A 258,819-nucleotide genomic window follows, 5' to 3' on the forward strand; every position below is an offset into this window, starting at 1 on the left:
CTGCCCAGGGTGGCTTCGAACTGTGACCTTCATATCTCAGCCCCCAAAGCTAGGATTACACAAATGAGCTACTGGTGCCTTCTTCCATGTGAATGTTCCCTCTTGTCTCCATTACAAATTGATTTTCCAACCAATTTTGTCCTGTTTCCCACCCCCAATGTTCTGCTTTTTTGTTTTGTGTACCTAACGGATGCTGAAAACCAGAAATAAAATATTTTCCTGTTGCTCATGGTACAGATGTGATGGTTGTGAAAGATAGTTAACAGACAAAGAATGTTCAGGACTGAGGTAAAAACCAAAATTATCTAGCACATCCAAATGTCAAGAAAACTTTTCCCTTGGAGTGAAATCAGACTAAGATTTAGCTAGCTACAATGGAGTCTGAAAGAAACCAGACTTTTGAAATAAGCATTCCTATACTTTTGCTTTCTTCGACAACAACTGCAATGGCAGTAGGATATGCTACTTATTTGAACATAAAGTTGCCACTTTGAACAGAGGAGTCTAGGGTAATTTGAAAATGGTAAATTACTCTGGAAAGAAAATGTGTTTCCATCATTGTGGTCAATGTGTATTTTCCATAGATCTCACACAAGTTCAGCAAGATGCATTGTACTCATAACCTGACATGTTGAATTGACACCCCTTTGTACAATTAAAAATTTTTCCCCCATTAGATGAAGTTTCTTAAGCAAACAAACAACTGTATATTACCTGGAGATGGATTTCCAGAATCTTCATGGATAATGATAAACTGATATAAAAATACCCTGACCAGCCAGTTGCTTAGATCTATAATCCGAGCTACTCAGGAGGCTGAAATCTGAGGATCTGGGCTTGAAGCCAGCTGAGGTGGGAAAGTTTGTGACACTCTTATCTCTAACTACTAAAAAAAAACAAAAAAAACAACTTGAAGTAGAGCTGTTGGCTCAAGTGGTAGAGTCCTAGCCCTAAGCAAAAAAAGCTCAGGGACAGTGCCCAGGCCTTGAGTTCAAGTCACACACACACACACACACACACACACACAGACACACACACACACAAATAAATATCAGCAGTCCTGTCCTTACCATAACTAGATACTGTAGAGAGATTAAATAACAACTGTGGTCTAGCTATAGATGGATTAGCAGTACAGATGAAAAAAACCCTCTGAAAAGTTAATCTCTATTACCAACTCTTCAAGAGAACAGCTATGGAAAACTTTGTTCCAAATCTAACTTGCTAACATAACTTGGAAGTAGGTTGTCCATGATATACACCACGTATGTGTAAGGCACACACACACACACACACACACACACACACACACACTCTTACATAATGAATATCATGATAATAAACATATTGTGCTGCTTTCGGTTTAATAGTATAAGGGACCACCTCTCTACTTTCCATGATTGCTATAACTACCATTTACCAAATACTTGTCTCTTTAAATGCTATTTGCAAAGACTATACAAATATTAAGCCAAATACACATCTATCTTTATCAGAAAATATACAGCAGAACTGCAAGAAGTCTCATGATAAAGACTGTAAGATAAAACATCCAGGCCCCAGTGGCTCATGTCTGTAATCCTAGCTATTCAAGAGGCTGACATCTGAGGATCACAGTTCGAAGCCAGCCCAGGTAGGAAAGTCCATGGGACTCATCTCCAATTAACTACCAAAAAGCCAGAAGCGGCACTGTGGCTCAAGTGGTAGAGTGCTAGCCTTGAACCGAAAAAGCTCGGGGACAGCATCTAGACCCTAAGTTTGAGCCTCAGGATTGGCATGCACACACATACAAAGGGATACAATACCTCCTAATTTTACCATGTTTTATTAATTAATTGTCAAAGTGATGTACAGAGGGGTTACAGTTTCATACGTAAGGCAGTGAGTACATTTCTTTGTTTTTTTTTTCTTATTTATTGTTAAAGTGATGTACAGAGAGGTTACAGTTTCATATGTGAGGCCTTGGGTACATTTCTTGTACTGTTTGTTACCTCCTCCCTCATTCCCCCCTTCCCACTCCCCCCCAAGAGTTGTTCAGTTGGTTTACACTAAATGGTTTTGCAAGTATTGCTTTTGTAGTCGTTTGTCTTTTTAGCCTTTGTATCTCGATTTTGATATATCCTTTCACTTCCCTAGTTCTAACTTATTACCTCCTCCATCCTTTTTCTCCTACTGTCTCCCCTCCCCTTTACAGCATATAATCTTGTAAGTATTGCTGCTGCATTGGTTCGCCTTTTACCCTTTGTCTCTCCATTTTGAAGTTCCCCTTTCCTTCCCTAGTTCAAATAAATGTATATACAATACTCAGGGTACCAAAATCAGTTATAGTAACATCAGGGTTTATTCTTTTAACTCAAACATTTGCCACCACTCAGTCCCTTAACACTTTCCGCAAAATAAAAGCAGAGGAAAACATTTAGGTGACATACAAAAAGACAATATTTATTTCACTCAAGGCATTCCTAGAAGTTTAACAAAAAATGACCCTCATTGCCGACATTACCAAAAATGTTAACATTATTTCACACAATCCCTTTGGTGCCCAGACGAAGAAAAAAAACAAACTTATCTGAATGAAAGAATAAGAATGACCCTCCCCACCACGGGTTTACTTAGGTATATGGTTAGACAAAATAGTTCATAAACCTACAAGTTTCCTACATGAAATGAACCAGCATCTGAGCACTGCCAAGCCAGGAGACTCCAATGAACTGTACAATAAGCACAGGCATTCCTATGATGTACTGCTAAAAGAGGAGGATGGAAATCAAGCTTGATCCTCCCACTCCAAAGCTGTGTAGTTAACTAACTGTTCCTGAGGATTTCAAAGCATTCGCCTCCTCATCAAAATAGGCAAAGATTAGAAAGTGACTTTGGGGGAGGCCTTATTATTTTCTTTTGCTTGTCCTGGGACTTGAACTCAGTGCCTGGGAGCTGTCCCTGAGCCTCTTTGTGCTCAAGGCTAGTGCTCTATCACTTGAGCCACAGCTCCATTTCTGTTTGTTTTTTTTTTAGGAGGTTCCTTGGAGATGAATCTCATGGTCTTTCCTGCCAGGGCTAGCTTTGAACTATGATCCTCAGATCTCAGTCTCTTGAGTAGCTGGGATTACAGGTGTGAGCCACCAGGGGCACCGTGGCTAAGAAGTTAAATTCATTCTTCCATAAGAAAGCTAACTATTCTTTCTAGTGAGGAGTGGGACAAAATGGAATATACTAGGCCTGTGTCACAGCCTCAATGTGATGCCAATAACAAAAGCACGGGGAGGGAATACCTTTACAGCTACCATTAGCCTGCACTTGCATTGCCAGTGAGATGCCAGCGCACCATGATATCTTACTGTAATGGAAGCAGGTCATTTTGGCACAGATCTGTCCCCTGTCCCAGGAAACAGGACTCTGAATCTTTGTGTGTGAGAAAAGGGGATACCTCTCACTCCCCATTCTTAGTTTAAATTTGGAGGAAGTAAAAGAAGTAGAGGATATACATATATATGCATATTTAATGGGGACTGGCAGAATGGAACCTTAACATATGGAAAAAAATGAGTAAGTATACAGTGGAGGTTCTTCACAGTTGGCTATTAACACAGCACACAAAATCTAAGTATCTGTAGGAGGGAAAAGAAGAACCCCAGGGGCCCAACTTGCAATGAATGGCAAGGAGGTACAACTATTTTTAACTCAAGCAAACAGCTAAGTTCTACGTGAAGATAATATATATCCCTATTTAGAAAATACATAAACATGGAGAGTTGAAAAGCCTCAAACACATGGAAGAGGCCCTAGGGAAGTTAACAAAAATGTCAAGACTTAGTCACTGCTTGCCACTCTAGGCAGACAACTTGAGATGCGAACAATTCCCTGTTCTTCATTTCTAATGGAAGTCAATAGGCTACGAGACAGGGAATGAGGGAGTAGGCCAAAATGGAAAGCAGTATAGTAGCTGGGGAGTTGAAAAGTCTTGAGAATTGGCTGGTGGGAGATCAAGAAAGTGTTAAGAACTGGGGAGTCCCAACTAGATGGTAAACCCATTGGGGGCCTAGTACCAGCTAGTCAATATTTGATTTGAGTAGCAAAGGTCAAGAAAAAAAAAGAATCCATCCTTAGAGACTTCTTGGTTCCAACTCTAATATCCAAGCAGTCATTCTACCTCTACTGCCCTGGAAAGGTATGGAATGGTCTTGGTAGAGAAGCTGCATTGGCTGTGTATGTGTGTGTGGGGGGGTCATTATCAGTAGGGCTGTCACTGATTTCTTGGGCTTTTCAAAGCACAGGAAAATGCGACTGAAGGGCATGATGATTCTGGACTTGGAAGAATTTTAATAGCTACCAACATGACTCAGTGGGAGCCCAAACCATAGGTAGATACCAGATTGTATCTGTTTTGTTTGCTAGATGTTCTATCTGAGTCACAGCATTTATACCCAGAAATAGTTCCCTCACACATAAAAATTTCCTGGTCTTATTTGACATCAAACAAGCATCCATGCCCTAGGGAGTCATCATAACTCTTGCTAAGATTAACTTGACTGCCCTCCGCTTTTACTTGGTCCTCCAGTTTAAAGACTTCTCAAAGGATGTCTGCTTTTACAATTCAATGAGTATGACTCCACTCTCATCTCCAAAGAACCCATTATTTTCTCTTTTTCAATGTATGACTCAATTGGCTCCTATGAGCTGCTTGTTTTTAAAGGGTACAGTAGCTTTAGGTTCCGTTTATCAAGTTCTGGGATAATAAATGGAGAATTCGATGAATCTTCACAAGATCACATTGAAAGGCAAGAATAAATTCTCTCCATCACTGAGAGACTTTCTTTAGGTTTTCTATCAGCACTACAGAGTCAGTTTCTTCTTTGGACTGCTTCTCATGAATATCATACTTCTTCCAGTGCTGCTAGGAAGGAAAAAAACATACGTGATCACTTCTCTAAACAATAGCAAGTGCTTATTTTTAGGTATCTGCACAAGAAACCACAAATGTCATGTTTTCTTGGTTTTTGTGTTTGGACCTGAGAATATTTATTGATTTGAACAATCAGCAAAACAAAACAATCAGAAACGAATATGAAAGATGGGAAAGCATCTCTTGTTTATCAAGAGAAAAACAAATTGGGACATTTCCTAACTTGGAAACGGTCTTTTGAAGATGAACAACGGGAGTAATGATGCTTTTCTTACTTTAATTACTGGACCTAGACATTTTTAGTGTGTGTGTGTGTGTGTGTGTGTGTGTGTGTGTGTGTGTGTGTCCTGGGGTTTGAACTCAGAATCTCATACTTGCTAAGGAGGCTCTTTGCCATTTGACTCATAGCCCCAGCCCTTTTTGCTTTGGTTATTTTTAAGGTATGGTATTATGTTTTGCCTGGGGTTGGCCCTCAGACTGCAGTCCTTCTACCTAAGGCCTCCTGAGTAGCTGAGATTACAGGTGAGAGTCACCTTTCCCAGACTCACTTGGACTGACCTCCCTCCCTCCCTCCCTTTCCCTCCCTCCCTTTCTCCCTTCCTTCCTTCCTTCCTTCCTTCCTTCCTTCCTTCCTTCCTTCCTTCCTTCCTTCCTTCCTTCCTTTCTCTGTCTCTCCTCCCCTTCCCTCCCTCCCTCCCTCCCTCCTCCCCTCCCTCCCTCCCTCCCTCCCTCCCTCCCTCTCTCCCTCCTCTCTTCCTCTCCCCTCTCTTTTATTTATTTATTTGTTTGTTTAAAGTTAACTTTTTAGCCAGGTGCCAGTGGCTCATGCCTGTAATCCTAGCTACTCAGGAGCTGAGATCTGAGGATGGCTGTTAGAAGCCAGCTGGAACAGGAAAAGCTGGAAGTGGTGCTGTGGCTCAACTGGCAAAGTGCTCGCCTTGAGCACAAAGAGGCCCAGGGATAATGCCTAGACCCTGAGTTCAAGCAAAAGTGATATACAAAGGGTTACAATTACATAAGTCAGGTAATGAGCACATTTCCTTTTGAATAGTGTCACCCCTTCCCTTGCTCTCTCCCAGTAATTGGACCTTCCTTAACTTTACTTTCTTTCGACAGAAATTTGACTACAGCTCCAGGGATATTATAGACTCAAGTCAATAAAGGGCTGGGAGACATAGAACAATAGGAGGGCATATACCTAGCAAGTGTAAAGCCCTAAGTTTAAACCCTAGGACCACACAAAGCAGACCAATTAACACTTAGGTAAATGGCAATACATAGGATGTTCCAGAAGTGTCTGCAGTTAAAATTTTTGAAAGCCTCTGCATCAACAGCTTTATCTAACATTGCTTGCTAGATCAAAGTAACATGCATCAAGCAAGGTTATTTTAAATCCAATTCAAGCTGGTCTCATGGAGTGTAAGCCAACATCCTGGTTGGTCTTCTGAGCTCAGTTGTCTCATCTGTCAAAGTTGTTGCACTAAGGTAGGAGTGAGTAAAGTATGGGCCACTGGACAAGCTGCCTAGTTGAATTTTGTATTTTTTTGTGGTTACTTTCATGCTATAATGGCATACTTAAGTTGTGATGGAGACTGAATGCCTAACAAGCCAAAATATTTACTATCTGGGCCTTTATTTAAAAAAAGGTTTGCCACCTATTACACTGGATTATGACTAAGATCCTTTTCTTCTTTTCTATTTTATGGTTTACTAAGCTTATAGGAAGAAACAGATAAATAAAATAGAAACAAGAGCAACTATAACTATTCAATTGCTCCATTCTGTGCAATTGGAGATGAATGGATTATGACAGGAGCATTCAGTTTTAGAGTTTATGAAGACATGAGTGAGGAAACGCTGCTCAAAATGTCCAAATTATTCTAAACAAATTATTTGCCAGGAGCCAATGGCTCACACCTGTAATCCTAGCCATTCAGGCTGAGGTCTGAGGATCACTGTTCAAAGCCAGCCTGAGCAGTAATAGCCCACGAGACTCTTAGCTCCACCTGCCACAAAGCTGGAAGTGGAGATGCAACTCAAGTGGTAGAGCACTAGCTTTGAGCACAAAGGTTCAGGGACAGTGCCCAGGCCCTGAATCCAAGCCTCGGGATCAGTACACAGCACATTTGCGCATGCATGTGCATGCATACACAAACACACACGTTATTTAACCTTGACCCATCTAGTAGAGTGGCTAATGTTAAAAATTTTATTTTTGGCAATTCTTGGCTGAACTAGCTCAGAGACAAGACAACCCACCTATTAATTAGGTCCCCTGTAAACAGACAGATAAAGAGTGTGTGTGTGTGTGTGTGTGTGTGTGTGTCCATCCTGATCCTGGGGCTTGAGGCTTGAACTCAGGGCCTGGGCGCCATCCCTGCGCTTTTGTGCTCAAGGCTAGTGCTCTACCACTTAAACCACAGCTCTACATCTGGCTTTTTCTGAGCAGTTAATTGGAGATAAGAGTCACACAGACTTTATTTCCCGGGCTAGCTTTGAACTGAAATCTTCAGATTATCAGCCTCCTCAATAGCTAGGATTACAAGTATAAGCTACCAGCACTCAGATTGCTGTTGTGTCTTACCTCATCTTAAGTTATTCCAATGAACTCATTTTAATACATGGTAATTTTGCATTTCAATTAGTGTTTTGTTCTTTATATATATGGTAATGCTAATTTTTCTGAGAACTACTAAAATATTATTGTTATTATTATTATTTTTGCCAGTCCTGAGCATTGGACGCAGGGGCTGAGCACTGTCCCTGACTTCTTTTTGCTCAAGGCTAGCACTCTACCACTTGAGCCACAGCGCCACTTCTGGCCGTTTTCTATATATGTGGTGCTGGGGAATCGAACCCAGGGCTTCATGTATACGAGGCAAGCACTCTTGCCACTAGGCCATATTCCCAGTCCTATTATTATTATTTTTGCCAGTACTGGAGCTTGAACTCTGGGCCTGGGTATTGTTCCTGAGCTCCTTTTGCTCAAGGCTAGCATTCTACCACTTGAGCCACAGCTCCATTTCTGGCTTTTTCTGTGATTAGACATAAGAGTCTCACAGGCTTTCTTTGTGGGCTGGCTTTGAACAGCAATCCTCATATTTTAGTCTCCAGAGTAGCTAGGATTACAGGCATGAGCCATTAGTACCTGGCTTAAAATATTATTCATGTGTCAGTAGTAGGGTTTAAACTCAGAGCTTCCCATTCTCCCTTAGCTTTTAATTAATTATTTATTTATTTTTATTTTTGCAAGACCTGGGGCTTGAACTAAGGGCCTGAGCACTGTCTTTGGCTTCTTTTTGCTCAAAGCTAGCACTCTACCACTTGAGCCATAGCACCACTTCTGGCTTTTTCTATATATGTGGTACTGGGGAATTGAACCCAGGGTTTCATGTATGTGAGGCAAGCACTCTACCACTAGGCCATTTCCCCAGCCCCAGCTTTTTGTTTTTGTGTGTGCTAGTTTTGGGGCTTGAACTCATGGTTTGGGCATTGTACCTGAGTCTTTTCTGGTTAAGGCTAGCAGTCCTACTACTTGATTCACAGCATCACTTTTGGATTTTTGGTAGTTAGTTGGAGATAAGAGTCTCACAGATTTTCCTACCCAGGATGGATTTTAACCACTGGCGTGAGCATTAGCCTTAAGTGACAGAGCTCAGGGACAACACCCAGGCCCTGTGTTCAAGCCCCAATACAAAGAAAGGAATGTAGGGTAAGGAAAGGTGCTGACCGCAAAAAATATGAGGGACCTGTGGAGGATGATGGAAAATAGTTTTTTGTTGTATGCCAGTCCTAGAAAATGTAAATGACAGGGAAGAATGTATAAAATGTCAGAACTAGTCAGGTGCCGGTGGTTCATGACTGTAATCCTAGCTACTCAGGAGGCTGAGATCTGAGGATTGTGGTCCAAAGCCAGGCTAGGTAGGAAAGTCTGTGAGACTCATCTCCAATTAGCCACCAAAGACCTGGACGCAGAGCTATGGCTCAAGTGGTAGAGCACTAGCCTTGAGCACAAAGAGGCACAGGGACAGTGCCCAGGACTGGTATACACACAAAAATTTCCCAACACCAAAAACCACATTGGCTGAGTGTTAGCAGAACTCTACACAATACTTCTTCCTGGCAGTAGGTGTGAAGTAAGTGTCAGTGGCAGGAAGAAACATGCTGTATTACCTTAAATGTGGTAGTCAATCTCAGCTTCACTAATGGTGGTATGGTTAGATGCTATCAGTTCCAAGACTACAGTAACAGTTGGAAAATCTGATCATGGGCTAAGTACTACACACTATTAAGGAATGTATAATTTTTTTGTAATGCAGCAATGCTATGTAGGCTATTTTGGAAAGCATCCTTAGTTTAAAAAAAAACAGATATTGGATTGAAAAAAAACAAAATATTTGGGAGCTAAAGGGCTGCTTTCTGATCAGGAATGCAAAATTAGCATGGCACTGAAAATATAATCGGTTTCCAAGAAGCAGGGGAAGAAATATATTTTTTTAAAGGATGAAACCAATGCAGACATGGAGGAGAAGCAATTCCCTTTGCGTCCTTTCCCCCAAGCTGAATATGGCCAGCAGCCCAATTAGTCACAAGGAAAAGGCAAAGAGCAAAGCAACAGGAAGATATGTTGTTGGCCAAAATGTTACTACAGTGATGAACAAAACATCAACAAAACACTACACATCTGAAGATTGCATTTAATTGTAGCCACATTGAAGTATGTTTTCAAAGGAGCACTATTGATGGTGCAGTGTAGAAGTGAAGGGCCTTTGAAAAGGGCCTGCAGTATTTGGCTTAGGAAACTTTGGGCTCTCTGGTTGTAGTTGAGCTCTGTAGTCATCTCTGTATATGGTAACTGACAGACTTCTCCATGACACCCTCCTACAGTCCTCTCTATAGTGAGTGAGATGCTTGGATGAGAATTGATAGGGGGGAAGAGGGGAAGAGGGAAAGAGAGAGAAAGAGAGAGAGAGAGAGAGAGAGAGAGAGAGAATATATGTGCCTGTACTATGGCTTGAAATCAGGGCTGGGTTCTGTCCCTTAGCTTTTTCACTCAAGGCTGGCACTTTACCAGTAGAATCACACCTCCACTCCCAGCTTTTTGCTGGCTCATTAGAGATAAGAGTTTTACAGACTTTTCTGCTTAGGCTGGCTTTGAACCATGATCTTCACATCTCAGCCTCCTAAGCAGCTAGGATTAGGAGTGTGAGCCACCTGCTCCTGGCTGAAAAACTATAGGGTTTTGAAACGTGTAATTAAAGGCAACTGAGTATACATGTAAAAATCCATCTCATTAGGGCCAAGTATGTTCTGCAAGTCAATGATTCTAGAAGAGAAAGGTTAGTCTTTCTGTTACTTATGCTGTTCTATTTGTGAGGCTCGTTGTCATGTAAAGAAAGCAGGCACTGGTGGCTCACACCTGTAATCCTAGCCACTCAGGAAGCTGAGATCTGAGAACTGCTGTTCAAAGCCAGCCAGGACAGGAAAGTTCATGAAATTTATCTCCAATTAACTACCAAAATACTGGAAATGGTGCTATGGTTCAAAGTGGTAGAGTGATAGCCTTGAGCACAAAGAGGCTTGGGGACAGTGCCCAGACCCTGAGTTCAAGCCCCAGGACTGACGAAAGAAAGAAAGAAAGAAAGAAAGAAAGAAAGAAAGAAAGAAAGAAAGAAAGAAAGAAAGGAAGAAAGAAAGAAAGAAAGAAAGAAAGAAAGAAAGAGAGAGAGAGAGAGAAAGAAAGAAAGAAAGAAAGAGAAAGAAAGAAAGGAAGGAAGAAAGGAAGAAAGGAAGAAAGAAAGGAAGGAAGGAAGGAAGGAAGGAAGGAAGGAAGGAAGGAAGGACGGAAGGAAGAAAGGAAGAAAGGAAGAAAGGAAGGAAGAAAGAAAGAAAGAAAGAAAGAAAGAAAGAGAAAGAAAGAGAAAAGAAAGCAGATGAGTCACTTGGCTGAGAGCAGACAGGAAATTTTGTCCTCTTACCTTTTTCCATGCCTGGCATTTTTATTATACTTCTAGTTTAAAAAAAAACCCACAACTGATTTTGTCTAATGGTCTGAAGCCACCATGAACAACAACAGCATGTTCAGTGGTCCATCTTGTCAGTATCTACCTCAATAAATTACAGAATTATCTGATTCATCAGGACAAAACCAACATATTCTCATCTAGACAGTAAATTGAAAAAAAGCAATTTTCCCATCTCTGAGAAAGATAATTGATCTGATTTTGCTGTCAGTTTACCACCCAGAGCTGAAAAGTTGAAATTATTTTTTTACTCTCCTCACCTTTCATCATCTACCCAGTTACCGAGTCATAATGAGTTTCTTTTAATAATGTCTCTCCCATCAATCTCTTCTGTTATCATGTAAGTTCAAGTCACTATTAGCTCCCAGGCTTGGATGACTATGATATTTTTTCCCTTTGTAAAAGTAATATATGCTCATTATAGCCAAATTAGAAGTTTCAGAAAGGTAGACAGAGAGTCATATTAGTTACCCACAATTCCTCTGGCTAGAGATGAACATTCATTCTGACCCATTTCCTACCACTCATTGTTCTATGTGTATATTAATACATTTCTGTAAAAATAGGATTGCAATATACTACATATTTACAGTTTGTTGGGTACTCAAGTATTTTAGACATGAAAGGCTTTGAAAACTTCCAAAACAATTCTTTTTTCTTTTAAAATTAATTTTATTTTCTGATTAAGTGGCACCAAAGAATTGAACGTAGGGCCTCATGTATACTAGGCAAGCACTCTACCACTAAGCCACATTCTCAGCCCAAAAACAAATTCTTGATTGTTGATGTTTCATTAGTTTCTGATTTTTCATGGTAGAGAATAAATGATGCATTGATAATACTTAAGCCACTATTGGATCATTTCCTTAAAAATCTATGTCTAAAGAGGCAAAATATCATTAGATTTTACCAAATTGCCTTCAAGAAAGGATATACAAAGGATATACACATTAAGCATCCCTAATTCAAACTCCAAATTTGAAATGCTCCCAAATCAGAAACTTTTTGAGAACAGATATTTTAGATTTTGGAGCATTTTAGTTAAGATTTTCTGATTCAGAATACACAGTGAGTAAAGTCTATGTAAATATTGTAAAATTTGCAAATCTGAAACACTGAAATTTGGAAATTTTAGTCCTAAGCATTTCAAGTGAAGAACATTTACCTATATCTACTATTATGGAGCCACCAGTGCTGCATAAGAAGTACTGCTTCTCATCTGGGCACTCGTGTCTCATGCCTGTAATTTTTAGCTAATCTGGAGGCTGAGATCTGAGGATCACAGTTCAAAGCCAGCCTAGGTGGGAAAGTCCATGAGACTCTTCTTTCTAATTAACCACCAAAAGAAGTTGGAAGTGGAGCTGTGGCTCAAGTGATAGATACTAACCTTGAGCAAAAGAGCTCAGGGACAGTGCCTAGGCCCTGAGTTCAAATGCTAAGACTGGAACCAAAAAAGTACTACTTTTTACCTACTTGTTAAAAACTAGACATCACTTCTTTTAAGAAATGTATAGGCTAGAAGGATAGATTTCATTAGCATGTACACTGGTGAATCCAAACATGTTTCCATAGATATTGGACATTTGTGTCAAGACATTTTAACTAGGGGCTGAGAATATGGCCTAGTGGCAAGAGTGCTTGCCTCATATACATGAAGCCCTGGGTTCGATTCCTCAGCACCACATATATAGAAAAGACCAGAAGAGGTGCTGTGGCACAAGTGGCAGAGTGCTAGCCTTGAGCAAAAAGAAGCCAGGGACAGTGCTCAGGCCCTGAGTCCAAGTGCCAGGACTGGCAAAAAAAAAAAAAAGACATTTTTACTAGTCCCCATTGTGCTAAGAAGAGTAGCAAACCTAAGTGACTTTCAGGTGTCTGGCATTTAGGTCAATGTATGGAACAATGAGAATTGGGAATAGAGTCAGAAAGTGCATGCCCTGCCTATGACTCTAAATATTAAGATTTTTGTTTTTGGGCAGTACAGGGGTTTGGACTCTTGCCAAGCAGGTACTCTATCACCTAAGCCATACCATACCTCTTAGCCCTGTTTGCCTTTGTCATTTTCCTTTTTGGTGCTGGGCCAGGGGCTTGAACTTAGGGCCTTGGTGCTGTCCCTGAGCTTTTGTACTCAAGGTTAGTGCTCTACCACTTGAGCCACAGCTCCACTTAAGGCTCTTTTTGTGATTAACTGGAAATAAGAGTCTTATGGACTTTGCTGCCCTGAGTGGCTTTTAACCACAATCCTCAGTTCTCAGCCCCCTTAGTAGCGAGGATTATAGGTGTGAGCCACCAGTGCTTGGCCATTTTTGTTATTTTTCAAATAAGGTCTTGTTTTTTGCCTGAGTCAGTCTGGACCACAATACTCCTGTTTGTGCTTCCTGCATAGCAGGGATAACGGGCACATGCTACTATGCCTAGCTTTTTATTGGTAGAGAACAGGGTCTTGAAAACTTTTCTGTCTAGCCTAGCCTTCAACCATGATCTTCCCAATCTCTGAGAAGCTAGGATTACAGGCATGAGCCATTTTAATTATACCATCTTGACCAAACAAAGCATCTGATAGAACATTTCAGGCCTAGGTTTGTGATTTGCTATCATGAATAAGCCTCCTTGCTCTAAGCCTTTCCCTCCATACTCTTGTTAGAATGATGGTCCAGAAGGGAAAGAAAAATGATATCACAAGAAATGTATTCACTGCCTTATTATGTAACTATACCCCCTTTGCAAAACACCTTGTCAATAAAATTTAATTTAAAAAAAGAAAGATAGTCCTGATAACTTCTCATTGTATTGCAGCTCAAAGCCAGTCCAGACAGAAAAATTATATTAGACTCATCTTCAATTAACCACCTGAAAGCTGCAAATGGAGATGTGGTTCAAGTGGTAGAGTGCTACCTTGGAGCAAAAAAAAGTGAGAGTGTGAGGCCTTAAGTTCAAGCCCTAGTTATCAGTATACACACAGGGATGTGTGTGTGCACACACATAGACAGACACACACAGACACACACACACACAATACTCATCATTAACACTAAGCACTTAAAATGTGCCAGATATGTCAGCTGGATTCAATTAAGTCAATTTACTGGATCCAAATAATCCAATAAGAGGTAGAGGCTATTATGATTTCTATTATATAAATAGGAAAACTGAGTTACAGAGAGGCCAAGGAAATTACCTAAGGTCAAAAAGATGGCAAATAACATAGCAGCAATCTGCATGCAGACAATGTGACTCCAGTGCCCAGGCTATTATCTAGTATGCTTCACTACTTACCTAAACTAACTGCCTTATGCCTGTGATTGCTAATTGAAGCTATATACAATGATACTCATAATTATTTCACTCAATATCTTCATTATCTCATTAGAGTGAATATATTTACAGAGAAATTTCTACTATTTCCTTTCCATAATGTCTTAAATTTTTAGTCACTAATTCTAGCAAGAGTCATGACAGTCTGCAAGGAAACGAACTACAATAGTTGTGGTGGATCTGTTTTATTTCCATGGGCTTGGAGTCCAGCTTTCTATGCAATAAGACAAAATGCACTTTGTTTATGCTCACTTTGCATTTTCCTGCATTAAGTTATTTTTTTTCCAGTCCTGGGGCTTGAACTCAGGGCCTGAGCAAGGACCCTGGCTTCTTTTTTGCTCAAGGCTAGCAGTCTGCCACTTGAGCCACAGCACCACTTCTGGCCTTTCCTATATATGTGGTGCTGAGGAATCGAACCCAGGGCTTCATGTATATGAGGCAAGCACTCTTGCCACTAAGCCATATTCCCAACCCCCTCCTGCATTATATTTTAAGAGTCATTTGTCTATTAGGTTAGCTTAATAAAAGAGGCTCATCCTCCTGTGTGTTTGGATAAAATATGCCTCCTACCACAAAAGGAGAATGGAGCCCAGTGATGAGGTGGGCAAATATTCTAATTTCTTAGATACTTGGCCTAAGATGCAACATTTTAAATTAATTCTATTTTCACTAGGTTGTAGTTGAAAATAACCAAATTAAAGCCAGACACAGGTGGCTCATGTTTGTAATCCTAGCTAGTCAAGAGGCTGAGATCTGAGGATCATGGTTTAAAAGCAGCCTTCTCAGGAAAGTTAGTGAGACTCATCTCCAATTAATCACCAAAAAGCCAGAAGTGGAGCTATGCCTCAAGTAATATAGTGCTATCTTTGAGCAAAAAAGCTCAGTGACCGTGCCCAGGCCCTGAATTCAAGTCCTGGGACCAGTACACACACGCGCGCGCACATACACACACACACACATTTCAAAATGTATTATATTTGATACATGCTACAACAAATCCTGAAAACAGGATGCTAAGTAAAGTGAGCCAGACACAGAAGGATAGATATCACAGGGGTCACACATATAGGAGATACCTACAACAGGAAAATTCACCAATAGAAAGGGGAATGAGTGGTTACCAGAGGCGAGGGATGGGAGAATAGAGAGCCACTGGTTAGTGGACCCTGTTTCTATTCAGGAGAATGCACAAGTTCTACAAACAGATAATCATGATGTTAGACAGCATTATAAAAATACTTTATGGTATCAGACATTTCATTTATAAATTGATAAATTGTTTTATGTTATATATATATGTGTGTGTGTAAATATAAAACCACCTTAAAAAGAAATCCTGTGCCCCCCCCCAAACTTTAACCAATTTCAAATTCCCATGAAGTCTGTGCCTACCAGGGTATCATCACTTTGGTCTCCAAACATTTCTTTAACAATCTTGCTAGGATCAGGAATTGGAGGGAATATAATGATCTTCAGCCTTTAAGAAAGCAGAGAAAGTGTGGATAAAACCTTCTGGTGCATCGTGTCCAATGTTAGTACAGCCATATCAAAAGTCACCTTTACCTTTCAAAAGACAATGATCACTGGGTGCCAGTGGCTCACACCTGTAATCTTAGCTACTTAGCAGGCTGAGATCTAAGGATTGTGGTTCAAAGCAGCCAGAGCAGGAAAGTCCATGAGATTCATATCTCCAATTAATAATCATAAAATTGGAAGCAGAGCTTTGGCTCAAGTGGTAGAGTGCTAACCTTGAGCAAAAGAGCTCAAGGACAGTGTCCAGGCCCCGAGTTCAAGCCCACAACTGGCAAAAAATAGGCAATGATCACCAGGCACCAGTGGCTCACACTTGTAATTTTAGCTACTCAGTAGGCTGAGATCTGAATACTGTAGTTCAAAGCCAGCCTAGGCAGGAAAGTCTATGAGACTCTCATCTCCAATTAACTACCAAAAAGCCAGAAAGGGAGCTGTGGCTCAAAGTGGTACGAGCACTAGCATTCAGACAGGCCCCAGGCCCTGAGTTCAGTCCCCAGGCCCAGCACACACATACAAAAAGCAATGGCCATAAGAACACCATGTTTGGGTAGAGCAAATGAGACACCAGGATAAGCAATTTATTTACATCCTATCACTTCAACTATAATGGTGCAGAATTTTTGTTTTTGGTGGTACTAGGGTTTGAACTCAGGGCCTTGTGCTTACTTGGCAGGTGCAAAACCAATTGAGCTCCCAGTCCTTTTTGCTTTCAGTTATTTACTACAATAGTAATCAAAACACAGTCTGTATAGTGAGATAGGGAACATAAAACATTTTTTAAAAGAATGAGTAGTATTTATTAGTAACAATCTGGTAAAGTCTCTTCTATAATACTGGATAGCAGCCTGCTTTGCATTAGTACTTGACAAGTCACTTCATTAGCAATTGTTTTCAGTCCCTTTTTTGGTGGTAGGGTTCTATCTCAGGTCCGTGCTCATGCTAACCATGTCTTGTACCACAAAGCTACACCTCTGGCCTCCATTCGTAAAATCTCATGCCAAGACTTACCAAGTTAACTTGATAAATTAGGTACTGGAAGAAGTAACTGAACACAAGGCATCTTTAGCAGTGCTAAACACATGCAAAAGGAGCTGCAACTGAGCAGAGCTGTGAAAAATGCACCCAAAGTTCTCTTTGCTCACCAGAAACTGAACAAAATACTTCTTTGCCATGTCATACCAGTAGAAGTCATCTGTGGCCACAATTCACCTAATGTGCTGGGCAAATATAAAACAGCAGCGCAGAGTAGTAACCATAGCAACAAGGCTAGCAGAAAGTATACAACCTGCATCAACCCCTGCCTTACCTCTTAAGGTAAAGCAGAAGGACAATGATTGCACCTGCGACAATTACTGGGATGATGAGCAACATGATGATGTAGAATGTGGAGTTGGGCTTCTTACCTACACAATGGAGAACAAACAGCAAGATATGAGAAGTAAAATCCTTTTAGTAATAGGCCAAGCATGAATACCATTAGCTGATGAGATCAGATATATCATCCTGCCTCATTCCCTTCGCCCAAACTCTTCAATCATCTTATGTTCTGTTACCTTCAGAGTTTCAGAAAATGATCTGCTCTGGTCCCTAAACTCTGTGGATCAGCCAACACCTTAAGGATTAACTGCAATTCAGGTGTCTTAACTTGCTTCAGACATTAATAACAAAGATGTCCTATTAAATGTGACATCCCATCAACAGTGCCTGTCTTTTCTCACTGATTACCATTACTTTAAGAAAAACTAGATGTGGCACAAGTGGTAGAGTGCCTTGCCTTTTAAGAGCAAGGTCCTGAGTTCAATCCTGAGCACCAAATAAATAAATTCTTGGCCTGGTGCTGGTGGCTCATGCCTGTAATCCTAGCTACTCAGGAGACTGAGATCTGAGGACTGCTGTTCAAAGCTAGCCACGGCAGGAAAGTCCATGAGACTCTTATCTTCAATTAACTACCAGAATACTGGAAATTGCACGGTGGCTCAAAGGGGTAGAATACTAGCCTTGAGTGAAAAATCTCAAGGACTGTATTCAAGCCCCACAACCGACAAAAAGCAGAAAAAAAAAAACCAACAAAAAACCAAACCGAAATAATCCTAATAACTACTATACTACTATGATTCTTTTTTGTTTTAGTAGTACTGGGGTCTAATTTAGGGCTTCATGCTTGCTAGGAAAGTGCTTTACATCTCTTGAGCCATGCTTCCATTCCTTTATTGCTTTTAGTTGTTTGGATAGGATCTCACATTTTTGCCCAGGTCTGGCCTTGGACTGTGATATTCCTATCTATTCCTTCCATGTAGATGGGATGACAGATGTAAACCACCATCCCCATCTTGTTGGTTGAAATGAAGTCTTGCAAACTTTTTCCCCAGCCTGCTGTTAAGTATGATTCAAGTTCCTGCCTGGCACTTGTGGCTCTCACCTGTAATCCTAGCTACTTAGGTGGCTAAGATCTGATGATCATGGTTCAAGACCAGCCCAGGTATGAAAGTACATGAGACTTTTATCTTCAATGAATCACCAAAAAAGCTGGAAGTGGAGTTGTGGTTCAAGTGGTAGAGCACTAGTCTCAAACTGAAAAAGCTCAGGGACAGCACCCAGGCCTCAAGTTCAAGCCTAGGACTTGCAAAGAAAGAGGGGGAGATGGGATGTAATTTCCAAGATTAGGTGATGAAAGACCAGGGCTTTCACACTGGGTGTTCTCTCACACATTCTTTCTTGCTTGGATCTGTCATGTAGGGAAACCAATTCCCATGTCAGGAGGGAGGCTCTATGGGGAGGTCCAAGAAGCAAGGAACTAAGGGAGCTCTGTATTTGTTTTTGTTGCTGGCTGTGACAAATGATCATAAAGTAGATGGCTTCAAACAAGAAAATGTATTCTGTTACAGTTCTACAGGCTAGAAATTCAAAATCAAGGGCTCAGCAAGGTCATACTCCTTCTAAAGGCTCTAGTGAGGAATCCCTCCTGCCTCTTTCCTGCTTCTGGAAACACCTAGAAAGCTTTGGTGTTCTTGGCTATAGGTTGATCACTCAAATCTCTGGCTCTACTTTCTGTGTGTGTCTTTGTGCATACTCTCCTCTTTTTATAAGGATACTAGTCATTAGACTTAGGGGTCATTCTGATTCAGTATGACTGCATCTTAACTTTATGATATCTGCAAAAATCCCTATTTATAAATAAGGTCACATTCACAACTACTGAGTTGAGCTTTGGACATAGCTTTTTGGGGACTCCATTCGATCTGTCATAGGCTTCATCCAATAACCAGTGAGAAAGTGAGGCTTAATGAATAAACTTAGAGGTGAACTCTAGCCCCAGACAACCCTTCAGATAAGATTGCAGTCCTTCTTAAAGGTGGGCTACAACTTCATGAAGCTTCTTACTAAACTGTGCCTAGATTCCTCAGCCACAGAAAGTGGGGCATGGTAAAAGTATGTTGTTGTGAACTACTAAACTTTGACATACATCTTTTATGTGTTAACACATAACCCATATAACCACACCTGGCATGTGGCTTGTTGGGCCTCACAATTATGAGGGAACTGATTTCTTTAACAATCCATCCCTCTGACTCAGACATGTTTTTTTTTGGGGGGGGGGCGGGGAGATGGTTTTGTCAGGATCCAGATGTCCATGCCTGTAATCTTAGCTACTTAGGAAGCTGAGATCTGAGGATCATGGTTTGCAGCTAGCCTGGACATGAAAGTCTGTAAGACTATCCTCTCCAATTAATCACCAAAAAATCTGGAAGTGGAGCTGTGGCTTAAGTGGTAAAGTGCTACCCTTGAGCAAAAAAGCTCAGGGACAGTACCCAGGCCCTGAGTTCAAGCTCCAGGACCAGTACACATGCACACACACACACACACACACACACACGCACACACACTTACTTTTGTTGGGCGCTGGTGGCTCACAACTGTAATCCTAGCTACACTGGAAGCTGAGATTTGAGGATCAAAGATTGAAGCCAGCCCAGGCAGGAAAGTTCATTACATTTTTATCTCCAATTAACAACTAAAAAGCTGGAAATGGAGCTGTGGCTCAAATGATAAAACATTAACCTTGAGCAAAAAAGCTATGATATAGCATCAAGCCTTAAGTTCAAGGCCTAACTACTGACATACACACACACACACACACACACACACACACACACACACACACACACACACAAGTTTGTTCTATATTGCCCCCTAGAGCCACAAAAAGGAAAGCCTATTCCTTCTCTCTGGTAATATCTCACCTATTATTCTCAAGGTTACTTCACTGGTTGTTCTTTCCAAGTTTTGAGGTTCTTCAACATCCTGATTTTACCTTTCAAGGAGAGATTCCATACTGACCATGTGTCTCCTAAAATACCATACTCTGAATGGAATGCTGCACACTTCTGATGTGGTCACACCCGGGTTTCCCACACCATAGCATTCCATTGCTCTGGAAACTATACCAGCATTACTGACTGATACCAAGAGTGCCTTACAGGGATATGGAAGGCTCCATTGTTGAGTCCGATTGCACTTACAGTCAAGTGAAGCCATGTACCCCACTCTGTGCCCGCATATGTAGCCTGTGTCTTTCCCACATTGTACTTGAACCTGGGTTACCATCAACAAATGATTCTTTTTTCAAACCTAGATATAAATTCATTTGTACTAAATACCACCACAGACATTGCTCCTCTCTTGATTCTATATAGGACAGTGTGTGTGTGTGTGTGTGTGTGTGTGTGTGTGTGTGTGTGTGCGCATGCATACTAGTAATGGAGTTTGAACTCAGAGCACTGCACTCTTGCTCAGCTTGCTTGCTCACAGTTGGTGCTCTTCCATTATCTTCCATTCATGCCTCCAGGAAAGTTTTCTAGCATGGTAAAACTTATGGATTTGATCATGCCTCCTTCTATGTATTTGTTCTGGCTACTCATAAAGGTGGACATGGGACAAATGAGTGGAGAACGCTATTTGGATTACAGTTTTCCAAAGAGCTGCATATTGTCAATTAACCCTGAGTGATTTGGCAGTAATTAAAGAGGAAATAAACTTCAATATAAGTACTCTTTGGCTGACACTAAGAAAGCACAAGAGGTATTTTCCAAATGTGCTTTCTGCATCAGCTTAGTTTCCATGCACTGGTGTTTTATATTATAACAAAATCTGGTTCTCTTACCTATACTCATGGGGTGACTCCAATTACTCCAGAGCTTGTCATCCTCATAGCATAACTTATTTGTTTTGACTCTGATTCTGACTGTGTAAATAGTATCATCAATAACACCAGGGACCACCATGAAACAACTTGTAACCTTAGACATAAAGTAAAAACACACAAAGAATATTACTAGTTTATTCTCTTTTCTGCTATTGAATCATAATGTGATTATCTGCCAAATTCGGTATATGATTAAGACAGATGTGAAAAACTGGCAATAACCCATTGAACAAAACTGCTTTTCACAAAGTAGTTCAAATTTACGTTGTGCTAGACCTGCCCCACGTCTAATCCCTTAGTGTTCAAGTCCAAATAGCTGAAATTGAATTTACTGACCTTACTCCCAAATTCTGAATTCTCACATTTGTTCTCTTCAACCTTGAAAATAAAAAGAATGGGTTTCAAAGTTTTCAAAACACATTTTATTGTCATTTAGCCATTACCAACAAGCTTTCTTTTAGTCTAGTCTATTAAAAGTGATCCAGGTACATAGGTTTGTCTTTTACACCTGCACATCCATGTATATCACTGCACAATTTACAATAGCCAAAATATGGAAACAATCCAGATGTCCCACTACAGATGAATGGATCCAAAAAAGGTGGCACCTGTACACAATGGAAGTCTACACAGCAATTAGAAATGATAAAATAACAGCATTCACAGGGAAATGGTCAGATCTTGAACAAATAATGTTGAGCGAGACAAGCCTAGAACACAGAGAACAGAGGCACATGGTCTCCCTAAGTGGATGTTAGGGTGGGGGGAGAACAGCCTAGATCATGTCTGTAAAATAACAAATTTCTTTTCAAATGGTATTTCCACATGATTTGGTCAGCGACTTTATATCATGTCTCTAAAACCAAACCATTACTAAACAAACATAAAATATATCTAGGATAGACCTATCAGAGGATCACAATAGCTCAACAGCTACGTACATATGATTATATAAAATGAGGCTAAGCAAATTGAACTTCAAGAGATGGAAACAGGAAGATTTTATTGCTGTCATTATGTTTAATGTACTGGGTGAATTTCCTATGGTGTACCCCCCTGTGGTCACTGTATATGATTTGGTACACTAGATATTATTTATATATATATATATATATATATGTTTATCTGAGCTAGGGAAGGGAAAGAAAAATGTGGGAAGGTGTAACAACTATGACAAGAAATGTACTCACTACCTTATTATGCAAGTGTAACCCCTCTGTACATCACCTTGACAATAAAATTTTAAAATATAAATTAAATTTTTTTAAAGATTTAAATTACTAAAAAAAATACGTTGGTCTTTTTATTAAGTAGCGGTAGCTTAATTATATATCCAAGGGACAATAAAGGAATCTTGTTCCTAACTTGACACTATTCACAAGATCAGTTCCAAATGTACTGCACATCTAAATATTAAGAGTAAAAAAGTAAAAACACATATAGAATCCAGATTTGAGATGAACATATAGAAGTGTGTGTGTGTGTGTGTGTGTGTGTGTGTGTGTGTGTGTGTGTGTGTTGGTATTGAGACCTGAACTTAGGGCCTGGGCTCTATGTTTTAGCTTATTCATTCAAGACTGGGACTCTACCACTTGAGCCACAGCTCCACTTTTGGCTTTTTGGTAGTTAACTGAAGATAAGAGACCCATGGACTTTTCTGCCTGGTCTGGTTTTGAACTTCCACTCTCTGATGCAAGTTTCCTGAGTAGCTAGGATTACAGGTGTGAGCTAAAGCCTGGACACATAGAACATCTTTACAACCTTGAAAAAAGGAAAATAAGTTGAGTGCAAGTGACTCCATCTATAATCCTAGCTACTTGGGAAGCTGCCATCTGAGGATCCAGTTTGGGAGTCAGCCTGGGCAGTCAAGTCAGAGACTGTTATTTCCAATTAACTGGACAAAAGGCAAAAAGCTGGAGATGGAGGTATGGTTCAAGAGGTAGAGCTCTAACCTTAAAGGAAAGAGTGAAGTGAGAACACAAGGCCCCGAATTCAAGTAAGCTCCAGTATCAGCACCAGAAAAAAAGGAATTTGGCACTTGGAGTAAGAACTTAGCTTTAGTCACTTACTAGGAATGTGGCCTTAGGAACAACTAAGATTTCTCATTTGTAAAATAGAGAACAAATAACAGGACACAGATCCTCAGGGCTAGTGTGAGCTCTAAATGAGATATAGTTACTACTATACCTACTTTAGAGTAGTCCTTTAGTACATGAAAGTTGCTATTAGTAGCAAGAACAGCAACAGAGTCGACGTCAACTGACTGTTCCCTACAGGAGTTTATAGTTTCAGTGGGGAGAAAAGGCCCACATATGACCAAGGTTTTAAATAAGCAGGGCATAATTTAAGAGGTTAAATGAGCTAACCCAGGCAGCACATGCCTCAGGATTTCCCACAGAAGCATCGAAGGGAAAGATGAGGCTGGAGTAATCAAGAACAGTTCAGCTTTCTGATAATTCACTGCACCATACCCACTCTCTCCCCACAAGGAAGCCTTTTGCTTTTGCCCTTTATGGTATTTCATGGGGAACTATACCCTTGGGTACTTGTAAAGATTGTCTGCCACCAGACAAAGTCATCTGTAAATGACCAGAGCTTCACTCTGTTGTGGACCTGGCCACTCCCTCTGGAGCTACTGCCTGTCAACACCAGCTTATTTTAGTAAGTTCCTTGATGAACTGGACCAAGGAACTTGCCCATGTACACAATGCTGGGCTCTTTTAAAACCTAATATAGTATATTTTGCATCAGACCTCTAAACCTCAAAAGCCAAAGGGACCAAGCAAGGAAGCAAACAAGTGAGTGGTGCAGTCTTTGTGGTCTTTAGGCACCACCTTATGGAAATAGGCTCCTAGGGTCCACAACTTTAAATTTGGGCAAAAAAATGTAATAAGCAAAGAAATAAATGAACTCCTACTTTGTCTGTGGTCCAAACAAAAAATGATGGCTTTAATTTGTGATATCAGTTGGAAAAGTATCAGTGGGACAAAGGCCCTGAGGTTACACCACATTCTGGTGAAGGCCCTGCAGGGACCTTGGACTGGTATGGTTTGCATTAGATTCCAAGCAGTGTAAGTAAACATAAACAAATGTGCCGCAGATTTCACTATGTTCTTGACACCATCTCCAAGAAAATGGGATCTGAGTATCTACATGATCTGATCTCTGCCTACTGCTTCAATGCTTTTTCTACTATATTTGGCCACACCAGCTTCTTTTTTTCACATGTCAAGCTCATCCATGCCTCAGACTTTCTATCTTTTGTCTCTTTTATGCCCAGACTTGCACACATCTAGCTGCTGCTCAATATTCTGGTATCACATCAACTGCTATTACTTGATAACTTCACTAGCTAACATCCCCTCAGGCTCTTCCAGACACCCTAGTACATCACTCCATTTTATTTTCCTCATACTACTCATGCTCTGAAATTAGTTTGTTCATGTTCACACTCTTATTTACTTTTTTCTTTTTTTCCAGTCCTGGGGCTTGAACTCAGGGCCTGGGCACTGTCCCTGGCTTCTTTTTGCTCAAGGCCAGAACTCTGCCACTTGAGCCATAACACCACTTCTGGCTTTTTCTGTGTATGTGGTGCTCAGGAATCAAACCCAGGGCTTCATGCATGCAAGGCAATCACTCTAGCACTAGGCCACATTCCCAGCCCCACACTCTTATTTTCTAACATGCAAGCTCATGAAGGCAAAAGAAATCTTATTCATGCATCATGTTCACTGCCTTAGCTCCAGCACACAAAACAATATCTAGAATATTGTAGACACTTGCAAAAAAAAGTGACTGAGCTAATGAATTAGTGAATGGCTTGAACCTTGCAGCCAATGTTACCATATGCCTTCAAACCTTCCACCATGCCCTATTTAATTTTTACTGGGCAAAAAAGCTACAATTCATTGATAATTCAGTATAGGAAATTCCAGAGAAAGAAACATATGCAAAGCAAAATAATGATTTTTAAAACTTACACAGAAAATATCATGGGTCTCAGTATGGCTGTTATTGACTTCTACTTCATAAGATAAACATATGCTGTTAAAATTCTGTGGATTCTCCCACTGCACATATAAGGCACTATCTTTGAAGAAGAGATATGTAATACGTGGAGGGTCGGGTTTCACTGAAAAATAGAAGAAAACCAATTAGCTTCCTAAAGTTTAAATTAAAATAGTAAAGATGGATTTATAATGGGTTTTTAATGATCTGTTAGATAGTTTTAGAATTTCTGAATAGCCACAGTTAGTGGAGGAAACAGGCTAGTAAAATAGGTTTCAGAAACATCTTTGCAGGCAGGTGTCTGACAGATTACATGAACTCTGACCTGTATCTGGTTAAAAATGCCCACGTTATAAACAGGACATCTGCTTGGGTCCAGATGAGCTTCACCTGAGGAGTAAGAAGATATCAGGGCCTTCCCTAGCTGCCACTCCTTCATGCCAATCCAAGACTACAACTAAAACATTATCCTAAGTCAGGTGCCAGTGGTTGATAACCTGTATTCTTACCACTCAGGAGATGAGATCTAGGGATTGGAGTTCAAACCAGCCCAGGCAGGAAAGTTGATGAGATTCTTATCTCCAATTAACCTCTAAAGCAGGAAGTAGAGGAGTGGCTCAAGTAGCAGACCACCAGCCTTGAGCAAAGAAGCTAAGGGAGCACGCATGCACGCATGCGCACACACCACCACCATCATCACCACCGCCACCACCACCTCCAAAAACTTATTCTTGCGGGGTGCTGGTGGCTCAGGCCTGTGATCTTAGCTACTCACAGTCCAAAACCAGCCTGAGAAGGAAATTCCATGAGATTTTACCTCCACTAAATTACCAAAAAGCCAGAAGTGGGGCTCAGGCTCAAGTGGTAGAGCACTAGCCTTGAGCCAAAAAAACCTGAGAGGTAGCACCCGGGCCCTGAGTTCAAGCCCTAGGACAGGCACAAAACAAAACCAAAACCAAAATTATCCTAGTCTCCATCACATGCTATAGCATGGATACACCTTGGAGTCATTATGCTAAGTGAAATATGTGAGTCACAAAAGGACAAATACTGTGCAGTTCCATTCACATGAGATATCTAGAAAAATCAAGTTCACAGAAATAGAAAGTATAAAGGTGGTTGCCAAGGGCTTGGGGGAAGAGAGAGAGTAATGTTCAGTGGACATAGTTTCAGTTTTGCAAGATGCAAAAGTCCTTGAGATGGTATTGTACAACTATGTGTGTATACTTAACACTACTAAACTACTAAACAGTACACTTGAAATGTTATAGCAAACGTTTTTTTTGTTTTGTTTTTGTTTTTTTTCTTTTTTTATTATAAAACTGATGTACAGAGAGGTTACAGTTTCATACGTTAGGCATTGGATACATTTCTTGTACTGTTTATAGCAAACTTTTATAACCACAATTAAGAATCAACTCATTAAAAAAATCTCATCCAAGTCAATTCACTTTTGCAGGAATCAACTATACTTAAGAGCAAGTAATAATAATTGACCATGAACAGAAAACAACTTCTAGATGTCATTTTCTAGCTGAGAAGGCTTGTCTTATATCACCAGTAATTTCATTAAGATAAAAGCAAGAAGGTAAGTCTTGAAACTATCTAGAGTACAAAGAAATTGGCTTTGTTTCAGGCTGCCACATATGCAAACTGCACAGGTCTCATTCTCTAGGGTTACTTAAAAAAAAGTCTGCCTTTGGTTCCCTCTTAAGTACTATTCTGCTTTTAAGATTTGAAAGCCTTCATCTAATGATGGTTCTTTATCAGTAAATCATCTGTATACTACTTAATCAGAATCTGAGCTTCCTGTTAAGGTAATACAACAAATAAACTGGTATTTTGCCTCAGAGATTTACAAAACATTTTATATACCTTATATCATTTGGACTTTGTGACAATTCTTTGGGGCGAAATGGGGCTACATATTCAATTTTACAGATAAGAAATATGAGTTTATATGTCAAAAGTTAGGAGGAACTAGTATCTCAACCTGATGAGGCCTTTAACAGCTGGTCTCTCCAGGTATTTCTATCCAGGCTGTTCTGATTCATCAGTGCCTATGTCATACAAACTGTTAAATACTTTGGGAGGGAGTGTAACGGCGGCAGATTATGTATCTGGCATTCTTAAGGCTTTGGGTTCAATCCTCAGCATCTCTGATTACACCACCTTCAATCTAAACTTTTTCTAACAGGGACAGTTTACTCAGTAACTATATAAACATGTGAGCATCATCCTCTCAAGTGAAAAAGAGACTTTATCTTAAGAGTCAGATAGCCTGCATTGCAATCCTAATTCTACAACTAGTTGCTCTTGAGTTTCAGCCTAAGAAAACAAAGATAAAGCATCTGACACATACGTTTAACAGAATTTAACAAACTTGCTTCTTTAATAAAGGATCCAGGCTAGACACTGGTGGGTCATATCTGTAGTCCTCCTAGCTATCCAGGAGGTTGAAATCTGAGGTTCCTGGTTCAAATAAAGCCTGGACAGAAAAGTCTATGACATGCTTATCTACAATTAACTGGTAAAAGGTAGAAGTGGAGATGTGGCTCAAGTGGAGTACCAGCCTGGAGAGGAAAAAACCAAGCACAGCCCTGAGTTCAAGCCATTCTATGTGTACAAAAATAAGTACCTACCAAAGAATAGTTCACATAAATATAGTCTGCTTCGGGAAGATCATAAAATTACTTTTTAAAATTTGTTTGCATTAAATGTTCAAAAGATATAACACACTTTTATCCATACCTTTACAGAGGGCTTCTAAAACTTACCACGGGATGTTAAAGGCACTATAGTAAAGGATGGTTTAATTTTTCCTGCATTATCCTTGACCATTATTTGGACACTGTGTTGTTCAAAACTAGAATCCTTTCCTTTAGCCAGATCAAAGGAACAATCCATGTGTTGACCTTTCCTATTGATGTTCTCACACTGAAGAATTTTCCCCAGGCTTCTGTGCCTACAAGATAAAATGCATTATTTTGAATAAGGTTAAGGGATACGGCAGAAAGATTTTAAAGCAGATGTCAGTGAAAAGCAATATTTGCAACAAGGCACAGTAGCTTTAATTAAATGCTATTTTATCATGTGGCTGATTTTATACTCTAGAAGAAAAGACACTGATAGAATATGTAGCCATGGAAACTACAGGAATCCTGACCTCCTTCCATGAGAGAAGACATTCTGAGCCAAGAGAAGTTTCATATTCTTGAAAACACTGGTGCATTCAATTCCATGGTTCCTCTCGGTCTCCTCTTCCTGCTTCTTCCTTTTCTTCACTTGTTCCTCTCTATCCCTTCTTCTCAAGGGGCTCATGAACACATTCTTTTCTATTTCTGATTCCCTCATCTATTCATCCCAGTGTGTGTGTGTGTGTGTGTGTGTGTGTGTGTATGTGTGTGTGTGTTTGTGTGTGTGTGCATGCGTGTGTACATGCACACGTGCACATTGGTTCTGGGGCCTGAACTCAGGGTCTGCGCACTGTCACTGAGTTTCTTTTGCTCAAGGTTAGCACTCTGCCACTTGAGCTCCACTTCTGGCCTTTTGGTAGTTTATTGGAGATAAAAGTCTCATGGAGGGGCTGGGAATATGGCCTAGTGGAAAGAGTGCTTGCTACATGAGCCCTGGGTTCAAATCCTCAGCACCACATATATAGAAAGGCCAGAAGTGGCGCTGTGGTTCAAGTGGTAGAGTGCTAGCCTTGAGCAAAAAGAAGCCAGGGACAATGCTCAGGCCCTGAGTTCAAGCCCCAAGACTGGCCAAAAAAAAAGTCTCATGGATGTTCCTGCCTGGACTGGCTTTGAACCATGTTGTTCAGATCTCAGCTTCCTAAGTAGCTAGGATTACAGATGTGAACCACTGGCACCCAGCTTTATCCCAGTATTTTACTTCCATTACTCTATTGTAATTTGTATTCTGGAGATTCCTAGTCTTGACCTAGTCTCAGATTTCTAACTGTTCCATCTGCTCTACCCTTGCCTCATAGTCCATATTCAATACAGATCCTGCACCCTTCCCCACCATGTTACCTTTTCTTCCAACCTTCCCATTTCCATCACTTGGGGCTTATTTTCTCTAGGCTCCTTAGATACTTAAAAATTACCTTTTGGCTCCTTTCCCTATATTCTATCACCCATTCTGTTTGCAAAGTTGCTTGGAGTCTCATCTTCTATGATCTTCCCATTGCCCACACCCTGATTCATGATCTCACTGCTTTGGGCTTCACGTCTTTGCCAGACAGATCTCTCTGACCTTCATTATTGGTGACCTCCAGGTCGATGTTTCAGGACACAATGGTTTTCTGTGTGTTCTCTATCATGTGGCTTTCAGTGTCTTCCGTAATGGTACCACTGGTATCTCACTCCTCATTTCACCTCTACAAGTACTTTCCACAATGGCCACCGGCCCCTAATCTGGTGCAGTAAGGCAGAATGTGCTCATTACACTTTTTGTCTAGGCTATCAGAGAAGTCTGTTTCTTAGCAAATGTCAAAAGATAGAGTCAAGCCTTACATCATCAGCCACAATGGGAATTGTGCAAAGATTCTGCAGAAAAGGAAGATTTAAAAAAATGAACATAACAGAGTTCCAAACTTTTAACTGTGATCTCAAAATCATCTGTAGCAAATTAAAATGCTGGTTCCTAGCCAGGGACTACAGATAATTCATGTTTATAATCCTTATTACTCAGAAAGGCTAAGATTAAGAGGATGATAGTTCAAGGCTAGCCTGGGCAAAAAATTCCATGAGACTTCATCTCCACATACTAGCAAAAAGCTGGCCCAGGGCTGGGAATATGGCCTAGTGGCAAGAGTGCTTGCCTCGTATACATGAAGCCCTGGGTTTGATTCCCCAGCACCACATATATAGAAAATGGCCAGAAATGGCTCAAGTGGCAGAGTGCTAGCCTTCAGCAAAAAGAAGCCAGAGACAGTGCTTAGGCCCTGAGTCCAAGCCCAGAACTGGCAAAAAAGCTGGCTTGGAGGCATGGTTCAAGTGGTAGACACGTGAGAAAGCAATCTAAATAAGTTCAAAGACTTGAGAGTTCAAAACACAGTACTATCTCCCCTTTCCCCCCCCCCAAAATTGCTGGTTCCTTGAACCTTCCAAAGATATGACTTAGAAAGTTTGCTCTGGATCTAAAAGTCAACATTCATACAGAAATTCTCCAAGAGATTCTGCTACAAATCAAGGGTATTTTCCCAGTACTAGGAATTAAACCCAGGGCTCTACTACCTAACAAGCCATGCACTCAGCCATGTAAAGCCTTAAAAATTTAGATCTAATGCATTTGCTCCTAAAAAGACTGAATAAAGAAATGCTTCAAAATTGAGAATATTCTTGTCCTTCAAGAGATGTTACCAGCTTGGTGGCTCATACCTGTAATTCTAGCTACTTCTGAGGCTGAGATCTGAGGATCATAGTTCAAAGCCAGCCCAGGCTGGAAGGTCCACAAGACTGTCATCTCTAATAAAGAACCAAAAATCCAGAAGTAGATGTAGAATGTTAGCCTTGAGCAAAAGAAGCTCAGGGACTGTGCCTAGGCCCTGAGTTCAAGCCCCAGGACCAGCACCCCCCCCCAAAAAAAAAGATATCTTACCAATCTTTTTCTACTAGTTGCAGGTGTCCATATTTATGAAAGAAAACTTTAAAATTAAGTTATTATCATGAATGGTTTTTTTTATGTTTATGGAAGTCTTTATTGATAAATCTTTGGAAGCCTTCAAATGCAATGGAGATCCATGAATAGAAAAATTTTATCTAAGACTGCATCTTTGAATAACACTACTTTTGCCATTGAACAACAAATGAATGAAATTGTCAACCAAAATAGTAGTTAGTTCCTTTAAAATAATACAATTCCTTCAAAGAAGATAATAACAAATATCAAATTCTTTTTTTAATTTTGAAAGTCAGTTCATGCAAGATAGAATACACAAAAATTTACATTATTTAGACATCTTAATACTTTCAAAAAGATAATACACAAGTATTCTTTTTAAAAAGAACAATAATTTGTCATGTGTATTAGAGGAGGAATTGTAAGTGAAGGATGGTTTCACAATCTCTCCAAGGCCTTCAGACCAAATCAGGTTTTATTGCAGCTTTCATCAGTTGGTCACTAACCCTAATAATAAGATACCTAATGATCCTTCGGAATGTAATTTCTTTTTTTTTTTCTCAAATTTTTATTATCAAACTGACGTACAGAGAGGTTACAGTATCATACGTTGGGCATTGGATACATTTCTTGTACTGTTTGTTGCCTTGTCCCTCATGCCCCCCTCCCTCTCCCCCTTTCCCTCCCCCCCCCAGGTGTTCAGTTCACTTACACCAAACAGTTTTGCAAGTATTGCTTTTGTAGTTATTTCTCTTTTTTTACCCTGTGTCTCTCGAATTTGGTATTCCCTTTGAATTTCCTACTTCCAATACCAGTAAACACGGTTTCCAATATACTCAGATAAGATTACAGAGATAGTGTAGGTACAAACATAGGAAGGTGATACAAAACATCATCAATAATAGAAACTACACATACACATAGGACGTTGAAAGTAGTTACAACTGTGATATATCACTTGTTTCCATAACATGGAGTTCATTTCACTTAGCATCATCTTATGTGTTTCTAAGGGTATAGCTATTGGGCCTTGTGATGCTCTGCTATGGCTTGCCTAAACCTGTACTAATTATTCCCAATAAGGGAGACCATAGAGTCCATGTTTCTTTGGGTCTGGCTCACTTCACTTAGTATAACTTTTTCCAAGTCCTTCCATTTCCTTACAAATGGAACAATGTCATTCTTTCTGATAGAGGCATAAAATTCCATTGTGTAAATGTACCACATTTTCCTGATCCATTCATCTATGGAGGGGCATCTGGGTTGGTTCCAGCTTCTCGCTATGACAAATTGTGCTGCGATGAACATTGTTGTGCTGGTGGCATTACTGTGATTTTGTTTGTGGGCTTTTGGATAGATACCCAACAGTGGGGCTGCTGGGTCATAGGGGAGTTCTATATTGAGCCTTCTGAGGAATCTCCATACTGCTTGCCAGAGTGGCTGAACCAGTTTACATTCCCACCAACAATGAAGTAGGGTTCCCTTTTGGCCACATCCCCTCCAACAATTGTTATTATTAGTTTTCTTGATATATGACATTCTTGCTGGGGTGAGATGGAATCTCAATGTTGATGAATGGGTTTTGAATCAGACAGTTCTGGAATATTTTCTACTCACAGTCAGAAACAGAAAATAAGGACACTAAAGACCTTTCCCTTACATAACTAAAAAAAAGCTAAGTAAAAAAGTATTCAAAAAATAATGAAAGACATTTTCTGATGGGCACTCTTTTAGCTCCCTTGTTCATTTGTGTGCCCTAAGCATTTCATATATATTTACATCTAAAACTGTAAAGCCATTTGCTTCTAATGTGGAAACACTAAAAGGGAAAACACTGGCTTTGAGCAATCTTTATAAACTTTTTTTTGTGGATGATTCGATGAGAAATCCAAGCTAGCAGGTAATTCCTATGAAAATTCCCACCTAGAATTCCTCTGCAGAATCCGACTACAGACATGAGGAGGAAATGGAAAAATTAAAGATGAGGCTTTGAACTCTGAAGATGATTGGTATGGTATTGGGGGGGGGAACCTCCCTAAAACTCATCACCTTGGCTAGTCTGGAGCTCTTCAGGTCAGATTCCTTTTAATGCCAGACTATCCCTTTGGGAACAGAAGTCACTGCCCTGGGGCTTGAAATAATTATTCTGAATTTTAAAAATGGGCTGCATATTTTCCAGTTGGAGATGGGGGAAATAGTTTTTGACAAGTTGTGTGGTGTACTTTACACCCAACACTAAACATTTTCTAGGTACTTGGTGAATGAATACATCTTTTGCTCCCTGTTGTTGTGACTTTGATTGGAGGGTTTCTCTGTCTAGGGGAGAGCCAGGGTGAGAAGACATATGGGATTCATGCCAGTTCTATGTGGTGAAGGAAGAGCCTCACACTGCATGAGGATTCTCTGCAAGGGACTGGGGATAAGACACCAAGAAGGAAAGCTATTATATATGGAATATTTACTGCATACAGGATACCAGTGAATCACAGCCCTATTATTACCACTATTCCACTTTTACATTATAAAATTGTGGCTCAGAGAGAAGAGACTTACCCCAAATCACATGAATAATAAGGAAGAGAACCAGGATTGGAACTGGAGCAGAGCAGCTCCAGAAAGAATGAGATGTGGAGTGGCGGAGGCAGAAGTTACAGAATACATACCAATATCTGTGCTGTCAAATTAAGTAACCACATGTTGCCAAAAAAACTGGCTAGTGAGACTGAGCTGTTGAATTTTAATTAGTTTAAATGAAAATTTAAAGAGCCACATGTAGCTAGCACCAAGGGTACAATGTGGGAAGGTGCTCTACTGATAATTCGCTCTGGGAATCTGTAAGATAGGTAGGATCCTTGATATCTTCCCCCACCCGTGGGCACTGGTAAATCAACACTCTCCAGATTGCTTTCTGGGGCTTGAACTTAGGGCCTGGGTGCCATCCCTGAGCTTCTTTATGATCAAGGCTGGCACTCAACCACTTGAGCTACAGTGCCATTTCCAGCTTTTTCTGTGATTAGCTGGAGCTAAGAGTCTCACGGACTTGACTGCCCGAGCTGGCTTTGAACTTGGATCCTCAGATCTCAGCCTCCTCAGTATCTAGGATTACACTGGCACAGACTGCTGGCCAGAATGCTTCTTGAGCCAGCTCCAATTGTATGACAGACTGTGCCTTGACAAAAGACATCAACAGAGGGCTGAAAGCCAGCTCAAGCACTATCTGCTGTCAATGGTGGAGCAAGAATCAGCTCAGAGAAAGGGGAATGCCTTTTCAAACTCCTCAATCCAGTTTCTTTTCCCAATTCATTCACTCCAGGGGAGCCTTCTATGCAATCTGCACTGAGACTTGGTTTGGGCAAATACATCTTCAAAACACTTCCCTATTTTTCTTTTATTAGAACCTCAGGACTAGGCCACCTAACTACTACTTGCAGTGCCACCCTGATTCTAACAGTCAGGCTACTTGCCCACACTGTCTGCCATGTAATGACAGAGTTTTAAGACTTCTTTCCTTCTCCTAATACAGACTCAGACTCTTTAAAGGATTTCCCTGTGGTTCCACCCATGATGACTCTGGGTCTTAATAGCATAATCAACACAGGGATGCTACTAAGTCTGGAGACATCTTAAAACCTGCAGTAACAGCTATCCCCAGATTTCACTATAACACTAGGCTATACCTTAGGCTTTGTTCTTTGCCTACTTGCTAGCAAGCCTTCAGGGAGCCAGAGCTATGCAGTCATTTCTTTGATTCCTCAACTATACTTTTTCCTAGCTGCCTAGACTTCCCTGAGTCATCATAATCCTGGAATGTTCTCTAGCTTTTGGATCCTACCCAACAGTTCATAGCTGATTTATGTGACACCTACAATATGTGTCACAAGACACAGCCCCTGCTCTCAAAGAAGATTGAAGCCTGTGGTAGGCTACCACCAAGTAAACAGGAAATGACAACCCAATGTGCTGAGCAACAGAACGTACAAAAGCACAAGGTGCCGTGGGATATAGAAGAAGGGCAGGTCTCTAGACTTGAGAGGTCAGGGAAGGCTTTCTACAGAAGCAGCAGCATCTGAGCTGAGCTGAGGACAAAAAAGTGGCAATGGGGGAAAGGCTAAGGCATGGGCTTGCAAGGAGACAGAATGTTCCCACTCTTTGGTGAGAACATTTTGTTTGAATTCCTCTCTTGCCTGAGTGTCTGAGGAGCCAATTTGAGGAACTGAAAGAAGTTCTATGTGGGGTGGACAGTAGGAAGAATGAGAGGAAGGGGATAAGATAGGGCTAGAGAGATTGACAAGGGACAAGTCATAAGTGGCTTTGTCATGTTGAAGAATGGATTTTATCACAGAAGTATTTAAGAAAAAGAACAATAATCTAGGAGAGAGTGATGGAAGGGGTGACATTATCCAAAAAGAAATGTATTCTTTACTCAACTTATATAATTATAACCCTTTTGTAATCACCTTTATATTACTAAAAATTAAATTAAAAAGGAGCAATAACATATAAAAAGGGGGAAGAAAAAATGTAGGTGAGGCAGGAGTTAGTGGCTTACACCTATAATCCTAGCTATTCAGGAGGTTCAGAACTGAGGCTCACACAAGTCAGCCAGGGCAGGAAAGGCCATGAGAATCTATCTCCAAGAAACTATCCTCACCCCCCCCAAAAAAGCCAGAAGCAGAGCTGTGGCTCAAGTGGTAGAGTGCTAGCTATAGTCTTGAGCAAAAAGTGGCTCAGGGACAGCACCCAGGCTCTGAGTTCAAGCACCAGGATTGACCCCCCAAAAAGTAGATGAATGAAAATATGAAATTTCAAATGTGAACATTTTTTTTACATGGGGAAGGGCCATTTGGCTTCATTTACAGTGCTCTTGACTTGATCAGGCTGACTTCCCCCTCATTACTCTCTGTGAGGAGAGGGAACAGGAACCCCAGGTCACTCTGGAGGTGTTTATTGCAAAATTCATATGGTTTGAGGCAATAAAATATGTTGACGCTCATGTAAATATTATACAGTAGAAACACTGATTGAAATATCAAAATGTACCCCCAAAGTATATATAACTTTTATGGTTTTTATGTATATATCCGTTAAAAAAACTAATTAAAATGGAAAGAACCCTATGGGGGATTTTTGTACATTCTTTCATGATATAGCCATAGTGTTTGGTTTTTTTGTGTGCCTATACCAGGGCTTGAACTTGGCTTTGAGCTCTTGCTCAGTTTTTTACTTAAGACTGGCACACTACCACTTGAGACTGACCTCCACTTCTCACTTTTTGCTAGTTAAGTGAAGAAAAGAATCTCATGGATTTGTCTCCCCAGGCTAACTCTCAACCTATTTTCAGATCATAGCCTCTCAAGTGCGTATGATGATAAGAGTGAGCCACTGGTTATCTGGTACCATAAATAAATGTTTTAATTGATGACAAATAACTTTTATCAGATAAAATGGATACACCACAATGATGGTTGAAGGGAGTGCTGAGGATAAAATCCAAAGCCTCATACATGCTAGGCATGCATGATACTACCAAGCTGCATCTCCAGCCTGCCACTCCAGAATGAAAGTCCAGGATATCATGGACACAGCCTTATCAGTCCACACTCTCAGAGCTGTTTCAAACAAACAATAGTAAGGGGTCAAGGCCATGTGGAGGTCAGTCGGCAGAAGGTAAAGCTCTTCTACCCTACTACCGCATTGACTCAATGTCTCCATTTCTGAATGTGGACGGGGTCATGAGAGGGAGGATAACAGCAAAAGACAGTAATGACATTGGAGAGCAGTTCTAATGTTCTCTAGTACAATAGGGTTGTTATGGCCTACAACACTTACTTTCAACATAACTGGAGGAGAAGAGTATAAAGATTTCAACATACAAATGATAATATCCAGCCTGCTGTGGATGGCCCATGCCTGAAATCCTAGGTACTCAGGAGGCTGAGATCTGAAGAATCATAGTAGCCCAAGCAAAAATGTCTGTGAGACTCCATCTCCAATTAACCAGCCAAAAAGCTAGACTGGAGGCATGGCTCAAGTGGCAGAGTGGCAACCATGAACAAGAAAGCAAGAGCATGAAGCACTGAATTTGTACTATACCAGCCCCCCCCCAAATGTATGAATACTGTATGTCCATTTAAAAAGTAGTCAGTGAATCTCCGAGGCTTTGAGGGTCTCTAGAAAAAGTAAATAAAGCTGCTTTAAAAAAAAAATTACCATTCCGCCCGGCTTATCCCTATAATCCTAGCTACTCAGGAGGATCACAGCTTGAAGCCAATGAGACTCTCATCTCAATTAACTACCAAAAAGCCAGAAGTAGAGATGTGGCTCAAGTGGTAGAGTGGCAGTCTTGGGGGGAAAAAAAGTCCATTCTTCCGACTAGAGTCTGGCCTCTGAGAAACTCCCCCTCTGTGCAGTGTGCCTCCTCTTTGGAATCCCCTGCCACCACTTCATGTTCCACTTGAGCTTTTGTTTTGTTTTGTTTTTTGCCAGCCCTGGGGCTTGAACTGTCCCTGGCTTCATTTTGCTCAAGGCTAGCACTCTGCCACTTGAGCCACAGCACCACATACCAAAATATCAAAGTTATTTGGGAAGAAGCTAAACTACTTACTGAGCCATATTATTTATTTGTTTCTTCATTGGCCATACTGAGGTTTGAACTCAGGCCTTTGTGCTTGTTAGGCAGGTACTCTATTACATAATTCATACCTCTAGCCCTCAATTTTCTTTTGTAAAACTAGACATCAGGCTGGATATGTCAGTGGCTCACGCCTGTAATCCTAGCTACTGAGGAGGCTGAGATCTGAGGATTGTGATTTGAGGCTAGCCTGGGCAGGAAAGCCTTATGAGACTCATCTCCCAATTAACCACCAAAAAGAGCCAGAAGTGGACCTGTGGCTCAAGTGGTAGAGGGCTAGCCTTGAGTACAAATGCTCAAGAATAGCACTTGGGTCCTGAGTTCAAGCCCAAGGACAGGTATGAAAAAACACCAAACAACTAGCCATCACTAATTTACATGTTGTTAGTAGGAATATAAGATGAACCAACTGCTCTAACAAAGTATGGTGGTTTTGTTGTTGGTCATTTATGCATGTGTGTGCTGGTACTGGGGCTTGAATTCACAGCCTCAAGAGATCTTGATTAGCTTATAAAGTCACAGCTGGCATTCTACCACACAAGCCACACCTCTAGCTCCCCCAATAATCCTAGCTACTCAGGAGGCTGAGATCAAGAGCTCTTGTTTGAAGCCAGCCTGGGCAACAAAGTCTCTTTAAGACTCTTACCCTCAATAAACCACCAAAAAAGCCTGAAATGGAGCTGTAGCTCAAGTGGTAGAGTGCTAGTGCTAGCTTTGAGCAATAAAGCCCAGGGATAGCACCCAGGCTTTGAGTTCAGGTTATTGAGTTCAAGCCCAAGAACAGATACAAAAACAACAATAAAACAACAACAAGAAAAAAACCTAAATGTTCTAATTATGACATTATTCAATAATCTCACTTTGGGGCATTTATTCCAGAGAAATGAACAAATAGTCATGCTTACCTAACAACCTATATGACAGTATTTATGGCAGCTTTATTTCTAATAAAATAAAAAGTGGAGTCAGCCTCCATCCATGCCTGTGATCCTAGCTACTCAGGAAGCTGAGATCTGAGAATCACAGTTCAAATCCACCCCAGGCTCAAAAGTCTGTGAGACTCTTATCGTGAAAAAACTACTAAAAAATAAAGCTGGAAGTGGTACTGTGGCTCAAGTGGTAGAACACACACCTTGAGCAAAAGAAGCTCAGGGACAGTGCCTAGATCTGGAGTTCAAGCCCCAGGACCAGGAAAAAATATATATATATATATATATCTCCAAAACCCAAAATGGAAGCAATGTGCCTCAATAAACGAATAGTTAAACAGGTGCATCCAAATTACAGGATACTTGGGAGACCTGGAATGAAAATAAAAAACTTTCAATTTATTTAACTACTTAAAAGGCTCTCCAGGGTATTATGTGACATTAAAAATAAGAATCCAAAGCTGGGTGGCTCATGCCTATAATCCTAGCTACTCAGGAAGCTGAGATATGAGGATCACAGTTCAAAGCCAGCTAGGCAGAAAAGTCTGTGAGACTTTTATCTCCAATAAGCTACACAGAAAAAGCTAGAAGTGGCACTGTGGCTCAAGTGGTAGAGTGCTAACCTTGAACACAAAGAAGCTCAGAGACAATGCCCAGGCCCTGTGTTCAAGCTCCAGTATGCTCTCCCACAAAAAAAAATACTGGAGGGGATCAGGACTATTGATCAAGGCCAGCCTGGGGCAAAAAGTTAGTAAGATCCTACTTTGGTGAATAAGCCAGGTCTGGTGGCAAAATTCCTCTACAATGGAGACTGTAGATAGGAGGAGCATGGTCTGAGGGTGTCCCGGGCAAAAACCCAAGACCTGACCTGAAAAATAACTGGCAAAAAAGGCTCTGGGAGTGTGTGGATCAAGTGATAGTAGGCCTGTCTAGCAAGGACTAGCCCTGCATTCAATCCCCAGTACCGGTAAAAAGCCAGTATTATGTGGTATATACTGTAGGACTTCATTCTAGTAACATTCATGAAATGAGAAAACTAAAGAGATAGAAAACAGACTAGTGGGTATGAGAGGTTAGAGACTTGAGAGCTAGGAATGCTAAGGAAAAGGAATGCAGGAGGTGGATGTAGCAGTAAGATCTTTGTAGTGTTGGAGCTATGTGAAGAAATCACATAGAACTTCACACACAAACACAACACACACAAAACTGGTAAAATGAGCTGTAGAATGGTTTTGTCAATATCACTGTTTCATAAGATGTTATCACTGGAAGCTAGATAAAAAGTACATGGGTTCTCCTATACATTGTTGGCAAGATCTTGTGTATCTGTGCTTAGGAAACTGTGTGTGTGTGTGTGTGTGTGTGTGTGTGTGTGTGTGTGTGTGTGTGTATGTTTGTATGTTGGTTCTGGGGCTTCAGAGCTTGAGCACTGTCCCTGAGCTTTTGTGCTCAAGGATAGTGCTCTACCACCTGAGCCACAGCTCCACTTCAGGCTTTTTGATTGCTTAATTAGAGATAAGAGTCTCATACACTTATTTTCCTGGTCTTGTTTCAAACTGTGATCCTCAAATCTCAGCCTCCTAGGGCAGCTAGGATTATAGATGTGAGCCACCAGTACCTAGCCAGAAATTGCTGTTGTTTTTTTAAAATTAAATATCCAAAGCAGATACATTTTTCATGAGAACAAACTGTCCATCTTCTTGCTTTGGTAGAAAAGAGGCTGGGGCTGGTTGTGCAGTTCAGTGGTAGAATACTTGTCTAGCATTTAAAAGGCCATGGATTCCATCCACACAAAAAAAGAATAAGCCACTTTTTTTCTTTTGAACTAGGTTGAATTCAAAGGCCTAAGCAATCACTCACGATCAGTGCTTCATCAAATCGACTGTGTATACATACTCACCAATAGTACAGAGTATAGTTCGTGTCTGGACTTGTATTCCTTCCAGGAAGCCAAGAACATGTCATATAGCTCAGGTTGTGCCAAACACACTGGAGCTCAGTCACAGCAGACTCAGGATCGCCTAAAATATTCAGTTCAGAGTTTAAGACTCTTCAGGCCTTATAATATAAACAAGACAATATCTCTGTAGCATAGAGGAGGGAAGAGTGTTTTGGACTGCTTTATCAGAAAGATAATCCCTAATGTCTCACCCCATATTACCCAAGAGTCACCCAGAATGGCAAAACCTCCCATCTTAATTTGCTCACAACCTTCTCACCTCCTGATACATGAAAATATCTTGCTATCTCTGAAGGACGGTAACTCTTCTACCTCTAACTAAAGAGAGAGGTGAAAGGTCAACATAAGCAGTAACTACACAATTCCTCAATGAATCTGAAAATACAAACAATTCTTACTTTTTAAAAAAAGTTTTACCAGCTGCGTAATGGTGGCTCACTCTTGTAATCCTAGGTACTTAGGAGGCTGAGCTCTGAGGATCACAGTTCGAAGTCAGCCTGAGCAGGAAAGTCCATGAGATTTTTATCTCCAATTAAACACCAAAAAAAGTGGAAGTGAAGCTGTGGCTCAAGTGGGATAGTGCTAGTCTTGGGCACAAAAAGGCTCAGAGGGACAGCACCCAGGACCAGCGCCCCCCCCCAAAAAAAATTTTTTTTATCAAGGTTAAATTTACTTTCTTGCTTTTTCATCAATATCAACACATTTCATTTTCTTTAAAAAAGTAAACATTTTTCCTGAAGCAGTTCTGGGACAAGATAAGTAGAACCTAAGCGTTCACAGTTGTTTCTTGTATGTGATGACTTTTGGAGCCTTAAACTCTTTCCCTTTTTAGAGTTAGAATTTCACAATGTTTCCCAGGTTGGCCCCAAACTCCTGAGCTCACATGATCAGGATGTTTTAGTTCTCTGATTACTGGGGATTACAAGCACGTCCTACTATGCCATGCGTGAATTACTTCTGACTTGAATTGCGGTCTTTATAAAGCTATTGGAGTTGTCATGTCTATAATTTAAATGCGCTTTAAAAAATATAAAGCTGTCTTCCTCATAATCCTTGAAAGGGTTCTGCACTGACTCTATCAATCATTTAGGTCATCATATAATTCCTTTTCAGATTTTTAAACTCCTAAGGAAATGTGAATAGAGCAGGAATAATCCCAGACTCTTGCCAGTCTTGAATTTTATCATTTTAAAAATGGTACTTTACACAGGCACTGGTGGTTCCTGCCTGTAATCCTAACTGGTAGTAAAGCCCATCAGATTCTTATCTCCAAGTAACTACCAAAAATTCTGGAGCTGTGGCACAAGTGGTAAAGAACTAGCCTTTTGTACAAAAGCTTAGGGACAGCTACTAGGCACAGAGTTCAAGCCCAAGACTGGCACTAAGTAAATAAATAAAAAATAAAAATAAAAACGGTACTTTATATGTTTTTGGTCAGTGCAAAGCAGATAGAATGACCCAGAGCACAACCATGCGATGCTGTTTGGAAGTGGCAGAATGGGGTCCAGCTCTGCTGAACCAAGAGACAATGTATTAATAGGCAGGATGTTGGATGTATACAGTATAGAGTATTTACCATTGCCAGGACCATTCTAAGCATATTGACTTAATTTAATCCTCTCAAACAATTATAAAAGGTAGTTATCATCATCATGCCCATTTTTGGAGATGAGTACATAGGAGTATCTGGCAGAGCTGAGATTTAAGCTGAGGTAGATGGTCTCTGGTAGCCCTGCTCTTACTCAGTCTGTGACATACTCTATATGTAATATAAAAGCCTGAGCTATGCAAGTGGAGGACAGAAACCAATGTATTAATAGCTTTTCCTTGGACTAGTCTTGTATTGAAGCTACATCATTCTGCCTAATTCTCTTAAACATCTTTCTTCAAATATATTGTGTATACCAACCTAAATTCCCTTTCCATATAATCATGGTACTTTGGTTTTCTTTCTTTTTTGCCATTCCTGGGGTTTGAACTCACAACCTGGGCACTGCCCCTGGCTTCTTTTTGCTGAAGGCTAGCACTTTACCACTTGAGCCACAGCACCACTTCCAGCTTTTTCTGTTAATGTGGTGCTGAGGAACTGAACCCAGGGCTTCATGCATTCTAGGCAAGCACTGTACCACTAAGCCACATTCCCAGCCCTTTGATTTTCTTAAAAAGACTAAATTTGGAATCCAAAGACCTAGAGGAAGTAACTCAATTCCTTTTTCCTCTTGAAACAGATAAGGATAATAACCTTAACTCACTTTACCTAAGCTCTGGGGGTTCAATTTATTGCAAGCATAGGGGGTTGGGTTTGTTCGTTTTCAAATTATTTATTTATTTATTTATTTATTTATTTATTTATTTTTGGCCAGTCCTGGGCTTTGGACTCAGGGCCTAACCACTGTCCCTGGCTTCTTCCCGCTCAAGGCTAGCACTCTGCCACTTGAGCCACAGCGCCGCTTCTGGCCGTTTTCTGTATATGTGGTGCTGGGGAATCGAACCTAGGGCCTCGGGTATCCGAGGCAGGCACTCTTGCCACTAGGCTATATCCCCAGCCCCTCGTTTTCAAATTATAAAATAAGTCACAAAAAGTGTTGGGGATGGAGCTCTTTGGTAGAGTGACTGCCAAGCTTGTGCAAGACCCTGGGTTCAATCCCTAGCCCTGTAGTCATACTACTAATAAAGCGCTATAATTACTGTGCATTGTTATGCAATTTTTCAGTAGGCTCTTGGAAGCCACAGGCATTCTTAGATTGAACAGTACCTAAGACAGTGCCTAGTACTCATTAGACTCAGTCTGAGACTTGAATGAATGCATGAATGAAGAATATACCCCCTGGAACATTTGGATTTATTCTCTAGAAACCAAGAGACAGTGCTTTCAGTTGTTACCTTCAGGGGGTGAGATGCACTTTTCCACCAAATTGCTAGGCTTCTCACTTTCATTGGTGCTACACTGGGACCCCACTTGCAGACAAATCTTCTCATTTAGGGGTACTTCTTTTAAACGATGAGTTTCTGGAGCAATTTGCTAAGGTTTGAAAGGGGGAAAAAAAGACATGCTGTAGCCAACATCCCCCAAAAACTCAAACTAAATAAATAAATAAAATATTCACATGCCTAAATGTATATAACAATGCTAAATTCTCAAGTGGTATAGATCAGAGATTGTGTGCTAGGGTACTTTTGCTCTCCTGCCATCCCAGAAACCATTCAGGAATGTGTAAGGCCACTTTTCCTTATCAAAACTTGGAAAGGAAGCTAGTGGCATCTAGTGAGTAGGAGTCATTAATAATACTAAATGTCTAAATGTCTTATGATGTGCAGGACAGCAACCCTACTCCTTCCAGAGAATGATGTTGTGCCAAGTAGTAGCACCACCATTGAGAAACTATAATGTAGATAAAAGTTACTTTAAATACCGTGGTACTTACCTAGAAGCCAACCATGCTAACATATTAACTATCTAAAAGCAATTTTAAAAGAGCATCATACAATTATCAAAATTCACTGCCAGGCCCATACAACCCTCTCATCAAGCTCAAGGTTAAAAAAAAGAGGATCACCAAAATTCCAGTAATCTTGGTTACTTCAAAGAGACTATTCATCAAATATTTTTCTGTATTGTTGATTTTGCCTAAGCTGTGTATGTCTATAAATGACAAAGGCTGTAGTTGCACTGAGTATATATGCTCTTATCTCTGAAAAGTACATAAACTTGGTAGAAAGTTAACTGAAAGATACTGTATAGGCATCAACCACAAATCTGGTATTATGATTAGAATAATTTGACTACAGGGCTCTCTAGGAAAATAAAATTCCCACAAGTGATACAGCTGGAATAATTAAGAATGGGGCTGCTTTTAATCAGAGCTCCAAGGACAGTACTTCTTGTTTTGCAATCGTTTCTGACCCAACTTTCAGATATTTCCTTTCCTAATATTTTAATAGCCATGAAAAGAAAAACTAGTCACAGCACCTCAAGCACTTGTTTTGACATTTTCCAGGCTTGCTGAGAGCTGAGCAAGAGAGTAACTCAAGATACCCTCAAAACCAGGACCTAAGACTACTTTCTTGAGAAGTAGCTGGCAAATGAACAATGCATAAACCAGAGCAGACATGAACAAAACCCCTATTTTGGAGACAGAATAGTTCTTAAGCCAAGTTGAAACAGCACTCTGACAAAGTGCTGTCCTCTCAGGACAGGAAAAGAAGTATTGTCAAGCAAAATCCTACCTGAGAGAAGAGATAGAATGATTGAACTACACGGCCATGGAGTATCCAGCAAAAACTATGGTTATCCTCAGAGGGGCCTTCAGCTATTCTTAGCCAAGGACATTTTTCACAAGGAGTTCCTGATTCCTTGCCAAGAAACCTATTTATCATCTGGCTTCCCATATAGGCTCTGTTTACAGGGATGGGACATACAATGCTAACAGAAGTCGGAAGGACTGGAGAAGATTGTATACAGGGGCACTGAGATTTCTGATCTTGTGAAGGTGAAGACTAGTCCCCAGGGTCACAGTGATCTATGACAGTTGGAAGGCTTTGAATACAGATTTTACCAAGTTCACAATTTTACTAAACTAACTCCTACATATCCCCTAATGAACCATGCCGACCCCAAGGATCCTTGATAAATCTTTATTTGAATGCTACTTTTGCCTTTGGAGGAAACCAGGGAAAAAAGCTACTGTGAAACACTGTAATTTAGGTGTGTGTGGGGGGGAACGACTGAATCTCAGGAGTAGGTGCTTTTCTAGCAAGTGTGATACTGGGTTTGATCTTTAGCACCACAAACAAAATTATCACCATAAATAAGAATCATCATGGGAAAAGAATCTATTGTTTCAGCTGGAGGATGAAGGATTTTTATCATTCTAAGATTTTCATTATACTGAAAGTCTTAAGTTAAAAAATGCTTTAATACTTTAAGCTAAATCTTATTTTTAGGCATATTTATATGTCAAAAAATAACTTAGGATAACTCAGTAGGATGACATCTGAGGATCACAGCTTAAAGCCAACCAGGGCAGATGAAACTGAGACTCTTATCTTTAGTTAACCAGCAAAAATCTGGAAGCAGAGGTATAGATCAAGTGATAGAGTATCAGCCTTAAACAAAAATGTTAAGGGAGAAAGAAATACCCTAAAGCCCCAGTTCCAGCACATACACATGAAAATTTTGAACCCAGCTCAGGTAGGAAAGTTTTAAGACTCTCATCACCACTTAATCAACAAAAAGCTGCACGTGGAAGTATGCCTCAAGTATTAGAGCACCAGGTTTGAGGGAAAAAGCTAAGGGGCAGTGCCCAGGCCCTGAATTCAAGCTCCAATTCTGGCATTCAATAAAAAGATTATCATAACAAGAAATGCACTCACTACCTTATTATGTAACTGTACCCCCTCTGTAAATCACCTTGTCAATAAAATTTTAATTAAAAAATAAGTAAAAGAGGGCTGGGAATATGGCCTAGTGGCAAAGAGTGCTTGCTTCATTTACATGTAGCTCTGGGTTCGAGTCCCCAGCGCCACATATATAGACGGTAACAAACGGTACAAGAAATGTATCCAATGCCTAACGTATCAAACTGTAACCTCTGTTTGACAATAAAAATTAAAAAAAAAAAAAGAAAGAAAGAAAGAAAACGGCCAGAAGTGGCGCTGTGGCTCAAGTGGTAGAGTGCTAGCCTTGAGCAAAAAGAAGCCAGGGACAGTGCTCAGGCCCTGAGTCCAAGGCCCAGGACTGGCAATAAATAAATAAATAATAAATGAAAAAGATTATCATAAAGGACCTGAAACTATCCAATTATGTCAACAAAAAATTCATTTACTACATCGGATTGGAAAGGTTTCAAGTTGCACTGTTTCCTCCAGGTATCAGGAAACCTAGTGAAACCCACCTGCCACCAGCTTATTATTTCGCGTTCTACCTGGCCATTTACCTTCAGACCACATAGTGATTAGCAAGATGGCAAACATAAAAAGTTCCCTGAAAAATGAGTCTCCTATAGACAGATGCTGATACAGCTAGGAAGGAGAATAAGAACAAATTTACATGACATAATTACTAGTAAATGCCTAGTAGCTATAGGTCTCAAATATATTCCATTATCAGATAATTACCAAATATTTTAAAATGTTGAGCTCTGTCAGTGAAATAAGGATACTGGGTCTAACTGGTGCCATCTTAGCCATGTGGTGAATGATAGGGAATTGAGTTTAACTGGTTCCATCTTGTCTTCATAGTAGAGGCAAGGAAGTCTCACCACCCGCCCACCATATGATGGGTGTGCCTGAATTCCGATGGGGACCTGGATGATAGGTTACTGAACCTGTCAGTCCTGTGCCTTGAACCCAAGAGACTCTCGAGTTTCCTGTGACCCTGTCCCCTGCCCCTGCCCCTGTTAAGGCCCCGACCAGCTCAGGCGACATTATGCCCTGTCTCATATCTCGTGTCTTCGGGCTTTTCTCTTGTCACCATGGCATCCCACTTCAGCTCTCCATTGGAGTTGATCTGGTTTGTTGGGATTGTTTTTCTGCTCTTTCTTTCCTTTCCTGCTCTCATGGCTCAGTTTCCTAACAGTGTTATGTGTATTCAAGGGGCTGCGGGTCTTTGTGAGTCCACCTGCAGTCACTGGCTTCCCAATTTGACCTCTCAAAATGTGCCTTCTCTGTTTCTCTCAATTGGGTTCCCATACATCAGTAGCAATTGAAAATACAAATTTTCCCCAAGTGCAATTTGGGTACAACCCCAAATAAAATTTCGACTGTGTGTAAGATTTAGAATTTGCCTCTTTCTTAGCACTAACTCATAATGTTTGCTTTAGTTCATCAGTGCCATATGTTTTAGCAAACTTACCTTGTCCTGTTTGTTATCAAAATGACTGAAATATCTGAGACTACAGTTTGGACTGGCTCCCTCAGGTGGATTCCATGTCCATATTATTGTGCAGAGGTTTTCGATGGAGACACTCAAATTGGTCACAGGGGGCTGAGTTTCTGTGTAAATCAAGCACAAGAAAAAAATTTATCAGTGCCAGCCAGTATTGCTAATGACTCATTTAATCTACCCTTCCTCATTTTAGGCCAAAACATAATAAGAACTGAGTTAACAATATCTAACATTTACTAAGTTAGGTACTATTGTAAATACTCTATAAACATTCATTCATTCAATCTTTACAACCCTGTTTGACTTATGGACTGTCAAGGAGTCCAGGTGAAAGCTTGTGAAGTTTCACTTTAGAAGTAGGGACTCTCTGCAAAGGATCCTTGACTTTGATGGCAGAATAAGAATTTCTGGACAAGTCACAATGGTAAGAAAACTTGGCAGAGTTTTACTGAGTAAGCAAGTGAGCAGGAAAACAGACTTGCAGACAAGCAGAAAGGTTGAGGAATATGGATGTTCTCAAAGGGAGAGACAGTGAGCTCTGAGGGGGGTATTTGTATGATAAAGGAAGGAAGTCTGACTTAAAGTTATGCAAAGATAGCTGTTTACCTTTGCTCTTAACTACTTTTGGTGTTGGTACACTTTCAGAGTTCTTGGCAGATCTTTATATTTGTGACTCACTCTCCATTGCCGGGCATTCCTCCTAAGAAAGAATGCACCCTGCTACCAAACAGATACTAATTCTTGAGATAAGGAATTCATCCTGTTGCCTAGCTTAGAAACAAAGAAGGTAGTGCTTCATGTTTCTAAGTACCATGTTCCTTTCTGAGTTCCTGGCTGCCATGCACTAGGCCTCATTTTCCCCTAAAGGACTTTGGTCCCTTCATTTTAAGGGAAGTTGATGACTGAAGATCAATCTCCTGTATTTGCTTTTAAGCTGAGTTTTTACATTCCTGGCTGCTGTTTACCATGCCTCATTTCCCCTAATATATCCTGTCTCAGGACCATCAGCCTCACATTAACCAGACACAGGGACTTTTATTTAGCCTCCTGCTAACAACCGCAGTGACTAAGCCCCCAGAGGCTAGTTAAGTCGCCTGCCCAGAATCCCAGGGTTAGTAAGTGGGATTTCAACCTGCAATGTGACTTCAAGGTTATATTCTTTTTGTTTATCCAGCACCAGAAACTGAACTCAGGACCTCATACTAAACAAATATTCCAAGCGGGGCACTATAATACTAGCTACTCAGTAGGCTGAGATCTAAGGATCACCCTTAGAAGCCATTCTGGGCAGAAAAGTCCACGAGACTCTTATCTCCAATGAACAACCAGAAAACTGGTTGTAGAGCACTAGCCTTGAACAAAAGAGCTCAAGGACAATGCTCAGGCCTTGAGTTCAAGCCCCACAACTGACAACAAAAATCAAAAACAAACAAAACTCCTACGTATTATAACAATTGAGCCAGGGTCCCAGCACGCCCCCTCCGCCCAAGGTCATGGCTATAACTACAGCCCTCCATTAGTATTTGCCTAAGATTGCTTCCAGGAGCCTCTCTGGATACCAAGATCTATAAATGCTAAAGTCTGTAATTCAAAATGGTATAGTGTTTGCATAGAACCTAGGCAGGGCCTCTTTTATATTTTAAAAATTCTCTAGATAAGTTCCAATACCCAACATAGTTAGAGCATTGTTACACTGCAGTACTTTGGGAATAATGACAAGAGCCAGTGCATGTTCAGTACAGACACCATTAGTAGAATATTTTTGATCTGAGATTAGCTGGCCTGCAGAGCCAAATCTACTTGCTATATGGTGAACACAGGGAAGAATATATTCTTTTTTGTGTGCCAATTTTGGGGCTTGAACTCAGGGCTTAGGTGCTGTCCCTGAGATTTTTTGCTCAAGGTTAGCACTCTACCACTTGAGCAACAGCTCCACATCCAGCTTTTTGGTGGTTAGAGATAAGTCTCTCAGACTTTCCTGCCTGAGCTAGCTTCAAGCATGATCTTCAGATATCAGCCTCCTGAGTAGCTAGGATTACAGGCAGGTGTGAACTACTGGTACTTGGTGAGAAGATATTCTTTCTTTATTCTTCCTTTCTTTCCTTCTTTCCTTCCTTCTTTCTTTCTTCCTTCCTTCCTTCCTTCCTTTCTTCCTTCCTTCCTTCCTTCCTTCCTTCCTTTCCTTCCTTCCTTCCTTCCTTCCTTCCTTCCTTTCTTTCTTTTCTTTCTTTCTCCCTTCCTTCCTTCCTTCTTTCCCTCTCTCCCTCTCTTCCTCTTTCCCTCCCTCCCCTCCTTCCTTCCTGCCTTCCTTTCTTTTCCCATTCTTGAGGCATTGTCTCTGACCTTCTATCTGCTCAAGGCTAGCACTCTACCACATGAGCCACGGTGCCACTTGGAGCTTTTTCGGTTTATGTAGTGCTGAGGAATGGACCCCAGGGCTTCATGCATGCTAGGTAAGCACTCTACCACTAAGCTACATTTTCAGCCGAGAAGAGTATATTTTTAAATACTAGCATTTCAAAGTTGTTCTTCCCCATGAGTTTGGAGCTTCTTATACTTTGGATTTGCATCCCAATAGATGGCTCAATTTTACCAGGACTACTATGTTGTACTGGGGTTTGAGCTCAAAACCTCATACTACTAGACAAGTACTTTACCACTTGAGCCACACCTCCATCCCTTTATGCTTTAGTTATTTTTCAGATAGGGCCTCACATTTGTGCCCTAGATGGTCTTTTATTTATGCTTTCCACTTAGCTAGGATAACAGGTGTGTACCACCACACCCAGCTTATTGTTTGGAAGGGGGACTGGAAAAAATTTTCCCCAGCTGGCCTCAAACCCTGATTCTCCTTATCTGAGCTTCCAGAGTAGCTAGGATTACAGGCATAGGCCATCATGCCTGGCTGTCAGCAGTCCTTTGAATTTAAGAAGCTCATCTTCAGTTGTGCTTGGTAACATGATCTGATTATTATTTTTGTATATACATACATATCTTTTCCAAAGAAGTTCTGAGAAAGAGAGTTAGGAGTTGATCCCCCTGAGGCCTGGGGCAGTGCAGCTAGAGCTACAGCTTTGGCTAACTTAAAAAGAAAAGGGAGAAAAGAGAAACCTAAACATCATTTCAAATTTTCCTGAGAGGGGCTGGGAATCTGGCCTAGTGGCAAGAGTGCTTGCCTCATATACTTGAAGCCCTGGGTTCGATTCCTCAGCACCACATCTATATATAGAAAATGGCCAGAAGTGGCGCTGTGGCTCAAGTGGCAAAGGGCTTGCCTTGAGCAAAAGGAAGCCAGGAACAGTGCTCAGGCCCTGAGTTCAAGCCCCCGGACTGGCCAAAAAAAAAAAAAAATGTTTAGCCAGGTGCTGCTGACTCACGCCTATAATCCTTGCTACTCAGGAGGCTGAGATCTGAGGATTGCAGTTCAAAGCCAGCCCAGGCAGAAAAGTCCCCGTGCGACTCTTTATCTCAAATTAACCACTCAAAAACTAGAAGCAGCTCAGGGATAGCACTTAGGCCCCAAGTTCAATCTCTATGATGGAAAAAAATAAAATCCCCCAGAGACCAGAATGTAGCTTGGTGATAGAGTTGTTGCATAGTGTATGCTAGCATTCCCCAAAAGGTGGTAATTACTAATAAAAATACCACTTAAGGGGCTGGGAATATGGCCTAGTGGCAAAGTGCTCACCTCATATACATGAAGCCCTGGGTTCGATTCCTCAGCACCACATATATGGAAAAAGCCGGAAGTAGCGCTGTGTCTCAAGTGGTAGAGTGCTAGCCTTGAGCAAAAAGAAGCCAGGGACAGTGCTCAGGCCCTGAGTTCAAGCCCCAGGATTGGCAAAAAACAAAACAAAATAAAAATAACCACTTAATAACTGTAATTACTAGCCCAGCACTTGTGGCTCACTCCTATAATCCTACCTACTCAGGAAGCTGAGATTTGAGGATCATGGTTTGAAGCCAGCTGGATAAGAAAGTCCTTGAGACTCTTATTAACTGCAATTATTACTAAAATTATTATTATTAACTTAGTAACTTCAATTAACTACTGGAATTTGCATCTGTGGCTCAAGTAGTGGAGCACTAGCCTTGAGCAAAAAGCTCAGTGACAGAGTCCAGACCCTGAGTTCAAGTCCTACAACCTGTGTACAAAAAAAGAAACAAGGTATAGTTGCTAATGCACTGTTTTATCAAAGCCAATACTAGGAAAAGGGAACATGTTTTTGGGAGTGAACAAAGAAAGGGGCACAGGAATGGAGGAAAGAAGGGTGAGCAAATACAGTCATTATATTCAATGTAAATGAACTCTATCACTTAGAGGGTAGGGATAGAAGGGGGGAAATGGGAGAGAACAAAAAAGAAAAGGGTGACATTGACTAAGAAGTATTGCACTCATGACCTGACTTATGGAAGTGTAACCTCTTTGTACAACTACTTAATAATAATACTTTAATAACAATAAACTATAAGCAACTTGAAGACAAAGTGAACTGTTGTTACAATACTTTAATGAAATGACATAAACGGCATACTCTACTGTAATACTCGGGACTATACCAGGCCTCTTACACAATCGGCAATTCTTCAACCGTTACCTTTCTAAGCACACAATTCCATCTGTCCTAAATCACCAACTGCATAGGCATAACACAGCTGGCATTTCTCTAGTAAGTCAGTTTCCTGCACAGGAGCTACTGGGTCAGCAGCCTACAAAGTGCCTCAACCTTCATTATTCATTTCCCCCCTCCTATCTTCACTATACTTTTCCATCATAATTTTTGTTGTTATTATGAAGGTGATTTTTACAGAGGCAAAGAGTACATTTCTTTTTGAACAATGTCACCCCTTCTCTTGCTCTCTCCCAGTTTTTCCCTCTCAACTCCACCCACAAGTTGTATAGTCCATTTCCAACATCGTACCTAGTGAGTGTCACTGCTGCATTCGTTCCCCCTCTGTCCCTCCATTTCCATGCCCCTCCTAATCCTCCCAAGACAGATAAACAAATAAATAAGACAAAAGAAAATGAAAAAAACAACAACAAAGACAAAAAAACCTCTTGCTTCCATTTCCCGCAGTTTATTTTGACAAGTTATATTATCTGATCAGAGGCATGGTGCATTTGTGTTCCTCCCCTAAGAGTATGCTCCTGGGGGCTGGGAAGGTGGCTTAGTGGTAGAGTGCTTGCTTAGCATGCGTAAAGCCCTGGGTTCCATTCCTCACTACCACATAAACAGAAAAGGCAGAAGTAACACTGTGGCTTAAGTGGCAGAGTGCTAGCCTTGAGCAAAAGAAGCTCAGGGAAAGCACCCCAGGCCCCAAGTTCAAGCCCCAGGAGCTTCACTGTTTAAAGATGACTTTATTGTTATTATTTATGTGTTGTACAGAGGAATTACCATTTCATGAGTCAAGCAATAAAGACATTTCTTTTTTAGACAATGTCATCCCTTTGCTTTCCCCTGGTTTCCCCTTCCCCTAACTTCACTATTTTCTATGGTTTAACCTTTTTTATTAGTGTATATTAATTGCATAAAATGGGTTTTAGGATTGGAGGGGTGGCTCAGTTGCTATAGCACTAGCCAGTGAGCGAAGGCAGCAGGTACCAGGTTGGAGTCTAGGTCTTAGACAAAAAAAAAAGAAATAATAAAATCGTGGGTTTCACTGCTACATTTGCATACACACACACAATGATCACAGCTTTTGCCAAGGCGGAATTATGGGAAGGAGGCCTTTGAAGAAGTGAGGAATTCCAATCACACTGCATAGAATCAGAGCTAGTGCCAGGGGTGCGGTGGCAGATAGCATGAATGGCTCAAGGAACAATGTTATCAACTAGGATCTGAAGTGAACACAAGAGTAGATGCCTATTCTTCTCAGGCTGCTTTGTAACACTGAGTCAATAATAGTGCCACAGAGAAATCAATGGTCGGGGTAAAAGCCTTTGACTCAACACTTAGGTTCTGACTAAAGACTATAGTCTACTTTAACATTATCTTCCCTATGCTGTACTTTCCAAAACCAAAATGGAGTGAAAAGCCAAGATCCCTGGCTTAACACTTCTTGATGCTCTGTTGATCTCCCTACTTCCCCTTTCCACACAAAAATTAAAGATCTGGTATTAAAAAGACTCCAACCTTCAAGTAGGACTAGGATATTTTATTTTATTTTCCAAGACCTGATCTCAAACTAATGCCTGATGTTTTCAAAGCTCCTTGGCTGGTGCTCTAGCACCTGAGCCATACCTCCAATCCCAAGACATTTTAAAACCTGTTTTTAAGTTGTGTGTGGGTGTGTCGTAGGCCTTAAACTCACAGCTTGGACACTGCCTCTGAGATTTTATGCTCAACGCTAGTGCTCTACCACTTGAGCCACAGCTCCCCTTATAGGATTTTGGAGGCTAATTGCAGATAAGACCATCATGGACTTTCCTGACTGACTAGGCTGGCTTCGAACCATGATCCTCAGATCTCAGACTCCAGATTAAATAGGATTACAGATGTAAGCCACCAGCACCTGGCTTAAGCTTCAGTTTTTTAAATAGCACAACAAGCTATCCTAATTACAGTCTTTCAAATGACATGAATTTTCCCATCTGTTTTGAAATACTATTTAGTCAGATGGTTTGCACCACAGGCTTCTGGGGGTTGTTTGCCATTCTTCCCTTTGTCCCTACTGTTTCCTGTCATAACTGTTGAAATTGTTGTCCTTCTTATACTTGAAAAAAATCTATGTGGGTCCTGGGAAGATAGCAAAAGAGGCAGCACAAAAAATCAGTCTCCCTACCTAGACAACAAGCACTGACACAGTGTGCTTGATATCAATAGTTGGGAACTTCAGAGTCTACTGGAGGTTTGTAATTCCCAGGAAAAAGCTTGAACCAGATAAAATTCAGTTAATTTCAATCCATGTATGGTCCATTTCAGCTTTCAGCACTGTAGTAAGCACCTCAAATCTCAATCTCACCTCAGACCTCAAATCCTAGGGCAGACAGAGGTGCACATTTCTAGAGCAACTCTCACTCATCTTGCTGGAGCTAGGATACCTCCAAATCCTTCGAGCCTGCATTTCAGTTACCTATTGATGCTTCCAATCACAGAAGTGGAGGCCAAAAGGCCAGAACCATTGTTATTTCAGTGCCCTCCTCTTCAAGCTGTAGTGTAAAGGACTGGCACTCCTCCCGCCCCCCATCAATGATTTTATTCCTCTTCACTTTTGGGGACACATGTGTTAAAGAGTAAATCTATTTTAAAAATTAGACACCTGGGACATTACAAACTAAGTTAGCATTGCCAATTTAGTAGGTGGCTGGGGTATCAGAAAATTCTGAGACTTCATTTCCAATTAATAGCAAAATGCTGGGCTGAAGATGTGGCTCAAATGGTAAGGTAAGCAAGCAAGTAAGCCACAGGTAAGCAAGCCTCACAAGCATGAGCAAATTGTTTCCAGTTCTAGTGTACACACACACACACACACACACACACACACACACACACACACACACACACACTGAGCTGCCATGCCACGGGGAGCTGCCCAAAGAGTTATGAAGATCTTATGTTTACATCTCAGGCTGATCTTCAGCACAGGAACAGACTATGAAATCCAAATATCAATAAAATACGTTTATAATATAAATAGAAAATCTTCAAAAAGGGAAGCATCTGTTTTCCATAATTATATTCTTTGATTCAAGTAGCCAGTTTTCAACAACAACAAAAAATCTCAAGGCATAAAAACAAAAAAGGCAAGTATGAGTCATTCAAAGGAAAAAAGTAAATTAAGACAATTCTCTCTGAAAAGGCAGACATGTTACACAAAGACTTTAAAACAAATGTCCTAGAGATGTTCATTGCTTAAGGAGGATGTGAAAAAAGTCAAGATTTCAGCCAGCCGCCAGAGGCTCATGCCTGTAATCCTAGCTACTCAAGAGGCTGAGATCTGAGGGTGGGTGGTTTGAAGCCAGCCAGGGTGCAGAAAAATCCCCGAGACTCTTATCTCCAATTAACCACTCAAAAAACAGAAGTGCAACTGAGGCTCAAAGTGGTTGAGCCCTCGCCTTGAGCAAAAGAGCTCAGTGACAGAGCCCAGGCCCAGTTCAAGCCCCATGACTGACCGAAAATTTTAAAAAGAAGATTTTTAGAAGGCAAGACATAAAGAAGGATGGAAATTGCAACAAAAAGAGAAAACATAAAAGAAAAAGAAAATTCTGGAGCTCTTGCCTGTAATCCTACCTACTTAGGAGGTGGAGGTTGAAAGGATTGTAGTTTGAGGCCAGCCTGGGAAAAAAGTTTATAGGGCCCCAATATAAACAACAAAAGCTGAATGTGGTGGTTCATTCCTGTACTCCCAGATATCTCAAAATAACCAAAGCAAAAAGGTCTCAATGTTGGCTCAAGAGGTAGAGCATCTGCCTCATAAGCACTAGATCCTGAGTTCAACCTCCAGTACTGCCAATAACTAAATAAATAAATTCTAGAGATATAAAATGTAATAGCTGAAATGAAAACTTCATGAAATGCATCCAATGGAGGATTTGATCAAGCAAAAGAAATAACTAGCAAACTTGAACAGAGCATCAGGGAAATTATCACCTGTGAAGAATAGAAAAAAATGGAGGAAAATAGCTCTGCCCTCTAACAAGTGTGTGACAGCACCAGAGGACCAACAAATGAGTTAGGATTTTCCAGACTTGAAAGATATGAATAGGGTCTGGGAATTCAGCTTAGTGGTAGAGTGCTTACCTAGCATGCATGAAGCCCTGGGTTCCATTCCTCAGTACCACATACACAGAAAAAGCCTGAAGTGGTGCTGTGACTCAAGTACTAGCCTTAAACAAAAGAAGCTCGAGGACAGTGGCCAGTCCCTGAGATCAAGCCCGAGGACTGGCAAAAAAAAAAGATATGAATAGAAACATCCAAAATTTAGGAGTCACAGTAAAAGCAGTGTCAATGGAGAAACTTATAGCTAGAAAGATACCAAAAACAGAAATTAGGAGCTAGTGTTACATGCCTGGAATTTTAGCTATGCAAGAGGCTAAAATCTGGAGGACTATGGTTGGAAACCACCTGGGCAGACTCTGTCCCTAAAATAACCAGCAAAAAGTTGAACTGGAGGTGTGGCTCAAGTAGTAGAGTAACAGCCATGCAAGCAGTACAAGGTCCTGAGTTCAAAGTTAGGTATGAAATAAAGAAGCTAGCCAGATTTGGTGGTTCCTACCTATACCCTACTCTTGAGGTGGTGGTGGTACATAACCAGGAAGACTGCAAGTCCTGGGCTACATAGCCAAATTGGGTGGCAAAAAAAGCAGTTAATCTCAAATCAAAAATCTAACTTTACAACAAACTGAAAGAACAAACTAAATCCAAACTTATGAAAACCCAGGAAATGAACACTAAAACAAAAATCAGTGATACAGGGACTCTAGAAAAGTCAAGATCAATAAACAAGTTTTTTTTTAACAGATCAATAAAATTGTCACAACTTTAGTAGATACACTTTTTTCTTAGTAAAGAGAGAGCAAACTGAAATTAGAAAACTCATACATGAAAATGAGTTTAACTATTACTGATTCTAAGAAATAGAAAAGAAAGCAGTATGAATAACTCTCTGCTAAGAAATTGGATGGCTTAGATAAAATTCTTAAAAATGGGGAGGCTGAGATCTGAGGATTGCAATTCGAAGCCAGCCTGGGCAGGAAAGTCCGTGAGACTTTTTTCTCCAATTAACCACCAAAACATTGGAAGAAGAGCTGTGGCTCAAGTGGTAGAGTGCTAGCTAGCCTTGAGATGAATTGCTCAGTGACAGCATCCTGAGTTCAAGCACAACATTTAAAAAAATTACTAGCCAAGTGAATTTAGGAACAAACTACAATCAAGGAGATATTTATTCCTAGAAGGATTGTTCAGCATATGAAAAGTTATTAATGTAACACATTAATACAATAAAGGGAGGAAAAACCCTATGATTGTCTCAATTGATATAGACAAAAACAGACAAAACTGAGCAACCACACAGGGTGCCAGTGGCTCACACCTGTAATCCAAGCTAATTGGAAAGCTGAAATTGGGAGAATCTAGGTTCCAGGCAGCCCAGGTAGAAAAGTTGGAGAGATTCTATCTCCACAGAGGAAAGCTGGATGTAATGCCATTTGTCTGTGATCCCAGCAATTACAGGAAGCCTACAGAGCCTCATTGTGACTCAGGTGGGTTCCCCAGCAGGAAGCAAGACTCTATCCTAAAAATAACCAGTGGAAAAACAAGGCTGGGCCTGAATCATGTACTTGCCTGGCAAGCATGAGGCCCTGGGGTTGATTCCTAACACTGCCAAGAAAAATCAGCAACTGAGGCTGGGACTATAGCTCAAAAACAGAACAAATTATCTAGCATGCACAAAGCCCTGCCTTCAATCCTTAGCACCACAGACATAAAAAAAAATCAATGACCTTTCATAATGAAAGCAGTGTACAAACTATAAATATAAGGAAATAATTTCAGTATGATAAAAGCTATATATGAAACATAGCAAACATCAATGGTGAGAGACTGGTAGCTTTTCAGAAACAAGAAGGCTTACTTTTGCCACTTGTGTTCAACATGTTACTGGAACTTCTTATCAGGCAATTGGATATGAAAAAGAAATTTAAAGGATCCAGTTAAAAGGAAGAAGTGAAATGATCTGTGTTTTCGGATGAATGGTCTTAAGTGTAAAAGATCTTAAAGACTCCATAAGAACCTACTAGAATGAATAAATTTTACAACGCATCATAATACAAAGTCAATACACAAAAATGCACAGTTTTATTTAGCAAAAAAGGAATGATCTGAAAAAAATTTAACTCCACTTACAACAGTATCAGTATGAATAAAATACATGAGAATTAGGAACTTTTTGTGTCAGTCCTGGTTCTTTTTTGTGTGTGTGCGAGTACTGGAGCTTGAACTCAGGGCCTGGGTACTGTCATTGAGATTCTTTCTTTTTGCCAGTCCTGGGGTTTGAACTCAGGGTCTAAGCACTGTCCCTGGCTTCTTTCTGTTCAAGGCTAGCACTCTACCACTGAACCACAGTGCCACTTCCAAATTTTTCTGCTTATGTGGTGGTAAGGAATGGAACCCAGGGCTTCATGCATTCAAGGCAAGCACTCTACTACTAAGCCATATTCCCAACCCAAGATTCTTTTTTTGCAATTAAAATATTTTATTTTTTTAAGTTTTTATCATCAAAGTGAATTACAGAGAGGTTACAGTTTCATACATTAGGCATTGGATACATTTCTTGTACTGTTTGTTATCTTGTCCCTCATTCCCCCTCCCCCTCCCTCTTTCCCTCCCCCCCATGAGTTGTTCAGTTCATTTACACCAAACAGTTTTGCAAGTATTACTTTTGTAGTTGTTTGTCTTTTTTTACCCTGTGTCTCTCGATTTTGGTATTCCCTTTCAACTTCCTAGATCTAATACCAGTATACACGGTTTCCAATATACTCAGATAAGATACAGAGATAGTGTAGGTACAACCACAGGAAGGTGATACAAGAAGATAATCAACAATAGAAGCTACAGTTACATATGGCACATTGAAAGTTGTTACAACTGTGATATAACATGGAGTTCATTTCACTTAGCATCATCTTATGTGATCATAAGGGTATAGCTATTGGGCTCTTGTGATCCTCTGCTGTGACTAGCCTAAACCTGTGCTAATTATTCCCTATAAGGGAGACCATAGAGTCCATGATTCTTTGGGTCTGGCTCACTTCACTTAGTATAACTTTTTCCAAGTCCTTCCATTTCCCAAGGCAGCCCTCTACCATTTGAGCCACAGAGCCACTTCTGGATTTTTTCTGAATAATTTATTGGAGATAAGAGTCTCCAGGACTTTCCTGCTCTGCCTGGCTTCAAATGCAGGTGCAGATCTCAGGCTCTGGAGTAGCTAGGATTACATGCATGAGAAACCAAAGCCTGGCTAGTCTTCAGCCTTAAGCTCAGGGCCTAAGCACTGAGGTGTTTCTTTTTGTTTGTTTGTCTAGTCCCTGAGCTTTTTGCTCAAGACTAGTGCTATCGCTTGAGTTACAGCTCTGCCTTTTTGTAGTTAAGTGAAGATAAGAATCTTATAGACTTTCCTGCTCAGCTGTCCTCGAACCCCATTCCTCACATTTTAGCCTCATGCGTAGCTAGGAGAACAGTTGTGAACCACTGGTGCCTGAGTAGGAATTACAAACTTAAAGAAGACATAAATGGAGGGCTGGAAATGTGACCTAATGGTAGAGTGCTTGCCTAGCATGCATGAAGCCCTGGGTTAGATTCCTCAGTACCACATATACAGAAAAAGCTGGAAGCGGCACTGTGGCTCAAGTGGCAAAGTGCTAGCCTTGAGCAAAAGAAGCCAGGGACAGTGCTCAGGCCCTGAGTTGAAGCCCCAGGACCGGCAGAAAAAAAAAAAAGCAACATGAATGGAAACATGCCCCATGTTCATGTATTAGAAGACTTAATACTGTTGAGATGTCAATTCCTAAAATGATCTGCATATTCAATGCAGGTCTTATGAAAATTCCAATCACTATTTTTCATAGAAATAGAAAAACCCCTCCTAAAATTCAAATGGAATCTTGAGAGACCCTGAACATCCAAAATAACCTTGAAAAGGAAAAATAAACCTGGAAGGCTCATATTTTTTTTATTTCAAAACTTACTACAAAGCTGGAATAATAATTAAAAAAACATTGTAGCACTGGAATAAAGGCAGACATCTAGACCAGTGTAATAAAAGAGAGTGCCTGGGAATAAATGATTGCATATATGACCTAATGATTTTTGACAAGGGAGTCAAGACCATTTAATAGGGAAAAGATACTCATCTCAACAAATGGCACTGGGAAAACTAGACATCCACATGGAAAGGAATACAAAGTCAATACATAAAAAATTATTCATACTTTTTTCAGCAAAAAGGAATGATCTAAAAAAAATTCCATTTACAATAGTATCAGTATGAATATGAACTCACAATAGACCAAAGACCTAAAAGGTAAGATCTAAAACTATAATGAAATCTATCTATCTCTATATATAGATCTATCTATCTATCTATCTATCTATCTATCTATCTATCTAAAGAAATCTAAAATTCTTAGAAGAAAAACTAATGTAAGACCAGATGCTGGGACTCGGAATGTGGCTTAGTGTAGAGTGCTTGCCTAGCATACATGAAGCCCTAGGTTCGATTCCTCAGCACTACATAAACAGAAAAAGCCAGAAGTGGTGCTGTGGCTCAAGTGGTAGAGTGCTAGCCTTGACCAAAAGAAGCTCAGAGATGGCACCCTGAATTCAAGCCCCAGGACTGGCAAAAATAGTGCCTGTCATCCTAGCTACTTAGGAGGTTGAGATGTGAGGACTGCAATTCAAAGCCAGCCTGGGTAGTAGGCAAGTCCATTAGACTTTTATCTTCAATTGACCACCAAAAAGCTGCAGGGGTACTGTGGCTCAAGTGGTAAAGTGCTAGTCTTGAGCAAAAATGTTCAGGGATAGCACCCAGGTGCAGGGACAGCACTCAGGTACAGAGTTCAAGCCCCAGGACTGGCAAAAAAAAGGTGTGTGTGTGGGAGGGGGGATGTCTAGTTGCTTTGTACATTTCAGTATAGTGTAGTGATTTGAAGCATAGACTATGGAGCCAAACTGCCAAGTTCATACCCCTGTACTGTACTGTTGGCAAGTTACTTAACCCGTTTCCTGTTTTCTCATCTACAATGTGAGGATGATAATAGTAACCTATTGCAAAGGGTACTATAAGGACTAAACGAGTCATTTCAGGTAAAGTGCTTAGAACAGGGCCCTGGCAGCGGATCTGCTACTGAACCTAGCTGTTTACTTTGTTGAGACAAAATGCTTCTCAACAGTTGCTTGGTTTTCTATGAAACTTCTTTGTATTCTTGGGCTTTGGGACAGAACACATATCCCTTCTGCCCTCCCTAGGCTTCTGCTTTCAACCATTACTTACTTGGTGGTTGACCACTGACTTCAGAAAGGGAAGTGGGAAGGAGGAAGAGGCCTCTTCCAGCAAAACTGCAAACCCCAGCCAGGCACTGGTGGTTCACGCTTGTCATCCTAGCTAATCAGGAAGCTGAGTTCTGAGGATCACAGTTCAAAGGCAGCCTGGGCAGGAAAGTCCACGAGACTCTTATCTCCACTACCTACCAAAAAGCCAGAAATGGAGCTGTGGCTCAAATGGTAGAGTGCCAGTTTTGAACACAAAAGCTCAGGCACCCAAGCTCTGGAACTTAAGCCCCCAAACCAGCACCAAAAACAAAAAGCAAGACAAAAATCCTGTAAACCCCAAGTGCACATCATACTACCATGTCCTATGTGAATAAGAAGTTAACAAAAATCAATATTATGGTGAGTGTATGATAGGGTTTGGGCTTGATTACAGCTTTTGCTCTCTCCTGGCCAATGTCAGGAGCTGGCAGAGACATGCATATTTTGGGAAAAATTAAAGAAATCCCAAGTCACATGTGAATCATCTGGCTTCTTTCCTCATATGTATTCAGTCATCAACTCCACTCTATTTTTACTTGCAACATCTTTCTGAATCAGTCCAATCACACTAATGTGCTCAGTTAAGTGGCACAAAGTATGCGGACACAAGTATGGCACTGTCCCTCAACAGGAGGCGTACAAAGAACATCTTTCTTTTCTTCCTTTTCCTTCTTTTGTTCTTTCCTTTCTTGTTCCTTTACCCGTTTTCTTTTCTTTCCTTTCTCCTTCTTTCACTTCCCTCCCTTCCTTCTTTCCTACTTCCTTCCTTCCCTCTCTCCCTCCCTTCTTTTGTACATTTTTTTTGTCACTGAGCATAAACTCAGGGGCTTGCTCATAGGATACATGCTCTATCACTTGAGCCACATCTCCACCCCTTTTTGCTTTCATTTTTTGCTGTTATTCCTGGTCAGGTCTAGACATTGATCTTCCTATTTACAATTCCTCTGTAGCTGGGATGACAGGCTGACATACCACACTCAGAACTTCCTGTTGAGATAGTGTCACTAACCTTCAACCTAGACTGGCCTCAAACTGTGATCCTCCTGATCTCTGGCTCCCAAGTAGCTAGGATTACAGATGGGAGCCACTACATCTGACCCACAGTACATCTTTCTCTCTCTTTTGTTTGAAATAGGATACATTTACAGCACAGCACATTTGTTTTATGGAGAGGCAGTACTGGGGTTTGGATTCAAGGCCGCATGTTAGCTCATGCTTATTCGACTGATGCAGTCCCACTTGAGCCACACCTCCAGCTCTGCTTTATGCTGTTTATTTGAGGATTGGGCCAAATATAAACTTTTTCTGCTCAGGCTGGCCTCAAATTGCAATCTTCCAGATCTCAGTCTCCTAAGTATCTAAGATCACAGATATGAGCCATAGGAACCTAGCTCAACACAGCATCTCTTTCAAATGGATCCCTATACCCCATGATTCCCATCGAAGTTCAGTTGCTCCCCCACCAAAACAAGTGTGCTTTCTTGCTTGTCCTCCAGGGTCATTTCCCTCAGGTCGCACACTACCCAGGGCCTTCAAGAAGAAGTAACATTCTTCTGTGTGGATTGATTGTTTGCCAACATCTCTTCCTGCGAATCCAGACTCCTTATGGACCAGTTCTGGTTCTCTGCTCTTACAAGTCCCCTACATGGGAAATCATGTCTCTACCTCCCCCAAATCCACCCTTTCTGAAAGTCTAGCTCAAGTTTGAGGTCTTCTGTATGACTACCAACCTTCATTGCGTCCTATCTTCTGAGTGCCTATGGGCACTTACTGCTTGCAGTACATGGTCCATTATAAAGTCAGTATGTAATAGATGACCACTTGTTGCTGCTTTTTTTATCATGGGTCTTGAACTTGGGGCCTGGGCGCTGTCCCTGAGCAATTTTGTTCAAAGTGAGCACTCTAGCACTTTGAGCCACAGCTCCACCTCTAGTATTCTGGTGGTTAATTGGAGATAGGAGTCTCAAAGCACTTGGGGGCTGGTGGCTCACACTTATAATCGGCTGAGATCTAAGGATTGCAGATCCAGCCCAGGCAGGAAAGTCCATTAGATTCTTATTTACCATTAACTTAAACACCATAAGTAAAGCTGTAGCTCTAAGTGGTAGAAGAGTGCTAGCCTTGAGCAAAAGAGCTCAGGGACAGAGCCCAGTCCCTGAGTTTAAGCCCCACAACTGCAAAATAAACAAAGAACCCCAGAGTTTCACACACTTTCCTGCCCAGGCTGGCTTTGAACTGCAATCCTCAGATCTTAGTCTCCTGAGTAGCTAGGATTATAGACATGAGCCAGTAGCACCTGCCACACTTGCTTCTTCTAAAATCCTCTGCACATAATTTCATGGGTCACAACCAGTCTTTCCTTGCTGCCCTGGGAAGCATCTCTTTCCTCTGTCAACCAAGGATTCCCCTCAAAGCCAGAGAGAGGCACCAAGTTCAGTAGTGAAGGACAGGGCCTCTCAGGCTGCTGGGGTTAGAAGACTAGTTTCTCTACTTTGAAGAAGGGTCTCATCCTCACTGTGCCACAGCTTCGATTGTTTGTAAAGATTAAATGAAAGATAAGCAAAGTGCTTAGAAAATCGCAAGGAAGGGTAAACAGTAGATAAATGCTATTATTAAGACATGCCACAATGTGGGCTCTATTGAGTTACACAGGCTAAACTAAGTATGTAACCTAATTAGTCTTCTGGTTTCAGACTTTTTTTGTAATCTTATCAATCACATTTATTTTCTTAAATTTCTACTCTAAAGAAATTTACAATGATGAAATCGCTGGTGATCATTTAGTTAGTGTGACAATAGTTTTCAGGTGTTCTGTGTTGTTTTAAGACAGAGTCTTCATATATAACCCATGTTGGCTCCATTTCTAGAGTTCTGGAATTATAGGTGTCACTATTCGCCAGCATCTAATCATTTTTAAACACTCAAGTAGATCAGGACTGGAGCAATTCAAAATTGAGAAGTTCAGCTTCTTCATTTCACTGATAAAACTGAGGCACAAAGAGGGGAAAATGCCTAGCCCAGAGACCCCCAGCAGAAAATGTCAGAACCACTAAAATTCTATTCAAATAGGAGTGTCTAATAATATTGAATGCTTTCTCTACCATGCCTCAATGCAATTCTATTGATACTTGGAATGGGGAAGAGTTTCTACATTCTAAGCAACCAAGTTACCAACAAAGCACTGTGACAACACTAAGGTAGGTGTTGACAGTGTTGCCTCAAAGGCCAGCTGATGTTTCAGCTGTGTGTGGGTGAGAAGTTGAAGGAGGGAGGATGCTGGAGTGGACTAATGACATGGGTGATGTTACTTAAGTCCTTTCCCGTTGGTGGACTGCAGTTTCCCCATATGTGTATGCAAATCAGGTATCCTCAAATGAACTAAAGGTACTCTGGAGGCATGCACTGTGGTGCTTTGTGGGAAACTAAATGCAGAGCCATGAGCCTTAGAAAATTGGAACACCATTCTCTGTCCCTCTAAAGGCTGAGGACTGCCATGTCAAGACCTACAGTGCTTAGCATTGCAGTGATCACAGTCTTCACCCTCCTGCTAATCTGGAACATCACAAGACCTTGGAGGGGCAGGTGGCCTATGCAAATTGGTTGTTTTCTTGTTTATGGGGTAATTGCCAATCCTAGAATTATCCGCCCCCCCTCCCCCCCCGCAACTGACACCCTATCTCTTTAGTCTCTTTGATGTAGCCACTTTTCTGCTCTTATTGAAGTAGTCTCTTTGATGTAGCCACCTTCCTGCATGTACTTTTGTCTGATAATAAATAAAAACCCTGTCCATGGGACCAGTGGTATGTGATGCTGGAGAGAGGCAGCAGATCCCCTGGTACCAAGGCCCGGCTGCAGCGGCACTCGCGACGATTTGTAACAGTGCTTCACTATGGTTCTAAGTACTTTCTCAGCCTGGTTCAGCACGACACAAAGCAAACACGTGAATAAGTATTGAAAGTTGATGGTATAGTTCAGCTGGCAGAGCACTTGTCCAGCCATGTATGAGGCCATAAGTTCCATTCCCAGCAGCACAACAAAAATACTGACTGATGGTGGCTCATCCTAGCTACTCAGCAGGCTGAGATCTGAGGATTGTGGTTTGAAGCCAGCCTGGGTAGGAAAGTCCCTGAAACTTTCTTTTTTCTTTTTTTGTCAGTTGTGGGGCTTGAACTCTGGGCCTAGGCACTGTCCCTGAGCTCTTCAGCTCAAGTCTAGCATTCTGCCACTTGAGCCACAGTGCCACTTCCAGGTTTCTGGTGGTTCACTGGAGATAAAGAGTTTCAAGGACTTTGGCGCAAGCCTTGAACACACACACATTCACAAAGCTCAGGGATAGTACCCAGGCTCTGAGCTCAAGCTCCAAGACAATCACAAAAGAAAACATATTGATTTACAAACTATAAGCATAGGTCTCTATCACATGGCAACTTTTCAGAGGCACCCTCCCATTCCACTGTTTACAATGGTAAACTCTCTTCCATACTTGGTGTGGTGTCCTATAGCAGGCACTTTACAGTTTCCCTGTCTCTCTGACTCTGTCAACAACACATTGGCTCCATAAGGCAGGAGCTTAGTCCATTTGGCTCACAGAAACATTTCTAGCCCCCTGAAACACTGTCTGGCAATAGAGCTAAGTCAATGTACATGCTGTTGGTGGAAGCAGTGGATGGTATGGAAATTTCTAATTATATCTTTGACATGATTTTCAAAGCACAGCACAGTGGTAACAATGCAATGAGCAAACTGTTGGCATATGTGTCAATGTGATAAAAGCTGTAAGATGGTGCACACCTGCAATCCTAGAATTCTGGTGGTGGAGGCAGGATGATTTGAAGCTACACAGCAAAACCTTAAGCTCTAAAAGTTGAATATTGATAGTGAAGATGATTATCTATGTATGTATGTATGTGTCTCTATCTATCTATCTATCTATCTATCTATCTATCTATCTATCTATCTATCTATCTATCTTCCTATCAGTGTATCATTATGAAATCTGCCAGACCGTGTTTGTTAAAGGGGAGAAGGGGAGGATGGGAATATAATGGATGGAGTGAACATGTTTGTAATGCACTATAGACATGTATGGATTTATCTCAATGAAACCATTTGTAGTATTCATGCATGGTGATTTAAGAATAAAATATAATTACTTAAAATGTGATCAGTCAATAAATATAACGTATACAACTCGGAACTACTACTATAACCCGAAATGCCCAGAAGCCTACGCGTGCCTGGCACTGTCTCAGGCACAACCCATGAGAAAATTATTAACCTTCAATTTTCCCAGCAACTCGGTCAAGTGGATCAATTCAAAACTGCAGCACCACAGTGTGGAGAATACAGAAACTTCTTGAATAATGTTTGCATTTCCTATAAATCTCAGATTATTCTAAAATATAAAGTTTATTAAAGGGGTGGGGGGAGGGCATCTGCCGGAATGCTGCAGAGGGGTTCTCGTGGACGTGGAGTACAAGCTGATGCTCACGTCCTGTTTCGGGGGGGGGACGGGGGGGAGGGACCTTCAGACGTTCGGTTCCACATCCACCGCTCAAAGCCACAGCTCCAAAGACACCATCGTCGCGACCCAGCTTGCTTGAGGTGGGCTCCTACTGGCTCTAGGTCTCTCATCCACTCCCCTGGAACCATCTGAGGCTCATAAGCCAAGTCACCCACAGATTTCAGTCCTGCTCCGGGCGCCTGCCGCCCCGGCTCTTCCCAGCTGCGCGAGGGAAGCGAGATCCGGCAATTCGCTGGCCCCGGGCTCGGCCAGCGCGCCTGGGAAAGCCCCGCCGCCGCTCCTCGGTCCCTCGCGTCGAGGGCAGCTGGAGCGCTAAGGCTGGCAGGCGGCGATGGCCGAACTCTACACGGGATGGCGAGGACAACTCCTAAGCACTCACCCTGGCGCCTCCCGATGGGCCGCTCCACCGCGGGGTCCACCTTCGTCGGCCTTTCGGTTGCGACCACCGCCCTCAATGCCCCTCGGCTGCCGCCTGCGAGACGGCACCTCACGCACTCACCTGAGAGCGCGGCGCCTGCGCAGAGCAGCAGTGCCCACAGTCCGCAGAGCCGTGCCGGACGCTCCATGCAGCCCCTCGCCTGGCCTCACGTCGCCTGGCCTCGCCGCAGAGGGCGGCCGGGCTCAGCCTGAGAAGTCTCCGCCTCCTCCGCTCCGTTCAGTTCCTAGCCTTTCCTCTCGCCTCCCACTCCCACTTCCCGGCTCCGCCGCCCTGGAGGCTTAGGAGGCGGCGCAGACGGGAAAGGGCGCCCCGCCCACGGCCGCAGGTAACCTGAGGCGCGCGGCGCAGGCGCAGTGGGCAGGGTGCCACGGATGCCCCAGACTCCCTGGGCGCCACACCTGGCATGGGCCTGCCGCCCTATACCCGCCTGGGCTGAGGCCCTTCTCATACTAAACCCAGTTTCCTTGACCAATCGCAGCCCAGCTCCACAGCCTCCCCGCTGCTGCCCTCCTTACATGCGGCCACCAGGCAAAGATGCTGGAGTCCCAGAGGGCGGTGGAGGGGCTCAAAGACTGTGCCCTGCTGGACATCTAGACAAAGAACCTTGGCCTGGAACTCTACAAACGTGGCTACCAGGCTTGGGCCTCTGAGCCCTTTGTTGTCTACACTCTGACTCGAGTGATTACTAGAAGCAGCCCTACCTCACTAGTAGGACTTGAAAGGCCACAGAGGGGACTTGGCTCCGTGCTTTGTGAAAAACACAAACCTTATATTTGAAAGCTGTTAATATATCACATTGAATCAGATTTCTTTTTGTGCAGATCCTGAAACTTGAACTCAGGTCCCAAGGGTGATAACTTAGTTTGTTAATGCAAAGCTGGCACGGGCTCTACCACTTTGAGCCACAGCTCCACTTCTGGCTTTTTTTGGTGGGTAATTGAAGATAACAGTCTCATGAACTTTCCTCCTGAGGCTGGCTTTGAACCGTGATCTTCAGCTCTCAGCCTCCTGAGTGGCTAGGATTATAGGTGTGAACCACCACTGGTGCCCACCTTGAGTCAGATTTTTAAAAGAGCATTCCAAATACTATGCTATGTCCCTACATTTTTAAAGCACACACCTATGACAGGATACACTAAGGACATCTCATATTAAGAACATGCTATCGGGTGCCTGTGAGGGTCAATGAGGATAGGGAGGGAGAAAAATGACAATCACGAATTTCCTTTCTTCTGCTTATGGAACAAATCTTCTGCAATCTAGCAACTTCAAATGGTTTGGTTGTATTAAAACTCTGATGGGCTGCTGGGAATATGGCCTAGTGATAGAGTGCTTGCCTTGTATCCATGAAACTCTGAGTTTGAATCCTCAGCAACACATAAATAGGAAAAGCCAGAAGTGGCGCTGTGGCTCAAGTGGTAGACTGCTAGCCTTGAGCAAAAAGAAGCCAGGGACAGTAATCAGGCCCTGAGTTCAAGCCCCAGGACTGGCAATAAAAAATAAAGATTTTTCAAGGTGTAGGCAAGGTTACAGTTCTGGGAATTCTATGGGAGAATCTGTTTCTCATACTTTTCAGCTTCTAGACACGGCTGACATTCTTTGGCTTGTTGCTGTATAGCCAGACCCCTGAGTGCTCCCCTTTCACTTGTCTTTTTTTGGCTTTGACCCTCCTGTCTTGATTTGCCCTTAGAAGGAAGACCCCTTGTGGTCTAGCTTGCTGGTGCATGCTTGTAACACCACCACCACCGTACCACCACCACCACCACCCCTGCGCCGGTGTGGAGAGGTCCACATACAAGGGAGGTTGAAACATGAGGGTTTGGAGTTTAAGGCTAGCTTTGGATATCTAGCAAGACTCTGCCTCAAAAAAAATCCAAAAGGAAAAATCCTGAATGATTTCAATTTTGTGATGACACTGAGCCTACCAAATGATCCACAATAATCTCTTTCATCTCAGAAGGTTTGATTTAGTCACATTTGCAAAGTCATTTTTTGCTGTGTCAGGTAGCACTTCCTGATACCTTAGTAGGTTGAGGATTAAGACATAATTGAAACAAGCACATATTCTGTCACTCTCTTGAAAAAAGCCATGTCAGTATAGATGATGACTAATAATGGAATCTACTATTCCAATTAAACTTAAGTATACACCCAAAATAAGTTGTTAAAATAAATAGAGCAAGAAGGCTTGTACCTTAGTGGTAGAATACTTGTGCAGAGCACATGTATGAACGTGAGTGCACACACACACACGCACACACACCACTAATAAAAAGCCATATATATCTAGTCTTGACCTCACCCAGAGGCCATGGGGTTGTTTAACGTAGCAAAACAAACAATATGCTCTTGGAATGAAAATCTTCAAGGTCAATAAATATTTATGAAGACCTTCCAGTAAATGTGGAACAGTCTTTAAATACAGACTCTGGCTGGGGAGGAAGGGGTGTCTTTCAGGAGTAGAGTATGTGCTTAGCATGCCAAGCCCTGGGTTCCATTCCCAGCATCCTCCAACAGAACAAAACAAAATAATACTATGCAAGGGGCAACGGAGGGTTCTTGAAGGAAAGAAAGACTACTTGCACTGAAGCTGGTGATATTAATTGCAGTTAAAGGTTCACTATAAATCCTTTCAGTAATATGTGTATATGTATGTGTGTATAGGTGTCTATACACGTATATATAAAATTAAATAAAATGCTTATGAGAACAACAACCAGCATAGTCTGTAGAATTAGATATATTCCTATTAGTTTTTGAACCCCTCTGTAAATAGGTCGCTGCCCTCATCCCCAAGGCCTCCCTGCCCCCCACCACGTCACCTCAGACATATACTTGTTGACATTTGCTATAAACATTATCCAATAAGTTAGTAATCACATGTCAAAAATGTTATGTCATCTGCCTTTTAAGGAGTCAAGGCCCGGCTGAGTACCAAGATGGGCATTGCCTGGCATAGCAGCAAGCAAGCGTTTACTAGAACATGGACTGTAATGACAGCACAGAATTAGAAAAACATATCAGGAGCCCTGCAAATTCAAACAGTGGGAGGAAGAAAATAAATGGGTGGGGCAGGGGGCCTGCTTTCCTTTCACCAAGCTAATTCTGGCCTACTGTCCTTGAGTAAGACTATATAGCCAGTTCCCTTTCTTTCTGACCCTAAACATCCAACATCAATCTTTTAAGGTGAAGTTTTAGGGGAACCAAGACAGTTAAGAATACTGTTTCTTTGACATAAAACCATTATTTGTAGTCTCAGTGTACTTTTATGCAAATATGCATCTTGAATTTGGCCACTGCCCCTGGTCAACAACATGAAGACAGATGGAAAGCTTTCCAGGAACTGCAGTAAACAAGCAGGTCACAGTTTGGCTTTGAGTAATCAAAAATCTAGAGGCAACAGTAAATTTAACCCTTAGAGCCCTGCTGATTTGAGCATGAGACTACCTGTGGCTTCTTGCAAACTTTGGCTAATGGCAGGAGATCTTGGCTGATCCATGAACCTATGCCATTCTTGTTAACTCTTCTAATCTTCATATTTCTCATTGAAGCTTTCCCCCTTTTCTGTAAATTGTGATGGCAATGTGCAAAGACAAGGTATTTGACAGGAAGAAAGCTGTTCCTCTTTCCAAAACTCAGATATCCCTCTAGCCAGTAAGAAATGCTCTCAAGAGTTCAAAGGACACAGACAGGTTATGATTGTCATGGCTTGGCAGTTCCAACGAGCAGATTCTGGGGCAATGGATGAAGAATATGCCCATGCAATGAATTATAATTCTTCATTTTATCCTTGGGGGAGGAATGAGTTTTAAGCAACAGAAATGGTAAAACTGCCCACGTCACCATTCAAACTCTGCTTTTTACAGGTTCAGATATCAGGGGGTGGGAGAAGCTTAAGAGAGTTAAGGGAAAATTAGCAAAAGTGCACGTTCTAAGCAGTAGAGAACAAGAAATCAGGAAATACTGAGGTAGGCCATTATGGATCAAGGATGGCAGGAATCACTGAGATAAGAAAACACAGGATTCTTCCTGTCTTTTCACAGGATTGCTGCAGAAGGTCAAACACACACAATCTGTGTTGTCTACTGCTATCATTCAAACACCAGTCAATTCTCCTGCAGCCAGTCACAGTCCCTACAGGGCTCTAGGGTTCTTACAACTGCTCAAGTGGTAGGACCTCACAAGTGCAAGACTCTGAGTTCAAACCCTAGTACTATCAAGAAGAAAAAAAGGAAGGACACAGATAGATACCAACATACTCTATGAGCTTACCTTTCAATGCTGTTTCTCTCAGGGGAAAAAAATCTCACAGATGATCTTCTACCTTCTATTAAACAAAATTCAAATTCATTCCCACTGCAATGAATGAAAAGAAAAACGGGATGGAAGTCCTCCTGACTCTAACAATGACTCCCAATAAGGGGTGACTTTTCCTCCCAGGGATACCTGGGGGATATTTCTGGTTGTCATGAGTGGGTTGCTCCTGGCATGTAGTGGGTGGAGGCCAGGGATGTTGCTAAGCATCCAAAATGCAGTCATCTCCTGCTCAAAATCTCTGTGCAACAGTTCCCAAGTTAAGAAATCCTGAGCTAAAATACTCTTTATTTACTTGTGTGTGCGTGCGTGCTTGCATGTGTGTACCAGTCCTAGGACTTGAACTCAAGGCCTGGGTGCTGTCCTTTAGATTTTATTTATTTATTTACTTTTTTTTCTGGTCCTGGGGCTTGGTCTCTGGGCTTGGTCACTGTCCCTGAGCTCCTTTTTGCTAAAGGTTAGCTCCCTACCACTTGAGTCACAGCAAAACTTTCAGCTTTTTCTGTGATTAATTGGAGATAAGAGTCTTATGGACTTTTCTGCTCAAGATGGCTTTGAATGATGATCCTCAGATCTCAGCATCTTGAGTAACCAGTATTACAGGTATGAGCCACTGGCACCCATCTCCTTAGCTTTATTTGCTCAAGGCTAGCACTCTATTATTGAGCCACAGCGCTCTCTCTCTCTCTCTCTCTCTCTTTCTGTGTGTGTGTGTGTGTGTGTGTGTGCACATGCGTGCATGTGCACGTGTGTATGAGAGTGAGAATCCTGGGGCTTGAATTCAGGGTCTGGGTGCTATCCCTAAGCTTCTTTTGGTCAAGGCTGGCACTCTTACATCTGAGCTACAGTGACTATTTCTAGCTTTCTGGTATTTTATTAGAGATCAGAGTCTCATGGACTTTCCTGCCTGAGCTGGCTTTGAACTGTAATCCTCAGATCTCAGCTTCCTGAGTAGCTAGGGTTAAAGGCATGAGCCACTGGTGCCAGCTTAACATCTGGCATTTTAGTGATTAATTAGAGCTAGGAACTCAGAACCGGGCCTGGCATATAGCTCTTGCTCAATAAATTCATTTTGCTGAATAAATAAATTGTACTTTGTTAGGTATTGTGAAGGATACCAACCAATGAATAAATGGAAATTATTTCTGCTTATGGGAAGCTCCTAAGAGAAAGATGCCAAAAATAAACAGACCAATGGCAAAAACATTCATCGTCAGGACAGGTTTAGTAGGTCAGACAAATGTGGCTGGCATTGCCTGTTTTCTGGTGTTGAAGATTGAACCCAGGATCTTCAAGTGCTCTAACGAGCTAAGTCCAAGCCCTGGATTTCCTTTTAAAAGTTTCTTGGAGTAGATTGTCATTGGATTAAGTCTTGAAGGATGAACAGGACCAGAATAAGAAAGAGTAGAGGGATAAGGACAGACAGAAGGCTTTTATTTTGGTGGTACTGGGTTTGAACTCAGAGCCTTGTGCTTACTAGGTAGGTGCTCTACCACGTGAACCACGTGGGTGGACCACCACACAGACATAGGCCACAAAGGAAGAGTTTTCAAGCAAGATGGTGACATAATAAAAGTGGTATTTAAGCCAGAAATTTTTTAAATGAATTACTATAACATTATTCATTTTTGTCTGGAGGCAAGAAGGCAAAGATAGAGGTGAGATGTAGGAAAGACAAAGGCCACCTGTAGTGTTAGACTCCAGAGATAAGAGCAGCCTTTATGTAAACAGCAAGCCAATCTAGTCAAAACTTAGGGGCTGTGTGATTGATTCTTTTTTTTTTTTTTTTTTTGCTAGTCCTGGGGCTTGAACTCAGGGCCTGAGCACTGTCCCTGGCTTCATTTTGCTCAAGGCTAGCACTCTGTCAACTTGAGCCACAGCGCCACTCCTGGCCTTTTCTGTATCTGTGGTGCTGAGGAATCGAACCCAGGGCTTCATGTATGGGAGGCAAGTATTCTACCACTAGGCTATATTCCCAGCCCATGTGACTGATTCTTGCTGGACAAAACTACTTAGGGAGCTGTTCTAGAAAAAAATACCAAGGGCCTTGAGCCCCCACTGTTTCTTGCTCTTGGAAGCATTTGATATTCTCTTCTATCCTTTACAGATTCTTGTTTGCCTCCCTCTCTTCAGACTGTATGTTTTCCCTCTCTGTAATCCAGCCAGCTCTGCTTCCAACACTCCATCCCCTTAAAGAGGAAGAACTTCTAGCTGGGCACCAGAGGCTCAATCCTGCAATCCTAGCTACTCAGGAGGTTGAGAGCTGAGGATCACAGTTCAAAGCCATCCTGGGAAGAAAGCCCCAGGAGAATCTTATCTGCAATTAATCACCAAAAAAAAAAAAATCCAGAAGCAGAGCTGTGGCTCAAGTGGTAGAACACTAGCCTTGAGCTGAGAAAGCTCAGGGACACCTAGGCCCTGAGTTCAAGCCCAGGACTACCCCCCACCCCCCAAAAGAGGGAGAACCTCTGTGGGTGAGTGTACAAAGCTCCTTCTTTGGTTGTGGGTTGGTGAGCTATGGTAACTGCCACTAGCCGAGTATATGAGCCAGGATCTCCTATAATTCCTTTCTGAGACTCTCAGCACCATGCATGGAGAACCTTCCTTAGGTCCTGCTCCTTTTGCTGGTGTGGGTAGCACTGGTCCAATTCTTGTTCACTGTCAAGAGTAACTTGTACCATTCCACATATTTGCATTAAAGTCCAGGTTTCTTGGTTTAAACATTCAAATATTCCATTTGCATGTTTGTTGTCTACACTTTCTTCCCCAGAAAGGTCTCTATTGTTTGCCTTGACAGGAGAAGGTAATACTATTTACATTTAACCAAAGAAAACATAAGCCTCAGTCCACAATGGTTCTCCTAGAAGGGGGAACTCTTTGCATACCAACAACTCTGTTGCAGGAATCAACACTCTTATTTGCATATCCTAATTGCATCTTCAGAGATCACTTTGCATACCTGGCTTTTAGATAGGTCCTAAAGCAAACAAGGAGTCCAGGGCTCCCTTAGAAAACACGAGCCTAGGGGCTGGGGATATAGCCTAGTGGCAAGAGTGCCTGCCTCGGATACACGAGGCCCTAGGTTCGATTCCCCAGCACCACATATACAGAAAACGGCCAGAAGCGGCGCTGTGGCTCAAGTGGCAGAGTGCTAGCCTTGAGCGGGAAGAAGCCAGGGACAGTGCTCAGGCCCTGAGTCCAAGGCCCAGGACTGGCCAAAAAAAAAAAAAAAAAGAAAACACGAGCCTTTCTTGAGCATCCAAATCCATCCTGCTGTAGTCCCCCAAATTACCCCATCTCTCCACATCTTTTCACTTGAGCCTAAGTGAAGAACTGGTGATTTAGTGCTATGTTGTGGCTGTGTGACCTCTGGACAAAAACACAGGGCTAATCATTTCACTCTTCTGCAACTCTACTTCCCAAGTCAATGTCAGACCCTTCAAATTTGATGAGCTTTGTTTAATAACACCGTGTGTTGTTTAGTTTTATAAATGTTCCCTGAATGTTGAAAGAAAGTATATATTCTCCAGCTATGGTGCCCCTTGTTCTATATCTGTCCATTAAATGAATTTCATGACTTCCACACAATTGTAGTTCTTTTTCTTTTCTTTCCTTTTTGTTTTCCTTGTGCTTCTACTGGGGCTTCAATGCTTGAACTCAGGGCCTGGGCACTGTCCCTGGCTTCTTTTTGCTCAACACTAGCACTCTACCACTTGAGCCATAGTGCCACTTCTGGCTTTTTCTGTTTATGTGGTGCTGAAGAATCGAACCCAGGGCTTCATGTATGCGAGGCAAGTACTCTGCCACTAAGCCATATTCCCAGCCCTCCAAGTCTACATTTTCTATTTCTTTAACATGGATGCTCCTGCAAGTGCATATGCCCCTATTTGTATTCCTCTTGCCACAGTCCCCAGCACTCCTTGTCCTCTAGTTTCTTGGCTCCTTGTTAGCACATGCTAAGAACTGAACTTCTCAGCCAAGGCCTAGCACTTTGGTTCTCTCTGCAGACTAGGGGGTCCAGAGTTGTTTCCTCCTTGGGAAATGAGATGGGTGCTAGAAGTCCTGCTTCAACTCAGCTCATGAAGGCTACAACTGGAAAGTAACTGAGCCACCCTCCTTGACCAGACCTTCACCCTCTCTCCCTTTTGATTTCTTCTTTTTGACTCTCTGGTCAGTGTGGACTCTAGCTTTCTCCCTCCAGAGGTGACCACTGCCTCTTCTTCCCTCTGTTCTGTACTTCCCTGTTCTCCCATCCTCCTCTTCACGGCTTATACCCCAAACCTCTTCTTGCTCCTTTTCATACTTTTTGTCTTTTTTTCTTGCTTTTCCTGCTCCTGCCATCACTCCCAGCTCTGCTCTCCCTTCCCTACTCCTACCATCTAAAGCAGTCTCCTTCCTTCCTTCCTCCTCTGTGTTCAAGTCCTCTTGCTTACAATGCCTGTTCCTTTTGCATTTGATGTACAAGCCCATTCTTTTTTGTTGTTGTTGTTGGTCATGGGGATGAACTCTGGGCCTATGCGCTGTCTCTGAGCTCTTCAGCTCAAGGCTAGCGCCCTACCACTTGAGCCACAGCACCACTTCCTGTTTTCTGGTGGTTAATTGGAGATAAGTGTCTCATGGACTTTCCTGCCTGGTCTGGCTTTGAACCACAATCCTCAGATCTCAGCCTCCTGAGTAGCTAGGATTACAGGTGTGAGCCACTGGTGCCCGGCTCTCTACCTCTTTTGTACTGACACTATCTGCAGCGTTCTTGCCTCTTTCTCCTTCACTGAGGATTCCCATTTCCTTCTCTTCATGAACAATTGGATTGTTCTCTGCTCTTTAGCTTCTTAAGTCCACTTGTTCCTACAACCTCTTCCTCCTCACACCCTACAGTTATTCTCTCCTCTAAGACTTGTTCTTGATGTCTTTTCTTCTTCTTGCTCTTCCTGAAGCTCTGGTCAGATTATTCCAGGTACTCTTCACCTGAATGTTCAGTGGCTATAGTTTCTTCTTCATCTCTTTGCTTTTTGCTTTCTTTTGGGGATGGGGGTGGGTTTGTTGTGTCTGTGGTTGAAAGCCCCCAGTGTCCTGGCCTTTGAACTCGAGCAAAGGAGGCCTGCTCCTGGGCTTCTTGTTGAACAAGCTGGGCCTTCGTTGTAATCCCCAGACAGGCAGCCTTGTGTGCTGCATGTTCCTCCCAGGCTTGGAACCACATTTCATCTGTCACAATCTTTGGAGGTTTGGGTCTCTGGTTTGCTTCCTCGCTGCTGCTCTCCAAGTCTTTGTGTGGTTTCTCTCCACCTGCAATCAGGGTGACTGTCCAGCTTCTAATCCCTTCACAAACTTCTTTTTTTTCCTTGCCAGTTCTGGGGCTTGGACTCAGGGTCTGAGCACTGTCCCTGGCTTCTTTTGCTCAAGGCTAGCACTCTACCTCTTGAGCCACAGCACCACTTCTGGTTTTTTCGGTTTATATGGTGCTGAGGATTCGAACCCAGGGCTTCATGCATGCAAGATAAGCACTCTACCACCAGGCCACATTCCCAGCCCCTTCACAAACGTCTGATACAATAAATTAGGTTTGGAACCATTTTGATTGGCACTTTATCTGTACTCCATCCCCATGAGTGTCTTGCTTTAGGGTCATTTTGAGGGCCCAGAGTGATGTCATTCTCCTTCTGGCTCAGGCCTTTGCCTTGAGTCCATCCATGCCTTAGCAGCTGCTCCTCAGCAAACTTCATCCCATGACTCTTGACCATCAGAGGGACATTGATGATGGACAAAGCTCTGTCCTCAGGCTCTCACCAGGAAAGGCGAGATGGCATTATCCCTCACTGAATGCTCCTTCAGGAAGACTCGTGTGCCACACCTGACCTGTGTGCCGCCATCTTCCTACATTTACTTTAAATATATTTCTATCATCTGACTTTTGTACTGTTTGTCTCATTTTTCTTTTTTTTAATCCTGTCCTCCTGACTTCTTTTAAATATTGTGGGTCCTTTTTGGTCTTAAAAATATACAAAAGTAGCATTTATCTGTTGTCATTTAGATATTATAATTCTTACCACAACCTTCATTGCAAAGATTAAAGGAGATGTGAGCTGAAGAAACTCATATAAACGTTTATCCAGAGCCTCGGTACATAATAAACACTAAAAATGGGAACTATTATTAGAATTTCTAATACTCTTTCATCTTTATAGTTCCCTCATTGCTTGCGGTTCCGCTTTGATTGTTCTCCTTTCTGCTGGCATTGTCCCATTTGTTCTCAGTCCTTTATTCTTTCATTTCTCCTTTGCTGCCACTCAATTTCCTGTTTCCTCTTACCCTTTTATCTTTAGGCCAGCTACGTGTGTAAGCTGAAAGAATGAAGCCATTTGGGGAACAGTCTGCAGTCCCTTGTAGCAGAGGATCTTCATAACACGTAGCCAACTCCAGGTGCTAGCCTAGCTAGTTATGTGAAATTGGATCATCTGGGATCATCAGTTTGGGGGTATGGCTATAAAAACAATTAAGAACTCACTACTAGCGGGGTGCCAGTGGCTCAGGCCTGTAATCCTAGCTACTCAGGAGGCTGAGATCTGAGGATCGTTGTTCAAAGCCAGCCCGGGCAGGAAAGTCCGTGAGACTCTTATTTCCAATAAACTACTCAGAAAAAGCAGAAGTGGTTCTATAGCTCAAGAGGTAGAGCTCTAGCCTTTAGCATAAAGAGGCTCAGGTACAGTGCCCAGGGCCCAAGTTCAAGTCCAAAGACCAGCAAAAAATAGTACTCACCAGCAAGGATAGAGTTAAAGTCCTTAGCATCTTCCCCTAGAGTGGACAAGCTAACTTTCCACTAGCAAGGAACCTTGCCCAGGGAAAGCAGGTTTTTACCTCACTAGGAATTTGTATATACACAACCCAGAACCAGGAAAGAGGAACCATTTGTACTCAAAGACATTGTGGTCAGAGGAAAATTTTGTCATCATTGTTGTAACAGAGCTGCCACTAAGTTTAGCAATATATATATGCACACACACACACACACACACACACACACACACATATATATACACATATATATGTACACCATAATTGAGGAAAACAATACATGCTTTCTTACAAAAAGCAAAAAAGTCCCCAAATTCCAAGAGGTGTTCCCTAATTTGATCTTTGACTGCTCTAGAGATCCTATACTGTAGTTATTTTAGAGCTTTGGGGTGTGTTTCATCACCCCCATCATCTTCTTCTCTGTAGCATGACATTATTGCAAGATTTATTAGGCCACTGGAGGAACACTGTCACTTGGTGGAGTTTTGGGTAATTTTCTGTTCTCTGGTGATTTCTGAACTTGGATTGAAATTTTTAAAAGTACTAAACTTCCATATTTCAGAAGGATGTTGAGTTTTAGAGTCTAATCATTTTTGTGGGGGGGGGGCTGTGGGGTGGCTTGAACTCAGGAACTGTCACTCTCTCTCAGCTTTCTCCCTTACAGCTAGCACTCTACCATGTGAGCTATACCTCCAGTTCTGGCTCTTTGCTGGTTGATTGGAGGACAGTCTTAAGGACATTTCTGCTCAGGCTAGTTTCTAAAGGTGATCCTTAGATCTCAGCCCCCTGAATAGCTGGGATGATAAGCTTGAGTCACTGGCACCCAGCTTAGAGTCTAATCTTTTGATGACAGTTAACATATGTTTTATTCTTTTTTTTTTTTTTTTTTTTGCCAGTCCTGGGCATTGGACTCAGGGCCTAAGCACTGTCCCTGGCTTCTTCCCGCTCAAGGCTAGCACTCTGCCACTTGAGCCACAGCGCCGCTTCTGGCCGTTTTCTGTATATGTGGTGCTGGGGAATCGAAACTAGGGCCTCGGGTATACCGAGGCAGGCACTCTTGCCACTAGGCTATATCCCCAGCCCCAATATGTTTTATTCTTAATGATAAATTTTAAGTAGATGCTGACAATATATTTTGAAATTTCTTTTTTACAAAAGTACATCATCACCTTATGATGTAGATGAATAACAAAATGCCTCTCTATGACTCAGAAGTTCTGAAAATCAAACTATATAGAATTTGGCCTATCTTTCTTTACCAAGTTCAATGCTATTGCTAGCATTTGACAGCAATTATAGGAACAATTTGATTTCTGTAATCTATAGAAAAGATATGAGATAGCAAGACAAATGGAAACAGACACCTAAGGGGTAGAGAGAAATTGATTTTTTGCCTTCTTTTCCCTTCCATTCCAATCACTTCCCTTTTTTCCTTTCCCTTCTGTTTCCTTCCCTTCCTTTTCCTTCTCTTTGTTGTGCTGTTGGTTGAATCCAGGGCCTTGTACATGGTGGGTAAGGGCTCCACTCCCAGAGTGGAGCTTTTCAATTTTTGTATCCGGGTCAACATTTGACTGAGGTTTTACCTACCCTAGTATGCTCTAGACCAGTGACTCTCAAACTATTTTGATATCAGGACTGTAAACTCCTTTTTTGTGTGTGTGCCAATCCTGGGACTTGAACTAAATGCCTGGGTGCTATCCCTGAACTTTTATTGCTCAAAGCTAGCCCCCTATCACTTGAGCCACAGCTCTACCTCTGGCTTTTTGGGGGCAAATTGAAGGTAAGAGTCTCATGGACTTTGCCTAGCCTGGCTTTGAACTCTCACCTCAGATATCAGCCTCCTGAATTAGGTAAGATTACAGGCATGAGTCATCAGTGCCTGTCTCCAGGGTTTTTAAACTCTTAAGAAAGTTATTAAGGACTTCAATCTTGCCTTTCTCCCTCTCACCCACGGGAATTTACTTCTCAGGAACATAACTGTGACAAGTGTCTAGCACAGTGTTTGCATTATTAATGTTGAAAGTACTGAAGCAACTAGTTGCCTCCTCTGTGTGGAAAGACGGATGGGTTGTTTTGTTTCCTTTCAATCATTCACTAAGCAAGCACTGCCAGCCTATGGGCAGATAACACTAAGGAAAATACATATCAATTCACTACAAATCTTGTCTGCTCTCCAGAAACTTGTTCTCTGAGTAAAGAGCCAGGCCATACATTCTCTAAGAAATAAGGTTAGTAAAGGTAATGCCATGTTGAAGTTCAAAATATCAACTTATTCTAATGACACCATTTGGTATGCAACAACAACCAAAAGTATTATTGCTGTAAAATTAGTGAAACTGAAAATAAGATTTCGTAGCAGTTAAGTACATTGGCTCTGGAGCCAGACTGCCTGTTAGGAATCTTGGCTCCACCACTTCCTGCTTGCATGACTTGGTGCAAGTTACTGAAATCCTTGGTGCATTAGCTTCCTCCTTTAGAAAATAGGGATAATTAGACTACTTTTGGCACTTATTTCAGAGAGTCTTTGGAGGATTGTGTGCTCATACAGGAAAAGCATTCACAACAGAGCCTGGCATGTAGAAAATGATCAATAAACATGCAAGTGTACTGTTGAGAAAATGGTCAGCAACCTCTGTAACAAATATTGTCCTAATCTTAAATATACACAATAAAGGAAATAGAATTATGGCCCTTTGGGGAGTAGCATATATGACAGGATACATTCAGGAAAGTCATGGTCTTATTTTCTGAGAGTATCTTCAGTGTCCAGTATTTTGGCTGGGCACAGAGCATGGAGTTTAATAAGTACTAGAAAAAAAACCCATGATTAATTTTAGATCAAAATGAGCCAGGTAACAGTGATTCACACCTATAACCCTAGCTACTTCCTACTCTGGAGACTTGAGACAAAGAAGATTGTGGTTCAAGGTTAGCCTAGGTAGAAAAGTCTGACAGACTCCAACTCAAAAAAAAAAAAAAAGAAACCTGGCAAAAACCTGGGTTAGATGCATGACTCAAGTGGCAATAGGCCAACTGAACAAGAAAGCTAAGAATGAAAGACTCTGAGGGCTGGGGATATGGCCTAGTGGCAAGAGAGCTTGCCTCGTATACATGAGGCCCTGGGTTTGATTCCCCAGCACCACATATACAGAAAACGGCCAGAAGTGGCGCTGTGGCTCAAGTGGTAGAGTGCAAGCCTGGAGCAAAAAGAAGCCAGGGACAGTGCTCAGGCCCTGAGTCCAAGGCCCAAGACTGGCCAAAAAAAAAAAAAAAAAAATCTAGATGATAGGCTTCTATGAATTTTTTGTATTTTGTAATTTGGGGGAAAATTATTGGATTTCACTTTTGTTTATTTGTGCTTTACTTAATGTTTTAAGTCTACAGAAAGTTATAGAGATTAAAATATGAGCATGCAGGGCTGGGAATATGACCTAGTGGTAATGTGCTCGCCTCATATACATGAAGCCCTGGGTTTGATTCCTCAACACCGCATATATAGCAAAAGCCAGAAGTAGCGCTGTGGCTCAAGTGACAGAGTGCTAGCCTTGAGCAAAAAGAAGCCAGGGACAGTGCTCAGGCCCTGAGTCCAAGCCCAGGACTGGAAAAAATCAAAACAGAAAAAAAGTATGAACATGCATATACTTATTAAATACTAACCCTGTGCCATATTTACCTTAGGGTTGGTGTGTGTGTGTGCACACGCGCACGTGCGTGTGTGCATGCACACTTGTGATAGGACTGCAACCTAGGGCCTTGTGCATGCTAAGCATGAACTCTTGCTACTGAGCTATGCCATCACTCCCATTTAATTGTTCTAAAATTTCAAACACAAAGCCAAATGTGAGGAGTGCATGTCGGTAATTCTAGCTACTAAGAAGGCTGACATTGGGGAGACTGTGGGTGATTTGAGACCAGCATGGGCAAAACCTTTTGAAAGACCTTCTCAATGGAGATTAGGATGTGGTAGCACACACTTGATATCCTAGCTACATGGGATAGACTCATGTAGGTAGATGGAGCCCAGGTGCTTGCCACAGCGGGAAGCAAACATATCTCAAAATATATCTCAAAAATAACCTGTGAAAGCTGGGTGCTGGTGGCTCCTGCCTGTAATTCTAGCTACTTAGGAGGCTGAGATTTGAGATTCAAAGTTCAAATCTGAAAGAATTCTAACATTATAGAGATCACACTCCATATGCAAGCTTTCTAGAGACTCTCAACACTTGCATTCTACCACTTGGGCCACAGCTCCACTTCTGGCTTTTTGGTGGATGACTGAAGATAAGAATCTCATGGACTTTCCTGCCCTAGCTGGCTTTGCACTATGATTCTCAGATTTTAGCCTCCTGAGTAACTAGGATTACAGGTGTGAGCTACCAGTGCTGGGCTTGGGTGATTCTATACCATGACTAAAATAAGTTTGTTCATAAGATTATTCTTCATACATTTTAGTCATTTTTCTTGCCAGTCCTGAGGCTTGAACTTGGGGCCTGACCACTGTCCTAGCTCCTTTTTGCTCAAAGCTAGCACTCTACCTCTTGAGCCACAGCGCCATTCCCGCCTTTTTCTATATATGTGGTACTGAGGACTCGAACCCAGGGCTTCAGGTATGCGAGGCAAGCACTGTACCACTAGGCCATATTCCTAGACCTAGTCATTTCTTTTTTTGTGGTGTTAGGTCTGAAGCTCAAGGACTCATGCTGGTGACCACTGAGCCACTTGAGCCACACAACTTCTGCTCTGCATATTTTGAAAGCTACATAAAAATGATAAGCTGTTCATATCATTCCTAAATTTGCCTTCTTCATTTAGAATTGAGTATTTGAGGGTAATCCTTGTTGATACATGCAGCTCTGGTCATCTTCCTTGTTGTAGAGTATTCCAGAACAAATATATCCACATTTGAAACACACACTAAATTAAGGAAGAAAGCTATGGTGTCCATTTGGACAACAGCCTTCCTTCCTTCTGGGCACCGCGAAGAGTGAGTGCAAATGGCTTGAGGTAGAAGTGGACATGGCAGATAGGAGGAAGTCTGAGGAGTGAGTTGGAAACTGAGCCAATGCCTTCCTTCCTTTCTTCCTCCCTCCCTCCCTCCCTCCCTCCCTTCCTTCCTTCTTTCCTTCCTTTCTTCCTTCCTCTTCCCTTCTCACCACACTCCCTGTCCCCCCTCCTTTTTTGCCAGTCCTGGGGCTTGCACTCAGGGTCTGAGCGCTGTCCCTGGCTTCTTTTTGCTCAAGGCTAGCACTCTACCACTTGAACCACAGCACCACTTCTGGATTTTTCTGTTTATGTGGTGCTGAGGAATTGAACCCAGGGCTTCATGTATGCTAGGCAAGCACTCTACCACTAAGCCACATTCCCAGCCTTTTTTCTTCCACTCCTTTCCTCACTCTCCCCTCTCTTCCCTTCATCCCCCACCCCATTTCCCCCCTTTTTGGCAGTGCTGGGAATGTAACCCAAGTTCTGGTATATTCTAAATATTCTACCACTCAGTCACTCGGTCCTTTAAGTTCAAAGGATCATTTTCACTCTCTGATTGAGAATGGGCTTGCTGTGGTAAAAGGCAGAAGGTTAGTTAGAGGGCTATTTGAAGTCAGAGAAGCCTGATAGGAAAGAGGGAGCAGGATGACAGTATTGTAGATGGTGAGAACGAGCAAGATGAGATGTATTTTTGAAGGTAAATTCAAAAAGATTTACAGAAGGATTAGATGTAAAGGGTGAGGGAAAGGGAGAGAAGGCAGCTCTGACTGAAAGGATTCTGGTCTGGGCATGTGATTTGAGTGATCATGCCATTTACTGAAATGGGGAATGCGAGAATCAGCTGGGAGATGGAAACTAAGACTTTGTATGGGTCAGGTTATATTTAAGACATGCAAGGAGAAAAGCTATTTTCTGGCCATCCTCCTGCCTTAGCCTTGTGAGCAGCTGGGACTACAGGCATATGTCACCATGCCTGGATGAACCACTGATCTAATACCTAAAGGATCATGGAACAAACACATAGCGAAAGCAGCAAGCATATGTCATCAGCCGATAGCTCGACAGGGAGTGGGGAGGTTGGGGTCTGAACAAGTAAGAATCTGGTCAGTTGGCTTCCTAGAATGGGGAAGTTTAAGGTACCCCACCTTTCTCTGCCACATCCTGGTAAGGGAGTGGGAGGGTAGGCATAGCTGACTTCCTGGAGGTGTGCCATGATCAGAGCAGGAAAAGGAAGCTGAGCCAGGGGTAAAGACTGATCAGCTCTTTGCCATCCAAGGAGAAAATCCTTACTTTTGAGTTACCTCTCAGGGAGGGAAACTGAGAGCTGAGAGGTGCCCATCTTCCTCAAAGGACTTTCTGAGTTGGAGTGGAAAGGGAAATGATGGTCACCTCAACACTACCTAGTGAAGGAGATTGGTCAGATCCTGCCCATATGCCCATGTGTCCATGTCCCATGATCCCAGTACCTTTGGGATCCTGCTCAGGTGTCCTTAGGTGAAATGGGCTTAGATTTTTTAGGATATGATTATGGCCACAGAGTCAGCAAACGGTGGACCAAGAAGCTGGCGTGAGGACAGGGCAAAGTGTGGGACCCCTTAAATACCTCAGCCAAATAGTGTCATTCAGAATTGTAGAGCTGTAAGTAAACACTCTGAGGCCATATCAGATGTACCTAGCTGGTGGCAATTCTAAGAGAAATGAGCACAGTTTAAACCAGCTAGGAGGTGGAATTTTTTTCCTCCCAGAAATTCTCTTTCCAGGGATAAAATGTCGTAGTGAATGGTACCTGATTCTATATGTTTTTTATTATGTTCTGTTGCTTTGCCTATACGGAAATTTAATGATCAGATTTTTGCCTAACAGTCTCACAGACTTTCTTGCCTGGGCTGGCTTTGAACTGTGTTCCTAAAATCTCAGCCCCTTGAATAGCTAAGATTAGAGGCATGAGCCACCAGGGCCTGGCTTTTCTTTGCCTTTTTTTTTTTTGCCAGTCCTGGGGCTTGGGATTCAGGGCCTGAGTGCTGTCCCTGGCTTCTTTTTAAGCTCAAGGCTAGCACTCTGCCACTTGAACCACAGCGCCACTTCTGGCCTTTTCTGTTTATGTGGTGCTGAGGAATTGAACCCAAGGCTTCACGCAGGATATGCAAGCACTCTGCCACTAAGCCACATTCCCAGCCCCTTCTCATTGCCTTTTGATAGGCAAAGTAATACGCGCTTAGAGCAAGATTAAAATGTGCCATGGGTTTAAGTGTACACAAGTGCACAAGCGTGCATGTGCATACACACACACACACACACACACACACACACACACACACACACACACACACCCCTAATGGCAATCCAATATATTGAAGAGTTTGGAAATTTCGATTGCTTAGTATATCACTTGGGTTCTTTATCTCAGGTACAACCAGTATTTATATTGTCTGGTTCTTTTTGCTGACTTTTGTCATTTATTAACCAGTGAATCATCTCTAGTTTTATGAATGTTGGTCATGGTTCGAAGGTTGTTGTTGCCACTGCTACTTTCTATTTCATTTTTAAAAAGCCAAATGATATAAATACAGCAACAATAGAATAGACCATGTATTTACAGGATACCATTTGTGAAAATGGTTTTTAGGAAATTTTCACAAAATGACTTATTTTCTGTTTTTATTTCACTGTAGTAAGAAAGTAACACTTGATTGCCATAATCTATGTACAAATGTGAAAATGGAACAAGGAAAAGTAGGGTGGCTAGTGTGGGAAGGGGAGGGGAGAGAAGAGAGAATGAGGGAAGGAGCAACTTGGACCAAGATGTATTCATTGTGTTCATGAATGGATGGGTCAAACCAAAACCACCGGGCTGGGAATATAGCCTAGTGGCAAGAGTGCTTGCCTCGTATACATGAAGCCCTGGGTTCGATTCCTCAGCACCACATATACAGAAAACTACCAGAAGTGGCTCTGTGGCTCAAGTGGCAAAAAAAGCCAGAGATAGTGCTCAGGCCCTAAGTTCAAGGCCCAGGACTGGCAAAAAAAAAAAAATCCCAAACCAAAACCACCTTGGTACAACTGACACTTGAGATTTCTATGTGCATTCAAAGAATATCAAAACAATAGTTTCCAAGGGGACATTGGACACAAGACTAATTACAATAGAGCACAAATGTGTACTATGGTAGGAATTAAACTTGCAAAAGCCAAACTGGTGCATGCAATCATTAAATTATATTGATGGTAATACCTAACACATGCAGTGTTTCCCAAATGATTCATGGTCTTTTCTGGTCTAGCTCACTCTGTTGTTTGTGGTTTTGATAGGAGTTAATTTGCAGGAGGCAAATTGGTGCATGAAATTAGCAAGTTATATAAATAGTAGTAACTAACACAGTGTTTCCCAAGAGTTTCCCTTGGCCCTTTCTAGTCTGGCTCACACTGTCATTTGTAGCTTCCTGCTTTTGTTCTGAAAGCTGGGGAAACAGATCCAGTGACATGGTCTCATGACATGGATAACTCTAGCCACTGTTCACAATGATCTCTGATTTTTCATTGTACTCTTAGCCACCTCGTGAGTCCTGCCCAGTGTTTCTCCATTGTTTCTCTTGTACTTGTGGCCTATGCTATCCTCTCATATTACAGAAGCCTGTTCGAAGCTTCCTCTCATTCAGGACATTCCCTACTGACATTATGATTCACAGTGATGGGCCCTCCACGATGATGATAAATTATGGAGTGTCATCCTTTGGCTATGCTCTTATACAATTTTTCTTGTCTTCACATTGTAATTCTTTTTTTTTTTTTTTTTGCCAGTCCTGGGCCCTGGACTCAGAGCCTGAGCACTGTCCCTGGCTTCTTTTTGCTCAAGGCTAGCACTCTGCCACTTGAGCCACAGCGCCACTTCTGGCCATTTTCTGTATATGTGGTGGTATATGAGGCACACATTGTAATTCTTGTAGAATTTACCTGTTTATGTGTCTCATCCCCTCAACTAGATGTCAAGTTATCAGGGTGCAGGAGTAATTTAGTATATGCAATTTAGTAATAGTATAATTTAGTAATTTAGTATATACTTCTGGTGTACACACTGTGCTAGGGGATGTAAGAGGGACTAGTTGTAGATGAAGCGATGGTGCACTTTTCCCAAGATGCCTTGCTCTCAGATGGCTGCAAGCACTCTAGGTGATAGTTCCTTACAAATACATGCCATAAATTATCACTGTAAAGGGGAAACTTATTTATAGGTTATTCCAAGATATGAAGAGCTTACAAACTACCTTTAAAAGTACTTCTGAACAGTCTATTAAAATATAAGATTAATTTTCAATATGCTTATGCTCCTCTAAAGGCTTGAAAATGACATGTAAAGAAAAGTGGCTGAGGCAGAGTATAACTGCTCAGATTTAGCCTGTCTCAAAGTATTTAAAAAGCCAAGGCTCCAGGCTATCCTTTTATAGTTCAAAGCCTGTTGGTCTGCCTATAAAATAAGCTAATCTATGGAAGAAATTAAGTCTAGAACTTGAAATTTATGCAAGACAGACAAAAATTCTATGGATAATTCCAGTTAAAAACGTTTAGAATTACCTTGGTTTCTCCAGAATGATTGAGGTAATCTGAGATTTCTTCCCAGATAGAAACGTAATCCCAAACTAGCAGGTGTTATACCTGTGGTGGCAATGTATACTGACATAGGTGTGCAACACCCACCAAATACTGTCAAAATGCTGGTTAAACTTGTCATTGAAGAAACTAATCACTGCAAATTTTCCACCTTGGACTTCTGATAAAGTGCTTTGAAATTGATAGTACACATGGACTACAAATTCTCAGAAATGTTTTGTTTTTGGGATAGCCCCACACGATGGAGCTTTGGCAAAAATTATTGCTTTCTAGAAGACCTGTGTAACATAAAAATCTTCTATATTCTATGTGGGAGACAGAGCAATCAGAATACCTACTAGCCAAACTAAGAACATTGACCATGGTAGTTCTGTGGAATCATGGTATTGTCTTGAAATTTTCCTAGTAAATAATGCCTTTAGTTTCTTTAGTTCCACCTAGACAACTAATAGGAAAGAATTCAACTTGTCTCCCAAAGCTTGAAATATTCTTTTTTGCGGAGTACCAGTATTGGAGCTTGAAATCAGGACATGGGCATTGTCCCTGAGCCTTTCTACTCAAGGTTAGTGCTCTACTACTTGGCTTTTTGTGGTTAATGTTCCTGCCTAGCCTGGTGCCTGCCATCTTAGCTACTCCGAAGGTTGAGATCTGAGGATTGTGGTCTGGAGCTAGCTTGTGCAGGAAAGTCTGTGAGGGTCTTGTCTTATCTCTAATTAACCATCCAAAAAAGGCAAAAGTTGCAATTGTGGTTCAAGTGGTAGAGTGCTTGCTATGAGAAAAAAATGTGGGACAGTGCCCAGGCCCTAAATTCAATCTGAGATCAGCACACATGCATGCATGCATACATTCACACATACACACTCATGCACACACACACACACACACACACACACACACACGCTCACACACATACAAATCCATTTTCTTTTCCAGTGATTTCCTTTTTTTTTTTTTCTTTTGCCAGTCGTGGGGCTTGGACTCAGGGGCTGAGCACTGCCCCTGGCTTCTTGTTTTTTGCTCAACGCTAGCACTCTGCTCCTTGAGCCACAGCGCCACTTCTGGCCGTTTTCTGTATATGTGGTGCTAGGGAATTGAACCCAGGGCTTCATGTATGGGAGGCAAGCACTCTTGCCACTAGGTCATATCCCTAGCCCTGCAGTGATTTCTTGTCAAGCACAAATGCTAACTTGAAAGTATTATTTCCTTCACTTCTTTTTTTATTTTTTTATTGTGTTCCATTAAACAATTCTATATAGTACCAGAATGATAAGCAATAATTAAGCAAAACAAATTAACAATTTCTGAGCTCCTACACTTTAGCATCTAGACTTAACTTAAAAAAAGTACAGTACCTAAGAAATAAAAGGGATACATTGTGTTTAAACTTTTTCAAAAAGTTCTTAAAAATAATAAAATAAAAAAAATAAAAACCAAGCACAGTGGTGCAAATTTCCAGGCACTTTTAAGTTACTTGAACAGTTACAAAATATGTAAGCACCCTGCATGAAAAGCTTGGTGTCAGGAGAAAACACTCCACATATATGTCTAATCACTCAAGGTCAACATTTGTAGAGCTCCAAATATTCCTGAGATATACCATTCCCATTCCCATTGCCACCCACTTTTCCTCATACATCAGCTTATCTTGGTGAACCATAAACCCTGTCACTCGATGTACCACTAATTGCAGAAAACACATGCAAAGTGTTGCTCATCCAGGGAGAATGCACTGTGTCTTCTTGTAAAACCTAAAACAAAAGAAATATGCACCATTATCATGGAGCAACATTGCTACTGCCAAAAAAGACTGTGTATATGAAATTACAGGCATATTTCAATGGATCACTGACACTGAGCTATTTGAAATTGACAGAAAGCAGAAAGAGCAAAGAATAACATTACTGACATTAGCTATAAGTTTTTAGTAAGTGCTATAAGATTTATTTGAGAATATATAGAATTTCCATTCTTCACAAGGTGGCAGGCATTAGCTGTTAGATTTTAGTAAGTGCTTTAAGATTCATTTGAGAATATATGGAATTTCCATTCTTCACAAAGTAGCAGGCATTAGCTGTTAGTTTTTAGTAAGTGCCAGAAGAATAACATTACCGACTTAAGTCTTCAGAGCTGTGTTACAGAGGCAGCATAGCAAAAAAGCAGAAAAAAAATCTGGGTTACTCATTAAGAAAAACAGGAGATCATAAAATGCAAACTTCAATAAAAAAAGAGAGATAATGCAATCTTGAAAAAAAGTGTGTTAACACATGGTCATCACTAGAGTTCAAAACCAAAGACTATACTCTTCTTTGATAAGTTTTTTATTTTCTAGCATGGTGGGGCTCAGAATCATCTGAGGGGTTTTCTTTTTCTTCTTCTTTTTTTTTTTTTGCTTAAGTCTTGAGCCACAGCTTCACTTTTGGCTCTTTTATTATTTTTATTTTATTTATTTGGAGTTGAGACCCATGGATTTTCTTGCCCTGGGCTGGCTTTGAACCATACTTCTCAGATCTCAGCTTCCTGAGTAACTAGGATTACAGACATGAACCACTGGTGCCTGGCTTCACCTGAGAGGTTTTCAAACATTCAGAAACCTCAGCTCCTTCCCTAGAGACTTGGAAGTACAACTAAATGAAGTTCAAAGTCAGAGGTGCTGCAGGGCAGTGGTCTCTCTGGGACAGCACCTAGGACCTGAGTTCAAGCCCCACATACCCCAAGCCCCAGCACACACACAACAAAAGCCAGTGCATTTTTAAAAGACATTGAGATTAGTTAAGCTAAGCAACACAGAAGAATTTTCTTGGAAATCTACAACTTCATTAATATAAAATCATTTTCTGGTTCCATATATATAAACACATGCATTCTTAGTATTACTATAGATATTTTTTAAATTAGCCATTTTTGTTCAAGAGAGGTCTTAGGCGAGGCTAGGAATGTGGATTAGTGGTAGAGTTCTTGCCTCGCATGCATGAAGCCCTGGGTTCAGTTCCTCAGTGTCACATACACAGAGGTCTTAAGCTTAGGTTAGAAAGGGGAAGATAACAATATATACACGGTCTCCACCAAGTTCAACTATTAGGTCTCAAGCTTTCAAAGCTGGGTTTTCAGCTTCGCTTCAAGATTTCAGTACTAAGCTGTTGAACTGGCCTAAGATGGTAGTACTGGGTCACATCGTTCATGTTGCCACAAATCATAAGGCTTATAATATTAAGCCTAGAATAGAGAAATTTCCTCTTGTCATGACATTAATCTTAAAGCATACTGTAGGTTTAAGTGGTCAGGTGTCACAAATTAGAAAACATACCAAACACACATTACAATGACTATTGCCAATTGCATTTAGTTAAGAGATCTGCAATGATTAGTCTTGTTTGGGTTTTGGCAATAGTGGGATTTGAACTCAGGGTCTTGTGCTTACCCTCCTGGTGCTCTACCATTGGAGCCACACTCCCAGCCTGGCTTTTTGCTTCAGAACTTTTCTGCCTGGGCTGACTTCAAACTATGATCTGTGCTGTAAGTCTCCAGAGCTAGGATTATAGGAGTATGCTCCCAGTGCTTGGCTTGCAATGCATAGTTTTGTTTTTTGTTTTTTTTTTGGCCAGTCCTGGGCCTTGGACTCAGGGCCTGAGCACTGTCCCTGGCTTCTTCCTGCTCAAGGCTAGCACTCTGCCACTTGAGCCACAGCGCCGCTTCTGGCCATTTTCTGTATATGTGGTGCTGGGGAATCGAACCTAGGGCCTCGTGTATCCGAGGCAGGCACTCTTGCCACTAGGCTATATCCCCAGCCCTGCAATGCATAGTTTTAAGATAATCTGAATTCTTTTTAAAAAGCCCGAAGCTTGACTGGGAAGCAGTGGCCCATGACTGTAATCCTAGCTGAGACCTGAGGATCCAGGTTGAGCTCCAAGGATTGTGGTTCAAAGCCTCCTGGGCCAGAAAGTCTGTGAGACTCTTTATTTACAATTAGTCACCAGAAAACCAGAAGTGGTGCCGTGGCTCAAAGTGATGAAGTTCTGGCCCTGAGCAGAAAAGCTCAGGGACAGTGCACAGGCCCTGAGTTTAAGCCCCATGAATGAAAAAATAATAGTAAACTAAAAATAAAAACTCACTACAAAGTCAACAGTTTGCATATACATAAGTCAGTAAGAAGTAGAATTTTCTTGGTTATTGAACAATAGGCAATATAAGGAATTAAACACTGGTCTTTACAACTAAGTAAAATAACCATGTTTATATTAATAACCACTATAAACAGGTATGAAACATCAAAGCCAATTTGAAAATCTTAGGTTTCAAGGGGTGGGGGAGATGACCATTCTAAGTATCTTTTTTTTTGCTGGTCCTGGGGCTTGAACTCAGGACCTGGACACTGTCCCTGAGCCTCTTTGTGTAAAAGGCTAGCGCTCTACCACTGAAGTCACAGGGCTATATCTCACTTTTTCTGAGTAGTTTATTAGAGATAAAAATTCTCACAAGAAATGTGCTCACTACCTTACATATGTAACTGTAACCTCTCTATAAACTGTACGTCATCTTGACAGTAAAATAAAATTTTAGAAAAAGTCTCACAAGACTTTCCTGCCTGGGCTGGCTTTGAACCCCGATCCTCAGGTCTCAGCCAGCCTCCTGAGTAGCAAGGATTACAGGCATGATACACCAGCACCTAGCTCATTCTAAGTACCTTGATTACAGTAAGAATAATTAAATAATGTTCCTTCATTTGAATAATTTATTGTGTAAGATTAGACCTTGTAGTGCATGCAAATGGAGTAGCTGTCAGTATACACTGGCTGAAAACAGCATTGTATTTTTCTATCATTTGTGAAAAAAAGATTTTAGCTATATTTTCTATATATCATGAGAAACTTTTCAATGAGATCATTTCAAGCAACCATCTATGCAGTCTATATGTAGCCATATAAAATGGTGTTTAGAGCAAGATATTCCATGTTCTCAAGTGCTGTCTGACTGAGGTACCTGAAAGAAGGGGGAAAGCATCCTTTCCTTCCTATTTCTAATCACTTGGCTGCTTTAGGAAGGAGAAAGGGGCCTTGGAGCTGTTTATATCCATTCCTAAGAAGGCTAGCACAAGTGAAGATGACAAAAAGAGACACAAAACAGTGATTCTGGGCTCTAAGAAGCAATGCCATTCCCAGCTACCAAGAATGTGTACGGAGGGGACTATTACAGTAGCTGCTCTCACAACCCCACAGGTTGACCAAAGTCTAGCTGATCCCAATTCTCCATGCTGAGGACATGACAATGGTCAGAAAAGCAAACTCTTCACTACAAACTTTAGAGAATTCAAACTGAGGTTCCCACATACGCTTTCTTAGAAAAAGAGCATTAAAAAGAAATTTAGATATTCAAGAATTTGACTGAAATCCAGCTAGCTCTGTTGGCACAGAAATCTTTTTTTTTCCCATCAGATTTTTCTCACCGCTGAACCACAATTCTGTAGATTCCAAGCACTGGTGAGAGCAAATTTTGTGTGAGACCCTCTTACAAGGAGCAATAACTTTCAATCACTGAAATGCAGATTCCAGAGGACCAGCCTATGGAAAATATTCTCAGAAGCATTGTACCCCCCCTTTTTGGGGGGTGGGAGTAGTTAGGGAGGTACTGGGGTTTGAACTCAGGGTCTTCCACTTGCTCAGCTTGCTGCTTGGCTAGCGCTCTACCACTTGAGCCACACATCTGTAGCCCTGCTTTTTTTGGTGGTTCCTTTGGAGATGGGGAGTTTCACAGACTTTTCTGCCTGGTTGGCTTTATGCTACGATCCTCTGGATCACAGCCTCTTGAGTAGCTAGGATTATAGGCATGAGCCATCAGCACCTGGCTTATCCTTGTGTATTTTAATCTTTGTCTTTTGCAGTTTTGGAGATGAATCATAGGGCATTGCATATACTCAGTGAATGTTCTACCACTAAGCTCTACCACCACCTCCATCTTTAATAATTTAAAAATTTCAGTTTGGAAGCAAGTATTTATCCTGTTGGGTGTTTTCATTAGTGGGGAAATGAAAGCGGTTTTATGAGAAGCTTAAAAGGCTCAATTTACAAACATGTTTAATATGTTTAAATGACTGACAATCCATGCACAAAGTGCAGGAACAAAGTTTATCAACATATCCAGGAGAACTCAGATTTTCCAAATGAAGTCAGTAGATGCATAAGTGATAAGTACTAAATTATTTGAATATAAGGATAATCAAGTTGTGTGTGTGTGTGTGTGTGTGTGTGTGTGTGTGTGTGTGTGTGTGTGTGTGTGTGTGTGTGTACACGCTGTCCCTGAGCTTTTCTGCTCAAGACTTTCCTGCCTGGGCTGGTTTTGCTGTCCCTGAGCTTTTCTGCTCATGACTTTCCTGTCTGGGCTGGTTTTGAACCACAATCCTAAAGTCAGCCTCCGGAAGAGCTAGGATTACAGGTGTGAGCCACTGGTACCTGGTTCACTTTTATATTTTTTGGGCTGTGTTTTTCTAAGCCCACTATATCTGCCACTAACCCTCAATGATAGACTAACATGCTAAGAAGTTGTATAGGCTGTATTAGGTTAGTTCCTATGTATTAGAAATTACTCAGGATCTCACCTAAAACACAAAATCTACTTTCCTACAGCTAAGACAAGAATATTCATTTGGTCAAGTGGCCTAGAAACCATCATTTCATTTCTTTAGGACTCTTAGCCACGTTCACAGCAGATCAATTTAGAATTTCTCAACTAGTTGCTTCTAATGTCATTGTAGCACAAAGAACAAAATGGCTTAACACTACGAATGGCTTCCAGAGCAGTTTTAGATCGTTGCTGCAAATCTGCTTTTCCTTATAGCACTTAAATGCTTCGGGATATCCTGAGCAATTTTTAAAATACTGATGAATTTCAAGGTAATAAATTCCAAACTCACAGATTTTACTAATTAACATTTTAAAGAACATATTTTCATTTTCAACCACTCATGACTTGCCTGCTCATGGATAATGTCAGACAATTCTTTCTCTATGTCTTTGAAACTTGACTTTAGCTCTTCGTGGTATTCAATTTGATCCTCTTTAATTAGCCGCTCATTTATCTCAAGTGCAATGCTACAAGCTTGCATAAATTTCCTGTGGAGAAACATCAAAGATATAGATTTTATTACTTATTCTTGGAGATTTTCATTGACAATCGATCTGGTAACAATCTAGTAAGCCATGGCTTAAAAGGAAGCTTCCACTTCTCAATTTCCTTACTGTGTAGTTGTTCTCGTTGCTTCCTAAGTCTTAAGCCACTTTCTCCTTTTTTTGCTACCTTTGCCCTCTGACTTTTTATCTCCTTTAAACACTGGCATCAAAACATAGTCCCTAGGTAACCTATTTTCTTAGCTATGTTGTTGGTATTATATCGGCTGGTTGTGGACTAACATTACTTTATCTGTAGATAGTCATTTATTAGGAAATAATTTGTTTGGAGCTTTCTATGTGTCCAACATAGTACTGGGTGGTATGGTACAAAATATTTTCCCTAGGTTTGTAAAAGAGGGCACAGAGAAGTGAGGATATATCATAAAAGCATTTTCAGCTTGGCACTGATGGCTCATATTTGTAATCCTACTTATACAAGAGATAGACCCAAGGATTCTGGCTCAAAGCCAGACCAAGCAGACAAACCTTAATATTATCTCCAATTAATCAGCAAAAAGCCAGAAGTTTTGCCTTGGCAAAAAAAAGCTAATATGAAGTCCTGAGTTCAACCTCAGTACTGACACAGTGAAAAAGTAGTTTTCATTATTTCCTAGGGATATGTTTTAAAGTCCATAGATTTTATCTGAGGGGACAAAGTACCTTATTGTTCATATGCTTTGTATAGTTGTTATAGTAACTAATAAGAGTCTTTTGTATATGGCATGCACATATTAGTTAAAAATGCTATCATTTGTGGGATTTGAGTTCAGGGACTGTCCCTGAGTTCTTTTTGCTCAAGCTTAAGCACTCTACCACTTTGAGCCACAGTGCCAATTCTGATTTTCTGGGATTAATTGAAGAAAGAGTCTCACAGGCTTTCCTGCCCAGGCTGGCTTTGAACTGTAATACCAGATCTCAAGCTCCTGAGTAGCCAGGATTATAGGCGTGAGCCACCAGTGCATGGCCTAAAAGAAAAATTTGTGAGACAGGGTCTTGCTATGTTGTTGAGGCTGCCTTTGAACTAGTGGTCTTCCTGACTGATCTCTTGAGTGCTGGGTTTACAGGAATGTACCCTCATTTTCATCTGGGCATGCTTTTTAAATAAATATTGTCCAATGGATTGACTACTGGTTCCTCTGAAAACTGGAATAACTGTGGCCATACAGACAAGAAAGGAAATAATATAAATTGGAAGCCAATGAGTAAATAGGCTATCATCTTTCTCCTTAAGTATGCTTTACACAGCTGCTTCTCTTGTTATCAATATAAACTGAATATGAACTGTTCTGAAACAGTATACACATGTAAATATACACACACAGTACTGGGGGTTAAACTCAGGACCTTTCACTCGATGGGTACCCCAACCCTTGAGCGATGCCCCGAGCTTTTCTTTTCATATATAGATTGTTTTCTAATCTATGAGCTTTCAGACACACCTTAGCTTACAGGACTGCTCGCTGCACACGAGACAACACTTGTCCTAGACAGGGGGAAAAGGCAAGTAGAATTAAAGACACAGGACAGCAACACGCTGATGGAGCTAGTCCAGTTCCACTTTTACTCCTACCCTAAATGGTCTGAAAATGCTATAACACGAGGTCAATCGGGCAAAGAAGGAAATCATGTAATGAATGTAGGCTTATGTTTGTGTCACTTAAAATATCCAAAGCCATAAAATAAGTTGGCATATTTAATCTCTTGTGTCACTGGGATATTGGTTATATTCTGGAATATGAAGTAGACTATGTATTTCCTCACTACTTAAACTAATATTCAGAGGACATTTAACTATTATGAAAGTAGAGACAGAGAACATAGTTTTTTTTGGAAGAATTCGTTGACTACTTTGTTGTTTTATTCTGTGACAGACAGTAAGTAGTAGGGCTTGTTTGAACTCAGTGCCTGGGCACTGTCGCTTAGCTTTTTTGCTCAAGGCTGCCTCGCTACCATTTGAGCCACAGCTCTACTTCTGGGCTTATGCTGGTTAATTAGAGGCAGGAATCTTACAGACTTTTCTATGTGGACTAGTTTTTGAACCTGGTTCCTCAGAGTAGCTGAGATTGTAGGTGTGAGCCTCTGGCACCCAGCGTCTTTGCTTTTGTTTTTAGAAAAAAAAAGAAAGAAAGAACAGAAGTTTAGTGGAAACACTACAAAACACTTACCTAAACTTGTCTTTCAATTCATTTACTTTATTAGGTGGATACTTGCTGGCTCGATTTTCACTTAAGAAAGCATTTGCAAAAGCTAATGGACCAGCATTGACCTAAATTTTAAAAAGAGAGAAAAATGAAAGAGTTATCAACATGTAATCAAAAAGTTCTTGCATTTCTTCTTTCTATGAAAAGTCTTAAAAGGGGGCTGGGAATATGGCCTAGTGGCAAGAGTGCTTGCCTCCTACACATGAAGCTCTTGGTTCTATTCCCCAGCACCACATATATGGAAAACGGCCAGAAGGGGCGCTGTGGCCCAGGTGGCAGAGTGCTAGCCTTGAGCAGGAAGAAGCCAGGGATGGTGCTCAGGCCCTGAGTCCAAGGCCCAGGACTGGCAAAAAAAAAAAAAAAAAAAAAAAAAAAAAAAGTCTTAAAGGGGCTGGGAAGGTGACTTAGTGGTAGAGTGCATGCCGAGCATACATGAAGCCCTGGGTTCGATTCCTCAGCACCACATAAACAGAAAAGGCTGGAAGTGGCCCTGTGGCTCAAGAGATAGAGTGCTTGCCTTGAGCAAAAAGAAGCCAGGAACAGTGCTCAGGCCCTGAATTCAAGCCTCAGGGCTGGTCGAAAAAAAAAATTTTAAAGACTATAGATCTTGTGCAGCTCTATGATAAAAACCTGCCTGGCTTGTATAATAAAATACAAAGAAACTTATTTATTACTATATTATATGATTATATGTTATTTTATTACTATTAAATATTTCTATTCTTGTCTACGACTATATTACTATTATTACCTTTATTACTATACTTCCACAAATTTATGTGAACAAAATCATTGAAGCAAATAATCTGGAAAGATGATATGCTGATAAATTAATGATTTCTGATACGTAAATAATAGGGCTTGGTTAGACATAGAAATTTATGTTGAACCTCTGACCTAAGATAAAATTTATAGAACTTAAACCTTACTTTTCCATTGTGTTAACAAAAAAAATGAATATATGGGGTTTGTATTCTAAGAACATAGCACACAACTACAATTAATGCTTTCTCTGTAGCCCTATGAAACAAGAGAAACAACAAGAAACACTTTACTCTGTTCATATAAAATAATATTTATCGAAATGAACTCTAGGAAATGGAAGCAAGAGGTTTATTTTCTTTGTAGCTGTTTTTGTTTTCTTCTTTTTGTCTTATTTGTTCATTTGCAAATGCAGCAGTGATACTCAATAGACACTACATCAAAAATGAACTACACAACTTGTAGGTGATTATGATAGGAAAAAACTGGGAGAAAATGAGGGAAGGGTTGACATTGTCCAAAAACAAGTGTACTCTTTACCTCACTTATGTAACTGCAACTCCTCTGTACACCACCTTTATAATAACAATACAAATTTTAAAAAAGAAACATTTTAATACATGTTGGATGATCAACGTACCTGCACAGAAACACAGCCCTGTAATTTAAGTTGAAGTGTAATCATATTTACATCATCAGCGGAGCAAAGCTCCTGCAACTCTTCAGTTTTGTCTTTGATTGCCTCAATAGCAACATCAATTGGTTTTAAATTAAACTGCTGTTCACAGATTATAGGAATCCTCTTCTTCACGTAGGGAAATGTGTTTGATGCTATTAAAATGGTAAGATTGATTACTTATATTCAGAAAAGAATTTGTTCAACTGAATTAAACAAAAAATCCAATGTCTTTAACTCTCCCCATATTTTCTCTAAGATACTTCAGGGTATCATTCAGTAATAATACTTCAGGATTGAGAGATAAGTTCTCTTTATGAGACACCTCTAACTGATTATGAGTAACATGGGGAAACAGTGGTTTATTACAAGGAAAAATTTGTACAAACTTTCAATAGTCAAACAACAAATGATTAAAACTTCAGTTACTTGTTCCTGCTGGCCAGCCAGTACTTGTATATACCAGAAAGGACCAAGACAAATAAAAATTGGACATGAAACGGCCTACTTACTAGTTAAGATTACACGGCGTATACACTGTTCTTCCACAAGGCCTTGCTTTTTGCCTGATAAGGTATATGGAGCCTCAAGAATAAATCTGTTAATATTATGATTTTGTTCAAAGTTTGTCTTTCTTTCTGTGAGTTCTTTGTCATCAAAGTATGGCTTCACATAAGTGAGTTGGATATAAGCGAATTTTGGATCAAGTTCTTCGACGTTAACCTATGAGGTAAGATATTACCAAAAAAATCAGTGGAAGGAAAAAGGAAGTATTAATTTTCTCCTTTAAGACCACGCAGGAAAGGATGCCATTATGATTGAGCTACCAACGGAACATACCACCTACAGACCTTTGTTCATTTTTAAGGATCTATTTTTTTCTGATTATACAGAAGTTAGAGAAACCTATTTGGAGGCTACAGATCTGGTGAAAGAAAATAAGCTGTGTGCTGATGCACATCTGCTCAAGAAGTGAAGATTGGAAAGATCCCATTTCAAAGTCAGTTTGAGCAAAAATAAATAAATAAATAAATAAACTTTGGGCAAACAAGCTTAAAAGAACCACAGTAAAACTGGTAAAAAGCTAGGTGGTGTAGCACATGCTGTCACCCTAGCTAAGTGGGAAGTGCAAATTGAAGGATCAAAGTGCAGGCAGGTCCAGGCAAAAAGTGAGACCCTAACTCATGGCTAAAGTGGTAGAGTACCTGCTTCATTCTATCTAAGTTCAAACCCCAGGGCCACCAAAGGGAAAAAAAGAGGAATGTAGAAAAAAAGTAGAAAATACTGTAATCCTACCAAAGTGACTGCATTTTCACTTCTCTCCTCCCAGTCCTTTTCTGTGTACACGTATTTGAAAATTGAGATCAGACTAAACATTGTTTTATATCTTATCTGTGAAATATATTATAAATATATTACAATAGCTGTGTATTATATGAATACCTCCTCAATAAAATATAGTTCTACAGTGAAATCACTGGCATGACTTTAATTGGATGTATCTATTCTTCCTCCATGTGTGCAAGCATATGGACAGGAGATAGGAAATGTCTGAAACTTTCCGCTGTTGTTTACCAATCTCCAGACATTAAATGTCTTTTCTCTCCCAATAAAAAGCTAGATGTTTCCAGAAAAAACTCAGAAGATCGCTTAAAACTTTACATATACATACATAAACACATTCAAACAGTATAAAAATAGCAAAAATTCTTCCTTTCTAGCCAAGACCCTAGTCTCACTTCTTAGAGGTAACTATGGTTAGCTATTTTATATGTTTGATTCCAGAGCCTTCTTAAGCTTATTTAGCTATGTATAAACTTCCACTTTTAACACTCATGTAACACTACCTGTAGAGTCCTGTATTTTTCTGTGTGTTTTAACTGAGGCTTGAACTTGTCCTATAGCTTTTTTGCTATAGCTTTTTAATGCTCTACCACTTGAGCCACAGCTCCACTTCCAGATTTTTTGCTACTTCACTGGAGAAAAGAATCTCATGGACTTTCCTAGCTGGATTGGCTTTGAATTTGCATTCTCAGATCTCAGCCTCCTGAGTAGCTAGGATAACAGGTGTGAGCCACCAGAATCTGGCTCAGTCCAGTGTCCTAATAGTTTCATACTGACACTTTCTTTTCACATCTAGATGACTATATCCATCATAGGGGTAATGCTACTCAAGTCACAAGGACCAAGAAAGCCACACTGCCTCTGGGCTTTTGCTATATAAATTTTACAGCAGTGAACATTTTTAAACATAAATCTGTATATGTACACCTACAAGATGAAATCTTAAATGTGCAACTGTTGAAGCTAAGGACACATATCTTTAAGATGATGGGGGAAAAATGGAAAAATTCCATTCAAGTTGCCTGTACCCTTAAGCAAATTTTGATCTTTGGCAGAAAAAAAAGAATGCTTTTCACAAAGAAGAAAAACCATATCACTTATATAAAATGAGACATCATTTGGAAATAACCTATGAAACATCTATCTGTATGCTTTAACACCTTTTGATTATTTATAATACCCAATGTAATGTGATACTAGGTAAATAGTTGCTATATTCTTTTGTTTAGCAAATAAAGAAAAAGGTCTGGCCAGGTGTATTAGTGCATGCCTGTAATCTTAGTATTCAACAGGCAAAAAAGTAGGAGAATTTAGTTTGAGGCCAGCCTGGGCTACAAAGGGAGAGACTTGTTTAATAAAGAAAAAGCCAACATTGCTGTTGCTACAAATATTCTTTTGTTTAGCAAATAAAGAAAAAGGTCTGGCCAGGTGTATTAGTGCATGCCTGTAATCTTAGTATTCAACAGGCAAAAAAGTAGGAGAATTTAGTTTGAGGCCAGCCTGGGCTACAAAGGGAGAGACTTGTTTAATAAAGAAAAAGTCAACATTGCTGTTGCTACAAATCCTGAACTATGTACATCCTTTCTACCTTAAACATCAATTCTTATCCAGGGCATATTCATGGCAACTAATGATTAACATTCCTACTGTGCTTTCTCAATCTTCAGTTCACAGGGAACTATGCATTCCCTCTACCGCTCTACCACTTGAGCCACATCTCCAGCCCAAAAGGGACTCTTTGGCTGGAACCTTTTGCAGCTTGCTTTGGCAGGGCCCATTGGGATGGATAATCTTTAGATCAAGACCCAAAGCATCTCTCCTAACTCACTTGATTTGAAATTTAACTATAGTCACTTTGATTGAACTATAGATATTTTAGAGTTACATGTAGGTCCTCAAAATGATTTTAATGATAAAATATATAACTAAGAATCATGATGCACAATAAAACTTACAATAATAGCTAGTTTGTTAAGCATATTAGCTCCTATTATTACTTTCCATATAGCAATTATTTTAATCTATTCAATAACCGGAAGAAAAAAGTACTATTATTATTTCCTAATGAACAAGATGAAACACAAAGTTGTTTAATAACTTCCTTGTGTTTATAAACTACAAAATAACAGAGACTGGAGATTTAGTCCTGGTCTCTCTGACTCCAAGACCTCTATTCTTTCTTCCACTATCTGGAGGGTTCTATTTTCATATTTCACATAGCTAAAATGAGGAGAAAATCAGGAGCATGCTGGGTTCCAGTGACTCACACCTGTAATCCTAGCTACTCAGGAGGCTGAGATCTGAGGATTGCAGTTCAAACCTAGCCCAGGCAGGAAAGTCCGTGAGAGTCTTATCTCCAATTAATCATAATAAACCTGGTAGTAGAGCTGTGGCTCAAGTGGTGGAGCACTAACCTTGAACAAGAAAGCTCAGAGACAAAAAAAAAAGAAAGCTCAGAGACAGTGCTTAGATCCTGAGTTCAAGCGCAACAACCAGCACACAAAGAAAATTAAGAGCAATGTACCAAATCTGGAATAAAAATTATTTCAAAATGGAGGGCATATATTACCTTGTTTGGATCCATTAGTAGCTTGACATTTCCTGTGCCAAATTTTTCACCATAAAGATTAACTAGTCTCGAGGAGATCTCTGAGAGTCCAGTATTGTTTCTCTCTTTATAAATATACACCTTTCCATCCTCTTCTTCAAAAAAAGACTATTAGAAAGGTAAACAAGTAATTTGTGAATAGTGTGACTCAACAGCATTTATAGGAAATGTACTAAATAACTAGTAATAATATATTTGAAATACATTTAAAAATATTTCTATAAACCACCTAAATGTTCATCCTTTTAACTGCAAATAAGTGAGACATTTCAAATTCATGATCATATGAATATATTATTAGCCTGAAGAATTTCCTCCTTCCTTGTATTCTTACCTATTTTGTATTGGAAAATTTTAAGTGCTAGATACTAAGCAGAGATTAGCAGAAAATGAAGCTGAAATCCAAATCTTATATATTGTACTTTTACCCAATCATTTAGATATGAGAACCAAAATGAACTTTAAAATTAGAAAATAATGTCTTTGCCATTGTAATAGATACTCTCTAGACAGAATTCTAAATCTAATACCTGCTGTTATAGTAATCTAATAAGCCAAAGGTGAATGTTTAAAGAGGAAAAACAACTTGATGAAGTATACTTACTTGGCCATAAAAGGCAACTCTGAAGAAAGTACCTAAAAGTCTTCTTTCTGGGTACCTAAACTCCGTAATTTTTTTGTAAGCGTCATGAAGAGTTGCATAGATACGAGTAAGATTCTGAGAAACGAGAATATATGGATCAGCTTCGTCTATCAGTAAGTAGTGTCATCAAGATGAATTAACAAAATAAAAACAATAATATTAAAAATTTTTAGGTGATGTCATTCACATCTGCACCCCATTGTAACAATTAGGCAAAAGTTATGAACAATTTTATGTGAAAGAGTAGAACTTGAGAACTAAAGATGGTGAAATTACACTTTTGTAATATTTTATCACATTCATCAAAAGGAATCTAGTTCTGATATATGCTACACTGATATAAGGTTACTTTTGTCTGCTGTCACTGATACTTTTTAGTGTGCACAGAGATATGCCAAAAAAGTACATCAATTTCCCAGATACAATTACCTCATCTGAAACAATATATGCCAGGAAATCTACATGACACCTTATGCCATTTAATTAATGAGTAGAGAAGATATATACATCTTCCTTGAGAGCAATATGTCCCTTGGGTTTCTATGAGTATGATCTTCATCTAAGAGAAGATGGGACATATAACTTGAAACTCTTATAAAGACTTATTGTGTGATATGGGGTCTTGAGGGTACTAAGATTTGAACTCAGCCCAGTGCTCTATCACTGAGCCATACCCTCATCCTTTTTTGCTTCAGTCTGTTTTTCAGATAGGCTCTTTGTACTTTTCCTGTCAGCTTCAGACATTGATCCTCCTACCTCTATCCCCTTTACAGATAGCGTTACAGGTATGAAGCATCACACGCAGCCAATGGAATGCTAGGAAATGGGGTCACACTTGTGTTCTATGGATTTTTTACTCACTTTTCCAAGATGCTATAAAGAGTGCCCTCGGCTACCAAGCAAGGATTTGTAGTTTGTACAATGGCAAAATAGGCCAGAAGCTTAGTGTTGGGACCTCCTATGCTATTCTTGGTCCTCTATATAACCTAGACTTAATTCTACATTATCAATATAGTCTTGAATTCCACTGATTTTTCAAGCACATCCAATATATATCAAGAGCATAGCAAAGATAGGAAGACACATAACCTGAGAGGACAACGTAAATTTGATCAGGACCAGTTTGGAGCAGATATGAGAACACGATCCACATGATACTAAACACATGTGTTTCTACGCTTAGAAACTTCTTCATCAATGAAAGACTACCTATTTTTGGAATGTCTTGAGTCTTTTTCAGCACATAGAAGTAGAAATTATGATATGGCCTCAGAGACTTGAATATCAAAATATGCCTGTTCAGTGCTTCTGGCAACAGCTAATACATAGTATTATTCTGTATGAACTACCTTTTATTCCCTAACCTTCCCTTTATTCCCTACCCTTTATTGCCTAACAGGCCAAGTTGGAAAATACCTCCTCATCTAGGGCTGTTACTACTGTTTTGCTCATTTCCCCACCACTGCCGGCCAGTGCCTTGTCTTAGCACTCAATAGCAACACCAAGTCTCTATCTCCTCCCCTTGCTCTGTGGGGGAGGGGGAAGAGGAGGCAGCAACACCGAAGTTCAAGTTCGGTAGTCTTTTCTGGCAGTGGTACCTTTTCTGGTACTTTCCAAGTTCAGTGAAAACTACACTGATTAGTTTATACCCTGAAAGAGGGGAGGTGGCTAGATGAAACATCTTCTATGAGAACTATGGGACTAATTTCTATTTCAATTTATATTTTAATCTCTTACTCTGAATTTCACTTGTAAAATGTGTATGAACATAAATGAATAGAAGATAGCATAGAAAAATGCTCATTTCAGAGCATTTTTAAGATTAGTAACTTTTTGTGGTGCTGGACATGGGTAAATGCTCTATCACTGAGATCCATCCCAGTGTATTTATTCAATTTGAAAGTTACAAATCAGGCTGGGGAATAGTGATTGCCTAGCATACATGAAGTCCTGGGTTCTATCTTCAGCTCCACAAAGAAAGGATAAAGCATGTACATTCTTTAATAAATCCCTATGCCATAATTTATTGAACCTTCACTCTTCAGAAGACACATAGCAGGGTAATAAAAACATAACCATATCAAGTGCTTTTCCTAGAAACAACAAAAAATTTAGGCAGTGATGAAAATGTTAAATAGCTTACCTCAAACTCTCTGCGCTTCTCATAAATTGGGACGATTATCTTGGTAATTTCAGAAACCAATTCATAACGATGTGCCTTGAATAAACCATCCACACATTGTTTTAGACACTCTAATAAAACTTCCTGCATTGATAGAAAAAAATCCAATCAGGAATCAATAATAGAATTTTGGACAAATAAATTTGAAGCATTTCAAATTAATGAAGAACAGAGTATATGAAGTGGACAGGAGTATCTTTGTGTATGACTACATAATTTCTTTTGAGAGAGAGTCTTGCTATGTAGCTCAGTTTGGCCTTGAATATATGTATCCTTCTATCTCAGCCTTCCAAGTGCTAGTAGTATAGGCATGTACCACCATGCCAGGCTGATTTTATTTTCTAAACCAAATACTAGAAACATTTGGATCAGAGGCAAAAAATTATGAATGGCTTTTGTAAAAAGTCTTCCTACAGGAGGTGGTAGCACACAACTGTAATTCCAGCATTACTCAGGAGCTATTGATGGAAGGATTAAAAGTTCCACGCTAGCCTTGGCTGGCCCAGTGAGATCCTGTCTCAACAAACAAACAAAGCATCTTTGTGTTCAATAAGAGCCATTTAAAGAAAAAGAATAGACATGCCAAAGAGCAGTAAAAAAAAATTACAGCATATGTATCTGGCAAAGGACTTGTATCAGGATACAAAAAGAACTCTCACAAATCAGCAATAAGAAGTAAATAATATTATTTCTAAGAATGCACAAGAAAACATTTTACTAAAGAAGATAGTCAAGCCAGGCATTGGTGGCTCATACCTCTTACCCTAGCTACACAGGAGGCTGAGATCTGAGGATCACAGTTCAAAGCCAGCCTGGGCAGAAAAATATGTGAGACTCTTATTTCCAATAAAGCACTCAGAAAAAAGCTGGAAGTGAAACTGTGTCTCAAGTGGTAGAACACTAGCTTTGAGCAAAAGAAGGTAAGGGACAGTGCCCAGGACATGAGTTCAAGCCTCAGAACAAGGAGGGAAGAAGGGAGGAAGGGAGGGAGACACACATACACACACACACACACACACACACACACACACACACACACACAGAGAGAGAGAGAGAGAGAAAGAGAGAGAGAGAAAGAGAAGAAGAAAAAGAAAAAAGAAAAAGTAAAATAGAGAGATAGTCAAGAGGCCAAATGTACATGAAACACTACTAAACATCATTACTCAATATGGAAACTTAAATAAAAGGTAGAATGAGGTACAAATTCATGCTAAATAGATGGTTAAAATTTTAAAAAGACATGATGTTAGTGAAGAGGTGCAAACAACTAGAACTCTCAGCATTGTTGATGGAAGTATAAAACGGTCCAACCATTTCAAGGAAGATTTTGGAAAAAAAATATTATACAGTTTGATATAGAGAATATATATGTATATATAATCTAGTAATACCAAGTATTATTCAAGATAAATGAGAACATATATCATATATACCATTTTTTATGCTAGTCCTGGGGCTTAAATTCAGAGTCTCAGTGCTGTCCCTGAGGCTTTTGACTCAAGGCTGGCACTCTACCATTTGAGCCATAGATTTACTTCTGGCTTTTAATGGAAGTTAACTGGAGATGAGTTCCACAGACTTTCCTGGTTGGGCTGGCTTCTAACCAGAGTCCTCAGATCAGGCTGGGAATATGGCCTAGTGGTAAAGTGCTTGCCCCATATACACGAAGCCCTGGGTTCGATTCCTCAGCACCCCTTATATAGAAAAAGCTGGAGGTGGCGCTGTGGCTCAAGTGGTAGAGTGCTAGCCTTGAGCAAAAAGAAGTTCAGGGACAGTGCTCAGGCCCTGAGTTTAAGCCCCAAGACTGGCAACAAAACAAAACAGAATCCTCAGATCTCAGTCTTCTGAGTAGCAAGGATTATTGGTGTGAGCCACTGGCACCCAGCATATATATATACCACTTTTTAAAACAAGCTTTATTCATAGTAGTTACAAACTGAAAACAATCTAAAGTTCATAAACATGAGAATGAACTGAAAAGATATATATTAAGATAATGTAAAATTAATGATGATAAAAGAACACATTTTCAACATACTAAAAATGATTTTAAAACTAAATGATTTTATGATATCAAGACTAATCTACAGTGATAGAAAAGAGATGGTGGGGACAGGGAGACTTCTTGGAAATGGGGATAGGAAGTTGCATATAGATGGATGTGTTCTATTTCTTTAGTTTGGTGGTAGGTTGTATGCGTATATACAATTGTCAAAATTAATCAAATTGAATCAAGTGCCAGTGGCTCATGCCTGTAATCCCAGCTACTCAGGAAGCTGAGATCTGAGGATCACAGTTCAAAGTCAACCTGGATAAGAATGTCAGTGATGGGCTGGGAATATGGCCTAGTGGTAAGAGTGCTTGCCTCGTATACATGAAGCCCTGGGTTCGATTCCTCAGCACCACATATATAGAAAAAAGCCAGAAGTGGTGCTGTGGCTCAAGAGGTAGAGTGCTAGCCTTGAGCAAAAAGAAGCCAGGGACAGTACTCAGGCCCTGAGTCCATGCCCCAGGACTGGCAACAAAAACAAAAAAAATAAACAAAGAATGTCAGTGAGACTTATCTCTAAAAAATGTATTTAAAAAAGCCAGAAGTAGAGTTATGGTTCAAGTGGTAGAGCACTAGCCTTGAGCAAAAAGACTCAGGAACAGCATTTAGGCCCCAAGACGGGTACAAAATAGGATGCAGCAAACTATGTCCTTAAGATATATACATTTTATTGCAAAATTTATCTTTCATACAGCTGCAAATCAAGACAAATATATTTTTAGAAAAATAATTATTCTGAGTTTAAGTAATCAGGCGATAAATGGAGAATTGTGTCTTTCATTTTAATATAACTTCTAGTGTCCTTTTTTTAAATTTGTGAGGGCATGAGAAGGAAGCCCTGTTATAGAAACCCAAACAAAGTAGCTCTTGGGAGAACATCATCATCTCTGTATATGACAAATAAAAATATTTATAATAAATGATTATGGAACTGGGAGAGAACGAGAAAAGGGTTGACATTGTTCAAAAAGAAATGTTCTCTTGTCCTGACTTATATAACTGTCACCCCTCTATATGTCATCTTTATAATAGTAATAAAGAATGAAATAACCCTAACCCTATCTAACATGTACAGTAAAAATTCTATGATATGAAAAAACGTGATCATGGGACAATACACAAGAATTCCAACAGAAGTGTTTGAACAGAAAGCTCTTGACAAATAATCAAAACTACCACTCTCTTAAGCCTTATAAGCCAGCTATTAGGAAGGCTTATATCAGAGGATTTGGAGGCCAGCTAGGGCAAAAATGGTTGGGTTTTTTAGTCTGTTTGCTTTTATTTTGCCAGTCCTGGGGCTTGAACTCAGAGCTTGGGCCCTGTCCCTGGCTTCTTTTTGCTCAAGGCTAGCACTCTACTTCTTGAGCCACAGCACCACTTTTGTTTTTTTCTATATATGGGTGCTGAGGAATCGAACCCAGGGCTTCATGTATACTAGGTGAGCACTTTACCACGAGGCCATACTCCCAGCCCTAGGGCAAAAATGTTAATGATATTCCATCTCAACAAATAAGCTGTGCATGACGAAGGCCCCAGCAACATGAGAGCCTATAAGTCAGAACAGTCTGCAGTTTCCTTGAGGCAAAAAAAAAATGAGATGGTATCTGAATACAAAAAAAAAAATGGTTGGGATGTAGCTCAAACAGCAGAGTAAGGCCATGAGTTCAAAACCTAGTACCACTCTTTTTTTTTTTGCATCAAGTATCACAATGTTTATTGATAGATACAAGTATATAAAATCAGGCATGAACATGACTTGATAAATTAAGTAGACTTAATTTCAATATTATAATTAGAGTGACCAATTCACATTCTCACCATTTGTTTCACACCCACAAAAACCACCAAGGACATTAACGATCTCTCAAAACTGATCAGCTTTGTGCAAGTAAACCATATTTCTTTTAAAAAGACTTGTGCACTTTCCCAGGCTCAAGGATATTAAAATCTAGCACATAAAGCCCATTACAGAAACAACCATTAATTACAGTTAAGAATTTTTCTGTAACAACCAAATGGATAATCAAATATTGCAACAACTCAAGTATTACTAAGCAAAGTACATTTCTACAGTGTTCAGTGTTGCTATTCAGTTTTCTAACTTAAAACAGCCTATGATAACTGGCAGCAAAGAAGGCCCTTGCAATAGACTGCCTTTGCTTGGAGAACTTATGATGTAATTATTGCATGCAACAGAGACATAATGAAAAATTACTAGCTGGGCACTGTGATCCTAGATTAACTATTTTGTTAGAATGCCTTCAGTGCTCTGGTACTGTGAAGCCTTCTCCCTCTTTTCTCCTCCATCACAGGAGAGAGATGGCTTTGCACGTCACATATTATCTGAACCTTGTTTCTAAGCCAATGTTCAATGTCTCTTTGGTGGACAATTGACAGCTAAACTTGTTTTATTCATATCTGAAGTGCACAATAGAAAACTTTCTATTTTAAAATTCTTTTTATCTGAATTAGGGAAGGGAAGAGGAACATCAAAATGGTGAGACAAAGGACAAAGGGCGAACCAAAGCAACAGCATTACTCACAAGACAATCTGTTGGAAATTAACTGTACAACTTAGGGGGTATATTGAGTGGGAGGGAAAGTGTGAGAAAAATGAGGGGGTAACAAATTTGTCAAGAAATGTACCCCCTACTTATGTATGTACTGTCACCTCTCTGTAGATCACCTTGACAACAAAATTAAATTAAAAATAAAATGATGCTAAAAATTCTTTTTATAATACTTTGCTTAGTTGAAGTAAAAAACAATGTTAATTCTATTTTCAGCAATATTTCCCCCTATGTTGAATTTGATCTGGTTACTAAAATGGTCATTTAAAGATGGTAAATGTGTTTAAAAACAAGGAAATGGGAACATTTCCTGACACAAGGCTGTACATGTCAAACAGAAATATCTTTGCCTGGGCAGTTTGAGTACTTAAGGCTCATTAACCTTTAGATATCTTGGAAATCCAGTGAGCTGTGATAAGTTTTAATAAACATAAAATTTAAGAAGTGAAACCTCAGGCCTTACTTCACTGTAATGGACATCCATCATTCCTGCATCCTCTTTCATTGTACCCTCTTCATCTATATTCCAAGTGATTTTCTTGAAAGCAGAGCATCCATTAGGGAATAATTCTGTGTGGGAAAAAATAACAGAAATGGAGTACATTTATAAAAGAGTACTTGGTAAACAACAGAGAAACTTACAAGGATTGGCTATTTTTTTATTTATAAACACAATGTCCTAAATGTAAGTTTCAGTTGCAATAAGGGTTTTCAAAACTCTGTCCATCTATTACATATTTTATCAATGTTTTGTCCTAAAATTTTTTTTACTATTTACCATCTTCAATTGCTAGTACAGACATCACTCTAGTGTGAATTTCATTTTTTAAAGATGAAGTCCTTTGAACATTTGTGCTCAATCATTTAAATAAGAGGGTAGGAACTTTTCAGGCAAACACTGAATGATCTTTGGCAATCATCTCTAAGGCCTAATTTCATTGAGCTTTGGGACAGCGAGCCTGTTCTTCAGGGAGCGTAGCCTAGGAAATTAAACAGATGGATGGGTAAAAACCTCTTTGGGAAAATGAAACATTTGAACAACTGTTCCACAACTAGCTGTGTGAATTTGTACATGTTTACTCCCTTAGATTTTTTTTAAAGTTTCATCCTCTGTTAAATGGGTTTTAGTAACAGCTTAATTTAATGAAAGAAAACTGGGTGTAGGTTGCTTATGCCAATAATCTAACTACTCAGGAAGATAAAATCTGAGGATCCTGGTTGAAGCCAGCCTGGGCAGGAAAGACGGTGAGACTCTTATCTCCACTGTCAGGAACACACATAAAAAAGAATCTAATGACCCAAAGTGTCTACAACAGAGCCTAGCATATAAGTATTAAATAAGCTATTATTGCCAAAGATGCTTACTAATAAGTAAATTAACTTGCCGAAGATTGAATTAAACAACTTCTGACAGCTGGGCTGGGGGGGGGGCGGAGATGAACTCAGGCTTCTAAGTGTGGCAGTAGGATTGTGGACCAAAGTGTCACTGTCAAGCAATATCTACCAGGCATGGTAAACCTCTTTTGTGCCAGAGGCCATGTGGATATTTATATCATTCAAGGGCCATGCAAAATTATCCATACAAACAGATTGCTGTAGGCAGCTGAGAAGAATAGAAGAAGTATGTCCATCTTGTCATGTACCAGATAATTTTTCAGGACTTACTGCACTCTCAGACCATGTGTTCCTCACTTTGGGAAATAAGAAAGCCACAAGGTTTCCCTATAAAGTCTGGGTCTCCTGGAATACTATGATTTAGGGGAGAAGACAAAATGCATACTTTGTGCCTGTGGTCAGATGAGGCTAACAGTACTATTATTATTATTACTATTTTTGCCAGACCTGGAGTGTGAACTCAGAGCCTGGGTACTGTCCCTGAACTGCTTTTGCTCAAGGTTAGCACTTGACCACTTGAACCCCAGCTCTATTTCTGGCTTTTTGTTCATTAATTGGAGGTAAGAGTATCACAGACTTTCCTGCCTAAGGCTGGTTTTGTACCACAATCCTCAGATCTCAGTTTCCTGAGTAGCTAGGATTATAGATGTGATCCAATGGCACCAGGCAATGCTAATAGCATTTTTAAGAATCTTATGGTATGGTTTTTTTTGACACAGGATATTACAATGTAATCCCTGACTGGCCTTAAACTTGTGATCTTCCTGACTCAGGTCTCCTAGAGCTGGGATTACAAGTGTGAACCGCACACTTAGTATTTCTCAGTACCACATAAACAGAAAAAGCCAGAAGTGGTGCTGTGGCTCAAGTGGTAGAGTACTAGCCTTGAGCAAAAAGAAGCTCAGGGACAGTGCCCAGGCCCTGAATTCATGCCCCAGGACTGGCAAAAAAATAATTATAAAAATAGACAACCAGGAATCTAGACTTGCTGGATTTTAATACACTTCCAGGAGACAAGTCCCCTTTTGACACCCAGGTGTTACTGAACTGAAAGTGACAGTAGACACCTAGTTTATGGGCAGCTGTTGGTAAAATTAAGGAGGGAAAGGGGAAAATAACCTGTATTATCCAGAGCTTCTTATGAGCCCTAACAAAAATTTAATGTGTGGCTATATTCCAGAGAGACAGTCTTGGAAAATAAACACTGGGCACCAGGCCCAGCCTTGTACTATTTAACTTATTCTTGTAAGAAGAAGCTAAAATGAACAATCCCCTCTTCTTTTATAACAGCTTGTTTTCCACTGAATGAGCCTGAAGGTGAACATATTTTTATGAGCTCGATTATATCACATTCCATGAGTTACAGGCTACAAAGATAAAAAATTATTATGCCAACTGAGCTTCTTGCCATCTCACAACAGAAATAGCTTACTCTTTTGGTGAAGAAATTCTGCAACCAGAGCTGCTACATGAACATAGCACATGGCAGCCTAAAAATGGACAACAAAGAAAAATGTGTTAGAATGTGCTCAGGGGTCTGGAAGGGTCATGCTTGGAACAAAACATTAGTCACCTCTGAAAAGTCTTCATTTTTTACATGAATCTTGGCCATACTGTGGAGCCATGTTTTCCTGAGCTCTGGCGTGCTGGCATAGGACTTGGCTAAGCTGTATTGGAGGTCAACCAACATCTCGGGGTTTTTCTCATGTTCCTTCATTTGGACAGTGGCCATAAGAACAGTGTGGAGCCTCTTGGTCAAATCTTTGACTTCTGTAGGAAAAGCAGTTGCCTAATTTTGAAGAAAAAAAAAGAGATATATTTAACAGTATTGTTGGTACAATCTGAGCTTCAGCATCAAATCCTGGGAATGTATGATTTGTTTTGTTTCTTGTTACAGTTCTTGGTACTACATTGCATGTCTAAATGATTTTTAATGATTATTTCAGGTGCCAGAGGCTCTAAACTTGATGAAAAATCTATTCACAGTACATATAAGCATGAACTTTAGGGATACTATCTGGCTTTGAACCCTTACTCCTCCACTGTGAAGTCCTGGGAATAAATCTACGTTTTTAGTTTACTTATAATAGTAACTGAGAGTTTTTGTTAGCATACTATGCGAGGCAAGTCTTTCTTTCTTCTTTGTTTGCCAGTCCTGGGGCTTGAGCTCAGGGCCTGAGTACTGTCCCTGGCTTCTTTTTGCTCAAGGCTAGCACTCTGCCACTTGAGCCACAGTGCTACTTCTGGCTTTTTCTGTATATGTGGTGCTGAGGAATCGAACCCAAGGCTTCATGTATACCAGGCAAGCACTCTATCACTAGGCCATATTCACAGTCCTATCCTACTATGCAGTAGGCACTGGCCTGGGTGTTTTATATGTTTGAAGTTTGTATGTATGTGTGTGCTGGCACCAGGTCTTGAACTCAGGGTATGTGCTCTTACTTGGCTTTTTCACTAACAGCTGGCACTCTATACTTGAGTCACTTTTCCAGACTAGATTTTTTTTGTCAGGCTTTAAGTCACGGCTTGGGCACTGTCTCTGAGATCTTTTGCTCAAGACTAGTACTCTACCACTTTGAGCCACAGATCCACTTCCAGCTTTGGAAGTAGTTAAATTGAGATAAGAGTCTCATGGGGACTTTTCTACCCAAGCTGGCTTCAAACTGTGACCCTCAGATTTCAGTGTCCTGAGTAGCTAGGGTTAGAGGTTTGATCCAGCATCGCTTGGCTTAGCTTTTTTTGATGGTTATTGTGGAGATGAGTTTTGCAAAGTTTGCTGCCTGAGGTAGCTAGGAAACATGATCCTTACAGCTCAGCCTCCTGAGCTATTAGGATTACAGATGTGAACTATCAGAGCCCAACTACATGCTTCAATTTTTACAACTCTATGAGCTAAGCACTTTCACTATTTAATCAACGGAAAAAAATGAGGCAGAGTAGGTGAGCAGCTTAGCTAAAGTCTCACATTTGGGAAGCCACAGGAACAGCACTTATACCCAGGCAATCTGTCTCCAGAGCCAATACACTTTAACCACTTTTCCAAACTGACAAACACACTTACTCCATCCACTGTCTAGGACACACACCAAGGTCCCCACACTGCAATTATCTCCATTTCTACCAATGAGAGCACATGCATATGATACGGAGGTAGAGATAAACAGTCTCTCAAAGGGCTTTCAGTTTCAAGATCAGTAGGTTACACAGCTCTGTCTTTAACAATAGCCTTAGTTAAGAAAGTCCTAATACTTCCTCTTAATCTCTCATGGAATAATCAGAATTATCTGGGTGATGCACAGAAGCAGCAGAAGGAAAAGTGACAAATTCAAGGTGACGGAGGTTTTAAATAGGAATACAAATGTGGAGAAAATAGTTTTAGAAACTGTTTTCTTGGTTCTTTTAAAAGTAACAAATATTAGTTGAGCATGATGCTCATGGCTGTAATCTTAGCTAGTGGGGAGGTGGAGGTTGGGAAGATTATGGCTTGAGGCCAACAGCAGTAAAAATATTGTGAAGCTCCCATTCTCACACAATAAATAGCCAAGTATGATGGTCCATGCCTTGTCATCCCAGCTATGTGAAAAGCACAAATAGGAAAATTGTGGTGCATGTGGGTCTAGGTGTAAACTTGAGATCCTATTCACAAAATAACTAATGCAAAAAGTGCTGGTGATATGGCATAAGCACTGGTCACTGCCTAGCAAGCACAAAGCTCTCAGTTCAAATTTCATAACACCAATAATAATTATTATATACACACTACCCCCCCTTTTTTGGGTGCCAACCCACGGGCATGAACTCATGGTCTGGGCACTGTCCCTGACCTTTTTGCTCAAGGCTAAGTCTCTACCACTTGAACCACAGGTCCACTTCTGGCTATTTTGATGTTTAAGTGGAGATGAGAGTCTCATGGACTTTCCTGCTGGCTTTGAACTGTGATCCTCAGATCTCAGCCTCCTGAATAGCTAGGATTACAGGTGTGAGCCACCAGCACTCTGCTTATAAGTCCCTTCTTATAACTAGAAATTCCATTTACTAGTAGAAGGAATTCTTTGTTATAGTGGGGTTTGTTAATGATGATGGTCTTCACAGAATAAGACTAGGTCTTCTCAGAAATTGTTAAAGGAAAAGGAAAAGATTACCTATTAAGAAAACCCAACACAAACCCTGCTTTCTTGGAGAAATTTGCTAAATTGTCATGATATCAAGGAGGGTAACAACTGAGACAAACTCTTAAAGAATGTAAGTATATGAGCATAAATAGTATATATGGTTTCTACACTCTCGGGATTAGTTATTGGCCCAAAAGGAAACTTTCCCAGCATGTGAGCAGCGGGCATTACTGAGTGTTTTTCTCAGTGCAAACAACATTCCTATGGGAATATTTTTGTGGTACATAGATTCTACATGTCTCAAACATCAAGTATGCTGTGACTATGAGCTTTTAATGTTTTCCAGACTTCATACAATACTGTCAAATATGCTGGAATATGACCTTTCCCAAGAAAAGGGACAAGTCATTTCCCAGGGAGTTAAAGTTTTCTATTGGCAAGGGAATCTTCTCTTGTACGCATGTATAACTGAGGATCTGCACCCCAGGCAATGAAGCCACACATGCATTTTTACAGTGCTGTAGGTTTTAAGCATACAAGTAAGGAAGATGAATGGTAGTTTGAGGGTGGGGAGCTGGGGTTGGCCTCAGCAAACTGCAGCTTAAGAATGAAGACCTTGGGCCAGATGCTGGTGGCTCATGCCTGTGATCCTAGCCACTAAGGCAGCAGAGGTCTGAGAATTGAGGTTGGAAGATAGGCTGGGCAGGAAAGTTTGTGAGACTCTTATCTCCAATTAACCACCAAAACAGCTAAAAGTGGAGCTGTGGCTCAAGTGGTAGAGCTCTAGCCTTGAGTGCAAAAGGGACAGTGCCCAGAATATGGACACACACACACACACACACACACAGAAAAGAAGAATAACGACTTAAGATTTGCCAGTAACTATCTATAGCTACAAGTACCAATCAGTTAACAGATGATTTCTCAAAGTCTCAAAAACCACAAATAGTGGAAGCTTTCTTTGCCATACCTTGTCTTTTGACAATGGATCAGGCAGATCGTCACTATTCTTTTTTGGTTTTTTGCCAGTCCTGGGCCTTGAACTCAGAGCCTGAGCACTGTTCCTGGCTTCTTTTTGCTCAAGGCTAGCACTCTACCACTTGATGCACAGCGCCACTTCTGGCTTTTTCTGTGTATCTGGTGCTGAGGACTTGAACCTAGGACTTCATGTATGCTAGGCAAGCTACCTTCCCAGCCCCAGACTGTCACTATTCTCAATGAGATTTTTGTCATTACAGAATTGTTATGCAAGAAAGGATATATTTATTTTCTGAGCAAGTTTAGCAATCAAGCCCACATAAAGATTTTGTTTCTACTAGCCCTAATAACAATATGTCATTTACAAATCAATTCACTTAACACTGAATATCTGCTATGTACCAGGCAGTATTATAGGTATTAGATATCTAGTGGTATACAACACAAAGGATCAACTCATGAAGCTCACATTTTGTATACTCTACATAAAAAATGAGAATCTAATAATGGCTAAACTCTAAGAATATAAACTTCCCTGAAGTGAGACTGGGTTTTAGTTATTTGTTTTTGTACTGGAGATCAAACCCAGGGTCTTGTGCATGCCAAGCATGAGCTCTACCACTGACTTACATACATTTCTAGCATGGTGGTTCTAATTTATTAAAATGAGAACATACCTTCATTGGTCTGTCACTATTTGCAAAATTATTGATAATGAACAAAGACTCCTGAAATCTTGCTCCTCTGCTTAGTGGTACATCAGCTACCAGCTGGCTCACAGCAATTATGATCTGTGGGGAGAAGCGAGCATTGTTTATCAAATGGCTTTTGAACAAATGCTGTTAAGTCTCATCACTGTATGAGATAGTTTATGTTGCCCAGGATAGCTTCAAACTTAGTGGGAGGCAGAGGCAGGAAGATTATGAGTTTGAGGCTTGTTTGGGGAACAACGTGAGATCCTGGCAGGTGTAGAAGAGGGAAAGTGGGGAGAAGAGGGGAGGGAGTGGAGGGAAGGAGAAAAAGAGACACAGAGAGAATTTATTTTAATATATATTTCACGTAACACAATATATAGTTTCAACATATAATCAATTTTAAAATCAAGGTGTTTTATCTAGTACTTTTTTTTTTTTTTTTTGGCCAGTCCTAGGCCATGAACTCAGGGCCTGAGCACTGTCCCTGGCTTCTTCCCGCTCAAGGCTAGCACTCTGCCACTTGAGCCACAGCGCCACTTCTGGCCATTTGTATATGTGGTGCTGAGGAATCGAACCCAGGGCCTCATGTACACAAGGCAAGCACTCTTGCCGCTAGGCCATATCCCCAGCCCTATCTAGTACTTTTTACTTTGTTCTTAGAACTTTTACTTTGCAATTTGTACTACAATGCATAATGAGTGGAGAAAATAGCTGGAATGTAGGAGGAACATAGTCATAGAAGTTGTAGTTAAATTCACACTTTCAGCATATCTTAGTTTGGGTCAGCTACATTTCAAGTGGTAGATAAGTGTTTGAGTTTCAGGCATTTCTCTTTCATATTCTTTTTCTTGTACCAATCTTTGAAACGTGGTGTGTCTGTTTCGGACTTACTGCTTAATCTCCACTTCAAGTAAACACAATTCTTGGGATCTGATCTGAACTTTGAGTTTCAAGCTAAGCTTACATGCTCGTGGCTGGCACTCCACCACTTGAGCCATGCATGCAGCCTTACACATTGCTGTTGATTGAGGCTAAGGACTTGAAGAAGAGGAGTAGGAAGAAGGGCTTTGATTGTTACTGACCTGCAGATGTGTCCTCAAAAAGGTTTTCCTCTTGGTATATTCAAAGTTATTTTTCATCAGAAAATACAGAAGTGCAGAGGCTTCACTCCTAGTTGAGCTAATCTTTGAGGTGCAACACTTTAAAACCTCATGGCAAAATGCTGCACACATGTTCACTCTCCCTTTGAAAAAAGCTGAGGGAAACTAAACAACAAGGAAAGCAGAAATAAGTATCTGAATACTGAATCATAAAAGCAATGAAGTGCTTCCTATATACCTCCATGTAAAACTATGCTGGCTGCTTTGAGGATAAAAATCAACATGGGTCTAAGGCTCTGGGCCCAAGACAGCCTCAACTACTTAGCATAAAGATCACCATGTGCCAATGGCAGAGCTAGTCAACACACAGGTTATAGCAACAATGTAAAGGGATGAAGTATAAATGCTATAGATCTGAGATGAGCTCAAGATAACCTGAAACATATGCTAAGCAGTTTCTAAACAATATGTACTAAATAAATGAGTCGCTGAAATGATGTCTCTTAAACAGGGTCTTAAAAATGGAAAAGACAACCAGCATCACTTTTTGCTTTATATTTAATCAGTCCTTTTCTCGCCTAGTGCTGAGAAAATTATGGCTGAAATCTATTGAGCAGGTGAAGTTGATCTTACAAAATAAATATAGTTCATTGAGTATTCTCACACAAGTGTACTCTACTCATAAACAGTGTTAATTAAGATACATAAGAGGGTATGTAATTTTCAAAACCATTGTTTCCTGTTATTTCAAAAATACATTCAGCCTACTGCTTCATGGAACATAAACTATGCATATTCCCATCTCCCATGCTTACAGGTCTAGGCAAACTGCTTCAGAATACATGTCTTATTTTTTTCAAGGACTGTGAAGTTAGTGGGCCACCCATTCCAAATAATTTCTTGGGAACATTGAATTTAAATCTGTATTTATAGGAACCTACCAACTCTTGCAGGACAAGACAATGTGGAGACAAAACTTTTAAGGGAAGACATAGCTATAGTATAGGTAATTCTAGCATAAATCCTCTCCCACAACTTACTACTCTCATGAGCAATATTACCGAAATCATCAGTGACCTACTTGCCAGTGTGTGTGTGTGTGTGTGTGTGTGTGTGTGTGTGTGTGTGTGTGTGTGTGTGTGTTCTTTTCTTTCTTTCTTTTTGGTGTCAGTCCTGGGGCTTGAACTCAGGGCCTGAGTGCTGTCCCTTAACATTTTCCACTCAAGGCTGGCACTACCACTTAAGGTACAGCTTCACTTTCAGCTTTTTGGTGATTAGTTCAAGACTCTCAAGGACTGGTTTAGAACTATAAGCCTCAGATCTCAGGCGCCTAAGTAGATAGGACTACAGGAATGAGCCACAGAACTGTGTTCTAATAGACTCTTTTTTTCCTATCATTTTTCTATCTTATTTGATCTCCCTGTAGCTCAAGCCAATGCTGAACATTCCCATCTAGTTTGGCTTCCATGTGAATTCTCTCTCTTGCCTCCATTATAGATTTCTTTTCCAACCTGTTTTGTGTGCTGCCGTTTCACCTCCCTCCCCCACTCCATCCCGCCCCCCCTTCTGCTCTCATTGTTTTGTGTTCTTCCCCTATATACTCTTGAGGGAAGGTTACAACCACTGTGATAAGTTCAACTACAACTTGTATGAAGATGTTCCTCCTACATTCCAGCTATTTCTCCACCATATCACTTTTTCTCCTGCATATACAAATTCCCTCTTAATACCAATCTAATTATGACAATTCCCTGCTTAAAAACCTGTCCACGGCTGCAATCATGGCTAAAAGATGAAGGCTAATCTGTCAGAAGCACACTGATCTATTCCCTCCTTGCATTTTTGTTTCTGTCTTTCACTAGATTCATAAGAAATCCTAGCTCCCTGGTGCAGGGAAACTTTTGCTAAATATGGAATCTTTTGTTTCTCCTGCCTACTCACCCCCAGTTCTGTATAAACTTTTATTCTGATGGAGGTGCACATATATCTTCATTTGTGTTTGCCTCTACCATACAATAAGCTTTCAGAATGCTATCTAGTATGTAACATCTAATAGCTGTTGAAAGATTTATTTCTGATTTGTTTCTATAGTTTCTATTTGGGAGGAAGAGTGAATGCAGGGCCTTGCTCAACAGGCAATCTACCAGTTGAATCATGCTGCCACTAATGTTTTCAAAGTAGGCCAGCCTGGGCTGTGATCCTCCTGTTTATGCTTCTCTGTGTTACTGGGGAGAACAGGCACATGTCACTGTGCCCAGATATTGTGCTTCCATTTGGCATAATGGGTGCACATCATCAGGCCCAGGCACTGGCTGAAATGTAATTTTATAACCTTCTTTTTCTCTTGGGCTGACTTCAAATTGCAATCCACCAATCTCTGCCTTGTCATGGGCTAAGAATATAGCCTTGAGCCACCATGCCTGGCTTCCCTTATAACATGTTCCCTTTCTTATAACATGTTATAAGAACTCAGTTTTCCACAAGTTTATTCATAAATCATGTTCAAGAATGAAAAAAGTTTTAAAAGCCTTTAATTACTTTTTAATTTCAGATCCAATTAGGACTGAAAGGATAGAATCATTCATTCAAACTTACTGGATAACTACTATCAGCAAGGTAAGTGCCATGCAAGACACTGGGGCTATAAAAGTTGGTTTCGGTTTCAAGTGCTAGGTACGATTACTCTAATGCAAGATAAAAAGAAAAGTTGGGGCTGCGAATGTGGCTTAGTGGTAGAGTGCTCACCTAGCATGCATGAAGCCCTGGGTTCGACTTTTTAGCACCACGTAAACAGAAAAAGCCAGAAGTGGTGCTGTGGTTCAAATGGTAGAGTGCTAGCCTTGAGCAAAAGAAGCTCAGGGACAGTGCCAAGGCCTTGAGTTCAAGGCCCAGGACTGGCAAAAAAAGATAAGAAAAATTTGTTTTAAAAAAGTATGAGCATTGTATTTAGGATGGGGGATGTAACTCAATGGTAGGGAACATGTTCAACATCATAGATTTCACCTCTAGTACTACACACACATTAAAAAAGAGAAGGGAAAATGCAGATGACACTGTTGAAAGAAGCCTTCTGGTAAAGGAAAAGCATAGCAGGTGAAATAAAAAGCAGGTTCTGACTTTATCTGATTCTTAGCCAAGTCCTCTGTATGCATTTCATTGTTCTCTACTTGAATTTACAAAGGCAATAGTTAATGGCTTTATTAGCTGAGGTTGGTATACATCATCACAACCAGCTTCTCCCCCTCTTCCATATTTGCTGTGAATAAGAGCTCTTAAAGCTGCCTTTACCTGACTGATGAAAGCTCTTAGAGAGGCAAATACATGCTTTAGTGTTGCTTCAGATTGTCCAATTTTAAGAAAAGCAAGATGAATGTCAAATACTTTTTTCATTAATGGGTTATGGCCATCATTATTTAAGAGTTGGTTCTGTAAAACAGGAAAACAATAGTCTGTGGAAATAGTTATTCCTCACCACGAATGAGAGAACTGACTTTTCTAGTATCTGCTTGTGAAATTATTGTTTGGAAGTTTTGGAAAAGTAAAAAATGTTAAAATTTAATTTAGAACCCTTATATAATCTTCCAACTTGAAACTCAAAATATACTATATAAACTACTTCTAAATACTTAAATTTAGCATATAAAACAAGTGAAAAATATTTCCCAATGACATTAAAATACAGAAGTAACATAGGAAGAGTATCTCCTTTTTTTCTTTCCTTCCCTCTTTGCGAGACAAGGTCTCACTATGTTGCTCAGGCTGGCTTTGAACTGGAGATCCTCCAGTCTCAGCTTCCTGAGTTTTGGAGTAACAGTTATGCACTACTAACCTGGTTCAGAAGAGTATTCTATTAACCTATATCTCGTAACTTCTCAATGAAAAATTCAGTGAATTAAAAATAAATACAGTATAACCAGCTTTTGTGTGTCTGCGGTAACAATTAAGAGATATACAAATTCTTTTTTTAAAAAAGTTACTACCTATTTTCCCTTTTGAAGTATGCTTAGTATCAGATATGTTTTGATACTGGTGACAAATTGAGTAGAGCTATTAATGGTTGTCATAATTGAACAGGTGTGCAAACTGTTTAAATGTCTCTTGAAAAGAGACATGAAAGAAATAATAAATTGTGTGGGAATATCTATTAGTCTGTAAATTTTGTTTTGAAAGCAGCATTGGCTAACTTCACTAGCCTGTCTTCCTACCTTCCAAGAAAGCAATTAGTAGGCTACATCTTGGCTCTATACAGTAACATTGCCCCCCAAACCAAAACAATAGGCAAAGTTGTGACAGATCTAATGGTAACATCAATCATTACAATGCTATAGTATTTAGAATCATGGATGGTTATGATAATTGATCTAGTTTTGAATCCTGATTCTGTCAATGACTCTATATGTGACATTAACCCCTGCCCCCTCTGTGAACCTCAGTTTCTTCATTTTAAAATAGGAAAAATAATTTTCCACATTTTAAGTTCATAGGAGATTTAAAGTGAATTCAACTTGGTGCTGGTGGCTCACATCTGTAATCCTAGCTACTCAGGAGGCTGAGGTCTGAGGTTCTCAATTCAAAGCCAGCCCAGGAAGGAAAGTCCATGAGATTTTTATATCCCAAAAAACCACTCAGAAAAATCCAGAAGTAGCTCTGTGTTGCAAACGATAGAGCACTAGCCTTGAGCAAAAAGAAGTCCAGGGACAGAACCCAAGTCCTGAGTTTAAGCCCCTGCACCAGCAAAAAACAAGTAAGTTCATATTTATATTTTAATATAATTTACAAAACTCACCAATTTTAATTATACAGTTCAGTTATTTTTAGTTAAGTGTAGGCAACAGGGTTGAACAATCATCACAATGCAATCCTGGGGCATGCTCATTTGTAGTTATTTCCCTTTCTCACTCCCAACCTCCTGAGCACTGTCCCTGTCTTCTTTTTTGCTTAAGGCTATCACTCTGCCACTTGAGCCACAGTACTACTTCTGGCCATTTTCTACATATGTGGTGCTGGGGAATCGAACCCAGGGCTTCATGCATACGAGGCAAGCACTTTTGCCACAAGGCCATATTCCAAGCCCTCATTCTACATCTTTACCTTGAAGCACTGAGTGAAAAATGATATGATATCTAGTACTGTTAGGGAAACTTCAGTAGCTATGTTGCCTTCAAGAAGAGCCTGGTGGAAGATATCTTCTTCAGTTGTTGTAAAACCTAGGATATAAAAAAGTAAAATCAAACTTTGCCCAACACATAGTGTTGAATGACTTTCTTCTCAAAAACTCAGTAAGACAAGTAAGATGAAAGGCAGCTCCTTATATAAGCAGGAGATCCAATCAATTTCTCTAGACTCATTAACCAAACATGGTCTGGGTTAATCAATTCCATTAATTTTTTTCTTATATCAGCCTTTTATCAACAATTCTAAAGGACGTGATTAGGTGCCCACTTCATTGACAATACAGATTCAGTGATGAACTATGTTGATATATACTAGAAAACAACATAGAAAGCATTTTAGGCTGTGCCACTAATTATGTGGGTAAAATGAGAAAGCCACAGAAATGCAGCCATCATATATACAGTGGTATCTTACAGTCAAATGTTGCCAGTGATATGCTATTTGTCTCTAATCTAGAACTTATCTGGGTCTAATGGAAGTAGATATGTACTTTTATATTTATACAAGAAGTATATTCTTTATACTTTTACAAAAAATCAAAGCCTTTAATTTTTTTACTTTTCAAAGGTCCTTAGTCAATTAGCCCCAGGTCTATCTGTATTTAGATCATTGTTAGGCCTTACTATGAAGCTAATTTTGATGGTTTCTTATATGGGAATAACAGTTTTCTTATTCTGAGAAGTTTTTTTTATCAATATTTGCTTTATAGAGGTTAAGTTTCACTTATTTGACCATCTAGCTTTCCCCCAGTTAGGGAAGATTTCTCTCCTTGTTCTCTTTCAACCTGCTTAAATATACCTCTGACAAAGTACTATTTAGAATTCACTGATTTCTGAAATCAAACCAGCATGTATAATTCACTAATAATTAAATGAACAATAATAACTGGAATCAAATATTATATATATATATAATTTTGTTTAAATGTTCATATTACATCATAGTTTAACATAGGAATAATTTGATGAGAATAGCAATTTATGGGGAAAAAATTTTTATACTAAGAAAACATTTAAATGACTATTACTGAAGACTGAAAAAGCCATGCATATTTTATCATTAAATAGTCAGAATATAATCAAACAATTGCATGTAAATGCATAGCTGAGGTATGTGTATACATTGATGCATGAGACTTTTTTTTCTAATCATACAGATGTTTTAAACCAGTACTTCAGGTTCAATAGCATTACATGTCTATTTCATATGGGTACCGCCCCCACACATTTTCACTTACTGTGACTGAGTGTAAAGGAACTTTCTAAGCTACTAAGATGCTGAAGCCGGGCCTGCATTACTCCCGATCTGTTTCGAACTGCTGGCATAGTTTGTGATTTACGGTCTATTCCCAAGTGTTTGCACAACGAGGAATCCTGAAGCCTAAAATTAAAATTAAAATTAGGAACTGGAGTGCTCTGATAATGAATCTCATTGCTGGATTCTTTCTAACTCAAACAGAATAAGGGGTCCATATAAAATGGTTCTATCCTCAATATTCTATCACAGATTACCTGGATTAAAAAGGCTTCACTGGAACATGTGTGAAGTTTTAACACATATTTAAAATAGCTTGTAAGTATATAATCAAGTAATTTAGAAAGAGCTTCCCCTTTCTGTCCTCCTTGAAAGCTCTGAGATTAAGTAGACACTCCAGAAAGATTGTCTTTTTGCTGGAGTTAAGGAAAAGCAAGAGTCAGAGAAGACAGTAAAAGTGACACTGGGGGTGGGTGGGGCTGGGAATATGGCCTAGTGGCAAGAGTGCTCTCCTTGTATACATGAAGACCTGGGTTTGATTCCCCAGCACCACACATATAGAAAACGGCCAGAAGTGGCACTGTGGCTCAAGTGGCAGAGTGCTAGCCTTGAGCAAAAAGAAGCCAGGGACAGTGCTCAGGCCCTGAGTCCAAGGCCCAGGACTGGCAAAAAAAAAAAAAACCAACAACAACAACAAAAAGATGGGTATCCATTCTACTATTATGTAGATCTCAGAGGGTAAAAACTCTTCATCTGAGTCTACTCATTTGAAAATTTTAAAGAACTGGCAACTCATTATTTTTTGAGTTGGGGCACATTAGATAAATCATAGGTGTCATAATGTTAACCTAAAATGAATAATCTGGCTTTCAGATGTATGAATGAGATTATCCTTTGCTGGAAGAGGAGAAAAATGGAAAAAAATGTACAGTGGGAATTACCTTGATATGTTTCTTTTCCCCAAATATCTAAAGTGAAACAAACATACTCTAAAAAGAAAGACAATAGAATGTTAGTAATACATTACCATCTAGTAGGATTTAATGAGCAATATTCAGAAAGCCACATGTTACAAATAAAAGCCTAATTAAATAATATTACAATAACAAGCCAAAGTACCACCAAAATAATACAATAACATTTATTCCTACAGAAATAAAGACAGCAATAATTACCTACTGGCTTACCATGCTCTATGTTTGCACAATTGTTGCCTACAATTACCTTAACACATGCACACACACACACACACACACACACACACACAAGGTCTTTATATACTATGCTAATGATAGGTTAAAAATGCTGGCAATACAGATTATTTGTGCTCAGGAGTATAGTTATGAATACTAAAAAGCATTCTTAAGCCCAGAAACAGGACAAATGCTGTATTTTAAACAATGGTCTTGAGCCAGGCACTGGTCGCTGATGCCTGTAATCCTAGCTACTCAGGAAAATGAGATCTAATGATAGGAGTTCAAAGCCACCCCATGAAATTCTTATCTCCAAGGAACTACGAGAAAACCAGAAGTGGGAGCAGTGGCTCAAATTGGTAGAGCAGTAGCCTTGAGCGAAAAAAAGCTCAGGAACAGTGCCTAGGCCTGGAGTTCAAGCCCCACTACTGACCAACAATAAAGAAAAAAAGAAGACAAAAAATGGTCTTAAAGTACTTTCTATTATTAAACATATCCAATGCATATGAAAGTAGGGAGGACAGCATAAATTTCTACACTCTAGATTCAATAATTGGGCTATTTTGCACTAAATGTTTGTCTTAAAAAGACCCTCTAATTTTCTTTCACTGTCCTTACCTTTTTATTAAAGCAAATACCCAACATCAAATATTTCCATTAGCATATGTTCTACAGTATAGTGTTAAAAACTTGACTTCTATTTAGTAACTGACACACTGCAAATTAAAAACTGTATTAGTTATGCATTGACTAGCCTCTTCCTATTTTGTACATAAATAAAATTGTATGTATTTGCTTATGCAAAAATTGGCTTGTATTTAATTCTATGCTTATTTTTTCTTCTAGCTTTTGCTAGTGATGTAAAAGTAGCTCAACATGCAATATAGGATAGTTTCCCATCTCTATACTAGCATTTTCCCCTCCCAAGTATCTTAAAATATACATGAATATATGGAGAAATATTTAGATACATGTCTAGCACATAGAAGGGTCTAGATTATTCCTATCTCCAGTATTGAAGTAAGTAGGATTTTTCAATTCTAAATATGTTTTAAGTTCTGATAACTGAAGTTTCCAATTAATCCAACATCTGCTCCAAATGAATGATGTAGGACAACTGCCACCATTTCTAATTTCCCAGATCACTTTTAGAAAGATTCCTGATGGGCTCTAAAGAAAGTCTCTTATTAGCTATAGATTTCTGTAATGTCACAGATGTTATATCTTTATGTTCTTCTTTTAACTATGGCTGAAAAATGCTTGTCTCTATATTACCAAAATAGCTTTACATTGTCAACATGTTAAGAAAATAAGCTGTTGAAAACAGAAAAATGGGAATATCTAAACTGCCCCCAAATAAGGGGAAAGTTTATGAAAATAAATTGGCATAACTTACTCTAGAAGTGTGAGAATGTTCATGAGCTCCTGAGGAGATAGTTTATTCCAGTAAGCGAAGAGAGTATCTGAAAATGAAACAAAGGATTAGAACTTGAAAAATATTAAAGCAAACACAGTACAGTGAGCCTACCTGCAATGACTATCAAATCATAACCTTGTTTCATCTATATTGTCCTTTCCTCTCAAAGTAGCTAACACTCAAAATGTATTTTGTTTTATGAGATAAGGTTTCACTATGAGGCCTAAGCTAGCCTCAAACTCTACATCGTTCAGTACTAGCCTGTGGACTTTTGGGATCACAGGCATATACTACTATACTGAGCTTAAATAATGCAATCTTTTTGTTAATTGGTGGTGCTGGGGTTCGAACTCAGGGGCTTGAGCATGTGAGGCAGGTGATCTAGTATCTAGCTAGCTAACTCTTTTTGCTTTTGTTATTTCTTAAGTAGAGTTTTACTTTTTGTCTGGGCAGCCTGGACTTTGATCTTTCTAGTTATACTTCCGGGTAGCTGGGATGACAGGCATACCACTTTGCCAGTTTTTTATTGGTTGAAATTGGGGTTATGCAAAGTTTTTGCCTGAGCTAGCCTCTACTCATCATCCTTCTGATTTTCATATCCCCAGTAGCTAGAATTATAGGTGAGAATGCCTGGACACACTGTATTCTTTTGCATTTAATTTCAGGTATATCATTTTATCTGTAATTTCCGCTTCCACAGTTCTTTGTATTCACTTTGTAAATATTCTTTTGGATGGTTTATCTTTATGTTCTTATCAAAAGGAAGGGAAATTGTGTTTTTCCCTAAGACCTATGTTTTTAACAAATACTAAAATCTTAATGCAACTTGGTAGGTTTGTATGCATTTTTTTTGTAAGTTGGGTGCTTTTACCTGCTAGTCAACAGATTCTGTTCTGCAAACCAAAAAGTTTAAGAACTTTACAGGAAGAAATATAAGTATTTTCCACCTTTTCTTCAGTTTTAATTTATGAACTTTGATGTCTGTTCTCTCTCTACTTCTTTTGGTGGTATAGAAGCTTGAACTCATAGGTCTCATACTACCTAGGCTTGTTTGCTAGATTAGGTTCTGCCAATTGAGTTATGCATGAGCCCTACTTTTTGCTGATCAGTTGGAGATGGAATCTTGTGGACTTTTATGCTCCAGAGCTTCCAAGTCTCAGTAGTTAGGAATACAGGCATGAGCCACTGGTACTCAGCTTCTATTGATCTACATGTGTGTATGCGCACACGTGCACATGCATGCCTATCCTGGGTCTTGAACTCAGGGTCTCTCACTTGGCTTTTTCTGCTCAAAACTGGAACGATAGTACTTGAGCCACAGCTTCACTTTAAGCTTCTCGCTGATTAAGCGGAGGTGTAAGAATCTTATGGAGGGCTGGGAATATGGCCTAGTGGCAAGAGTGCTTGCCTGAGTCCAAGGCCCAGGACTGGCAAAAAAAAAAAAAAAAAAAAAAAAGAATCTTATGGAAATTTCTATCTGGGCTGGCTACAAACCACAATCCTCAGATTTCAGCCTTGTGAGTAGCTAGGATTACAGGTACCTAAGCAGGAAGCTGATATCTGAGGATCTCAGCTTTGAGACCAGCCCCAGCAGGAAAGTTCATGGCACTCTTATCTCCAACTAACCAACAAGTAACCAGAAGTGGAGCTGTGGCTCAAGTGGTAGAGCACCAGCTTTGAGAAAAACAAATACAAAAATTGGCTGGGAATGTGTTTTAGCGATAGAGTGCTTTCCTTGGGTGCATGATGCCCTGGGTTCGATTCCACAGCACCACATATATAGAAAAGGCCAGAAGTGGCGCTGTGTCTCAAGTGGTAGAGTGCTAGTCTTGAGCAGAAAGAAGCCAGGGACAGTGCTCAGGCCGTGAATTCAGCCCCAGGACTGGCAAAAAAAAAAAAAAAAAAAAAAAAAAAAAAGAAAGAAAGAAAAGAAACCATCAGGGTCATACCAGGCCCTGAGGGTTGCCCTTCCCCCCAAAATAGGAGAACGATTCAATTTTTACCTTAGATATAGCCTTCAAAGATGCCGGGGGGCCTAGTGACAAGAGAGCTTGCCTCGTATACATGAGGCCCTAGGTTCGATTCCTCAGCACCACATATACAGAAAATGGCCAGAAGCGGCGCTGTGGCTCAAGTGGCAGAGTGCTAGCCTTGAGCAAAAAGAAGCCAGGGACAGTGCTCAGGCCCTAAGTCCAAGGCCCAGGACTGGCCAAAAAAAAATTTAGGGGGAGGAGAGAGGGGGGAATGAGGGACAAGGTAACAAACAGTAAAAGAAGTGTTTCCAATGCATAACGTATGAAACTGTAACTTCTCTGTATATCAGTTTGAAAATAAAAACTAAAAAAAAAAGATGCCACGGGGACAATACATTGTTGGTTTTATGACAGGGTGATGGAGTTGAGGAAATTTTTTTGGGGGGGGGACGGTGAGTAACTTAATTTTTGAGAAAAGTGCCTGTGGTTATTTACAGTTCTCAACAATAATAAAATATTGATCATAAAAAGTAAAAACGTTAAAAAGGAAGTGAAAATGATTTGCTTCTGAAAATTAAGCTGCACGTGACTTCTGGTCTCCCCTGCCTCTTGGTCTCTTCCAAAATAATGACAGGGTGATGGAGTTGAGGAAATTTTTTTTTGGGGGGGACAGTGAGTAACTTAATTTTTGAGAAAAGTGCCTGTGGTTATTTACAGTTCTCAACAATAATAAAATATTAATCATAAAAAGTAAAAACGTTAAAAAGGAAGTGAAAATGATTTGCTTCTGAAAATTAAGCTGCACGTGACTTCTGGTCTCCCCTGCCTCTTGGTCTCTTCCAAAATAACGGTCTTTCCCTCCAGAATTAACTTGACAGGGACAAGACATTGTTGGCTTTATGGCAGGGTGATGGCGTTTTGAGAGGGGTCTGACTTAGTAACTTTTAATTTTTTTAAATAAGCCTATGGTTATTTACAGTGTTCAACAATTATAAAATATTGATGGTCAAAAATACAAATGTCAAAAGAGAGGTGAAAACCATTTGCTTTTCAAAATTAAGCTGGGGGTTGACTTCGGGTCTCCCCTGCCTTTTGGTCTCTTCCAAACTAACGGACTCTCCCAGAATGCACTGCGGGTCAGCCTCTGAGGGTGCTGCGCCACACTTTCGAAGGTGACCAGTTCCCTCTCGGCTCCGGCTTCGCTTTTTTGAAGAAAAACAAGTTTCTTCCTTCCTCGAAAACTGGTGAGACTGTCCTAACTTTCATTGTCCTGAGGTACTCTCTAGAAAGTCTGTAAGAAAGGGCCTGAAGGTGTTGGTTTGGGGGGAGGTTGGGGGGGGTGGCTGGTGGCCGGCGGCCTGCGGCCCTCAGTCCGGCCGGCCGGCCGCCCGCCCGCCATTTTGTTTGGAACTAATTATTCTAATTGTTTCTAAATCAGTGAAACAAGATGGAGTCTGCAGAGGGCAGTGTCGTGGAAGATGAGGAAAGTGTTAATTCTTCAATAAAAGATATATTGACAGTTAGTGATAGTGATGAATTTGAAAAGGCCTTGCAAATGGTAAAAGAGCTCCATGAAAAAGAGGTTGATCACTTACAGGCAACGTTAAATAGTGTAGAAAGACGGAAGGATTTAAAAATACGAGATTTGATCAAACAGTGTAACAGCCTCAGGAGGACCGTACAAGATTTGCAAAATGAGTTAAAGGCGAAAACATGTGACCGCTGTTTAATGAAGATAGGACATACTGAATTGGTTGAGGATGAAGTGATTGAAATACAAAGTGTTAGGAACACTGATGACATTGAAGTAAGTGTTGAAAACGAACCACTTCCCCTGCTAGCAACACAGAGAGAGCGACCATATATTTGCTTCTCTGATAGTGATGATGAAGATGATTTCATTCCTTCTACTCAAAAGTCCGTTTTTTCAGTCCAAGAGCCTTCAGAACTAATTCAGCTGAGGGAGCCCACCAGAATACCACTAATACCATCTTCAGGACAGAGGCAATCTGTATCTCGAAGGAGGCAGGAAGAAAGTTCAATTGTAACAGTTCCATCAGATAGCCCAAATCCCTCTACTGAGAAAAGCACTAGTAATAGCCAGCATACCTCTGGAGGCTCTCCCCAAGAACAAGCAAATGAAAATTCTCCTGTAGTGGCTGAAACTGACACTGAAGTTTCAGATACCCCGAGCTTTCTTAAAAAAAATGTTAACCGCTTAAAAAGAAAACCTCCATCAAATGACTCAGACCAGGCCTCCACAGACAAGTCTGAAAGTAAAGCTAAGATTTTTTTTGATCTTTCTGATGATTCCTCAGATGACAGCTCAGCTACTGATAGTGAAACACAAGAGAAACTGTTGAATTATAAGGTAAGCTTTTGCCTTCCTAATTCACAGAAGAAGACAACACAATCTTTGAATATATTTCCTTCTGATTATACTTCAAGACCTGTGAAAAGATCAGCAATTGCTGTTCCTTGTGAAACTGTGGTTTCAATGCCAGACACTCCTGAAATATCTTTCAAGAAACAAACCACTGGTCCATCTACAAGTACACAGCAAGGTATAAAGCAAGGTGCAAAGTATGGTTCAAAGCCTGGTTCACAGCCAGGCCCAAGTCAGAGTACAAAGCCAGGCCCAAGCCAGAGTACAAAGCCAGGACCAAGCCAAAGCACAAAGCCAGGACCAAGCCAAAGCACAAAGCCAGGACCAAGCCAAAGCGCAAAGCGGGGCCCAAGCCAAAGCGCAAAGCGGGGCCCAAGCCAAAGCGCAAAGCGGGGCCCAAGCCAAAGCGCAAAGCCGGGCCCAAGCCAAAGCGCAAAGCGGGGCCCAAGCCAAAGCGCAAAGCCGGGCCCAAGCCAAAATACAAAGCAACGTGCAAAGGGGCAACGCAAGGAACAAACCAAAGCACAAAGCAAGGTGCAAAGCAATAGGGCTTTAAGACCTGCAGTAAAAGTAGAAGCCAGGTCATCTTCTGGTAGCTCTTAAGGAAGAGCTTTCTTGCATGTGGAACAGTCTTCTAGTCAACTAAAGACTAACTGATAATTCCTGACTGTTTTTCTTATCAATATGAGGCAGTTAAGATCTAAAATGGCAAATGTTTCCGAGACTGAAAAATTGAATTGTTTCTAGTTAATAAAATATAGCTATAAATAAAGGGGAAATACATTCTTCAGAATCCTACAGCCAAAAGAGTGTACAGTTATAACACCTTTTTGTAGACATTAAACTTCCAATTCTTTATGACTCTATAAAAAAGAAAGCCAAGAGAAGACCTGAAGGGTGTGTACTTGTAAAGACTCATCATCTAAATGTACATAGTAAATAAAGTAGAATATTTACAGGGTAAGTAACTGAACTCTATCCATTGACAAGGATCCAGAAACATTTTTCAGAATAAAAAGGACATGACTTTACATACAGACTTTATACAGAGAGGTGACAGACTACAGTTATTGAAAATGTACTTTTGTAAAAATCAAAAATAGCAGAAGAAAGAAACATCTAATCGACAAATCTTTGGCAGAGAGCAAGCAAAGTCAACATTTACAAGACGAAGTGGAACTGCCAACTTTAAAGCAGAACTATCAACTTTATCTGTCATGGTTTTACCTATGACATAAAAAATCATGCCAGACTGGTCTCTGGCTAGCATAGTGTGTGGCGGTGGTAGTGGCAGTGTGTGTGTGTGTGTGTGTGTGCGCATGTGTGCGTGTGTGCGTGTGCGCGCGTGTGCCTGTGAGTGTACATGTATATACTGGATTGAAGGAGGAGAGAACTAGTTACAATGCATTTCTTCTTTCCTTCACTTTTTTCCTCTCTCCTCTTACTTTCCAGGTTTTTTCCCCCCATGTATTTTTTAGATTTTTTTTAAATTGAAAGCTGGGAGTGGTGGCTCACACCCATAATCCTAGCTACTCAGGAGGATGAGATTTGAGGATCCCTGTACAAAGCCAGCCCAGGAAGGAAAGTCCATGACTCTTATCTCCAGTAATCTACTCAAAAGCAAAAACTGAAAAAGGGCTCTGTGGATCAATTGGTACAGAGTTAGCCTTGAGCAAAAGAAGCTCAAGGACAGTGCTCAGACCCCGAGTTCAAGTGCCAGGACCAGCACAATTTTTAAAAAATTTATTTACCTAAACATGGAGGCCCATCATATCCCCTTAGTATTATTTTGTTACTTTAAATCGTCCACTGCTGCTTTTTTTTTTTGGCCAATCAGGCTTGAACTCTGGGCCTGGGTGTTGTCCTTGAGCTCTTCAGCTCAAGGCTAGTGCTCTACCACTTGAGCCACAGCGCCACTTCCAGTTTTCTGGTGGTTATTTGGAAATAAGAGTCTCATGGACTTTCCATCCCGGGCTGGCTTTGAACTGTGATCCTTAGCTCTCAGCTTCTTAAGTAGCTAGGATTACAGGTGTGAGCCACCAGCACCCAGCCCATTGCTGCAACTTTTATATTTCAGGTTTTTTTTTTATTTTATGAATGTGGCCTTAGAATTTATTATTCATATAAGTCTGTTTTTCATTTTTTCAAAAATATTACTAAAGTGCTTTAGAATTTATTCTTCATATAAGTCTTACTTTAATTGCTATCAGTATCTTTAGTCCATCAATACCTTTATGGTCTGCATTTTTGCAAAAATATTTTATATAGGTAATATTTAGTAAAATAACTTAAAAAATAGGCTAAGGAGTAAAGATTATGAGCTAGGCCTTCGGTCCAAGGTTTAGCTCAGTAGTAAAGCACTTGCCTAAACAGGGATGAGGCCATCATCCATTCCTGAAAATTTCATTTTTCAGATTCTTTTATTTTGCTCAAGTGCTCTAGAATTTATTATTCATTTAAGTCTGATGATTTGCTTTAGTTGCTATTACTATCTTTATGATTTCCACTTGCAAAAACAAGCAGTAATATTTAGTAAATTAAGTTAAAAATAGTCTGAGGATGAAGGTTACAAGCTAAACCTTGGGTTCAAATCCTCAATACCAAAAAGAAATTTTTAATGTGGGCTATGGTTTAGCTCAGTGGTAAAGCACTTCTCTAAGCAAGCAACAGGCCCTGAGTTCGAGCTTCCAGTTCAATTTGTATAAGAAGAACAGTGATGACGGTGCTCAGAACCCAGGTATGTATTTTTTTTGCTTTATTTTAAATTTATTTATTTTGCAGTGCTTTATAATTTATAAGGCACCTGTATTTTACTGCATGTATGCATTATGTAATGCTTAATGTAGGTGGCTTTTATGTTTTTCATTAATGCCTTTTTTTGAGCAAAGTACAAATGGAAGAAGTGGAAGGGAATTGTGTGAATAATAAGAGAATCTGATTTTACTTTCAGAAGACATGCAGTTAATCCTTGGTTATATTCCAGCATAAAGTGTAAAGAGGATCTGGTAACACTAGTAAATAATTCGGTCCTACATCAAGGAGCAAGCAGCCTGATGATGGAACACCAGAAGAGTACCAGTGACACAACAGAGAGGATGGTGGCATTCCCTCCCCCTGGTGTTAATTGGTTTTTATTTCTGGTGTTTGTTTATTTGGTTCTGATTGTTCAAATCCTGGGTCAAATAAAAACTATGGAGTTATCTATGAGTTGTTATTATTTCTTCCCTATCAATGCTGATTAGTGAATTCTATATTCTGCATGAAAACAGTTTTATAAATTTTAATTAATATTTATGTCAAGCTATTTCAAAGATTCAAACTTGCATTATTAATATTAACTTATTTTAAGGATCATTTTAGGGACATTTTAAAATCAGAATCTTCAAAGGTCTGTTTCTAATAAGCATGTCATCTACTTACATATAATGGTTTGTGAACTCATCATGATGGACACCTAATAGTTTACTCTGAATATGTTGATAACTCACCTTCAGAAATCGTTTTTACTATATTCAGGTAGCACATCAAGAGGCTTTTGATTTCATTCTGATCCAGCTGGTTATACTGGGATACACTATTCCTTATAGAACTCTGCCGGGTCTGTAATATAAAGAGAAGACATTTGTGAGACTAGCCATATGACAATATCTCATAGTTTAAGCTCAATAACTATCGCGAATGTTACTTGGGAAAATCATAAAAATCTATCTAAATTGTATGTAACAATTGGCTGGTAAATGGGTTGAATCTCTGTTGCTACAGTACCTAGTGATACCATAGGAAATTGCTTTGGAGACTTTTGAGATATATAGCCATGAAATTTTTATATTTTTAATTTCCATATATCTTGTGTTTTAGTACCAATGTTTTAAAATTATGATATATGGCTGTTTCTGGAGAAATGATTTAATGTGTAGGAGAATTAAGATATATGAAAGCAAAACATTTTAGGGCTGAAGATAGAGTTCAAAGGGAGAGCACTTTCTTAGCATGTACAGCTCCCTGATTTTGTGTCCCACCAATGCAAAAAAAAAAAAAGCCAACTGAACTCTAATTCCTGAATGACTATTTTTGTGCTATTTTTAGGGCTTGAACTCAGGGCCTGGGTGCTATCCATTAGCATTTTTGCTCAAAGTTAGCACTCAATGTTGCCACTCGACTACTTGAGCCACAGGTCCTCTTCTGGATTTTTTTGGTAGTGGACTTTCCTGCTTGGACTGGCTTCAAACCTTGTCCCTCAGATATCAGCCCCCTGAGTAATTAGGATTACAGGTGTGAGCCACTGGTGCTTGGCTCCTGAATGTTTGTTTTAAGAGACCACAGTAGCCTAAGACTTTACTAGGCTTTTCCTATACATTTAGCTCCTTACATGTTCACTAGTGCTGCCCTGATCTGGAGAGCCTGTTGCTCCTTCTGGGACAAGAGAACCTCTCGAATCTTCCCTCCTAATTCCACGGTCATTTTGAAAAGATCCATAGGCTGGAAAAAAAAGCCAAGTCTTTGTTAATAATAGAAGTATCCTGCAAAAGAATTCTAAAACCAATTCCTACATTCATTTAAGTCAAGATATAGGGAATTGATCTTGATAAGTTAAAATGTGAAACTTATACTATGTACCAAAGCCCCATAAGAGACCAAGCAAAGATCAAATGATCGCTTTTTCCCCCTCTATATACTATCACTGTGTAGGAAATTACATGAAATGCCTTGGAAGTCCTAAAATAACGTACATAATTCAAGAGAAATTTTTACAGATAAGCTAACTGGGGCCCAGAAAAGGTGTCTTGCCCCCAAACAAGTGGCAGATAAAGGATAATGAGAGGCCAGTATCTTCCCTCATCTTCTGTCTGGCCAGTATACCTAGCTGTGTTTTCACAAGCTTAGACAACCTAGGCAAAGAAAGATGGCTTCAAATACGTGTCAAATTGGGATGAAAATGTAGAGATCATGCTGTATTTTATGAATGAAATATTTTAAAAAGAGGTAAAAGGTACATCTCTAAACCCTCATGCAATATATAACCTTTATAAGGGTGACTTACCAGTGCTCAGACTCCCTCTGTTTGCAGGTGAAGTAAAGCCACATGGAAACTCATCCCTGGATGCCTGTAACAGAATGTGATACCGGTGTCCTTTAAACCATTTGCATACTAGTAGAGGAGTCTGAAGGAACAGAGTAAGGTACTGCTAAGAAAGTCTAAATCAGGGAGTGCCTGTACTCAGTATTTAAGCAACTCTTTAAAAAGAAATAGCTGCTAGCTGGGCACTGGTGGCTCACACCTGCAATCCTAGCTACTCGGAAGAGTGAGTTCTGAGATCGAGGTTCAAAGCCAGCCCAGGCAGTAAAGTCCGTGAGACTCTTATGTGCGGTTAACAAGTAAAAAGCCAGAAGTGGAGAGCAGTGGCTCAAGTAGTAGAGCACCAGCCTAATGAAAATACCACGAGAGAGCACAAGGTCCGGAGTTCAAGCCCCAGTACTGGTACATACACACACATGCACACGCACATACACACAACAAAACTACAAGCATGCTGCCATATCCATGATCTTTGGCAAATGGCATAAATCTACAGGGCTATAACTGGTACAGTTTAAACATCACTCCATTTTCTTCCTGGGAAACTTCTAGCAATGCTAGTGGTATGGGTGTGAGCAGCAGCCCTAAGTGAATTTGAGCTGAAATAAAAAACAACAGATAGACAAAATATTTCCAATTTTCCCTGTCACATGTATGTGGAACAAGCACATGCATGAGCTTTACATGTGAAGAAAGACCAGCTGGACTCACTGCTGTGACTGAATGCCCCAGGCCTAGAATCCGAGGCAAGTCTAAGACGGCTGCTGGGGTATTTCTTAGGGAAAATTCCAGAGTAACTTGTAGAGGACACAATTTAACCTGTTACCTAACAATATGACACAGCTATGCAAAGTGTTAGGTGATCTGGGATTGTTCAGAACAGGAAGATGGGCAAGAGTTATGAGCCCCACTGGGTGAAGTAATAACATATAATTCTTACAGCAAATCAGTTTTGGAGATAGGGCCTCATTCTGCAGCCCAGGTTCACCTAGAACTTGCTGTGTAGCTGTCCTCAAACTCTTGATCCTACTACATGTGCTCCCTAAGTGCTGGGTGTTCTCTTGGATATCATTATTTAAATTATGTTCCTTGGTCCAGAGGCAGTTAAGTTTGTTAGAAACAGATTATCTGGCTCTGCCTATGGCTGACATAAGAAATCTGTGAGTTAGAGAAGCTTTGCTCTAGGAAAACTAGTGAAGATGTGAAAGTGAAGTAAAAAAAAGGACTCAAGTTCAAAACCACACAGACTATGACCTGTAATTCTAAATGCATTCAGTAAAACAGGATAAAGTGCCAACAGACATATGCAGTAATACTTACAGAGTTTGGCATGGCTGTGCAGGAATACAAGATGTCTCGACCAGCAAGTAGCTCAATATTTTCCAAGAGTAGACCAACAAATGGGAGGTACAATTGTGCTATTTTAGCTTGTAGGTTCTGAAAATTAATAAAACCTTGATTTGTGTATAATATGTCTATATATGACAAGAAAAACAGACTTGGCTCCATGTATCAGTTTAAAAGACTACTAGGGGTGGGCACCTCCTAGCTACTCAGGAGGCTGAGATTTAAGGCTACAGTTCAAAGCCAACTGGAGCAGGAAAGCTTTTTTACCTTCAATTAACCACCAAAAAATGAAATAAAATTTAATTTTTTAAAAAGTGGAGCTGCAATAGCTATGCCCATATGAACACATAACACGATGCTAACTTCAAGTTATGGAAACAAGTGGCATATCATTGTTGTAGTTATTTTCAACATGTCATGTGAAACCATACCTTTTTTTCTTTTTGTCTCATATTCCCTTCCAGTGATTATACCCCTGATATCACTGTAACTGATTTTAGTACCCTGGATATTGTATATACGTGTATTGGAACTAGGGAAGGGAAAGGGAATACCAAAATCGAGAGACAAAGGATAAAAAGACAAACCAATGCACCAGCAACACTTACAAAACCATATGGTGTAAACAACTGTACAACTCATGGGGGGGGAGAGAGAAAGGAGGAGGGGGAAGGGGGAAATGAGGGAGGAGGTAACAAGTTGGATAAGAAATGTACTCACTGCCTTACATATGAAACTGTAACCCCCTCTGTACTTCCCTTTCACAATAAAGAAGAAAAAAAAGTGGAGCTGTGGTCTAAGTGGTAGAGTGCCAGTCTTGAGGAACAAAAGAGTTCAAGGCCCAGGACTGGTGGGGAAAAAGAAAAAGACTATAAGTAAGAGGGTCACTGTTGGCTCACAGCTGTAATCCTAGTTACTCGGGAGAATAAGATCTAAAGGATTTGCTGTTTGAGGCCAGTCTAGGCAGAAAACTCCATGACATTCCATCTCCCAAAAAGCTGGGCTGAAGGTGTGGCTCAAGGGGTAGATAACCAGCCACTGTGTTCCTTGTATTCACACACACACACACACACACACACACACACACACACACAGTTTTGTTAAGACATTTAGATTTATACATGGTATAGTGTTAAGTTACATCCTTTAAACATTGAGTACATGAGGTAAAAATTATCAGCAGGGTATACCTAGAAAGCAGATAGAAGTACTATCCTCGGCTTTAACTTCAGTGAGGTTGAACTTTATGAGAGTAGGAACACAGCTGTCATGGGCATCTACATTCCTGGTGCAGCGTACAACAGCAGCTTATCAACACACACTATTTGAATGAATGGATATATAGCAGTAGTGGAAAAGAGGTAAATGAATGAATTCATGCATGAAGGCTTGCCATGTGGTGGTGGGGGTGGGGGGTAAGAGGAAGGGGTCTCCTCACCCATGCCTTTCCCTGGCATCCAGGTCTTACCAGTGCATAGACTCTAGGAATGGCTTTGTGAATGGGGCCCAGGCTGCTGGTGCTCCCAATAGCACAGCACGAGGATGAGCTGAGGGTAGTGGGGAAGCTGTGCACATCTGCTTATTGTGTAGCAAGTGGTTCATGCAGTGTGCCACATTCGCGAACACACAGAAGGTGCTTGCTACCATGAAGGCACCTTTGCAGCAGCTTGTGGCAGAACTACTGTGCCTGCACAAGTCAGGCACACATGTTACCCCATGCTGGAGGTAGCTGGGGGACTAGCAGGCATCTGCAAGCTTTCCAGTGCATATGCCCTTCTACTGGATCCTGGCCTCCAAGGAAGCTGGTCAGCCGTGTCTAGATTTTTGGCCCTCATACGACACTGAACTGAGTGAGGACTCTAATGAGGCCGCCACCCCCACCTTTCCCAGCCTCATTCTGAGGAGAAGGGCGCCTTGATCAGAAGAGGTGCTAGGGCACCAAATGCTACTATTGAATTATAAAAATGAGGGAGAAAGGGAAAGAAGGAGGGAGAGAAAGAGAAGCGAGAGGGAGAGAGGAGGGGAGGGAGAGAGAGACAGGGAGGGAGAGAGGAAGAGAGACCTATTTGCTTTGATTAAAGCAACAATGACAAGAATATGATCTGTAATGTCATCTGTAAAAGGTGGGAGAGTGCTACATTTGTAAATAAGTACATAAAGCTGGGAACTAAAACTATTATGGGTTCTTGGACATAAATTCATTTATTGCTCTTCTTCAACTACAAATATTTCTCAGGAGATATGTAGAGACACTAGACTCCAAGAAAAGAGAAGTTGCAGTGGTACAAACATTGTTCTCATAATTGAGAACTTTGAGGAGTTTGTGAGAAAACTAAAACAAAGCTTGTATGGTAAAATGGCCAACTATTTTATAGACTACAGATTGATTAATAACATGTCACAGCTATTTCAGTTTTTCACATATTCCTAACTGAAGCCTTTACACACAGATAATGTGTAACACGTACAAAGCTATGGCCACTGGAAGAACATACCTTCCCACCATCTTTTTCAGTTAGAAGAAAAATCAGATATTATATATTTTCTATATGATATACTTAATATGTTTTATGATTATCCACTGATTCAACAATATCATGTCTACTTATTTGGTATTAAAGTATATATGTTTGACTGAATGTGTTACAACTCATGGTATTTTTACTTTCATAATTAGTTTACATAATCAATCATGACGCACTTATCTTTTTTGTTTTGGTGGTGGTCCTTGGGCTTGAACTCAGTGTCTGGGTGCTGTTTCTGAGCTTTTTCCACTCAAGGCAAGCCATAATAGCTCTACTTTGGGCTTTTTGGTGGTTAATGGGAGTAAGAGTCTCATGGACTTTCCTGCCCAGGCAGGCTTCAAACTGTAATCCTCAGTAGCTAGAGTTACAGATGTGGGCCACCATTGACCATCTGTATCTTGTTCTTTAAAATGTGAGGAGCTGGTAACAGATAACTCAGTGGTGCAATACAGTATATACAAGCCCTGGATTTGTTCCCCTGTGCCACGAAATGAAAAATAATTTGAGGAACCAGTAATTTGCTTTAACAATTACTGGGACAGATTTTATTTACAAAGGCTAATGACTTGAAATAGAAACAAAACTTATTTATACAAATATATTTGCATTAATGCTCATATTCTGTGACTAGTTGGAAACTTTATCTTTTTTTTCTTTTGGCCAGTTCTGGGGCTTGAACTCAAAGCCTGGGCAGTGTCTATTAGCTTTATACTCAAGGTTAGTGCTCTACCGTTTGAGTCAAAGCCCTACTTCTGGATTATTTTTTTTTGGTGGTTAACAGGAAATAATAGTCTCATGGATTTTTCTGCCCAAGATGGCTTTCTCCTGTGATCCTCAGATCTCAGCCTCCTGACTAGGTAAGATTACAGGCATAATCCACCAATGCCCAGCTTGGAAACCATCTTTAATGAAAAATCTTAGTAGAAACAAACTAATGTGATACAGAAAAAGTGTGGACATCCTTACCTTGTGCTGGTATCGAGTGTCAAATGCATGCTTTGTCAAAAGATTCTTTATTACAGAGATAGCTGTGTATCTTATCTCATAATTGTCTTGAAGAGCAATGGAGGTTTCCCTCAGAAGCAGACCAACCAAGAAATGATTCTTGCAATACTCATCTGATAAACTGTATTCAAGATTTGAATCTGCAGTACAATAAATTTAGACACACACAAAAATATTCCAAAAATTACCATACAATTAAAATACAGCCTTCATTTAATATGTGATCATGCCAGCAAGGTTTATACTTTTCATTAGTGATGAAATGGATTGATTCTTTTAGAATATAAAATGAGCATGCAAATTTTTACAAGCCAGGAGCTCTGGTAATTAGGACTAGATGACAGTTTTAATGACAATTTCAGACAGGAAAAAAGTCTTTTCTCCCCCTAGATTCTTTTAAAAGTCTTAAAAATCTTCAATTAGAACCTAAAGTGAAATTGTTCTATATCTGGCAATGCCATAACACATTTATTTATATCTGAAGGGATTTAGTGACAACTAGCAATTCAACTCTGCACAATGCTTGATTTATTTATCCACTTATTCCTTGAAAAATGGGAAAAGGAAGAGAAACTAGACAATTGGATCATTCTAACAATAATAAAATAAGCATGGACTGTTGTAGTCATCATTATGTATCAGCCTGAACATATACTTGAGCTATAAGGAAAATAACCAAACCAGCCTCATTTCACTCCAGTTCTTTAATATCATAAAACCATCATTTCAAATTGTACTTTTCTTTCCTTTTTAGATCTCTGGGTGAGTTAAATTCTAGACTATGCTTGGCAATTGCATCTAAAAACTCAAAAGGGAGGGGCACTGGTGGCTCATGCCTGTAATCCTAGCTACATAGGAGGCTGAGATTTAAGGATCACAGTTTGAAGCCAGCTTGGGCAGTTTGTGAGACTCTTAGCACCAACTACCTTCTGGTGAAAGCTGGAAGTTGGACTGTAGCTCAAGTGGTAGAGTGCTAGCCTTTAGCACAAAAGCTCAGGGACAGCACACAATGAGTTCAAGCCTTAGCATACATGGGCACGCAAATACACGCACAGGCACAGATACAGGCACTCTCTCTCTCTCTCTCTCTCAAGGGATTGTAATCAAGTTTAGTAAAGAAAAAACTTTTTTGAATACAGGATCTTGAATTCAGTTCTTGTGCTTATTAGGCAGGTGCTCTATCCCTTGGGCTATGCTCTTAGCCATTTTTTATTTGTTTTTATTAGAGTTTCACATTTATTCCTATTTTGGCCTGGCTATGATGCTCCTATTTTTACTTCCCACTAAGCTATGATGACAGACATATACCACCATGTCCAAATTTTATTGATGGACATGGAGTCTCACAAACATTTTGCCTAGTTTGGCATCAACTCTAATCCTCCCAACCTTTACCTTCTGAGTAGCTAGGAATGTAGGCACAGGCCACCATACCTGGCAAGTTTATTAATATCTATAATAGAATTCTTTATTTCTTTCCACCTACTATATAATTTTGTTAGGCCAGAAAGCAAAAAAGTTTGTCTTCAATTTCTTAAAAAATTATTTGGCTGTTTAGCCCCTAATATAATGTAATGGTATCCAGTTAGGACTTTATAAGTGATGCAAGTAATTAATTTTAATCCTAAATCTTTATTATTTATCTTCCCCTTCTCTTCCCTGAGCCACTTATAGCTATTAGTAAATACTAGGGGATGTATATGAGCTATACATGCTCAGAATCAAATTATGAATAGTTGCCAATGTAACTGGCTTGAATTCTACCACCAAGTCCATCAGTAGTGAGCAGAGACATTCCAAAAGTCCCAAAAAGAAACATAAGAGTTTCTTTCAGCATTTGCCATGCTATTTTTTGGTGTGGATTGTAATTATTTTCTATGTACAAGGGCCAGACAGTACTGATTAGTCAAGGTAGCCTTTTTTGGGTAGATTTATTTTCAATGGTAATTTATTGTTCTTTTACTTTGTAACTCCAGTGATGTGAATGAATGCAATCAGGTGTTTTCAAGCACATCTTCAAAATTGAGGCCAAGTTGCCATGAAAGAAGGTGAGGGAGGAGGCAAGTGTGGGAGAAGTGCTCCCCCTCCCTAGCAGAACACATACCCTGAAGCCCACCCCTGATTCCCCAAGCTGGCAAGCAGTAGAAACTTGTTTCCTGGGTACAGACATTAGAAGGAAGATCCCTCTCACCACAAAAGTAGAGACATAGACACCACTGTGTAGATGTTCTGGGTGTGATACATTCAAAGGCTCATGTTGGCTAGGGAAGATTTGAAAAGCAAACCAAGCCCATCCATCATGGCCAATCATTCCATCAACTATGTTTAGAAACATCATTACTACTTTAGAGTGAACCAAGTTAAACCTACCTACTGAAGTCAAACAGTCCACCACAAATGAATAAATATCTAATTGATATATGAAAAGAAAGGGGACAAATAAAAAACATAATAACATAAGAATAGTGTTACACAACAAAGCATTCAATAAAACTAGTAATGGAGATTAACACTGCAGGCATTTTGTAAGTTTAGTACATATATACTACTATTGTCCTCTGCCTATATATTTTCTTTTCTTTTTCTTTTTCTTCTTTTGCCAATCCTGGGTCTTAGATTCTGGGCCTGAGCACTGTCTCTGGCTTCTTTCTGCTCAAGGCTAGCACTCTGCCACTTGAGACACAGCGCCGCTTCTGGCCATTTTCTGTATATGTGGTGCTGGGGAATTGAACCCAGGGCCTCTTGTATACGAGGCAAGCACTCTTAGAGCCACTAGGCCATATTTCCAGCCTATATATTTTCTTTTTCCATGCTTTCTACCTGCTTTTTCTTCAGTTAAGATTCAAATAAGCAAAGAGAAATTTTCCTCGTATCTGACATCTGTGTTTACACAGAAATCTGTTACACGCTCTGTTTCTTCAGACTGTGAATATTCCCACTGATACTACAAAGGAAAGGCACCATGGTTGTAATGGACCTGATCTTTGCATGCTAACAATACTGCAGCTACATTCAGGCTAACTGATTAGCTAGAAAACCTTATGCTACAATAGTGCTAGCAAATTTTTTTTGTTTGGTTTTGGGTTTTTGGGGTTTTTTTTGCCAGTCCTGGGACTTGGACTCAGGGCCTGAGCACTGTCCCTGGCTTCTTTTTGCTCAAGACTAGCACTCTGCCACTTGAGCCACAGCACCACTTGGGCTTTTTCTACATATGTGGTGCTGAGGAATCGAACCCAGGGCTTCATGTATACAAGGCAAGCACTCTTGCCACTAGGTCATATTCCCAGCCATCTAGCCAATTTTTTTAAGTGGAAGAAAACAATTTGAAATAATGGAGCACAAATAAGTACCTTGAATTCTCCGTTTAGGTTTTGCAAATGTCATTGGCAAGTTCAGAGGTATATAATGTTCGTGATTACAAATTGTTTGTAGAAATTCAAATTTGTATTCAGCCAGAACCTAAATGGGAGGAAATCATATATTAACTTAAGATTCAGCAAGCACTTAAAAAACATTAGAGGGGTGGGGGGGAAATGAGGGGGGAGGTAACAAGTTGAATAAGAAATGTACTCACTGCCTTACATATGAAACTGTAACCCCTCTGTACTTCACTTTGACAATAAAAAAAAAAACAAAACAAACCTCTACTACCCTGCTTGTCACTAGAAAAAACAAACATTAGGAGTTTTGCTTTTGGTTTGTAACAGAAAGTTATAAGTATTCTAAGAAGGCCTGGAGATGCAACCTGTGCAAAAGACAGTGAATACAACAAGCCCCAGAATGTTGTATTTCAAAGACTTGTCATAATGGTGATGTTGGTTTGCACCTGAGAAATGGGATTTTGGATTTTTCTGGTCGCTTGTGGGGCTTGAACTTGGCCTGGGTGCTCTGCCTGAGGGTCTTTGTGTTCAAGGCTAGCACTCTTCCACTTGAGCCAGAGCACCACTTCCGGAAATGGGATTTTGCTGCATTCTCTATGGGATGAGAGAGACTGTGTCTTTCCTAGTAGCCTTTGGACTGAGTGTGGCTTGTGGTGAAAATCTCTTCTGTTTCCCTTCTGAGCATCCAAAATTTTGACCAGTTTCAATAGATGACTAGTCTCCCGATAAAACCCCTCAATTCTGAGGTTCACATGGGATTCTCTGAAAAGAACTATTAGACACATATGGCTGCTTCACTGCTGGAGGAGAGTAACCAGGAAGGAAAGGCTCTGAAGTCTTCCTGGGCACAGCCACAGACTGCAGCTGAAGAACCTCATCAGGTCACTAGAATGCTAATGAATTACTGACCGGGAAGGAGTGTTGGGGACCCTTCAAACACATCCAAATATTCTGTGCTTTGAGGTACAAACAAGCATCACCTGGGGTCATGGTCTAATATCTGACACCCACTATGATTATGACCTCATAGCTTACCTTAGGGTCTTTGGGGCTGAATCCAGATATATAGTCATTTATCAAATGGAAAATAAATCCTCTATCCATCAGGGTCAAACAGCGCTGTAGAAACCACAGTGAAATGGAAGGTTAGTTATGTAATTCTGAAAGTTTCCCATGTAAAACTTCCAAAAACATTTAAAAATTTCTTCTATAGGTAGGAGCCAGTGGCTCATATCTATAAATCCTAGCTATGCAGAAGACAGATCTGAGGATTGCGGTTTGAAGTCAGCCAAGGCAGAAAAGTCTGTGAGACTCTTATCTCCAATTAACTACCAAAAAGTCAGGAATGGAGCTGTGTCTCAAGTGGTAGAGTGCTAGTCTTGAGCACAAAAACTCAGAAACAGACCCCAAGCCCTGAGTTCAAGCCCAGGACATTAAGATGATATTTTCATTTTTACAAATAATATAGTAATAGCTGTCAAAAATTAATGAAGTGAGTATTGGAATGGGACTCAAGGATCTCTAACTGCACAATTTTCAAAGAACACACACACACACACACACACACACACACACACACACACACACACACACTTATACCTGTAATCAATTCAGTGATATGGCCTCATTTTAATCAACCCTTAAGGGCAGAGGGAGGTATAGGGTATAAGTTAGTTGGAAGTGGGCTTGCTTATATAAACAATTCAGATAAAAAAAATAGTTTACTTGGTGCCTTGGCCTATTAAAACATTCATTTCCTCTGAAAGATATATAGATATAGATATATGGTTCTCATTACCCGGCAGGCTCTCATCCCTCCATACATTTCCTTCATATTAATGTCTAAGATACTGCCTAATGATGTCCTCCTCAAAACCTTGAAATAGCTGCCTATTGCCTCCAACTCCTTAGCCTGGCATTCAAGGATTCTCAGGAGCATGTTCTAACTTACTTCTCCAGCTTTGTTTCCCCATCAAGCTTGCTGCCATTCTGGATGAACACCAGATCTGTCTTGGAGAACTATGCTTCTTGCTTTTGCTAATGCTCCCTGGTCATAATCTTTCCCTTCTTCATTCTTCTACAGTATTTTGTTTGTGTTTTTATTGTTACCATTTTTATGATTATACGTATTTGAATGTGAGCTCACCTCTTTGAATCCTCACACAGAAGCCTAACAAATGTTTGTTTACTGAAGTTATGTAAATACTACTATTATTAAACCAACACTATTCTGTTTCCTTTGCATAGTAAACTTTATGTTTAAGCCTGTTGAAGAAACTAAGATGTTACATTTCAGATAATTTCATCCTTACTTTAGTTTAGCTTAGTTTTTTGGGGGGGGAGGAGTCAGTCACGGGGCTTGAACTCAGGGCCTGGGCACTGTCCCTGAGCTCTTTTTTTCTCAAGGCTAGCACGCTACCACTTGAGCCACAGCTCCACTTCTGTTTTTTGTGTTTTTCTTTTTTTTGTAGTTTAGTGGTGACAAGAATCTCACAGACTTTTCTGCACAGGCTGGCTTTAAACTGTGATCCTCAGATCTCAGCCTTCTAAGTAGCTAAGATTATAGACATGAGCCACCAGCACTAGACTCCTTATTTTATTTTAAAAAGACATGTGGATTATTATTGTTACTTATTTTTTTGCTGGTATTGGGGTTTGAACTCAGGCCCTCAAGGCTGCTCATAGTTAGCACTTTACCACTTGAGCTATGTCTCCAGCATAGTTGGCTGGTTATTTTGGAGATGAAGTCTCTTGGACTTTTCTCATGGAGTCTCATTGGTACCAGGCTCAAAACAATTCTTTCATTAGAAAGTCATAGAGTTAGTCACTGTTGTGTAACAGCTACTCTTGCAGGCTGAGACTGAAGGATCTCTTGAGCCCAGGAATTTGGGGCCAGCTTGAGCAATGTCAGGAGACTCTGCCTTCCTCAAATAAAACTTGCAGAGCTGAAACATATGTGTGAATTTTTAATTAAAATAACAAGAGTATATCAGATGCTAAAAGTGCTTAAGTGAATTATCATCCATGAAGTTTTTTCTTTTTTTTTTTTTTAATACAAGGTCTTGCTATGTAGCCCATGCTGGCCTTTAACTCTCGGTCCTTGCGCCTAAGCCTTCCTAGTGCTAGGATTCCAGTGACCATGAAGTTCTCAATAAAAGGCTGATGCATGGTGAAGAGCTATCAGGAGAGAGGGGAGTGGAAAAAAGGGCAAAACAAATGTATTACAAAGTCACGCCTGTCCTCTGTGAAAAATCAAGTGTTGTTATCCATTTTCTAAAACAGCTGCATTCTCATACTGCACCTTCCATACTGACACTAATAAAACATAATGTTAACCATGTTTCTTTCCTAAATATAGGGATTGCTGCTATCTCCCAAATAGAATAACCTCATCAACCAAAACTAACAATTTTCATTCACATGTATTTAGCAACTTTCAGGCTGTAGTTATTATACCAAATAGGTTGTTTTAGGTCCAAAGTTGCAAACTCAAAAGCCAATAGGGGGTGGTCAGAGAAGTGATTTAAATACAAAAAGAAGGTGAGGGGAATGATAAGGAATGGGGACTATGGTAAACTTTTGAAGTATGTGACCTAACAGTATTTAGATGAAATATGTCTTAAAACATACTGTGAAATAAGCCGAGCTTGTCTTCTGGCAAAACCACCAGTGTGGGGCTTTTGATTTAATTAGTCATTTTAGTGGGGTGTAGGGTGAGGACCAAACTTGGCTTAATCCATTAAGTCAGTTCATAGTTCATAATAGCCCAGTCAGCCCAGTCAGTAGAAAAACAGGCAATATTTGGTCTATGCTTTCAAGACCATTTCTGTGAAGACTTCCCTACCAGGTTCAGGCTGAATTTTAACTCACCTTCAGAAAATTAGCCAAACTATAATTCACATTTCTTGACTCATCAGGAATCTCTGCGTAGCGAATAGTCACATGGGGAATTATGGCGAACAGCACCGACTGTAAGAGGCAATGGTATTCCTCTGGAAATCTCTGGTTCCTGGGAAGCTTCAATTCAATAAGGACAGAAAAAGCCTTTAAGCAATTGCCATTTTTACCTTCAAACACATTTTATGTATAAGTGTTTTTAAACTGAAGTATAAATTTTTTTACCAAGTTAAAAAAAGACATCATTGAGGGGCTGGGAATATGGCCTAGTGGTAGAGTGCTTGCCTCGCATACATGAAGCCCTGGGTTCGATTCCTCAGCACCACATATATAGAAAAATCTGGAAGTGGCACTGTGGCTCAAGTGGTAGTGTGCTAGCCTTGAGCAAAAAGAAGCCAGGGACAGTACTCAGTCCCTGAGTCCAAACTCCAGGACTGGCAAAAAAAAAAAAAAAAAGACATCATTGAGCCACATATGGGTGGATTATTTGAGCCACATATGGGTGGATTATATCCTAGTTATTCAGGAGGATGAGATCTGGAAGATCTTGTTTCAAAGTCAACCTAGGCAGAAAAGTCAGTGAGATTCCATCTCCAAAACACCCAGCAAAAAGTGGGGCTGGAGATGTGGCTCAAGTGGTATATATAGATTGCCAGCTGAGCAAGTGAGGTGAGCAAGCGTGAAAGCTCAAGATCAAACTCTACGATAGCTCCCCTAAAGATATTCTAGATACTTACAGGGAAATTTTTTTCCTCTAATAACATAAATAACCAAAATCATCAGTAAGAATGGGTCATTCTGACCCACTTTTGGAAACTAATGTTCCCACAATGTAATCTATTTTTTTTTCTGGTCCAAAAAGTATGTATCTCAGTTTCAGTAGTCTCTCTATAAAAGCTTTTGGTCCAATTCTGGGGTTTGAACTTAAGGCCTGGACACTCCCAGAGCTTCTTTGCCCAAGCCTGGCACTCTATCACCTGAGCAATAGCTCTGCTTCTGGCTTTTTTGGTTGTTTATTTTTTTTAAGTATTTATCATCAAACTGTATTACAGGGAGGTTACAGTTTCATACATTAGGCATTGGATACATTTCTTGTACTGTTTGTTACCTCCTCCCTCATTCCCCCTTCCCTCCTCCCCTTTTCTCTCCGCCCCGCCCCCATGAGTTGTTCAGTTGATTTACACCAAACAGTTTTGCAAATATTGCTTTTGTAGTCCTTTGTCTTTTTACCCTGTGTCTCTTGATTTTGGTATTCCCTTTCAGTTTCCTAGTTCTAATACCTGTATACCCGGTTTCCAATATACAGTCGTTTCCATAACATGAAGTTCATTTCACTTAGCATCATCTTATGTGTTCATAAGGATATAGCTATTGGGCTCTTGTCATCCTCTGCTGTGACTTGCCTAAACCTGTGCTAATTATTCCCTATAAGGGAGACCACAGAGTCCATGTTTCTTTGGGTCTGGCTCACTTCACTTAGTATATCTTTTTCCAAGCCCTTCCATTTCCTTACAAATGGGGCAATGTCATTCTTTCTGATAGAGGCATAAAATTCCATTCTGTATATGTACCACATTTTCCTGATCCATTCCTCTACTGAGGGGCATCTGGGTTGGTTCCAGATTCTAGCTATGACAAATTGCGCTGCGATGAACATAGTTGTGCTAGTGGCTTTACTGTGATTTTGTTTGTGTTCTTTTGGATAGATACCCAAAAGTGGGGCTGCTGGGTCATAGGGGAGTTCTATGTTTAGCCTTCTGAGGAATCTCCATACTGCTTGCCAGAGTGGCTGAGCCAGTTTACATTCCCACCGACAATGAAGTAGGGTTCCCTTTTGGCCACATCCCCTCCAACAATTGTTATTGTTAGTTTTCTTGATATAGGACATTCTTACTGGGGTGAGATGGAATCTCAATGTTGTTTTGATTTGCATTTCTTTTATGGCCAGTGATGTAGAGCACTTTTTCATATGTCTCTTGGCCATTCTCATTTCCTCATCAGAGAAGCCTCTTTTTAAGTCTTTAGCCCACTTGATGAGGGGGCTATTGGTTCTTTGCGGTTTTGTTTTGGAGGAAGGTAATTTTTTTTAGTTCTGCATATATTTTAAATATGAGGCCTTTTTCCGTTGAATGGCCGGTAAAGATTTTCTCCCAATCTGTGGGCTTTCTGTTTATCTTGCAAGCTATGTCCTTTGCCCTGCAGAAGCTCTGCAGTTTATTGGAGATCAGAGTCTCAGAGACTTTCTGGCACAGGCTGGCTTTGAAACTCAGTCTTTAGATCTCAGCCTACTGAGTAGCCAGGATTCCAGGCATGAGCCACCAGTGCCTTGCTCGGAAGTTTATTTTTTTTGTTGTTTTCTTTTGTTGCTAGTTGTGGAGCTTGAACTCAAAGCCTGAGCACTGCCCCTGGCTTCTTTTTGCTCAAGGCTCGTACTCTACCACTTGAGCCACAGCGCCACTTCTGGCTTTTTCCTTATATGTGGTGCCAAGGAATCGAACCCAGCGCTTCATGTATACGAGGCAAGCACTCTACCACTAGGCCATATTCCCAGCCTCAGAAGTTAATTTTTTAATAAAAATTGAGGTGAATATTTTTTACTCCACGAGACTTATGATTCCTAGAACTATGAACATTCCTTGGTATAGGTTGAGCATTCTTAATTGAAAATTTTGAAATCTAAAATGCTTCAAATTCTGAAACTACTGGAGCATCAACACAACACCACAAATGGAAAATTCCACTGCCCTCATGTAGCAGGATAGAAGTCAAAACAAAGGTGCAGTGGAATCTGGGTAACTACTTGGGAAGTTAAGAATAGGAGGATAACAATTCCAGGCTAGTCCAAGAGACTTCCTTTCTAAGCAGAAATCTGGAGTCAGTGGCATGTACCTGTGATCTTAACAACTACAGGAAATCTAAAAGTACATTGTGGCTCTCATATGAGCCTGGATAGAAAGTGAGGCCCATTCATAAAAATAACCACTAAGCTGGCCACCAGCGGCTCATGCCTGTAATCCTAGCTACTCAGAAGACTGGGATTTGATGATCATGATTTGAAGCCAGCCTGGGTAGGTAAGTCCATGAGATTCTTATCTCCAAAAAGCCAGAAATGGAGTTGTGGTTACAGTGGTAAAGTGCTCCCAACCCCACAAAGCACTGCAAAACAGAAAAACAGGCAGTCTAACAAGCATGAACATTTAGTTTCAACCTAGTGCCACTATAAAGAACACTTAAGAAAACAACAACAAGCAAGATACAAATATAACTTGTTGCATGAAAATATCCTAAAGAGTTTGTGGGGAGCTGAGAATATGGCCTAAGTGGTAAAGTGCTTGCCTTGAATACATGAAGCCCTGGGTTTGATTCCTCAGCACCACATATATAGAAAAAGCCGAAAGTGGCGCTGTGGCTCAAGTGGTGGAGTGCTAGCCTTGAGCAAAAAGAAGCCAGGGACAGTGCTCAGCCTCTGAGTTCAAGCCCCAGGACTGGCAAAAAGCAAAACAAAACAAAACAAAAAAAGAGTTTGTGGGTAAATTATATAGGAAACAAATTTCAGGCTAAGACTTGAGTTCTAATCCCAAAATATCTTACTATGTATATATAAATACTTAAAAATCAGAAAAGACCTGGAATGCTTCTGTTCCCAAGCATTTCAAATAAAGAATTTCCAATCTGTTGTATGTATGTTTATCGGAACTAGGGAAGGGGAACACCAAAGTGGAGAGTTGAAGGGTTAAAGGAGAGCCAATACAACAGCAATATTTTCAAGACAGTATGCTGTAAACCAGCTGTACATCTCAGGGAGGGGAGGAAGGAACCTGGGAGGGAGGGAGGTGGGAGAAAAATGAAGGAGGAGGTAAAAAGTTTGATAAGAAATGTACTCATTGCCTTACTTATGGAACTGTAACCCCTGTGTACATTACTTTGACAATAAAAAATGAAAAAAAAGTGAGTGCTAAAAAAAAAAGAATTTCCAATCTGTAACTTTAAAACAAATTTTATAGTATAAAAAGAATTTAAAATTATTAATTGAGCCTACTTACCTTGATTTTATTCTCTTCAAATAAGTATGTGGCCATTGACTTTGCAATTAGTTCAAAGAAAAACCATGAATACTAAAAAACGAAACAAAATAAAAACAAAACCTTAACAGTTGCCCAAATTTTTGAAGTTTAAACAAAGTTTGATGAGTTACTATGGATATTCTCTCTGACTTTACTTTTGCCAGTGCTGGGGCTTGGACTCAGCGCCTGAGCACTGTTCCTGGCTTCTTTTTGCTAAGAAACAGTGCCCAGACCCTGAGTTCATGTGTGCACACTAAATCTCAATCCTCAGGCTACTGAATAGCTGCCATTACTTTACAGGTGTGAACCACTGGCTCCTAGTACTGACGTTGTTTTGAAGAGCCATGTCTGGTGATTAAAAGAAAACTATTAATCTTGTTACCCTTTTAAAATTCTCTGCAATGAATATTATTACTGCCTGCATTCAGTTGAGACAACTCTGGTTTTTATACAACACTAACATAACCTAAGTGAGCTATGTATTTGCCCATATAATGTAACTTGAAAGAGAGAGAGAATCTTGAAGCAGATGAATTCCAAGATGCCCAAAATTCTACCAGTAATTAATCAAAATGGTGATAACCAGAGTTACCATTTACTGAGTGCCTACTACCTGCCAGAAACGATGCATCAAATATTAATAATTTGGCTGGGTACTAGTGGATCACCCTTCCAATTATAGCTACTCAGGAGGCTGAGATATGAGAACCAAGGTTCAAAGGCAGCCCTGATAGAAAGTCTGTGAGACTTACCTCCAATTAACCAGAAATGGAAGCATGGTTTAAGTGGTAGAGTGCTACCCATAAGTGAAAGAGCCAAGCAATACCACTAGGCCCTCAGTTTATACCCTAAGATTACACCCACACGAAAGAAACCAAGAAAAATATTATTAATTTATTTCATTTTTATGATCAGTAAGTTTAAATGCCTTTATTTAGGCTTGGTAAATCTCATTTGTTAATGGTGCATAGACATTGATCTATGATCAATGAGAAATTAGAATAAAGCATTGATTATACTTGTGTTGCAACAAAATTGCATAAGTAAGTTGGTAATATAATTTTAGAATATAAACATGTAAATCAGATGTTCAATTCTTTCAGTTCTGATCCCCTACTTTTTCAGTAAGTTTCCATCACTTTTTGGACTAAAAAAAATATTGATAATTTAGACATAGGAAACTGGAGGTCCAGAGATGCTTAAAAAAAAACACAAACAAACTTGCCCCAAATCACAGAACTATACTGTTAACTCATACAAGAGTCTAACCGAGCTTTGTCTAACCCAAAATTGGTCTATTTCATTTGATTGAGGGATGGATAGGGAGGATGAAGAAGGTTCTTGTGAAAAATGAGAATTGCAAAGGGAGGGTCCTACTTGGGTGTGCACATGGCTGCCTTTCTTCCTGATTTTTTTCTTCTGTTCTTACCTTTAGCAGTTTATTTATTGGTAAGAAATCTGCAGACTGTTTCAATATAGCTATCATCATAGTGGCCAGGGTTTCATGTATTAGCTGGGACTTAGGATCATTTGGCTTCTCGGGTCGGAAGCTATACTGCAAACCAAGAAGATGAATTGTAAGACACAACTGTCCCATAAAACATACCACCCAGCAAGAAAGCCTATTTCACAAACCTTTATGAAGGATCTTAAATAATTATCCAAGCCTTCTTCATGGCATTTTGAAACAATATGTAAGATGACCCTGAAATGGCAATCAACGAAGTCAGTAGGTCATGCTACAATTCATTACATGAGTTTGACTTTAAATAACATCATTATGACTAACCTTTGACATGCCTAGCACTCCTTAGAAGTGAGAAAATTACATAACCAATGGTTCAAGTCTAACAATGCTTTTAGCATCAAACATGCTCGGGTCTTATAAAATGTATGTCCTGGTTCAAGGTAACTATTGAAATTCCTTCTAGTGAGAATAAAAGGAAAAAAATAGAAAGATGAAATGGAAAGCATGCCAACCAATGAGGAAAGGGGCTAAGGAGAGACAAGAAAGAAAAAGTGACATGTAGGAAAATCAGAAGTGAATATAACTTCATACAAAGATTTAAAGTTAAAAGATGAATGATGTTTCTCAAATACCCATAAGCATGAGAATCACGTAGAAGGCTTCTTACCAGATTGCGTGGCTCCACTCCCTGAGTTTCTAATTTGTAGGTGTGAGGTGAAGTTAATGGTGAGTATTTTCACTAATTTTACTCCTAGGTGATACTGGTGCTTCTGGGCTGGGACCCACATTTTGGGATTAGAGCAACGCTTTTTAAATTTCCAACTGGGTGGTCCCCAGCAGCAGAGATAAACAGTGTGCAAGCATGGGCAGCCGGTGGCCCAGGGGAAGAGGCTGTGACAAGCCCAGGCTAGAGGTAGCCTACACTGAGCTCACAATTTTCTTAAAGTCTTCCCATTTTAATATCAAAAATCAAGTACATTTTGCCTTCTACTCTATATCTTGGTTAGTTTTTGTATAGAAACAATATGCCAGCTTGGTGCTGGTGGCTCACACCTGTTAGCTACTCAAGAGGCTGAGATATGAGGACCATGGTTCTAAGCCAGCCTGGGGAAGGAGAACTCGTGAGACTCTTAGCTTTAATTAACCACCGAAAAATCGGAAATGGAGCTGTGGCTCAAAGTGGTAGAGTGCTAGCCTTGAGACACACACACACACACACACACACACACACACACACACACACCCTCAGGGACAGTGTCCAGGCCCTAGTTTCAAGCTCCAGAATCCTCACCAAAAAGGGAGGGGGAATAAAGCCTTTATACTTTCAAGTCAAAATTGATGGCCTAGCGCCACATTCTGTGCAAAATGAGAAACACTAGCCACATGTGGATATTTAAATTGACTCGAACTAAAATAAGACACAATTGAAAATTTAAAGCCAGGTATTGGTGGCTCACGCCTGTAATCTTAGCTACTCAGAAGGCTGAGAGGCTGAGATCTGAGGATCATGGCTCAAAGCTAGCCTGGGCAGAAATGTCTGTGAGACTCTTCTCTCTAATTAGCCACTCAAAACCAGAAATGGAGCTGTGACTCAAAGTGGCAGAGCACTAGTCCTGAGCAAAGTGTTTGGGGACAGCACCCAGGCCCCAAGTTCAAGCCCCAGGACCAACAAAAAGAAAAGTCCTTAGCTGAGCTAGCCATACTTCAAGTGTGTGATAGCCAACATGTGAATAGTAGCTAATATATGGGACAACACAAAACACCGAACACTTACATCACTGGAGAAAGTTCAATTGAAACTTTATGTGTTCTTGTTCTAGAATATGCAATGTCACTATAATTGGACATGAATGGAGAAGTAAATAGCAATAAAATAATAATAGGAAACTTTAACGTCCCATAGAAAATTAATAAGGCAATATTAGACTTGAACTATACTTAGTCCAAATGGACCTAATAGTCCTATAGAGAACTTCTGTCTGACAGCAACAGAATATATTCTTCTCATGTTTATAAGGAATAATCTCCAGGATATACCACACATTAGGCCACAAATAAGTGTTAATAAACTGAAGAAGACTCAAATCATATCAAGAACTGTTTTCAACAATGCTGGCACAAAATTCAAAACTGGTAACAGGAGGAACTGGAAAATTCAAAAATATGTGTAAATTAAACAACATACTCTTGAGCAAGCAGCCAAAACAAAGAAATCAAAGAGCAATTAGAAAATATCTTCAGACAAATAATAATGAAAATACAACATACCTAAACCAATAGAATGAAAAAGAAAATAAAGGCAAAGCAGTTCTAAGAGGAAGTTGATAGCAATGAAGGCTTCCGTAGGTGAAAAAAAAAGAGAAAGATCTCCAGTAAGTAGCTTCTTTTTGTATTTTAACACTGAAACTCACTTGGTGCAGTTGATAGGAACATCACCTTCATGGATCATATTTGTGAGAACTCGGAAGAGTTGCATAAGAATTACAGGTAGAAACTGTATCATGACTTGGATCTCCATGGCATGCAAACACTAAAATAAGTCATTATTAGTTATGAGAACAAACAGAAATATGATATAATTTGCAAATGTGAAACAACAAAAAAAATCAAGTAATGAAAAATATATTGAGTAGACTATCAGCTCTTTTGAATGCAAATTTTCCGGGACCGGAGATCTTTTTGTTAATTCTTCAATCCATGCTCCTAATTTCCATTGAGATTTTGGGAGTTGATTTAATATTAAATGCTTAACTGAAGATAACACATACAATTGGGATATACAGGTATTTTTAAAGTCACTGGACTTGGGCCAATACTCAATGGTGTATAGGGAGCTGGGGGGAGAAGATGTACTTGGAAATGTACCCACTTGTCCCCCACATTCTCTGTTTTCCAGTGGAACGTAGGCTCCCATTGAATCAGGCAAACTTCAATGAAGTACACTTGTATATATAATTGGCTCCACACCAGCAGAATCTCTGAAACTGAGATCATTTTGTATTTTAACATCCTCGTACTACACTTCTTCAAAGTGCTGACAGTGTCTCTAATAATATATGTGTTACACACATTACAATGAAGAAATGTGTGCATATATATATAGCAGTGCTACAAGTAGGAACATTTGTTAAACTTCTTTCTGCTCTTTACCTCGGTCCATATTCACTCACCTGATCATTCAGCCAGCCAACATCCCATCTTCCCCTCCCCAAATCAATCCTCATGGAGCACTTTCTATTACAAATGCCATCTGTGGTGTGTGGGAAGCATGGAAGTGGATGAGCCAAGACTTTGGACTTCAAGAACTCATCGTTGCTCTTTCACAGTGTCCTTGACTTTTGTTTCCACCTTCCATCCTTATTCTCCCTACCCCTTTGCAAGGCTCTCATCCCAACAGTGACCTCCTACATCTCTGAATGGGTTCTCTCTCATCAGATGCATAGGCAACACATGGTCGCTCCTTCAAGATTTTTCTTCCTAAGCACCCCTCTTGTCCATCCTAGCTGCCTTTACCCCTTTTCAGGAAGCTCTACCCATAACCAAAATACTAAATGATTTTCTACTAGGTGTCAATACAGTTTCTCTTTCCTCCCAATGCATCTCTTATTGACAAATTAATCTTCCACCTTCCTCCAATGCTGGTTAGAGTACCTCCTACCAAGATTTTCCTTTTTTTTTTTTTTTTGCAGTGCTACATCCCTAGCACTCAAGATTTTATTTTATTTTATTGTAGTGCCAGTCCTGGGGCTTGAACTTGAGGTATTATCCCAGCTTCACTCCTGGCTTTTTGTGTATGTTTAATTGGACATAAGGACAGACTTTCCTTCCCTGGCTGGCTATAAACTGTTTCAGATGGCAATCTCCTGAGTAGTTAGGATTACAGGTGTGAGACACTGGTACTGGCTCAAGATTTTATTTTTGATACTTCTCAATTACCTAGGGCAGTGGTTCTCAACCAGAAGCCACTGTTTTCCCCCAGGGGATTTGGCAGTGTCTTGAGATTTTATTTTATTTTTTATTTTTGGTTATCACAATTGGGGGATGGTGCTATTGAGCTCTAGTGCACAGAGGTATCTTACAAAATATAGGAGACTCCACAATAAAGGCTTATCCTTAAATGTCAACAGTGTCAGAGTCGAGAAAGCCCGGCTTAGGGAATTAGTAATTTCAAGTGATATCCCGTCCAGACTATATTTTCAGTTTCTGCACTGTTCTTTGAATCTACCCGACACTTTGTTACCTATGTGCCTTTATTCAGATTTTAGCAAATCATAGCTATCCTTCCAAGACAAGTTCAAACTTCTACTCCATCAAAACTATTTCCCCATTCAATAATGGCACATTGAACATACTTCCAATATTCAGACAGATCAAAAAGAAGACATGATGCTAAGTTAAGTAACTATATTACCTATAATCCTAGTTAGTCAGGAGGCTGAAATATGAGGATGGTGGTTCAGAGGCAGCACAGACAGGAAAGTCTCCAATTGACTACTAGAAAAGCTAGAGATGGAGGTGTGGCTTAAGTGGTAGAGCACTAGCTGGTGAGCAAGAAAGTCCAGTGAGAGCTCAAAGCCCTGAGATCAAGCTACAACTCTGGCAGGCACACGCATGTGTATACACACACGCACATCTCAAAAGTAAATCTCTGCAGTGTAAACAGTAAATGGTATGGTAGTGGCATCTACAAAATACATAAAGGATGAATAACTGAGTTCCAGTGAGAGAGAATATTAGCTAAGGCTCCAGAGAATAGGCAAATCAAGGAATAGGTAGGATAATGGCATGGAGAAAAACAGAAACAGTCATTCCATGCCGGAAGGATCTCGCTGCTACCAGTGTTGCTTCTATTTAATTTATTCTCAACACAGCAGTCAGAATGTTCTTTCTGAAATGCAAATTGGATAATGCCATCTTTCCCTTGTTCAAAACAAAACCAACACCATAAAGAACTGTCATCAGCTTTCCTTACCTACGGGTGTACTCAACCTTGCTCTGTAAACTCAGCTCTTGGCATCAAACACCCCTCCACTATGTGCTATGCTCCAGCTATGCTGCCTATTCCTCTGTCCTGCAAACACACCAGTGAAAGATATTTACACCTACCACTACATTCTATCATCACCTACAGCTGTCTTCTTGTCCAGTTTCTTTTCAACTCAAAATGGCAGTGTCAGTTTGGCACTGGTGGCTCACGCCTGTAATCCTAGCTACTTAGGAGGTTGTGAGGATCACAGTTTGAAGCCTGCCTGGGCAAAAAAAGTCCCTAATCTTTGTTTAACCTCTAGAAAACCAGAAGTGGAGTTGTGGCTCAAAGTTGTAGAGCTCTAGCTTTAAGCAAGAAAACTGAGCTTTTTGCACTCAGGGTCTGAGTTCAAGTCCTGTGACCAACAACAATTTAAAAAAAACTGTCAGAGCTAGGAATGTGGCTTAATGGTAGAGTGCTTGCCTAGCAAGCATGAAGCCCTCAGTTGATTCCTCAGCATCGCATATACAGAAAAAGGCAGAAGTGGCGCTGTGGCTCAAGTGGTAGAGTGCCAGCCTTGAGCAAAAAGAAGCCAGGGACAGTGCTCAGGCCCTGAGTCCAAGCCCCAGGACAGACAAAAACAAAACAAAACAGTGTCTTAGACAGGTTTTCCATGCCAATTCTGTCTGGAATATACTCTAAGTCCTGTGAGATCCCAGCACTCATCTCTATCTGAAGTTACTTACTGCTTTATAATCTATTTATCTCCACCCCATCAATAGCAGCTGTGTTGTTTGAGATGTTTTGCATCATTCTCCCAGCACTCAGAACAACATTTGGCCTGTAGTAGGTTCTCAATAAATAAATGAATGATGAATGGCTGAGTAAGCAAGCAAGAAAACAAAGGGTAAGATGAAGATGGAAGCCCTCCAGCCTATGCTAGTTCGTAGTGCACTGGAACTTCTATACTTGGACACATTTGACACTGAATCACATATGGTTTGAGACTATTTGTATTTTTACATACTATCAATTAACTTATGTATGCTCTGTTTCTTCATTTAGCTTATAATGGCTCTATGGACAATTACTCTAATTATTCTTCTCTGAAGTCTCACAGTAAATAGGAAAGTAATAAATACATAATAACAGCTCTACAAGTAGATGGTAAATGAATGGATATAACAATGTCCCTTATAGGGAGAACAGATAGCAATGGTTGATAGAAAGTTCCCAGGACTGAGTCAAGAGATATGCCACAGGCTTGGCTTAGCTTTTCTAACATCAGTTGAATGACTCTAAAGGTAAGTAACCCACACTTGGGCTTCAGTTTCTTTATCTGTAATGAGAAACCTCTAGAACCCTTTTGAGCACTAACATTTTATAAAGGAACTTGGCTTTCTGAAGTTACGTGGCATTTCACTCACTGCCACTAGAGGGCAGGCATAGGTAATATAAATATAAAAAATTCCACACCCTTTCTTGCTTGCTTGCTTGCTTTCTTCATTTCAAGAACACTAATCCTGACAGGGACTGGGGACTCATGCCTGGACTCCTAGCATCTCAGGAATCTGTGATCTGAGGATCATGATTTAAAGGCTGCTAGGCTGGAAAGTCCATGAGACTCTGATCTCCAATTAACTACCAAAAAGTCATAAATGGAGCTGTGGCTCAAGTAATAGCTTTCAGTTAAAAAGCTCAGGACAAGCACCTAAGCCCTAAGTTCCAGCTCCAGGACAGGCATAAAAAAATGCTAGTCCTGTTCCATATCACTCTGTAAACTTCTTTTTTTCCAAATCTTGTCGTTCATTTCACTTAGCATCATCTTCTGTGATCATATGTACATTGCTATTGAGATATTGTGATCATCTGCTTTTTTGATTATGAATTATTTTTTGTTCTTTCTCCATAAAATCTAAACTATCTTTAATTCTGGAGATTTGCATCCTCTGCATCATCTATTCTGGATTCTAAATTTTCTACTTTTTTAAAAATTTTTATTGTCAAACTGATATACAGAGCAGTTACAGTTTCATATGTTAGGCATTGGATACATTTCTTGTACTGTTTGTTACCTCCTCCCTCATTCCCCCCTCCCCCTCCCCCTTTCCCTTTCCCCCTTGAGTTGTTCAGTAGATTTACACTAAACAGTTTTGCAAGTATTGCTTTTGTAATTGTTTGTCTTTTTTACCCTGTGTCTCTCGATTTGGGTATTCCCTTTCAATTTCCTAATTCTAATACTAGTATACACAGTTTCCGATGCACTCTGAAAACTTTTACAATGTTTCCCCACTGGAAGAAAAAACAATGGCTTTACCACACAAAGCATGAGGAGCTCTCCTACAAGTACAGAAGGACAAGATTGGAAAGTTAGATAATTTCTTAATGAAAATTAAGGCCAATAGCCACCATTGAGTGACTGTCTCCTTTCTTCTCCTCTTCAACTGTGTGTGTGTGTGTGGTGTGTGTGTGTGTGTGCGTGAGAGAGAGATTGATATATAGATATATGATAGGCAGGATGATAGTTTAAAAATTAACATCAAATGTTATTTAGATGTGGAAGTGTGGTTCAAGAGCACCAGCCTTGAGTGAAAAAGCAAAGGGACAGTGTCCCTACTCTGAGTTCAAGCCCAGTACACACACACACACACACACACACACACACACACACACACACACACACACGTCATTCTACTGGCCAAAGCCCTAAGATTTCCTATTGTACTTTCAGTAAATACTAACTTCTTATCTAAGCTTCAGAAGCTTTGCCTGATAGCACCCTGACTGATCTTCCAAGGTCATGCCTTAGCACTTTGCACACAAGCCAAACTGGAATTCTTGCTGCTCCTTGAACATACCTGGCCAGGCTTCTTCAAGGCCTTTGTGCTTGTTCTTCCCAGCTCATCCTCAGAAAGGCAAGAGGCTCACCTTGTTTCTGCTAGGCCTTTTCTCTGATGTCACTTTTAGAGAGACATCTCTGACCTCTTTAAACAGGAATTCCTTTTTATTTTATTCTACTTCACTGTTTTTCTGTATAGTACTTAATACTATCTGGTATGACATAGGTACTCATTCATTTCTATGTTTATTGTCTGTCTTCAATGAGAAATTAAGCACCTTGACCATAGGGATATTGCAGCTTTTTTTTTTCAATGTCTAATAAAATTCTCAATGCCTAGCTCAAAGAAAGCACTCCATAAATAGGTGTGCCACAAATGATTACCATAACAAACATTCTCCCATTCAAGCCTCACAAGTACCTACAAGATGGATAGTTCTGTTAATCTTAATGTGAGACTAAATGAATCTCAATTCAATGAAGAAATAAAGGAGAAGGTAAGTAACTTGGCCAAGATCAATCACAGAGCTACTAACATATCTGGGATACAAAGTCAATTTATGATCTTGAAAACCAAACTTTTAATTTCATTTTATTTATCTCTATGAAAGAAATGAACATGTTTGTTTCTTGGAAAACACGCTAAGGCCAGGAACTGGTGGCTTACACCTGTAATCCTAATTACTAGAGAGGCTGAGACCTGAGGATCGCAGGTCAAAGCCAGCTGAGTCCATGAAACTCTTATCTCCAATTAGCTACCAAAAAAGCTGGAAGTGGCATTGTGGCTCAAGTCACAAAGCACTATCCTTGAGCAAAACAGTTCAGGAACAGTGCCCTGGCCCTGAGTTCGAGCCCCAGGACCATCACACCAAAAAAAAAATCACTAAGTAATAGCATATGTCCAATATATAGAGGCCTTGTTTAAAATAAAACTAAAACAATGGGGGGCTGGGAATGTGGCTTAGTGGTAGAGTGCTTGCCTCCTATGCATGAAGCCCTGGGTTCGATTCCTCAGTACCACATAAACAGTAAAGCTGGAAGTGGTGCTGTGGCTCAAGTGGTATAGTGCTAGCTTTGAGCAAAAAGAAGCCAAGGACAGTGCTCAGGCCCTGAGTCCAGTCCCCAGGAGTGGCAAAAAACAAACAAACAAAAATAAAATAATGATAAAGATATATAAAAAATGAAATAAAAATTTCTCAGTTTTCCCATGGCCTACCTACTAACAGAGCAATAGAAGAAGCCTTAGGTTCTCTACATATCTGATCATGCATGGCATTCTTTAAGGCTCTCCCCTGTTCCTTTGTCTCTTTAGTAGATTTTTCCATAGTCCTTTGCTCATGGACACGGAGTATTTCACATCTTATTTCAAGCAAAAAGTGTCTGTGTTCTTCCTGGACCTCCCCCATAGCTCCCTTCACCTTAAGTGAGCAGTTGGCAGAAAAAGCAAAGATCTGAAAAATCAATTTAGACAACTGAAATCCACATTTCTATGAGATTTTTTTTCCTGAAAGCATCGTGTGGAATTCTGGCTATAATGGTTTCCTCCTAATGTAGCAACTCCACTCTCTGCTTGAAAGCAGCCACTTGATGGAAAAGTAGATAATAGAAAGTGCTCTCCTGAGGATACACAGCCCAAAGTATTTCCAAGGACTTGCCTGATTCTTTTTTCCACATCAAAATGAGGTAGCAGAAAGACATGAAAAACCAACCTTTCACAGAAAACTGCTGTTCATTTACCTTTATACATTTAATGAGCTCACATGGAGCTTCTTCGGAGCCTGACTGAATCAGCTGGCAACGATGGAAGAATCTGTGCACATGCAGATCCTGGAACACAGATGGAAAGAGCCATATGAAATGAGATGAGATTCATTATCCTCAAACACAGGCTTTCTACTCCCTTTGCACCGCCCCCATCTTGCCCATCTAACTATCCTGGCAGTCTGAAGCCTGGACTCTAGCTCCAGCAACCAATCTATGTGTCCATGTCTCAAACAGTAAAGCCAGGTGAATCTGGCATGTACCTAAACACACACATATCCCCAACCCCTAAGCATTTACTGAATCCCTTTTCCGTCTGGTGTGTTCTATGAAGTTGGGTTGCCTCTCCATTTTAATGAAATAAGCAGAAAGAAATTTCTGAAATTCTGGGTTAAGAAAAGATAGCAGCAGGAAGTTACCCAAACAATAGTTTCAAGCATTCAATGCCCAATGTGATCACAGATTTCTGTGGTGAGTCCGGCTATGGCTTTTCTGAACAGCATGGATTACATCAGGAGGTGCTAGAATGAAATGGGGAATCGTGGCCTAGCTCCTTGAATTATTATTGTGTGACCTTGGGAAAGTCTCATAACCTGAATAGACCTCAATTTCTTTACCTATAAAATGGCGATGATATTTCTCTAATATGTGGAATCTAGTACTAAAAGAGATAAATACACACATACACAGATAGAAGAAAGTGAACATGATTATAACTGTGAGAGTAGAGGGGTGTGGGGGAAGGGAGAGGTAAGTGATTGATGGAGGGTGAATAATAATATCAAAATACATGGTTTGTATGTATGAAGATAGCATAAGGAAACTCGCTAAAAGCTGTCAAATAGTAGAGATGTAAAGGGGCATAAAAAGAGAGAACAACAGAGGGAGTTAATATGACTAAAGTATGATATATGCATTATGAAATAGCACAGTGAAAGCGCTCTGTGCAATTAATACACATTAAAGAAAATGAATGACAAGTATGTATAATGGGCTCTGTTGGGAATAGATACAGTGGGAGGCGGAAGGTGAATGAAGAGGGTGAATGAGAGTAAATGTGATCAAGTCCCTCACATGTATATATAAAAATAGAAAAAGAAAATGTGTTCACAAACAGAAAAGAAAACGTGTTAAAATTGTTTTAGAAGGGGGAGGGGCAATAGAGGGAGTGAGCTTGATTAAGGGACACTGTATGCATGTATGGAACTATGAGCAGTGGAAAAAACATCTTATTTTTCCATCAACATCAATATAAATAAAAATATAAATACAAAAACACAATGAAACTCCCTTGTATAACAATACATGCTAATAAAAATGTAAAACAAGATGAGATTATAAGAGGAAAACAATGGAAGATAGCTTTCACGAGCCTTTTAGCATTTTGTCAGCCACAAAATAAGTTAATGAGCAAATAAGTCATTTGAGAATAATGTAAAATATATGCTACAATGGAGTTATTACTAGTGAGAAAATCATGCAGGCTACAATTTCCCTAAGGTTGTCGGAATCAAATATAGCCTATTTGAATGAAGCAATATACTTGAGAGTGAAACTCCAAGAAGTGAACTCTTTGCACAATTAACTGACAGGTTTAACAAAAATGAATATCAGAAAACTAAAACACAGTTTGAATGGGGGGTGCACTGTGGGAGGAGAATACATGAATAGAAATGGGAACGTGGGACAAATACAGTCATTAAATTAAAAAAACATATTTGAGTATTCAAACTGACACAATTCAGATTAAGCAACTTACTTCAGTATAAATAGTAGACTCTAAATGGCTTTTAATCTTCAACAAAGGTTTTCCACCATCTACCCACTTAATATCCACATTTGACTGCTGTGAATAGAAAATACACATGACACTTTATAGCATAGCAATGGATAGTTGGCAATATACAGTACCCTTTTGCATTTTAATATTTTTCAGAAATGAATATATTAGAGCTATACACTAGAAGAAATATGTCCTAAGTCATTTTAGATTTCCAATACTTTTCACTGTCATAAATTATAAGAATTACTTAAATAAATGGATTTTTTAAATGATGCACAAAGCTCAAGCCCCAGTTTTAAGTTACTAGAATCAGCAGATGTAAAACTATTTTATCAAGCTGCTGTGAACTCTAAACACACTTTCTATAACTGACTTTATTGTAGGTGAGTACCAGCCCTTCAGATCCCTTTTGCGTAACATTGTCCTCAGCTATCAACTACACCAGTAGAATTCTACTTTTTAAACATTAACTTATGATCACTTCAACACACGCAGAGATTTATTTTCCTACCCTTCTTGATTCTGCATCATTCAGATTCAAGTAGCCTGGGGGAAGATTGGCCGAAACTGGCAGCTGTTGTTCAAATGTGACGATTCTACCATCCTTCAGCAAAGGCACCCAGGCAAACCCCACTGCCAAGACAATAATCAACCATAAGAAATGAAATTGCAAATGCAATTAGCTACACCAATGTCTGACTGCTGGGAAGTAGTTTCCAGGGATCTGTATGTGGGAGCCCAGGTGTTGGGCAACTATATATGGGGAAAGAACAATAGGTTTGGATGGTTTCCTAGTCCTAGCCCAACCACTAGGCAAGTTTATTTACTCTGTTTCCTTGCCAATGAAAGTGAGAGCAACATCAGTCTTTCTGTCTAAAAGAATTGCAGGAACAAAGTGAGATAATATATAAAAACAGGTTAAAACTTAAAATGTGCATCAATCACTTTGTGTGTGTGTGTGTGCATGTGTGTGTGTGTGTGCATGTGTATGTGTGTGTGTGTGTGTGTGCTTGTGCTTGTGCACGCCCTGGGGCTTGAACTCAGGGGCCTGGGCACTATCCATGAGCTTTTTTAATCAAGGCTAGTGCTCTACCACTTGAGTCAAAGCTCCACACCTTGCTTTTTTTGCTGGTTAATTCAATAAGAGTCTCAGGGACTTTCCTGCCTGGGCTGGCTTTGAATCATGATCCTTACATCTCAGCCTCCTAAGTAGCTAGGGTTACAGGTGTGAGCCACCAGCATCCAGCCAAGGGCAGGCTTTGAACTGTGATCCTCAGATCTCAGTCTCCTGAGTAGCTTGGATTATAGGCATGAGCCACTGCTGTCCAGCTAGGGGATCATTTTTGGTAGACTTATTTTATAAGGTTCAGTTTTTTAAAAAATCGATCCTTCTACTAAAAGTTACACAATCTTACAGCTGAGCAATCACATGTCCCCAAATTTCTATGGCAACTCTAGGGGACAGGACTATGAAAAATTAAGGTCATAAGTCAAGGTTATATTCTATATTTATACAAGGCAGTAGGCATAAATCATTTAGATGGGCAGATTTCCTTGATTATAGGAGGAAGAGGAGGTGGAGTCAGAGTATTAAGCTAGGCCACAGTGTTTATGACTTGACTCCACTAGAGATTTGCCCCAATCTCTACGTTTCTTAACACTCCTACCCCCAAAGGAGCATCTTGGCTTTCAACTAGAAAAATCATGTTGTAGCTAAAAAAGCCAGAGCCATCTGTGTTACTGAGCAGTGTCAGTATTTCCATTATAGAGATTACTCTAGGTTTCAAGTGTTTATAACTCAACTGTAAAAATGCTTGCTCTGGACTGAGTTTTGGCAAATGAGAGAGGGTGTTGGCTGGAGAGCACTTTGCAAAGCAATTGCTTTCTGATTCTTTAAAATTATTTGTATGAATGCCTATACACGTGCGTGTGTGTGCATGTGTTTGTGCATGTTTATATTGTGAACCCAGAAATCAACACAAATCTGGTCAGAATGTTTTCATTTATGTGTTTAATTTGGCAAATGCTGTAATTCATAAAAGACGGCCAAAACATTGCTTTCTCTGAGTAAAGTAAATGGCTTTCTCAGACTCTCCAACATGCCTAAAGAGCTCTGTACCCGTGTGACCTCAGAAATTAGTTTACTCAGACCTTTCTTTTCTTTAAAAAACAAACAACAAGGGGCTGGGATATAGCTCAGTGGCAAAGCACTTGCCTAGCAAGTGCAACGTCCTGGGTTTGATCCCCAGTACCAAAAAAGAAAAGACAAAAAAATACAGTTAAGGGCTGGGGATATGGCCTAGTGGCAACAGTGCTTGCCTTGTATACCTGAGGCCCTGGGTTCGATTCCCCAGCACCACATATACAGAAAATGGCCAGAAGTGGCGCTGTGGCTCAAGTGGCAGAGTGCTAGCCTTGAGCAAAAAGAAGCCAGGGACAGTGCTCAGGCCCTGAGTCCAAGGCCCTGGACTGGCAAAAAAAAAAAAAAATACAGTTAAAATAACAACAAAACAAACAAAAAATAATGAGTGCCAGTGGCCCTAGCTACTCAGAAGACTGAGATCTGAGGCTCACAGTTCAAAGCCAGCCCTGGCAGTAAAGTCTGTGAGATTAAGTCCAATTAACCATCAAAAAGCCAGAAGCAGAACTGTGAGCTCAAGTGGTAGAGTATCAGTCTTGAGTTTGAACCCCAGTATCAGCACAACAATATGAACAACAAAAAAACCCAGAGGAAAACAACAATGAACGGAAGAGCCACTAGAGATGAGTCTATCAAGGCAGTTAAGTTGAAAAATCGACAAATAAGGAAATATTTCTAGCCCAGAGACTAGGAAAATATATTTCTTATTCTTAGATAATGAGGTTTTTTTTATACAAATTTTGATTGAGATAGATTTCAGATATAATTTCTCCCAAAGGATACTTTTGAATAGTTTTCAGTATATCTCCAATTAGGTCTCCTTTAACACCATGAAATTGCAAAACATTTTTATCATCCCCCAAAGATGTATAATTGCCCTTAGCAGTCACTTCCCTAGCCCCAGCAAATGCATGTTCATTAGCTATCTCTTAGGCAGCATTTTCGTACTGTAAATGTTCAGATCATGGCCAAGTGTGTACCTTAGTCACAATGCATATAGAGCACTTGGAAGCCATGAAGGTACAGTATTAAGCATGCCATCTGGCTCAAAGGTAGGAAGCCACTTAAAGGATGAGGAGTTAAAACTGATAAGTGGAATGAAGACTAACCATCTTATGCTTCCCTGATCACCTTGCCCACGTCTAACATTTGCATAAGGAAGCCAGAATTTGTCATTCAGGAAGTACCTACTATCATGGTTTGTCATTGCTTTGCCTGCTTTCTTCTCAATTGTCTAGGTCTCTGCCCTCACAAACTGAAGTTTCTATGAGGATACAGAATAAGACAACACTATCCACAATGGTAACTTGCTCCTATTTAGCACTATTGTCTGTTGACCATTACTTGTAGGTCTCCTTAGCAACTCAAACTCAGTGTCAGTATCCAACCTAACATGCTAATAATTCTGCTACTAACACTATCTTCTAGCCAGGCATCAGTGACTCGCACCTGCAATCCTAGCTACTGAGGAGGCTGAGATCTGATGATCAAGGTTCAAAGCCAGCCCAGACAGGAACATGCATGAGACTCCTATCTGCAAAAAAGTACTCAGAAAAAGCTAGAAGGTGGTGCTGTGGCTCAAGTGGTATAGTACTAGCCTTGAACACAAAGAGACTCAGGGACAGTGCCCAGGCCCTGATTTCAAGCCCCAAGACTGGCAAAGAAAGAAAGAGAGAGTGAGAGAGAGACAGAAACAGAGACAGAGACAGAGACAGAGAAGGAGGGAGGGAGGGAGGGAAAGCAAGGAAGGAAGGAAGGAAGGAAGGAAGGAAGGAAGGAAGGAAGGAAGGAAGGAAGGAAGGAAGGAAGGAAGGAAGGAAGGAAGGAAGGGAATATCTTTTTTAATCACCCAGTTTTGACCCCTTAGTGTTTACTTTGAACCATGTATCTAGTAGTGAGTTGTCCATCAAGTCCAACAGCTATGCCTTGGAATCCCGAGAAGACTGACTGGTTCTAAGACCCCTTCATCAACACCAAAATCTATGGATGCCTTATGTAAATGGCACCATATTTGCATGCAATTAATACACATTTTCCTGCCTACTTCAAATCACCACTTGATTACTTGTAATACCTAATATGTTGCAAATGTCATGTAAAAGTTTCACTGTATTGTTCAGGGGATAATCAGCTGCACATATTCACTATAGATATACTTACAAAAATATTTTCAACGCACACTTGAATGAATGAGGAAGCCACAGACACTGAGGGAATGTATCCTTTTTCTTCTGTCCCCTGATAATGCTGTAGTGTGATTGTTTTCCTTTACTAGACCTTTGAAATAGCTCCCGAATTGCTCTTCCATTCTTCCTGATCAACTTACCCTGCCTTTTATCTTGTTGCCTGATTCCTTTTCTCGAAATAGCTCTTACAAATCTTCGTAATTCTTCAATAGTTCCATATTAGTGACAGAATAAAATCAAGGCCATTGGGCTGGGGATATGGCCTAGTGGCAAGAGCGCTTGCCTTGTATACTTGAAGCCCTGGGTTCGATTCCCCAGCACCACATATACAGAAAATGGCCAGAAGTGGCGCTGTGACTCAAGTGGCAGAGTGCTAGCCTTGAGCAAAAAGAAGCCAGGGACAGTGCTCAGGCCCTGAGTCCAATGCCCCGGACTGGCAAAAAACAAACCAAAACAAAATCAATGCCATCACCTCCCATTCCGTGCTTTCTACCATACGGTGCCTCCACCTCACCTTGACATTCTGTGATTTCCTTCTCAGCATCTCATGCTCCAGTTTTGATGAAAATTACTGTTCTCTGTCCATGCCTTTCAATACTCTAACCCGTTACAAGCTCTTCCTTCATCCCAGAGTCCCCCACCTGTCTGTCATCATTGCTTTATCAAGCTCCACCATACTCTTTAAGACTTCACTCAAATACCATCTCTTCCCAGAAGCCTTTCTTGATTGTCAGCCACTTGTCCCTAGACCAGCTCAATAACTCTAAGTTCACATAGCATGGTTTTCTCAGTCATCATCACTATCTTATATTAGAATAGGGTACATAATACATAGTACTCATTTCTCCTAGTAGATCTATTCACTGAAGATCTGGATTGCATTCTTTACTGTATTCTCCATAATGGCTACTACCATATCGTATACAAAAATATGTAGAAATATTTTTTGAAATGAGTGAATAAATGAATGAATGACCCAGGCTGGCCTGAACTGCATCCTAGGGCATTCTAACAATTCATAAAGTCTATGACATGGGCTACATTCACAGGCCTTCCTTGTTCTCCCAAGGCTATTCCCCACTGGTTATCTAAAGCTTTGCTAAAATGGAACCAGGACTGGTATGTTGCTACTAAAGCTTATTCAACTTCATTAAATTTGTTCTCTTCTTATTAGAAATAGGCAACCCCCAACCTCCCTCTGGCTCCCAGATGTCCTTGGCTCTGGGCTCACTTCCCTCTTCCTCAATAAGCAGAACTGAAAATTCTGGTTGCTGGGCAATTTTACATAAAAGAGATAACAATACAGGATCATAATGTGAGTTTCTCTCTGAGAACAGCAATATTATTTTATGTTGCTTATAGTAGTTTTAGCATACTGGCAAGCATTTATTTGGACAATAATATTGGTTATAAAGATAATAAAGTCAATATATAACTCATCTTTTGCCCATGAATATTTCAGATGGGTCTTGCTATGTTGCCCAAGCTGGTCTCAAACTTACAGGCTCAAACAATCTTCCTGCTCAGCCTCCCAAATAGCTAGAACTACAGGTATGTGCCTCTGTAATTGATTTACCAATGCACTTTTACTTTTTATTCAAGAAGAAAAATGGTCTACAGCTTGATGACAATATGCAAGGGAACTTCATTTCAAATAGTTATAGAAAGAGACATTTAAGGAACAAATGGAGCTGAATGCTGGTGGCTCACACCTGTAATTCTAACTACTTTGAAAGCTAAGGTCTGAGGATCTGGGTTTGAAGTCAGCTCAGGCAGGAAAGTCCATAAGACATCTCCAATTAATCCCCCCAAATCCTGAAGTGGGGGCATGGCTCAAGTGGGTTCAGTGCCAGCCAGTTGAGAAAACAACTAAGAGACCCAGACCCTAAGATGGAGCCCTAGTACCAGCATGCACAAAAGCACGCATGTATACATGCTTACGTGCATGTGCACACGTGTGTGTCACACACACACACCTAAAAAGAGTGGCTCTGGGCTTGTTCCTCAACACCACAAAACAAACAGTAAACATACCTGGAGTTTCAATTGTGTCCTGTTTTTTGCTTGCTCCCTTTGTGGTAATTTCACAACTTACATGATAAAAAGTGAAAAGCAGGTGATGTTTAGGATGCAGGTCAATGGGAAGCTCAATTTTAATCTGAAATGGCAGAAAAGGTACACATGACATTTTGTTTTCCTTGGTTTTATCAAGCTGGATTGTCAGACATGTAGTTCAGTTTTATCATACTGTTCCCAAATACCTCCGAAATAGCAGGCCAAGTGGCCAAATAAGGAGATTCCAAATGCTTTCCTGGTCAGTTTCAATTTGACAACAATATTCTGCTAAATTATGAGGGTTCATTTAGTACTTTTACCGGAGACTGTATGTAATGAATGCTCTGACTTCAAGTTTGCAGCAGGATTTTTCTCTTTTTTCTTTTTTAGTAATAATGACTTATTTATTGTCAAAGTGATGTACAGAGGGGCTACAGTTTCATACATAAGGCCATGGGTACATTTCTTGTGCTATTTGTTACCTCTTCCCTCACTCCACCCTCTCCCCTCCCTCTTTCCCTCTCCCCACCATGAGTTGTTCAGTTGGTTTTCACCAAATGGTTTTGCAAGTATTGCTTTTGGAGTCATTTGTCTTTTTATCCTTTGTCTCTCAATTTTGATATTCCCTTTCGCTTTCCTAGCTCTAATACCAGTATATACAGTATCCAGTGTACTCAGATAAGATACAGTGATAGTGCGAGTACAACCACAGGAAGGGGAAACAAAGAGGATCATCAAGAAAAGAAGCTACGGTTTCACATGGCATGTTGAAAGTAATTACAACAGTCGTTTCCATAAAATGGAGTTCATTTCACTTAGCATCATTTTATGTGTTCATAAGGGTACAGCTATTGGGCTCTTGTGATCCTCTGCTGTGACTAGCCTAAACCTGTGCTAATTATTCCCTATGAGGGAGACCATAGAGTCCATGTTTCTTTGGGTCTGGGTCACTTCACTAAGTATATTTTTTTTCAAGTTCCTCCATTTCCTTACAAATGGGATAATGTCATTCTTTCTGATAGAGGCATAGAATTCCATTGTGTATATGTACCACATTTTCCTGATCCATTCATCTACTGAGGGGCATCTGGGTTGGTTCCATATTTTAGCTATGACAAATTGGCAGCAGGATTTTTCTAAATCACATTCTCACATCTCAGGGATATAATGTAACCCAGATTGGATCAATGAAGATTATCCAGGGCTGACAGAGTGGCACAAGTGGTAAAGCACCTGCCTAGTCAGTGCAAGGCTCTTATTTCAAACCCTAGTACCACAAAAACAACCCTAAATTACATGAATACGATCAATTTACATGTGTACTGAGTTTGAATAGTTACATTTCCTAAACTGTTTTCCTTCTTTTGTATGAAAAAGTAAGATCTTACAAATAAACTTCCAAAAAGCCTTTATGCGTGGTATATATAAATTGCAGTTTAAACACATTCCTCTGGTAGAAAATACAACTTTATTCTTGCATCAAAAGATAAAAATGAATCTGGGTGCTGGTCACTCTAGAGTCTCAGGAAGCTGAGGTAAGAGGATTATGGTTTGAAGCCAGCCTGGGCAAGAAAATCCATGAGACTCATCTCTAGTTAACTCTCCAAAAGCTGGAAATGGATTCGTGGATCGAGTGGTACAATGTTGGCCTTGAACAACAACAACAAAAAAACCAAAAAAAAAAAAAAACCCAAAGGTTGGGATCACACCTAGACCCTAAATTCAATCCCCAGAATCAGCACACACAGAGACACACACACACAAAAAGAGAAAAATGGTCATCTATGACCCTGGTATTTATAATTAATGCTTTGAATAACGTATCTCAAGTTATTTTCTAATCAGAAACAGTTTGAAATATTCCTGAAAACATGTAAGAGACAAATTACAAATTAATTCTTAATAGACACATACTTATCTGTTTTGGGTTGGGTGGGTGTTTTTTTTGTGCCAGTTCTGGGGCTTGAACTCAGAGCCTAGACGCTGTCCCTGAGCTCTTTTGCTCAAAGATAATGCTCTACCATTTGAGCCACAGCTCTGTGGATATGCACTTATCCATAGATACTCAAGTTTCTCCTTTTCTTTTTTTTTTTTTTTTTTTGCCAGTCCTGGGCCTTGGACTCAGGGCCTGAGCACTGTCCCTGGCTTCTTCCCGCTCAAGGCTAGCACTCTGCCACTTGAGCCACAGCGCCGCTTCTGGCCGTTTTCTGTATATGTGGTGCTGGGGAATCGAACCTAGGGCCTCGTGTATCCGAGGCAGGCACTCTTGCCACTAGGCTATATCCCCAGCCCCCTCCTTTTCTTTCTTGGTTAATACATAGCAAGCGATTTTTTAAAAAAGCTCTGTTCATTTCAGGCATCCAGAAAATAATGATCTAGTTTCTGCCCTGAGTAGCACTGGTTATAGAGATGTACACATTAAAACAAATCAAACCAGTTGGCAATGAACATCTGGTCCAATTATCTCTCAGATGAAGCATTGTTTTGGTGTTGTGACAAAGATCTGTTAGGTATATTTCACTGGAGTATGTCTGTTCACAGCATCCAGACCATCTGGGTATCTAATGCTCGGCTGCATGTAAATATGGACATACACCTTCTCTGAGTAGCAAAAATACAAAGCACCACTACCTCCCTCCCCATCCCCCAAGAAATGTGGAGTATTGGATTGAGAAAGGAATGAGTTTATGCTTATGGCTGGGGTATGAGGACTTCCCAGGTGAACCTGGGGAAATCAGGACAGCCGGGAGGATGATGTCAGACCAAGCTGGGAACATAAGGACTGAGATGCAGAAACCACAGAGCATACTGCCTGGAATGCCCATTCAGGTTCCATGGAAACATGTACAAATCAAAAGCAAGTTACAGATTTATATAAACAAATACATTTAGTGTAGAAATGGCTGGAATGGAGACACATTGGGAAGTATAGAGACACAGGATAAAGAAGCAATAAGACATGAAGAGAGACAGAGACAGGGTCCAAAAGACTCAGGAAGGAGCACAGAGACCAAGATAGGAGACCACCTACTCCCTTTTACCTGCTTCCCACCGAGATGAGATGGGCAGCCAGGGGCATTCTATGGCACAGGTATGCAGCTGTGGCTTTCAAAAAATTCCCCTTTCAAGCAGGCTGTCTCAGTCTACTGCATGAAACCTCAAAGGGAAAGAGCCAGAAGGGCATGGAAAACAGATCTTCTTTCTAATTTTAAGCCATAGAAATGGAGAATCAACAACAAGAGGAAATGCCTTTCTCAGTGTCACATAGATGTCACAGCCAAGTGAGCTACTCTGAGGTTTGTTTCCTATCTTGTTATTGCAACTCAGAGAGGCCTTTACATTTGTGGGTAAATCTTTCATTGTCATCAAAGGGCACAAAGCACGTAGTGGCCCTTTAAATGTGACATTTTTCTTCTTTCATGAAACAAGACATTCAGGAATTTCAAGTGCAGATAAAACAATGGAAATAATTTGAAGAAAAAAAGAACAGCAACCACTATATTTTATAAATATTGGATGATAGGGTTTTTACCTCATCGTAGAACTCTGGATTTTGGTTGTGATGTGAGACAACAGCATATGCCTTGGTGGTAAAAACAGGCCCTTGAGGTTTTCCATAAATGCACTGCAAAAAAAAAAAAAAAGGAAACACAGTCACCACTCCAAATGTGGAGTCCTCTTAGCTCTGCCCCCCACTCCCTTCACTCTGGCCTGTAAGTTCTGAATCATTTATCCAGCACTCCACACACCATTTTTTATAGAGCTTAACTTGGCGGTATAATGCTTGTGAACTTCTGGCCATCAAAGCAATGCAGTTGATGATAAGGAGCTAAAAACTTCTTTAACACTTGGAAGGGACATCCTTTCAGACCAGGCCTATGGAGTTTACTTCTCTCATGACCCTTGAGTATCTTAATATGACAGGCACTACCTCAGCCACTCAGTAACATTTTTTGGATTCTCATTGTGCAGTGAACAGGGAGAAGAGTTAGCGCGCGCGCACACACACACACACACACACACACACGCACGCACGCACACACACACACTCCAAAATCTAGCAGAAGCATTTATGGCCCAAAAGGAACTAAAAAAAAACAAACCTGTCTACTAGTCTACAGATAAGCTTGCTATTCTCATATATATATATATATATATATATATATATTTTTTTTTTTTTTTTTTTTTTTTTGGCCAGTCCTGGGGCTTGGACTCAGGGCCTGAGCACTGTCCCTGGCTTCTTCTTGCTCAAGGCTAGCACTCTGCCACTTGAGCCACAGCACCACTTCTGGCCATTTTCCATATATGTGGTGCTGGGGAATTGAACCCAGGGCCTCATGTATACGGGGCAAGCACTCTTGCCACTAGGCCATATCCCCAGCCCCTCTCTTATATTTTTTTAATGTGGTGTTTGATGGGCCCCTTTTTCAAACTCCCTGGCCTAATTTAATACTAATCAAATAAATGTAAAGCTTTCCATCGTTCCATGAAATAGCCCGATTACATTTATATGTAAGCTTTTCACTACCACCGGCCTAATAAGCTCCAGGATGAATATGGAGTGAGTGAACATGCCAAGGTACTAACTGCCTCACTGATACTCCAGAGTGAGCATCTAGGTTAGTTGAGGAATGAAACTGAGACTGCATGTGAGTTCATAGCCAACTCCTGAAATATAGTTATGAAAACCATTTTCAAGAGCTGCTGAGAGGTAACCTAAGAATCTCTAAGTACACAAAAGGATATTACACAGAGGAAAAGGAAGAGTGGTTCTCATCACTACTGAAGAGAAATTCAGGGGAAAAAATGTACTGCATTTGAGTCAGCTAATCCTTAAGCTTCTCTGTAAAAAAAAAAAAAAAAACAAAACCCCACAACTATCTTCAAAGAACAGGCTGTGCAATGTTGAAAATTTTAGTCAGGGACAGTCAGTCTCTTTCTCTAGGGGGTTTGAATAGAAGCCTAGGTAACCCATTTGTGTGATCTAGCCTAAGCTCAAGCTAGAAATATAGAGCCAGATAAACACTTTAGGATGGCCACATGTTCTCTCAATTCCTTTCCAAGTCTCTGATTAATGGGCTAAAGAACAAAAAAAGTAAAAACCAATGATAGAGAAAATTGGTAAGGCACTGTGATATGACCTGTATATAAGGATTGCTATATCCATGTCAGTGTAGATAACACTGAGATTTTTGCCTTGCAGACACTGCAAATTCAAGTTTGGAGTCACTATTTGGCCAGCCCTGAAATGGAAGTCATATCTCAGATCAAAGCAGTCATGCTGTTCTCCTGTCAGCTCAAAAAGCTTATTCAGGTTTCAAGGAGAAAGGAGTTTATGGTCCCCTGAAGGTAACATTATAAACTATCAAGTGATTTTTTTTAAATGACATCGTGGTTGAGGTCCAAGTACTGTCAATTCAACGTGGAAACATCAAAACCTGTTATGTAAAGCTTATCCACCTTGGGGGGAGGGGCAGTGCTGGGGATGAAATCATAGTTCCAGCCATATTAAATTGTGTTCCACACTGACCTAAATCCCTGGCTCAAGTTTATACACACACACACACACACACACACACACACACACACACACACGTATATGTGTGTGTGTATATATATACATATATATATATATTCCCCATCTCATTTTGCTATACATTAACATTTAAACGAACACAGTTCATGTTGTGTTTTTCTTTTCCTGCTGGTCCTGGGGCATGAATTTAGCATTGGGCACTATCTCTGAGCTTTGTGGTCAAGGACAGTGCTCTACCACTCAAGCCATGGCTCTACTTCCAGGTTTTTGTTTTTGGCAGTTAAAAGAAAATAAGAGTCTCATGGTTTTTCCTGCCTAGGATGGGTTTGAACCCTGAGCCTCAGATCTCAGGCTCTTGAGTAGCTAGAGTTACAGGCATGAGTCACTGGTGCCCAGTCCATTGTCTGATATTTATAAACAAATTAAATTTAGATCATGACACCACTAAGCACCCAAACTGCCATCTATGTTCTGTCATTACAAAAATGTCACTTTATCAACGTCAGAAACAAACCTTTTGTGAGCAAGCATCACTTTCATCTGAGTCTCGGAATTCCACACAGACTGCAATGTTCCTTGCCTATAATGACCAACCATACAAAATGAGTCATACATGAGAAGACGATATGTCACATTTTATCTTTCAAAAATGTATACTTGATATTGCTTACCTTGGCAAATGTTTTCTGGCTATCATATTTTAATTGCAACGGATAGACATACAGATGGTTTTTGTAAATACTAAATGGGTAATAATACTTTGTCATTTCTGGGACAAACTCTTCCACCTCCACAGTAATATTTTGACAATCCTGTTCAAAAGGCTTCAGGGGCATATATGATGAAGTAACACAATCTATAGTAGAAAAATAAATAAGCCAAGAGTGTAGAATTGAACAATTCTTACCACATTCCCATATTTATAAAAAAATACACATGGAACATGTTTTCAGAGTGATTTAGAAATGGAACTCTTATTAGGTGACAAAAGTCAAACAACCACTTAAAGAACCCAAAAGGACACAATGGAGTAGCCTGACTGACTTGTAGAACCTTCACACCTGATGTGGATAGCGATTTCTTGCCAAATATAACACATCATAATTTCGACAAATGTATACTCTACACTTTCTCTCCTGTGGCTGCAAGTTAGCTTTTGCTGAAAATTTTTATGGGTATGAGGGAAAGAAGTAAATCTATGCTTCCAATTAGTTCATGGAGAGTTACTTTTAAAGTTAACTTGGTGCAGGTGCAAATTTTCACCAAAGAAATAATGGAAGTCTTTTGAAATTATAGATCTTATGATGTGTTACCAATAACAAATTCAATACTCCCAAGCATGAAAACTACAAAGCCTCTGAGTTCAGCAGCATGTGTTACGAGAATGGCCACTGGGATAAAGATTATGCTTATACCTAAGGCTGCAAGACTGTGTGTCTTTACTGTGGAGACATATTGATGGACATAGAAGACCTAGGGTGAATTGGATTTGAGGACACAATATTTTTGTTTGGTTTTTCTTTGATTACTGAAGTCATTATAATTATAATAGAACACCTAGAGCACCGAATAAATTTACTCAATTGTAATTACCCAGAGATTACTATTAACAATTCTGTATTTTCTAAATATTTTCTAAAAGGGAATACCCACAATATAAGCTGTTTTTGAAATATCCGATAAAATCAACTTAACTTGTTTTCTAATCTGTATTCACCATGCATATTGGTTTGAGTAGTATCTTCCCCCAAATTCATGTTCACCTGTAATTTCAGCATGTGACTTTATTTGGAAATAAGATCTTTCCAAATGTAATTAGTTATGAGAAGGTCATAGTTAATTAGGATGGGCCTGAAATCCAATGGCTTGTGCCCTTATAAAAAGGCCATGTAAGGACACAAAGGAAGGAAGACCATGTGATGACATGGTAGACAATGGAATGATGAAGCTATAAGCTACGGGATGCCAAGATGACCAGATGTTGCTAGAAGCTAGAAGGAAACAAGAAATGATGGTACCTTAGAGCATTCAGAAGAAGCATGGCTCTGCCAATACCTTGATGTTGGACTGTGGGGCAATATATTTCTGTAGTCTGAAACCACAGAATTTATAATATTTTGTTGTGGCAGTCTTGAGAAGCTAATATGCTGTGTTAACCTCAGGAAAACGATTGAAAGACAAACACCTAAGAGCCAAACAGAACTTTCAAAGTTTATTTGCAATACATTCTTACTTGATAAATCCATAGGTACACACTCCACTGTGATATTTAGCAACCCGGGAATAATCTGCAATTTGGTCTTCTCTGGCCTAGATATAAAGTAAGAATATTTTAAGGTTAAAAATTGTGGTAGATTAAGTACATTGGTTATACAATATCCAAACTTAATTTTTTTTGCAACACTAGGGTTTTAAACTTAGTGCTTTGTGCTTGTTAGACAGATACTCTACTGCTGAATCATGCATCTAGTCCTTTTTTATCTTGGTTAGTTTTGAAATAGGGTCTCACTTCCTGCCTAGGCACAGGTCTAGACTGCAATCTGCCTATTTTATCCTGTTGTAGCTAGGATAACTCATGTACCTGACTGCTCCCAGCTATTGTTGAAAAGGAAGCTCATGAATTCTTTTGCCTAGGCTGGCCTCAAACAATGACCCTCCAACTCTCAGTGTTCTGAGTAACCAGAATTACAGGGATACAAGTGTGAGCCACTGGCACCTGGCTAGCAAACTTAAAATGTTTTTGCTCCAACATTGTAATCTGAATTTGGGGCCTCATGTTCTTGCTCAGCTTTTTCTTTGCTCACAGTTGGTGTTCACTACTTAAGCCACAGGTCAACTTCTGCCTTTATGCTGGTTAACTGGAGATAAGAGTTTTAGAGATTTGCTCGTGTAGGCTGGCTTCAAACCATGATTCTCAGATCTAAGCTTCCTGGGTAGCTGGAGCCACAAGCTTACATTTTTGTTTAAATATACCTAATATTCATCATTTTCAGAAACTGATAATGTACATATTACATTTATTTATTGAAGTAATTTATTACACTTACTTTTTGTGTTCTGAGAGAAACTTGAAGATGTCTTCATTTGAAAGCTTGCTACTGTCTTGTTTATAGAAAGGAGAAAATGTTGCATCCAGATCCAATGAACCTTGAGTATCTTTGAATATGGATCTAAAGCAGAAATAGAAATTTTTCTATCTAAAAATATCCTCTGTTTAAAAATGTACTCTGGTGGGACTAAAAAACTTCAGAAACAGTTTGGTTGCTTCTTACATAGTTAAACATGTGTCTACTACAATGCTACAATTTCATTCCTAAACATGTTGCCACATGCTGTACATGAATATTCACAGTAGATACACTTGTTACTGCGCCCAACTGAATATAACCTAGATATTCATCAAAAAATTAATTGTGAATGAACAAACTGTGGAATAATTTATAAACTGAACTACTAATTTACACAATAACATGGATAAATCTCAAAAAACATACTGAATAGAAGAAAACAAACGTAAGTGTACTATTGCACGATTCTATTTCTATGAAGATCTAGGATAGATAAATCTACAGTGGTAATCACATTCCTGGTTTCTTTTTTTTTTTTTTTTTTTTTTGGCCAGTCCTGGGCCTTGGACTCAGGGCCTGAGCACTGTCCCTGGCTTCTTCCCGCTCAAGGCTAGCACTCTACCACTTGAGCCACAGCGCCGCTTCTGGCCGTTTTCTGCATATGTGGTGCTGGGGAATCGAACCTAGGGCCTCGTGTATCCGAGGCAGGCACTCTTGCCACTAGGCTATATCCCCAGCCCATTCCTGGTTTCTTGATGTGAGGATGGGATGCTTGACTAGACAGAGCCCTGAGTCAACTTTCTAGGGGTGATATACATATTTTGGTTAAAGTGGTGGCTTTATTTGGGAATTTTTTTAAAGCTGGTCATTTAAATTTCATGCATTTTATCAAAGGTAAAATATATCATAATAGCTGGTAAGATTAAAATAGATCTTTAAGATAGCATTAATATTTACTATATGTGCATAACCATATGAAATTGAATTATTCCTCTTTTCCTTTTCTTTTTGTTTGTTTGTTGTTGGTGGTGGTTGTGGGGCTTGAATTCAGGTCCTGGGCACTATTCCCTGAGCTTTTGTGCTCAAGGCTAACACTATACTACTTTTTGCCACAGCTCCACTTCTGGTTTTCTGGTGGTTAATTGAACATAAGAGTCTCATAGACTTTCCTGCCCAGGCTGGCTTCAAACCATGATCCTCAGGTCTCAGTCTCCTGAGTAGCTAGGATTATAGGTGTGAGTTACCAGTGCCAGCTCTCTTTTTCCATTTTAAGCTGCTATTTTACTCCTTGAATGGGAAGCAGTATATAATCACTCAACTTTTATAGCCAGAAATATAATTCCTCCTGGAAGAGAGAAGAGTTCCTCATCAAAACTGAGGATCAAAGCTGCTTTCTTTGAAGATTTCAATTTTTTTTTGGGGGGGGCAGTCCTGGGGCTTGAACTCAGCACCTGAGCACTGTCCCTGGCTTCTTTTTGCTCAAGGCTAGCACTCTACCTCTTGAGCCTCAGTGCCACTTCCAGCCTTTTCTGTTTATTGTGGTGCTGAAGAATCGAACCCAGGGCTCCATGCATGCTAGGCAAGCACTCTACTGCTAAGCCACATTCCCAGCCCTCTTTTTTTTTCTATTGGTAAAACAGAATCAAGCAGTTACTGCTATTGCCCAAAGGGGGGCAGTAAGCCACAGTGGTGTACATTGACTTGAACAGTGCTAACCTTAATAACAACAACAACAACAACAGCAATTGACGTTTTAAGCCAAAACATTACAGGTATGCTTATATTTATAAGACATACTTTACTTTCTAGAATGTTCACATGTACCAAACTCCCTACTCTTTTACCATTTGCCTATCCCTGGTTTTGTTTTAACCAATCTCCAAAACAAGAAAGATGTATTCGCATATAAACATTAAAAGTTTCCACCAAACAGTATGTTGATTTATATCATCCTGTTATTTAACTCTTCCATCACCATGTAACTGAGAGAAGAGTTAATTAACTTAGAATTTCCTATCCATGTGCTATTCCCCAGCACCAAATAAACATAATTGATTGAATTATTCAGAACATGGTGCCCTGTCCTCATGAGTTCCAGTGCATTGTACAGGCTGTACCATAACAAGCTGAGGAAGCTGTACTATAAAGTTGAGCTATGTGAAAAACCACGTTGTAAGTCATCACCATGTGTAGACTTGCAAGATTTGGATAAAGCAACATAAGCTCCCATAACATAAAAGGCTTAAAAATACGTACTTTCAAACACACTGTCCTCGGAAGTGGCACTATGGCTTAAGTGGTAGAGCACTAGCCTTGAGCTGAAGAGCTCAGGGACAGTGCCCAGGCCCAGAGTTCAAGTCCCATGACCAACAAAAAAGAAAAAAAAATACACTGCCCACAACAGGTTAGCTCAACTAGGAAGCAAGAAAATCCATTAATTATACACTTGAACTTAATAATCACATTCTCTCTCATAAAAAATTATAGTATATTTTCCACAATCATTCTATGATAAGATTTTCAAGCTCTAAACTCTGCCAATTCTGACATAATGACCATATTGTACATAATTCATTATAATCTCTAGTTTTTCTGGAAAAAATTCCATCACTTTAGCAAATAAGCTGTGCTTTAAAGCACAATAAAACCAAGTGATATCAGTCAGGTCAGTAACAAAAGCCAAATAAATATTTCCTAAATGAAGACATAAAACTTTTGTAAGGGTCTTAATAGGGGTCTCTGATGCACAAAACATTCTAAGGAGTTTTATTTCCCAAGTATCTGAATGTACAACTGGCCTGCCAAGACCAGACTCGTGAGTGCTGCTAAGGACACCTGCCCTTATGTTCACAGAGGACTTGAAACAGAAAGGGCAGGATTATGTTTACACAAACCTGGCAGCCCAAGCAAAGGGCATTCTGTATTGTCCAAGGCGGCTACACACTTGCTTAGCTGTCCTGTGCACCTTCTGGGATGTCTAAGATTAGAAAGGAAAAGATAGGTTCAAATTTGTTCAATCTTCCAGAAAGTCATCCAGAAAAAATACCCCCCCACAAATTACCAGTACCAAACCATCGAAAAGGTACATAGCAATAAAGATGCACACATAAAATAAAACATACGTTGGGTATTCATTTTCCAAGACTTACATATTTCTTAAGGGTATGTTGTTTTCTCATTAACAGAGACTTCCTCATATTAGAAGATAGACAAGACAGATGTAGGGCATTTTTGTGCCAAAGACCTCTACCAACACTATTTTAAGGAGCTTTGACATGTGTGTCCTTTAGCACAGGAGGCAAACACTGGGAGAAATTTGTTCCGGATACGGTTGACCTTTCTACTCCCAAGATAATGTACAAGTGACAAGAGTCAATGCAATTAGTCAGTACTGTAGGCAGGAGCCATTGTCTGTACAGGGAATGGGATGACAAAGGAGATAAGAGGAATGAGATGCCATGGCTGGATGTTTATCCCTAGGGATATGGAATGCTAGAAGTTTTTACACCCTCAAGACTTCACAAGCTAGTCATAGGTCTCCTCTGCATCAGTTACATGATAAATACACAAGGCAGTGCCACCTACAACAGATTGGTATTTATTCTTGTGTGTGTGTGTGCTCAGGCTTGAACTCATGGCCTGGGCACTGTCCCCTAGCAGTTTTAGTTCAAAACTCGTGCTCTACCACTTGAGCCACAGCTCCACTTCTGGCTTTTTGGTGGCTAATTGGAAATAAGAGTCTCTCAAACTTTTCTTCCCAAACTGGCTTTGAACATTAAACCTCAGATCCTGAGTAGCTGGGATTACAGGCACCAGTGCCCAATATGATGATTCTTCTTAAAATGTTTGTATTATTATAAAGGTGATGTGCAGAAGGGTTAGAGTTATATGTCAGGTAACTTGATGATTCTTAAACATACAGTAGCTGTAGTGCTACTGATGAATTGTACTACAACCCCTTTGCCTCTCCAGCCTCAGTTTTGTCATTTACAACATGAGAGGATGGGATCCAATGAGTTTAAAACATTTGGATGTCATAATTTAGAAACTTGTGTAATGACAATATATAGGTTAGCATAATGCTCTTGGCATAATGGGGAGTACGCTCCTCATCTCTGTTTTCACTAATGATTTTTAGGATAAGTACATGCCCTAGTACGTGCCTGATCCATGATCTGCCTACTAGATGCTTTCCATCATTACTGGGATCATAGGTACATACTATTTCACCCAGTTTCTCTCCATGGAGACAGTCTCATTGACTTTTCTGCCAAGGTTAGTCTAATAGCTCTTTCCTCCCAATCTCAGCTTCCCACATACTTTAAGATAACAGGTACAAACCACTTCACCCACCTATGGGTCAAGAAGAGGCCTCAAACTGTGATCCTCCTGTTCATAGCCTCCTAAGTAGCTGGGATTTATAGGCATGAGCACACTGGCAATTGGCTTAGAGTTGCCAACTTTTGCTATTGTCACTTAAGTACATTCAGCAACCCAGAACAATAAAAAAAAAGCCCTACCATTTTATTGAACCTGCAAGTAATCAAAGAAAGGCCTAACACTGAAAAATGTAGAAAGGTTAAAAAGTCAACCAAAATGCTAGCCCTTTGGATTAAATACAGGGAGTCTAGAGAAACACTCCCTGTCTATTTCTCAGTTTGCATACCATCACAGACTGGAGTGAAATGGAATACACTTAGAGATTGGCTCTCCTCTCCCAGATTTGACTGGCCTCCTCCTTGGGCTGTATGAAGTGCTGGCAATGAAGGAAGGGGGTTACTGCCAGAGGATACCATCTTGATGCATGTATTTGGCCTTCAGCTCTTAGTTTGATAAGCGAGTAGAAAACAAATTGTTATGCTAACAATATAAATGAAAAGGGGAAAAGACCATGTTCAAGTTGTAGCATACCTACTCATGTAACACAATATGAAAACTTACAGAGAATATGATTGTTTTCTTTAAGAAAGGTCCCCTGACAGTGTGACTTAAAATATCAGAACAAGGTAAGTCTAAGGTAATCTGAATTGTGTACAAATAATCTTTATAAATACCTTTGCTGCATCTGTATTTTTGATGTAGGGTTCAGCACAATGTGTGATGTTTCCCTGTAACACCTTTTCGATTCTGGCAACTAGAAAAATTTCAGGATGTGGATTTGACACTGAGAAAATGCCCTGGAAAAAAAATTAATTCTAATTAGTCTTTTATGTAATACTATGCACATGGCTATTTGATTAATGATTCCTCAGAGTATACTTAGTATAGAATGCTGACATTCCACATTAAGATCATACTCAAGCTTTCTAGGATAGGTAGTACTTCAAAAATTTTTGGTAGGCAGGTCTCATTGTGGGCTTGGCATGAGCATGAGATATGCTTACCTCCACCTCCGGAGTGATGGGTTTATAGGTATGCACCACCACACCCAGCAGGTAGCACTTCTTTTCTTACAGATTTCAAAGCTCTCATGCTCTTTTTCTCTTTGTTGTTGGTTGTGAGGCTTGAACTCAAGGCCTGGGCACTGTCCCTGTTCCTGTTTGTGCTCAAGGCTAGTGCTCTACCACTCGAGCCACAGGGCTACTTCTGGTTTTTGAGTGGCTAATTGGAGATAAGAGTCTCACAGGGGGCTGGGGCTATGGCCTAGTGGCAAGAGTGCTTGCCTCATATACATGAAGCCCTGGGTTTGATTCCTCAGCCCCACATATATAGAAAACAGCCAGAAGTGGCGCTGTGGCTCAAGTGATAAGAGTGCTAGCCTTGAGCAAAAAGAAGCCAGGGACAGTGCTCAGGCCCTGAGTTCAAGCCCCAGGACTGGCAAAGAAAAAAAAAAGAGTCTCACAAGGGACTTTTCTCCTTGGGCTGGCTTCAGACTATGATCCTCAGATCTCAGCCTCCTGAGTAGCTAGGACTACAGGCATAAGTCACCAGCACCTGGCCCTGTGTTCTTTCTTTTAATTTTTTTTTATTGTCAAACTGATATACAGACCGGTTATAGTTTCATATTTTAGGCATTGGATACATTTCTTGTACTGTTTGTTACCTCTTCCCTCATTCCCCCCTCCCCCACCCTATGTTCTTTTTAAAATGGATTTTATATTTGGTCACCAACTTAACATTTATTGGTCTCTTAAGTACAGGTGTCACTACTGTTTCTTAGCACTAAACTAATGTGCCTTTCTCAAGTGGAACCAGATAGAGATTTTTAAATAAAGCTGCATATAACTGTAGAGTAGCTAGTCACACTTATTTCATAGTGAATACAGTTAAAAAGAAAGAAAATCATTTACCATTCTGCCTAATCTACAAATGAAACCACCCTATATAAAACACTTCTTTGTTGCACTTAGAAAGAATTCTGTTGCTTTGAATGCAATGGTAGCAAACAGAAGAACTCAAATACTCTCTTTAGGACACTAATATACAAACAACCCAAGTTGCATACTGTCTTACATATATGTGGGATAACTGTATCATCCTCCATCTTCTTACAGCATCATCTAAATACTGTATTAGTTAGTTTTGTTTGTTGCTTGAAGGAGCACCATGTAAATGAATGAGTGGGGGAAAAATCATCACAAAGTCTGTATTGACTTCTACTTTCTCCTGTTTGGTACATTCCCAATAGAGTGATTTTCAGTTTTTAAGGCATATCAAACATTATCTCATTTGTTCCCAAAAGAAGCTGCTGAGATAGACAGTGTACAAGAGAAAGCAGCGTCAGAGTCTAGCAATTTCCCCAAAATCAAACGACTTGTAATAAGCCTGGTTAATGGCTGATTCAGCTTTGATTTCCCAAGCAGCAAGCATGGAAGAAAGTTGGTTAACAGCAGCTCAGGAGTCATATTTCTTGGGGTCTAATTCTGGCTTTGCTACTTATGGTTTAGACAAGTCTGATTTTTCTTTTACAGTCTCAGGATTTTCATCTGTGCAGTGGGGGTGCTGAGAGTAATCACTCACAATTTCAGAAACCTCTTGCATGCATTAAATGGAATGAAGCACATGGTGAGGGCTGGTTATTACGAAGGTATCCCATCAAAGTGTGTCAAGGTCACAGAGCTTGGCTTCTAGTACTGCTGGAACATGCTGCTCGAACTGTGAGCTGGGGCTGGCAGACTGCCCTAAAGAAGGTATGCTGAGCAGTACACCTGGAGAATCATCTTTTTTTAAAAAAAATAAATTCCTAGAGTTGTTTCTTTCCCATGCTGTATATCTTTGCCACCACTAGATTTCTTTTCAAAAAACTTTCCTACGTGTTCCTGTCATGCTAAAACCTATGAATGTATACATGCATGCATCTATGCATGTATGTTTGTTTGATTTTGCCATGAGTTCTTGCTGTGTTGGCAAAGTGGTCTCAAATTCTTGGGTTCAAAAGATTCTTCTGGGGCTGGGAATGTGGCGTAGTGGTACAGCTTGCCTAGCATGCATGACGTCCTGGGTTCAATTCCTTAGCACCACATATATAGAAAAAAAAAGCCACAAATGGCATTGTGGCTCAAGTGGTAGAGTGCTAGCCTTGAACAAAAAGAAGCCAGGGACAGTGCTCAGGCCCTGAGTTCAAGCTCCAGGACTGGCAGATAGATTAAAAAAAAAGAACATTTTTATTTAGGGAAAATTCAATCTCTTCACCACATGAACAACTTTGTTGGTATACCTCTCCTGACTTTACTCATATCCATTTCCTTTCATTTCCTTTCAGTTACAGAAGCCCAAAGGGCAGACGATCAACTCTGCTCTGCCTAATCTCTATAGCGTCCAGTCTGGTTAGAGGTAGAATGCCAAGGGACCGTTGAGACTCTCATCTAAAAATGATTCTTGGCACCAGACAGCAGAACAGAGGAGCATGACAGCTGGACCCATCACCTTTCAGGCAGAACCCCTATATATACTAAAGAAGGGGAGGGGGGAGGCCTGGGCATTGTCTCTTAGCTTTTATGCTCAAGGCTTGTGCTCTACCACTTAAGCCACAGCTTCACTCAGGCTTTTTGGTGGTTAGAGATAACAGTCTCAAGGATTTTCCTGCTTGGGCTGGCTTTGAACTGTGATCCTCAGATCTCAGGCTCCTAACTATCTAGCATTACAGGCATGAGCCACCTGTGCCAGTTTATAGAGTTTATATTTTTGTGACAGTCCTAGGCTTGAACTCAGGGCCTAGGCATTATCCCTGAGCTTATTTTGTTCAAGGCTAGTGTTCTACCACTTGAGCCACAATTCCACTTCTGGTTTTATATTTTTTATAGGAGATAAAGAATCTTACAGACTTTTCTGCATAGGCTGGCTTAGAACTGCAATCCTCAGCGATCTCAGCCTCCTAAGTAGCTAGCATTATAGGCATGAGCCACCTGTGCCTTTCTCTATAAAGACTTTTTGTGCTCCATTAAAACTTATCTACTCATAATGGACATGGGAATATAGGGCCCATCTTTCTTTAAAATGTAAATCTTTGGGTCACCTTTTATCTTCTTTTTTTTTTGCCAGTCCTGGGCCTTGGACTCAGGGCCTGAGCACTGTCCCTGGCTTCTTTTTTTTGCTCAAGGCTAGCACTCTACCACTTGAGCCACAGCGCCACTTCTGGCCATTTTCTATATATGTGGTGCTGGGGAATCGAACCCTGGGCTTCATGTATACAAGGCATGCACTGTTGCCACTAGGCCATATTCCCAGCCCCATCCTTTTATCTTGATTAGAAGATATACACAGAGGTGTGTGTGAATCTCCATTCTCTGTCACCAAACATTTCCTTTGAATCTCACATCATAGTTGCACTGAAAATATTACTTTGCCAGTATGTTATCAGCGTGTTCTTAGTTCCCATCTCTCCCTGTCTCCACATTCAGTTACTAGAAACCATGAAATAATGCAAGGATGTTGTTGTTTCTTGTTCTGAGTGTGGTACCAAGGCAAAAGATCACTCTACCTGCTTTATACAGCGTAACTGTGATTCAGCAATTCCATGAATGAAAGACTCAGGTGAAGAGCCCTCTGGGTTTCCATCATTGGCTGAAAGACTAGGCAGCATGTCACGAACACATGGCGGGTTCAGGTCTACATGAAAATCAGCTGAAATCTTACAGTTGTTCTTTACATCAAATAAGGCAAGATTGATAAAGAAAGGTTCAACCTGGAAATTAAAACAGTTCTATTTTAAAACAAAAACTTTGGGGTAGAGAGCAAGTAAAAAAAAGGAAGAAACAAATTACAAGATGATAATTTTTTGTTAATGCAGTTTCTTTCTGCGTTCATCATTTAGCTCAAATTGCATTGTAGCGATTTGCCTAGAAGAGTGTTTAAAAGATTCAATCAAATGTTAACTTCTATTAGGCATAGTTACACAATTTGTGCAAATTTTGAAAGATGCATAGAAATTGAAAGCTACATTTAAAGAAAAACAATCATCCCACAGATCCGCCCCCCCAATAATGCCAATAGTATATAGTAGAAAGACATCTTTATTTCTGTCAAGTTAAAACTTTTACTGGGCTACACATTTCCTAACTGTTACTATCAGTCAACATCAAATTACTTGAAAAAAGCTTTGTCCCATCAGTACTTTTGGAAGACATGATTCCCCCCTGCAGATGGCATTTGAGAGCTGGTCACAAAGAGAAATTTCATGCCAGATGGCATAAAGATTAACCCTTTATAAAATGGAAAAGTGCTCTGGTGCATTTCTGCCACTTCAATTATTGCTTTGGATATTTTTATAGCTAGAAACCAAAATTAAGGATGAAAGAAGATATAGTCTCTAATGGTTATACCGTTTCAACTATTTTTAAGCAACTCCAATGATGCATGGCACCTAGTAATTAGATAGACCAAAATGACTGTCATTCTATAGAACAGACTGCACAGCCTGTGTCCTCCCATGGTTTTGGTGACACTTAAGTCACTGCCATGAACCAGTTTCACACAGTAAATTATATTTCTATAAGAACTCATAAATGTGAAGACTCTTCATGTTTGGGGGTGGGAGCATATTATCCCTGATCCTTGCAAAGGCAAAAACCCTCTCTTCATCTTCCATTCTAAGCAAGGCTTTAATAAATCCTCTCAAGATGAGATCACATTTATATTTTGGCAAGAGAATGAGGTGTATGAAATTCTTCCATGTCCATTTTATCATAATATATAGCAGTAGAATTTTCATCCAGTAAATTAGTTCTTAGTCATAAGAAAGGAAAAAATGTATAAGTTGGCAACATAGAAAGAAAAGTCATACATACATTTGTGGGTGATCCTTCTGCATTGTCTCCAATGTGACCCAAGATATAGAAAGTTAAATCATGGCAATTTACCAAGAAACGTGCATTATACTTTTCTTCCAGTGGCTTTACATCAGGTTCATTTTGAGAAATGCCCAGCATCTACAACATAGACAGTATAGATTACCTTAATATTTTTATTATCTTTAAGTAGTTGAACACAGAGGTTGACTTTCAACAAAGCAGTTTGTGAGTATAATGCATCTTGATCGATGTCACCCCTTTCAACAAATTATCTTTTTTAAAAGATAGTGTTCACATGAATAAAGATTGATAGAGATTCAGATTAATAGAGTGAAAGTGGCAGAATTCCAACAGTTCTCTCCATATTCTTCCTTTCAACTCTTCAATGTCTTCATTCAGAAAGCCTCATGGAGATGATAAGAGTCTGATCTAAGGTAATGAGAAAGTCTCACATTCACATCATAGCCTACAAAGCCCTACATGACACAACTCCCTGCTTCTTCTTACCCTCTGGCCTCATCTACCATTTTTACCTTTTGCTGTATCTCTCTGCTCTAACCCCTCTAGCCTCCTTGCTTTTCTTCCAGTATATCCAGTAGACCCATAGCCCCAGGGCCTTTGCCCTTACGATTCTGTCAAGAACCTTCTTCCCAGATACCTGCAAAGCTTGTTCCCTGTAAGGTCTCTGATCAATTGGATTTCCACAGAGAGGCTTTTCATGAGTCCCTGTAGAAAATCACACACTTCTTGACAGTCCATGCTCACTTTCTCTGGTTTTTCTAATATTACTTTTTATATTACTTCATTGCGTATTGCTTAGCATTATCAGTTTCCCAAGAGACAAAATTGAAAGGAACATGTTATGAGAGGCTGCAGAAATCACACAAAGGTCTCTTGAGTTAGGAGGTGAGATAGGTAATTGGTATTATGAATTAGGTTGTGCAGATTTGGGAGGGAGGTGAATAGAAACAAGTTCCATGTGGGATGTGTTGAATTTGTGGTATCAGTAGGTAGTTGGAAAACTAGGAAAGGCCTGAAGTAGGGGATCTGGATTTAGGAGTCAGAGTTATCTAAGGTGATAAGTGGCCAATAGAGGTGAGAGATTCTAGGATTACAATGTTCTTTGATACCACTAAATACAATCATGATCTAGTGGCAGTGAAGATTCTGCAGTACAAAGGATTCTGAATTAAATGAAATATTTAATTTCCAAGCTGGGTGAAAGACCACCTACATCTAACTAATGAACAGCAGGAGAGTTGTCTGCTTAGAAAGCTGATAAACACAGAGCTTAGCTTCAAACAGAGCTGAGGGATATGTACTGGCTGCCAATGAGATATATTAAAAAAAAACACATTGGTATTTTAAGATTAAAAACAAGATCAAAACAAAAGATACTGGGAGTCAAGGAATTCCTTGGAGGGTAATTGAAGAACCTATTTTCTCATAGAAACCCCTAGAAACCTCACCTCCCAAGGCTCAGGCAATCTAAGGTTGTTCAGAACAGCTGAAACAGACTTATATTCTACTCACAAATGGGGGGAAAGTATAGATTGGAGACAATTTCCTTTCCTTTCATGAAGGCCACATTCACTTCAGGCAGGAAATGACTGGGTGAATTTCAGCAGAGTATACTGCCAGTATGGAAAACTCAAGCCAAAAAACACAAAAATTTTTCTCAATTACCTAAGTAATCCAAGCCATGACAGGTATTATGCCTGAAGTATCTTAGATAATTATAGCTGTCCTAACTTTGCCTGTATCACTGACAAACTCCACCTTAAAGGAGCTTACTGAATATATGTCTCTGGAAGTGAATTTCCCCGAATTTATTTACCTATACAAGGACTACAAATGTACAGCACAGCTCCCCATTGAACATGTGTCTTGTCTGTGGCACCAGAGAAGGCAAGCCATTGCCATATAGAGCAATCCTAATGTTCATCCATACTCTTCTTTCTGTCTTACCCACACAGTGGAATGTGAAGAGGAACTGACCAAAGTGCCTCAGCCTCCAAGTCTTTCACTTCTGAAGCCTCTAAATGCAATGTTAAGACATACGACCTTTCCAGATAGTTCAAAGTTTGAGCATCCCCTTCAGTCAGCCAGTGTTTCAATATTCCCTAAGACCATTGGTTAAAACACACACACACACACACACACACACACACACACACACACACACACACACACACACACATCAACCACCCATGATTCTCCACACCGAGCTTTGGCCAAAAGAGAAAGCTGAAATCATGGTGGGTTGGCAGTTCACTTAGGAAAGGTACTTGCTACATTCAGCATCCATTACTCTGTGGCCACACTGTCTTCCATGATAAATATCAAATTCAATTGTTGTGCTTAAAACTTCATTACAATGTTCATCTTTCCCTCACTGTAGTTCACTGATAAACAGCTCAAACATAAAACATAAAATCCGTTCAGTTTCATGACCACAAAAACACTACACCACAAGTTTACAAAGGTACTGGATTTCATTTCAACCACAGTCAATTGCCTCCTTTGTGTACAATTAAAGAGGCTGACATGTCCAATTAAGGCACAATCATGGAGAGGAAATCAAAGGCTCAGACATGCTTGGAACAAGTACATTTCTAAATGAATATCTTCAAACTGACATTCCTGAGGCTGACTAGTCTACTTTTTACAAATAATCACACAACTGGGCACTAAAGCAAAATAATACTATTGGGGGAAAGAGAAAAATTAAAATCAATTTCTCCCAAATAATTTATTTTATTTGACATGTTTATTAAAGAAAAATGTTAACATTATTTGGATCCTATCGACTTTTTTTCAATTTCACACCAAATATAAAAATTCAAATAGAAGGCTGGGAATATGGCCTAGTGGTATACATGAAGCCCTGGGTTCGATTCCTCAGCACCATATATATAGAAAAATCTGGAAGTGGTGCTGTGGCTCAAGTAGTAGAGTGCTAGACTTGACGAAAAAGAAGCCAGGGACAGTGCTCAGGCCCTGAGTTCAAGCCCCAGGACTGGCAAAAAACAAAACAAAAAGAAATTCAAATAGAGAACTGTATGGAACAAAACCAGAATAAAATCAGATTTTTTTCCCCAAGTAATCTATATTGTCATAAGATATCTTTACTAAGGAAAAATATAGTCTTTATGTAGTATTTGTCTATTTCAAAGAAAACTGGAGATTTTAAGTGGAAATCTCATGTAGAAAAGAGGAACCAAAAAAATTCTGCCCCTCCAAATAGTTTTAATTTTTCATGAAATCGTTTTGGTTAAGAACCCTGCATGTATAGCCCCCAAAAACATAAAATACCTAGGAATAACCTTAACCAAAGAAGTGAAAGACCTCTTTGAAGAGAACTTTAAAAGCTTGAAAAATGAAATTAAGTCAGAACTAAGAAAATGGAAAAACCTCCCATGCTCCTGGATTGGGAGGATTAATGTAATCAAAATGGCAATATTGCCAAAGGCTATCTACAAATTCAATGCAATACCCATTAATATCCCAACACCATTCTTTAATGAAATAGAGGAAGCAATCCAGAAATTCATATGGAACAATAAAAGACCTAGAATAGCAAAAACACTCCTAAGCAGAAAGAACAGTGCTGGAGGAATTACAATACCCAACTTCAAGCTGTATTATAAAGCTATAGTAATAAAAACAGCTTGGTATTGGCACCGGAACAGGCCTGAAGACCAATGGAACAGAATTGAAGACCCAGAATTAAACCCACAGAACTATGCCTACTTAATCTTTGATAAAGGAGCTAAAACAATAGTATGGAAGAAAGATAGCCTCTTTAACAAGTGGTGCTGGCAAAACTGGCTCAACACATGCAACAAACTAAAACTAGATCCTTATATATCACCCTGCACCAAAATCAATTCCAAATGGATTAAAGACCTTGAAATCAAAACAGGCACCCTGAAGACACTAAAGGAAGGAGTAGGAGAAACACTTGGGCTCCTTGGCACAGGACAGAACTTCCTTAACAAAGACCCTGAAATGCTACAAATCAAAGAAAGGTTGGACAAATGGGACTGCATCAAACTCCAGAGCTTCTGCACGGCAAAGGACATAGCTCTCAAGATAAACAGAAAGCCCACAGACTGGGAGAAGATCTTTACCGGATATTCAACAGACAAAGGCCTCATCTCTAAAATATATGCAGAACTAAAAAAATTACCTTCTTCCAAAACAAAACTGCAAAGAACCAATAGCCCCCTCATCAAGTGGGCTAAAGACTTACAAAGAAATTTCTCTGATGAGGAAATGAGAATGGCCAATAGACATATGAAAAAATGCTCTACATCACTGGCCATAAAGGAAATGCAAATCAAAACAACATTGAGATTCCATCTCACCCCAGCAAGAATGTCATATATCAAGAAAACTAATAATAACAATTGTTGGAGGGGATGTGCCCAAAAGGGAACCCTACTTCATTGTTGGTGGGAATGTAAACTGGTTCAGCCACTCTGGCAAGCAGTATGGAGATTCCTCAGAAGGCTCAATATAGAACTCCCTTATGACCCAGCAGCCCCACTGTTGGGTATCTATCCAAAAGCCCACAAACAAAATCACAGTAATGCCACCAGCACAACAATGTTCATCGCAGCACAATTTGTCATAGCGAGAAGCTGGAACCAACCCAGATGCCCCTCCATAGATGAATGGATCAGGAAAATGTGGTACATTTACACAATGGAATTGTATGCCTCTATCAGAAAGAATGACATTGTTCCATTTGTAAGGAAATGGAAGGACTTGGAAAAAGTTATACTAAGTGAAGTGAGCCAGACCCAAAGAAACATGGACTCTATGGCCTCCCTTATTGGGAATAATTAGTACAGGTTTAGGCAAGCCATAGCAGAGCATCACAAGGCCCAATAGCTATACCCTTAGAAACACATAAGATGATGCTAATTGAAATGAACTCCATGTTATGGAAACAAGTGATATATCACAGTTGTAACTACTTTCAACGTCCTATGTGTATGTGTAGTTTCTATTATTGATAATGTTTTGTATCACCTTCCTATGTTTGTACCTACACTATCTCTGTAATCTTATCTGAGTATATTGGAAACCGTGTTTACTGGTATTGGAAGTAGGAAATTCAAAGGGAATACCAAATTCGAGAGACACAGGGTAAAAAAAGAGAAATAACTACAAAAGCAATACTTGCAAAACTGTTTGGTGTAAGTGAACGGAACACCTGGGGGGGGAGGGAAAGGTGGGAGGGAGGGGGGCATGAGGGACAAGGCAACAAACAGTACAAGAAATGTATCCAATGCCCAACGTATGATACTGTAACCTCTCTGTACGTCAGTTTGATAATAAAAATTTGAGAAAAAAAAAAGAACCCTGCATGTAATAATTACATACTGTAAACTTTTTCCATTCAAATAAGTCAGAGAATTAATTAGAAAATGCCATGGAATTAAGTCTAATAGTTTATAAATACAAATGCCTTACTACAAAAAGTAACTAACATTCATGAATGAGGTTAAAGTGCACATAAACATACACTTTGTTGTACCACTCTTCAGGTAAAATTGGATTTAGCCAGACATGAAAATTATTCCAGTTCTACATGTCCACATCAAATGTGGAAAATAAACATCTCATTTGATTCAGTATTTCCCGCCCCCCCCCCCCCCCCGGTTCCGGGAATTGAGGATCTTGCATTCTCACTTGGCTTTTTCACTCATGACTGGCACCCTACCCCTTGAGTCACACCTCTGCGTCTGTCTTTTTTTCCTGGTTATTTAGAGATACAAAGTCTTACAGATTTTCCTTCACAAGCTGGCTTCAAACCATAATCCTCAGATTTTGCCTTCTGAGTAGCTAGGATTACAGGCATGAGGCACCAGTACCCAGCTGACTTAGCATTCTTTACACTGTAGTTTCACAGAACATTGAAATCATCTCTAAGCATTCTTTAGTTTATCCATATTGAGAAGCAAGCAAGATAAGAATTAAGAGGGCTGGGGATATGGCCTAGTGGCAAGAGCGCTTGCCTCGTATACTTGAAGCCGATTCCCCAGCACCACATATTTAGAAAATGGCCAGAAGTGGCGCTGTGACTCAAGTGGCAGAGTGCTAGCCTTGAGCAAAAAGAAGCCAGGGACAGTGCTCAGGCCCTGAGTCCAAGGCCCAGGACTGCCCCCCCCCCCAAAAAAAAAAGAATTAGGAAACCCAGAAAATACACACACAAGCACACACACACACACACACACACACACACACACACACACACTTTGCCCTATACTATTTTCTTAAGTGACAGTCCTTGAATGAGACAAATATGAAAACCTGTGATCCCCCACTAAAGAAAATATAAACGATTTCAATAGTTCACAAGTGTCATTTATCTGAATAAGCAACAGTTCTTTCTGGGATTCTTTAAAAGAATATAATACCTGAACTACTGGGTCCAAAGCAAGAAGATTGTGTCTTCCTTCTCTTCTATTGAGTTTGTTTAGTTGTTCTGTTTCGCTTCCATACTAAAATTAAAGCATACAATATCACTTCATTTCCTTCATAGCAGTATTAAATGCCATTTAAATATATAGCTTATAGGAAACGTGCAGTTGGACACAAGTATATCATCTTCCATTTTCTTTGCCAGTCTTGGAGCTTGAACTCAGGGCCTGGGAACTGTCCCTGAACTTTTGTGCTCAAGTCTAGTGCTTTACCACTTGAGCCATGGCTCCACTTTTGTTTTTTTGGTGGTTAGTTGGAGATAAAAGAGTCTCATGGCCTTTCCTGCACAAGCTGGCTTCAAATCACGATCCTTAGATCTCAGCCCCCTGAGCAGCTAGGATTACAAGGATGAACCACCTACACCTGGCTCACTTTCCATTTTCATATACTTCAGTTAGGTGAAGGATGTCTTCTTGGGTGGGGAGTTAAATATCACCCACCACTATGATCCACAATAAGGTATATACTTTCTGTGTACCTCTTCATAATATCATATACTGACTACAAGTTTGTACTCTGTAGAAAGTATAAAAAAGAAATTTAGCCAGATGCTGGTGGCTCATGCCTGTAACCCTAGTTACTCAGAAGGTTGATATCTGAGGACTGTGGTTGGAACCTAGCAGGGGCAGGAAAGTCTATGAGACTCTTATGTCCAATAAACTCATGTAAAACATCATATTGTACATATGCATAGTGTCAGTTACTACATGTTTTATATAATTTTGATCCCATCCCTGTAGGAACCACATAATGGACTACACAGTCTGGGGTTACAAGATCACCTGAGAGTAAGTGATGGTTTGAATATAAACCATCCTCTGTAGGCTCAAGTGTTGAATCCTTTTTTTTTTTTTTTTTGCCAGTCCTTGCCTTGGACTCAGGGCCTGAGCACTGTCCCTGGCTTCTTCCCGCTCAAGGCTAGCACTCTGCCACTTGAGCCACAGCGCCGCTTCTGGCCGTTTTCTGTATATGTGGTGCTGGGGAATCGAACCTAGGGCCTCATGTATCCGAGGCAGGCACTCTTGCCGCTAGGATATATCCCCAGCCCCAACCCTTTGTTTCTTGCTGGTGGCATTATTCTGGGAAATTGTGGGAACTTTAGGAGGTAAGGCCTAACAGGAAAGAGGTCACTCTAAGTGTGCCTTTGAAGGTTACTTGGCCCACACACTTCCTGTTTCACTTGCTTTGCTTTGCTAACAAGCATGGGTTAAGGAAGCTGTTCTGCTACTCATTCCTATGGCCATGATAGTCTGCCCAAGTGCATGTGGCCAAGTGATCATGCTCTGAAACTATGAGGAAAATAATTCCTTTCCTTCGCTTTCCCTTCTCCCCCTTCCTTCCCTCCCTCCCTCCCTCCCTTCCTTCCCTCCCTCCCTCCCTCCCTCCCTCCCTCCCTCCCTCTCTCCCTCCCTCCCTCCCTCTCTCCCTCCCTCCCTCCCTCCCTCCTTCCCTCCCTCCCTCCCTGTGCCAGTCTTGGGACTGGAACTCAGAGCCCAAGATGCTGTCCCTGAGTTTTTTATCTTGAGACTGGCACTCTACCACTTGAGCCACAGCTCCATTTCTGGCTTTTTGCTGGTTAATTGGAGATAAGAGTCTCACAGACATTCATGCCTGAGAAGGCTTTGAACCTTTATCCTCAGATCTCAGCCAACTGAGCAACTACAGTCAGCCACCACCAATGACTGGCTCTTCCTTACTAACTTCTTTATAACAGGTATTTGGTAACACAGATGATAAAACTAACTAATACAAGATTTAAGTAAAACCTCTAAAATTGCTTAAAGTGTAAACAAGAACTTAAAATAGGAGTACATTTAAAAACAGGAAAAAAGGATCCGATAAGTTTGTGTTACTCAATAATCCAGGAAGAGAAATAATGTAAAATCATACATAGGCGTGACCAGGATTTAACAAGTTGGTTGTAACATTCTAACTGATAATACAGAGCACATAGAGTAAATATATATCCTATTAAGGTATGCAAAGTAATTACATCTACATTTTCAAAAATTGCTTCATTTCAACCTCTAAAGAAGACAAAAAGAGGGCTGGAAATATGGCCTAGTGGCAAGAGTGCTTGTCTCGTATACATGAAGCCCTGGGTTCAATTACCCAGCACCACATATATAGAAAACGGCCAGAAGTGGCGCTGTGGCTCAAGTGGCAGAGTGCTAGCCTTGAGCAAAAAGAAACCAGGGTTAGTGCTCAGGCCCTGAGTCCAAGGCCCAGAACTGGCCAAAAAAAAAAAAAAAAAAAAAGAAGACAAAAAGAACACATACTGTGTGCTCATCAAAATCCTTATCTGATGAAATTATTCATATACATATATTTACATATATGATTTCCATAGGAAATTCACATATATGTCATTTGATTGAATATCAAGTACATGATCTGTATCATTAGCCCCTTGCAAGAATATTTTATGAATAACAGAGTAATCAAACTGAATAAAAACTAGTAGAGAAAGCTAATCAAGTCATAAAAACCTAGAAGTACTTCCTAGTGTCTAGGAAAAAAAAAATTCTTGTTAGTCGGCAAGTCTATCTTTGGTGATGTAACTTTTCTTTTACAATCTCTGTTCCACCAGTGTGCTGTGGTTTTTCACTCAAAACTGATATTGCCAAATGGAATCCATCATTAAAACTTTTATAGCTAGCCCTGCATTGTCTCAGTTGAAGGCAAGTTGCCCTAAGAACCACATACCTTCATCAGTTCCGGATGCATGCTCCTTTCCAAACTGGCTTTTCCTTGGCTGTGAGTTTCATCATCTGTAAATTCATTAAAAGCAGATGTTCCAAACCATTACTAATCACCTAAGAGGGCTACGCTATCTCTCCCACCCCATCCTCTCCTACTAAATTCTGCAAAGAATTCTGGTTATGAAAGCACAAGGGAAAACTTTAATGGTCTTTTGAAAATCTGCCATGAATTTCTTATCCGTTTCAGTTTGGTCATATTTCATGTGTTAGAGCCCATGGAGCACCAACTCTTTCAAAAAGTCTATCAACCTCCACAGTCACTTTTAATGAAGAAGCAGGTCAGCCTTCAAGACGAAGAGTTCTATATTCACCCCTGCACAAAAGACATTCCTATGGATCAAAGATAAGGGCTTCCCTTCAAATAATGAATCATTTAAAAATTCTGACCTTGAGTAGTTTCTACTGTTTCCTTTTTCTCTTGCACTACATTTTCAGTATTGACCTGAATAATCTTTCTCAAAATTATCATCCATTCTTCCATTTCCTGCTCCGTTTCAGCTGCCAGATAATAGCTGCACCTATCTAACATCTTCAGTTCAAAAGCATAACGGCGCATTCTGGGGCACTGGGAGAGGGAAAATAAGAGAAAGTATGTATTCAATTCATTAGAATGATTTGCAATTCATATATTTTATTGGTCTATGTATTTTTACCTCAGCTCAGCACATAGGTGTGCGAAATACTTTTGTCTTTCACCAAGGAATAGATACTCCTAGACAGTGAAAGACTGTATCATACATATGCTTGTTGATCCCTTCAGGATTATGATTTAGTGAGTAGGTGCTATCATTTCCAGCTCATGGAATCCCTCACATTTAGAAAATCAAACTAGCACCCACAAAATAAGCATTTTTTTCACTATTTCTACCTTGTTAAAACTTGTCTTTGCATTTTGACAAGCTTCAGCTGGGCACTGGTATCTCACACCTATAATCCTAGCTGAGATCTGAGGATCACACTCATTGCCAGCCCAGGTAGGAAAGTCCTTGAGAGTCTTATTTATCTCAATTGGCCACCAGGAAATGGGAAGTGGCGTTGTGGCTCAAAGTAGTAGAGTGCTAGCCTTGAGTGGAAAAGCTCAGGGACAGCACACATGTCCTGAGTTCAAACACACACACACACACACACACAAGTTCAAATGTGATCTGAAACAAATATAGGAGTAATTTTAGATCACATGCTATAGATGTTTGACTCGCTTTAACACACATAATATCAGATGTATTACAGTAGCATAAAAATCATAGTTGTTAATTGTTAAATTAGTTAATTTAATTTAAATTAGTTAAATTGTGATTCTCAGTAAAATACTTAGAAGTGGCCTATGTGGTATATTCATACACAAGGGAAATAGAAGCTTTCTCTTGTCTTCAAATATAATATCCCTGGGGCTGGGAATATGGCCTAGTGGTAAATTGCTTGCCTCGCATATGTGAAACCCTGGGTTTAATTCCTCAGTACCACATCTATACAAAAAGCTGGAAGTAGTGCTGTGGCTCAAGTGGTAGAGTGCTAGCCTTGAGCAAAAGGAAGCCAGCGACAGTGCTCAGGCCCTGAGTTCAAGCCCCAGGACTGGCAAAACAAAACAAAACAAAACAAAAAAACAAATATAATATTCCACTCTTACTTTACCATGTTCTGTCATGACAAAAGAAATGCCATACTATCCTCTGCCAAGTACTTCATTAATTTCAAGGAGGGTTGAGAAATCAATAATTCTTCACTACACAGTCACTATTCAAGAAGGAACTAAGAAAGCTTCTCCTCATCTTTAAAGCACAGAAAAAAGATAACATTTAACTATGGTGGCAAATAAAAGGACTTACATATTAGAAAAGATTTGGGAGGGAAACTCATAAATAGATAATTGTGGGAGCAGTACAAAGAAAGGCTAATATAGACTAGGCATAATTGAGAATATCCAAAAATTGTATGTGGCATCTATCTTCCAGTAAAATAAGAAAGCTCTTATTATATTAGAAAAGAATGTTTGTGCTCAATAATACATCACTTGCTAGGCATGCTCAAATCCGTGGTTTTGGAGCAAAACAAAAATAAAAAGCACTTACATAAGTATTTATACTATTAAAAGTGTTTTGTGGGACTGGGAATGTGGCTTAGTGGTAGAGTGCTTGCCTAGCACTCTGAGGCCCTGGGTTTGATTTCTCAGTACCACATAAACTAAAATAAATAAGCAAGAAAATGAATAAAATGATCCCTTAAAAATGTTTTTGTACTTTTGGGGGGTTTTATTTTGCTACTTTTATTCATATATATGTGTATAAATACATCATATATACATTATGTGTAGATACACTATATATTGTATAAATATATTATTCATACATTATATACATGCATTATATAATATATTTATATAAAATATATAATACATTTATATTTTGGTCATATTCATCTCTGCAATACTACTATTTTCTGTTTTTGTATTTTAACCTCATGATAATCTTATTTAATATCATATATAGTCCTTATCAATCCTACTTTGCAATTATGAAAAATAAGATTTAGATAAATTTCTAGGTGCAGTAACTCATATCTAGAATCCTAGCTACATGGGCCATTCAAGTTTGGAAGATTGAGGCTTGAGGCCAATCTGGGCAAAATGTTAGTGAGATCCTATCTTAAAGAATAAACTGGGCTAGGCACAATACTCAAGCCTGCAATCCTATCTATTCAGGAAGGAGAGATTGTGAGGATTGTGAGTCTAGGCAAAAATTCATGAGACCCCTTACAATCCTAACCCGTCATCCCAGCGAGGACTGTGGTTCCAGGCTAGCTTGAAAAGTTTTTGAGACTCTATGTCAAGAAAAGAAGGAGCATGGTGGTATGTGCCTGTCATCCCAGTCATAGCAGGAAATGTAAAGTACAAGTGTCACAGTCCGGGTACACAGTTGTACAAAAAGTGAAATCCTATCATAAAATAACTAGTGTGAATGAAAGGGCTATGGCTGTGGCTAAAGTGCTAGATTGTATGCCCAGCAAGTGTATGGCCTGAGCTCAAAGCTCAGTGCTGCAGAAAGTGAATAAGAGAAAGCAAAGGGCAGGGCAGGGCAGCTAGACTATGGAGATGAAGTGGTATATTGCTTCCCTACTAAGCATGAGGCCCTGAATTCAAACCCAAATATTTCCAAACAACAAAAAAGAAATATTCATGTAAATTGATTATGTTAAAGTAATATGTCCTGCCTTCCAGTCAGTCCTATGCTCCTTCTAATCGACAGACTGTGGCAGTCTAGCTATTTAATAATGGCTCCTCTTTCTTGGTCAAATGACTGCATATTCACGTAATCTCTCTGATCTGTATTCCCTACTCTCATTTTCTATACCTTCTCAGCAGCACAGATCAATAAGCATTTCTTAAGTCCCTATCGTATGAGCATGGCTAATTACTGTAGGAGCTACAGAAATAAATCAGACACCGTTTTGTAATCCAAAAAATAAAATGAAAGAACCACAAATTCAAGAGCAAGTCAATTATAAGCTAGAGGAAGAGAAAGGGATAGCATAAAAAAGGGGGAACTTAATTCTTCTTGGGGAGCATTAGAGGAAAGAAATAAGAACATGATTCACATAGTAGTGACACTTAAGGTGAGTCTTTAAAAGATAAGGATCAAATAAGAGGATGGGAAATAATGAAAGTAGAAAAAATAGTAAGGAAAGCCAAGTACATGCATAACTCCAAGGAGTGAGTAGCTTCGTGTTATCAGTGTACAGACTACAGAAAAGGAGGCAGGGAACATGAGACCGGACAACAGGGGAAAGTCAAACCATAGTGGACCACAGTGTCAAGGTAAGAACTTTTTTGTAAGGTAAGAACTTTTGATGTCTCTCTATAAAACACTAAATCAAGAGCATTAAAGGTTTTGAGAAGACAAGTGAGGCACTCAATGTGTGACTGAGGAAGATAATAGGCAGGACTCTAGGACAAAGGGAATAAGGGAAAACTAGAAGAAGAAAAAAGACAACAGAAATGGGAAGAAAACAAGAGATTCAAGAGGCACTTTGGAGACAGAGTCAAAAGAACCTAATACAATTCCAGGGGGTTGAGAGTGTCGGCACTGGAACCTGAACTCAGGGCCTCATACCCTTGGCTTGGCTTTTTCACTCAAGCTAGTACTCTAACACTTCAACAGTACCTGCACTTAAAGCTTTTGCTGTTTAATTACAGATAAGAGTCTCACAAACCTTTCTGCCTTGTGTGGCTTTGAACTGAGATCCTCAAATCTCAGCGTACTGTGTAGCTAGGATTAGGCATGAGTCACTAGCATGTGGCTTTAATAAAGCTTTAAGTATTGGTTCTGAGTGTGAGTGTAGCACTGAAGAGGATTCTGAGGTTGTTCAGATGCACAGAGATGCATTAAGAGGGAGAAAGTGCTGAGGTTCTCGTTCTGTCTGTCTCTCTGTCTCATGCACTCTATCACTGAAGCCACTGTACCAGCTCCTTTTTTGCATTAGTTATCTTTGAGATAGCGTGTCATGCTTGAACCACTGTACCCAGCCTGAAGTTCATAACAGTTCACCAGTAACTCTCTTGGAAGAAGAAAAGGCTGTTTTGATAGCCTTACCTGAACAACATCAATGCAGGAATCGAAGAAGATGCAATCTTTAGGGTCTTGTTGACTTTTGTCATCTTTATAGAAATGGAGATAGTAAGAACCCTCCACAAGTCGAGACAAGTAAAAATATCGTCTCTTGAATACCTGTATTGGAAAATCCAGCAAAGATACAGTTCTTACCCATTGCATATAGACTGTTTCTTTGGACTAAAAACAATAAAAGGCTTGCCAGCCATTGTGTGCAGTGTTTAGACAACCCTGAAAAGTTGTTAAAATTATGTTTATCATCATTCTTTGCTTTTCTAAAAATGATAGTAGAAATTCAAGTAATCTGTCCTCAGAAAATCAAATACATATAGAAGGGAAGTACCAAAGATTTACTTTAAATTTTACCGAGCAGTTTGATATCTGAATCACTAACTTTTCTATCTTGCAGTTTCATCAGGACCTACAGCATCTTTTCCCATTTAATTGTGAACCTTGACTGGATTCTTTCACTTGTGTTTTTTTTTGTTGTTGTTGTTGTTGTTTGTTTTGGGGTTTTTTGTTTTGTTTTGTTTTGCCAGTCCTGGGGCTTGAACTCAGGGCCTGAGCACTGTCCCTGGCTTCCTTTTGCTCAAGGCTAGCACTCTACCTCTTGAGCCACAGCGCCACTTCTGGCCGTTTTCTGTATATGTGGTGCTGAGGAATTGAACCCAGGGCTTCATGTATAAGAGGCAAGCACTCGGCACTAGGCCATATCCCCAACCCTCTTTCACTTGTTTATATCACCACAAATCCAAATTTACATAAGAATACAGACATTGCATATTTACATCTCACCTGCACATCATACTGCACTCACCAGTGTAACAGGGCCCGTCACGCTTAAAGTCTACTTATAGTGACTTCCCAGTGAAGCACAGTACCATCTGTTTGAAATGAGAAATTCACAATAGCTAAGGAGTGCTCCACTACTATAACTCACAGCAAAGCAAAGCCCATAGGAATGAGGAAAAAGAGGAAAACTGCCGGATTCCTCTCCCCTCCAAACAGTCCTGGAGTCTAATAAGTAAGCAAAGGGGATTAGGAGCTATCTGATGAATTGATGTTTCTTCCAATAAGTCATAAGCTGCAGGCTGTTGTCAAACATTCGTTATAGTAGAAGGTAGGATTTATTCCTGTTGCAATTCTTCAGGATGATGGATATAAAATCACTCTGGGATGGTAGTCCAAACAGAGACCAAAAATATAGACTACAGTACTAGCAATATAGAGGAAATACATCTTCCCAAAATTTGGCTTTAAAATTTAAGCTTGTCAAAAGCTGAGTGCTAGTGCCTGTAATCCTACTTGGGAGACTGATATTTGAGGATTGACATTCAAAGCCAGCCTAGGCAAGTCCATGAGACTCTCAAACAGTTAGGAAGGAGAGAGAGGAGAGGGGAGGGGAGGGGAGGGGAGGGGAGGGGAGGGGAGGGGAGGGGAGGGGAGGGGAGGGGATGGGAGGGGAGGGGAGGGGAGGGGAGGAGAGGAGAGGAGAGGAGAGGAGAGGAGAGGAGAGGAGAGGAGAGGAGAGGAGAGGAGAGGAGGAAGGGAAGGGAAGGGGAAGGGAAGGGAAGGGGAAGGGAAGAAAAGAAAGAGTTTAAGTGGTACAGGAAAAAAGAAATGGTCAGGGATAGCACACAGGCCCTGAGTTCAAACCCTAGGACTTGCACACACACAAAACAGATTTAAGTTTTCCATAAATCACCCATCTGATTATTCGATATGATCTATGACTATACTGAGGACTTTAATCATGAAATGAGTATTGTTTGGCTAGATCATTCTTGCAACACACTTTAACTTCTACCAAAGTATCTGGAACACCAACAATTTTATTTCCTTATAGCATAAGCAAGCAAAATATGTAAACATGTTAGGAAATATTTCTTTCTCTCCTGCTTTCTAACTTGTGATCTACCTGCTCCCAAGTGTTGGGGTTAAAGGTATGTGCCATCATGTCTACCTAAGAGGTATTTCTTTTTACGAAAAAAAGGTAAAAATAATAATGCTGGTAGATATTTTTAACTTCATTATTGTTGATTTTTGAATGAATGACAAAATTACCAGTGTGAAGCATATCCTAACAGGATACCAAAAATGCTTCTGCTTCTATTTTAGGGAGTAGTCATGTAGAATATCAGGACTGGAGACTTGGTTGAAGTAGTATGCCAGCGTTAGCAAGAAAGCCAAGTGAAAGCCCGAGGCCTTGAGTTTAAGCCATAGTACTGGCACATGCATGTGCACACACATGCACATACACACACATATAAGGAGAGAGTCAGGCACCAGTAGCTCATACCTGTAACACTAGGTATTCAGGAGGCTGAGATCTGATGATTACACTTCAAGGTTGGCTGGGGCAAAAAACTCTGTAAGACTAATCTCCAATAAACTACCCCCAAAAAGCCAGGAGTGGAGCTGTGGCTCACATGGAAGAGTGCTAGCATTGAGCAAAAAGAGGTTTATGGATAGTGCTTAGGCCCTGAGTTCAAGACCTTGAGCCAAAATAAAAAGAGAATATCAGCTTTCTTTTCAATGTTGACTAAATGTTACTTTATTAGGGTATAAAGGTATGGAAAATATGTGTGTATTTATAGCTTTCATATGTTTATATAGACATTGAATGTCCTTTATCTGAAATTCTTGGGAACAAACTTTTCAGATTTTGAAACAGTTGCATAAGTTAATTTGCCTGTTGAATTTCCCTAAGAAAGTTATAACAATAACCAGTCTGGATTTTCACCTTAGGAATAGTCAATCTGTAGCTCATAGATGTTTGATAATATATAGTCTTGTATTAAGTTCACATTCAAGTTTACAAGGAAAAAACTCTAGATTAATATATAAGAAAAAGGTTAATCATAATAGTTATTATGTTTATTTTCATGACAATGATTCACATTTGTTATTAAAATGACAGTACCAGAAGACCCACAATTACTGAGCTCACTTAAAATGAACATACATTTTGAACACTTATTTGATGCAAAACCACTTTTTAAAAATCATCACAATTATATATGATGAAAATTAGAATGCATTTCTGAGGCAAAAGAATAAGAAAAACCTGTAACTTGCTTAGAATTTGAATTATCATCAAATCTAAAGCTTAAAGCCTGAAGCTTCAGTGATGTAACTGGTAAAATCTATGTGCAATGCTTCTCACATGTACAAGTGAGGAAGATGGAAATAGATAGAAAGGAATATGAAATTCAGTTCAATAGTCCCTCCTAACATTGCAACTGTGTCTAAATGCAACACTGAGATGAATGGGGGACAAAAGTATGATGCCTGAAGGAGCTTTGGAAAGAGCAGATGCCTTGCTGAGGATCTTGGTACTCAGCCAGGAATTCTGGCTAACCAGCAGTGAAATTGTCCTCAATGCTCTGCTTTTCTTAGTCTTTTCACTTGTAAAATCATGGCCCCACAGCAGATGAGCTTACAGCTCATTTTATTCATGATCTATAAATTTATGGAATTTCAAGAAGGAACATAGTAGCCTCACGGTCAGAAAGCTACCCTCCCTAAGAGATGGCTCAGCATTAGAAGCCTGTGGTTTGCATAATAAAGATGGTGTCTCATTATGTTACCTAGGCTAGCCTTAAAACTCCTGGGCTCAAAGGATCCTCAGACTCCTGAGTAGCTGAGAAAACATAGATGTATACCACTATGCACAGCTGAGGAACTGTTTTTAAAATTTTACTATGCAAAAATAAATAAATAAATAAAGATTTACTATGCAAAAATTAGACTCTGCCCAATGGATTGGAAGATCTATTAAGCTCTCGTCTCATTCAAAAATTTTATGATACATGGGCTGGGGATATAGCCTAGTGGCAAGAGTGCCCCAGCACCACATATACAGAAAACGGCCAGAAGCGGCGCTGTGGCTCAAGTGGCACAGTGCTAGCCTTGAGCGGGAAGAAGCCAGGGACAGTGCTCAGGCCCTGAGTCCAAGGCCCAGGACTGGCCAAAAAAAAAAAAATTATGATACATGATGTGTTTGAATTAAAACTTCTAGCAAACTTTAAATGGGCCTTTTTCAAAAAAGAAAGGGTATCCTAAATCTCTGATATGAAATTAAAAGAGAAATATGAAATAAAACCTCCCTGATATTTTTGAAACTTTCCCAAATGTGGCTATTTAGGATACAGATCTCTGTTCTTTTATATTTCAGAAAAGAGGAAGTATTAAAATAATAACTATGTGGAACAGTGGCCATTATTCTATATCATACTTTCTTTTCTTTTTCTATATCATACTTTCAAACTGAAGATCTCAAGCAAAAGCTAATTAATTCTCTTAATGTCGTTCAGGACTAAGTATCATTAGTCACATTTTGCCTAGGAACAAACTGAGGCCCAAGAGCCTATTGAAATATACACAGAAATGACTCTGGTAGAACTGGCATCAGAATCATGTGAAAGCAACAGAGAGATTCTTGCCCAACCCCTCCAATGAGGCCTACAATATGAAGAGTAGGAGGGAGGGAGTGACGGGGGAAGGTTAGCAAATGGGTATTCAGTTAATGGTTGTATAGGAATAAGAAGTTCTAGCGTGTTATTGTACAGCAGAATGACTATAAATAGCAATATACTGTGTATTTCCAAAAAAGCAAGATGAAAAGATTTTCAATGTTTTCACCATAAAGAAATTATAAATGAATAGATATGTTTAACCTGATTTAAACATAACACAACTTATACACGTATGTAAACATCATATGGTATCCTATTAAATATGCACAACTTGTAGGATTTATGTGCCAGTTAAAAACTAATCTAAAAATAAAATCCTACTTATTGCCTGTTTATGATGGGAATTTGGTTTACTTCTTGGACTTTGATTTCATGCTGTCCCAAATACACTGGTTTATCGGCCTTTTCCTCATACATCCAAAGTGAGCTCCTTTGGGCCTTTGCATTTCCTGTTCCCGCAGCCTGGGATCCCTCTCCCAGGCGTATTCACACACTTCACTCTGAGCATGTTTCAGGTCTTTGAGTCTCACCTCCTTGGAGAGGTCTGTGGACGCACCTATCCTCGTTAGAGCATTGTTTTATCTTTTTCATACTTGTTACTCATCTATCTCATTCTTTATGTATTGTGTTTCTAGGTCATTCAGGTCCATGTTTCATCTATTGCTCTAAGTCCGCAGCAAAGCGTGGACTCACTAACACTTTGCAAAATAAAAGCCAAGTAAATAATTCATCCTCCAGCAGATTGTTCAGTGGCTTCATCCAACAGAATGGTGCTTATAACAGTCACATTTTTTTCCTCCTTTTTGCCTTCATTATTTTTCCTAGGGAGTACAGCTGACAATCCTCACCTTACTCAGTGAGGAACATAGATCCACAAGAGTAGCTCTATCAGACCACCCAGGAGACTAAAATGGGGAGGAAGCCAAGACAGTTCTGTGGGATGAGGCCACACCAGGTCTGCTATTTGGAGACAACATTTGGAAAACTTTCTGGAACCAGAGCAAAAGGCCTTTTGGTGTTCCATTGCATCAAAAATGGAAGCAATGCAGAAAAGCTAGAACACTTCACACTCAGAGGGACAGTTTTTAAAAGGCATTTTAAAGCAAAACTCAGTACTTACCTATGTGTGCTATCCACAGGGTCAATGACATCTACTTGACCAATGTCTCAAACAGAACAGAATGGCAGGGATAGCAAGAGAAGGGAGAGAGCCAGAGAGCAATAGACATGTGGCTCTCAAAACTCTTATAAGCAAAGATGAAAGAAACAGTGGGGACGAAAACTCCAAGCTTATAAGACTGTCAGGAACTTTGTCCTTCACAACTCCTACCACTAGGTTGACAACCTAATGTATTGCTCTCTCTCTCCATCATAACATTCCATAGTTCTACCAAGTTTTATTAGATTAATCTTCTCTCAGGAAAACTGGGCTTAAAAAAAAGACCTTTACTGAAATAATTCTACTACATCTGCACATTGGAGATTTTTTTAAACTTTAATTTGAAGAGAAGTCGAATAGGATATGACTATAATCTACCCTTTTCTCTTTGCAGATGGGTTACTTTTGCAGATTTATTTCTGCATGGATGATCCTGCTCTGGTTTCAATGAGGCTGTTATTCACATGATAAGGATCACAAATCAGGTCTGTCATTCAAGGCACTTCTACAATTCACTTACTATAAGGACATTGGCTAACATTGTGGAGTGCCTTCTGCCTTACAGTCTCTGGATAAGTGTTTTGTTCATTCTATATCATTTAATTCTCAAGATCTTATGCTATCATTATGATCATCATGTCTATGGTACAGAAGAGAAACTGAGGCAAGGGGAGATTCTAAAGGAGAAGGCACATTTGATCTCCCATGAATAACACACCTGCTGTCTACATATTGTCTCTACATTCATATTCTTTCTGATTCTCTTTCCTTTAAGACTCTTCCTTCCTTTTTGTGCTGATGGTAGCTTTTGAACTCAAAGTCTCCCACTCTTGCTTGGTGTTTTCACTTAAGGCTAGCACTCTATCACTTGAGCCATATCTTCACTTCTAGATTTTTGCTGCTTAACTAGTGATAAAAGGTTCATGGGGCTTTTCTGCCAGAGCTAGCTTCAAAATGGGATCCTCAGATCTCAGTCTTTTAAGGAGCTACGATTACAGGTGTGAGACACCAGTGCCTGGCAAGATTCTTCCTTCTTCTAACCCCAAGCCATAATAGTCTGGACTTACATGCTATCAGCTTTAAACAACTAATTTTTATTGTAGACCTAACCTCCCCAATGAGCTTAAGCTCTACAGGAAATACTTCTATCATTCTATAATACTAACACCTTGTACTAATAAAGTACATGATATTTACTTGGTGATGAATTTGTTGATTTCTAGTACACAGAAATCACCAAGTAAATGGGTTTTAATGAGTGATCATTGAATGGGAGAAAACCACACCCACACCTAAACCAGTAGAAATTCCTTATGTACAAGAAATGAAAAGAAATGTACTCATTACCTTACTTATGTAACTGTAACTCCTCTGTACATCATCTTTACAATAAAAAATTCAATTTAACAATAAAAAACATTTAAACATACAACTTACTCTAAAAGGTACCAAGTATCCTGATTTTATTTCCTATGACCCTATAAAGGACCTGCAAGGCCAATATCAAGGCCCAGTGCATCAAGGACACTGAGATAAAATATGAAGAAAGCAGCTTGGCTTCTGTGGGTTGTTATTTGACAATTAGTCATGATTAATACCCAGATCCTACTGCAGCTGCTTCCTGGTGAGTCTACGTGAGTTTGCAGGGTCTCTCCAAGCTTGGATTTTCTGATAAGCAAAGGTTCTTTGCTCTTAACTCTGTAAGCCCTGGTGCTGTAGTGCTAGTTAGTAATGCTACTAAAGTTTCCCACCAGTGTGGGCTGGCTATTATAGCAAGCAGGAGACTCCAGCAGTGCCAATGATACATCTACCTCCAGTATTGCGCAAGTGACTCAGATCATAGCACACCTGAGTCATCTTCCATTTCCTTTTGAGATTCATTCACATTGTTCACTTTGAAGATTCACATAGTACCAAAAAACCTAAAGAAAATTTTCTTTTCAACATGTGTCTTGTCAGCCCTTGGCCTCAGTCCTGCCTCTGCCTTTCCACGTGGGCTCAAGTGCACATGTCACCAGAAGACTTAACTTTTCTCCTATGCCTGAACCAGCATTAGGTTGAAACAAAGAATTTATGTGGCCCTCTACTCTAACAGGGCACCCTAGTTCCTCAAGACATCTTGGTTCATAGACCTGGCCTTCTGCTTTGGGCTCTAGTCTAGCAACTGCAAAATGACTACTCACTTCTATCCTTTAAACATATCCTCACATGCCCTCTGTTTATACAGAAAGAAAATGTGGTACTATTTATTAATCACTCCAAGTTTGAACTAACTCCAATAATATCAAACTACGAAATAGTTAAAATGCAATTCAGATAAGCAAAAGCAACCATGACAAATTCTCTCAGAATGCTTCAAAGGAACCTTCCTTTCATGTGTATTCTAACTGTGACAAATCCTGAAATACAATATTCCTGCTTTGACTTACAAGGTGAAACCAGGAGAGTATAGGATATGCGAGTATATAGCGCCCAGAAGTATAAAATGTAGACCCACAATCCACAATGGAGGACAGTGATAAATGATATCCATAATCAGAAACAATTCCCAAAACTCATTGTGGCCTTTACATTCCAAAACATCCCTATTAATTTTGCCTACTGTCTTATAAAGCTTTAAGAATAAATAAATGTCTTTTGTGCTGTATGAATTATATGGCACACACAAAAGCCTCAAAGTGGCCAAAATATGAGCAGCTAGGGGCAGAAAGAGAAGAGACAAAGTACGCTTGGTCAACAGTGGCACAACAATTAATCACCTCAAAACAAATGGCCATGGGGACCACGTGTTTGCCGGAATGCTTCAGAGCCACTAACCATTTGATGAATTTATGATTCCTGCCTGGTCCCCATAAGTGCTAGCACTTGAAACTTCAGATATAAATAATACAGAAGCTGAATAATCAATCTTTAACTAAATGATTATATTAGTCATTTTTATTGCTAGTAAATTACCACAAATGTGGTGGCTTAAAATAAAATAGATTTATGGTGTCATAGTTCTATAGGTTAGAAGTCTACCATGGGTCTCACTGGGTTAAAATCAAGGCAGAGGAGAATCCATTTCTAATTCATTGCCTTTTTTTTTTTTTACCAGTCCTGGGGCTTGAACTCAGGGCCTGAGCACAGTCCCTGGCTTCTTTTTGCTCAAGGCTAGCACTCTGCCACTTGAGCCACAGCATACTTCTGGCTTTTTCTATATATGTGGTGCTAAGGAATTGAACCCAGGGCTTCATGTATATGAGGCAAGCACTGTAGCACTAGGCTATATTCCCAGCCCAATTCATTCCCTCTTCTGGCTAGAAGAAGCTGTCCACCTATCTTAGACTGTGACTCCATCTCCAAAGTCATCTATATAATACAGCCTCTCTTTCTCTGGCCTGGCTCCATTCTCATGTCTCTTACTCTGCCTCTCTCTTCTACTTAATCAGGATCCTTGTGATCACATCTGGCTCACCTGGAAAATTCAGAATGACCTCCCTATCAGCTCACTAGCAACTTTCATTCCCCTTTTGCATGTGTATATAAAGGGAACAAACACAGGTTACAGAGATTAGGCTCATTAACTTTCTACCATATCACCTAATCAATTTCAGAAGTTATGAAAGAAGGGTATTTTTTAACAAGTGACTAGATTTTTATTTATACTATATGGGCTCCTTAAAATGGAAAAGTTGGGACTGGGAATATGGCCTAGTGGGAAGAGTGCTTGCCTCGTATACATGAAGCCTTGGGTTCAATTCCCCAGCTCCACATATGTAGAAAACGGACAGTAGTAGCTCTGTGGCTCAAGTGGCAGAGTGGCTCGTATTTAGGTACAAGATGTAAAGAGGAAGCATCCTAGAAGTTGGCTTCATTATCTTGGGGCTTGAAGATGAATGTGAGGATAAGACATAGCCCCTAAAGGGAAAGCATTGGGGAAAATATCCAATTAAGATCAAATTTGAGTCTTCTTTTGGATGACATGCATGGTTTCTGCCTGCAGGCTATTTGAAAGACAGAATGACCTTCAATACTTAATCGAAGTGTAAATCATCCTCAGCATACCACATAATCTCATACTGAATATCTGAAACAGCAGTTATAGCTGTTATCAAGGAATAATTTGTTTTTCTGCTCAGTCTTCAAGTTGCTTATTAGCTATTCTTTTGGATCTCCATGCCTCTTCACTCCTTCCTGAACAAAAGCCAACCCCGCATCCAAGATATATGTGATTAACCCCTTTTAACATTTCTACTTTTATCTCATACAAATCCCTTTTACACACTCACTATCTTGGCCAAACAAACATTTTCTAAATAGATTTCTGACCACCCTAAAGCATGTTCTGTGTAGAAGTTAATGTGGTATATTTCTTATATAGTTTGGAGTTTCTCACAGTGATTAGCACTTAATATGCACCTAGTTAGTATTTGCTAAAACAATGGATTGCCCTATCCTTCCACTCATTAATTCCTTCCCACATATGAATCTCTGATGCCCTTTTTTGAAAGCTAGTTTCTTTATTCAACTGACAGCCTCCTCCTTAAGCTTCCTAATTCAGATGTTAATAACTGCATTACATATCTTTTTAAGGGTATGCTTCTAAATTTAGGATTAGAAGGTTCCAATTTTTTATGTATGTGTGAGAATCCTCTCAATATTTTTTCTTTTTTTCCCCCCTTGATGCCAGCCAGTATTGAGGCTTGAACTTTGGGGCCTCTTGCTCTCCTTAGCCCCTGGATGGCACTCTACCACTTGAACCACACTTCTGTTTAATAATTTTCTAGACTCATTGTAACAAACACTTCTCCAAAGAGACTACAACATCAAAATCCTTAAAATAATGGAAAAATATCGTAACTTCTTACCTTCATGGTAGCTGTGATGGCATTATTTATATTTGCTTTATGTAACCAGCCTTGTTTTATGTCACTGCCCCTTGTAGAACTAAAAAATGGATCCTGAAATACAGTAAAAAGCCATGGGTAAAACAGTAGCCATTTAATTAGTCAACAGGGACACAGACTAGACCCTGCCCTCACTTCCTAACTAATTCATAAATCGGCACCCACCTCAGCACAGATTTAAAATCATTAAGCAACTATAAAATGAAAAGCCCTCTGCTGTGTACACAGTAGGCACTTAATAGATACTGAATTGAACAGGCTCATATCTCAGAAAGCCTGTGCATTATGCAGTCAAACCTGACCACGAAGTGTAGTCCTAAGAGGGATCTTTAGGCAAGAGAATCTAGATGATTCACCATACCACATGTCCAACGCAAGTTAAACAACTCTACAAACCTAGCCTACAGGTACAGGAGCATGTTTACATATAGATCTGACCATTTCACTTGATTTTTTTTTCTAAACCCCATTTGGAAAGGTAACAATATTTTAAACTTTAAAAACCACTCAATTCATTCAAAGCTGGCCATAGAGCATTCAAAAACAACTCATCCAGTATCTCTTCTCAAGGAATTCTCTTCAGAGTCTTTTTCAGCAGAAGTGACCTTGAAGAAATCACTGTAGTTCCTCCATAATTACCTCATCTCTCTCAATGGGTTCATCAATTTCAAAAACATGAAAAGGACTATTTCCTGATGTCAGAATTTTGCTGAAAATACAAGAGGATTGTCTTAGACAGTGCACAGAACTGACCAACAACAAGAAAACAAATATTTGAGATGAGAACACTCTTTCCCAAACAAGCAAATGCCAAGACTGAAGAGTAATCCTTTTCTCCTTTCCAAACACAGATTCTTCCCTTGGAGTAAACTTACACAGACTTTTTGCAGTGCTGAGGATGGAAAACAGGGTCTTGTGTGTGCTCAGCAAAATCTCTACCACTGAGATAAATCCCAGCCCCTACTAATCTGTATATAAGGACTCCCACATATGCAGCCAGCAGCAAAGACGTAACTAAGACCAGATATACAAAAAGGGCAAAAGTTTCTAAGGAACCAGTGCCAGAGATGTTAACACTAACCAAACCTTCTTTTCTCAAAAAGTAATACAGACTAATTCTAGCTCTTCCCTTTCTTTCTTTTTTTTTATTCTTTGCTCTATACACTTAGGATTCTTTTCTTCTATGGAAAAGTACTTTTTAACTACAAAAGACTACACAAATGCTTATTTCTCCCTTACTTTTTTGTAAAACATTTCTCATATGTTATCCTATGAGGTTAGTAATAGTAGAGGTGAGAAATGGAAGGAGACTTCAACAGGTTGATTGACTTGTCATCCAGCTACTCAGTGGCAGAAAAGATTTGAACCGTGACAGTCTGGCTCCTGAGCACTGTGTCATTTGTTCAACACACTTAACAGAGATGATCTTGTTTTCAATGGATGTATAGGGTCATCAATTGATTCAAATATTTTCTAACATCCTCAATAACATTTTTGAAAAATGCTTTATTATATTATCCAGAATCCATTATGATTATTTTACTATCAATATAGATGCACTAAAACCAAAAAGTAAGCTTGTATATTTTGGAAAGCATTTTAGTGAGCAAAGTGAAAACATATTCAATTAGTCAAAATACTGCCTTTATCAAATACGCTAGGTGCTTGAAGTTTTATTTTACCAGGAATTATAAAAGAGGTTACACAGGTGGTTTTCAAAAGCATAAAGAACAGTAATAATTCTCCTCATGAAAAATGTTTCCCATGAATTCTAAACTTACTGCGGCAAGAGTCGAAAGTTCCCAGAGAAGTGTTCATGCTTGTACGTGACCACGTGACAGTCTGTGCTATAGGTTTTAATACACTAAAAGAAACAGAAATGTTAAGTTTGAAGTATAGAAAGAGTATAAGCATTTTCTTTTCTTTCTTTCTTTCTTTTTTTTTTTTTTTGGTACAGTTCTGGGGCTTGAACTCAGTCAAGGCCTGGGCGCTGTCCCTGAGCTCTTTTGCACTGAGCAAAAGTCTACCACTTGGAGCCTCAGCTCCATTTCCGGTTTTCTGGTCATTAACTGGAGATAAGAGTGTCACAGACTTTCCTGCCTGGGATGGCTTTGAACCGTGATCCTCAGATCTCAGCCTGCCAAGTAGCAAGGATCACAGGCATGAGTCATCAGCACCTAGCTTCATGTTTCTTTTTTTTTTTTTTAAGTCAGATAGTGTACTGACAAAATTTTTGACCTGTTTTGGGAAATACTGATAAAGGAATCTTCCTTTGAAAAATCAGCTGGTGACAATAAACACCAATTCATATGCCTTTTTGGATACTCAGACTGCAAGTCCAGGGAGTACTCAAATCCCAAAGAAAAATCCTAAGAACACAGGCTACTTGTAAAAATGTTTAAGCTGTATTTTCTGTGTCATATCTTTTTTTAATTAAATTTTTTTCTTTATTGTCAAAGTGTGGTACAGAGGGGTTACAGATTCATATGTAAGGCAGTGAGTACATTTCTTGTTCAACTTGTTACCTCCTACCTCATTTTTCTCCCACCTCCTTCATCTCTCTTCCCCTTTCCCCCCAAGTTGTGCAGTTGATTTACACCAAATGGTTTTGTAAGTATTGCTTTTGGAATGGTTTGTCTTTTGTCCTTTGTCTCTCAATTTTGGTATTCCCTTGCCCTTGCCTAGTTCTAATACCTGTATAAACAGTATCCAGGGTATTCAGATGAGATATAGTGATAGTGGGGGTACAACCACAGGAAGGGAATACAAGAGAAACAAAAGTAAACAAAACCATGTATTATATCAAGAAACATGTTATATAGTTCAATTAAGTTTAGTAATTTTATTTTCTATTCATATTAAAAGGCAAATACTTCATATATTTTATATAAATTTCAAATACACAGGTAGTTAATATAACTTTTATTACACACACACACACACACACACACACACACACACTTCCCTTCTGTGTCCATTAAACCCCTTACCTCTTTGACAAATAAACTCTGGGCCATCTTTTCAGCATCTCTTGGTACAGTAGAATGAACTGTTCTCTGCTGGCGATCTATCACTGAGATCTGGAAGACAAAGAACATTGTTACTGTAAGAACTGGCTTGGAAAACACAGTATTTGTTCTTCTAAAAAGTGTTTGTGGAGTGGGTACTGGTGGCTCATGCCTGTAACCTTAGCTACTCAGGAGGCTGAGATCTGAGGACGGCTGTTCAAAGCCAGCTGGGGCAGGAGCAGGAAAGTCCATGAGACTTGTATCTCCAATTAACCACCAGAAAATAAGGAGTGGTGCTATGGCTCAAGTGGTAGAGAGCTAGCCTTGAGCTGAAGAGCTCTGGGGCAGAGCCCAGCCCCTGAGTTCAAGCCCCATGACCAATTTTTTAAGTGTTTTTGAACTCACAGATACATCATCCATGGGGAACATAAGCAGGTCTCTGTGAGGGTCACTGTTAATCTGTACTTTCTTCTCAGCAATAACACGTTCATAGTCCAGAGGCTCAACAACCTTAGCCTTTTCCTTTACAAGAGACAAACAAAAGTTGTTATAGTTAGAAAAAAAATTAGAAAGTCAAAGTTAGAAAAAAATTCCTCTCTCTTTCACTGTGTATTAAATGATGCATTATGGAGATTCTTGGTACTAAGTTGTTAGAGACACTTTCACAAGAGAAATAGTCTTCATAATTTCAATCTACTAAATACATGTGGTACATAGACTCCCTCTTGCTTTTTTTTTTTAAATCCAAGATGAGTACGTGAACTCAGTATCTGACTCTCACTCATTGGTTGGTACTCACTGGCTGAGCCATGTCTCCAACTCCCCCTCCCCTTGCTAAACACGATTCTGAATAAACAGCATCATATGCTATAATGTCTGAGTGCCTTCCAAACATTTATTGAATTTTAAGCAAAAAACCTTCTATTATATATTTCCTGAACATGCACAGCTCACCAGTACTACAGGGAAGAAACTCTCAACATTCATGTCTTTTCTGTACAGTAGAGACACAGTCAAAAGAGTATACTAAGTTTCAACATATTTAAGACAAGCCTTAGTACTAGATGATTGATCCTGTGGGCAGAGCATGAAAGAAGGTCAAAGTAGCAATCGAAGTGGCAACATCAGCTGTCCCCCTGTTGGACTTGTAATAGTGAAATGAATGTTCAGATATTTAGATTCAATATACATATACATTATTTACAATATTTCAAACCAAATTGAGTATCTGTTACTGAGGTTTTTTTCAGGGGCTCCTGCATGCTAAGAAACGTCTCCTACCATTGAGCTACAGCCCCAACCTGTATTTTAGTCATTTCTAATTATAATGTTTCTGTTTGAGTGAAATTTATTAAAACTGAATAATGAAAATTGTATAAATCAAGCCTGAATGTAAAACATCAAAACTTCACCACTAGAAACTGAAAAAAAACATATTTAAGGAAACATATGATTTAAATAATATGCATTAAACATATATATCTAAACATCCTATGTATGTGTAAACCATCCCATTAATGTGTTTATGTTTTTGTGTATCAGTTACAAAAATAAGAAATAAGATTCATTATAAGTTAAGCCAGGCACTGGTGGCTCACTGGCGAAAAATTACAAGGAAAAACTGAAGTTCTCTCCCAGGACGAGATGTCTTAACAAAAATTTTTCTTAAATGGTGGGATTTAAATACACGAAACGAGACGCTAATTAACTGGTCCCAAGGCTTATTTAGGGTTTGTTCACTAGTACAGATAATTGGCAAAGGGCGCTTGCAAATAAAAGGGGCAAGTACCCGTTAGCATCCGGTGCTTCCCTCTAGAGTCAGGCTAGTCAGGCAATCAGAACGAGGCTGAGGATGCGCTGGGAGGATTCCCAGGGGGTCAGCCCGGTCTCCAACCCTCATCCCACAGTCTTGGCGCCTTGTAGGCACCTCCAGCCCCGAGCAGTGTGTCTCCAGGTTCTATATCCTTGGAGTGGCACGCCCTGATTTTCCCTAATCTCTCTGTTCCGACTCTCAAGGGACACCCTCGCCGCCCGCCCCCCCCCCCCCCCCCGGCTCGCGCCTCCCGAAGCAAGCCAGATGCTGAGCCAGAACCTCGCTGTTCCCAATTCGCAAGCTCCGTGGCGGTAGTAACACCCCGTTTTCAACACTCATCACCACCCTGTCTTCTGTCCAGAAGCAGGAGGAAGTCGTTGTGCTTCCTCTGTTCTCTGCCCGCCCAAGCTTGGGCGCCCCGAGCTTTCTGGGTGGGGTTGTTTTCGGTGTGTGTGTATTCACCCGGTATCTGTGTGTGCGCGCGCGGGTGGGGATGTGCCCAGGGATCTTCGCATCCTTCCTCCCCGGCCGCCTCAGGTGCCGGGAGGAGAGGATGGAGATTGGCTTGCCAGCTCTTTAGGGCAGGTCTAGGGTGGTGCGAGGTGTGCTCCGTGGCTTCTGCCCCGGCCCCTGCCCTGGGTGGAAGCCCGCGCTCCGCCGCCAGCTTCCAGCCGGGCGCACGCAGCTTCCAAGCGCCCTGTCAGCGGGCGCTGCTGGGACTCGGACCCCGGTAGGGCACCGCTAGTGCAAAACTTAACGGAGCGAAGACCGAGAGCTTGCAGCACACGGGGCGGCCGCCCTAGCCTTGCTCTGTGCCCATGGCCCCGCGCGCGAGCAGCCACTGCGTGGCTCCCAGCCGGAGCATGTGTCCCGTCCCCCCCCCCCCCCCCCCCAATCCTCGGATCCCTTACCATCACCACGGAACTCCTCACTGCCTCTGACACGCTCTGCCGGAGCTCAGCCGCTGTCCCGGGCTTGCTGAGTCGTTTGGTGAATTTCCGCGCTTCGGCCATGGCAACGACACCAGGCAGGTCTCGGTGGGCAAACGAAACGGACGCACTCACAGCCCCGGGTAGAGGGGGAGCGGTGCGACCGCGATCGCCGCTGCTCACGGTGTGTCCACCGGCAGCCGGGGCACTTCGCAGCCCCGCTGCGGCGGCGCGGCCCCCAAGGCTCCGCCCTCTGGACGCGGCTCCGCCCCTGGCCCCTCCTTTACACTCTGCTTGCTTGCATTACAGGCGGGCCGCGGCAGCTCCCTCCCCTGGACAGGCTTGTTATGAGCTTAAGAAAGAGGGTGTGTCTGGAAGGAGAGGCAAAACTGGTGGAGGGGGGGGAGGGAGGATCACGTGGGAAGAGGCGGGGGGGGGGGGTGCGGTGACAACCACCGGTATTTGATGTTGATGGTACCGCCGCATCCGGGAGGCAAAAAGGAGAGTATAGGGAGGGAGGGGGGCAGAAAGGGGGGGTGATAAGGAAATGTCTCCAAGACCTTTGGGCGTGCCCTACCCAAAGGTTCCTCTCCCACTGCGGAAGCTACTGTAGAGCCCCACCAAAGGGCTGGCAGAGTCTCAAGGCCACCACTCCTCAAACCCCCAAGGGTCCAGTCAGGCAGGAGGTGATGAACAGCCTGGAGCAGTGGCCCATTTGTTAGCTGTCCTGGTTGGATCAAGGTCCATAGTGTGGATGGAGGTACAGCTGGTTTTTTGGGCAAGGATGATCGCCTGAAGTCCCTCCAACCACCCACACTTTTCTTGCCTCTTGGGCGACCCTAGTGAGGGAATATATCTTGGAGAGTCACTTGTCCTGAATGCGGTTCCCTGCCACTGAGACCATCACTGCCTGCTCTTTGGAGTACTTAGCAGTCTTGAAGCTTTTCAAATGTGTCCTGCAACGCCCTCTCCTTCCGTGTTTCATAATCCTTTCTTTATCCTCTTCAATTTCCAAAATATTGTTTGCACTAGGTGAGAAACATGCATGCTTAAGAAATAAAGTTGGAAATCTGGAAGTATCAGGGACCCTGTGAACTCCTAAGTACAAAATGAAAAGCTCCACAAGCCTCGCAATTGTCTATCTGGTTACCTCATTAGTTGAGAGTTTGAAAATGGCCTATACTCTGATGAACTGAGCAGCCTTTCTGAAAGAGTTTCTACCACTGCCCAGGTGGCATTTTCTCCACTTCTCCCAACTTCAAAGGGCAAACAGTCACACCTACCCAGAGGATGTTGTTATGGAAACAAGGGCCTGCTTGATGGTTTCTGTGGACCCAGAAAGGACCAAGTCTCTTAGCAGCAAGCTTATCCTGTAGCTAGCACATTAGTGCTGATAAAGCACAGATGGAAGGTCCTACAGGGCCTGAGACTAGATATCCTCTAAAGCAGAAGCATGGCGTCACAAATGGCTTTGCACTGTGTATGCGTCTAATGTGCTCATTGCTGCATAGAAGTAGATCAGCACAAATTCATGCCCTCTGTTCCCAGAATACCCGTGTGGCTGACTTGTATTTAGTGACCTCCACAATAGGCATAAGATTTTTCTTGCTAATAGAACCCAGATATGCTGCTTCATGTACAAGGCAGGGTCACACCATTCAGGGAAAAGATGGCCAATTGCAGATGGCGATGAATCCTGGGAAGTTTTTTCCATGTTGATAAAAAGAAATAAAGAAATGAGAAACTGAGCACTGCTGGCTCACATCTGTAATCCTAGCTACTAAGGAGGCTGAGATTTGAGGATCACAGTTCAAAACCAGCATGGGCAGAAAAGTCTGTGAGACTCTTACCTCCAACTAACCACAAGAAAAAGTGGGGGCTGGGAATATGGCCTAGTGGCAAAAGTGCTTGTCTCTTAAACATGAAGCCCTGGGTTCAATTCCCCAGCACCACATATACAGAAAATGGCCAGAAGTGGTGCTGTGGCTCAAGTGGCAGAGTGCTAGCCTTGAGCAAAAAGAAGCCAGGGACAGTGCTCAGGCCCTGAGTCCAAGGCCCAGGACTGGCAAAAAAAAGAAAAAAGAAAAAGTGGAAGTGGAGCTGTGGCTCAAAGTGGGAGCACTAGCCTTGTGTGAAAAAACAGCACCCAGGCCCTCAGTTCAAGCCCCATCACCCACAAAGAAAAAGAAGAAAAAAAAAGCTTGGGAACAGTGCCCAGGCACTAAACTCAAGTTCCAGGACTAGCACGTACACACTCGCAGGCACACACATAGTTCTTTTTTCTGCCTAGCCTAGGCTAGACTCCCACTACAATCCTTCCCAAAGTCTAATTTTCCTAATCGCTATGATTATATACATAAGTCACTGGTTCCTGGCTTTGAGCTGAACCTTTTTTTTTAAGCAGTGGGTAAAGCACAGCAGGAATGCCATGAACGGCCTAGAATGGAAACAAAATTTAGTGTGTACCCAGATAAGAATAAAAAGCCCATGAGACTGACATCTGGGTGGAAGAGGAATGGGATGACAGGAGTTTGAGAAGCAGCAGTTTCTGCAGAGCCTTGTGAGCCATGAGAAGCATATGTCACACTAGTGGTACACAAATACCATCTGGCTATTGTGCAGGCTCCATGCTTGTTCCTGCGGGGTGAGCTTGACTTTTTTCCTGCTTTAAGACTTCTAATTATGTAAGCATCAATATGGTGCTACACACTGAGGGAGAATGTAGGATGCATTAGACACTGTCCATTCCTACTAGAAAACAAACAGAAGTCTGCAAGATACTTCCAGGTAGAGAGCAGAAATCATGTCTAATTATAAACCATGGAAAATATTGTGCCCTTTGACCTAGAAATTTCTCTTGAATAAATTAACACCATGTAAAACCTCTCACATGTTGAACCAAGATGCTTGTATAAGGGTACTGATTGTGTCAGGGTATAAATGAATGATATACATGATTCACTCAAACTAAGAAATTCTCTTCATCAGGAATTGTTTTATTGTTAATAATCATAGAGGTCATAAGCATTGTAGACTAGATTGACAGTGTCCATCAAGGGAAAGATTTTTTAAAGATGATGAAAGAAAGGGAGGGTGGTTTGGGAGGAGGGAAAGAGGGAGAAAAATGAGGTATGAGGTATGAAGTATGACAAGAAATGTATATGTATTCATTACCTTAAGTATGCGACTGTAACCCCCCTGTACATCATCTTGACAATTATAAAAAAAGAAAAAAAATCTCTTCATCTGTTAAAATAGTTGTTAGTAGCTCATGCCTCTAATTCGAACTACTAAGGAGGCTGAGATCTGAGGATCATGGTTTGAAGCCAGCCCAGGTAGGAATATCCATGGGACTTATCTCCAGTTAACCATCAAAAACCCAGAAGTGGAGCTGTGGTAGGATATCAACCTTGAGTGAAAAAGGTACATGACAGTGCCCTGATTTCAAGCCCTGGCGTGTGCAGACAGACACACACACAGACACAAATGACACATTAAAAAATATTTATTTATTTACAAAATACACTGATAAAAGGCAAATTGCTTCTGTTTAGGAAAAAATTGTATGTGTACTCACATGTGCACATGCATGTGTGGGTGTCTCTATACATGAGCTACATGAGGTACCCCATGACTGGAAATTATAAGTGAGGGCCTAGCAGGCCTACATATTTTATTAAGTAGAACTAGAAGTACATACTACACTTCGCTATAGTTGTTTGTAAGGGTTTTTGTTGTTGTTTTTGCCAGTGATGGGGATTCAACTCAAGGCCTAGGCACTGTCTTTGAGCTCTTTAGCTCAAGGCTAGATCTCTACCTTTTGAGTCAAGTGTCTCGAATCCGGATCGCTCCCCTTTAGTGCAGACATCTACTCAGTAGCCCTTGCTTCTTGGTTTCAGCGTCGATATATCAAACTTAATATGCCCCAAACAAAGTTGCTTCCCTTTCGCCAACGACCCTTTCAGACACTTCCATCTCTCATTTAATAGTCACTTGATGTTTTTGTTTAGACCCCAAATATTTCCGGAAATATCCTATATTCCTCTTTCATATCCTGCATAGTTTATCAATAAATCCTGTGCCTTTAAAAAATATAAGACCTGCTCTCATCAGATCCAAGAATATCAGGGGCCAAGGCTTCATCAATCAGTCTTACTGAGATGAATGTCTCTTAATGACATCGTTCTTGTCCCCTCAATGGTGTCCTTACTTGCAGCCTTAGCCGCTTCTGTGTGTTTACAACACAGCAGCCAAGTGATTCTCTTAAAATGAGAGTTGGATCACTGTCTCCTCAGCAAAAGCCCTTATAGGGATTCTACATCCTCACCTTTGGTGGCCTGTCTGTGCTTTCTGTTCTGCGTCTGGTCCATTCCTGGCAGGCCACCCAGAGTCTTTGCTTCTTTCCAAATACACTAAGCATGTTCCAGCCTCCAGGCATTGGTACTTACTGTCCCCTCCGGAATGCTGTCACCCCATAGTTCTGTGTCTCCTTTGCTCCTCTTTTATCATGTGCTTAAGGACCACCTCAGCAAAGCCCTCCGTGAACATGCTGTAACCCATGTCCGTTCCCAACACTCCAAACATTGCCTCTTTCCTGATCTGTTCTCTCCCCCATAGCACATAAGGCTTATATTAAATATTTTGTATATTTGGCTCTCCCCAGTACAATATTCAACTGTGGGTGAATAGACCTTTTCCTCTATTCTGTTCATCACTGCATCTACAGCACCTAGCACAGTGGTTGGCACACAACAGTTGCTTGATACAGTTGTGGGATGACTTTCATGATACAAAATTCCCATTCAGTTGAATTGCTCATTATATTAACAAAATAAACTATGAGCAGAGAAGAAATTTTAAAAATCACTGTTCTCATTTGGAAACCTTGTTCTGTTCCTTGTCTTACTTTGTAGCAAAATGTGAAAATAAAATATCTAAGCCTGGGGCTGGGAATGGCCTAGTGGCAAGAGTGCTTGCCTCATATGCATGATGACCTGGGTTCAATTCCCCAGCACCACATATATGGAAAACGGCCAAAAGTGGTGCTGTGGCTCAAGTGGCAGAGTGTTAGCCTTGAGCAAAAGGAAGCCAGGGACAGTGCTCAGGCCCTGAGTCCAAGGCCCAGGACTGGAAAAAAAAAAGATCTAAACCTGGTAATGGGTCATGCCTATAATCCTAGTTATTCAGGAGACTGAAATCTGAAGATCATGGTTCGAATCCAGTCTTGCCTGAAAGTCTGTGAGACTTTCCAATTAATCATGAAAAAGCTGGAAGTGGAGCTGTGGCTCAACATGGTAGAATCTTACTCTTGAGCAAGCTCAAGGACAATACCCAGGGCCTAAGTTAAAGCCTCAGGACTGGCACCAAATAAACAAAATAACATATCTGAGCTAAATAGTACTTTCTCTTAATAAAGCAACATTAGTTCAACTGGGAACGGGATACTGACTTAAGTCTGATACAAGCTCATGCCTGTACTCGTAGCAATTTGGGAAGCTGAGATTGGAAGGATCTCAGTTCAAAGCCATCCTGAGCAGAAAATTTCATGAGGTTCCATCTCCAAGGAGGGAAACTAAATGTGGTTAACACCTGTCATCTAACTTCAAAAAGCCTAAGGTAGTGGGATGGCAGCTAAAGTACATGCAGGTGGGAATGGAGACCCCCACTTCAAAAACAAAAGTGAAAAACTGTAAGCTCAAGTAGCAGAATGCCAACAGAAAAGCAAGAGGCCCTGAGTATAAAATCTAGTACTACCAAAAACGTAATGGTTTCTTAAGTATGTTACCATAAGTATGATGTCATAACACTTTTAAAGAAACTTCAATTATTTATTGGTGCAATTAGATTCCCAAATCCATTGCCCAGTCTGATTAAAGTAAATATTACGTCTTAAACTTTTGTTGGAATTCCAGCCACACGTTGATTGCTTAGTGCAGCTCTACCACTTATTTAGGATGCAGAAGGCCCTTGGTTCCATTCCCAGCCCTGCAAAATAAAGGGGGCAAAAAGGAATGCCCGTTGGTCAAGTATCTGTAGAAAATGCTGTTGTGTATGTTCTTTTCTTTTGCCACTCCTGGTGCTTAAAGTCAGGAACTGGGCATTGTCCAAGATTCTTTTTCTCAAGGATAGCTATCTAACACTTGAGGCACAATTCCATTTCTGGCCCTTTGGTGGTTAACAGGAGTCTCATGTCAGGGCTGGTTTTGAACCATGATCCTCAGATCTCAGACTCCTGAGTACCTAATATTATAGGTATGAGCCAATGGTACCTGGCATGTTTTTCTTTGGCAAACATTTCATGTCCTTTAGCTATATATCTGGCTTTCTTCCAGATGTGACTTTCTACAGCTGCTATCTTCTGATTTAGAAAGTTAGGGAACCTACATCTCTGCACATAATGTTGCTTTTCCACTGGTAGTTAAGGAAAAATTTTTCTTTTCCCTTTGTAATCAAATCTTTAGTAACTATTGATATTGGTTATTCATTTCTCTTGAAATGGCTGAAAAAGCTAGAGTCTGTTTTTATTGTTGCTGTTAACTTGTTTTACCTATCCTCATACTCCAAGTAGTCTCAAATGGGATCCATTTGCAAATTTTGGGTCTGGGGTTATCTAAATGGTAAATTCCTCTCTGAGGGCTGGGAATATGGCCTAGTGTTAGAGTGCTTGCCTCCCTACATGAAGCCCTGGGTTCAATTCCTCAGCACCACATATATAGAAAAAGCCACAAGGGGCGCTGTGGCTCAGGTGGTAGAGTGCTAGTCTCAAGTGGGAGGGAGAAGCCGGGGACAGTGCTCAGGTCCAGAGTCCCAAGCCCCAGCACTGGCAAAAAAAAAAAAAAAAAAATTGATACCTTTTTTGCTTTGTGGTAGTAATGGTGCTTTAACTCAGCACTTAATGCTTTTTTTTTGGGGGGGGGGATGTTGAGCTCGGGGCCTGGGATCTATTGCTCTGAGCTTTTGTGCTCAAGGTTAGCACTTTATAAATCATAGCACCACTTCATTTTCTGGTGGTTATTTGGAGATAAAATTGCACTGACTTTTCTAACCAGGCCAACATTGAACTGCAGTCGTCAGATTTCAGCCTCCTTAGAAGCTAAGATTACAGATATGAGCCACCAGTGCCTAGCACCTCAAGCTCTTGACAGGCTTAGAAGGACATAATCCACAGATCTCATCATCCAGAGTGGCGATGATTATAGATTTGAGCCTTCATGCCAGGCTTGTCTTCTTTGAATAAACTAAACACTTCACAGACATAACACATCTAAGTATGTGTTACACTTTGTGCATATACTTATGCATTTGCTCACTGTAAGACAGAGGGGCTTGCTAATTAGAACCATGAATGATTAAAATTCCACTACATCCAAACACAAATTCATATACAAGTACATTTGAATGTGTAACCATGTACATATAGGTTGTCTTTTTAATTGCATATATATGTATCTATAAACACTATAGTGGTGCTTCCTTTTTTGTCAGTCATGGGGCTCAAAGTCTGGGCCTGGGAACTGTCCCTGAACTCTTCAGCTCAAGGCTAGCTCTCTACCCCTTGAGCAACAGACCCACTTCGTTTTCTGGTGGTTAATTGGATAGGAGTCTCAAGAGACAGTCCTGCCAGGCTGGCTTTGAACCTTGATCCTTCAATGTCAGCCTCCTGAGTAACTAGGATTACAGATGTGAAACACTTTGTTTTTATTCTGCAATGAATGGCTACCATGGAGTCCCTCCCATTGATTGTTCCGCACTGTTCCTGAGCTGCCAGTCATGTGGATTTATAAACTGTTCAGAAAGCCATCTCATCTGAAGGTCACCATATTCAGCAACCTTCCAACTTCATTCTTTGATCTGGCTACCATTCCTCCTCCATCTCAATCTTGTTTATGGTTCCCTGCCTGGGATATGAAATCTAGGACCCTCCAGGCAAAGTCTTTTCCATGTTTGCAAGCCCATTTCCTGGCCTAACCTCCAGCTTTACACCCTTGTGTGAAGGCATCCCTCAGGTGGATGTTCTATTGTCTTCAGCTTATCATATGCTAAAGGCAGTTCAGTTTTCTGTGAAGCAAGCTTCCTTGGCTGGCTTTTTGTAGTGGATATCCCCACTACATACAAAATGTGAGCCATCTCTGACACCTGATTTTCCCACCCACATTTCACCATCAGTGCTTTGAATTCATGAAATAATTCATAGGAAAGGACAGCAAACACACTCACTTTATAACTTTTAATGTTTTTTTGTCATATGAGCTACCAAACATTTCAAGGAATAAAGTATTATCAATGCATTTGAAACCCCCTCTGCATATTTCCTCGGCCCTACTCTTTTTGTTGGTGTTGCCACTTTGGGGGCTTGAACTTGGGACCTGGGCACTGTCCTTGAACCCTTTTGCTCAGACACTGCTCTACCTCTCCAGCCACTGCTCCACTTCGTTTGCTGATGGGTAATTGGTCCTAAGAGTCTCAGGGACTTCCCTGCACACTCAACAATACTTTTTACCCTTTTTTTATTCTGCCAGTCCTGGGGGCTTTTGAACTCAGGGCCTGAGCACTGTCTCTGGCTTCTTTTTGCTCAAGACTAGCACTCTACCACTTTTAGCCACAGCGCCATTTCCAGCTTTTCTCAGTTTATGTGGTGCTGAGGAATTGAACCCAGGGCTTCCTGCATGCTAGGCAAGCACTCTACCACTATGCCACATATCCAGCCCATTTTTTTTTTACTCCAAAAACACTTTGGGGGGAAGTGGAGAAACAGGGTCTTGGCACATAGCTTAAGCTGGCTTCAAACTTGCAATTCTCCTGCTTGTTTCCTGAGTGCTAGGATTATCTAAAGCCCGTATATATACTTCTAAGTAAGGCTTTATAATTTTATCTTACATGCATTCATCTATAAAATATATATGGTACTGTGGAACACTGGTGGCTTATTCGTAACCAGTCCTCTGGGTCTGGGATCTGAGGATGGCAGTTCAAAGGTTGCCCTGAGAGAAAAATCATTGTAACTCTTACGTCCATTTAGTCACCCAAAAGCTAGAAGTGGAGCTGTTTCTCAATGATAAAGCCCTAGCCTTGAGACAAAAAGCTCAGGGACAGGGGCTGGGAATATGGCCTAGTGGGTAGAGTGCTTGCATGGCATACATGAAGCCCTGGGTTCAATTCCTCAGCACCACGTATATAGAAAAGACCAGAAGTGGCACTGTGGCTCAAGTGGTAGAGTGGTAGCCTTGAGCAAAAAGAAGCCAGGGACAGTGCTCAGGCCCTGAGTTCAAGCCCCAGGACTGGCACTACATATTTGAACATTAAACTTACTATTTGCAGGTTTCAATGTTTAGTTTATTTATTTATTTTTCCAGTCCTGGGCCCTAAACTCAGGGCCTGAGCACTGTCCCTGGTTTCTCTTTGCTCAAGGCTATCACTCTACCACTTGAGCCACAGCGCCACTTCTGGCCATTTTCTATATATGTGGTGCTGAGGAATCCAGGACTTCATGTATATGAGGCAAGCACTCTTGCCACTAGGCCATATTCCCAGCCCCTCAATGTTTAGTTTATTATGTACAACATTCTACAACTTACTGTTGTAATTCATAATTTTTGTCTGCTGTGTATGACTCCCAAAATCCTCAGCATGCTAAGCAAATGCTTCACCTCTTACCTAATACCTCCCTGCCATCAATGATTTCTAGTGTTCCATTTTAATTCACAATGTGTAGTTCATTCCTTTGAATGGCAATATAGTATATTCTTTTTTTAACCAAATTTTTTAGTATATTCTTGTATGAATACTTACCACAACTTACCAAAATTCTGAACTTGCAGATTTTTTATTTTTCCTTGTGTTATCCAGATGACCATCCTTATACTTCCCCTGTACACATGTATAAGTTTCTGTGGATTTACTTAATTGTATTTTCTTACCTCATCAATAAACTGGGAAATTGTTTAAAGTACCCTTCTGCACAAGCAAACCTACAAAAATTTCTCATCTCCCATTTTTGCCTACCTCCAGGAATACTTAACAGACTTTCTTCTAAAAGTATAGATGTTCTGTTTCCATATTCACATGTTTCATTAATTTGGGATGCACCTGTGTCCAGTATGTGGCAGTGATGTCTTATGAACTCTTTCAATATGGAAAACCAAGTGTTTCTCCTCTTATGTATGAAGTGACCTATGTTATATATTTCTATATGTAGAGTCTGTTTTGGCTTTTTCATTCAATAGGATATTTATGCCAATACCATCATGTCTTCAATGCAATGGTTTTGTAACAGGAAAACCACAGGTCTAGGTACATGGGTGAAGAGATAAAGCACCACCTACAAAGTACAAGGTCTTGAGTTCAAATCCGAGTACTGCCAAAATAACCATATATCTGGTAAGGAAAATATTCCCAAATTGTTCTTAGTTTGAAGATCAGTTTACCAAATTACACAAATAGCTTTAGGAATTTGGGGTTGGATTGCATTGTCTATGTCAACTGGGAAGAAATTGATCTATTTATTATACTCTTTCCATCACTAAACATGCTGTATCTACTTCCTTAGTCACATCATCTTACAACTTTGATCAAGTTTTACACACCTTTTAAGCATGTTTAACAATAGTTATTTAATAGCTTTTGTCTACTGTGAATAAGATCTTGATTTATATTTTAGTTTTTGATTAGCCATCATAAGTATATGGAATCTCCTTATTTTGTGCTTTTCCTTAATTAAGCTTCAACCCAGGGCCTGGTTGCTATCCCTGAGCTTTTGTGCTCAAAGCTAGCACACTACCATTTGAGCCTCAGCTCCACTTCTGGCTTTCTGGTAGTTAATCAGTCTCCAGGAAAGTCACAGGCTTTGCCTGGGCTGCCTTGGGACCCTGATATCTCATATCTCAGCTTCCTGAGTAGCATGGATTACAGGTATGAGCCACTAATGCTTGGCCCTATTGAATCTTCAATGCAATAGATCTAGGAGTCTTCCTGAATTCTCAAGTCATAATAGTTTGTGGATTATATAATTCTTTGATTTTCTAAGTAGACAAACATGTCATCTACATGTAATAACGATTTTCTTCTTCATTTCCAATTGTTATACTTCTTTAGTTTTTCCCAGGCGTGGGGCTTGGACTCAGGGCCTGAGCACTGACCCCGACTTCTTGAACCACAGCACCAATTCTGGCTGTTTGTCGCACTGAGAAATGGAACCCATGGCTTCAGTCTTGCTAGGTAAGTACTCTACTGCTAACCCACATTCCCAGCCCCATTTTCTTTGTTGGTAATGGGGCCTGAACTCAGGGCCTGGGTATTGTTTCTGAGCTCTTCAGCTCAAGGCTAGCACTCTACCACTAGAGCCACAGTGCCACTTCTCTTTAGTTTATTGCATTTGCTAGAACCTCCAAATAGGACTCAAAAATAGGGATATTTTACATCAGTGAAAATGGTTCTAAAGTATTATTAACAGTGAGAATTTTTTGTGTGTGTATGCCAGTCGTGGGGCTTGGATTCAGGGACTGCAGCCCAATAATGAGAATATTTGCGTTTATGTAACTTTTTCTTGCCAGTATTGAACTCAGGGCTTTATGCTCTCTAAATAGGCATTCTATGGCTTCAGCCATACCCTTAGCCCTGGTGTCAATTTTGGCAGATAGCCAGGATCAACTTGAGGAAGGTACTTTCTCTGGCAAACTTAATTTTTTTGGTCCGTTGTGTGTTGGGCTTGAGGAAAGAAGCAGGGAGAATCTATTTTATGGTTAAAAAATAACAATACAGGGCTGGGAATATGGCCTAGTGGTAGAGTGCTTGCCTCGTGTACATGAAGCCCTGAGTTTGAGTCCTCAGCACCACATATATAGAAAGAAGCTGGAAGTGGCACGGTGGCTCAAGTGGCAGAGTGCTATCCTTGAGCAAAAAGAAGCCAGGAACAGTGCTCAGGCCCTGAATTCAAGCCCCGGGACTGGCAAAATAATAATAATAATAATAATAATAATAACAATATGTATCTAAATATATAAAAAGACATAACAAATTTAGCATAAATAGTATATGTCTTTGGAGAAAAACTTTATTCAACTTTATTTTTTTGCCATTCCTGAGACTTGAACTCAGTTCCTGGGTGCTGTCCCCAAAAATCTTTGTGCTCAAGGCTAGCACTCTGACACTTGAGCCATAGTGCCAATTTTGGCTTTTTGAGCAGTATATTGGATATAATAGTCTCAGACTCCTTCCCAGGATGGTTTTGAACCATGATCCTCATATCTCCGCCTCCTGAGGACCTAGGATGAAAGGCATGAGCCACTGGTGACCAGCTCTTTATTCAACTTTTTAGAAATAAAGATTTCTCTCTTTCCCTCTCACACATGCACAATTTTTTTGGGGGGGTGGTAATGGGGTTTGAACTCTGTCTTGTGCTGGTTAGGCTTGCACTATAGCAATCGACCCATACATCCAGCCCTTTTTTTTTTTTTTTTGCCTTTATTCTGCTTCAGATATTATCTTCCTACATTTTCCCTGGGGTTGGTCTTAGACCATGATTCTTCTACCTGTGACTTTAGCATATCTAGAATATTAAGTTTGTACTACAACACCCAGCTTACTTGTTCTGATGGGATCTCTGTAGATTTTTGCATAACCTGGTTTTGAATTATGATCCTTTTCAAACCCTGCCTCCTGAATAGACTAGATTACAAAACAAGCAGGAACCATGACTAGCATTCTTTGAGAGAGGGTCTGACAGGTTGTCTTTGGGCCTGTGATGCTTCTGCTTCAGTCTTCTCAATGCTGGAATTATATAGACCTGTCACCACACTCACCTATATATTTTCTTTAAAAATCAAAACACATTTCTGGTGGTTCACACCTACAATTCTAATTACTAAGGAGGGTACTGATTTGTTATTCAGAAAGAAATATTTCCATGGTACAGACATGCCTATTACCATATATTGGCATCTGCAACACTTCAAATGGTGTTAAAAGAAGCAAGAATTACACATGTGAGCCAGCAATGCCAGCTGGTAAATCTTGACTGCCAGTTTGGGCTATATCGTCTGCCCACCAATAGACATTTAACATGTGAACTTGTTGAAAATTACTACATACATTTAATTATGGGTAGTGAATGTTCTGGGATTTTTTTTTTTTTTTTTGGCCAGTTCTGGGCCTTGGACTCAGGGCCTGAGCACTGTCCCTGGCTTCTTTTTGCTCAAGGCTAGCACTCTGCCACTTGAGCCACAGCGCCGCTTCTGGCCGTTTTCTGTATATGTGGTGCTGGGGAATCGAACCTAGGGCCTCGTGTATCCGAGGCAGGCACTCTTGCCACTAGGCTATATCCCCAGCCCTGTTCTGGGATCTTAATTACATTAGTACATATGTAAGAAGTACTATAAAGCTAGGAATCAAGGATGATTTTTTTACCCTTATTTTCCAAAGTGTATAGATCCTTGCTTTCCCATTGTTGCATTGGGTTATGGGCTCTAATCAACCATGTGGTTAAATAACTGATACTTACATGCACAATGCTTAATGTGCTACATAGTATAATAAGGAGGTCAGATCTGGCCAAAGAACAGGGAGGGGCACAGACATTGGGTGGGGGGGGGGCGGTCTGAGCTAGGAGATAGGTTATTGAAAGCACCACTAGGTCTAGGAACTTGGGGCTTTTCCATTTGGCCCACAAAGGGTTGCTTACAGCTGGGCCTAGGTGAGATGTCCCGCCTGCATATCAAAGCAGGTTCCCACATTGAGGTTCCTGCCTGGTGTCTGTATGGGCCTGAGGCAATGAGGGGGGCAGTCAATCCTTCATATTCCATCTTTGGATACATAGAAAGAATGGGCCTAGAGGGGAGAGAGAGGCAAGTCCTTCATACCTCACTTGACAACCTAAGCTACTACTATCACCGATGACTGGCAGGTCCCTGCCCAGTTACAAAGTAGATAGACATGGGCATTAGAAAGCCATGCTTACAAATTATTCTATGACCTCCCTGATTAACTTTTGAATGGGCCAACACAAGTGACTCCAGGATCAGACGCTATCTCTGCCATCTAAGAAGTGGCTTACTGCCTCTGGATGCTCCATTGCTTTAGTCCTAGGGAGTCTTTTCCATGCTGGTATAAATGCACCTTTGGCATTTCCCTTGGTTGGCTGCTGGGCTTGAACTCAGGGTCTGAGTACTGTCCCTCAGGTCTTTAGCTCAAAGCTAGAACTCTGTCACTTTGCAACAAGGTGGTCAACACAAGTCTTTTTTATGCATGGTCTACATCTGACAACTTATAGGAATCCTGTCCTTTTTGTGGGCCTGCTGGAATTGTTACAGAAAACCTGTAAGAGGAAACTGAAATAGCAATTAAACGAACATCTTGGTAGTCCTAATTTTTCATTTTTACACTTTGGTAAAAACATTTAGAACACTATTATTTCCAAATTTTATATCTAGGAAATCATTCCTGATTTTTGGAAGCTTTTTACTAACCTCTGCTTTAACACTCTACACTTCCCCTTTCATTTGCACTTGAAGAATCCTTTGAAATCTTGAGGCACTAGGCTCAGCCATGTTTTAAAAGGGCCATTTTTCCCTTTGGTCTGAGTTACTGACTGACTAGAAGGCCTTTGGGCCCAACACTGTGTCAAGAATCCAGACTTGGCATCTGTCTTCATTTATTCAATACATCCAAATTGCAAAATAGCATACAAGTCAAATTGCATCACACAAATAAACTATTTGGCTTTTCTTTTTTGGTACTGGGGATCAAACCCAGGACCTTGCACTTGCTAGGCAAGGGTTTTGCCACTGAGCAACATCCAAGCCCACAAATAAACTTTTAAACTCTCTTTTGAAGACTTTTTTTTGCCAGTCCTGGAGCTTGAACCAGAGCCTGAGCACTGTCGCTGGCTTCTTTTTGCTCAAGGGTAGCACTCTACTTTTTGAGCCACAGTGCCACTTCTGGCTCTTTCTATATATGTAGTGCTCAGGACTCGAACCCAGGACTTCATGTATACAAGGCAAGCACTTTACCACTAGGCTGTGTTCTCAGCCTTTAAAACTTTAATCATAGTACATCCCAACGGGCAGTTTTTAGAAATATCCAATCAGTCCTTTTTACCATCAGGTGATCTGCGTTTACCATCAAGGTATCCAGTGTTCATCTGAAAGCAAAAGATGACAGGACAAAGAAAGGCCTCCATTGGCCTGTCCTACAGAATGGGCATATACCTACCCCACTCCTTAGAGCTGGATTAATTGGCTCGGTGCCATTTTACCCTCTTCCACCATGCATGTGGCCTGTCCCACAATGTGTGGACTCCCCCCAAGGACCTGTACCACCATGCCTGAACAGGCTAAGCTCCAACTTTTCCAGATCACCCCTCTCTCTAAAGATAGGCAAACAGGCCCATTCTAAGTTTTCCTGTCCTTTCCTCTTGATCTGGCAAACCCAACCAGTTCTTTAACAGTGATAAACATTAATACCCAAATTTCTAACATTTGGTCAGAAAATTTTTAACAGTGGAGGGAAATTTTAAGTTCTTAATGCCTTTTACTAAACCAAATAACTTGGTGACAATGCAAACAGTCTTATGCATTAAGATGCCATTTTTTCTTAATTTACAAATTAAAGAACCTTTGGGAAAAACTATAGTTCCTCTTTAAAACAATTCAAAAATCCTTTAAAACATTTGGTAATGTCCAAACTTGACCTTCCTAGGAGTTTGTACTTAAACTCATCCATTTTTATATCATGCTGATAATTTTTATCTTGAACATTCACACAGATTCATGCACTCATGCTAAAAGATCTAAACCCCACAAATGAACATTGGATTTTTGCCAATCCAAGATCAAGATTTAAGACAAAACTTTTTAGCAGGGGCTTGGAATATGATCTAGTGGTAAAGTGCTCGCCTCATATACATGAAGCCTTGGGTTCGATTCCTCAGCGCCACATATATAGAAAAAGCTGGAATTGGCGCTATGGCTCAAGTGGTAGAATGCTAGTCTTGAGCAAAAAGAAGCCAGGGACCGTGCTCAGGCCCTGAGTTCAAGCCCCAGGACTGGCAAAACAAAAACCCCCAAAACTTTTTAGCAAAACACTTTTAGTAGGGCTTCCTATTTTGTGGGCGTTGTTTGTTTTAGCAAAACATTTTAGCATATTAAATACTTTTCAAAAGAAATGTGGGGATACCCTGGGGCTAAACTTAGCCCACCCAGTACTAGACTCTACCCAATACAGCATTTTACCCTTTGAATACCTTCAGTTCCAAGAAGGGCTGTTATCTGAAGCTGATCTCTTAAGTTTTCAAGGTTACTAGACAGCCTTTTGTCAATTTTAGACAGCAGCGTTTTACAATCTCAATTTGTTCATGTAAGCTAATTGCTAGAACAAAGCCCCCTGCTGCCAGCACACTCCTAACTGCCACCTTGCAGTAAGGGACATAGCACCTAGCAGGCTGATTTCCCCCACAGAGACACAAGGCCAAACACAAGAGAGTGGAGACTAAGCCAGACACAGAAAAAGAAAGCCAGCTGAGCTGGGGTCTCTCCCACCATGAGTGGGACCCCCCAAAAAACAATAATAGGCCATTCCCACTCAGTGCCACCAGAACCTCCAGACCTTATATGTGTAAGAGGAAGAAAGGGTGGGAAATGTCAATCGAATATTTAGGGAATCTATTGGTCTTAGGGCAGTGGCTACAATTGAATCTCTTTTTGATGCCCAGGACAGTGCAACAGATGAAGCCGTTTGGCAACCTGATCACGTTTAGGAGGGCCAAGATCTCATTTTTTGTGGTTTTTCCTACAGAGGTAAATAACCCCTTTTCTGTATAGATGGCTGCATGGACATGGGCCTATATAAAGGCCTATCTACTGTCAGTGTAGATAGTTTTTGCCTTTCCCACTGGAGGGCCTGTCTCAGGGCAATTAGCTCTTCCTTTTTGAGCAGAAGTTCCATGGGGTAGTGCCTGAGCCCAAATGACCTTATCTAAGGCCACCACTGCAGCTCCTGCTTACTTACCTTTTACCCCTTCTTGCACAAAACTACTGCCATCAGTGAAAAGCACAACCTCTGGATTCTCCAGTGGAACATGTCAAATCAGGGTGAGCTGAATCAAATGCATTACATCTAAACAATCATCTAAAGGCATAGTGTGGTCATCCTCTGAGAGGTGGCTGGATTTTGCCTGGGTTTTGCCAAATCATACACAGGGATGTTGGAGGATGGGACTAGTGCAGAGATCTGCTCATAGGGAGAAGGAAAATCGTTCTCTACTCCACAGGCTTGGAGAACCTGTTTCTTCTAGTCTTAGGGCTCATAGGTTGAGCGAATGCCCACCTGTTATGCATATATTTTTAACAAAAAAGGAGGATTTTTTTTGCCAATCCTGGGGCTTGAACTCAGGGCCTGAGCACTGTCCCTGGCTTCCTTTTGGTCAAGGCTAGCATTCTACCACTTGAGCCACAGCATCACTTCTAGCTTTTCCTGTTTATGTAGTGCTGAGGAATCGAAGCCAGAGCTTCATGCATGCAAGGCAAGCTCTCTACCACGAAGCCACATTCCTAGCCCCAAAAGGAGGAGTTTTAAACCAAGGTTCTCCATTGGTTTATGTATGGATATCGGCCTGGGTACCCAAGACGTAAGGTACCACATCCTAAACAACCAAAGTTAGTTTAGGGTCGAAGGAGCATTGGCAGGGCCAGCCAACCCCAAAAGAAGGTCAATCTACTGTAGAAAACCCCTTTAATTTAGACTTTGAAACTTGGACCCCATAATCATCTAAAAATCCTTAATTTGTATTATGTAGTAAATTATCCAAGAAACTCTGAGGATCACGCCTCAGAGTTTTTATTAGAGCATTAGCAGTCTACAGGCAGCCAGTTGTTACAAAGGCCTGCAGCCCACAAATATCCTTAACCCTGTCAGGAAACTGGCCAGAGTGAAAAGCAAGAACAAAAACAATACCAACAAAACAACTCAGCTCCAATGGAGAGCTGACTTGGGACACCATTGTGACCAGCCAGGAGACAGGACAGGAAGACAAGGACATGTGCAAAATGACACTTGAGCTGGCCTGACCTGACCCTAAGGGGGCAGGAGAGTAGGTAGCTACCAGTCCCAGGCACTTGAGTGACAGGTTCAGTAACATATATGCCAAGTGCCCACCCCTTCTTCAAGGAATTCAGGAATGCCCATCAAGACAAGATGCCAGATAGCACAACCACATGGCCAATGATGGCGCTGGCCAGATCTGACCTCCACACTAGTCTCTCACCCTACTGTGGCTTTCCTGTACCCTGACAGTGCAATAGCACCAAGCAATATCATCCAACAGCTGTCTCTCTGATATGGAACTGTAACACCGAAAGTTAGGAGCCAATTTTACAACCTGGTACCAATTCTTATGGAAAACAGAACAAGGAAAAACAAGATCTCAAACAAAAAGGAAGGCTGAGTTGGAGCCTAGTAAGCCCCCACCACGTTCCTACAAGAATTCTCAGTTTGCCCACTTAGCAAACTGAAGCCAGAGTCTGCTCAGTGGACCTGCCATTCCCACTCAGCAAGCCGACCCCCCCCCCCACTGCACAGTAGGGGAGCACTACCAGGTGCCAGGTGGGCAGTCCAGAGACCCCACCCCCACCCTGCCCCGTGCCCAGTAGTCTCTCACTCTACTACAGCAACAACAGGGGCCTGGTAGAAAACTACCAAGGCCAGAAAAGATACCATAGTGAGTGGTCTCCCCCAACCATGGTCAGACCAGGTACCTAGGAGAATACTACCAAGGCCACACTAAATGCTGTGGTGTGTGGTCCCTCTCAGTCACAGCCAGAGATGCCAGGTAAGTGGTCCCCCTTCCCCCTAACCATGGCCAGACAAGGCACCAAGCAGGGAATCCCCCAACAATGGCCAGACTGGGCACCGGGTAAGTGGTCTTCCCCCAATCACGGCCCTATGCCGGATAGTCTCTCACCCTACAGGGGTCCCAGGCCAGGTAGTCTTTTTATATTGCAAATCACCCAAGAACTCTCATTTACCAGGATCGAATCTAGGGACTTTTTATTAGAGCATTAGCAGTCTGCTGGCAGCCAGTTGTTACCAAAGCCTGCAGCCCACAAATACCCTTAACCCTGAATAGACCAGAGAGAAAAGCAAGAACACAAACAGTACCAACAAACCAATTCAGCTCCAATGGAGAGCTGACTTGGGAAGCCAAGGTGACCAGAGACGAGCCAGGAGAGGGACACACGACAGGACGACAGAGACCAGTGGCTTGGCAAAAAGGCACTGGAGCTGGCCTGATAGGGTCAGGGCAAGGGGTAGGATCACAGAAAGCTCCCTGTCCCCGGCACTTGACTGACAGGCTCGGTAACCTATAGGCCAACGTGCCCACCCCTGTCTCTAGGGATTCAGAAACACCCATCACCTGACTATGGGACTTCCCTTCCTCTAGGAATTCTGGCACGCCCATCAAGACAAGATGGCGCTGGCCAGATCTGACCTCCGTTCTACAGTCAGTCACACTACCCTCCCGGTGCCATGGTACCCTTGGAGGTCGTGGATGAGTTACCGAATGCATGCACTCGCCATTGCCTCCACTGTTTCAGTCGGATCGACCCCCAGAATTCAAAACATGCAGACAGAAGACAAGACAGAGACTTCCAGAAGATTTCTGAGTGACTCCAAAAAAGATTTTTGGATGGCATGTCCAGCGTTGGTGAGCTGGCTGTCAGAGAGGCGATAAGACCACAGGGCCCTGGAACATTTCCGAGGTGCGCCTCCCCTGTTCCGTGCCCCTGGCAGCCAGCGGCCAAGGCCATTCGCCGGTGGCTTCAAGGAACCCAGGTGCCCTTCTTGGCACTGGAGTCTCAGTGACTGGTTTCCTGATCAGGCAACCATGTGCTGTACGGTAAAAATATACCTTAAATCAGATATAAAATTAGTCATGAGAAAATAGAGAAGCCACATCTTGAAAGTCCCAAATTTGGAGTGTTTATTGGGATGCTAGGAGTCTGCAGGAGGGCCAATTACAAAACCCTGCAGCCTGGAACAGCTTGCACCATTTTCAAGACAAAGGCCACAGGCTGGGTGGAGAGCATGCCTCAACAAAGCATTACACAGAAACACAGCATGGGGAGCAGAGCTTTCCTGGGGCTAAACACAGGTATCTACATATTCTCCAAAGCTGGGTCCTCCTGGCTCTACCCAGAGAGCCAGGCATCTGCAATTCACAAGATGGCCTGTCTCACTTCTAGGTCTTGGAGCTGGGCGAACAGCACCCCCCATCTCCTGGCTAGGCTCCAGGATATCTGTGAAAAAACAGCCCCCAGCACCTAGCCAGGCACGGGGATGGCTGTGACTAGGTTTCCGCATTACATTCTGTGACTGTACTCTCAGCTATCTACTATCCTAGCTCCTCAGGAGGCTGAGATCTAAGGATTGTGGTTCAAAACCAGCCCAGGCTGGAGTCCATGAGATTCATCTGCAACTAAGGACCAGAAAACCAGAAGTGGCACTGTGGCTCAAGTGATAGAGTGCTAGCCTTGAGCTAAAAGACCTCAGGGAAAGGGCACGGGCCCAGAGTTCAAGCCCCAAAACTGACAAAAAAAAATATGCCCGGAAAGACTATGAAAGTGGGAAGATAACTTTGAGAATACGATGCAAATTAGAATTTCCCACTGACCAAGGTTCCAAATGACAGGGTAAGTAAATTTAGTAGAGAACCTTTTTTTTTTCCTTTTTGAAACAATCCAGGCATAGAAAGGCAGAGCCTGTTCACACAAGGGTAATACAGTGAGCTTTATTTTGTCATTCTATTTTGGGCCATGGAAGGGAAAAGATACAGACAGCTAAGCTAATGGGGCACAAAAGGAAAAAATAACAGCAATCAAATGCTTTCCATGGGTAGTAGAAAGCATTAAAGATGACGTTCTTTACTGAAGAATGAATGCTATAATGATCATGAGTAAAATGAACAGAGTATCAGTATTAGGTTAAGCTATGCTTCATAATTTGTTAGCTTTAATTAAGGAGAGAACATAATTTGTTAGCTTTAATTAAGGAGAGAACACACTGTTTCATAGATTTATGTGTTTCTTTTTGTCTACATTTTTATTAGCATATATTGCTTATATATTGTGGAGATTTTGTTGGTAATTTCCATCATGCACACAATAGTCTTTGATTGTATGTACTACTCTGTTACTTCCTTATCCTTTCCTATCCATATTTCTTTTAAAAATCATTTAAATTTTTTTTGCCCATCCCAAGGCTTGAACTCTGGACCTGCGCGCTGTCCCTGAGCTCCTTCTACTCGAGGTTAGTGCTCTACCATTTGAGCCACAGTGCCACTTCTAGCTTTTTCTGTGATTAAGTGGAGATAAGGGTCTTATGGACTTTCCTGCCCAAGCTGGCTTTGAACCATGATCCTCATATCTCATCCTCCTGAGTAGCTAGGATTACAGGCATGAGCCACCTGCATCTAGCTGTCACTCAGTTTCTGTTGCTTGTGACCAAGAAGTTTGGTTGATACCGAGTATGTATCTCAAGAGCCTTGAAATGTGCAAATCCTTTGGGTCCCCATTATAACACACCTACCTAAATGTGCATTTCATAGTGTGAACAAAAATTTTATCAAGGGCTGGGAATATGGCCTAGTGGTAAAGTGCTCGCCTCGTACACATGAAGCCCTGGGTTCAATTCCTCAACACCACATATATAGAAAAGGCCAGAAGTGGTGCTGTGGCTCAAGAGGTAGAGTGCTAGCCTTGAGCAAAATGAAGCCAGGGACAGTGCTCAGGCCCTGAGTCCTCGCCACAGGACTGGCAACAAAAACAAAACAAATAAACAAAAATTTTATCAACACAAATAGTTATGCAAGTTTTAATGTGGAAAATGGAAAAACTGACAATAACAATCTCTGACATGAAATGAAAGGTTGAGTCAATTCCATTACATCTAGATTTTGGGGCACGGTGTAGTCACTAAACAGAATCACTAGAGAACATGAGGATATGCTATGATGTTAAGTGATAAAATCCAGCTAAAACTTACATATGTAGTGTGATCTCTATTATGGCAATGAAGTCAGAGAAAAGGCTAGAAAAAATATGGTAGCACTGGGCATTGGTGACTCATGCTTATAACCTAGCTACTCAGGAGGTGAGATCTTAGGATTGCAGTTTGAATGCAGTTTTGGCAGAAAAGTCCCTGTGAGACTCTTATCCCCAATTAACCACTCAAAAACCAGGAAGTGGAGCTGTGGCTCAAAGTGGTAGAGCACTAGCCTTTAGCAAAAAGAGGTCAGGGACAATGCCCAGGTCCTGAGGTCAAGCTCCACCACTGACCAAAACAAAAACAGAAAAGGAAAAATGAAGTTGCTCTGGGTCATCAATTTATTTTTCCCTGCTTTTGATCCTAATGTGTTATTCAATGAGACAGAATTATTCTTGTTGTCATACACAAAAGCCTCTCCCCTAATTCTTTTGGATGACCTACATCATATCAGTCATTTCCACTGGGCAAACCTTGAGTGATTTTGTTAGTGCTGGGAATTCCAGAAGTAAAAGTTTCTGAAGAAATGCCCAAGTCCTTTGGGGGCAATGCCATTCTTGTTTTTGGTTTTTTGTTGTTTTTTTGTTTTGTTTTGTTTTGTTTTGTTTGCCAGTCCTAGGGCTTGAACTGAGGGCCTGAGCACTGCCCCTGGCTTCTTTTTGCTCAAGGCTAGCACTCTGCCACTTGAGCCACAGCGCCACTTCTGGCCATTTTTCTATATACGTGGTGCTGAGGAATTGAACCCAGGGCTTCATGTATAAGAGGCGAGCACTCTTGCCACTAGGCCATATTCCCAGCCCCAATGTCACGCTTGTTGATTCTGAGTTTTTCATTTCTACTTTCTAAAGAGCCTTTCACAACCCTCCTAGAACCTCTCTTGAATAATAGTAGCAAAGTCCACACCATCCATCCAAATTGATCCAAATCCATTAATGTGGTTGAGTTTCAGCACAATCATAAAAACTCCTACTGGTCAGAGATAAGTCAGTTTGGTGAAGAATAAGATGGTATAGGAAAAGAGAGACATGATATGTGAGCAACAGGGTATGTCTTCCTGGAGTGTTTATTTTATTAGACAATGAGTTATTTTATTTATGCCAGTACTAGGACTGGAATTCAGATCCTGGGCCCTGTCCCTTAGCTTTTTCAGCTGAAAGCTAGTGCTCTACCACTTGAGCCACAGCTCTACTTCTTGCTTTTTTATTGTTATTTGGAGATAACAGTCTCACATATGTTCCTGCCTGGGCTGGATTCAAAGTACAATCCTCAGATCTCAGCCTCCTGAGTAGCTAGGATTACAGGCATGAGCCAATGGCTCCTGGTGAATATTGAAGAATTGTAAATAGTGTTTTCATATTGAAACAAACTTGGGGTCCAAGGGATATAGCTCAGTGGTAGAACATAGGCCTAGTATAATAAGAACCTGTGTGTAATCTATAATGCCACATATACAGAAATTTCTGCTCATAGCATTTCTATGCCTATCTTTGGAATACTTCTGTGGAACAATAAAGCCAGTATGTAAGAGTGTACCTTTGTTTCTCCATTAGGTAGACATTTAACTATTCCCTAAATCTGAACAATTATCTCCTTCATAGGCCATCTCTTTCTCACTGCTCAGGGAGCCTTTCGGGGGTTAACTGAGGAAAAAGCTTATTTTATTTAACTCGTCAAGATTTATTCAGCATGACTAAGTAAATGAGCAACAAGGATTTTTTTCCTCCCTCAAAGCTTCTGTGATGAGTTTTCTCCTTTGCCCACTTGGTTTTTGTCCTAAAGTTTTTCTGCAACATTGACTAATGTGTTTTTATTCCATTTTACTTGGTGTTGACAGAAATCAAGTGTCATCAGAGAGATCTTTCCTAGCAGAGCTTTCCAGATTGCAGAGTGATTGGAGAGTGAAAAACCTACATTTTACTTTGTGGGATCCTCTTGCAGACTGTCTTTATTTTATTGCTTTGTGCTGGTCCTGGGGTTTGAACTCAAGTCCTGCATACTGCTCCTGATCTTTTGCTCAAGGCTAGAGCTCTACCACTTGAACCACAGCTCCACTTCCAGCTTTTTTTTCCAGTAGTTTACTAGCCATCCTGGGATGGCTTTCAAATGCAATTATCAGATCTCAGCCTCTGGAGTAGCTAGGATATAGGCATAAGATCCTGGCGCCACAGGTATTGCAGACCCTGTTTTTTTTTTGTTGTTGTTTTTTAAAGTTTTAGTCCTTTGGTAATATTTTCTTCCAAATCCTTCTGGTGATTCCTGTTCTCCAAATGACTGCATTGCAGTAAGTTTCTGATTGAACTATGAAGTACTCTAAAGTTCCAGAAAGAGAGACTAACGATGTAGCACTCAAACAGGAACACAGAGACAATCTATCCACTAGAAATATCTCGTAAGGAGCCAGGAGCTGGTGGCTCACACCTGTAATCCTAGCTACTCAGGTGGCTGAGATCTGAGGATCATGTTTAGAAGCCAGCCAGGGCAGGAAAGTCTGTGAGAGACTCTTACCTCCAACGAACCTCCAGAAAACCGGAAGTGGCACTGTGGCTCAAAGTGGTAGAGTGCTAGCCTTGAGCAAAAAAAAGTCAGGGACAGGGCCCAGGCCCTGAGTTCAAGCTCCATGACAGATAAAAAGAGCTCTCCTATGGCAAGCATTAGGGTAGGGGCTGGGATCACGTAGTTAGCCAAAACAGACACTGTTCACACACAAAGCACAGATTACCTCTAACTTTTGTTTGGCAAACATGCTTTTCTTATTAGTTCTTTTTATTTCCTCTTTAAAGTAGCGCCAGCAACAAGCACTGAGAACAACGTGTGAGTTCTCTGTGTTGTTGTTTAGTCTATTTTTCAGTCTTTACCTCACAATGGTATTTTTTTTAACCTCTCTTGTGATCCCGAAACAAAGGTGTCATCATATTTTTATTTCTAATGGCATGTTTTTCTCTTTTGGGAAAACCAGTTTCTCCTTGCCAGAATTCAATAGTCGGAGAAGACTAGAAATCACCTACATTTAAAAATTCCGTCTTCAGTTACATTAAAGGTTCCAGTAAGGGGGGTGACAAGCCTGTAATTTGAGCCACGCAGGAGGCCAAGATAGAAAGATCACAATTTAGTACCAACCTGAGCAAAGTTAGTATGAGACCCTATCTAAAAAACTAAAAAAATAAACTTAAAAAACAAGAGACACAGAGAGACTGGGATGTGGCTCATGTGGTAGAGTGGAAGGCTTTGAGTCGAAGCCCCAGTAATTCAATAAAGAAATATGTAACTACATTTTAAAACAATTTTCCAAGTGCTTAATGCATTTATTTCCAAGATGCTTTATGACTTGGACATTTTCTGATAGTTCAATCGAATCACCAGCATGCAAAGTGGAAGTTTCCCTACCTTTGTTCTGTGAGGAAAGGATGATTGCTCCCTGAAGCTTTGAAGGGGAGGCAGAATTTATAGGCTTTCAGATAGTTCCTATTTATTCAAAAGTTACAGCAAAGAATAACACACTCTTGGAATCCCAGCAACTGGGAGGCTGAGGAAAGAGGAGTTCAAGTTTGAGGACATCCTAAGCTTCACAGTGAGGTATGGCTTGTCTCAATAAAAGAAACAGGAAGGAGGGAGGGTGGGAGGGAGGAAGGAAGGAAGGAAGGAACGAACGAACGAACGAATGAACGAACGAAGGAACGAAGGAATGAAGGAAGAAAGGAAAGGAAGAAGCAGTTTCAAAATCATGGGTAAGTTATGGATGGCTCATTCCTGTAATTATAAGTATTTAGAAGTTGAGATTTGAAGATCACAATTAGAAGCCAGGGCTGGGAATGTGGCTTAGCGGTAGAGTGCTTGCATGGCATACATGAAGCCCTTGGTTCAATTCCTTAGCAGCACATATATAGAAAAGGCCAGAAGTGGCACTGTGGCTCAAGTGGCAGCCTTGAGCAAAAAGAAGCCAGGGACAGTGCTCAGGCCCTGAGTTCAAGCCCCAGGACTGGCAAAAAGAAAGAAAGAAAGAAAGGAAGGAAGGAAGAAAGAGAGAAATAAAGAAAGAAAGGGAAGGAAGGAAGGAAGGAAGGAAGGAAGGAAGGAAGGAAGGAAGGAAGGAAGGAAGGAAGGAAGGAAGATGGCTAAAGAGCTAGAATTTTCCATTATGATCAAAATCCTCAATTTTAAAATTCTAGTAAGATAATGGGAAGCTGGGCACCAGTAATCCTAGCTACTCAAGAGTTTGAGATTTAAGGATCACGATTCAAAGCTAGCCCAGGCAGAAAAGTCTGTGAGACTCATATGTAATAAACTACCCCCACCCCCAAAAAAGCTAGAGTGGACCTGTGGCTCAAGTGGTAGTGTGCTAGCCTTGAGTACAAAAGCTCAGGGACAGCATCTAGGCCATGAGTTTAAGCCTCAGGACTGATATACAGACACAGACACATAGATACACAGACACAGACATACACAGGCACACACAGACACACACATACATAGACACACAGACACAGACACACACAGACACATAGATACACAAACACAAACACACACACAAAAGATAATGGGAAATGGTGGGCTTTAAGACTAATATAAGACTAAATTTTTTAGTTGAAGATAAAGAGTCTAGACTGGGAATATATGTATATATATATATATATATCTGACTTTTATATTGATTAAAAGAAAAATTATGTACAACACTTAGCTCCTACTTTCATCATATAAAAGAGAACCATAGTATTAAGACAAATGAAACCAACAGAAATCTTTTTGTTCATGGAATATAGATCTCTTTCCTTCCTTCCTTCCTTCCTTCCTTCCTTCCTTCCTTCCTTCCTTCCTTCCTTCCTTCCTTCCTTCCTTCCTTCCCTTCCTTCCTTCCTTCCTTCCTCTTCCTCCTCCTCCTTAGCCTCCTCCTCCTCCTCCTTCTTTCTTCTTCCTTCTTCTTCTTCTTTGGTCAGAATAGACTGCCTGAAGTACAAGGCATTGGTTTGGGCTCATCTCCTTTCCCTATTCACCCTCTAGTGGAAGTGTACTGAAATAATCCCAAGGCCTGCAAAAATAGCAGGGGGGAAAACAAGGAAGTGAATTAAGTGGTGAGATCAGCACAGTTAGAGTTGGAAAAGCTTGAAATGTTCTTTGTGTCCAATTCCTTATTTTGCAGATACATAAATGATGCCAAGAGGAAAAAAAAGGCACCTGCTCAGAGTCATAAAGTCAATGGCAGCCCCAGAGCACAGTCTGTTCCCTGGAATGCCCCACCAAGTTAAACCGACATTCTTGGAAACTGCTCTGGAGGAGATATTTGTATGCAGAAATGGTTTGAAGTTTTTAGTATTACATTTATATATTGCACATATTCTCAAGCCTTCATTTTCAGGAAGTAGGCCCCCTTCACCAATGCTACAACTCCATCCTATTCCCAATTAAGTTTGAAAATTGGTGAAAGAAAAATTACCGAGCATTTTTTATCCACAGAAATGGAAATGGAGGGAGATGGTCTTGATCCAAGTGAGTTTTGTGACTTCAAAGGAATGGTTTTCGTAATTTTGAATGAATATGGATGGGGTAATAGGGAGATGCGATTATTAAAGGTCTGTAATACATAGACAGTAGTTGTAAATTTAGAAAGAATGCTTTTTTTTTTTGGCCAGTCCTGGGGCTTGAACTCAGGGCCTGAGCACTGTCCCTGGCTTTGTTTTGCTCAAACCTAGCACTCTACCACTTGAGCCACAGTGCCATTTCTGGCTTTTTCTATATATGTGGTGCTGAGGAATTGAACCCAGGGCTTCATGTATATGAGGCAAGCAATTTACCTCTAGGCCATATTCCCAGTCCTAGAAAGAATAGTTTTAAGCAGCCTATTTTAGTTTATTTAAAACATCTTAAAAATCCTTTTTATCTAATCATAGGACTGGGGATCTTTTATGTTGGTAAGGATCACCTTCCAAGTGGCATACTGCTCTATTATTAGCATGTAACTGTACCCAGAATCTTTGTTTTCCTCAATTGATAATTGTTTTAGCAACATGAGCCATTACAGTGTTTTCCAGGGTTTGTCTGTAACAACAGTGACTTCAGCTCTGTCCCTTTCATGCTCATTATTACATCTTCAAAAGAATTCTGGGAATTATCTTCCAAGTGTCACCCCTCTTGTCCAGGACATCATCATTTCTTGCCTGGATTATTGCCACATTCTCCTAACTGGTCACTCAGCCTCTGCTGTCATCCATGGCCATAACTTTCTATCCATTCCATTTAAAAAAAAATAATTACTTATTTATTGTCAAAGTGATGTACAGAGGGGTTACAGTTCCATACATAAGGCAGTGGGTACATTTCTTGTACAATTTATTCCCTCACTCATTTCCCCCCTCCCCCTTTCCCTCTCCCCACCCCCCCCCCCCCCGAGTTGTTCAGTTGGTTTACACCAAATGGTTTTGCAAGTATTTCTTTTGGAATTGTTTGTCTTTTCATCCTCTGTCTCTCGATTTTGATATTCCCTTTCCCTTCCCTAGTTCTAATACCAGTATATACAGTATCCAGGGTACTCAGATGAGATACAGTGATAGTGCAGGGACAACCACAGGAAGGGGATACAAGAGGATCATCCTCAAAAAAGCTACGGTTTCACATGGCATGTTGAAAGTAATTACAACAGTGATATAACACTCGTTTCCAGCTATTGGGCTCTTGTGATTCTCTGCTGTGACTAGCCTAAACTATATGGAACCAACCCAGATGCCCCTCAGTAGAGGAATGGATCAGGAAAATGTGGTACATATACATAATGGAATTTTATGCCTCTATCAGAAAGAATGACATTGTCCCATTGGTAAGGAAATGGAAGGACTTGGAAAACAATTATACTAAGTGAAGTGAGCCAGACCCAAAGAAACATGGACTCTATACCCATTCTATTCTTCCATCGTAGCCCACAGCCCATTGGTCACAATGCCCAAATACTCAAAAGAAAACTCTTGTGGCTTGGCCTAGTTCACCTTTTACTCCGGCCTCTCCATTGTCCCTATTCTATGTCAATGGTTTTCAACATCTACTCCTCAAAATAACTTCTGACACATTGATTTCCCCCCCATTCCTGGGGCTTGAACTCTGGGCCTGGGCACTGGCCCTGAGCCTCTTTGCCCTCAAGGCTAGCACTCTACCACTTAAGCCACAGTGCCACTTCTGGTTGATTCTGAGTAGTTTATTGGAGATAAGAGTCTCATGGACTTTCCTGCCTGGGCTGGCTTCAGATCTCAGTAGCTAGGACAACAGTAGTGAGCCACCAGTGCCTGTATCATGACACATTCACTGATTTTGGGGGGATGGGGGTGGTGTTGTGTATGGGACCTAAGGTCTTCTGCATGCTACCTAAGCACTGCATTAAACCCTTTCTGACACATTTAACAACAAATATGTACATTTTGACAACACAAATGAAAATATCAGAAAGGATTCTATTCTGAAATTTTGTAAATATGCAAATTGATACTACTTTTAGAGGAATATTACTAGGATAGTGAGGTTGTTGTTCTTTAGTAACAATTTTATTAAGACATATTTCTTCTACCACAAGATTCATAGTACAGGGCTGGGAATATAGCCTTGTATACATGAAACCCTGAGTTTGATTCCTCAGCACCACATATATAGAAAATGCCCAGAAGTGGCGCTGTGGCTCAAGTGGCAGAGTGCGAGCCTTGAGCAAAAAGAAGCCAGGGACAGTGCTCAGGCCGAGTCCAAGCCCAGGACTGGCAAAAAAAAAAGCAACGCAGGGTTTCTTGAATGTCAGTGCTTTATCAGATGTTGGTGAGGTGATTAAAAAGGTAAATTCCAGCCCCTGTTCTGAGTTACTGTGATTCCAGAGGTGTGGGGTGAGGCCTTAGACTCTGCATTCTGATACAGATCATCTATGGTCAGGAAAGCCTTGTAAGAGCATAAAATGTAGAGGGTACCGGAAGGGTATAGACTTTTTCTCTTCTTAGCTCAGGGTCTCTGGCAGGCCTCTTGAATAAAGCTCAGGTTGTTGCCTGCTTCCTCGTGGGCTTTGTTACATGAATAGTCTTCTTGGAGTTGGTCGACTAAACCCATCTCTAAGCAATGTCTTCCCAGGCCTTTCTCCTTTGTACTTGCAGACCATAGGTTCTCCATGATTGCTCATGCTCATTGTGCAGGTCAAAGAAGTACTGTGTGTTGTTTATGAATAATTGCACGTAGGAGTGTGCTGGTGCCAGCTTGTGAGACCTGATTGTTAACATTTGTTAAAGTCATAATTCAAATTTAGGTTACACTATGAAAAATCACCAAACCTCATTATTTCCTATAAAACAGACAATATTTACATTTTCTATTGACAGTGTGGTACTGTGGACCATATTGGGTAATGATGTTGCATTAGTAGCTTAAAATTAACCATGGACTGATTATTTAAACCTTAGAAATTGGCAAATGCTACAGATTACAAATGTGGATTTTTTGAGGGGGGTCCCTCTAAAATCAGTACTGTAACATTTATTAGGATATGTATGTAGGCCTTGGGAAATCCACAATGCTACTTGTCTCTCTCTTGGCTTTTTTTTTTCCAGTCCTGGGCCTTGAACTCAGGGCCTGAGCACTGTCCCTGGCTTCTTTTTGCTCAAGGCTAGCACTCTACCACTTGAGCCACAGCACCACTTCTGGCTTTTTCTATATATGTGGTGCTGAGGAATCGAACCCAGGGCTTCATGTAATCGAGGCAAGCGCTTTACCACTAGGCCACATTCCCAGCCAGTCTCTTGGCTTTTAGCCAAACGAATTAGCAGCTTGAACTTCTATTACTAGCTCAGGGATTCTTAAATTTAAGGGTGTAAAACAATTCTTTAGAAAAGTTGTTGAAAGTTTTCTTGTCTCTCTTTCCCTCAAATTATGACTCAGGGTGACCCCAGAATCTGCAGGTTTGACATCCCCCCACCCCCGTGCATCCCTGCCTCATGTTTTTAAGGAACATGAAGCAGACAGAGCCACAATGTGCCCAACATTTGAGACATCAGACTGAGAGGATTTTGAAAAAGGAAAAACAGAATGTCCTGTTCTTGACACTAATGTATGAGATGAAATGGTTTCATGTACTTGTTTATATTTGTAAGCTTAAAATAAAATCTTTTCCCCAGTAGAGAGGCATGAAAGGTTGGCCGACTGCACCCACCCTCTGATGGTTTCTTCCTTTGATTTCGTGAATCACATCTGAAGGCAAACATTGAGCCCATGAAGTCACCAATTTTTTTCCCAATCTCTATTCAAGTACTCTAACCGTTTTCATCGTGTGCATTAACCTCAACTGAGATTGAACATTTGAGTAACTCAAGCTAGGAAGACTGTGATTGACTCAGCTGCAGCCTATGGGTGAAGTTGTAAAGCAGAAACTGAGTCACAGCCATTCCTTGCCTAGCCAGGAGGTGGGGGGCTGTTCACCCAGCTCCAAGGCCTAGAGGAGAGACAAGCCATCCTTTGATCTTTCTTTTTTTTGGCCAGTTTTGGGGCTGGGGCTTGAACTCAGGGCCTGAGCACTGTCCTTGGCTTCTTTTTGCTCAAGGCTAGCCCAAGCCATCCTTTGAATTGCAGTTGCCTGGATCACTGGGTAGAGCCAGGGGGGTCCTGCTTTGGGGAATATGTAGATACCTTGTGTTGCTTGGTAACAGGAGAGCCCTACTCCCCATGCTATGTTTCTGTCTAGCTTGGCTGAAGCTTGCTCTCCACCCAGCATGTGACCTTTGTCTTGAAGACTCCAAAATTCAGACTTTCAAGATGTGGCTTCTCTATTTTCTCATGACTGGTTTTATATCTGATTTAAGGTATATTTTACTGCACAACACCTAGAGCTTCATTAGACCTAAGCATGGCTTTCTCCTTTATCCCAAACTTACTTTGCAGAAGACTGTTAGGATGAAGGAAATATATCAACAACCTAAAAACACTTGTTCATATAAACAAATACAGGAAAACATCTCATTCTCCAGCATTAATGTAAAAAAAAAAAAGACATTTCATTGCTTTTTGTCCAGGACTATGCCTGGACTGTGGATCTAGTTTATGCTTCCCACTGTATCTGGGATGATAGGTACAAGTCACCAGGGCAGCTTCTTGTAGTAGGGAGGTTGAATCTAAGTAATTTCTTGGGACTTGGTTTCACAGGCATCCTGGCTCCTATCCAGGAGATTGGGGGGTGTCCACCCAGCTCCAAGGCCTGGAGGTGAGAAGAGCCATGCTTTGAATTGCAGATGCCTGGCTCAATGGGGAGAGCCAGGAGGGCCCTGCTTGAGAGAAGTGCAGATGTGATAGCCTTGAGAAAGATTTGCATATATGGAATGCTCTGTTTCTGCCTTAACTCCCGAAATGGCTTAACTCACAGGCCTCTGAGTAGCCTCTAAGTATATCCTACATGGAAGGTTGAGGTCTATCTTCCATAGATGGAAAAGTTCTGCTGGTACCTGAGCATGTCCATTTAAGGTCTAGCATCTTTTCTTCACATCTTGTCTTCGTGGCAGGGGAAGGTGAAGCTCCCTTACCCTCTCCTCCCCTCCCCGCCCAGGTGATAGGTGTACCTGAATCCCTGAAGACAGGGGTAGGTACTTGGACAACAGGTTATTAAACTTTAGGCCCAGACCAGCTCAGGTGCCATTACATCATGCCACATGTCTCTTACGTTCGTGTCCTGTGTCCTGGTTGTTCTCTGGTCACCATGGCGTCCCACTTCAGGTCTCCATTGGAGCTGAATTGGTTTGTTGGTATTGTTTTTGTTCTTTCTTTCCTCTCTGGCCTTCATGATACAGTTTCCTAACAGTGTTGAATGTGTTTGCTGGCTGCTGGTCTTTGAGATAGGAGTCCACCATGCAGTCACTGGCCTTTTAATAAAGACTCTTAAGACTTGACCTCTCAAAATGTGGCTTCTGTTTTTTCACCTTACAATAGTTTCTTACTGAAGGAGCATGTTAGCAATTCTTAAACTGGTAACTGCTATGTTGAAATTGAACAAATAAGGAAATGGCTGATAAATGATAGAAGGCAAATTTAAGCAAAAGCAAGGTGCTACAAGAAATCATGTGTGAATGGATTAGAGCCAGAGATATTAGTAAGAATTCAGGGTTAATAGAAGTGGCCAAAAATATTTAGATGCACATATGCTGTTTACTATAAATGTGTGGGGTTTTTTCCCTCTGTGTACTGAGAAGAGCTTAAGAGAAGCAATACTAGGGGCTGAGAATATGGCCTAGTGGCAAGAGTGCTTGCCTCCTATCCATGAAGCCCTAGGTTCGATTCCCCAGCTCCACATAAACAGAAGCACAGTGAGCACTTTACCACTAGGCCATATCCCCAGCTCACATGGTATGTTGAAAATAATTACAACAATGATATAACACTTGTTTCCATAACGTGGAGTTCATTTCACTTAGCATCATCTTATGTGTTCATAAGGGCATAGCTACTGAGCTATTGTGATCCTCTGCTGTGACTAGCCTAAACCTGTGCTTATTATTCCCTATGAGGGAGACCATAGAATTCATGTTTCCTTGGCTCTGGCTCACTTCACTTAGTATAATTTGGAAAACCTATCTTCTACACAGAACAATTTCAAATAAATTACGTAGATAATTGTTTCTCAAGGAAGTAGGGCTTAATTCCTTCCCATCTGTTGAGTCTGGGCTATGCTTAAGTGGTTCACTTGTGCAATGGTTTGGATTTAGAATTCTTCCCCAAAGGGGCCATGTGTTCAAAACTTGGTTCTTAGCCCATGAAGCTCCTAGGAGGTGGTGGGCCTTTCAAGAGGTAGGGTTAGGTCAAGGTCCCCAGGGTGTGCCCTGAAGGGGTAGTGAGACCCCAGACCTTTTCTGTTTTTCTCCCCCACTACGACATGACAGTTCTGTTCGATCCTGTGATTTGGCCATGATGTGTACTTTGTGCCACAGGTCCAAAGCAACAAGAGCCTCCAAAACCATAAGACCAAACAAACATTTTCTTCTTTATCCGTTTGTGACCTCAGGTACTGTAATCGTAACAGAAAATTGACCAATAGAACTTCCAAAGGCTCAAGCATAGAATGGAAGAAAAATCTAACTTTATAGTGAAGAAATGTGGTAAGCCTTATATCACATATATAATAAAGTTTTTAATTAAATTTTGGTATACTGGGTTTTTGATTCAATGTCATGTACTTATTAGGAGGTTCTCTACCACTTGAGTCATGTCCCCAGCCTTCAATGGTGGTAAGTCATGTTGGATGTGAAACAATGGAAAGAACAATTCAACTCAGTGGTCTTCTTCCCAAGAGTCCTAATACTGGGCCAAGGTTGTTTTCTGACTTTTGAAGAACACATTATGGTAATAGAAGATATTAACCTTAGGAAAAATTGGGCAAGAAATATATGATAGCTTAGTATCACCCCCCCTTTTTGTCAGTCCTGGGGCTTGAACTCATGGCCCGGGTACTATCTCTGAGGTGCTTTGGTTCAAGGCCATAGCCACAATACACTTCCAAGCATCTTACTTGTTTTTGTAGCTATCTTCTCAGACCGTAAGCTCTCCTGGCATAGGGATTCTGCCTTGTTCTTTTCTAGGACCATAAGTTTTCTGTACATAGTAGGTGTTCAGTACAACCTGTTTAATGATCAAGAAGAACGGAAACCTAGAAACCAGTGTGACTGTCAGGTTTTTCCTTTGAAACCTAAAAGGAAGCATTCAGTCCCAAACATATCTTCACCTAGTCCTCTAATAACTAAGGCAATTAAAAATGTTTTGATTTTTTTCTCCTGTGGGGAAATGTGTTATCTGACTCTCCAAATAAAAAGCTGGAAATGAAATTGGAGGATGGGGGTCTGTTAATGTTTAACATATACTTCAAAGAATAAAAAGCTATTGTCATGGGCTGGGAAGGTGGCTTAGTGGTAGGACGCTTACCTAGCATGTATGAGGCCCTGGGTTCGATTCCTCAGTACCACATAAACAGACAAAGCTGGAAGTGGCGACATGGCTCAAGGGGAAGAGTGCTAGCCTTGAGCAAAAAGAAGCTCAGGGACAGTGCCCAGGCCCTGAGTTCAAGCCCCAGGACTGGGGGGGGGGGAAGCTATTGCCAGCTGGGTTCCAGTGGCTCATACCTGTAATCCTAGCTACTCTGGAAATTGATGAGGATCATGGTTCAAAGTTAGCCAGCGCAGGAAAGTCTGTGAGACAGGTCTTACCTCCAATTAACCATCAGAAAGAAAAAAAAAACCAACAACAACCCAGAAGTGGAGCTTTGGCTGAAAGTGGTAGAGCACTAGCCTTGGGCACAAAAGCTCATGGATAGTACCTAGGCCCTGCGTTCAAGCCCCAGGACTGGCAAGCCTCCCCCGCCCCCCAAGCTATTGCCTGGCTATAGTTGGAAGACTGAAAAATGTGGAAATGGCATACTAAATTATGTCATCATTGATTTTTTTTCATCTCACAGAGGAAAAGGCTCAGTATGACTGCTCAAAGAGCAATGACTGAAGCACTGACCTTGTTCACCTAGCTATGCTTCTTGTCTTGCCCCAGCAAAATTCATGGTGAGATTTTTACCAAAGAAGAAATTGGGAAATAAAAGAATATGATTCTTTTCGAAATCTATGTCTACTCACTTTTACAGATGGTTTATTGTTACTTTTTTGCTTCACTGTTAAAATTAGTTTTTTTTTAGCCAGTCCTGGGGCTTGAACTCTGGGCCTGTGTGCTGTCCCTGAGCTTTTGTGTCTAGTGCTCTACCACTTGAGCTATTTTATAGTTCCACTTCTGGATTATTGGTGGTTAATTGGAGATAAGAGTCTCCCAGGCTTTCCTGCCTGGATTGGCTTTGAACCATGATCCTCAGATCTCTGCATCCTGAATAGCTAGGGTTACAGGTGTGAGCCATCAGTGCCTGGAAAAATGGGGAAAAATGATGCAAGGAGTAATATTGATCAAAATACAATGTATTCATAAACTGATAGGATGAACTGAAACCCTTTCATACAACTAAAGATAATTTTTTTTTGCCAGTCCACTTGAGCCACAGCACCACTTCCAGCTTTTTCAGTTTATGTGGTGCTGAGAAATTGAACCCAGGGTTCGTGCATGCTAGGCAAGCACTTTATTGCTAAGCCACATTCCCAGACCTTAAAGATAACTTTCTAAAAAGCCAGGTACTGGTGGCTCACAGCTGTAATCCAGATAGATACTCAGGATTGAGATCTGGGGATCATGTTTTGAAGTCATCCCAGGTAGGACTGTTTGTGAGACTCTGCTTATCTTCAATTAACCACCAAAAAAGCCAGAAGTAGAACTGTAGTTGAATTGGTAGAGCACTAGCCTTGAGCAAAAAAGGTTCAAGAATAGTGCTCAAGTTCTAGTACTGGCACAAAAAGAAATACAACAAAAATTTTAAATTATTATTATTATTATTATTATTATTATTATTATTATTGGTACTGGGGCTTGAATTCAGGTCCTGGGCACTGTCCCTGGACTCCTTTATCTCAAGGCTACCACTCTGCCACTTGAGTCACAGTGCTATTTCAGGCTTTCTTATTTTGGGTACTTTTTATTGGAGATGAGTTTCATGGACTTTTTTGCCTGGTTTGGCTTTGAATTGAATCCTCACATCTCAGCCTCCTGAGTAACTAAGATTTACAAGCATGAGCCATTTGTTTTTATGCATCTTGATGATGTTCCCTTTGCAAACTTACTTTCTGATTTGCAACTTTCTAGTATATTTAGTGAAAGCAAGTGTCAGTACTACAGTCTTAAGCTCTTCCACACAACACAAACTGTTTTTGTCTTTTGTTCAAGGAACCATACAATATGTATCAGGAAATATTGGTATAGCAATACTCTGGGTATCTGCAGTTCAAACTAGACCACAGCCTGCTGTGCTCAGGCAGAAGTCAGAAAAAGGCAAGTGGCTTCAGAGTGCTGAAGACATCAAGTTTGAAAGAGAAAACACGAAGCTGGATGCCATAAGCATACACCTGTAAACCTAGCAATAAATCCTAGCATTCAGGAGACAGATGCAGTAGACTCCAAGCCTGGGCTACAGAGTGAGACACTCTCAAAACAAAAACAAACCCAAAACAAAACAAGTTTCCCCTTGGCCCCTTGCAAATCTAAAAAACACACAACAACAACAACAACCAAAACAACCAACAGTATCAATCTCACTGTTACCCAGACTTTGATACTAAAGAATGTGTGACTGTTTAGAATGCCAGTGACTTATGTTAAGAAAAGAGTGAGGGAATAAAAGTCAGCGGAGAGGTGAAAAGGAAAAGGGAAGAAGAAAGAGAAGAGTAGAGAAAGAAGCAGAAAGCTTAGTACTGTTAAGAGAAAAAGGGTAGTACAGGAGTAAAACTAAGGCAAATAATATGCAATTGATTAGAAAGCCTGGGGCCCTCTGAGATCATGCTATGTTAACAAGAACATGGCAGTGATCTCTCAGCTTTCCCCTAAATACTGAAAACAAACGAAGTAAAGAACATATGGGCTGGTTATGATGGTTCCTATTTGTAATCCCAACACTCAGAAGAATTGTAATTCCAGTTACAATCCTTGTTTGTAATACCAGCACTGAGGCTGGAGGATTTCAAGTTCTGCCTAGGTGTACAGTGAAACTCTGCCCCTCTCTCACACACACAATCAAGGATGGGCACAGTGGCTCATTCCTATAACTCTGGAAACTTGGGAGTAAAGATTGGGAGGATCATGGTTCAAGGCAGGCCTGGGCAATAAACCAAACCCCCATCTCACCAAATCAATTGAGAG

At 40.5% G+C, this 258,819-nt stretch overlaps 2 protein-coding genes and 1 pseudogene across 6 annotated transcripts; all 3 read right to left on the reverse strand.

The window, feature by feature from the left end:
* Positions 1 to 3,017: 3,017 nt before the first annotated feature.
* Il13ra1 (interleukin 13 receptor subunit alpha 1) lies at positions 3,018 to 67,258 on the reverse strand. 2 transcript variants are annotated; one of them, XM_048336219.1, is made up of 11 exons: positions 67,064 to 67,258; positions 46,981 to 47,120; positions 43,011 to 43,149; positions 40,068 to 40,188; positions 27,760 to 27,947; positions 24,955 to 25,106; positions 21,311 to 21,352; positions 20,933 to 21,068; positions 17,078 to 17,174; positions 15,631 to 15,715; positions 3,018 to 4,891 (listed from the first exon to the last, which is right to left on the reverse strand). In XM_048336219.1, the coding sequence occupies exons 1-11, from the start codon at positions 67,128 to 67,130 to the stop codon at positions 4,799 to 4,801; spliced, it is 1,260 nt and encodes a 419-aa protein (XP_048192176.1). In that variant the 5' UTR covers positions 67,131 to 67,258; the 3' UTR covers positions 3,018 to 4,798. The 2 variants fall into 2 exon arrangements, with proteins under 2 accessions (XP_048192176.1, XP_048192175.1); XM_048336218.1 differs by having other exon boundaries at positions 3,018 to 4,894.
* Positions 67,259 to 73,896: 6,638 nt separating this feature from the next.
* Positions 73,897 to 77,184, reverse strand: LOC125342984 (annotated as a pseudogene).
* An 11,712-nt stretch (positions 77,185 to 88,896) lies between these two features.
* On the reverse strand, positions 88,897 to 221,213 carry Dock11 (dedicator of cytokinesis 11). 4 transcript variants are annotated; one of them, XM_048336314.1, is made up of 54 exons: positions 221,014 to 221,213; positions 218,695 to 218,811; positions 218,272 to 218,361; positions 217,063 to 217,145; positions 215,921 to 215,990; positions 215,243 to 215,335; positions 204,738 to 204,872; positions 200,539 to 200,716; positions 200,096 to 200,160; positions 197,326 to 197,409; positions 190,892 to 191,032; positions 189,586 to 189,789; positions 185,720 to 185,842; positions 183,560 to 183,642; positions 180,645 to 180,767; positions 179,831 to 179,907; positions 178,269 to 178,453; positions 178,112 to 178,177; positions 175,594 to 175,686; positions 172,041 to 172,164; positions 166,192 to 166,313; positions 165,657 to 165,740; positions 163,874 to 163,963; positions 156,743 to 156,861; positions 154,499 to 154,568; positions 154,293 to 154,418; positions 152,843 to 152,914; positions 148,773 to 148,919; positions 145,938 to 146,021; positions 144,873 to 144,981; positions 143,893 to 143,931; positions 141,484 to 141,662; positions 137,966 to 138,082; positions 136,610 to 136,673; positions 135,938 to 136,047; positions 135,057 to 135,168; positions 127,189 to 127,255; positions 125,541 to 125,588; positions 124,583 to 124,725; positions 123,262 to 123,377; positions 121,459 to 121,596; positions 118,153 to 118,335; positions 117,053 to 117,166; positions 112,859 to 113,074; positions 112,718 to 112,775; positions 110,354 to 110,460; positions 105,232 to 105,354; positions 103,050 to 103,163; positions 102,407 to 102,553; positions 99,006 to 99,216; positions 98,458 to 98,648; positions 97,020 to 97,120; positions 94,659 to 94,797; positions 88,897 to 89,442 (listed from the first exon to the last, which is right to left on the reverse strand). In XM_048336314.1, exons 1-54 carry the CDS (start codon positions 221,113 to 221,115, stop codon positions 89,335 to 89,337), a joined length of 6,204 nt encoding a protein of 2,067 aa, XP_048192271.1. In that variant the 5' UTR covers positions 221,116 to 221,213; the 3' UTR covers positions 88,897 to 89,334. The 4 variants fall into 4 exon arrangements, with proteins under 4 accessions (XP_048192271.1, XP_048192270.1, XP_048192272.1 ...); XM_048336313.1 differs by having other exon boundaries at positions 165,657 to 165,743; XM_048336315.1 differs by lacking the exon at positions 143,893 to 143,931 and having other exon boundaries at positions 165,657 to 165,743.
* Between the last annotated feature and the right edge of the window lie 37,606 nt (positions 221,214 to 258,819).

This window comes from Perognathus longimembris, chromosome 28 (assembly GCF_023159225.1).
Source record: "Perognathus longimembris pacificus isolate PPM17 chromosome 28, ASM2315922v1, whole genome shotgun sequence".
In the NCBI taxonomy this organism is placed as follows: domain Eukaryota; kingdom Metazoa; phylum Chordata; class Mammalia; order Rodentia; family Heteromyidae; genus Perognathus; species Perognathus longimembris.

Excerpts from the sequence above, each read along its gene's own strand:
- Il13ra1 (XM_048336218.1), bottom strand. The coding sequence starts at position 67,130 with ATGGAGCGTCCGGCACGGCTCTGCGGACTGTGGGCACTGCTGCTCTGC. Across the intron at positions 17,175-20,932 it reads GAGTCACCCCATGAGTATAG|GTAAGAAGCCCAACTCCACA; the intron begins GTAAGAGAACCA and ends TCCATTGTGTAG. Across the intron at positions 15,716-17,077 it reads CTTCTGCTTTACCTTAAGAG|GCTGAAGATCATTATATTCC; the intron begins GTAAGGCAGGGG and ends GCTTTCTTAAAG.
- Dock11 (XM_048336313.1), bottom strand. The coding sequence starts at position 221,115 with ATGGCCGAAGCGCGGAAATTCACCAAACGACTCAGCAAGCCCGGGACA. Across the intron at positions 200,717-204,737 it reads CCTGCATTGATGTTGTTCAG|TGCCCCAGAATGCGCCGTTA; the intron begins GTAAGGCTATCA and ends TCCCTCTCCCAG. Across the intron at positions 146,022-148,772 it reads GTTTGGCTAATTTTCTGAAG|CGCTGTTTGACCCTGATGGA; the intron begins GTGAGTTAAAAT and ends TGGTTTCTACAG.